Source organism: Lemur catta, chromosome 5, assembly GCF_020740605.2.
Source record: "Lemur catta isolate mLemCat1 chromosome 5, mLemCat1.pri, whole genome shotgun sequence".
Lineage (NCBI taxonomy): Eukaryota > Metazoa > Chordata > Mammalia > Primates > Lemuridae > Lemur > Lemur catta.
In genome coordinates this window covers 9,281,652-9,570,009 of record NC_059132.1, presented here as the reverse complement: position 1 = coordinate 9,570,009, position 288,358 = coordinate 9,281,652, and the positions used below count along the sequence as shown (strand labels likewise).

The window sequence follows — 288,358 nt, the reverse complement described above, 5'->3', positions numbered from 1 at the left end:
CTCAAAAAAAATCAAACTTATTCTCTGAGACTTTTGTACACTCTGACCATCATCTCCCCATTTCCCCAACCCCGTAACTTCTACTAATGCTATTCTACTCTCTGCTTCTATGAGTTCAATTGTTTGACGTTCAACATATCAGTTAGAACATGCAGTATTTGTATTTCTGTGTTTTGGCTTATTTTACTCAGCATAACGTTCTACAATTCTATGCATGTGAATCTGAATAATTTTTAATGAAATAAACGTAACCTTGATACCAAAGTTTAGAAATATTAGACAAAATGAATCTATACATCAATCTCATTTGTAAATATTATGTTAAAATGTTAAATAAAAGATTAGCTGACAGAATCCAGCAATATGTTCAAGTAATTATACACCATGACAAAGTGGAGTTTATTCCAGAAATGCAAGTGTAGGTAAACTTTAGAATATTCATTAAAATATGCAACATATCTAAAAAGAAAAATTGTCTTTATCTTTATAGGTGCTGAAAAATTTATTTAATAAAATGTAAAATTATTTTCTAATAAAAACAAAAATTATTTAAGAGGATATGAATAAGGGGTAACTGACTAACATCATAACACATGCCATCTCACACAATGAGAAAGGACTGGAAGCATTTTCAGTTAAAGTCAGGAATGAGACAAAGGCTTCTGGAGCCACCACTATTATTTAATATTGTTCTAGAGGATTGGAAATGCATTTAGGAAATAGGAACAAAATAAACCACTAGAGATACAAGAAAAATGTGGAAGGAGCTAAAATTACTATTATTGCAGAGGATATGGTTACAATGAGATTTTATTTTCAGTTAAGAAAATTAACTGGAAAGCAATTACAAATAATAAAAGAATTTAATAAGGAGGAAGTATACACAATTAATACAAGGAATCAATAGTCTTCATATATACAATCAACAAGTTAGAAGTTATAATGGGTGATAAATCCCATTTAAAGTTCCAACTCCTCCTTTTTTTTCCTAAAAAAATGTATGTATAATACCTATCATATATCACATATATAATACCTAGAAATAAACTAAGAATGTGCAGGATCTATCTGCAGCAAACATAGGGTCTTGAAGGATGTAAGAGTATTAAAACTAGTTTAAAGAGATGCCATGTTCTTGGATAGGAAAAGTCAACATTGTAAAGATTAAAACCTGTCTAAAGTAATACATAAATTTTTAAAAACCCCAAAACAAAAACCAAGCAACACTCACTGAATTTGGTCAGAAGAGACTAGAAAAACTAATTCTAAAATTCAAATGGTTTTTCCATTCTTGTGATACTTCACTTAATAGAATGGGCTCCAGCTCTATCCAGGATAATACAAGAGGTGCTATATATAAACAAGCACCACATATACTCACCATCAAATTGTTATTAACTGACCGACACTTAAGAGCACATGTAGTAGTAGCATTCATTGGGTGCCGGGCAGATGGGAGGGTGGGACGAGGGGATGGGTATGTACACACTTAATGGGTGCGGTGCACAACTTCTGGGGAATGGACACGCTTGAAGCTCTGACTCGGGTGAGACAAAGGCAATATATGTAACCTAAACATTTGTGCCCCCAAAATATGCTGAAATTAAAAAAAATCAAAAAAACCCACAAGTATGTGTTTACCAACATTTCTAATTGGCAAAAAAAAAAAAAGAAATGAAATGAAATTCAAATGAAATAATAATAAAGTAAGAATATCCAGTAAAATTCTGAAACAAAAGGTTATAAGGGAGATTAGTTCTATAGTATATAAAAGCATATCTTAAATATACAATAGTTAAAATCTGTAGTATTGACACACCAGTAGATATAAAAAGTTTGATAGCATTGTATGATCTCTATTAGTTACTGAAGAAATGCTCATTGAAACAGACACATGCTACTTTAACAATTAGTAATTATTCAAATAAATGTAATACTCAAAGTTGGCAAGGGTTTAGACAAATAGGAAATCTCATACATCATGTAAATTGATACAAATTAATTTCTTACTACCTACCTAACACTTTAAACAAATTTCTACTGTTGAATCTCAGTACTTCGATTCATAAAAAACAGTTAAGAACTAAATAGATGTATGTACAAATGAACTGAATACTCATTGCACCATTATTTAAAATTTTAACAACTAGATCTAATCAAAATATTCAATAATAGGAAATACAGTAAATTTTAATACTTCTGTAAAATGAGATACTTGGCAGATATATGTATGTAAGCTACTGGATGTAAATTTTAAAAAGACAGGAATCCAGTTTAAAATGGCAAAGGGTATAAACAAGTCATTTGTAGACAGGAAACACAGGTGGATAACCAGAATATGAAGATTTTCTTAAATACTGACATTGAGAAAAACAAACTAGAATGATACCCCACATGACACCAATCAAATTTCAAACACTTTCAAAACTTGGATGATACCGAGGTTTTTAGTATGTATGTGGGGAAATGTGGAATTATTTGTAACTCATACAGTTAAGGACATACAAGTCCAAAAAAAAGGTATATGAAATTGGAGACTGTATATGCTTCAGAATTCAGAATATATTTGTTTTAGAGGCTAAATAGTGTAGGAATAACATATATATTATACCAAAAAAGGTCAACAGAACCAGCCTGTAATTATGTTTTTCTTCAGTGAAATATTAATATTCCCACTAAGCGGAATAAGTAAATAATATCCCTAGGTCAGCTCAGATTAAGGGATTGCTGACAAATTAGTTCAAGCTACATCAGACTTTGCCACCAATAAATTACAAAACTAACTTTTAAAGCTTTTTTTAGTATCAGATTTATAGATAAGAGATTCAGACTAATAATCTTATTAGTAAATCTAGGTGAAATTAGAGTAGATTAGCTCAGCGACTGCACATAATTGTATCTAGCAACAGACAAACCTGGATGTTTGAAGAAAACTGAGAATTGAATTTATTCAGAATTGGAGGTTGACAAACGTATTGTGCAAAAGCTGAAAGCTGTGAAAAACATGTCAGGTGACACAGGGGATGCAGCTAGGCAGGGAGGCATGAGAACGTGGATAAGAAAGGCTTGAGGTCTTGAGGTTGTGATGAGGGTCAAGACCAGGTTTATTTAGGGTGAAGAGGTTGTGTTGAAGGGGAATTTTCAGAGTTCTGAGCCTTGGGTGGGCACAAAAATCAAGGAAGTGGATTCTAGGCCTGCCACTATACCCAGTGTCCACAAGCGCTCGCAGCCATGCTTAATTGTGCATTTATCCTCCCAGAGTGAATCCTGGCTCCTCTACGGAGCAATGCTGTCGACAGTCACAGCTGCCAAGCCAACAGATGGTGTGGGCTTGTGTCACCAGCAGTTTCCAAGAGTAAAAATATAGTCATTTAGATGTTTTCTGTGTATACCCGTTTCCTCATTAATCTTCTAAGTGCAGCTGCAAATGGATAATTTCCATGTGAAACATAGTGGCATTCTGGCCACCTTCGTTCACATACTTTCAGACCACCTGCCGTGTTGCCAGTACTGTGGTAGAACTAGCAGAGTGCAAAGAACACAAGGCAAGGTCCCTCTTGTATACTCCTCTGAGTAGTCAATCTGTGTTTTATCTACCCCGCTGTATTTAAACTTCTTTGAAGAGAGGGCCATTTACTTTAACATTTTTTTTTAATCCTAGGTAACATAGGGCAGCCAGTTAACACACAAGAAGTAAGGAGTATTTCTTAAATTGATTTTAAATCAAACCTAATTTGTAAAAAGTGCCCACAGCAAAGGGAGAAAAAGTATATCCACAAACAAAACAAAAACAAAAGCAAACTAAAAGAATGACTTTACAAAGTGTAAAGACAAATATAAATGGGTATGAATTGCTCACTGTTTTTGTTTTTTAATCACTATTAGAAAAGAATAATTGAAAGTTATTAATCTGTCAATTACCTCCCACCTTGAGGCTAGCAGGAGTCTTGATTAGAATCTACACCAAAGATGCTTCCCTCCTCCAATCCATCTTAAAAAATCTTACCAAATTAATCTCCCTAAAACACATACAATTTCTCCAGCTTAAAATTATAAAGACATTCTATTATCCACTGAAAAGCACTCCTAAAATCCTTGGCCTAGCATTTTTTTTTAATCCAGTCCCATATTTCCCTTCCAACATCATCGTTTTTGCTCTTCTGATTGAAACCTGGGATAAGTGCTTAAAAATATCCCTACTTTCATGTATACACATTGATATTTTCTATGCAGTTTGTCAACGAAAGACCTCATGGTGCACTCAATTGTTTTCTCTCACTTTGAGGTTATTTGCCTCAAGAAAAAACTGATATTGCGCAAGAGAACTAAAAGATAAAATAGGAAAAGAATATTAAGTCAAAGATTGTACTTTAAACCACTGAAAATATTACCAAGGAGCTGTTAGAATAGCCAATATAAATGGTAGCACAAGGAAATTAGATCTGGTACTTTGGGGATAAATAATACACACTGAAACCAAAGTACCACAATCACAGTTACCACATAATTTTGCACCTTTCACTCTGCCGTTTGACAAGAGTTCAGGGACTTATATTCCAATATCTCTGGAAATTGTTCAGTTTCTTTACTCATATAGGCACTTCAAATTTAGCACAATCCAAACAGGCCTAGTATCATTGCATGCACATGCACACACACCCCTCATTTCCTATTTCAGTTACTGAAATCACATTCTAGCCAGTTGCCCCTACCAGAAACCTCCAAATCTTCTTTCACCATCCTCATTCAATAATGTGTGGGGGGAGCCTTTTGTTATTATACATTGACAAATTGTAACTGTATATATTTATGAGGTACAAAGTGATATGATTTTTGAAAATGTGGAAAGAGTAAATCAAACTACTTAACATATCCATCACCTTAGATATTTAACTTTTTTTTATTTAGAACATTTTAAATTTTCTCTCGGTGATTTTAAATGTACAGTGCTGAATTATTGGCTGTATTCACTACACTGTGCAATAGATCTCAAAGATAAATCAAACTTATTCCTCCTATCTAATTGAGGCTTTGTACCCTTTGACTATCACCTTGCCATTCTACTCTCTGAGCAAGAGGGACACCTGTCTCTATTAAAAGTAGGAAAAATCAGCCAGGCGTGGTGGCGTATGCCTGTAGTCCCAGCTACTTGGGAGGCTGAGGGAGGAGGATCTCTTGAGCCCAGGAGTTTGAGATTTCTGTGATCTAGGTTAACACCACAGCACTCTAGCCTGGCAACAGAGCAAGGCTCTGTCTAAACAAACAAACAAACAAAACTAAGGTCAAATGTGCAGAAGATTTCAAGCTAATTGTTATCCTCCAAAAAATGATTTTTCTCAGTTTTTTTAAGGAAAATTGGTCTCAATTTGCTTTTTTAAACAAAAGTGTTAAGCTACACATGTTTATTAGCTCATCTTAAATTTGTCTGAATGAAGCAATCCCTCCAACATGTTTGCAGCACTGTGCGATGTCAGATGTTGCTTCAAGCTGCAAAAAATTGTATCCTCTATGCTCCTTTATGTTCTAAACAATTTGGAATGTTTACATCTGTAGAAACAGTAGCTCCATGTGGAGTCCAGCACCCAAGAGGTGGTTGTTTCTATATGCTATTGGACTATATCAAAGACAGCATTGTCAAGCACTTAATGATTGCCTTTTCATGTGGGGCCCAACATTTCAACACAGCCTTTATTATTCATACCAATCTGGCTTCAGTTCATCTTCCATAGACACTCCAGATTAAATTTTCTTCATTATCATTACAGAACTAGATGAATAAGTGGCACATCTGTTCATGAAGTGGTTTATTATCTGTTTGGATGAGGTTTGTGATGAATAGAAAAATAACTATGGGGGAGATAAATTCGCCAAGCTTTATGCCCACTGTGAAATTCAAGACCAGTTATGTTATCTCTGAAAATCCTTCAGTCTCTCCCTTCCACTGAATGGGGAATTATTAACGAATGATTTGATATCATTTATCATGAGGCAGAATGCAAAGCAGATAGGAATTAAACCAAAATAAATGCAGAGAACCTGGCATGTGATAAGGGCCTAATGAATACCTCCCATTGTTCCATTCAATTTCCAGTTCATCCCTCCAAAAGAAAATTTGAAGATCTGTAAATATTTTACCAACAATCCCATATCAGACATCTCTCATGCAAAACAGGACTTTATAAATAAATCTGATTATGAAGGCACCAACAAATTACAGCTGTGCTATTTACATTGGGTTTACAATCAATCTTTTCTATTACTATTAGGCTCATACCATGCATTTCGGAACTATTACCAGGCTGAGACAATCTGAGGTGTCGTATGCTAGACCTGACCAGGCCTATATTCACGTATTTTTCTGCAACATAACTTGACTGTGCCTTCAATTTGCCATAGCCCCGTCATAAACGTTAATGTGGTATGAATGGTTCATTTCTGCTAGTACTAAAATAACAATGGAAACAATAATAACAATGATAATGATAACTACTCAAACTCTAATATACAAATAAATCACCTGAGAATCTTGTTAAAATGGAGATTCTGATTCAGGAGGTCTGGGTTGGGGCCTAAGATTGCGTTTCTAGCAAACTCTCAAACTTACCGATGCCATTGGCTCTTAGAAGTTACTGCCATGGAAATTGTTTAATAATGCCAGCCCCCTGTCACTGCGGAGCACCCAAAATGCAGCCACCCATATGGAGATGTACCCCAAGTATAAAATATATATTAGATTTCAAATGTTTAGTACAAAAAGAAGAATATAAAATAGACCATTAATAATTTTGTATTGATTGAATGTTGAAGCGATTTCTAGCTACACTGGGTTAAATAAAATATATTACTAAAATTAGTTTTACCTGCTTACTTTTACTTTTTTTTTTTAATGTGGCAACTGGAAATTTTAAAATTATATATGTGGTTTCCAAGGTTCTGTAACACTGAGATATACAATTTGTCAGATTTGGTTTTTTTAAACATATATATTAACTATTATATATATATATATATATATATATATCATCACATCTGATAAAATATCTCTTTGACATGCCTACACAGAGGTGGGATAACTCTAGTCTTGCCACCAACCAGGTAAATGACTCTATTAAAATGCTTTCAACCTCAAGGAAATCAAACTGTATTAAGCTCTAAGGAAGAGTATTTGCTCAGGTATCTGAGTGAAATAAGACTCTTGGAGGGCTTAATTTAAGAACTCTAACTCCATTTATTTTTGATTCTCTTACCTCTGATTCAATGCTCAGGGAAAGTGGTCCATCTGCAACTGAAAAAAAAAAACAAAAAACAGAAAAAGAAGACCTAATCCCCCTCCTAAGTCTCTATTTTAAGAGCAAGAAAACTTTTCCAGAAGCTACCAGTAAACTTTAATCCTGGCTCATTCTTTCCAACTGAGTCAGGTTCCCTATCCTAAACCAATCCCTGTGGCCTGAAAATTGACATGTTCTTACTACCTTAGACAGAGTTTCTTGTATTAATCACTGATAAAAGGAATGGAATTAACAAAAATGAGCTTGAACTAACATGAACCACTTCCAAGAAAGTAAAGTTGGTCTTCCAAAGTGCAAGGCTGTCACCCAATGAGAAAGAAATAGAATGGAGGAGAGGGTCAACTTAAGGCTGACAACAGCAGGTAGAAGCTTTCCTCTGTTGTATAGAATAATTATACTGGGAAAATTACACCTGATAATGGTAAGAAATTCTAAATTACACACATATATAATTTTTTTAATTATACACACACACGCACATATAAATTTTAAATAGCACTTAAAATCATATAAATTTATAGCAAAATATTGTTGACTCTTTCTCCAAACAGCTCTTTAGGCATGCAAATATGTATAAGTTGTGTAAACTATACATACTTAACTGTAACCTTTTTTCCTATGCAATCTGCTGTAGATACCTTTTAATACCAAGACATTTACATCTATGTCACGATCTTTGCTGGCTAAAATATCCCATTATATGTAAATGCCATAGATCAGAACTGTCCAATCAGTGTACCATGAATGGACTTCAGGTGTGGCTCAAGATGTTGATCCACTCAGTTCTCAGTGTAGCCAGGTGAAGCCAGGTGCTTCTTAGAATACAACTGTGGCAGAGCAAGGTTCTGATGGCACTTCTTGAAGATAAAATTTATGAAGCACAGCTGCTAACTTTGATGATTTTTTTGATATTTATGTTATTTTGAATTTGTCATTACTAGAAACAAATCATTAAAAACATTGTTGGGCACATCTATTTCCCCAGTTGCAAGATCTGATAATAGAATTTTAGACACTTGTATTTTCAGCAGGATTTTTCAGGCTGCAAGAAAAAGACATGCATAACACCCCTTGAGTATTGGAAGTTTATTGCTAAGAAACATGAATAGAGGCTACATCTCCATCAGCTGCCCATCAAGTTCCCCATCAAGTTCATTTGACATCACTTGGGATAACAATTAGAACTGAAGCGATCTGTTTTGCTGGTATTTATACGTTCTAAAGTAGAGTTACTGTCAAATCAATATAGAGGAGGTTGGTTTCCCTAATGTTCAGCTAACACATGGTTGTTTTGAGCCAGTACTTGCTCCATGGATGGCAGAGGTGGTTTCATTCAAATTTCCCAGTGCTATGTACATGCATGTGTGTGTATGTCTATATGTGCTTGCATGTACATATGAAAGAGAAAGGGAAAAACAGGCAGGCAGGTAGGCAGACAAAAAACACAGACAGACAAGCAACATTTCTTAATGAAGTTGACTGAGGTTAAAAAAAACAAGGATTAGAAACATAAAGCAACATTCTTCCAAAAGCAGGTGTACTATTAGCTTGATTTTACAAAGAAGGTGAATGAGACTCAGAGAGTAACAAAATTAGAAAGTCTTCAGAAAAATCTTTGACTTAAAATCCTATACTCCTTATTTGAAGCCAGCTTTATTCTCCAGAAAGGAACTGGTAGCATGGGCTGTCTCGGTGCCAATTTGGGGATTCGTAGTAAAAAGTACATGTTGTATTGAGTGAAGCTTGATCTCGATAGAACACAATTTGGCACGTCAGTATTCAGTGGGCTGCATGATGAAGATGCCAGAGCCCCATTAGCATGGCACAGTCACAAATGACTGTTACAATAGTTCTCTGTGAAAAATGGCTGCATTAATGATTGCCCACTGATCAGTCTGGGAGGAGATTTGCCAGGAATGTCCCTGAAGGCCCTTGAATAGCTCAGTGCTAGTACTGCACAGTCTGGTTCTTTTGTGGTGTCCATCATTGCCTTACACATTCAGACTGTGGAAAGGTTGCCAATAAGCAGACAGAGAAACAGCTAGGTAAATTACGTCTTGATGTTGAATTCTGCAGAAATTGATAAAGGAGCTGTGAAGTTGCAAGGACTTATCAGGATGATTAAAAACATAATTTCATGCTCCATTGGTTTGAACCACACTGACAATGCTTCTGAAAGAAGCTAATCATGTATATTTTGCCTGAAAAATATTCAATGCTTTGTCTTTAGTAATGTTAAATATATTTATTTGAAAAATGAATTTGACATGAGCAAACACACCGAAAGCAGACATGCACTAATAATCATTTTATCATGTATATTTTGTTGGCCCCTTGTTTTCTGAATCAACAAAGTAGTAAAGGAGATCCTAAGCTGCTCTATAATTACACTTTTGAGATTATTTTATTCAACACATATTGCTTTAGATTCTATCACGTACCAGGTAGACAATAAAGATGCAACAGTGAACAAGATGGATATCGCCCCTACCTTCAAAGATCCTGAGGTCTACAGTGAAACATACAAGTTACTGGCAATTACCAGGCAGTATAACAGGAACTCTGCTCAGAGAAGAGTAAGGCATGGTGGCCCCTAACCTATATTTAGGAGGAGTGACTTCTAATGTGATTTGACAAAAGAATTATGTGAAGGATTGTAAAAAATAAGAGAACAACCTTTGAAAGGGCCGCAAGATTAGAGAAAGTATATGTTCAGAGAACTGCAAATATTCAGGAATGACTAGAATATAAAGTCTAAGTGGGGAATGATGTAAAAAGAGGTTGAAGAAATAAGCTATAAGCATATCACAAACTCTAAAGCAAGTTAAACAATTTGGACATCATTCTGAGGGCAATCGAGAGTCTGGTTGCCAGATAAAATACAGGAAGCCCAGCTAAATTTGAATTTAAAATAAAACAAATAACTTTTTTTAGTATAGTATGTCTTAAATATTATCTGGAACACACACTAAAAAAAAAAGTCATTGCTTATCTGAAATCCAAATTTGAAAAAAAAACAAATATTGTCTGGAACACACACTAAAACAAAACATCATTGCTTATCTGAAATCAAAATTTAACTCTGTCTAGTATATTTTTATTTACTTGATTTGGCAGTCTTAATGGAAAGCCATTAAAGGAGTTTAAGCAGGGAAGTAACATGACATAATTTGAGCTTTAGAAAGATACCACTTATTATGGTAGAGAAAAATAATTCATTCATTTGTTTACCTATGACATCATTTTTGAACAGCCACTTTATATACTATACAAAGGTTTAGAAATGAAACACATTTCATGATTCTGAGTAAAACCTAGGGCGCTGTGTCTTGAATAGCAACCTCCCTATTTTTGCCATATGGTTCCATCGTGTATTCATACTTAAGAGGTAGTATGTAGACTGAGACTGATAGAGCACATGACAATGGAGCCATAGTCATGGAGACTATTCAGCCTCTGACTTCCGCTACTCATCAATTGTGCAAGACATTTAACCTGTGTCTCAGAGTCTTCCTCTGGGAAGAGGGAGTGTGAATAATATTTTCTAAAAAGTATAAGGATCAAATGAGTTAATGTATGCGAAGCACTTAGAACAGTGCTTGACATAGAAGAAATGTTAGGGAAGCATCAACTCTTACTATAATTATTGACTTACGTTTTCTTCAATTAGAATTATTTTAAATACACTTGCTTAAAACAAAACTTTAAATCACTATGAAAAATGGAAAACCAGATTCATTTGCCGTGAATAAAAGTCTTTGCTGCATCAGTTCAATTTAAAATAAATAAACAGTAAAAATGACAAACAATGATATTGGATGTATTCTTTTGAAAATAGCAATGAAACATATTCTTTTTAAATCTCACTGATGCATTTTATAGAAAAGGATATTGAGGCTCACAAGGGAAGAGATTTGCTCCAGATCACAGAGTGACTTAAACACAGAGCTGGGGATTGTTTTACATTCATTAATTCCTAATTCAGGGCTCTTTCCAACATATCTGTGGTTTCCCTGTCATATGGCTTTAGCATACATACTCCAGAGCTGCATAGCCTTGGACCTTCAGTTATTCTAAAGATTCTGTAGTCTAGTCTATCCTTATAACTCTAACTCTGGTAGGACCCCAAGAAGCCCAACATCTCTTTTTTAGCATTGAATCCCATCTCTTTCTGTTTCCATGAGCTCCTCTCTTTTTTACTTCCTCCTTTTGTTCTGTTTTAGTTTCTCCTGCTCCTAAGTTGCTGGAGGCAGGGAAAGTAGAAAATAAAATATATCAGCAGGCTTAATGCGAAGACGAACAAATGGTGCAATTGCCAAAATCAAAATATTCAGTCATGTCCCACCTAAAATTACCCTGGTTGACATAGTTCAGAAAACTCTGTGGAAAATAATTCTGTCCTGCAATCTAGGCACACAGGGAGTGAACAGCTGAGGCCCCAGTCATGTGACGCTGCGAAAGCAACAGCTCTCCAAGTAGTCATGCTGATCACCAAGGACAAACTTTTTCTTTCTCTGGCAGGTCTTTTCACGTGCAGTGATGATTTATGAGCTTGCAAAAGAAACAATGTCCTAATAATGCATGTAGCCATGCCTAGCACCGTTCGGTTATTTGCTAGATTTTACAAGTCAAGGCAGCCCTCAAAATGATTGTGATAAAGAAATGTAATTCATACCTGGATAGCTGCAGAGAGCATTTAAAATATAAAATCCATTTAGTAGCGATTAGCTTTAGAACATTATTTATGTAATCTGCCACAATGGCAGATATTAGAGAGAACATTTTTCTCTTTCCTTTAGAGCAGTTTATCAATCACCCTTGCTCCTGACAAGCCCTTAGGAGGAGAACATTTATCAGCGTGTATTAGAAAACTCTAAAAATAAAAGCTGAAACTAGTGTTTATAAGGAGAATACAGGCTGATTGCAAAGACTTGAGAAAAGACTGTTTAGTCTCCGAGTCACTTCAGGCAACAGAAGTCAAGCTTGCAGAGATGCATCCACAGTGCTGTGGAATGGAGGGAAGACATTTGCTGGGAGAGTCTTAAAACGTAACATGTGCAGAGATGAGGGAGTTACACAAGACAGTGATTAATACCTGGCTTCCAATGAACAACGTGAAATGTATCGATAATTTGGTGTTTTTCAAATTTGCAAATGTCACAGAATTCAGGTTGCCCAGCGGAGTCAAACAAGCAATAAAAGCCTTGTATGAGGAATGATAATACTTAGTACTTACACGATACTGTGCTATTCATCTTGCAAATGGCAAGTGAATAGCATCTCATAGTTACAGTAGCAATCTAGAAGTCCTCAACTGTAGTCAGTTTCCTCTTGGCAAGTCACTTAACTTCTTCGTGGCTTCTATTCCACTTTTCAAAAAAGAGCTTCCAGGTGTACCCTCAGGGGGCCTAAAAGTAAAGATTATCAATGCTTGCAGAAAATTGCATGGGAAGCTATGAAAAAGAATCACTAAATACCACCCGAAACTAATTAAAACTCTTGGTCAGGGGGACCCAAACATCTTTTTGTCATTGTTGTGGTTGTTGGATTTAAATACTCAAGTGACTATAATGTCCAGTCAGAGTTAAGAACCATAGGCTTAGAACAATAGTTCTCAAAATTTGCTATATATTGGTAACAACCTAAATGTTCAAGTCACACTTAAATTAATCGAATCTGAATTTCTGGGGATAGACTCAAACATCAGTATTTTGCAAAGCTTCCCAGATGATTCCCGTGTGTGACCAAGTTAGAGGCCAGTGGTCTAAATTATTGCATCTCAAACTTTAAAGTGTAGATGGATGGTTTGGGGGAATCTAATTAAAATACAGATTCTTATTCTGCATTTCCCAGCAAGCTCCCAAGCGATGCAGCTATCGCTGCTCTATGCACTGCATGCAGAGTAGCAAAGGAAGTCCTAAAGAATCAAGTGCAAACTCCTCACAGAACCATTCAAAGATCTCCATATTTATCAGAAACTTTATGTGCACTGCTTTGGGCTAAGACGCAAAAGCTCTTAAATGGGACATTCTCACCCTCACAACATCCATAAATGTCTTATTCCAGTACTTTTTCAAATCCCTCCTCTTAGAAAATACAAGAAATGGGGAAATGGAGGATGAGTAATACGAGAGCAATTTGAAACTATCATGCGGTTCCTAGTCATACCTCCTGCCTAGATCCATCCAGTGCCTGGAGGGAAACAGCAAAATGTCACGGGCTACCACAGTGGGGATGTGTACAACCTAGGCTTGAGAGAGCCCCACAAGCTTCAGACTTCAGGTCCCACACTGTGGATCTCCCATTTATAAATGACCTGAGTGTTGGAGGGAAGTTAAAAGCTGTCCCGACTTACATATTGCAGTAACAATAGAATTGGATATCAGAAAAATCCTTAAAATGTATAACCCTGGTAGGAAGTAGCTGAGAACACCCAGACCTTCAAGACGTTTGATACATATTTATTATATCTGTCTCCATCCTTTTAATTTGCACAGTAACCATCCTGGTTCAGACATTTTTTTTTCATAACCCTAAATCTAGTACATTACTTTCCTAACTGGCCTCCTCATCATTAGTCTCTACTACCTTTCATTCCTCAAATTGCTATGCAAGAAATGTTACTAAAAGACAGCTTTCATTGTCATGCAACACCTAAAATCATCAATAGTCTCCATCACCAATAAGGTAATAACCATTGTTGGATGACTCCAGTGGATAAAACCCCGAGGAACCCCAAACCATGTTCTAAGAGAGGGTTGGCTGTTGACTTCCAACACGTAGAGGACCCAATGTTGGATTAAAACCACATCAGCCACTGACAGTCCTAGAAATGGTGACATCCCAGTAGCAATAAGCATGCTGATGCCCAGTTCCTGGTTTCTAATGTCATTCTCCAATAAAAGAAACCAGGATTCCTTGCAAAAATGGCTGATTATTAGGCCTGGGCAGGGAAAATTCAAGATGAGCCTGGAGAATCTGGTAGTGTCTAAAAGCAAGCAAGCAAGCACTCAAAAATCAAAAGGATAGGGAGTTGTCAAAGGGACACAAGAGTCAACCTGAAAATCTCCCAATGACAAAAGGTGGAACAATTGAGCAACTAAATGAATAATAAATGTAGTACTGGATTATAACACAAAGTATAAAATAAATGTACATAAATCCATGCTGATATAAATAAGTTAATAGACAGGTGATAGATAGAGGTAAGAGACAGATCTCCCTTATAGAAGAATTCCAAATGATTTATGTATATACACCGGGAGGTAAACTTGGGTTCCCCACTAACCTATTTGAGTGTAGATTGGACCTAGTGACTTGCTTCCAAAGAATGGAGTATGGAAGGGAGGAAAATGCAGCTTTACAGGCAGAATCTAGTAAACACTACCTTGGCCAGATAATAAAGTTCAGCATCATTGGTAATAAGCTGTGTTCACATGTTCATAGCATGTACTCTGAGTTAATACAATGAGAAGGACACTTAACTTTCATGGTCTTCACAAAAACCCATAACGCCATGAGAAATCATGAGAAAAATACTAGACAAACCCAAGTTGAGAGAGATTGCACAAAATATATGACCCATACTCTTTAAAACTGTTAAGGTCACAAATAACAATGGAAAGGCTGAGAAACTTTCACAAACCAGAGAAGATTAAGGAGACATGACAACTACATGCATGTGGTATCTCGGATGCAAACCTAGAACTGAAAGAAAAATAAAAAAAAGATCTTTAGTGGGAAAATTTTGAAACCTGAATAAAATGTGAAATTTCATTAATAGCAATATTACAATGTTCATTTCTTAATTGTGAAGATGTATTATATGGTTAGTGTGAGATGTTAACATCAGAAAGAACTGGGTGAGGGCATGTGAGAACTCTCTGCACCATCTTTCAACTTCTCTGAAAGTCTAAAACTATTTTAAAATAAAAATTTTATTTAAAAAATACTAGCCATGGAAGACTTCACTCTCTTCCCCTTAATTACCACCCCTCCCCAACACACACACACACACACACACACACACACAAACCCATAAGGTTTGACTCTGAAGCAGCCAATAAATGTGGAAGAAAATGGAACAAAAAAGGGAACAAGTTTTCCAGCTAGACAGAGCTTGGTGCATAGATGTCACTCAAATTTCTATTAAAGAAAAAAAAAATTAAAGGTCATACAAAGGGTTGCGGAAGGAAGGTGTAGAGATGGAATAGACACATAACCTTAAACTCATGTTTCTTGTGGCCCACAGAGAAGATAAGACATAGGGATAAAAAGACTACAATACAAAGGGGAAGTGAGTTGTGACATCAGTTCTCTGCAAAAGTTTAGAAACATTCATTCAAACTGCAGGTTGACATCCATTATTTTAATTCAGCCTCACAAGAGTATCTGGACAGATATGAGTATTTCCATTTCATAGTTGAGGAGACTCAGACGCAGCAAGGTTAAGTACTTCGCTTCAGGTCTCCTGTGTCCTTGAACAAGGATTTCAGCAAACTACAGCGAAGGTGAACTTGTCCTAGGCCCATATCTCATTTATGGAGCATAAATGACATAAGTTCTCCCATCTCTAACACCTAAGGATTTATTAATTAACAAGTGTAGAAGCCGCCAGATTGTGTTGATCTAATTGACAATATGCAGGATCTATGAGCTAAACCAGTCAGCAGAGTGTTAAAAAAAATCCAGGCTTTTGAAGTTCAGGAATTCATAAACAACTTATACAAATGTGAACATGACTCCTCCACAAGCCAATCTGAATACTTAGATTTATGCTTAACTCTGGAGCCAAAATTCTAAATCTTCTCTAGATCACAGCTCAAACTCAATCATTCATTATACTGTCTTCCTTGCCATCTAGCAGCATCTCTCTGACAGTCTGCCTTGCTCTCTCACAGGTATGATTCTCCTTCTCCCCAGAAACACAGGGCAGTGAATGGGTGGAAGAAAAGCCCCCTGCGATGGTGAATGCCAGTTCTCCAGCCCTGCTGGTGCACAAACCATGCCCCATCTCCACATCATCCCTATGCATCTCCAATAGGCATATGCCTAGCCAAGGACTTGCAGACATGAGGCAATTGTGGTCACCAGCCTTGAACATTCTTCAGGTTAACTGGCCGTCAAGTTTAACCTGTTTAAAAACCAAAACAAAACTCTTCTGAGACCGGGTACACTTCCCATATGGAAGAGCCCTAGGCTCTGAAATTAAGACTTGTCTGTTTTGCCTCAGGTCTTTTTCTTTTGGATATTCAGTTTTTTGTTTTGTTTTGTTTTGTTTTTGAGACTGGGTCTTGCTCCATTACCCAGGCTGGAGGGCAGTGGCATGATCATAGTTCACTGCATCCTGGAACTCCTGGGCTCAAGCGATCTGATCCTCCTGCTTCAGCCTCCTGGGTAGCTAGGACTGTAGGTGCATACCACCATGCCCAGTTAATGGTTTTATCTTTTGTAGAGGCAGGGTCTCATTATGTTGCCCAGGCTGGTCTCAAACTCCTGGCCTCAAGCCATCCTCCCACCTTGGCCTCCCCAAGTGCTGGGATTACAGGCATGAGCCACCTCTCAGGGCCTTTCTAACTTTGACAACAAAATACAAGCTCCACGAGAGCAGAGTTTCATCCTTATTTTATGTATTTCTTTTTCATTGTTGTGTCCACACTGTTGGACAATTGCCTGGCATAGAATAAGCAAGTGATAACTCTTTACTGAATGAACAATTGATAACAGTCTGTGTAAGCAGTAGAATATTTTGAAAAATCCTTAAGCTTGGAGTCATGCAAATTTTACAGTTAAGGTGTGACTTACTTTTAGGCAGATTACATCACATCCCTGAGCCAGGAAAAAGAGTATAGTAATTCCTTCCTCATAGGCAACTCTTGAAAACTGGTGAGACAACCTAAGCAGAACACCACAGAGCTGGCACATTGTGAGTTCCTCACTGTTGCGCGTATCAACAGAAGTTTCCTTGCATTACCTGTTTCTCTGCCTTCTGACTAGGTTTCTTATTAGAAATCACGTATGTATGTTTGAATTTGCCCCTTGATCAAGCCCGGCTTCTTCATTCATTGGTTAAACCCCATCTGTGAATATTTTAGAGACACTTTTGGATTCTAGTTTCACAAACAAAGATACCCCGCCAGGATCATCAGCAGAATCTGTCTGAATGCAGATGATAAGCTCTGATCAGTGAAGGGAAGAGATGGGTAGGCTTTCATTTTAGGCAAGAGGGGGCAAGTGCAGTCATGGGAAACAGAAGTTATTGGATTGGAGAAAAGAGATACTGCAACAAAAGAGGCTATTATGGTTGACAACATGTATCTACAGTACAGCACCTCAGAGAGTAGCTCCTTTTCTAATTCTTTGACCATGAAGCAGCGTGTTGGGGTGCTCAGTAGAAGCGTGAGCGTGTGTATGTGTGTATATTCCAATCCAAGCTTTTGACACATGAAAAAAAAAAAAAACATTCTCAGCACAGATCACAAGACCAGTATCCTCAGAGGAGGTGAAAGAAAGCTGAGGTTTGCCCAAAGATCTTTTTCTTTATTGCCAAGAGCATCCAAAACTATTTGCCTCCTTCTGCTTCATGAATTTTCAGTGTTCTTCTCGGCCCCAGCCCAGCAGACCTGGAAACCAATTTCCCCTTTGTCAGGCGGCTGGCGCTGTAGTTGATCAATGTAATCCAGGCTGCCCATCACCAGGCAGTTTGTCTACTCCCAACAGATGTTGCAAAAGGCAGTCCAGATTTGCTGTCCTTCTCTTGGCAGCTTTCCTGTTTCCTCTTTTGAGGTCTGATGTTTCCTTGCAGTACATAGTGTCGGTCTGAAGAGCAGATGTGTTAGACAGGGCTATTTTTCTAAGCTAATTCTCTTCTACTGTTTGCTGATTAAATCCCAGAATGTTCACTCTACAGGCTTTGCACAAAAAGGAAGAGAGCAAGGCTTATTCAAAACTGACTATATCATCTGAGAATTGGAAATTATGCATTTGCTTTCCATGAAAAAAATTACAGTTAAAACATTTTATTTCACAGCCAAAACTGGTCTCCCATGGCATGCAAAATGGGGACATAAAATATGATTTTTCTATGGCTGAAATACTAAAATTGGTCTGAACTACTTTTAAAGGTAACTTTGGAAGCCTACAAAACACACTGGATATACTATGTACAAAAAACATATGGGAGATGACACTATTTTGCCAAACACTAATTCTCTGTTCTCTTTTTGTGTTGCCTTCTGCTTTCTTTGCTAAAATAACAGGTCTAGAAATGCTAACATACAATTTCTATGGAGAGCATAAGATGGAGAACATTTTCTACAGGTGTTCTGCTTGCCATCCATAAGCACTTTCGTGGATACTAGACAATCTTTGGGAAAAATGAAGAAACAATTCTTTGCCATTTCACTGGATAGTCTGGACAATTTCAGCTGCAGTGAATGAGAGACCAAGGTGGGTTATCTCAAGGCAGGAGGGTTTACTGTAAGGACAGGTGTGGATGGGAGCAGGAGAGTGGAGGGGTCCAGGTCTGAGCCAGCTTGAGGGGCTCTGCTTCTCCCTGCATGACTCCTCCCTTTTCTACCTGGGAGCCAAATTATATGTACATTTATCTTATGCATATTCATTTCTAAATGCTTCTCACACACATAGAGAAATGAGCATAATATGGGTGTCTTGAAACTGCTATTCTCTCAGTTTCAGTTTTCAGGTGCCTCCCATACTGGGATTACCTCACTGCACTGAGTATAATTCTACTATTTTTTAAAGATACATATTTTCTTTTCTTTTTTGCTTTTATGAGACAGAGTCTTGCTTTGTTGCCCAGGCTAGAGTGAGTGCTGTGGCATCAGCCTAGCTCACAGCAACCTCAAACTCCTGGGCTTAAGCGATCCTCCTGCCTCAGCCTCCCAAGTAGCTGGAACTATAGGCGTGCGCCACCATGCCCGGCTAAATTTTTCCTATATATATTTTTAGTTGGCCAGATAATTTCTTTCTATTTTTAGTAGAGATGGGGGTCTCGCTGTTGCTCAGGCTGGTCTCGAACTCCTGAGCTCAAAAGATCCACCCGCCTTGGCCTCCCAGAGTGCTAGGATTACAGGTGTGAGCCACCGCGCCCAGCCCTAAAGATATGTATTTTCAATAAAACATGGCCCCTAAATGCAAACCAAATTAACCATTTATCTGATTGCTACTGAAGAAACAATAAAATCCAAAGATATTGAAAAATCACACTATTCAGATTTACCAGGACACAGTATACTGGTCTCCAAAGTGGCACCTCTGCAAGGGATTTGTAATGGTAAGTTTGACTGCCTGTAATGCCCACTGCCTTTGGGGACCAGCATCCAAACACAGCTCCACTGTACATCTTTTATGTATTTCTCAAACTCTGTGCCCTGGCACTCCCGTGGCATCTTTTCACCTTCCACATCACATCTCAGCCTCATTATTTCTCAAGTCTAAATTCTGGAGGAGAATCTAATTGGCTTATCTCATTCTTTATTCCAGAAAATAGATATTTTAAAGAACTTAAAGTCTGATTTTGACTAAGGACAAATTATTTTCTTTTTAATTTTAAAGCTTTTAAGTTGTAATGTAGATAATCTTGATTCATATCCTTGGATCTATTAACTGAAGATGAGTTTTCAAGCCCTAAATCTTGAGAGTGGTTTCGATGTTCATCAAGTCAGTGTGATATCAAACAGCTATATGCTTAAGAGAAGATTCTGCCAATTAGCCAGATGTTTCCAAATGTTCACTTACTTGGCATTGTGTGTACAGCTGGTTCGAGAAATATCTAATTGATTGATAGAGTTTTTTTATTTTACATCCACATGTTGAGGATCAGATAAACACATCCACCTTCACTTTAACATCTTAAGTTCAATGCATCTTAAGTTCAGTGAGGACTGAAGTTTCAGATTAAATAATGCACGGCTGATTGTGAGCAATCACAGATGCTACCTTAAGACTGTTAACTAAAATCAGACCTACTGAACAAACAGATTCTTCCAGGTAGAGAAAAAAAGGATTCTAATTATCAACTGTGTTGAGTTTTTTGTATTGCTGTCATTACAGTTTTACCTTCTGCAAGTCCACATTTAGATTTTGAATCTCTTATTTGTGAAGTTGTCTCTTGATATGCCAAGTGATAGTAACGATTTCTGCATCCTAAATTTGTTCACCTAATAGCAGAGCTTCACGGGTAATCTAGTACTGCTGGAGACTTTGCATAGACAAGCTGATTTATTGAAAAAGATTGACGTTCAAGGATTATCAGTTCATCAATTAATTAATTAAGCATACAGTTTGTACACAGCTATCACTGTAATGTATAGAGGTGTGGAGCTATAGATGGTGCACAGGTGTAACTGCTACTTAGGCTGTGAGGTTCTAGTCCTTCCACTGCTGTGGATTACAATACAGTTGACATATGGAGCTGCGGTCCCTACACTGAAACCAATTATGATACACTTGACCTATGGAACTAGAGACCTTACAATGAAGTAGATTAGGATACTGTTGACATCTAGAGCTATCACCCTTACATGAGCGTAGATTACAGTTCAGGTGACCTATTGAGCTTTGCACTGTAGTAGATTACAATAAAGGTGAAAGAATTGGACATTTTGTGAGATTACATAAGCAGGCCTGAAAAAACATAGTGTGATCCATACATAAGAACTGCACAAATATAAATTAAGTTAGAGTTCTATCAACTCATTGGAAAGGTAGTGGAAGGATGGAGATTGGAAGAGTGGCAAGGTATGATAATCAAAAAAGCTTTTAGCAGAAGATGAACCATGACTTAAGCCTCAAGGGAGGTTTTCACCTCTCTCTTCTGGCTGTGGTATATCATTGGAATTGCAGGATGATGCCCTGGCTCTTGGCTCACCTACATACACACTGCACCTTTCCTGACAAATCAAAGGACACAGAGCACGCACGGTAGCCCCTGTCCCTACATACTTTCACTCCACTGCTGTTTGGGGGTCCCTAGTCTTCAATTTCTCAGTTTCTACAGTTTGAGACTGATTTTCACCAATATAACTTTGCTGCCCCTTCCAATGTCTACTGTTATAACTGTCTGAGACAGTTTAGCCTGGGTAGGACAACCACAAGAACCATTGCATTAGCAGGTCCAGGCGACACAGGGTCATCCCCCGCCCTAGTGTTCTGACCCGTGGGAGGGCTAGTGTTAGCAGTACATTCGACTTCCTGGGGACACTACCTGGCAGTAGAGTCCACCTCTAAAGCAGAATATTTGAAATAAATTTAAGTTTAATCCATCCCTGGAGAGCTGGGCCTCCTGGTAGAATCACACTGACAAAATTGGGAGCAGCTACAAAGAGCAGTGAGTCGCTAGCCTCCTCATACTGGGCACAGGAGAGAAGACAGATCATTAGTGGCATGAATACACCCCCAGGAGAGTAGAGAGTAGTCATTTTGTGTGGTGTGACTATGGCATTGTAATGCATTGAGCAGATCATACCATCCAAACATTCATTCTTTTGTGCAAGGCACGGAGAGACTTCAGAGAGTAGACCAGTGTCTACAGCTGCAGGTTAGTGAACATGTCTCATCCTCTAGGAATCACTATATTGGAGAATAGAGAATTATCCTGTCAATGTGAATAATCCACTTCCAAACTTGTAGGTCAGCCCTCTATAGAGCAGCCTTAGAAAGCAGACTGTCCTATCCCTAAATGTCTGTTTAATTAAGGTTGACAAAACCTCAAAAAAAAATCTAAAGGGCAAAGATAAACATAGATTAATGCAGTGGTCATAGGAGGGTATATGCAGCCATTGACAAGAGAATATAGATGTGAAAATAAAAACAACTCATCTGAGTTCTCAGCACTGTGAAAATGTTTTATATAAAGTGCATCATTTAATCCCCCAAATAATGCTACAGCATAAGTACTATTATTATGTCCTCTTTTACAGATGGAAAAACAAAAAAAGAAAAACAAAGACATGTCCAGAGAGTTTAAGTAATTTGTATAATGTCACATAGAATATTGGTTTTGTACTGTGTCAACTTAGCTATACTGAGCTGTATTTCTCAGAATTGCATGTAAGGCTTCCAGTTAGAGATGTTCACAAGAGATACTAGCTATAATTTTGGAGACAAAGTGAATCAGCTACCATTTTACTTTGGAGGTCCCCATTGGTTGGGAGAAATGCAAAGTGTTTGTTTTTACTTTTTTCCACTTTTAATCCAGGTCTTCCTCCTGACTGGGGTCCAGTAGTAACTCCAGGCCTACACTGGATGCTTCATTGAAATCTCACTGAATCAGTACCCACAATGCGCCAACAACCTTTGACAGACTTCTACAGAGCCCTTCACAGTTCCACCCCAGTAGCTCAATGTGCCTAGCTTCTTGCAGCCAACTCATCCCCCTGCCCCACACTGGTTCATCTATACCAGGGGCTTTTCTCTGATCTTGTGTTCCTGTATTCACCTACAATTAGATAAAGTATACTTTCCATTCCCTAGTACTCTCAGTGATTGTGTCCCCAATTACTCATAACTACTTCATAGAGGTAGCCAGTGGTAAGCCAGGATTCTAATATGGAGACATATGGTTGGGCTCCAGAACCATCCACTGTTAGGTACCATGCAGCTATCTAAAGCAATATTAAGACTTCCTTGTTAGAATTCTTCTTTATTTTACTGAGGGAGGAAAAAAAGAAAATATTTGTAGCAGGTTTCTCCCATGGATATCTATTCATATACTAAGTTTTCTAAGTTTCCTATAAACCCAAGGGCCTCCTGGTTGAATCATACCAACAAAATTGGGAGCAGCTACAAATATATCAATATATTGGTAAATAAGGACAGAAAACATGGGCAAACTGCATCTTATTATTTAACCTTTCTGAAGTGATATAAATGGAAATATTGTACCCATATAAGAGCTACCATATATGGTTCTATTCATATAAATCAAGCTTCATTTACCCCATAACATATGTAAAGATCTCATGCCTGCGATTATATTGCCTAGTGCATTACAATGCATTCTACTGTGCATTGCAGAAGTCCCTGAGACTACCGGAGTTTGATGGATGCCGGTAGGCAAGTCAAGATTTACTTATCATTTGCAAAAGTCCTACATTCTCTCCCATTCACACCCATTCCCCTGATTGCCCAAGCTGCATTTTCTGACAACAGTGCATTTCTTATATCCATCACCGTCTCCTCTTTTCTGGGTTTGAATCATAAGGAGATCCTTCCTCTGTGTTTTAGGAACACACCCTGCCATGAAGTTGCTTTCTTAAGCACAATTTTTTGGTAATTGTCTTCATCTCTAATAAAAAATAAAAGCCATAAACATTACTTTGAAAAACGACACAAATATCAAATTTTATTACCTCTTCGAGCAAGCATAGAGAAAATACAAAAAAATAAGAGAAAGCATTGGAGATAAAAATACAAGACAGATTTCAGTAAACTACTCACTTATATTTGGAAATATTTCTATTTGAGAAGTTGTTGGACCCTTACTCATCTTCCTAGGGACTGACTTCTTCTGTTGAGTATGTCTGGCCAGGTATACATAGCAAGGACAATCCAAATGGACAACCGATGGAGACAAAAGTCCTGAATCCATAGCATAAAGCCAATCTGGAAAACCTGGACAAGAGCCATTACCATGAAGCTTGGTGTTTTAGGCTTTAAGAGAGACCTCTAAGGTCGGTCATTGGAAATTTTATGTTTGTAACCATAACAGCTTTCAATTATGTAGGTTCTGGTCATGTGGTAGGCACTAAGCTAGGTACTGGAAATTAGCATTGTATACAGCTTGAATAGTTAAACATTTTTAAAAACAGAGACAGGTTTAACTTAATAAAACAAGAATATTTTCTATAGCACCCTCCTAATAAAGCTGTAACCACCCAGAAGACAGGCATTGATTGCCGTTGTTGTTTTCTCCACTTTACAGGTAAGAAAACTAAAACTGAACCTCAGAGAGTTTATTTTAGCTTCAGGGCACCAAAGCTCAGTGACAGACTTGACTCAGATCCACCTTCTTTGTCTACGAATTCTACACTGTTTCCATTATGCGACCCCATATATCTAAAAAGGTTCTTACTAGTTTGAGTCTTCAAAGACTCAAGCATCAGGAAAGTTACATTATTTGAAAACCAAAATTTGTAAACTGTTGTAAGCTTCGATTAATATCCTGTGCTGTGTTGATAATTCTAACATGCAAAAGTATAGAGAAAAAGGTAGATGTTCTTTGGCTTGAGAAATTCCTAAAAGAGGATATTCATACACGAGGTTGCGTACATGAGCTCTACAATAATAAACATATTGAGAGATTATCTGTGCAAACAATATCATGTTGTCTCTGCTTTTCCAGACTCTCTACCTTAATTATGTGATGCAGTCCACTTTGGTTAACCATTCCGTTTAGATTAACTGCGCCAGTGAAAATCATGAAAACTATTACACTAGATTATATGCTAATAACTATGCAAATATTCCCTCAGCCAAATAATAAAATCCTCATAAAGATTTAGGATATAACTGTGATAAAATAAAATGTGAAGAAAATGAAGATCATTTAACTTCAAGGTAGAATAGCAATATTTTCTATCATTTAAATATCTGATCTGGGATTTTTTAAGGTATAACATAGAAGAGGCTATTAGTCATATATCGATAATGAAGTAAAAAGCACAGAATAAACATGGTAGCAATCTGTAAAATATGTGTGTGTGTGTGTGTGTATGTATATATAATGATGGAAGGCTTTGACATAGGAATCTTGCTATAGGACAATAGATCACTGAACTATGAGATTCTTGAGTCCAAGTACCCTTGTTTGTGTATCTCCAGAAATATGGTAAATATTTTATTAATGTTTAATAAATAAATGAATGGAGTTTTAAATAAAGACTTTGTAACATCTGGGAGACAACTGAGGTCCAAAACTACACTTTACTATTTAAATTAAGAAGAGCCTTAGGCATATTCGAGCCCCTGATTTGGGTCATAAGGAAGTCAGAATAACATGACAGGTAAAAATAATAATAATAAAGATTTAAACTTTGGATTTTAAAAGGCTTGAATTGAAATCCTAGCACCACAACTTACTATGTGCTTACTCTTTCAGGTAAGTTAATATGTCTTTACTTCATCATGTGCAAAATGAGAAAACAGTTCTTATGTTGGTTATCTATTGCTGCATAACAATTATTGCAAAACTTAGTGGCTTAAAATAATAGCAATAATTTATTATTTCTAACAGTGTCTGAGGGTCAAGGGAGAAACTGGGCCGTGTGGTTCAGTCTTGAGGGTTCTCACGTGGTTGCAGTGAGATGGTAGCTGAGGCTACCGGTGTTTGAAGCTTGATTGGGGTTCGGAACCTGCCTCCAAGATGCTTCACTCACATACCCAAGAAGTTGGCGCTGGATGTTGGCTGGAAGTTCCTTCCCACATGACCTCTCTTAAGGTTGCTTATTTGTCCTCATGACATAGTTGGTGGCTCCTCCAGAGTGATTGATCCAAAATACCAAAGTGGAAGGTAGAATGACTTTTCTCACCCAGCCTCAGAAAGTATGTGCCATTACTTTCACCACATTTGTCAGGTCAGCACTGATTCTATCTGTGACGGGATTACACAGGGGGTGAATGCCAGGAGGTGAGCAAAGCCATTTAAGAAACCAGCTACCCCAGTGCTTTGTAGGGGTATTGTCAAGAATAAATGAGATTTACATATGTAAAGTTCCTGGCACTCAGGAAATGGAATTATCATTATGATCATCATTAACTGAAAATATGTAAACAAGTCTTAACTTGATTTGGCATGGATAATGACTAAGAATAAAAATAGGCCTAGAATGAGTTTGTTCGATAATATCATCAATTTTAAAACTAAGATAATGAGCAAAGTTAAAAGATGGAATGTATATACCATAACCTTTAGAGAATGCACAATGATACCCACAGCTTCGGTTATTGGTTGTTTCATGTCCATCAATAACTGAGAGGGATAATGTAAACCGGCTTGAAAGAGGAAAACATTTCATGGAAGATGCAAAGAGTGGCATTTGGCCACACAACTAATTTTGTTTCATTTCCTGAGTTTGGGGCACAGCTTCTCTAAATTATCATTTGTATGCTCAGCCATGGCAAAATTATTAAGCGGGCAAAGTTTGTCATTAGAAGTTCCCTTTTTATATCCTTTCTCACTATCAGCACTCTAGCCAAAACCGTAGTATGCTTTCAATGAGTCTCCATCAGACCTCTATAAAACTAGAATACTGGAAACTGGAATAGCATTTCCAAAGAGCATTCCACAGTCCTGCAAGAGGCTGAGAAAAGAAAAGTTCTATGATAAAAAAATGAGTATCAAACATTCATCTTATTCTATATGCTCAATGTGATTATTCAAAAATCATACTCATATTCAAGTAATAAACAGCAGAAATACTTGTTTAACTTTATTTACCCTAGTCATTCCCAAAAATACTTGACAAGAGAAGTCTTTTTAATCAAGCAGTGCTGACCAACAACATGTGAAACTAGCATTTTGTGGCACACAGTTCGGGGATATTCTGAAAACGATACTCTCCATATTTATTTCTAGGCTTAATCTTCTACAAAAAAGAACAATCTCATTTTCTAGAGGAAGGTAGTTGACAATTACTCCCAAGGAATTTTAACTTTTACTCAACCATGTCAATAGTTGCTAAGTACTTTCTAGGTGCTATAACTTCTGTAGAGTCAGGGTAATGAGGATAAACAATGAATCAGCCCAGTCCTCTCCCTTATGAAGATCAAAGTCAAACACAGAGAGCAGACATGGACAAAAATATTCATCATCTAGAGGAGAAGTATGTAACACTGAGACATAGTGTTAAAAAATTGTAAGTGATCCAAGATGGAGCATATTGTTCACAATGTGAAAGATAATTATTTTTTTCTAAAATATGGCTGCTTAAGTGTTTATATTTTTAAAAATTTTAACTGAAGGATACACATGAAAGAAAAAAATAAATCCTTTCACCCATACTCCCACATTGGGGTAAGGAATGTTGCTACCCATTGCCCATTAAAACATATACATATATATGGGAAGATCTTGCTTAATGTAGTTTATGCATTTTAAAGAGGGTGCATACCATATACATACTGTGCAAGTTTCTTTCTCATACTCTAACACATAAAAGATGTCTATCCAGCTCATTTGATATAGCTCTGAGTCATTCTTTTTAAAGCTGTATACACTATTCCATACAATGAATATATTGCAATTTATTTCATTTCCCCTAGTTTATTGAAATTCAGGTTGGGCTGTTTCCTGCTATTTTCCTCTAATATTAAAACATAGATATGGGTATATTGTCAATTAGTGCCTTTATTCTTATAAAATAAATTTCCTCAAGTATAGTAGCCATGTCAAAACAATATATATTTTTACTTTAATAGATACTGTCAGATTGCTCCTCTCCCCACCAAAAACAATTATAGCAATTCACAGTTTGATCAGGGGTTAATGGGAAAGCCCATTTCTCCAACCTTGTTAGCATGTGATATACCCTTTTTTGACCCATTATGATTATTATAAAAAGGTATCTCATTATTATGGAATGAATTGTTTACCCCTCTTCCAAATTCGTATGTTGAATACTAACCTCAGAATGTGACTGTATTTGGAGATAGGATCTTTTAAAAGGTAATTAAGTTTAAATGAGATCATTAGGGTAGCACCATAAGCCAACATGACCAGGCCCTTATAAAAAGAGGAAGAGACATCAGGGATATGCATGCATAGAGAGAAGGCCATGTAAGGACACAGCAAGAAGGCAGCTACTACAAACCAAGGAGAGGTCCCCAAGAGACATCCACTCTGCTGGCACCTTTATCTTAGATTTCCAGCCTCCGGAACTGTAAGAAAATAAATTTCTATTGTTTGAGCCACCCAATCTATGGTATTTGGCCATAGCAGCTCTAGCAGACCAAGACACTAACAATTGTTGCAATTTGCATTTTCTTGGCTGCTGGTGTGGTTGCTCTGTTGACTCTCAGGAAATTGAAAGAAACTAGACTTTTTACTATATATCCAGAATTACTTTATATGTCATTCTCCATACTATTACTTACATAGGACCTCTCCTTGAAAGATACGTTAATATCTTCAGTAGTTCTTCTATTCATCCATCCATCAACACATCTGTATCAAGAGCTCTTTGCTGAGCTGAACTATGCACAGGCCCTGTGCTAAATAATAGTCACACTCACAGGACCACCAAGCACTGCTTTCCCATGTCTAAGAATTGTGTGGACTAGGTCACCCTGAGAAACCAATTGACTTAATCCCAGTTGGGAAAAGAACTACACAGGACAGTTTTATTGTTCCTGGAGATCAAGATTTGATTAAAAGTACCCAAAGCGTATCATACCACTTTGTGACTGTCATACTAAAAACCAAGCAGAAGCCAGTTGAAGGTATAAATGATACCACTGGAAACAATTTTTTTTCTAATTGTATTGATTAATATAATAGCTTATAGATCACTTCAGTTGATTTATTTGCCAGTACACCCCTCTCCAATACAACAATGTTTCATTAAAGCAGATCCACTTTTACCTATAATTTGGCATAATCTAAATCTTGGACCTATCCAATGCAAATTTATTGTTGAAATTCCACAAAGACCTTATTATAAGATGACTTTTTTCACCTATAAAATGGTCCTACTGCAGAGACAGCACCCAAAGATCTTATAGGTGTATCACTAAAAAAAGAATTGATTTCCAAGACATAGAGCCAAGTCACAAACAACATAAACAAAATAACCCCCAAAACAATAGACAACTTAGCTAAGGACATTTAGACAAGCCCAGGAAAAGGTCTCCTATAAATTCAGCAAAATCTCCTCCTGCTTCTATTAGATCTATTGGAGAGAAAGAGCATTCCCTGCAGTATCCCAGAAAATAATGGCTATAAACAAAGAGATAGGACAGATTGAAATTGGACTCTGTGGAAATTCATTTAATGACACTTCGAGTTATTTTCAGTAAATTGGCAAATGTGTGGATTCCATCAATCCTTAACAGGGGACTGGATCAAATAAGGAAATACCAGTTTCTTGACATTCATTAGTAACTTATGAGAAAGCTTTTTAATAGAACATATCACTTTCAAGTCTTCGCATTACCGACAGAGCTTCCTTCTGCTTTTTCCTTATGGTAACACTATCAATTAGCACTTGTTGAACTAGATTCTCCCTGGGCTTCAGCTACTCCCTGAAGGAAAAATCTGAAGGGAGGGGGACCTGGGATGCTGCCAAGTGCTGTCAGGTGACACAGCTGATTTCAGCGTAGCGATGATCTCAGTAACCCGATTGCCTGGGGTTCCTGTAGCTGCCTTAATAACTCAATCAGAACTGTGGAATGCCCTAGAAAAGTTCATTCTGGTTTTGTATTGTGTGCATAGCTGATGGGAGAAATATTTGGAGCTAGGCTTGCTGGGTTTGAATCGCAATTCTACCCTTTACTAGGTAAATGAACTTGAATTAACTTCTTCACTTAGAGAGTGCTTCCATTTTCCCATCTATAAAACGAAGAGTTATAACATTATTACAGGGGGTGATGGGAATTAGATGAGATAATATATTTCACAGCTTAGCATAGTGTCTGGAACATTGCAAGGGCTCGACAAGGGTCAGATGCTTATTCAGATGAGGACTCAATGCCTCATTCATTAAACCTTTTACAAGCACCAGCATTTTAAATGTTTCATAATGTTTGAGATCCTCAAATATACCCATAGTTGTACTTAGTACCATGTCAGAAGGTTATAAAGATTTAATGAATTTATTGATCACTTATTATATGCCACATATTTTAAACATATTATCTCATTTAATCCTTACTACAACCCAGCAAGGTATCATCTCTACTTTTTGAATGAGGAAACTGAGGCTCACTGACTTTAAGTGACTTTTGTAGAGTCGCAGTAGTAGGATATAGTAGAGGCAGGTTTTAAACTCAAAAAGGTAGTCTGACTTCAAATCCTAAACTCTTCCCACCAAGCTGCTGCTTACAATCCTTAATTTACATAAGAGCACCTAGCACAGTGCTTGGCACATAGTAGGTACAACTTCTCTTCCCTAACCTATATTAATATGGGTAGATAAACCTATGGAAAACTTAAGGAACATTCTGATATGGCCAGTGCTGTTACCAGTCAGGGTTTTCTTGCTGCATGTGGCAGATCCATTTAAAACTACCTACTTGTCACTTACTGCAACTTGAAGTTGTTTTTATGTTTGATTATATAATCTCCACCCCAAACTAAAAATAAGCTCTACAAGGTCAGGAACTTGTCTCTTGTCTTCATCTATATCCCTACCACCTTGCATGGTGTCTGGCACACAGTAGGTGCTCAATGAATCTTGATTGAATGAGTGGATAGATTTCTTGAAATAGAATTTTTAGACCACTGTCAATCTTTTTTTACAGGTAACCTAAATGCAATATTTAACAGAGTGTGCCACACAAGTTAAAAATCTCTGTTGATCAAAGGCTAGGAAACTTAAAATGCTTAGTGTTTTTAAAAGGTTGAATGAATGGGGTATTGAATCCTCATCTAACCAACTAAATCTTTATTCATTATAGTTAGTGCTACGTTGTTGCACTTCAATAGTCTCCCCAGCAAGAAGTGGTGAGGAAAGTCCTGTCATGTGTTTGTAAAAATATTGGTTTAAGTAAAAACCCTCGACCTTGATCGTGGCTCTTTCAGGCTAAGGGCACACTTTCATCTCCCCAGTATGTCAGAATCTTTTGCCTGTCTAGCCCCGCACACCAGGTAGTTTCTCACACTCATTTTTTTAAGGTCAATGAGCAAGACAGAATTATGTAAACAAGTCCCACTTCAAATTCATTCATTGTTCTTTCTTATTATGAACATAACTGAGTTTCAGTTTTGTCCTTTCAGAGAGAAAACTACTCCTTCATCATCAGTACACCAGGGGAGTGTAGTTATGGAGAATATCTAATGTCTTATGGACACCCTCTTCCTGCGGATCCAACTCGACTTCCAGCAGTCAGTTTACTGTGTATTTCACTCAACTTCATAGAGTGCAAGTAGGTGAGTATTTTCAGATGATTTGTCAATATCGTCTGATGTTTTCTTGTCACAGATAAACAGCCTGTGCCATGAATCAATGGTGTGTCAGCAATGCTGTCACAATCCCCCCTAACGTGCTTGCGGCGTATTGACAGCTGATACATTACCGCGAATGTCTGCAAATGTTAAACAGCTTAGCTATTTGTGTACCGCCACTCGCTTCTCCCTTACAAAGCAGGGCATTTGTTTCAGTGGTGGCCGGGAATGTGACTGAGGCTGGTCTGCCCGCGATTGCAGACGGCTCCATTCCGTCCCGTTCCAGATGCAAGTTTCCGTTGAACCAATTAGTTGAAATCCATCTAGGCTGTAAGGCTTTGATTACACAGCTGTGCCTAAAACAACATGCTGATCTTTTTGTTCACATCAAAGTTATACAGTATCCTGAACCAGAGCCCTCAGTATCAACATTCTGTATGTCCCAACACAACTGGGGTCGTGCGAATCAGGCCAGGGTGCTCCCAACTCAGAATTCTGGGTCAGACAGATTTTCTCTACAGCCAAGCCAAGGGAAGGGCTCCTGAGCCCAGAGCTACCAGCATCACTAATCCGAACAGAGAAGGCAATGGCAGGTGAGACCATTCCCGAAGCTGGATTGGCATCTCAACAATCACTATAGCAGACACTATAGAGTAATTACTTACAACCTGGGCTCTGAAATTAGACTAATCTTGTTTGCAGTCCCTTCACTCACTACCTATATGATCCTGAGCAAATTATTTAGTCTCTGTTTTCTTATTTTACAATGGGGATCATAAGAACAGACCTGGTTAGCATGAGGAATAAATGAGATACTACATGCAAAAATTTAGCCCGGGACCTAGCACTAAATATGTTCTTAAAACCTGGAAAGTATTATTAGAAAAATGAGCAAGATAAAGAGATGAGAAGGCAAGATTTCAGTGAATGGTCTGTCCCATAAAAAGATGGAACTGATAATGTCATCCTCATGTGCAAATGAACAGCCAACAATTTATATGAGTTGACTTTATTAGATAAATGCCATCTCCATTTCACTTTGCATACATAGAACGTTTAATGTGCTTTAGGATATCAGGAAGATAAAGAAGGAAATCTTCTCAGAATCTCATGCATGAAGGCCTATCTTAATAGAAATTCCTAGCTGATTGACACTTGATATATGGTAAGAACAATATATCCACTTAATTCACTCTTTAATTCTTTTGTTAATACCTACACGCACAAAAGAAAACCAGACAAACAATAAACTCTGTTTTTGCAAAGGTTTCTGCTTCTTCGATATCAAACTTTTACCAAAATTATAAATATATTCTAAAAAGGGTATGCAAACACAGTGTCTGACTTCTCTTAAGAACATTACAGGATAAGTAGATTAGGAATTAATACTCCAACTCCTCAAGTCAGAAAAATGACTTGCCCAAAATCACTACACAATACTGCTCTTACTCCCAGACAAGAAGGGGCCCTGCTCCTGGTTCCGTGCCTTGTAGGGCCCTGTGTATCACAGACATACAAAAAATAAGTTTGGAAATGCACAGGTGCCTTGCCACCCAGACTCTAGCACTCATATCTGGCACAGTGTGGCCCCACATCCTAAATATCCGCTCTGCTGATACTACTCAGGCCAAACACGCATTTCTCCACCTTTCTTGCCTGTACTCTCTAAAAGGGCAATTATGTCCAAAAGCCAATAAGGATAACGTTTGTAATTGTCTGTTGCTGGTGTTAGAGACAGATGCCACTCCAGAGAAAGGGTGAGATGTGAGCAGAGGAAGTGCTTAGGTGAAAGAAAGGGCAAATTAATTGACTTGTGAAATCCTTGCTGTCAGGTAGTATGAAAGCAGCTGTTGGGGCTCAGAAAATGACCCCCCAAAGAGTGGTGCTTTGGCATGCTGAATACTTTGAACAGAAGGGCATTGGTGGGGCCTCATAGGAAAAGTCTCTCTCTGACCTTCTCCTGACCTCCTATCCCCTCCTCCCTTTCGTCCCCTGAGGCAGTTCATAGACACTAGAATTCTTCTTCCCCAAGGTGGGTCATAGAATCTAGAAATGTTACTCTGACCTTCTCCCACCTTTCTGCGTAGGAGCTTGGCCCATAAAGAAATTTTCTGAACTACTTTTCTGATCGGAGGTCATAAGACCTTCATTCCAGGAGACATCCTGCCCTGTACCCACGAGGAAGGAAGGCCACACAGAGAGGCCAAGCAGAATCTGAACAAACGGATCTTGCAGAGTTTTCCCCAACTGGTCTATGACCATTAGCACATACCCATTCTGTCCAATCACATTTCCACACCGCTCTTCATTTTTCATTGAACCTAAGCATAAAAATAATTTTCTCTGAGTTTTTGAGTCTTCATTTCTGAGGGCTCCCATGTCACACAAAACTTTGATTAAGTACATCTATGTTTTTCTTGTCTATAATCTGCCTTTTGTTATAGGAGTGTTGCTGTAAGCCCTATGATGCTTGAGGAAGGATATCACACCTTTCTTTTCCCTCCCCATATAGCATAACAAAGTATTCTTTCCCTAGAAGGTGTCCCTTTCTTTCTTTCTTTATTTTTTTTTGCCTCTATTTGTTTTTCAACTCATAGTTCCAGAGGTATTTATGAATTACTGCAGTGTTCACAATGAGGTGGCTGAGGAGCACCCTGCAATATTAAATAACTCACATTACTCTCAAATCCCCAGAGCACGCTACCTGCCACTTCCCCCATGTCAATCAGATGGTTAAATGCTAGAATTGCAAATACTTTTCTTAATATAAAACTATTTTATAAAAGGTAATTCAACTTTCCAAATGTAATTCAAATCAAAAATGTGTTTATTTAAATAACTTTAGATGTTGATATTCATTATCAATTTGAGTTTTCCCTTTTAATCCTCACAATTTTTTTGAATAATTTAGAAAAACATAACTTTTTGGAAACACGTGAAAAATACTTTTTGACTTACTACATTTATTGTAATTTATATTTTTTGAGGAAATATAACCAAAATGCAGGTATTTTAGATAACAATTACATTAATATTTTAACCTCTAGATATTAATAGTTACTGTTAATAAAATAAAATTGTTTGGAAAAATCTTGATTAGCATTTTGGCTGAAATAAGTCAAGAAAAATGTTGGAGGAATGAGTGTATAAATAATTTATTAGTTATACATGGCTTTACTTTATTACTCCTTTTAACTTAGCTAGTCTGTTAATGAAACACCCAGAAGTATGCAATAGGAACTCAGCTATCTTTGGTATTCCATGGAATTTCAGTCATATAAAAACCAGAGCTTTATGCTTTTTGATCTTGTCATGATGAAGGTGAAGTTAGGATGGTGGAAAATATTTGGTTTAGCAGCTTTTCAGCTTGATTTATAATCCTTAAACATTTCGGCATATGACGTGCTGACTTCCCTGTACACGCTCGTCCTGAGCCTTACAAATGTTAGGGCTGGGCCCACTTGGTAACCACCTGGCTGAAGCCTCAAACCCCTCCTCTCTGAATTCGAGCCCAAGATGTCTTTCTGGCTTTCAGCATTGACAGTAGGCCCCTTCTACGTGCCAGGCCTCTCTGTGCGAGGTGCTTTTTAGATTGCAATGCATAAGAAAGGCATGTAGGGATCAAGCAGGGGCCCTAGGGGTGGCCAATGTCCCGTTAGTCTAGTCCCACTGCTCCCCTGCCTGTGAGACAAAGGAAGGGATCAAAGGGACCCAGAACAACAGCCAACGCATGCTGCTTCAGTTCCAGTGACAGTAAATGAAGTCGCAGCAGGTTCTGGCAAAAGGATTGCCCCGTTCCCTGAACACACACACACACACACACACACACACACACATGCCTGCACTTGCACATCTCACCCTCTGAACTATACGTTCGCACCTTATCTCTTTCTTCCTTTAAACCCGGGCAAAAGTAACTTGTCCTGTTAAACCCTTTTCTGCAATGTTTCTATTGGATTACCGGCCTTAGTGCTTACATGGTACCTACCTGCTGGCATGGTCTTGAGATCTGGAACTCTTAGGCTTCAGTCAAATCCCTGCCCCATCCTTATTGCATGATCTCAGGCCAGTTACTGACCTCTCTTGGCCTGGCTTCTCGCCCAGCCTGGAATGAGTATGTAAATATCGGGACTTCAAAGCACGGGAAGGTGAGAGTATTTTGAAAACTCCTGAAATCTATCAATCTAAATGGATACCGAACCCATTGTATGGTCCTTCCTTAGCCTCAATACAAATGCAAAGCAGCTGCCATTCCCCCAGGGATCAGTCTCCACAGGGATGGCTAATTTGACAAACAAACAGAGTGTTAATATGCGGTAATTTATTCATGAATTTGTTTTTCCTATGCCTTGCAAGGATTCTAAAGATTGGGCTTTAGGGTGGAGGGATAGGTGTTGATGTGCGGTGGGGGGAGGTATTCGTGGGAGGAGGTGCTAATGGGATGGTTATAGTCTAAAACTGCGTGTTGCAAGGAGCTGCCTCTAAGCACAACTAGCCTCCCCGAGTGTCTCCCGCAATTGTGTTTCCCAAAAATTTACAGCTAACACTGAATTATTCATCCTCCCAGACTGGGATCATTTACTCTAATGCTTGAGAATCCCAGGAGAGTATTTTGAGAGGCTGATAACCAAAAGAAATGGCAACTCTTGAGCTCTTGCTGGAGGTGCTCAGCTCAGTGGCTTTATTAGCAGTTTCATTTACCCTGCCCCTCTCCCCACCTGCCTGCCAGACCTCAAGCAAGACCCTTGCTTAGTAAATGCAGCACTCAGACTGAGCGGGCCTGACTTCAGTCTCTGGGTCAGAATTGCAGGTCTCTAGCCTCTCTTCATGCAACAAGAAGGGAAGATTCAGGGGAGGTTTTTTTCCAAATAAACTTTGTACTTTTGCTTCATAATTGATGTCTAATAATAACAGAATTTTATTTCTAAGCAGCCATTTCTTGCAAATAAAAGGGTATTTAGTTTTAACGTGAATGTCAAAATAATATAATGATAAAATAATATTCAGCATTTATTAAATATCTACTGCTCTTCTTAGACTGGGTGTACTAAATAAATAAATCTTCAAAGAAAACCTGCATATCATCTCTATTTTAGAGGTTGAGGAACCAGGGCCTATGGAAAGGTGAAAAATGAAAAATATCAGGACACGTACATTGAAATCCTGGTGCTACTGCTTTCTTGCTATATGACATTGGGCAAGTGACTTAACCTCTCTGAGCCTCATATGTAATATGGAAATATTAATATCTATTTCACTGGGCTATGATAAGGACCAAATGAAGAAAGTTACGAAAGTAACAAATACTAGATTCACAGTAAATGTTCATTTTCTTTCCCTCTCATGTGTTTTCTGAATAAGGGGGAGAAAGTTTTAAAGCTTTTAAATGACTGGCTCAGGGTCCCCCAGGAAGTCCTGTGTTCCAGCACAAGAGTCCAGATTCCCTGACCCTTAGCACCGTCCTCTTTCCACCTCTTCTCACTGTCTGCTCTGCTCAGCATCAATTCAACTGAGTGGCTCTTTCTCCCAGATGCTTCCAGCTGACCACACAAGGAGCCTGGGTAGTGCCTGGCAAACCACATCTTTGGGATAATTAACTTTAACTTTTCATTTTCCCACAAGACTGCTTTGGTTGATTTTTTTCTTTTCTTTTTTACTAATTTTGACATACCCTACAATGGATGTGTACGCTCCGAGTCTGCAACACAGTACCACCGTTCTATTTGGAAAATGTGAAGTTTTGTACCATAAATCATGGTGGAAGGAACTAAACCATTATCTTCCCTCCATCAAGGAAACATCCCTGAAAGATAGATCTCTACAAAGAGAACTATGAAACACTGAGGAAAGAAATCATAGACCACGAATGACACAAACAAATGGAAAAATATATCATGCTCATGGATCAGTAGAATTAACATGGTTGAAATGTCCATGCTACTCAAAGTGATTTACAGATCCAATGCAATCCCCATCAAAATGCCAACATCATATTGCACAGATCTAGAAAAAATAATTCTATGCTTTCTTTGGAACCAGAAAAGAGCCTGAATAGACAAAGCAAAAGGAACAAATCTGAAGGCATCACATTACCAGACTTCAACCTATACTACAAAGCTTTAGTAACCAAAAGGGTGTGGTACTGGCACAAAAAATAGAAGCATAGACCAATGAAACAGAACAGAGAACCCAGATATAAAACTATCCCCATATAGCCAACTGATCTTTGAGAAAGCAGACAACAACATACACTGGAGAAAAGAATCCCTATTCGGTAAGTGGTGCTGGGAAAACTGGATAGAGACATGCAGAAGAATGAAACAGGATCCATATCTCTCACCACCCACAAAAATTAATTCAAGATGGATAAAAGACTTAAATGCGAGGCATGAAACCATAAGAATTCTAGAAGAAAATGTTGGAAAAAACTCTTCTAAATATCCGCCTAGGAAAGAATTTATGAAGAAGACCCCAATGGCAATCACACCACCAACAAAAATAAATAGATGGGACTTGATTAAATTAAAAAACTTCTACACAGCTAAGGAAATAATCAACAGAGTTTCTGTAGACAACCTACAGAAAGAGATATTCACAAGCTATACATCCAATAAAAGGTTAATAACCAGGATCTACAAAGAACTCAAGCAAATTAGCAAGAAAAAAAACAACGCCATTAAAAAGTGGGCAAAAGACATGAACAGAAGCTTTTCAAAAGAAGATACAATCTGAAGAGAAACCAGAATATCAAAACAAGATAGACAAATGGCTAAAAAACATGAAAAAATGATCAACATCACTAATTATTAATATCCGGGAAATGCAAATTAAAACCACAATGAGCTATTACCTTACCCTTGTTAGAATGGCTTTTACTAAAAAGGCCAATAATAACAGATGCTGACATGGATGCAGAGAGAAAGGAATGCTTACACACTGTGGGTGGGACTGCAAATTAGTACAACCTTTATGGAAAACTGTATGGAGATTCCTCAAAAAACTAAAAGTAGACCTGCCATCCCACTACTTGGTATTTACCCAAAGGAAAAGAAGTCATTTTATCAAAAAGACACCTGCATTCAAATGTTTATTGCAGCACAGTTCACAATCGCAAAGATGTGGAATCAACCCAAGTAGCCATGAATTCATGAGTAGATTAACAAAATGTGGCATATGTGTGCCATGGAATACAACTCAGCCATGAAGAAGGGTGAATTAAGACCTTTCACAACAATCTGAATGGAACTGGGGACCATTATCCTAAGTGAAGTATCTAAAGAATGGAAACATAAACATCACGTGTACTCACTATTAAATCAGAAGTAACTGAGGAGCACACATGTGCACAGAGAGAAGTAAAACTCAGTGGAAATCAAGTGGTTATAGGAGAGGAGGGGGATAGGAAAAAACCTACCTAACAGGTACAATGAACACTATCTGGGTGATGGGCACACTTACAACCCTGCCTCAAGTATAGCAAAATTAACACATGTAACCAAAACCATTTGTACCCCCATAATATTTTGAAATAACAAAAAAAATCAAAATATGTTGTAATCAATAAATGAAAGTTACAACATAGCATTTACATTTCTATCCCTCTAAAATTAATAAATCATACTTAGATGATAATATATGTACATTTTAATATATTATATGATGTTTGGTATTAATTCATATATTTTGTAGCCAATTTATATGCTTAAAAATAAATATTTTATCTATATGAATAAAATACATACAGAGAAAGTAGGCAACATAGGGTAAAATATTAACTATAGTAGTAATAGTAATATCCAAGTATTGCAATTATGGTTAACTTTTATTGTCTTATATTTGTTTATATTTAGCTGGCCAACTTTTCTATTGAAACACGGAATGTAACTCCACCCATCAGTGGTGTTTTTATGGCTCACGTGGCAGCTTCCATATTACCCAATGCCATGGCCCCACTTGGGACAATCCACCTCCCATACAGTCCTTATCCTCAACCTCCCCTTCTTGCCACTGAGGCTATTCCCACTGGTTTTGCTGTATCTTACAGGCCAATGTTTCTCAAACTTTAATGTGCATGTGACATCCTTGGGTTTTGATAAAATTCAAATTCTGACTCAGTGGGACTGGAGGGAAAGGGTGGTCCCGAAATTCTACAGTTCTATGTTGCTTATCCATAGGATGGACTTGGATGGAAAAGCCAGGCTCTCAACCTCATTTTTCCTTCCCTTCCCTGAACCTACTTCACTCCGACTCCTTGCTGCATATTTTCTGCCTCTTTTATAGGTTACTCTGAGAAATCCCAATAAGATAATCAGAGCAGAAACAGCAATAGTGTCAGAGGGAGGGAAATACCTGGAGGAAGGGAAAACTTATGAGGTTGGGTCAATGAAGTTGGATCTATGAGAAACATCCTAAGGCTTTGTACCTGTGGGAAATATAATTGTTTGACCTCTTGTCGTTTTGCTCTTTTTCCCACATTTTAAAAAGATACATTCTCAGAGTTCTGCACTTATGCTGAGACTTCTGCCAGCTCTGCATTTAAGGTTGTTGGAATACCTATAGGATTCCTTGGATCTGAGTGGGACCCATGTACTTGGAGGCCTTTTTCTGTTTGTGAGCTTTCACCATCTTAGGACTAATGGGATGGGCTCTACATTGCCTGCATTTCATAAACCAGAAAATCATCAGTTTTCCCCATTCAAACAAGAAGACATCCTTGTATGTTTTTGTCTTTGGTTGTCATTTATTTATTAATAAAAGAGTAGTAAAAATATGGGAAACAACTGCACTGGACATGTTTCTATATTGTTAACTTTTAATCTGCTGTATTTCCAGCACTTCCTCAAAGCATCATAAATATCAATGCAAGGTACTTGAAGAGGAAAATGAAGGAATCCTTTACAAATCTCCAAACTTTGCTTCAACTTTCAGAAATTTGAGATGAACAAGCATACTCACTGCCAACCTTAAGGTACCAGAGAACATTGTGGACTTCATCCCATCGTGAGCATAAAGCCTGGGCTTTGCAGAGGGACCTGCAGGGAGCAGCTCCCTAAAGAGTGGCTAAAAGCAATTACCACGCTATTCATTTTCTCCAGCAGGAAAACACTCTCTTATGCCTCAGGTGCACAGACTTGATTGTTATCAATGTCTCTCTTTCCCTCCTCATACTCTTTCACATTTGTTAATATCAGGTGGTTGAGAGAGTAGGACATCCCTTTCCTTATTAAAAAAAAATCTGACAGTTTATTATTTCTAGGTATTAAGAGCCACTTTTTTTCCCCAGGGGTAAGGGGAGAAGGAACAGTTGGCTGCCATCTGTGTCACTTCTCATCTGCAACTCCAGTAAGTTTATTTCTTTCCCACCTTTGCAATCCCTTCCCACCTATCCATGTTGAAGATACAACGGAAATCCATGCTGGACTTGCTGAAACAAAAGGGGCAGCTCTGAGTGATGCAGGACATGAGTCATTAAACCTGGTCACGTGTAGAAATTAGCAGGGAAAGGGCTTGGGCGTCCACTTCACCCCCGGGGGGGAAGAGTGAAGACAGCTCATCCATTCACAAAAACTTTGTAACAACGCAATTTAAAGGCTGCAGCAGCACCCAACTCTCTTCCTCCTCCTCCTCCATTTTCTTTTAGATAGACTTGCTATTTGCTCTCAGACAGAGACCATCTAGAATGGTCAACCTGTGGGAACCACCAAAACCTCCCCTGCCCCATTCCTTCCTCCTATTAGAAGACCAGCTAGGGCCTAGGTCAAAGCTAGCAGAGAAGAGGGATGGCAAAATGGTCAAAGAACCATCTCCTTCAAAGTCCTTATTTACAGATCTGATGGAGAAACTGAGGCCTAGAGAGCAGCATGTGTGGCCGTGGGGGTGGTGCTGTCGGGTAAGGGTGCTGTGGTTTGCTGAATATATCCACTCTGTACTCCAGACACAGGAAGAGCAAACAGAGTGAAAAGAGAGAAACAGAAATGCATACACAGAAGTGGAGAGTCGGGAGGATGGAGAGAAGAAAAGCTTTATTTGTGTCGGGGGTTCACACGGCTTTGTGAGTTTACGTCTTGGAGATGTCAGGCTGAATTGCTTCGTATCCAGCTTGGACAGCACGTTTGAGCTCAGACCCAGTCACTCAGAACAGCAGCATCATTTCAAAATACCAGTTATCTTCAAGTTACATAGGGTGTTTTGTTTCTCGTTTCTCTAAAGATAGCACATAGGGTGAGTCAGAAGTAAGAGAACAAGTCGAAGACTGAGTTTAGTCCCTGGACTTTCTTTTTGGTGCTTTCAGGACATGGTAGCTAAGAATAAGAGAGGGGTCCCTAGGGTGCAGCTGGAGCTCCCTGATGTTCTGAGCGTTTGAGAAACCTGCCCTCCTGGGCCTTTGTTATTTTTAAGCTTTGCAAAGTGAGGCTGGCTTATGTAAGGCTGAAGCTATTCTGCCTAGCTAGGGTTTTTATTATATTAGCCCCTGCTGGGATGAAGACCTATTGTGACCTGTTTCAGTGGCAGCTGCCATTGGGGCAGAGATGCATGGGGGCTCCGAATGTTTTGTAGGTGTGGGAAGGAATGCTGCCTTCGGGTTGAAAGTGGAGGGAAGAAGTATTGTCTGAGAAGTTGGTGTTTTTTCCCTATTTCACTACCCTCGTTTCCTTCTGATCAAGTCCTTTTCAACTCAATGCGTCAGAAGGATGAGTTTTTGGACAGTGGTTGTGTGCAGTCACTGGCTCCTAGTAACTACTGTGCTGAGATAGAAGAGAAAATGGTCTACCCAAGTATCTCCAAAGAGCTCAAGGGAAGTCTTTCTCCTGCTCCACCATCAGGATCGCACACCCTGGGCCCCCCACACACCCTCTTTGCCACCCAGGCTCCCAGGTGAGGAGAGAAAGCAGCCTGTGTCCTCACCACCCGCATCAAAGAGGCTCTAGGGAATGACCTCAGCACCCTCGCTTTGTGGAGAAACTAGCCGGTATCCTAGGCAGAACAAAGGTGACAAATAAATTCCTTGTCCCTGCTCATCCTGGAAGGCTGTACCCTGTAAGTCTGCAGCCAGCTTTTCTGCTGGATGTTCATGCTCCACTTGTCTATGTCATTCTGGAACAGTGGAGCTAAAGCCTTTCCCATGACCTGAACCTAATGAAATCTTTCTGGGGCTTTGGAGGTTATAACTTTACAATTTCTCAACCCAGGGTTTTTTTTTGTTTGTTTGTTTTGTTAAAGCTTTTTAGAGGCAAGTTCACAGCCCCCCAAGTAAGAATTCATAGAAAAATTCCTCTTTAAGCTCTCCACAACTTTGGTTTATCTGAGCTTGTTCCTCTGGTGGGCTGAGGGGCAGCACGGTCCAGCGTCTGTGTCACAGAAGTAAAAGTCTCTACTGAACACCTTATGAAGACAAAACAGATCCTACACCCAGTTCCAGAGTGATCTCTGGGGTACCTAAGTCTAAGCAAGGATTCCTACAGACTGGATCTTACCTTTTTCCTGCTTGGATTTCAGTGCCTCATGTGACTTTTTGCTTTGGGTCTATGTGGGCTGGATGTTGTGATTTTTGGAGAGTTCTTCAAAGCAAGGTTGTTACTGTTGCCAGTCACTCACATGAGTGTGGTTAGGAGAAAGTGTCCTAGCCTGAATTGAGAGCTAGGGTCCCAGGCCCAGGACCACCACAGCTTCAGCAAGCCCCTTCCCCTCCCTGGGTCTCAGCTTGCCTGTCCTGTGCAGGGAAGGGATTGCACAACATCAGCATTTCCCAAAGTGTGTTCCTCAACACCGGAAGCATCCTTAGTGAGACGTCTGGGAGATTGAGGGTTAAATAAAGTTTGAAAGTTTCTTTGCTGCGAAACTCACAGAGCTTTAAATATGACAAAGGACATTTTCAAAGTACAAAGTGGGATGTGTAAAAGAGGTTATATTTCTCAAACTGTACATTGTCCAATTCCCTCCATTTTTTCAGCACATACCATGGAACAAGTATTCTTCCAAACACGCTTCACAGCAGCAAAAGGCTAAATCATTTCTAAAGCTCCTTCAAGCTGTAAAGTTTTTTTTTTCTCTGTATAATTTTTGCTTTTGATTAAAAAACATACTGAATGCTTAGCACTATAGGCAAAGTCATGAAAGACTAAATAGGAAGAAAAGAAATATATTCAGATATTTGGAATGTGGAAAGCAAATTCCTATTCAAAATTTGCATTTTTAGATAATAGTAATAAGAATGGATGGGAGTTATTAAGCATCTCTTTAATGTGCCAGATACTGTGAGAAGTGCTTTACTTGGATTATATAATTTAATCCTCACAGGAACCAAGTGAAATATCTATTATTTTTTATTTCCTATATGCAGATGAGGAAACTGGGATTGAAAGAGGTCTAATAAATAGCACAAAGTCACCCAATTAACAGGAGGCGGAGGCAGGACTTTCGCCCACTGCAGTTTCATTCTAAGTATATTAAATAACCAACTCATTAAGTATCCTCATTTTTTGTACCTCAATTCAGCAAGCTACCACAACAAACCAGAAATAAACTAATGGCAATGGTAATTATCTTTCATCTAAAATTCTTGAGTTAGCACGGAATAATATTGAATCATCATTCTCTTATGTATGCTGAAAATATATATATATATATATATATAACAACTTTTACCAAATGATTTATTATGATTGGTGCTAAATTACAATGTATATGAAATGGAGTAGTTTATGGAAACACATAAAAATAGTTACCTATTTTTGTAATTATATTCACACAAGAATCTGAAATATAGTTTCTGTCCTGCCTTTTAAAATATATCCACAGAATGACTTTTGTAGTTTCCACCATACAATTTTACAATACTGATACTGCACCTGTATCATTTACCATACTATAAGAACTAAACAGAATAGGAAAGCAGTTAATAGCAAATTAATCTTTTATATCCATCAGTAATTCCAAAGAAAATAGTAGTTTGTTTCCATTGGCAGTGAGAATAGATGGTAGTAGTATAATTAGCACTGTAGACATTTCATACACAGATATGTATGTATACATTTATATGTTGCTCAGGGCTATTGTTCCATCCATAGGCAGTTGCCTTTTGAGTGGATCAAAGATTGCCAAAATGCTGTGCAATTCTACCGGGACAATTCATAGAACTATTTTTTATCACGTTTCTCGCAAAAACAAATAGGTAAGAAAGAAATACAGCAGGCTAAGATCTACAGTGTTACATACCAAGGTAAAAACAGTTACTGCGTTATTAGAGTCACAGTAGTTTAGTTTATGTATATTTGCTATTCACAGACTGCAGACTTGCTGCTGAGTAACCGAGCTGCTGGAAATTGACGACATGGAGACATGCATTCATGTGAGTCCATAATTAATGATGTTTATACTGTAATAAGCACATTCATTTTAACACCATTCAGTAAACAAATTCCTTTAAAGATTGAGCTAAATCTGCTATCACAATTACACACAAAAAAGAACCTGTAAACAATTTGACATTACACTTATGTACAAGCAAACTGCATTGGAAAGGAAAAGAGGTAATTTCAGTGGGTGTCACTTGTTATACATCAGTGTGCAACAGACTGACCCAAGTCATCAAGTACTTGAATGAGGTCAGGAAAAAGTAACATGAGCAAGGCCCCAGTCTTAGTACCAGCAAAATTCAAACTCCTCCAATCTGCAGTGACATCACCTTCAAAGCGTCAGAGACAGATGTTAAGAGGAGCTTGATAATCCCTGGTAAAATGTATTTGGAGATTTCCAGGTAACCTGATCAACAGGGTCTTTAACTTTAAAAATGTTAAGGGTGATTCTGATATTATTTAAACATGTAGATTTAATTTGGATAAACTATTTTTTTTTTTTTTTGTTAGGTTTGACCCAGTGCTCTGCCGGTTCTGAAAGATACCAGGAACAGGAATTCAATTAGGATCATTATTTAACTTCCTTCAGCCAACACAAAGATTCTTGATTTTACAAACTAAGCTGGACACCATCACCAGTGTAAGGGGTGACCCATTTATAGCTGATCCCATTAACAGTTTTACTAAGACTCACTGAAATGCAGCTCTCCTAAGTTTGTGTTTCTGTGTTCGAAGTATGATACCTTTCCAGTAATTCATGAATCCATTTCCTTACAAAAAAATCAGAGTAATTAACGAGGGGTTTTGGCACCCCCACTTCCCCATCCACCACGATTTACAAAAATACATTAGTCTTTCCTTCTCTAGACTAAGAATGTTTTAAGACAAAGTCTCCTGATCTAATATTCTCCTTTGGAACTAAAAATAAATAAATGAAAGAAAATGACAGGAGAACTTGAAGTCAGGATGATGTAAAACCTCATCTCTGCTCCAAAATTTGGAGGAAGAATAATTACTCCTTCGGGTGTTCTTAAACCTCATTATAACATTTCATTGCTTAAAAAATGATTTTCTTTCTTATGCTTTTAAGACCACATCTGCAAGGGGCTTATGGAAAGTGCAACAAGCATACTTGATTAGCTTTTACAAGTGCTTCTGGTGTGTGGACACCCCTAATGGATCCCTGGGAGGAGAAGTCTGTGCTTGGAGTATCAGTTGAGCCCTGGGCTGGGACCCAGACTGTTTCTGAAGGTATGGGCTTGGGTGCATACAGACTGACCCCAAGGAGCACCAGGGAATCTCTGTTTGCATAGGTTGAATTTAAACACTTTTCACATTATTCAATAATATGCAAAGCCCATAACTATGAGTGAGAACATCACTTATGGTATCTTTAAGAGTGCCCCAAATTCAGTTATTTGGTTGTTATGTGTATAGGATGCCAAAATAGACAAGTAATGTTCTCTTTTCTTTGACTATATGTTTCCCTCTTTGAGCAACTATTTTGGTTTTGTATAAACAGGCTTAAAGGATAATTTGCAGGAGACTAGAAAGTGGTAATTATTAAAATGTGCCCTTCACCTTTAGTATCTATTTACAATGCACGTTATAAATTATTTGCTATAGCTTTAAATAATTAAACAGATAATTAGCTCCACCTATAAATCATGTAGGCACACAGAGCACTCCATGAATGATACAGTGAAATCAATAAGGAGACAGTAAATTAACTAATAGGTAAGTGAAGTACCATTAGGGCAATAGCCATTGGATTTGTACTGCACCTACATTTTCTTCTTCTTTTCTTCCTAAACATCATTATCACTATTCATTTGGTGGTGTTATTTTGTGGATCTTTTTTTTTTGGAATGAACTTGTTTAAAAACATAGGCCGGGCGCGGTGGCTCACGCCTGTAATCCTAGCCCTCTGGGAGGCCGAGGCGGGTGGATCGCTCGAGGTCAGGAGTTCGAGACCAGCCTGAGCAAGACTCCGTCTCTACTAAAAATAGAAATAAAAATTATCTGGCCAACTAAAAATATATATAGAAAAAATTAGCCGAGTATGGTGGCACATGCCTGTAGTCCCAGCTACTCGGGAGGCTGAGGCAGGAGATCGCTTAAGCCCAAGAGTTTGAGGTTGCTGTGAGCTAGGGTGACGCCACAGCACTCACTCTAGCCCGGGCAACAAAGTGAGACTCTGTCTCAAAAAAAAAAACAAAACAAAAAAAAAAACACATAGCTTGAAATTCTAAGAAATGGTTTGGATAAGAAAGCCAATTTTTACAAGTTTGTCATTTATTTAAATGCACTTTTGTTTGGTTTTGTATCCATAGGTGCTAAATCTAGGTATTTGTTCATATTCTCTGTACCCTAAATAAATATATACACTCATAGTGGAAGAGAATTTTGGAAATCAAAACTATATTAGACTATCTAGGAAACCAAATATAAATTGTAATAATAAAATTTCCCCAAACACAAAATTCCAAAGAGTTTTAAACTATAAGCTTTGTTTATGTATGTATACATATGTATAGATATAGATATACACATTAAGATAGATATACACACATATATACATATATACACATAATTTTATACACACCCGACCCACATATACACACACTGCTTACACACACATTCTCATATTTCAGTGCAGTTTCTTTTCTGTAGCTGCCTCTCTTTGTTTCCAACTTAGAACAATAATATTGAGACACTGAGGGCAGCCAATCACCTTTGGATTTCTGATCTGCCTCGAATGAAAAACTGAAACTATTTAAAAAGCCAAAAGGTGAAAATAGCAGACACATAGACACAAGCACGTATATACACACACTCATACACCTATTGTACTTCTCCTAAAACTTGTCCTGGTGACCTGTACACAGCACAGCGAACAACTGCAGTTATCCTCCTCCTGACACGGAAGCTAGCTTACCACCTCGAGTTTCAGAGGGTATCAGAGCTACAACATTACTGTTCCTTGAAAATGCTTGTGGCATAAAGTACAAACTGTGGCAGGTAAAACCAGCCTCCTAACCCGCCTTTCCTTTATCTCCAAGGGCGACGCATGTCCAGTGGTATTTGCAATTTAGAATAACTAATGACTTGTAGGAATAATATCAGGCTGGGATCATCCTGGCTACCCTTTGTTTAGAGTAGAAGAGACGAGAAATAGGCAAAGTCCAGGGAACAGAGAGAGGAGACTGTATAACGCGATAGTTAAGCCATCAGCCATTGGAGTCCTATAGCAGATGAAAACATGGCTCTGCCACTGTTGAACTATTTTATCTTTCTGAGCCTCATTGACCTTATCCGCAAAAAAGATGATAGTGACAGGGACTACTTCATGGGGTTATTATAGGATTAAATGAGATAAGGCATGTAAAGTACTTAGAGTCTCTGGCACATAATAAATCTTTAGTATACATTTTTAATAACTTAATATTTAAACCATAATTCTAGTGTATTGATCAGAACTACACACAGAAATAATGTTAGCTTAGGATTTGGGTAATCCTAATTCAAGTTCTTTATCTCAAATTAGATTCTCTAGAGGTTATAATGCTCAATACAGTGACCTATACATGGTATGCACTCAATAAATACTTGCTAAATGCATGCGTGAATAAACAAATGAATGACTGATTTAAACTTTCTGGGTCCTTAGTTTTCCTTGTATAAAAATGGGGTTAGAATAATGTAGTCTTTATTCTATCACTGGGGTATTTGTATGATAAATTACCATAAAAATGTCAAATTATTTGAGACATATATGTGCTTTATGTCCTAACAAAGTCAGGACATACAAAGTAAATAATAAGGCTCTGTAGACAGAGCTTGTGCTTAGACTTGTCATGTCTGAAAACAAGGGAGTGGGAATATGGGAAACATATTTTCTAAGATCTAAGTGCTTATCTTTAGTGAGGGGTTATTCAACCCAGAGAAACAAAGTACATGATGAGCAGTTAAAGACCATGAAGTCACTGGCCTGCTCTAAACACTTTCTCCTTGCTCTTTTGCGAGCACCCTGATGTCTACTGTTGATCAGCTTGGAAAACATCTTTAACAGGGTCATGCAAACCGAAAAGGCCCCCAAAGTGCTTCACAGCAAACACATTTAGCTGTTATAAGGTTGACAACTTCACTGAAGTATAATTTTTCTGAGACAGAAAGACTAAAGCAGAAGACAGACACCTAAACCACAGGCCTGCCTCATCACTACCAGAACCCTGGAAAAGGTTCCATATCTCTCTATAAATCTAAGCTTTCACATCTATATAAAAGAGACAATTGTATCTAGCTTCAAATAAACCCTATAAACATTTAAACTGGTGCTAATTTTTATTGTTCTATTATATCGTATCTCTTGACCCGGAAGTCTTTCTGTACATGGTACAGAAATTATGGAAACTTAAACTAATCTTTAATTCAGAGTTTCTCAACTTAAGCACAGTTGACATCTTGGGATGCATACTTTTTCGTTGAGGGGGATTGTAGGATCTGTAGCAGCATCTCTGGCCTCTACCCATGAAGTGTCAGTAGCACACCTCAAGTCATGACAATCAAAAGTGTCTCCAGGCTTTGCCAAAAGACTCTTTGAGTGCAAAACCACCCCTGGTTGAGAACCACTGTTTTAAATGCACATAACTCACACACATCAGACAAGAGAGTTTCTTGAAATTGTTTCTGTCTATCTCTTACATAAACAGACAGATAAACCACTGACCACTGGCTGCAATTGAGAAAGACTGCTGATAAATAATATGAATTCTACATCTATTTTAGCTTTCAAAAATAAATTCCTTTTCTTTCTTTTTTTTTTTCAGTAAGATGCTATTCTTCACTATATGAATGAAAATGCCTTTTTTTTCTCCAGAAATCTGTATAGTTTGAATTTCACATCAGGAGACTGGCTTTACTTATCAATCTCAAAGACTGACACCAACAGGAAAGATGAACTATTGTGTTGAACTGAAAAATGGTTAAACTTTGTAACCAAAGACTTTTCCCATGCACTCAGATAGCACATCCATGGACATTAGCCACTGACCCAACATTAACCTAAAAATTGCTCATGGCCCTGTGGACACTCAAACACGCACACACCACACACACACACACACACACACACACACACACTGATGCAATTCAACAGCAACTCTCCTCCACTGCTTTGTTGAACATCAATTCTGCTTCCATTTGTGATGGATGGAGCCAAAGTTAGCAGAGAGAGAATCTGAAGTTGTGTTGATTTTTATTGTGCAAATGAAGGTAAATCAGCTAAAGGTCAGTTCTAAGAATAAACTGATAAGATGGAGGAGGTCCCTGGAGAAAGGGGACGATGAATAGGTGGCCTGCCAGTGCTTTCACAGGGCCTGTTAACAGGAGGGTTACCCCACCCTTCTCCAGGACAAGGCCTTGATAGTTGCTGGCCCAGGACACTTTTTAAAAAATCTTTATAAAGCTAAATTCCCTAAATAAAACAAAGATAACAGCCTGGGAACTTAAAAGTCTTTGCCCAATTAAGAACAAAATTTGTTCATAAACAAGAGGAACCGTTTTTAAAGGTTAGGAAGTTGGGGCAGAAAATAGATCCCACTCGGGAACTAGACAAAGGAGGGCAACAAACTGAATTAAATTTAACTTTGTTTTTTAAAGCTTGGCCAAATAATCTTAATTAGCTGCTCAAATTAATAAGTTTCATTAACCATTCTTCAATTTTCTTTGACAGTAACCTTTACTTAAATATTCACTCATGATCATGACTAGCATGTATTTAAGCCATCCCTTCTCTATTTCTTGTAACATGGAGATTTGGCATTTATTCTGTTATATGGATAGGATCGACTAGATCATTGAAACCCTCCAATTTTTTTCTTCTGTTTGAATAATTATAGTATGTCTATCTCCCTCCTGGTTAGTGCAACTGGAAAATTATAGAACATAGTTCTTTTTGTGTCATTACATATTGAATATGACCATTTTTAATTCATCCTCATTTCTTTCCTTTGCACTTATTCTAATATATGGGTTTTGTTCCAAGTTTTCAGTTAATATTAGGGTTCAGTATCTTCAATTATCTAAGACCTTCATAGTCCTGCTTGAGTCAAATTGGGCAAACTTAGCAGTTCAATGACTTAAGATTTTATGGAAGAAATATAGTGGAATTCAGCAATCATCCCATATTCATTTTGGTGACATAGTATTGCAGTTAATGGAACCACTTTTGGGGCCATATATATCATTAAATTATGGATTACTCTCAAGTTACTTGGACTCAAACCAAGTAAAAGCCAAGAAATGAACAGCTCTCTTTGGGAAAGATCATTGTTTTTATTCCTTGTTGAGTATCATTAGGATACATCTCATTGCAAGATGTGCTCCCATCTACCCAGAGATAAAACTATAATGATTCAGGCTTTCAGTTTGGCCACCCACACACACACACACACAATATGGGATGGGGGAGGGGTTATGGTTAACAGGCAAATGAAATGGCAAAGGGATCCTGAAAATCTACTATACCCTAGTCCTAGGATGTTCTTCTTTGGGCCTTTTCTCTTAAGATAATGAATAATGCATGCTTTTACTTATTTGTAGTGGGAAGAAAGCAAGAGGAAATGAGGAAGAGCTTTTAGGAAGCAAAGGAAATGTTGACTCATACTCCCAAAACAGCAGAGCTTCTCAAAGTAATATCTATAGACAATCCTCATCAAAATCATTAAAGATGCTAGCTCAAAATGCAGATTTCTTGGCCCTGCTTCATGTTTCTGAATCAGACTCTTTGAAGTTTGGGCGAAGGAATCTGCGTTTTTACAAACACCAGTGCTGCAAATGATTTGTGTGCCTAATGAATATTAAGAAATGCCGCTAAAAAGTTTGCAATGGAGATCACTGGGAAAAGAATCTCCATTTTGATGTATACAACAAGATGAGGAAAACAGACATTTCAAACAAATAAGCTCTGTGTTTGCATCACAAGTCTGTGATTATTAAAGTTTAAGGACTATTCTTTCAGCAGGGGTGGAGAGCAATAACCATTTCATCTAAAGCCAGAATGATGAAAGCGATATAAATCAAACTATTCCAGCAGGTTTCATTTGGTCTAATTTCTCTGCAGATATTAATCATTCTATAGTCTTGTACAAATGACATCTAACTCCATTGTAACTCAGAATGCTGAATGCTCACTCTGATTCTTTCTCTAGTGTGTTATTTTGATAATATAAAAGAAAATAAATAAATTGGAACAGTGGGCCATCAAGATTGCAAGACAACAACAATACCAAGACATTAAAGAGAGAAATGGCCCATGCTAAACCTATAATCCAGCATGCAAATTGGCAAAAACATTTATCTGCCACAGAGTCACCAGGGAGAAAAAATAAACTTTCTTCATTTTTCCTTTGAAAATTGCTATGTCAAGTGGAGATGACAAAGAATTTCTCCTAAAAGTTCACAGAACAATCTTATTAATTCTAGTAAAGATCATCTAGAAGACCAAGGTTAGTCAAATTCCACAGCATGGAATCTACTGGCAGAAAATACCACCATTCAAATACTCAAATCTACATTATAGTAGACAGAAATCTGGAAGGTTGAAATTGTAGCAAAGGAAAATGTATGAGAATCAAAGTTTGGCTTCCACTCTGAGAGCTAGTGACAAGTAATTTTGCAAAACACAATGTATGCCTTTTCTTTTTCTCACTGGAGCATGTTCTGCTTGGCACAGACAGAGATACTCTGAGAAGAATCTAAAGCCCAGGAACGCAAAAGTAATCCAGAAACACAAGCAGTGGTAATGCAGAGGGCCCAGAATGAGCAACACACCTGTGCCTACGGATAAAGCTTCCTCTGAATCACACAAGGCTAATTAAAACATGAAAAAGTCCATGTCAGCTCCCTTTAATAAATGTCACCCCGAAAAGAACTGGTTGAAATAGACATAACTGTGCAGGAATAAAGAGCAAAGGAAATGCTTATAATTTGTGCATTTTCCCCCTTTTATTTTAATTCACTATGCATGCATTTCCAGTAAGATAACTGTGCCATAATTACGAAGGACAACATCACTGCATATTTTGGAAGCCACTTCACTTTGTTGTTTTTATGACCACATCTCAGTGCAATTTTTCTTAGCAGGGGGAGGAGAGTGCACTACCATATGATCAAGAAGTTTTATGTTCCTGTCTTCCTCTTTTCTTGCTGGACATGGATCACTCCCCCTTTCTGATAGTAGGTCTTTATGTTTCTGACTTCAAGAGACCCACATATCCTTAGGGAATGATCTCCCCAAGCTCACTGGATTTTAGCATCATGCGATTTCCCAGGAGGCAATCTAAGTTGGGAATCTATATGTGATTCCCCATTCATTTGACCCATCTGATGCTATTAGTTTCTTTATAACAGCAATTTATGGCCCTTGTCATAACCAATGCTCAAGAAGCAAACCACATATATTGTTCTGTTCAGAATTGAACTAAAAATTCTAAAAACTATGTTAACTTCAGGGAAAGAGGCCTGATTCACGGTGATTGCCAGGGCTACTAGCGCATCTAATCCTGTAACTCAATTACTCAGACCTCATTTCCAACGTTGCAGGCAACCTGGACCTCACCTGATAACCCCACTCAAACTAGGACTGAAGATTTCCATGTGCCTGATGCCTCCATAGAGTCTTTTATTGACCAGGTCTGTATCTACCTCTATACCAACACCCACACAGATGAACAGCATGTTGTTGTCTTAGCTATTTGGACTTTTTACCATGGGGTGGGTGCCAGCCTAGAGCTGGCCCAGAATAAAAAAGCTGTTGTTGCAGTTGTTTTAAACAGATTTCCTACTCCTAGTTTTATTCACTAGGGGCATAAAGAATACCTGAGCAGAAAAATTTCATGACAAGTCAGGTGCTGAAGGAACAGTGTCATGAACACTTTTTTTTTTTGCAGTGTTTAATTTTCTGTTTAAAGTATGTAGTAGCAGTATTGGGTTGACTGCCAGCTCAATTCTCCAGTTCTTACTAGGGTGTCTCTCTATCTTGACACCATTATGGTCAGGTCTGAAATTTAAGGAACTTGGAACTTTGGCCATTTTAGTTAGACCCCAAACTCTTTCACAGCACTTTCAGTGGGACCACAATAGTCATTTGACCAAAGTGAGTTTGAAGATATTTTCCCCAAATTCAACTTCTCCTTGACCCATTAAGCTCTGTGATTCTTTGCAGGATCTTCTATCATTAGGATGATGGCATTTTGATGTACTATCAAGAAACATTGAAAAGAATGAAAACATATTGATAGGCTTTATAAACAAAGCTATGTTGTAGTTAAGATTGTATATCCACTAATATATTAATACAGAAAAGAACACCACTTAAATTTGTAAATTATAATTCTCTTGACAACTCAACTCCCCAAAGAAATTTTCTTTTTCGCTTATGTAAAACTTTAAACTTCATTCAAACCTTCATGACAAGAAAACATAGGCTAAGTCTGTCATCTGCATGTAAAGGCAGAAATTATAAAAATTCAGAATGATCTTCATAAACTAATGGACAATAATAACAGAAATCAAGACAGGCTCTCTCACATGATAAATGTGCGTCAATAAAAGATTTCAAAAGGAAGGAATCAGTCATTATCTTTTCTTCCTACAGACATCATCCCGTTGCCTTTATTACCTGTGATACACATACACACACGCACACACACACACACACAATAAAAAAATTAGAAGTGCTTGGCACACAATTAATAATTGACAAATTATTTTTTCAGTTGCCACTGAAATCCATGAGGAATGCTGAAAATAAAAACTGGTCTTTTAACCTTCATTTCGCACAAGTCTATGAAGGAGCTATTGATACAATTATAGAATACAGAGTCACATGGATGGATGGATGGCTATTAACAGGTTTTTTTTTTTTTGGCTGTGTCTATACCAGTCAAGTATGTCATCAAAAGAGATACTTTACAAAGCCAAAACCTTAACTTTGGAGCACCAGTTACCTGGTTGAGTTGTTACAGACTTCATTAAAATGACAGCTATAAATCCTAGTATGGACACAGCCAAACCCCAGAATCCCAAAAGCAAACAAAACTGGCTAGAAGCAAGTAACAGTATAGCATTGTGATTTAAAATTTTTATGAGAAATTATTAGGACATGTGTGAAATACAATTTCCTTTAAAACAAAAAAAATGCTAGACCCTCATTCAAGTACTGTGTGTTGTTCTTAGTTCCCCAACTATACAGGAATACGGGAACTTAATGTGGATTGTGTGGAAAGGCCACATCGCTAAAATGTGGGCAGTAAGAACTCTGCAAACATTGAGAGAAGGGCAAAAATTCAGTTCAGGGTAGAAAAGGCTGAGTGTAGGGTCATTTTTGTGGACATGAACTTTTTTTAAGACAAAGAACATTCGACTAGTTCTATGTATGCACCCTCTCCTGATGCAGACAAAGAGCAAAGCAGTAAAATGGAGCCTGAGGGTGTTAATTTTGAAATCAGGAAGACAATTTGTTGATAATAAGGGTTATTCAATGTTAGAAGGATGTTACTGAGGGCCTGGGAAAGCTTCCCAGAAGAGTTTTAGAAAGAGGCAGAGGCTCGTCTGTCGTAAGTGCTCTACGAGGTGCTGCCGGGAGCAGGCGCACAGCCCTTGGGATGTCCAGGCCCTGGCGTCGTGTGCACTGTGTGTATGTACATACTCAGTTGTGCTTGTGTTGCACAAATACTCATGCATACAGAGTCGATATAAACTGGCACATATAGAGTTGAATGAAAAGTCATATAAATCTGCCATTCCTCCCACTTACCCAATAAACACAAAGAAAAAGCAAAATTAAAATATCCCAAACATGTTGCCATTGGGCCAAATCTCTTTCTACCATATCCTCTTTTCAAAGGAGGGAGGTAGAAGAGGAGAGAAAAAAAAAACCCAGTTTGGGATAAATGATACCCAAGGCCTCTCAGCTACTCCTATGTAGCTGGCTTTCATTGTATAGAAGATATTTAGCACATGGGACCAAGTTAACAAACAAACATACGACAAAAAAAGATTTTCTTGTATTTCCACATCTAGAAAGAAATCTACCCTGTGGATTTATATGTTAAGGTGAACTAGGTAAAGTAGGCAGTAGTGTATCAATGGACTATTGTGTTCTAACAAATATGTTATCGTTAGTGGTGATTTTTTTTTCCTTTAAAATATGAATTTCTTTTAGGAGGTTTATTTCAAAATGGTGACTCATTTTTTTTTTCTTTTCCCACCCCCCAGCCCTCCCCTATAGATGATACTTCCGTAAAAGTTCAGATTGCCAAGGATGTTTTCTCTCGGGGAACCGATCTGGAATTTTGATCTTTAGGAAATCCTGGATGCATTTCTCCAGCTCCTCCTCAATGGAGAGCTTTTCTTTAACAGCTTTCTTTTTGCTGCTCATGTTTGACTCCCTGGAGCCAGAAGTCAGAGTCCGGAGCAGATCGCTTTTCCGCCGCATCTCTGACTGCTGGATCAGCTGGACGGGGCCCTTCTTGATGGGACGGTCCAGAGTCTGGATGTTGGTCTGACGTGTCACAGGCCCACAGATGACTGTCTCCTGGGGAGAGCTGGCCTCCGACTGGCTGTCGCAGCTGGAGGTGGAGAGGTCATTGCAGGACGTGCCGCTCTCCCCTTCTTTGTCACCCTTGCCGTTCTTGCAGCAGCAATCGCAGTGCGAGGATGACCACCTGGAAGGCTCACCTGCAAGGGAAGCACAGGATCCCAGGGATTAATGGCAGCCAGCTCAGCGTGCAGCAGCAACACAGCACTCGAACACACGCAAACAAGCACCACAGAACAATGCTTTTAGACGAACTGGGGTGGCACACAGCTTGGGCTGCAAAATGAGCACCCCAAAGTGAAGTCCACTGAAGGAAGGAAATGAATAATGGTATGCTGTGTAAGAATAAATATAGTATAATGCTTAAGCCCATAGGCACTGGAGTCAGGAATACCCAGCTACACCATTTATTAAACTTGTTACCTTGGTAGGTCCCTTAAATTTTCAAAGCTTCAGTTTCCTCACCTGTGGGAATTTCCTACAACCTAGAGTTATAGGGAGGATTTAGATACATCAAGTGAAATTCTTAATGCCATATGAGACACACAGTAAGCACTCAATAAATGCTCGCCAATTTCCCATGGCTGATGTTGAACCTGAATCCAAAGCTCCATGTGATAGTAGTCAGATACTATAGGGGGAGGTTATCAGAGTGGAATGACAGCGACCAGTAAAGGAGGGCTGACCCTGTGCATGCTCCCATCTGACCTCTATGCACCTAGCATCGTGATGGTCCTCATGATAACTCTACAAACTCATTTGCTCCACTTTCGGCTTCCATACAAGGAAACTAAGACTCCTCCAGGGTTTAGGAAACTTGCCACCATTTGCACAATTGGGAGGTGGCAGAGAAGGGATTTGAATATAGATCTCCCAAATGCCAAAACCATGGCAATTGACAATTTTATACAATTTCTTGTCAGTAAAATTCCTGCTTCCACTTCAAAATAATGTTCAAGCTTTACCTTCCCTCTGAAGTTCCTGTTTACCTCTTCTCAGAAGTATTTGCTTTTCCCCCACTCTGAGTTATGGTTATATTTTGTAAGTCCATCTATTATGCACATATCACATTATAATATAAGTCTTTTTTACTTTATGCATCTCATCTACTAGACCATGAGCTCCTTAATGGGCACATAGTGAAGTATCCATTGTTGTAATCCCAGCAAATGGCCCAGGGAACAATGTAGAAATTCAACAAAAGACTGTATCCTGACAATAACTTTTATGTATCTGGATCCAGCCATGCCTGAAGCTAGTGTTGTCAGTGGGCTTTTCAGTTATATGATACACTAAGTTCCCTTTTATTTTTAAGCCAGTGTGAGTCCCTGTCCCCCCATTCCCCTAAGGCTTGTCTCATAATACTACATTCAGCAATTCAGAGGCAGAGAAGTTTTTCAGGTACACAGTTAGTGGATCCATGCACTAGAAAAATCCACAATCATGGCACAAAGCAACTTCCTAAACCTAAGTCACTGTACCCAATCTCCCACCCTGTGAACAGCCACAGTCTTCCTAGAGTCACAAACTTAATACTATTTACTGATTATATATAATGCGCTGGGCACTTCATATAGTTCTTTGCACTTAAGCCATAAAAGATAAAGGTAAACAAATTCCTTTTATGACACTGATATCAAGATAAGGATAATGTAGTATCTTTATAAAGGAGATTCAGTTTTAATTTATACAGTCTCTTACTCTCATAAATAATAGGGCACATTATAACAGGATCCTACTCTATTGCCATTTCTAATATGATCAAAATTAAAAAAACTTAGAATGGAAAGTATTAGGAAAATTATGTCCTGTCTTCTTGTATAACGTTTGTCCTTTACATCTGCAGTCCCTAGCCCCCGGACCTCAGACTGGTACCAGTCTGTGACCTGTTAAGAACCAGGCCATACAGCAGGAGCTGAGTGACAGGCAATTGAGCTAAGCTTCCTCTGTATCTACAGCCGCTCCCCATCGCTCACATCACCGCCTGAGCTCCGCCTCCTGTCAGATCGGCTGCAGCATTAGATTCTCACAGGAACGCAAACCCTCCTGTAAACTGTGCATGCGAGGGATCTAGGCTGCGGCTCCTTATGAGAATCTAATGCCTGATGGTCTGACGTGGAGCTGAAGTGATAGTAGCGCTGGGGAGCGGCTGCAAATACAGATTATCATCAGCAGAGAGGTTAACAGTGTAGTAATAATAGAAATAAGGTGCACAGTAAATGCAAAACATTTGAATCATCCCCAAACCATCCCCCTCCCCCATCTGTGGAAACGTCTTCCATGAAACCACTCCCTGGTGGCCAAAAGGTTGCAGACCGCTGCTTTTCATATTAAATGATTTAACATTCATAGCAACTTAATATAATTTTTTCCAGAGGGATTAAAAATAAAATTCCTGCAAATCACAACTCCAGAAGCATCTCTAACTTATGCCACTTCCTAAAATGTGACTGAGTAATCATTGTATTTATACAGCCATTAGATTAAACGCAACAATCCAATTAGCCAAAAGGAGTCACAATAGCAGTAATGTTCTAGTTATCTCAGGCTATTACAAATAAATATCTTCCATGCGACAGAGAAGCTGTTCAGTATGTACCAGCTGGTGACCAAATCTATCAGCAATAGAAAACGGCTTCTGTCTGCCAGCACGGATTTGGAGGGATTGTTTTTCACCTTCAGTAGGCAGAATCTGCTTCTGCCTCCCAAAACTTGGCAAACCCTGTGCTAATATGACTCAACTGAGAAGTGGTTCCAATGAATTGGGCTAAAGAAATCACATCAAACCAGAGCTGATCTAGTTTGATCTTTTTTAGTAAGTTCAGAAATTGAATGTTCCCAACCCAAAGACATGATAAATATTTGAGACAATGGATATGCTATTAATAATTACCCTGGTCTGGTCACTGTACATTATATGTATCAAAGCATCACTGTGTAACCCATGAATATGTACAATTATTATTTCTCAATTAAAAATTTTAATTTAATTTAATAATAAATTGAATTTAGCTTATATAAAAAGGAGGAAAAGGGGAAGACAGAAAGGAGAAGGAAAAGAAATACATGCTGTGATATACCTGCCTGTTACCTTAAAGCAAGATGACAAAATATTTTGTCCATAAACCCCGCTGAACCAGTAGAAAAGCAAGCCCTGTGTCTTTCTGCCAAGAGTTGCCTTCCTATAGCAAAGTAATTCCATTCAATGGACTTCAGAAGGAAACCTTATCCTTCTCTAAAAGCCATCATGCTATCACGTGAGGGATCTCCATTTATTCATGTAGAAAACTGCACAAAGCCCTCCCCGCAAGCCAGACCAGGAACCTGGCTGGCACTGATGCAGCTATTTCCTCCCTGAACTGCTGGGATGATCATGTATTTAAATGTCATCTGGGATCCTCCAGCTTCCAGATGAATGGAAGTATTATTTTCTACTTATTCTAGGCACTACCACTATTAAAGGAAATTGAACAACTTACTTTTTAGTGTAGCCTGTCATGCTACCACATGTGTTAAGATTTTATGAGAATATTTGAATGTTTTAGTATTTTGGCAAGGTAATTCCTAAGATGGCTTCTGGAATTTACATACCATATTCAAATCAAGGAAAAAGATTGGACTAATACAGTCCAGCTGGGATACTGTATGGAGAGTCATTGTGAAATCTGAAAAATAATCAAACGTGACAAGATAACCACCCTGTTTCTTTTTTGGAAGCATTGTCTGCCTGAGTACCTCTGCCCAACAACTTAACCACAAGCAAAGAGGTTTTAAATCAGAACACAGAAGTGACACATGTGAGCTCCAGACCCCTTTGCCCTCACATTCCCACTGCCATGTGCTCATAAGTCCTGCAAAGTGTGGAAATACCTATGAAAGGTCAGTTCTGTAACTCAAAGTACTCTAGAATCCCCCCAATTATAGCAAATAACGATCCCATAGATACCTTGATACTTCAAACTGCAACATACTTTTGCTTCCAATTTGCTGAGATTTCAATACTGGATGGAATAATTCTTTCCATTTGGGGAGAAAATAAGTTACAACCGATTAGTCAGATGTGGGAAGCAAACCATTTCATTACAAAAAAAGTCAGATTTATTGATATTAAAAAACCAGAAAATCTATTGCCTTTCAGGGGTTGGGGGTTATTAACTAGTTGCTAGTCAAAGAGCCTAATAGCTCTACTTTATTTTTCAATAAACCATTGCTGAATTTATTGAATATTACATTGTTTTTGGTGCCTGGCACTTAATAGAGGTTTGAAAAATGTTTGATGAATAAATGAATGAGCCAAACACATATGTTGTATTGTATTAGGCTGATAACACGGCAGAGTAGATCTCAGGCTCCAGAGTCAGGCCCCACAATTTGTCAGCTGTGAGACCTTGGATAAATTGTTTCACCTCTCTGAGCTTTGGTCTCCTCATCTGAAAAATAAAGCTACTTAATGGTATTTTCTTCACAAGGCTTGTAAGAAAATTAAATGTGATAATTAATGAGATAATTAATGTAAATTTCATGGCTTGTGGCACACAGTAAGCATTCCTTCCATTCACACATATTTGTTCTACTGTAAGCCAGACAGTATTCTGCATAAACAAAACAACTCAGCAGCATGCTATATATGATGTTATGTTTCTACCAATATACTGCATAACTAACTCTTAAGTCAGGCTGAAGTATCATATTAGGAAGGACATTGATGCTACAGCTGGATGCATTAGGAAAATGTTTATCAAGTACTTAGTAATGTCTTACCTGGCGTGGGAACAGCAAGTAAAAAATACATACTGTGTCTGGCTCATCGTGTGTGAGCACAGGATGTTTTTGGAAGGAAGGAGTCTTTATAGGGTAGTGCTTAAAATTTCACAAACGGATGAGTCCTTCGGGATAAATATTTGCTTTAAAACACATCAAGCAAACTTAAATCCAGAAATCCAGAAAAGAGAAGAATTTGTATTTTGGATTAAATGAGGAGGGGCAGGAAACTCAGTTGTCCCAAGTTCTCAAAGCATCAAATCTTCAAGCATTTTGCAACCTGGGAAAACTGAGGACCAATCAAGCAAATTGTATGATTGCACCTGGCCCCCTTCCAGTACCTCCCTAACTGTGGTAGTTCTTCCTGATAAAGAAGAAGTAAAACAGGAAAGATTACAGAATATTTCTCCCCTATGAAAAATTCAAACGGAGCTGAGTGAAACATGACTTAGCAAACTCCCAAAGTGCTTATGCATTTTTAAAAGAGGCAGCTCTGCAATCTACCCACACTTCAAATTCTCCACCTGCTAATGGCTGTGAGCACAATGCACATCATTTACAGCAACAGCTGGGAAAACTGCTTTCCACTGTCTTTTCTGTCAACGATGTAGGAGCCTGCCAGTCTGGGAGCTGGGTGGCCAAATTTAATTTATGGAGACTGCTAAAAGACTTCTTGGTCTCCCAGTTGAAAAGCCAGTAATGGCCAAATTGATGTTTTTATAATTCTGCTAACCCTGGAAAAGATATTGCATAGTGGAGATTGGGAATAGGCAGGCTGTGCGAGCTTCTGAGAAAAATGCATCTTCCAGCTTGACAATCATCAGTTTTTGCTTGTGGTTGACCTTTTTCACTCGTGGACATTTGGCCTTGCCCGGGGCCAGCTGCGGCTCCTCATTAACAGGTGGTGAGTGTGGGCAAAAGCAGACGGTTAAACCATCCATGCATCAGTCAGAGCCAGTCAGGAGAACAGGCACCCCGGTTACCTTAACAGGGAGAATTTCACAGAAGTAATTGTTTAAACAGATAATGGAGGAGTGAAAATGCAAAAGAAGTGACACTGAAGAGACAAAGATGAATGCAGGAGGCAGCTACCACCCTTAAGTCTGGGGAAACAAGTAAAAGAGGATGCAGTTATTAGAAGTTAAAAGCTTAGAAGTGGCATGCCCCGTAGGTGGGGCCTGGACATCTGAGACAGGCATGCTGCCCTGCTGGTGCTGGTATCTCTGAAGGAGCCTGGCTCTGAGGATTACAAAAAAAAAAAAAAAAGGAAAAGGAAACTGGAACCAATTGCTTTTGGGGTAAATAAAAGCTGGGTTGATGCTAATAGGAGCAACAGGGAAACAAAGAGTCCTCCTCATCAAGTCTTACAGCCTTCCTCTAGCACCCCTCCTGATAGAACACAACAGGAAGCCAACAGAGCAAAAGGGAGGTGCGCTTGCAGCCCCAGGGGCACAGAGCACAGAGGGGTGGGTTTGGAGTTGAAGACCACACCTTAATTAACCAGCACAGGGACCCTGCCAGGGATGCAAACGAAACCAAAGACATTCTTGACCTGCTGGAACATGAGCTCCTCTGGAGAAATTAGGAACTGGAAGAAGAAAAGAAAACCATCACCTCCTTTCAGTTCCTAAATCACTGTCCTTTATTATACCTCAGGGTTTTGTATTTGTTTTCCCTCTGCCAGCAACACTTATCCTTCTGCTTCCCATTTGCTTAGCTCTTTCTCATCCTCAAGGACTTGGCTGAAATTTCACTTGCTCAAAGTGGCCTTACCTATCTTACCCCCCACCTGAATTTAAGCTAGTCCTAACCTCCTGCCCATCGTTTTCAAGACACCATAATTATGGGTGTGTTTCCTGGTTCATTTGTTTAATGTTTGTTTCCCTCGCAGTAGAATGCGAGGGATGTGCTTGTTTCCTTTTGAATTCTAGTGCACACGCCAGGGCACGCATAGGTCAGGGAGTCACGGTGCACAGTAGCAGGTGTCTGGTGAATATCTGCATCCTCAATGAATGGGAGAGGACGCTAATGACGTGTATAGAAAGTAAAGTTTAGTTTAGAGCATGTGTATGTCCGAGTAAGAGAGTAAATTTTCCACCTCATCCCCGCTCCCCACCCCAAAAAAAGGATTGAAAATTCTGATCTGTAGAAGTCATTAGAATGGAAAATATTTAGGCATATCACTAGATAGTTAATACAGATGTGACAAAAACATGTTGACTGACAGAGATAATGGCAAAATCCACAGGCCTATTCAGGATTTTTAAAGTGTGTGTGTGTATAAATATAAATATATACATGTGTGTATATATAATATATAAATTGATCATCATTCATAGTGATTTATCAGTACAAAAATCCTTAAAAGCATCATACAACTTAAGTAAACATTAACTTTCTTAACCATTCAACCCACAGTCTCTATTTGCATAATATTTCCATTTGCTATTGCTCAGACATACTCTCCCAGCTCAGGCTTCTTACCTTTTAGGTTTTAAAGCAATGCAATGTTGATGTAAAGCAAGAAAACCAAAATTTTGACTCCCTGGTTTACTGCCTTGCTCTTTCAAGTGTTCCTTAATGACATATTTATCCCATTTCCCAAGTCTTTTTTTTCTTTTATCTTGCTTTCTTCCTCATTTTATTTCCTCATCTTAGCCTCAGTTTTTTTCAGCTAAGATCACACTTGATTACTGCTACCCTCAAAAGTGCTCATGTACCTACTTCAAGTTCTGTGGGCCTCCTGACTCCCTTTTCTACCTTATCCTCGTCATCCTAGTCACTCCTCTTTTCATTTTTCTTCATCAGCTTTTCATAAACTACAAAGTTTCTTCCAAAGCCTACAATTACTCTCCATTAATATCTAGGCATCTTTTGTCCCTTACCCTAGAATGTATATATAATACCTGTAGAGTTTTTTTGTCCCCTTCTTCCAATAAAAGTGTCTTTCTTTTTCTTCAGGGAACTGCTCCTTCCCTATTCCACATTGACCTGAAGGGACTGTCAACCACAGTGCAGCCTGGCTGCAGGGGGGACACATGGCCTGCATTTGAACAGACCCCTCCCCACCTTCTGACCATAGTGGGTGATGCAGACTTGGGCACATGACCCGAGCTGGGTGACTCCGAGTCCTCACTGGGACTGTTCTGCTGGGATGTATGTGTCATATGTGCTCTATGATGCGGGAGGTTGCCGTGCTAGGTGTGGTGTACGTGAGTCCAGGGTAGATCTTCCAAACCACTTGGAGAGGACATTCATTCAGAGAGAAGCCCAGTGAAACAGCTAAAGCTGAGAAATAGTGAAGAGACAGAGACCTGCATCTAGCAGTATCTTAAGTGGGCCCCATCCCTAGGTTTATAATTTTATAAGCCTAGAAATCTTCTTTTTGCTTAATCTAGTATGAATTAATTTTGTGTTATAACCAGAATCTTGAACACTACATCAAATTCATATAAGAGCACTTAATATCTGTTTAATTTGACCTTTTCATCCTCTAAGCACCTATGCAATCCCAGCACTAATGTTGGTCAGTGTTTCAGGGGACAGGCACTGTTACTATTGCTAAGTCACTTTATAGATGTCTTGTTTCTTCTCTGGAATGTTAACCCTTTTGCTACATTAGTCCCAAAACATTTGACTAACACTCCGAAGAGACAAACTAAGTCTCTTTTGCTACCTGTCGTGCATAATGTTTCAATGGTGAATAAGGTAACCACTATCCCTCTAAAACCAGACACTTAGCATAATAATAATAACAGGCATCATCGACTGGGAATGCCGTAAGTACCTGCCATTGTGCTCAGCACTTTACATGATCTCATCTTCACAATAATCCTATCAGGTGGATGCTATTCTTCTTTTCTTTTCATGGAAGAGGAAACTGTACCTGAGATTGGTTAACTACCTGATCCAAAGTTGTAAGATTGACGAGTGGCAAGAATTCAAACCCAGATCCTTTTTAATACAAAGCTCTGCTTTTCTTTGTGGACATGGTATCCAATATCATGAAAATGGTCTGCGGGAACTATTTAAAAGTAGTAACAGGGTGAAAGGGTTAAGCATTGACTTTAAGACATGACTGTCTCAGGGATTCCAGCCTTTCAGTAATTTCTAAAAGCAATCGACTAATTGAACAACTTAAAAATCCAAGCTTTTTTAGGTCTTTTGTCTTTATATTTATACATGAAATTTAAGTTCCTTTCCCCCTGCCCAGTGTCACTGGTATCCTTCCTGGTGTGTGGAGTATTCCACTTCCCTCCCCCATTGTTCAGTCCTACCAGGGCTGCCTTGATAGCAATCGGCAGTGTTTCAAGTGTGCACTTAATTAGCTCATGAAAGAAGCTTTTTGCTCATTAATCAAGATATAATATTTGCTAATACTGCTTAATGAATATTCAACAACAAACAAGTATGTGATACCTCCTCAAAAGGGCGGGGAGAGGGGGAACCACAACGATCTATGGTTTACTGGCAAATACAAAACTAAACTTCTATTGATCCTTCTGGTTAAAAAAGTCAAAGGAACCCATAGCAATTGTTCCAGAGCTAGCGAACCCTGTGAATTTTATGAGAAACATGGACGAAATAGAAGAACTGTATTAAAATATTTATAAGTCATAAACCACTTTGAAGGGAGTCAGGGTTGACCAGAAAACTGTAAATGCATGAGAAGTGTGGCCATGAGGTGGCCAAACAGGACACTGATGCAGAGGCTCTCTGTCGGCAGGCCCAGACGACCACAGCAGTGGTTTGCAAACAGAATTGCAGAGTGTGAGACCGAGAAGAGACCCCGTTTTGCTTACAGTGAGCAACCACAGCCTGGAGAGGGAAACGGGCATGACAGTAAGTAGCAGAGCCTGGTTCCTGGTTGCACCGCTGTTTTGGGACCACGCCAGGGACACGACTGGGAAGGTGTGGAGTCACATGGGCAAAAGGTAGATAAATCAAAGCCAGCTGCAGAGGATTTTGTATCTGAACAGTCTATCATAGGGAAAACAAAGAAAAATCTCTCAGAAGATCCCACTGTTAAGTACAATGAATATGAACACAGGACAGAGTTTGGAGAAAGAAGATTCCTGCAGTATGACCACATGTCTAACGTCCAGGGGGTGGGGTCTATGTAATAACACTGACATGTGTTTATTGAGCACCTATCCTATGCAGATATGTTACTGGTATCATCTCATTGAATCCTCACAACCAGTGAAGGGAGGTAGAAATAGGAATTACAATGCCTAATTCTTACCCTCTAGGTGCCAGAGAGGCTGACATTCCATCATAGAGATTTACTCATAATCGACATCTAAAAGGCCTTATTTTAAACAGCATATATCCTTGGCAGAAGAATAAATCTCAGACATGTCAGTGTGAATTAGTTTATCACAATGCTTGGGCCAGACAGAGGAGGAAGGCTGCAAACTCACCTTAGTGAGCAATGCCTGGCAAATGACATTATTAAAGAAACAAACATAACAAAAACAAGAACAAATTGATGAACAATAAGCACCTACCATGTGTCATGTTTGCTACTAAGTGCTTTACAACAATTTAATTTTCTTCTAATAACACTAAGTCAGGGTGTCTCAACCTTGGCACTACTGACATTTAGGCTGCATAATTTCTTATGGGGCTGTCCCATGTATTATAGGATACATAGCAGCACCCCTGGCCTCCATCCACTCATTGCCAGCAGAACCTCCCTCAGTGAAAGCAAATACGAATGTCTACAGATACTGCCAAATGTACACTGAGGGGTGAAATCACCTCCAGTTGAGAACCGCTGATTTGAGATAAATATTCTTGTTTTATCGGTGAGGAAACTGAATTTCAAAAATGTTATTAATTTGCCTATAGGTCACAAAGCTAGTAAAAGGACAAAACAGGCTTTGACTTTTGGTGGATCTGACTTCAAGATTAATGTCTTCCGTCACTATGCTATGACACGCCAGCGACGTGCTGCCTTTTTGACAAGAGCTTATCAGGCAAAGACCCAACCATTCCATTTATAAGTTCCAAAATAAGCCCAGTGAAAGGAGGTGAAGGAAATTGAGTTGTCCTTTCACTTTTCGTGAAATGGAAAGAATGTATCATTTTCATTTTCACCAGGCTTTCATCAGATGATAATGGAATAGAAAGACTTACAGAATTTAGCAGCTCTGCCAAAACATGTATCTCTGCCGATTAGCCACTAATTAATTACTATTCTTTTAATTAGGATTTCAAAATGGGATAAAGGTGAAGCTAACCAAAAGTTTTACCCATATAGTGACAGGCTAAATTAATACTGTGTAAGAATAATAATAGGCAACACTGAGTGTTTGTTACATGCCAGGTGTTGTCCTGAGCACTTTCCTTACAGAAGCTCATTTGAGATTAACAACATCCATATGAATTAGGCTCCACTGTCGCTCACATTTTTCAGAAACATGAACTAAGGCATAGAGAGGTTAAGCAACTAACCCACAGTCTTTCAGAGACAGAGCCATGATGCAGACTCTGCTGTCTGAACCCAGAATTCCCTTAGGGAAGCAGACAGTAAAGGCCAGTGGTTCAGAGCTTGGGCTTTGAACCAAAGAAACAGAAATGGACCACAGCTCTGCTGGCCACTTACAGTTTCTTTGTTGGAAAACATTGGAAATAATACTTCTCTGGTAGAAGGATGAGAATTGAATGGTACAATTTGTCCAATCTCTGAAGTAGGCAACCTGGGAAGAAGAAGAGGCTGGGTTGGGGTGAGGATGAAGGTAATGAGTTCCATTTGGAAATTATGGTGGGCCTGTAGAACACCCAAGCTGGTTAATTCTGGTCTCTCTTCTTATAAACATTATTTGAAATTCCCTTTTTCCATGCTTCTCTTGTAATTCCAGAAAGATCCCTTTGTTTCAATAATTCTGAGTGACGTGCACATGTTCACACAATTATGCAGAGCAGCATGGTGCAAAATAGAAAATTGACCTCAGCATAATAAATGCAGGATATCTTACATTCTTGTAAGAAACTTACTTCTACTCTTGTGCTAATTTTGACTTTCATTAGACTGTAAGTTATAAGTTCCTGGAAAGTAAGCTCCCATTTAAAAGAGGTTCCCTGGCTGAAAATTATGTCCCTTTCACTTTGACAAAGATTTGAGAAGAGCCATGACTTAACAGATGATGAGAAATTATGGCAACTGGAATTCATACAACAATTAACAGATTAAAAAACCGTTTCCATTCATTGCACCTCATTTAATCCTCACATTCATTCACTCAGCACTCAACTAATATTTGGTTTCTCTCTGACTGACACTCTCTAGGCAATGGGTACACAGGGAGATTATATTCTAATAAGAAACATAAACAATATGCAAGTAAAAGATAATAAAACTTCAGGTAGTGAGGGCTGCAAAGAAAATAAAACAAGATAATACGGTGGAGTGAGTAGCACGTGAGAGGGTTACAGGCAATGGATAGGGTATTCAGATGACATCTCCAGGGAAGCTGACATTTTAGCTGGGACTAATATCCGAAAGAAGCCAACTTATAAAGATCATATAGAAGTCACTGGAGGCAAATGGAACAGCAGATGCAAAGGTCCTGTGGTAGGAATAAGATGACATATGTAAGGAATGGAAAGAAGACGTGCATGGATTACAGTCTGCATGGATTCTGAGTGTGGTCAGAAAGGAGGAATGGTAGATGATGAAATTGGAGAGGGAGACAGGAGCTAATTCACACAGGGCCTCAAAGACTACAGTTGGAAGTTAGAGTTTTAAACCAGGGCAGTAAGAAGAATGGTTTGATCAGGGGAATTACATGATTTAACTTATGTTAAGTATAAACTTACTGCAGCTGCTCTCTAGAGAATAGATTATAGGTGAGCAAGAATGGAGACAGGAGGGCCCATTAGGGGCCCCTTAGAGATGTCAAGGCAAGAGATAATGGTGACTTCTAGAAGTGAAGATGGAGAAGGCAGACTTTTTGACATAGATTTCCTTATTCTTGTTTTATAGATGAGGAAAGCAGGCTCATGGAGTAGTCATCCCAATAAATTGATTGTTCCAATCTTCAACAAAGACCAGTTTGTCAGGAGAAGATGCTCCCACTGCCTCCGGCTCCTGTATATCCTGTATACAGAACACTTACTTGGTTAGTCCTTCTGCTGATCTGCACCTGCTGGGGTTGTTTGATTGACTCCACAAACTAGAGCCCGGAGTTTAATTCTACAATCAGGAATCATTACATTGTTTGTAAACAATGACAGACTATGATAAATATGCATTCTGGTTAATTACTGCCTTCCCATGTGCCGTCTTCACTTTCTCATTTCCATCATCCTGTCACAGCTTAATACCTGATTGTGCGTCCTCTGCAACAGGGAGGGAAAAAATAGCTGCAAACACATTGAAATGCAAGAAGACAGCCCTGTACCCTGATGGGTTCTTGGGAACGGGAAGCAAACCTGAAGTTCAGACACTGTTAAAAACTAACCAGTTTTCCGTATGTTCAGCTTTGTATCATTCCTTTGCTTTGTACATTAGGTTTTATTCAAGGGACAGAATTTCTAAAAGATTTCTATTACAGCCCAGCCCCAGAAGTTGAATTAGTAAGCAAACAGTGAACGAAGTTCCATTAGAGTCTAAGACATTGAGCTTTTCTTTTCTTTTTTTTTTTTCTTCCACTTTTTTACTTTTTTTAAACAGCAGGACCAAAGAATAGTTAGTAAACATTCTAGGATGAGGATCCTTTATCTACAGAATAGCAGCCTCTGCAGCAGAAATCTTGGAGCAGAGAAAGCCTCCATATGGCTTCTTAAATCCCAACAATTCACATATGGTAGAGCACAGGTGCTATGTAAACCAAGCAGCAGTACAGGAGAAAGGTGGTTTCTCGTGGTGACAAAGAGCACGGGCTGCGATGTCAGAAAAAAATCTCAGTATGAATCGCTCCCTGCTACTTTTCACTTGGATCACTTGAGCGAGTGACCGAACCTCAGTTTCCTCCCGTGTCACACGGGGGCAATAGCACCTGCCCCTTGAGGCTGAGAAGCAAATACAAAGTGCTCTCTCTGCTTGGAGCTTGGTCTCTGAGAACCACTCAAATAAATATATTTGTCATTGTTGTTATCAGTTCTTCTTATGACTATTACTAAGCTGATAGTTTCTTATGGATTTTTTTCTTATCCTGGTTCGCTCATATAAAGAGAATGAATTTGTATGTACAACATGAACTTTTTCCCCTCATCGATGGGCTCGGCTTTGTCTTATGGTACCCCCTCTTCCAAATGGAAGTTCTGACCACCACGTGTGTGAGGAGCTGGCTGGCCTGGATTTCTGGGTTCAGTGAAGGCCTTGAGCAAATGCCCCCCTGTTACACGAGTGGGCAGCTGAGCTACACCAGTCGTGATGCCAGACCAGCAGCCCAGGCCAGATCTGGTACCAAGTTGTACAACCTTGGCCAAATTCCTAAAATCCCCACGATATTATTGCATATTTATTTCTGATTTTAGCAAAAAACTCCTTGCCTTAGAGTAAAGAAGAGAGGCTAATAGGAGAAGGAGTTTCCTTCTCAAAGTTCAGCTATCCATGAAGGAGCTTTATACATGGATCCCAGGTCTTAACCATAGAAACCGTAATGACATAAAAAAAAAAAAAAGCTGCTGATTCCAATTAGGAACCTAACCTCAAACTTTAGCATTGTTTCTATGAGAAAATATCTTCCAAATTTGATGTTTATATAATTGCAGAAATTTAGCCCATTCATAATTTGAGCACCTGCTTAAAAAGTTGGCTGTAAGAAGAATCAACATTCTGTGCATATTGTCAGGGGCAGAAAATAGAGTAGTGTTAGTAATAACAAGCAGATAGTCTCCTAGAAAACACAGACTTGATTTATACCATGTCCATGTGACAAAAACAAACAAATATAAAGTTTACATGGGTGTTTATTTCTGGTTGTACGCATGCTTTGATTTTACGAAAGATATGGAAGATCTTGCATGAACTAGTTACTGAAACAAAAGGGCTAATGATTGACAGGATGGGTAGCTTCCTGAATTCTGAGTTATGCAGCAAAATAATGCACAGCATAAGGATTTGAGATAACTACAGCGTTAATGTGCCCATCTGTGTTCTTAGAGTCTATTTGATTAACTGTTGATTTCTCCAGCAGGGCTAGAACAATAGTTAGAACAATGCTGTGTCAACTTTCTCATCAAAAGAAATTGGAGAGGTCAATCTTCCTTCATTCCCTCCCTTGTTTCATCCCCATCTGCTGTATTTACAGAGTCTGACTGGCTCAGTGTTACACTGATACCCTGGCCATGAGGTCAGCTGGAGTCCAAGGGGACCACCTCTGAGACCTTAGAGAAATTAAATCTTACAAAGGGTTGGTCCATCATTTAAATCTCAGTCTCAGATTAAGGCCAGCCTGAAACCAGTAGATTAGGCAGCTACCATGGGACATGATACTGGAATTTTATGGAGCAGCCCCCTTCTCCACCAAAAAAATGCTTCTTTTGCTAGCGAATCAAGAAATTCTACCGTGATGAAAATAACACAACTAACAACAATGAATTTAATGCTTAACAGTTTATTAGTGGATTTTATTAGCCATAATGACATTTTATGTTTTATCCTATGAAATGATTTCTTCTTCCATTTGCCAAATTAATAAATTGAGAATCATGTTATCATAATTAAGGAGCTTTCGTGAGGTCTCACAGTTCATGTGGACTCAAACTAGGGGCTTCTGATCCTAAATCGCCTTACCATTTCTGTGAAGGCATTTTGTCTTTGAGGCTCTCCTATAAAAATCCTTACAGATCATAAAGACATCTTCAGTGGCAAGGAGACACTGAAAACCTACAATGAAACGGCTGCTTCCCAGCATCAAGATGAAAGGAAGACTACAGGCATGGGATATACTCGTATTTGAGATCCCTTTTGACAGGAGGAGAGGTAGTCAGACTAGGAAGGCTATGCAGGCTGGTTGGGTGACTTCAGCAGGGGACTCTGAGGTGTCCAAGGCAACCAGGGGCACAGGGAACCTGGGTACCACCTCAGAGAGGAGGGAGAAGGGCGCCCGATGGTGGGGGGAAGAGGAAGAGACAAATGATTGCCCTTTACAGTCTGCCAAGGATCAATTCTCATTAAAGATCTCTGTCCCAACAATGCACAAAGATGTTGCAGATAGCTCTCTCTGCAGGGAAGAAAGAGCTTATCAGGACCAAACTTCTGCTCTGTACATTTCAGATACATCCTTCACTTTGTACCAGGTACCTTTCCAGTGTCGCCAATTTGTGGCAGCAACAGACTGAATGATTTTTGCCAGCCAACTCCTCTATGTCACGTGTGATTAGTGAGAGATGCTGAGGGTAGCCTGTACTGTTTCTCAAATAACAGGCTGTAAACCACCTGGAGCTTCAGAGAAAAGAAGCGTGATTCTCCACTGATGTCCGCAGGCGAAGAGGGGCGAGGGAGTTCTTCCCTGGACTCTTGGTGTGCTGTCTCTGTCTTTTCTTTCTCTCAGCCTTTATGCTCAGTCTTCACAGTGAGGAAAGATGATTCTATTTTGGTCCAGATTTGGTGGCTGATTTGGCAAACAACCAAGGTCAACCAGTCATTTTCAAATGCTCAAAGTGGATATCCCAAAATAATCCTTATATTTTTAAACCTGGATACTCTGCTTTTCTCTAACAGTGTTTTTTCTGTCCTCTTTCCCTTTCTCTCCCCTCCCACTTCTCTCACTCTCCCCCTCCATCTCTCTCTCTCTCTCTCTCTCTCTCTCTCTCTGTATTAACACTAATTAGCCATATATTCTGTGTGATTCACATTCCTTTTCTCCCTCCCTCTGCCAGGAACAAACATTGTGTCAATAAACAAACTGCCACCTTTGAGTCTGTGTTCCATTTAGGTTTCATTCTGGTCCTCAATTCACCAATCCCATTCCTTAAAATGAGTGAAATTTCACACAGTATATTCAAACACCGATTATCCTGAAAATATGCCACATATTCAACTCAGAATTATTCTAGATCCAATGCTTCTTAATACCAAAGTACCTCTTAGAGGGTGAGAGGAATATATTTTTTTTTAAAAAAAAATATGTGTAGTGGGGTATATTTCTGTTCATTTTGACCAATGAGAAAATATTTAAGACCAGCTAAAGGCTTAGATAGGAGAGAGGAAAGTAGTGCCAAGGAAAAGAGATCAGGAGAAATTAAGATGCTGTGACTAGCACAGTTTCGCTCCTAAATATAACATCTTTCCCTCGCTCCCTCCCTCCTGAATATTCAGCCTGCTAAGGGAGATGTCTGAGGTCTTTCTTGCAGTTAATGAGTAAGGATGCTCAAGAGAAGTTTCTCAGAATACCTGCTTCAGAGCCTGAGTGCTCAACTGATGAAACCCCAGTTCCAAATTGCCTAGGGAAATGCAATGCATTCATGTTCCAAGTACAAAGTCCCTCAAACTCACTTTGAAAGTTTGTTTAAATAAATCAAATTGAAAGACTTAATTACAAAATCTCAGAGCTGGTCATGAGGATAATAAAATGCCTGGGTTTCTGTTTCAATAGAAGTGTTAATATTTTAGCAGTTCCTAACTGCCTGTGTTCTATTTCACAATTCATGATTAAAGTTTGATTTTAATAGAGCTTCCCCCGCCCTGCCCCCATCAAAAAAAAAAGTGAGACTTGTGTTTCAGTCCCTTGTCAGAGCACTGGTTTGTCCTTTCTAACATGTAATTAATGTTCCTCTCTTAGCCACTATCTCTTGGTGGGGCAGAATAATCAGCACAGTGAAAGCTGAGCCCTAGGGGGTGAGCAGGTCCATACAACACACACACACACACACACACACACACACCACCGGTTGGCCTCTCCTGTGTCCTTCTGTGCCCTCTATCCCAGGGATAAGTTTCAGAATAAAAATAATTTGAAAAAGTTGACTACCTTGCTTCAAAAAAAATCTGCTCTCTCCTTTAATTGAGAATCCTGACTTGAGATTTCTGCAGAATTGAGGAGGGAAAGGAAGTAGGTTAACTTGTTCAGAGAGACTTTAAAGCTACTGCAGTTGAGATGAAAAAATACATAAAAGGTAATAGATTCTAAAAATTCCTAAACAGAGTGTTTTTAACAACTTCATTAAATTACAATTTATGTGCAAGAAGAACTGCACATTTAACGTACACAATTTGATGAGTGTGAACATATAGCATACGCCTATGGTCCCATTACCATAATCAAGGTAAGAAACATGTTCACTAACCCCAAAGGTTTCTTCGCTGTTTTGCTGTTGTTTGTTTATTTTTTGTATTAAGAACACTTAATATGAGATCTACCCTCTTAATAAAATTTTAAGTGCACAATAACATATTGTTAATTATAGGCACTACATTGTTCAGCAGATTTCTAGAAGTTATTCACCTTACACAACTGAAACTTTGTACCCACTGAGAAACAATTCCCCACTTCCACCTCCCTCCAATACCTGGAAACTACCACTCTAGTCTCTGCTTCTATGAATTTGACTATTTGAGATACCTCAACATTTATCATCTTTTGTTCTTTTGATAATGGTCATCCTAACAGGTGTGAGGTGATATCTCATTGAGGTTTTGATTTGCATTTGCCTGATGGTTAGCGATGTTGAACACCTTTTCGTGTAACTGTTGGCTATTTGTATCTTTGGAGAATATCTTCTTTGGAGAAATATCTATTCAGTTCTTTTGCCCATTCTTAAATCTAGGTATTAATTCTCTTGCTGCTTTGTTATAGGAGTTTCTTATATACTTTGGATATTAACCCCCTATCAGATAAATGGTTTACAAATATTATCTCCCATTCTGTACATTGCCTTTTCACTCTGTTGATTGTTTCCTTTGCTGTACAGAAGCTTTTTAGTTTGATGCCATCCCAATCATCTATTTTTGCTTTTGTTTCCTGTGCTTTCAGTGTCATATCCAAGAAAGCATCGTCAAGACCAACATCAAGAAGCTTTCCCTTACATCTTCTTAGAAGGTTTACAATATCAGGTCTTATGTTTAAGTCTTTAATCTACTTTGAGTTGATTTTTATCTAAATCAACTGTAAAATAGGGGTCTAATTTCATTCTTTTGCAGGTAGATATATAATTTTCCCAATACCATTTCTTGAAGAGATTATCTTTTTCCTCATTGTATATTCTTGGTAACCTGTCCAAGATCAGTTGACCATATATGCATGGATTTATTTCTGGGCTTTCTGTTCTTTTCCATTGGTCTGTAGATGCATCCTTATGCCAGTACCATACTATTTTAATTACTATAGTTCTATAATATATTTTGAAATCAGAAAATGTGATGCCCCAAACTTTGTTCTTTTACAAGATCACTTTGGCTACTTTGGGTCTTTTGTGGGTTCATGTGAATTTTAGGATTTTCTTTTTCCATTTGGATTGTTTCCAGATTTGGCAATTATATATGAAGTATCTATGAACATTCTTATTAAAAATGCCATTGGGATTTTGATGGAGAGAGATTGAAACTGTAGAAAGTTTTGGGTAGTATGGACATTATAACAATATTAAGTCTTCCAATCCATGAACGCTAACTGTCTTTCTGTTTATTTGTGTTTTCTTTATTTCTTTCATCAATGTTTTATTGTTTTCAGTGTAAAAATATTTCACTTCTTTGGTAAAATTTATTACTTTGCTTAAATTTAGTCTTGAAAAAGCAAACCTCTGTGGTCTTAGAGAAATAGTGTCTAACTACACTTAACTTCTTTAAATGTGTATGTACATATAGATATTAATTGTAAGAAAATCAGAAAAGTCAGATAAGAGCACTGAAAAAACTTAAACCACCTTTAATTCTATCACAAAGTAACAACTATTTTTATTATTTTTGTGTGAATTCTTCCAGACTTTTTATCATCATCTTTCCACAACTATAAAGATGAATCTATGACATTATTTTTAGCAGCGTCATGGTGGTTTACTGGTTGTACCAAAAGTTTATCTTATTTCAAACCAAGATGAGTTGCTTGGCATCTATTGGGATCTAATTTGATACAATAAAAGCCATTAGGAAGAAGTGATTTCTCATTTTTTCTGAAGGGTGGAGCATTAAGAACAGGAGATTTGATTAAGAGAATATGGAGACAAATCAAAATCTTTAATCCAGGGCTTAGCCTTTGGAATCATGATTTAATCTAAAACAGGAAGAGCTGTCATTTAAAAAATATGCTTGCTCTTGTCTCTGATGCTGTTTTAATGCAACTGCTGATAAGAATCCACTCCTCACAATACCAGAGCCAGGCCAAGCATATTTTAAAGTGGCAGGTCTAATTTCCAACTCCAGCCTCAGTGTTATGAATATAAATCATCACCCAGAGAAGCAAACACCCTGTAGAGGTCCTGGTCAGTAACTCATTCTTCTCAATAAACTTTCTAAAGACAAAAACTTAGTCTCTAGGAATTCACAGAAATAACTAGGCAGAGGTGAAGACTCACCCCTGAGGAGGAAATGATTCACACAGGTAGAGTTCAACACTGGGCCCAATACAAAGAAAGAAAATATAAATTTATAACAAATTGGCCATTCTCCTTGCCTTATGTTAAAACCAGACCCTTGTAAGAATCTTTAGATCTGCTATCTATAAGTTATACAGAGATTATCAGGTGAATACTCATTTTGAGGGGAAGGGGTAATTCTAGGCAAAGAGAACAGTATTTGCAAAGAGACCACAGCATCACAAGGGTAGTGAATTTTAGTAACTACAAGTAGTTTGATATGACTGAAGCATGGACTATTCATCTGCTTATTAGAGGACATCAAAATAGAGAGATGGAGAAGTAGACAGGAACCAGATTAGATTGTAAAGGGTCTTCTAGTCATCGGTTCTCAAACACTAAAATAACTTGGGGAGCTTTAAAAATACTGATGCCTGGTCCTACCTTTAGAGTTTCTAATTTAATTGCTCTAGTGTATAATTTGAGCTTCAGAACTGAAAGTACACTAGGTAATTCCAATGCAGAGCACAGTTTAGCAATCACTCTTCTGAGCCATTATAAGAAGCACGGACTTCATCGAAGGGTAATAAAAAAATACAATATAATTATTTTTAAAGCTTGGAAGTTTCATATTTAGATTTGTGTTTTTAAAAGATCCTTCTACAGGATTTGGAGGAAATGACAGATGTGTCAGCATTGTTTTCAATCACTTCAAATACCCACATAAAAAATCAACCAACTAGCAAAAGCAAAACCCACAGACAACATTTATGATAAAATTAGCTGACCAGGTATCCACACAAATACTAAAATACAAGCATAAAACAAATCACCTATAGTATAAGACCTATATTACAATGGCATCTGTATGGAAAGAAAAAGTTAGCAAAGTGGAAGCTCACACACTTGAGAACAGGACAACAGGTATGTACTGGAAAGCACAGTAAGCCAATTTAGGACCAGAGGCACGATCTGGGAGAATCACCATTCCCCCCACCATTCTAAGCTGAATGGATTGGAGTAGTCTAGATCCATACACCTTTAATACTGACCTACTGGGACTCTTGTCTAAGATGGGGCCACATATTGAGAAAAACTGCTGGGAGTTAAATAAAAATTGAACAAGACAGGAAGAACATAATGAGAGAAAAAGAAGGTCTAGGCCAAAATGAGGAAGGGGAACATAGCCAGGAAATCTAAGCAAACAAGCAACTATGTTTTTGAACATTATACCAAAACAGCAGAAGGGGAAATTCTGTGAAATTAAAAAAAAAAAAAAATTTCTGAACCCCACCTCACTCTAAAAGTTCTGGAAAGATAATCACATGTAAATAAGCAACAGAAAACTGTTAAGTTCAAATTCTATACAAAGCTATAATAAGAAAAGAGAGACTAAGTGACAGAATAACAATTTCCATACAAAGATATAATAAGGAAATGAGAAAAAGGAGCAGAATAACAGCACTTACAGACAATGAATTCATGCCAGAATGACAGGCACATAAAAGAGATTAAAACTGCAATCCACTGTTTCAAAATGAATTCAAATACAGTAAGAATTGATACAAAACATTGAAAAATAACATAAATTGGAATTAGAAAAGACTCACAATTTAGATGACAGTGTTTATGGAAGAATTATAAATAAAAGGATAAATAATTTAAGATAGGAAGACTAAACTAGAAGAAACACAAGAGTGGGCAAACATAAAAGAGATGTCTTAACAGAAATAAAAGGTAAAAAGGGATAATTCTGAAAATAAATAAGCTAAGAGATCAAAAGCTTTCTGGAGAAAGTGACAGCCAAATATGGAAAGTAGACCAAAAAAAAAAAAATTCAACATACAGAGAATAAGAGTACTTGAAGAAGAAAACTGAGGCAAAGGAATAGAGCAAATGCTAAAAATAAGAAAAATTTAATTGTAATTAAGTGTACGTATGTATGTAACATACAATATAGGTAATAGAATACTAGGCAATAATATGTAGTATTATATATTGTATACTATAATGCATAGTATTATATTACATATGTCAGTATAGTTTTATATATAGTATGTTATATATTTTCAAGACTATGTTTATATACATGTACACACATACATGAAATTACATGTTGAAAGAGCATACCATGGAGATCAGAACATCAATTCAAAATGGGCAGCACCAATACACTACTAGTAAAATTACTGGACATTAAGGGGGAAGAAAGCATAAAGCTTATTAGGGAAAGAATATTAAATTATTATGACGCCTTTTGATAGTAAGACTTCATGCCAGAAGAAAATGTAGTATCATATTTAAAAATAGTCAAAGAAAGAAAGTGTAAGCCAAGGACTTTATATCTAGCAAAACTCACATGTATAAATGGGACAAACTGTAAGAAGTAAAGGCATCTTCTTTTATTTTTAACTACTTTACTGAGGTATGATTGACATACAAAAAGCTGTGCGTATTTAATGGACACTACTTGATGAATTTGGCTGAAAACCTTTATGGGAAATCTATGCTGGAACAAGATTTAGCTAACCAAAGTGACTAGCGAGCTATTAGGATAAGGGTTTGCGATGAGCATTAACAACATATTTATCTGAAATGGTGATTTAGTACTGAGAACCATAATTTTTGATGTGGAAGAACAGAAGTCAAAGGTAACACAGAAGAGTTTAGGTAAAGACTTTGTAGTTTTTCATTTGAAAAACTTGCCAGGAAGGGCAAGCCAAAAAAGAGCAGGGACTACCACTCCTACCCCCAGTATCCATTCATAAAATGGGGGTGTTGCTCTGGAAAGAGCCCCACAGATCTACCCGAGGGAAATGAATTTATGTGGAACAGAGAGTGGAGAACTCCATGCCTGAGACTGTTGTCAAAAACAATGGAGATCTTGGTGGAGAGTGACTAAGAAGAGGCTAGAAGTGGCCATGCAAGCAAAATTGCAGAGCAGCCAGGAGCTTAACAGAGAGAACCAAGAAAAGAAACAGTGAAGAAGAGCCCTCCTGAGATCACAGTCAACTCTGGTGGTCACAATGTTGTGGCCTGTGCCAAGAAGCACCATTCAGGAGCAATCAGAGAAAAACCTGGGACAGAATTTAAAGCGTTTCCAAAGCTTCACTCAGACACATTAACAAAGGCTGAAGCCTCACTGGCACAAGAGGCTTAAACACAACTTTCTGACAAAACACTGAAAGAACTATATGCCACTTTGATCCAGCAAAAACTCCTAGGAAGCCAGACTTAAAAATGTTACAGTCATTACTGGAAGTTTGGAAGACTGTGTGCCTACTCACGGCTGTGCCCTTTCAGTGGCAATCAGACAAGGAACCTCCAAGTTACAAATCCCTGGATCAATAGGGGATAAAACAAAGCAAAACAAAACTATAAATTCCATAAACTGTGATAACAGCCTTCGAATCACTCACAAATGAAATGGTAAATGGTTAAAATCTAACTGGATAATGTGGCTTAAGCACAACATTTAACCAGTAAATGGCTTAGATAATCAAATGGCACCAGATAATCAAAATAGACAGAGTTCAACTCCATCTGCCACCACACCAGTCTGCCTGCCCCAAAGTGTAAACATTGATTAAGTCCCACAGGACTTTAGTTTTAGCCCAACAGAGAGGAAGAAAAGAATTGAGACTTGGACAACTTCCACCTTGTAGTCACAGCTGCACAACAGTTCACCTAGTTAAAACTAAAGTGGTTTCCATGGGGAAATAGATAGAGCAGCTCTATAAATACGATTCTACAAGCACAGCTGCAATTTGCCCCTTAGATGTGTGGATGGCTAAAAGCAAAGTACCAGAGAATGCTGGAGAGATGGACTCCAGGCCAGTAAAAGGGCAGCACAATGATAAAGCACTGGGTGTAGGACAAAGGAGAAAACAAAACAGTTATAGAATTATTAAAGAATAAAGTCAGAAAAAAACTATACATACACACACACACACACATACAGAATGTAAAGTACTCAGGAACACACTATACGGAAAAACAACCACCACCACAAAACAAAATTGCCTTCAACAATGTTGGCAAAAGTATTTGAGGAGGAAATTCTCAGATAATGTTGGGAAAAGTATAAATAAATTCAACTTCTTTAAAAGGCAATTGATAATATTTATCAAAATTTTAAATACATGGATCCTTTGTCCTAGCAATCCCACATCCGGTAATATTGAAGAGTATATGTATAATAACATTTATTGTAGAATTTTGTTTGCAGTATCTAATAATGGCCATAAAGTAGATGTCCATTAGAAGGAGGATGATAATTACAGTATATTCAAATTTTGGAATATAAAGCAGACTTTGAAAGAATGCGATAGTCCTATATGCAAGGACATGAAGTTGATATTTATGACAAACTAATGTGGGGAAAAGCAAGTGGAAGAATAATATAGTAGACAGTTTAAACCAATAGATAGACACATTGATCTGGAACGATATTGCTATAAGTTCTTCCCATATATTAACTTACTTAAATCTCACAACAAATCTACGAGTGATACTATTATTATCTTCGATGTATAGGTCAAGTAATGATATACACAAAGAGGTATAATACCCAAGATCACATTGTTCAATAAAATGGAGAATGTAAGAGGCCAATTATCAGTTTTTGTTCAATGAACTACAGTTTTTCATGAAGTTAAGAAAATTCATGAAAACATTTTTTTAAGACATCAAAAAAAAAAAAAACCAAGAAACTATAGACCCAGAGATTCTTTACATTTACCTAATTCCCTTCCCCATATGCTTCCCTTTTTCACTACAAAATGACAGAAAATGACAGAAAGAACTTTGCTCCTCTCATTTTCCCAGAGAGATAGTTCTACCATCTAATAGCCTTCATCATTAGGAAATACATGTTAATATTAAGATTAATGTCTTCTTTGCTCAATTGTATCTCACAATGTCACAATCATATTTTTGCTACATTAAAAATACAGAAAGAAATGTTTTATGTGAGCTGTTGAATGATAACCGCTGCTATGATCCAGCTGTATTATGATACATATTTTAGATACTGATTAGGCCAATATTCTAATCACTTCAGCTAGAATGAAGGAATAGGCTTGGGATGATTGTTTCAAAACATTATTAGGTCTGTCCAGTTGCAATCAATTCCTTGTGCCATATCCAAAAGAATATGATGTATAACATTACATTAAAACTGATTGAAAATTACAGTTATAAGTAAATGAGTTGAAGCACAGGGCCAATGGAGCTTAATCTTTCCTCCCTCTGGCCTTTTAAGAGGATTGCCATAATCCACATCAGCAGTGGTGTTCCATGAGCTACACATCCCTCCCTCATTTAAGACCTACATACTGAATGTTATGATGTCTATGAATATTAATGTGTCCCTTTGTGAATACAATTAATTTAGCTATTCATTCCTGCATCAACTGTAAGCACATGACTACTATCAAGTAAAGGAAAATTGCTTCTTAGCTGGGGAGCAGACTTCAGATTTTAAAATAAAAGACAAAGATCACCCAGAAAGCTCGAGTCCCACATGGTCAGGCTCACTCTTCAAGGTTAATTATGTCCAAACAGTAAATATTTAGCAACCTCAGAGATAAACTGACTGTCACAGGTGAGTAATCTCCCAGCTCAACACACTGGCTCAGTGGACAGTTTTGTTTCATTGCAGAAAGCAATTAGCTTTCAGTGTGCTGGAAAGTGGGAAACAATTTCACAGATTAGTAGAGCTGAGGGTTCTGTCTGCTGGTGAAGTTGGTGTGTGGTAAGAACCACTTCTCGAGTTCTTCCCGGGCCAGCATAATCGGCGGATGATAACATGATACCCAGGGTCAGCTGCTTCCACCGACAGGCTCTTACCCAGCAGAATACATTATCTGAAAAACCTGATGACAGTGACTATATAATAACAAAATGATGTATACCACCACATGGTTTTTCATAAGCAAAAGAGTGAGACGCAGTACGTAGGGCAGAAAAGACAAAGCTTTAAGGACTTCAGACATCATTATTACAGACATGTTGACTCTACCAGGGATGTAAGGAGGAAAAAAAGGGATATAATGAAGCAGAAGTAGGAGGGAACTTGTCACAGTCCACTTGGGAAGTCAGAAAAGGTGGATGCTACTTCACATGCTGGTTTTCTATTTATTTTTAAATATCAAATAAATGATAATGACAGAGGCAGAAAATGAGTGGTCTAGAAACTTCATTTTGGCCTGCATACATATTTTATTTGGCTGACATTCTACTTAAAATAGAAATTTAAAAAATTATAAGCCAATTATTAGAGATGTTACATAAAAATACAGAGTTCCAGCTTTTCTTATAAAAAAGAAATCAGAAAATCTGGTCCCTCTGGACCACCATGGATTCATACAGCAGTTGTCTTTTTTATATTTTTTATTTTTAAATTTTATGGATATATAATTGTACATATTTATGGAATACATGTGATATTGTGATAAAGGCATACAATGTGTAATGATCAAATTAGGATAGCTGGAATATCAATCACCTTAAAGATTTATCATTTCTTTGTATTAGGAACATTCCAATTCCACATTTCTAGTTATTTTGAAATACACAATAAATTATTGCTAATTACGGTCACCCTACTGTACTACCGAACACTAAATCTTATTCTTTCTAACTGTATTTTTGTACCCATTAGCCAAACTGTCTTAATCCTCTTTCACCCCAATACCCTTCCCAGTCTCTGGTAACCACCAGTCTACTATATCTTCACGAGATTAAATTTTTTTAGCTCTCACATATGAATGAGAACATGCAATATTTGTTTTTCTGTGTGTGGCTTATTTCACTTACCATAATATCCTCCAGTTCCATCCATGTTGGTGTCAATAAAAGGATTTCAGTCTTACAACCAGGAAGATTGTGTATATGAACCATGTTTTCTTTATCCATTCATCCATTGATGATAGACACTTAGACTGATTCCATATGTTGGCCACTGTGACTAGCGCTGCAATAAACATGGGAGTACAGATGTCTCCTTGATATGTGGATGTCCCTTCTTTTGGATGTATACCCAGCAGCAGGATTGTTGGGTCATATGTTAGTTCTACTTTTAACTTTTTCAGAAACCTCCATACTGCTCTCCACCGTGGCTGTACTAATTTGCACACTTGTCTTAAGTGGAGTAATGGCTGTGCCTCTGAAAAGTCCCAGTTCACTACAGCTTGCTCCACTCACTATTGTTTTTTGACACTAGGGATGAGCACCAATTGCAATTTGACACTGCATTTCACCTGTTGTTTCCTAATAGCAGAGAACTAGCTCTCTGTACCCAGGTCCCTATTCTAAGTGGGAGAACAGAAGAGTGACTGAGAAAGACTACTGATTTTTTTGTTTTTACTCCTGACCTATTACACTCATTTTCATGACTAGTCTGACTTCTGCAGTTCTTTGAGTTTGTGATACCTACTCTTATAGGTAAGAAGCTATGAGAACAGGCTTTCAAAGTCAGACAGACTTAAGTACAAACCCCAGGTCTGACACTTAATATTGTTTGGCCTTGAATAAATCTTTTAATCTCCTTACAACTCTGTTTTTTCATGAGTAAAATGGGAATAATTATGGTAATAATGTCTACCTTCAGTGTCAACTGTGAAAATTAAATATATGTGTGTAGGCATATATATATGCACACATACACATACATATATTGGTAGCTAGCACATCATGAAAAGGAGTAAGAAAAGAGAGGCTGAAGTAATTCAAGAAAATTTGTCCTTCACTTAGAAGAAAAAATAAAATTGGATTAGCAAAGGAAGGCAATTTGTTTGAGTAAACTGAATAGTTTTGCCAGTACTTTGAGGTTTTTTTTCCCTCCCTAATTACCAGGAGCTTTATATTAATATACATATTTATATAGTCAGGGGTTTGTTTTAGTCTTGGGCACTGGGGTATAAATCTGATCCAATATAAGTCATTTTCTCTTGCCCAGGTATACCACTGACATATTATAGTCCTTAACATCTAAAGGTTTTTCAAAAGTATCATTTCAGTAAGTTCTAACGATGTGTATATGCTGGAAAAGGGTTATTAAAAATGTTACATAAGACAATTGCCAATTCTACTGGCTACTGGCTAGGTGACTGAGAAATTTACTTCTCTGAATCTGTTTATTCATCTATAAAATGGGTATAATGATTTCTTTATAAAGAATTGTGGTGAGGCTTACTTAGCATAATGTCTGTAAGCACTTCTCAATATTCTTAGCACACAAATGGAACTGAACTGCTTGGTAATTTCATTGAGCGGTGTTAATTTGACAGGACTCCTACTCAGATTAACACATTGACTGCCACAGTAGAAAAAAAAATTTTCCCTGAGGCCACAGTGTTTCATTAAAACAAAACAATCCTTTCTAATTTGTCATTTTTTATTGTTTTCTGTGCATAAGTTATATGCAATGCAATCCACATTCTTAGAATTAAACTAGCAATATTAATTGTAACAAATAAGAACAACACCTAGTAAGATTTTCATAAACCAACTGCAGCGTTTTGCTTCACGGGGCCCCAGGCTCAAAACTAGCCTTAGTTAAATACAACTCACACGGCAGTCAATATGTTAAAAAGAAAGGATGATTTTGGTGATGTTGGTTTTATTGCCTCAAAACTATGGAATATACAGTCTTCTCATGGGCACATGGAACATTCTCCAAGATTGATTATATCTTAGGCCACAAAACATGTCTCAACAGATTCAAAAAAGTAGAAATCATACCATATATCCTCTCAGAGGATACAAAACTAGAAATCAAGAGAAACACTCAATTCTACACAGTCATGGGAATGAAACAATCTGCTGCTCAGTGATTTTTGGATCAATAATGAAATTAAGATGGAAATCAAAAGATTCATCAAACTGAACAGCAAAGGGGACACAAGCTATCAAAATCTATGGGATTCAGCAAAAGCAATCCTAAGGGGAAAATTCATAGCTTTAAACACCTATATCAGAAAGACAGAAAGATCACAAATTAACAATATAATGACATATCTCAAGGAGCTAGAAAAGGAAGAGCAAATCAAACCCAAAGCCAGCAGAAGAAAAGAAATAACTAAGGTCAGAGCAGAACTAAATGAAATGAAAAACAAAACAAAAATATATAAAGGATCAATGAAACAAAAAGTTGGTTCTTTGAAAAGAAAAACAAAACTGATAGACTTCTTGCTAGATTAACCAGGAATAGAAGAGAAAGGACCCAAATAAGCTCAGTCAGAAGTGAAAAAGGAGAAATTACAACTGATATCACAGAAATACAAACTATCATCTGTCAATACTATTTTTTCTATTATTTTTTTGAGATGGTCCCACTCCATGTTGCCCAAGCTAGTCTCAAATTCCTTCAGAACTCCTCAAGTGATCCTCCCTCCTCAGTCTCCTAAGTAGCTGTGATTTTATTTTTAAATGAAAACCAGAGTAATTTCAAACACCAGTGAAATGGCATGAAGGTGATTTAAATGTACATATAATCAAACAGCATCTGTTTGTAAGGTGCATTAGGAAAGCAGAAAAAAACAAAGCCCATTACCTATTTCATTTTTATTGAATTATAGACTATACATAGCTCCTTTCATCATATTAGAAAATGAGCAGCTTAAAATGATCAACATATTGAAAAAACATTGTATAGGAAATTTAGTTGTAATACCTAAGACATATGGTTTGGTGTTAACATTTTCCATAACTTCTTCTATTATATGTGCCATACTCTTTAAGACATTTCTAAGCCTAGGCAATTTTCTTATGATTCACTCAAGCAGAAATAATTCAAGTTATTGAGCACCTGTATCACGTATCTATTTTATAAAGGGTATTGTGTCAGAATAAAAACAAGTAAAATATGATCTTTGTCTCACTGCCAAGCCCTCTAGTGCAATGTTTCTCAAAGTGTGATCCTGGGATCACCTACATCAGAATCATCAGGAGAAGGTTTTTAAAATGCAGGGGTTTGGGCTCTTTTCGCAGACTCAGGGACTCAAAATTTTGTTATTTGTACCTGACAATCTCCATTTAAACACATCCCAGACAATTTGTATGCACCCTCAGATTTAAGAGACCCTCATCTGCTAAAATCAACTGAGTTAAAGGGCTAAACTTAATTCTATTAGGAAGTTGTGCACAGGGGAAATCTTTAACTCCACACTAGAATATTAAAAGCAATATAGCTGACACAGACCTTAAGAAGTCATTCATCCAACCACCTCATCATATTTGTGAAGAAACTAAAGCAAGTCTCTTCATCTCTATTTGACACAATTACTATCATACTTAAATAAAGCAACCAGTCATTACAAAAGAAGAAAATTCCCTGATTTTCCTTCTGTTTAATGGACTAAATATGTTCTATGTTTACACAGGTGGGCTCTTACGTGCTACTTAGTTTTGACAGAGGCAACTTCTTTTAAATATATAATAATATTTTTCTAATTTCTTAATTTATAGTTAGAAGTGTCTTAACATACTGACAAAGTAACATTTCATTTAATATTAAGGTTCCTTTATTTGGAATCCATGATCCTGGAGAACTTCCTTGGGACTACATGTTTGGTCTTCAGGAAGACTGTAAAACTCCTGAAACTTTATGCAAAATATGGGATATTTATGTTCTTTGGGATGGGAGTCCATGGCTATTATTAGATTCTCAAGGAGGTATATGCATCAAAAACAGCTGCACACCACTATAAAATGGAAGACTAGGAAAGCAATATGCAGAAAATTCATTCCAGGGATGTTGCCAGTGAAGACTGAGAGACCTTCTGTTTGACTGGAGAGGGGAGGCTAGACCAGTTTCCTCACACTCTTCCCCAGGGGGAAAAAAAATGCCTCCTCTGTCACATGGAAAAATCCTGGCAAACCAATTCCCACTAAAGCACTAATGACAGACGATGGCTTAACATGGTACCTATCTCACTGTTTGAAGCCTTTCCCACTGAATCCAGGCATAACTCTTCTCACTGCTAATTGATCAGAATTGGCACATGTGGCAAAACACTTTGCCATCCCTAATTTAATTCAATCTCTCTCATTTCGGAGATGAGAAATTTGAGGCCCAGAGAGGTGAAATGATTTGCCGGAGGCCACAAAGCAAGTTTGTGTCAGAGTCTGGCCTGGAAGCCAACCCTTTTGGCTCCTAGTAAAATGCATCTACCACAGGCAAACAGACAAACAAAGAAGCCTCATCCTCCCCCACATGGCCTGAACCTTGCCCCCCTCCTCCCCTTATCATGCTGTCCTCCTGTTCTCTGCCATCTTGGTTTAACAGTAATTGCCATTCCAAATTTCTTATATTTTTATTTCAAAGAAACAGTAGATTATGTCTATGGAATTTTTTTTAAAAAACTAAGTAATATCTGGAAGATAAGTATGTTTGCAAAGGGAAAGGGAAAATGAGGTCTCTGGTATTGCTGGTTTGCTTTGTTAAGAAAAAAAATGGACTGGGCGCAGTGGCTCATGTCTATAATACTAGCACTTTGTGAGGCTGAGGCCGGAGGATCACTTAAGGCCAAGAGTTTGAGACCAGCCTGAGCAAGAGCCAGACCCTGTCTCTACAACAAATAGAAAAATTAGCCAGGCATGGTGGCATGCACCTGTAGTCCCAGCTACTCAGGAGGCTGAGGCAGGAGGATCGCTTGAGCCCAGGATTGTGAGGTTGCTGTGAGCTATGATGACACCATTACACTCTAGCCCGGGCAACAGAGCAACTCTGTCTCAAAAAAAAAAAAAAAAAATGACCACACAAGGTGACTGCACAGGGACCATGTCCCAGAGATAAATTATAGATAGACCAGCTAGGTTCCACATTTCATAATGTACCTCCTATTCTTTTTTCCCATGGCTATAATTTTAGTATAAACTTATGCTTTTATTATCCTATAAAAGCTAGGCTTATCTGCTCTCTTCTCAGCCCATTTTCTTCTTTTCCCTTTTCCACTTCTCCTTTCTCTCTCCCTGCCCAGTGCCATAATTTTTTTCCCCTTTTTTCTTTAATCTTTGGATGTTAAAGGTATTTGTGAATATGCCTTAATTTCTTGACAAGATGTAAGTTCCTTGAGGGCAGTGTGTATTCCTGTCTTCCTTGTTCGTCTTTGTATTCCTTATGTTTGTTCAGTTGCTGCTCAAAGAAAGTTTGTCTGCTCGATATCATTTCTCACCCACACTTTCAACTTTTCTGGTCATAGTTTCTCTCCTTGGGGAATAGCTTCTTTCTGAATCAAAGCATGTAGTCCTTATGGCCACAGTCAATCATGGTACCCTGTCCTCAACCAGAGGTGGGTGTATGACTCAGATCCTGCCAGTCATAGACTACCATTCCCCTGTTCCACATGACCAGTTAAATGGAAGTAAGTATGTGACCCAGGCTGGGCCAGATTTCTTCCCAAGATGGCTTGAGTTATCAGACAAAATTCTAACTCTTGGGTAACTCAAATAAAATGATTCTCATTTAGTACCTGAGGCCATGTTCCCTATTGCTCAGGGAAGAGTCTCCTGTAGCAAGACAGAATGAATGCAACTTGCAGAAGGACAAAGCAGCCATAGGGAGCCCAGCTGTCTTCTCTTCTCTGTTCTGTAAGCCACCCCAGTATCCTTCCAATTTTTTCCTTAAGCTTACTCAAGATAGATTTTTGACACTTTCAATCAAAAAAATACTGATAAATACATGCATAATGCCTTGCCCCAAATCAGTGCTCAATAAAGATTTGCTAAAGGGGCTTTCTTCCAAATCAATCTATTCCACTTTTCTCATCTCTGCTTCCTTAGATTTTTGCCTTCCTTCCTGCCCCAACCCATCTTCTTTTTCGTTTTATCCTTCAGGAGCAGCTCTTTTACTGCCACCTGCTACAGATGTTTTCATGCCAGGTATCAGTGGTGGGTAGTAAGCAGCAAAACATGCAATCCTGGCAAGACATTTCAGGAAAAAAAGAAATATTATTCTTGTCAACTGATGTTAAAAAGCAAAAGTTGGGGAAGGGGAGAGAAATCCATTGTATTCAGCTTAAGAACACCCCAAACAATCATTTAGGAACAGCATCTGCTCTTCTCACTGGTCACATCTTTTCTTCCTGACCTTGACTGGTAATTCAACATTCCACTGCTTTCGTATCACTGGTGCATTTCTTCAACTCCACAAGCACCCTGGGAGCTCGCCTTCCTTTGGAGAACACCATCTTTTGGTGTTAGCCTCCTAGACTTATTATTTCCCATGCTGTATCCCGACAATAGAGTAGTAGGGCTTGAAAATGGTATTGCTTATTATTCATAGAGTACATAAAGAATGGCTTGCCTTGAAGTTTAGAGATAAGGTAATCCTTGTAAAATGACAATTTGATTTAAGTCATTCACTCAGGCGAACCTGGTTCCTGGAACACCCTGACAATAAGACCACATAAGAATTAAAGGTCTTGTGATGGATGAGGGAGCAATATCTAATTGGTGTTTTAATAAATGTATTCTGACTTGGTAATCTACCTAGATTTATCAACAGAAAATGCCCCTGTCTAAAACAAATTACCAAGTTATGGCATAAAAACAATGACAAATGCCTTGTAATTGGCTGTTATACAAGTGCTGGCATTAGGAAGACAAACAGGATGTTGGTGTCTACAATTGTTTTCAAGATGCTGAGTAACAGACAAGCAAAAGCAAAGTTTACCACCAGTTTTTCTATTTCAAATGGTCTTGAGTCAGATATGTAGCAATGCCGACTCTAACTGAGGAAGTTGTACCTGGAGTGCAGGGTTTTGTGGGGGATACTGCCACCATCCTTCCTTAGGGTATATGGAAGGGAGAAGGACCCACTATACCTGTAAATGGAGTAAGCACAGCCTTTCTGTGGCCAGAAGTTGAGGCTATAAAGAGAAAGAACTCAAATTCCTTGAGTTCTTACTCTGTGCCAGGTACTGTGCTAGGTTATCTCAATCATTACAGCCCATAGCTGGGATAGTTATTGTTACCTTAATTTTATTAATAAATGAATTACATGAGGTCAAGGATGGGTAACTTAGATTCACAAATTAGGCAATGAAGAAACATTTCCATTTTTGTAATATTCCAAGTTTGAAGCCAGATTTATCTAATTCGAAAATCTATGTCATTTCCACGTGAACTATGTTTTAGCTGCAGGAGTATACTCTAAGACAGTGGTTCTTAAACTTGGCTATGTCTTAGGATCAACTGGGTAGCATCCCAGCTGCACCCCATATTAATGAGATCATTATCTCTGGGGATGATACCAGGAATCAGTATTTCTTAAAACTTCATAGGAGACAAATATGCGGACAAATTTGTGAACCAGTGATCTAAGAAATATCTTCTCTTCTTCAAGTTTTTCTAGTAATTGACTATGATTAGATTCAAGGGGGCACAAAATTTCAGATGAGTCAGAATATATAGAGAGGAATCATTTGGGGGTTTTGGTCCCTCCTCTGTTAATGTAGAATGCTGGGGGTTCTGAAGAGCAATGGAGCAGCATATGACTCTGGATCTCCAAGAAGCAGGAACACTGAAAGGTAATAAAGCCCAGAAAATAAAGTAGGGATGTCTAATGCATGATACTTAAGCTAGCCCTTTATAGTAACAACTGAATCCTAAGTAGGAGATCAAAATAGTCGGTCCCCTTTCTTCAAACCAGCAACCTCTTCTAAGACGGGGGTTCATTTCCAACTTCTTTTTTCTGAAACTTCTTCTCCTAAAGTGGCTGGGTAAGATTATCTGGGATCCCATTTCCTAGAACCTAGAGCTTACCAATTTAGTATGAAACAGAAGAATGTGAATCAACTTGCCCAGCTAGCCATGTTCCCTTAATGGAATCCTAACTCTACTGCAGCCCACAGAATCTCCCATGACCAGGTGCCTATGCTCCTTTCTGACTTTATCATCTACCACTCTTCTCACTCACCATACTGTAGCAACACTAGCCTTCTTTCTGGTCCTCAAACACACCACGTTCATTCCTACTTCAAGGAATTTGAACTTACTGTTCTCTCTGCTGAGAATTCTATTCCCTTTCTATTCTCTTTCCTTTTTCATAGTTGGCTCCAACTTGTCATTCAGGTGACTCGAGTGTCACAATCTTAAGTGAATTATTGATTATTTGTATGTTTATTATCTATCTTTGCCACTAAAAAATATACAGTCATAAAAAAAAGTGTTCTTGTTGGTCTTCACGTGACAAGTACTCACTATACATCTGAATGAACTATAAGGTTCTTTAATTAGCACCAAGATAAGGTTATTTTCACCTCCTAACTTCCATATAGAGGTGTGTATTTATTTTTGTGATCTGCAATTTTCACTTAGCAATAGAGTATATTCCCGTATCTTTCGATATTCTTGTTAAACATGTTTCATCTTAGGTGGCAACATATTCATCTATAGAATACCATAGTCCACTTAATAAGTCCCCTATTATTGAGTATCAGGTTGTTTCTTTATTCCTCCACTATATAAACTCATTTATGGTTAATTCAGTAGACAGAGATGATGAGAGAATTTGACTTTTGACATTGTTCAATACTATCGCACATTTTCCCAACCAGACATCCCAACCAAACACATAGGGCTGTACTACTTGGAGACAGATTTGAGATGGATCTGTGCCAAGCAATAAGATTAAATAGCACTTGCTGAAATTTCTCAGTACAGCCTGTTGTATTTTTCACAGAAATAGGGTAGCATAAATACTTTCACTTGTGGATCTGTTTGAAATTTTAAAAATGTGAATGTTCTAACTTTCAAGCTGCTTAAGGAAGTGGGAAGATGAGTACATGGCATACCACTCCAATTCCCAAATCAACACACAATCAAACAGAAACATTTAGATGGAAATCAACAGCTCAGAAAGACTGGTCTTGGATTTTCTTTCACAAACACTAGACCACAGTCTTGATGATTATCAGCTCAGCAAAGTTAATGGCACTCTCTGGTTCTACATACTAAGCAGCCCAGAGTTTAGCCAGATGATTTCATTTCTACTTTTACATTCTCTGCTTTGTCACCCAGAAAGCAGAGATTTTAGACGACATTTAAGAGTCAGAGAATGTAATAAGTAGATAAGGGACATTGATTGAAATTCTACCCGGGGACCCATGCCAGGATTTTGATTCAAGTTCCCCCACACCTGTAGACAACTATTTGCCCATCTCAGGCCTTTATGGCTGACTTGTCATTCCGGGCTCCAAATGCCTTTCAGTACGAATAAGGTAAGATGACTCAAATCCTATTTATTCTGTCCACTTATTTTAGATAGTGTCAGGCCCTTCTCATTAAAGTATCTCCCACTTATTTCCTGGGATACTCATGGCTGACTCTGGTATGCTCAAGAACAAGTCCACTCTCATTTCTCATCTTTATCATTGTTCCCACAACCAATACCAATGTGAAGTATGCTTGCTCTGGAGGTGCCCAAAGCTGACAGTCCTAGATTTGCCAGAGTGAATGTAGTGTCTACGCAACAGCAGAGACAGTGGCCCTCTCCCTGTCTCTCTGCCACACTCTCCCTCCTAAGCCTTTAAGGAACAAATTCCTTCAGCTCTGGGTCACCCTCCTCCCCTACTGGCATTCAAACTGGGTCTAAGGAGGCAGGGGGAATACTGACGGCATGGCATTCTGTCTTGTTTCAAGCCCAAGGCACATACAAAAATATTCTTCCTACTTCTTTATCCATCAAACAGCAGACCCCTTATAAGTCAACCCACGCAAATAGACAGCTGACTGGCTCTCCAAGCCAACATATTCTTACATAGCCCAACTGTAAACACAAGTTTGGGCTTAGGAGAACACCCTCTTAATGCAAGTCATATCACTGCTTTGCAGGGAGAAGTAGGGCTTGAGAGACTCACAATTTCACTATGAGATTTTTGAGGGGTATGATTTTGAGAACCTAAGTCAGGAATTATCCACATTAAACCATTGAACGTTAAGGACAAAAAAAATTCTTCATGTATATTCTGGACAACATTTTCCAATTAAAAATAAGTGACCAAGATACACCTAGACTTGCCCTGTGGCCTGTCATGCCAAGCTGAGAAAAGGTCCGAGAAACCAGAATAACAAAGTGAAGCTTAAAACCGCTGAGATGGAGCAGGAGCTGAGAGAAGCTTGAGATGCTAGAATAGAAAAGGGGCTAAAGCAGATGACATAAATCTGATTTTCTCTACTCAAATTCCTTCCATTGGTTTTGAGATGACTTACATCAAGCGTGAAATTCACATTCAGAGGGCCATCCAAACTGATGCCAGGAGTGAAGTTATTTTGAAGGTTATCTATGAGCACAAGACAGCCATTTTTGCCCCCATCTGTCTCCTTTGATAGGTTCCCTGAGAACATCACTCTCTAGGATGTATTAAGGCTGCTATAAGCAGGGCATTTTCTCTTTGGTTTTATGAGCCTTCAAGCAAAGGCTTGGGTCACACACCTGCACCTATATATGATGTAACAGGCTCGTCAAGAGAATTCCCTTCCCAAAGTGAAAATTAAAAGTATTAATAGTTCCCCTTCTTGAGAATACCCAAATATGGATTCAGTTCTCAACCCCTACAAGAAAACTACAGTTGCTCTATTTTAACCATGGCCTCTAAAACAGTAAAATACAGGCACATGGGCTCACACATATTTTAAGAAGTGACTTTAGAGTCAGCCATCTTTGAGTCCTTCTTCTCCCTTACCTCCCAGATCCAATTAGTCATAAAATCTTATCAACACCATTCCATAAATATTACCATAAATTGCCTCTTTCCTCTTCATCTCTGTTACTATTGCCTTAGTTCAAATTACATTATATCTCACTGAATTACTTCAGCAGCCTGTTCACCAGCTGGATGGAGGGGAGGAGGGTGTAGCTTACTGGCATCTAGTGAGGGGAGGCCGAAGATGCTGCTAATCATCCTATAAATAAGGCACAGTGCAGCCTCTCACAATAAAAAATTATCTGGCCAAAAATAGTGCTGAGGTTGAAAAAGTCCGCATTAGAATATAAGCACCATAAGGCAGGAAATTTATCTTGCTCTCAACTGTATCACCAGCATACAGAATAGTGCTTGCTATATAATAGGTGCTCAAAATATTATGAGATATATAAATGAATGAATAAAAGCAAACAGAAGAATTGTACAAAAAATCATTTGCCTTCTGCCTCAGGAATCCTTTCTGGGTTATTTCTTACCTAACGCTTCTGGCTCATCAGTAATCCTGGTTACTTTGACCTACATTTGTTTTATAACTACATTTCTACTTATTATCTAGTCCAGGGGTTATATACAAAAAAGTCTATAGCTGCCCTGTTTGATACGGTAGTCATCAGCCACATGTAGCCACCTACTTTAAATTTAAATTACTTAAAATTTAATAAAATCAAAACTTCAGTCAGTTCCTCTGTCACATGAGCATTTCAAATGCTCAATAGCCATATGTAATCAATGGCTACTATATTAGGTGGAATAGGTATATTTCCATTTCTGCAAAAAGTTCTACTAGACAATGCTAGTCTATAAGGATTATGTGCATTATTCCCTCTTCATATCCATGAAATACAACTAGGAATAAAAGGCACCCTTACTCCTGCCTTCAGCATATTGCCCTGACTCCAGCAGAAGAGGAAGAAACACATATGTTTAGTAACTATATGGGGAATTTCCTATTCAAATTAGACATACACCAAGAGAAATATGACTGACAAGAGTGTACCTTGTCTGAGTGTATAGTATAGAGGGTATAGTACAGAGTATTCCTTGTTTGCCAAAGGAATACTCTACTGCTTTAGGAGGGGGAAGCTAACAAATCATTTCGTGGCACAATTTCTTACATGTTTTTGCTGTTTTGGCCATAAGAGAAATAGCACGTAAAGTAAGCTCAAAGGTGATTTTATAACCCAGCAACAGAATTCGGAAAAAGCTGCTTGTAACAAAGTACCCTGCTAACCTTTCGGGGGCTAGTTGAAAAGACAGTCTGAGATGTAGGCATATGAGGGAAGCAAATTGCCAGCAGTGCAGGGGCATTTCCTCCAAGATATGTTAGAAACTGAGCAAGAAACACATGTCAAATAGGAACAATGGAAAAAAAACTTCTTAGCATGATGACAAGTGCAGTACTTTCAGCAGCAAAGTATCTTGATCTGACAATGTACTAAGAAGATTCTTCCACCTACAATGAGGAAAATAGCAGTGGAAACAAGACAAGATACAGAGGGATGGTTAATTGTACAGCTAAAGACAGTTCGGTGCAATGGAATGACCATGGGCTTTGAAGTCAAAGGACCTGTGTTCCAAACATGATCGTGAGGTTAATGGTTTATAAAAGCTAAGGTATGTGACTTAACCTCCTGGCACTTCTGATGGCACACTGGAATAATGATTCTGTGGGACTGTTGCACAATTTAGAAATAATACATAAACCTCTTCTTCAGCATGATCTGGCACATAGGTTTGTTAGTAAATGGAAGATGTTTTTATTATTAAAACATTTAACATCTTAACCTCCATTCCCCTGCTTGTTAAATGGAGAAAAGGAATGGTTCCCTGTGTTTCTTCTAGGATTGTAAAAAGCAAGGAATGGCAAAAATAAAAGTACTTTAACCTATATACCTAAGGCTAACTGAAGTTTGACAAGAGTGCCAAGACCATTAAATGAGGAAACAAGACTCTCTTCCACAAATGATAGTGAGAAAACTGGATATCCACGTGCAAAAAAATTACGTTGGACCCCTACTTTAAACCATACCCAAACATTAAATCAAAGAGATAAATGACCTACTATATAAGAGCTAAAACCATAAAATTCTTAGAAGAAAACATAGGGGTAAATCTTCATGTCCTTGGATTTGGCAATGGATATGATAACAAAAGAATAAGCAACAAAAATAAAAAAAATAAAAATAAATTGTGCCTCATCAAAATTTTAAAAATTTTGTGCAAAGGACATTATCAAAAAATGAAAAGATAATCTACAGAATGGGAAAAATATTGCAAACTATCTATTTGATAAGGGCCTAGTATATACAATATATAAAATATTCTTACAACTCAAAAAAAACAAAAAAAGGAAAAAGACAAACAAACGCAGTTTAAAAATGAGCAAAGAACTTAAATAAACATTTCTCCAAAGAAAACATACAAATGGGTAACAAACTCATGAAAAGAGGACTAACTTACTCCTTCATTGGGGAAATGCAAATCAAAATCATAATGAGGCACCACTTTACATCTACTGGTATGGCTATAAGAATATGTTTTCAAAAGAAAAATAACAAGTGTTGACGAGGCTGTGGAAAAATTGGAATTCTCCTAAATTGGTGGTAGGAATTCAAAATGGCTCAGTCACTCTGAAAAATAGTTTGGTGGTTCCTCAGAAAGTTAAATATAACATTACCATATGACTCGATAATTTCATCTGTAGGTATATATCCAAAGAATTGAAAACAGGTACACAAACAAGTACATGTACATGCATATTCACAGCAGCACTCTACATAACAGCCAAAAAATGGAAATAGCCCAAAGGCCCATCAAAGCATAAATGGATAAAGAAGTGGCGGTACTAATACATACACACAAAGGAGTATTATTCAGCCATTAAAAAAGAATGAGTTACTGATACATGTTACATGGTAGATGAACCTCCAAAACATTATGTTAAGTGAAAAAAGCCACACACCAAAGGTCACATATAGTATGACCCCATTTATATGAAATATCAAAAATAAATAAATCCGTAAAGACAAAATGCACATTAGTGGTTTCCAGAGGGTGGTGGGAGGAGGAAATGGGGACAAGTTGCTTGATGGGTAATGATTTTTACTTTGGAGTGACAGAAGTGTACTGGAACACGATAGAGGTAGTGGATCTACAAAATTATAACTGCACTAAATTGTTTGTTTTAAAATGGTTGATTTTATTTTATGCAAATTTCACCTCAATTTTTTAAACAGTAAAAGTACCTTGTCATCTATAAAATTCAAAGCCAATTCAATTCCTCAGTAGAGAAAAAAACGACTGGAGCCAATAATACCTTTAAGGAAAACATCTCTGCTCAGTTCTTCAAAGAACTATGTCATTCAATTTTCATAACATTCCCCTTGGAAAACTGTCTCAGAATAATGGTACAAGTTGTCCAAGGTTGGGAAAAGTCCAGACTGATTGTTGGGCTACTACTTCTTGCCTTTTCTATCTTCTAACTCAATCATAACTACCCATTTTAACACAACAATTCTACTCAATAACGAAGAAGGCACACCTCTACCTATATTTTTCTTTGAAACATTTGAGTTAAGAAAAAACTGAGTATTTTGGAGATGGTTGGACTGAGTTCGTTCTGCTACTGCTGTCTATTGTATATACAACATTGAGGATGTTATTCACTGTCCTTAAGTCTAAGTTCCTTCTGTATAACAGGTGAAATAATAGCACCATCCTCATAGAGTTGTTGTGAGGATTAAAAGGATAACAGAGTATATGGTCGATACATGATGCATGATATTAATAAAATCATTCCACTTATTCTATATTTTAAGAACATCTAGGTAGTCAGAAACTTTCTAAAAGCAGATTCAATTTCTTTTCTCTCCACACCCAATGATTGTGCATCATATGGTTTCCTTTACGTATGAGGCATGAAATAACTGAGATATTTATTCAGATATCATGGAATTACAGCTTCCAGTTTAAACACTGTTCTTCAGCTTCATTTTCAGTTACCTGCTGTCAAAATTGTAATAACTAGCAGCAGTAGAAGAGTTTTATATTTTACAAAACACTTCAAACATATATTTTCAAGTTTGATCCTCTTAATAACTATGGAAAACAGGAAGGTCTAAGATAAGTGGCCCCATTTTTCAGACAGGGACTTGCTCAAAATCAAATAGTTAAGAGTTTATCAATGCCACCAGGTTCTTTCCACAATTCCTCAAAGCTTGTTGCAAGTCTAACTTCCATGGATTGGATCTATGGTGCAAATGACAGAAATGCAACTCCAACTACCTTAAACAGTAAGAAAATTTATTTGCTTATAAAATTGGTAAGTCTGAAAGAAGGTTTAGCCTCAAGAGTGACTCAAACAATACCACCAGGTGCTAGTCCCTCCCCATCCCTTGGCTCTGCTCTGCTCCACAATGACCTCATCCTCAGGTTCCATTGATGGCAACATGGTTGCTGCTGTGGTTGGAATGTGTCTGCTAAGAAATAAGTGTTGAAAACTTGATCCCTAATGTGGCAGTATTAGAAGGTGAGGCCTAATGGGAGGTGCTTGGTTTACGGGGGGCATTGCCCTTATTAATGGATCAATGTCTTTATCACAGGAGTGGGTTCCTTATAAAAGGATGAGTTCAGCCCCCTCTTGCTCTGTCGCTCACCCTCCCACCTGCTGCTGTGGGATGACACAGCAAGAAGGCCCTTACAAGATACCAGCACCTGCATCTCGGACTTCTCAGGCTCCAGAACTGTGAGGAAATAAATTTCTGTTCTTTATGAATTATTCAGTATCAAGCATTCTGTTATAGCAGCACAAAATGTACTGTGACAGTTGCCAACAGCTTCAGACCAATCAATATTCATATTTAATATCAGCTAAAAAGCAATATGTGTCTCTATCAGCTGTGTGTCTCAGTGCACCTGGTTCACATGTCTATCCCTAAACTAATTACTGTGGCCACAGGGATACAAGGCTCCCATTGGCCAGGCCCAAGTCACATGCTCATTTTTGCAATAGGGGTCAAGAGTGACTTCCAAACCCATGCACAAAGAGTTATAGAGGGGAGTGATATCTCAGAAGAAAACTAAAGTGTAAATAGATGCTGGTCAACAAAAAATGACAAATACCTACTGCACTGTGATAAATAAAACTTTGCTAAAGTTAAATTGGCTAAGCCTCTATGCTGAAGGTCATGTACCAGAAAGATAGCCTGATATTTATTTATTCATTTATTCAAAAGTCATATATGAAATGCCTACTTTAATGCAAGCCCTAGGGATTCAATGATTAAGAAGACATTGTCCCTGCCCAAGGTAAGTCTATAAAATGAGGATTTAAGTTGGTTGACTTCCCATTTTCATATCATTACTGGTTCCTGCTTCCCCACTCCAAAAATAACAAGAAACACTTTGTAGGGACACACAAGCCATGTACTCCTAGTACACTCTGTGGGATAGGAATGTCATCAGTTGCCATGACAACCTGTTTGGGTTCTGAGGGTATGTAGCATTTTTTATACTATCAATCAGAATCTAGATTTATTTTACAATACTATACAGTGTCGACCCCATGGAGAGGAAAATATAAATGAAATAACTAGGGGGCATTGAAGAAATGACAGTTTATAATGCCTCCACTGAAACCTTGAAAGTTTAGAAGCAGAGCTAAGTTTTTCTAAATATTGATTTCTATAACTTGTGACTAGATAAATTACTTTAAAATCTGCTAAAAATCTTATAGATGCAAAATGTTTCTCAAACATGTTTACCTGCTGGGGACACTTTCTTACACTGAATATTAAGGCTACCATGGACCTTCAAGGTCATCTAAGCCAATCTAATCCCTTCAGCTCCCAGATGAAGACTCTGAGATCTACAGAGAAAAAGCAGAGTGCCCAAGGTTCCACAGACATCAAATCAGAACCAGGATCTCCAGAGTCCTATATCAATGCTTGATATGGTTTGGATGTTTGGCCCCTCCAAATCTCATGTTGAAATTTGATCCCCAGTATTGAATATGGGGCCTGGCGGGAGGTATTTGAGTCATGAGGGCAGATCCCTCATAAATGGCTTAGTGACCTCCCAAGATAATGAGTGAGTTCTCACTTTATTAGTTCATTCCAGAGATGGTTGTTTAAAAGAGCCTAGAACCACCTTCTCCCTCTCTTTGCTCCTTCCCTCACCATGTGACACGCCTGCGCTCCCTTCGCCTTCCATCTTGATTAGAAGTTCCCTGAAGTCCTCACCAGAACCAGATACTTCTGTACAGTCTGGAGAACTGTGAGCCAAATAAACCTTTTTTCTATAGAAATTACCCAGCCTTAGGTATTTCTTTATAGCAGCAAAAAATGAACTGAGATAATGCTCATTCTCTATTATCAACCAGTTAAACCACTGATGACCTTTCCATTCAGGAAAGAGCACTTACACATTGTGTAAATTATAAACTTCATATTTATTCCAAAGCATATGGCATAAATTAAGCTCATGAGAGTTCCCCATCTTGTCCATGCCCTGAAGAAATGATGTCTGACTATTGTTATCATCATAAATTCAATAATTCCAGATAACTAACTGATCCTTTTTGTTTTAATCCTTTTTATGTTCCCTGATTCCCCGTCCCTTCAAGGGAGTCTTGAAGACTTCTCAGGGGAGGCTGATAACATTCTTTATAGCAAACTCTGATAATGTATTCCTGAAAAATATATATAAACGTTTTCCCCTAAATCAACAAAGGGTATACTAGGCTAGTTCATAAATTAATGAATTACATGTAATCTTCAATTTATGCATCTGAAAAACTTGTATTATCCTGTATCAATTTGGTAGGGTTGCCACAACAAAGTAACACAGTGTGGGTGGCTTAATCAACAGAATTTTCTTTTCTCACATTCTACAGGCTAAAGTCCAAGAATAGGATGTCAACAAAGTTGTTTCTTCTGAGAGTCTCTCTCTTTGGCTTATAGGTGGCTATCTTCTCCCTCTGCCTTCCCATGGTGTTTCCTCTGTGCATGCTGTGTCCTAATCTCCTCTTATTAAGGACACCAGTCATATTGAATTAAGGCCCACTCTAATGACCTCATTTTAAACTTAATTACCTTTTTAAAAAAATTTAATACTATTTTTATTGACACAGAACAAATGTACAAGTTTTCAGGGTACATGTGAAAATGTAATACATTCATATAATTTGTAAAGATCAAATCAGTGTATTGGGATACCCATCACCTTAAATATTTGTCTTTTCTGTATGCTAGAAACATTCTAATAATTCTCTTCTAACTCTTTTGAAATATATAATAGATTATTGTAAACTATAGTCACCCTACTGATCTATTAAACACTAGGTCTTATTTCTTCTATCAAACTGTATATTTCTACCCTTTAGTAAATCTCTCCTTATGCTCCTATCCACCCTCTTCTTCCTGGCCTCTAGTAACTACTAATCTACTTTCTATCCTCATTAAATACACTTTTTAGGTCCCACATATGAAAGAGACTATACAATATTTGTCTTTCTCTGTTTGGTGTGTTTCACTTAACATAATGACCTCCAGTTTTATCCATGTTGCTGCAAACGACAAGAATTCATTCTTATTTATGGTTGAATAACATTCCATTGTGTATATATACCACATTTTTATCCATTCATCCATTGATGGGCACTTAGGTTGCTTCCATATTTTGGGTATTGTGAGTAGTGCTGCAATAAACATGGGACTGCAGATATCTCTTCAATATATTGATTTTTTTTTTCTTTTGGATATACACCCAGTAGTGGAATTGCTGCATCATATGGTAGTTCTATTTTTAGTCTTCCATAGTTACTGTACTAATTTACATACCCTCCAACAGTGTAGGAGGGTTCTCCTTTCTCCATATCCTTGCCAGCAGCCATTATTCCCTTTTTGATAAATGCCATTTTAATTGTAGTGAGGGGTATATCTCATCGTGGTTTTGATTTGCATTTCTCAGATGATTAGTGATGTTGAGCATTTTTTCACATACTTGTTAGCCATATGTATGTCTTTTTTTGAGAATTGTCTATTCAGATATTTTGCCCATTTGAAAATTAGATTTTCTTTTTGCTATTGAGTTGTTTGAGCTCCTTATATATTCTGGTTATTAATGCCTTGTCAGATGGATAGTTTGCAAATATTTTCTCCCATTCTGTAGGTTTTCTCTTTACTTTATTGATTGTTTCCTTTGCTGTGTAGAAGCTTTTTAGCTTTATGCAATCACATTTGTCTATTTTTGCTTTTGTTCCCTGTGCTTTTAAGGTTTTATCAAAAAAATCCTTGCCCAGACCAATGTCATGAAGTGTTTCTCCTATGTTTTCATCTGGTAGTTCCATAGTTTCAGGTCTTACATTTAAGCCTTTAAACGATTTTGAGTTGATTTTTGTATATGCTGAGAGATAGAAGTCTAGCATTCTTCTGCATATGGTTATCCAGTTTTCTCAACATCACTTACAGAAGAGACTGTCCTTTCGGCATTGTATGTTCTTGGCACATTTTCAAAGATGAGTTGGCTTTAAATGCGTGGATTTGTATCTGGGTTCTCTATTCTATTCCATTATTCAAGGTGTCTATTTTTATGCCATGCTTATTTGGTTAATATAGCTTTGTAGCATATTTTGAAGTAAGGTAGTGTAATGCTTTCAGCTTTGTTCTTTTTAGTAAGCATTGCTTCAGCTTTGGGGGGCCTTCTGTGGTTCCACATAAATTTTAGGATTGTTTTTTTCTAATTCTGTGAAAAATGCCATTGGTCTTTTGACAAGGATTACACTGAATCTGTAAATTTTTTTGAGTTGTAGTGTCATTTTAACAATATTAATTTTTATAATCCATAAACATGGAATATCTTTCCATTTTTGTGTCCTCTTTGATTTCTTTCATCAGTATATTATAGTTTTTTCTTGTATAGGTTTTAATTTAATTACCTTTTTAAAGGCACTATCTCTAAATACAGTCACATTCTGAGGTACTCAGGGTTAGGACTTCAACATATGATTTTGGGGAGGACATAGACCCCATATACTCAGCCCATAACAGAGATGTAGTTAGATGTCTTAAGAACAAAGTTTCAAGTTATCAGAACATTACAAATTAACACAGGATAATTTCTCTTTTTGTGTTCACAGATATGAGCAAGGCTTTGGGCAGCGGGGTGCGGAATATCTCAAATGTTATTTTCCCAACAGTATACTGCCTAGTATCCAAGCCCGAGTGCCATGACAACATAGGCTGAGAACCTGGGGGACTTGACACATCAGATCAAGCAGGATAAAGACCAAATGTCACAGAAGTAATGAACAAGCCCAGAATGAACAGCAAAATAATTTCAGCTTTGGAGCACACATAAGGTTGTTATCAGGAATAGTCAAAGTTTGAAAATCCACTGTATTATTTAGTGTTATTTTCTATATTCCATACGAAAAACAATAGAACTTCTATGCAAACAGTCCTCTGGAATTATTCCAGTCAAATATGAGATAGTATATGGGATATTATCATGAAAGTCAAATGAAATAGCAAGGCAGTACTAATTTTCTCTATGGCTTCTATAGAAATATATTTAATGTATTAATGTCATAGAGAATAAGTAATTTAACAGTTGCATAAACCAAACAATTTATCCCATTCTGGACTGTATGTCCAAGAAGACACTAATCAAGGCCTCCTTCTTCAGGAACCAGAGAGAGAAACAACCAAAGACAGCCTCCCCTCACTTTGCCAGAGCCTATGCACAGCAAGCTCAGCCACATTTCTCAGCCATCTCCTACTTGCAGCTTCTGATTTAGCCACTCTAGCTGCAAAACTTACTGAAACACGGCATGCATTCTTTCACACAGAGGCTTCAGCACATGTTAGTGCCTCTTTCTGGAACACCCTTTCTCTCCTCACCCTCAGCCAAGTAACAATGTCCTTCTGGTCTTTTCTGAACTGTCACTGTACCATGGAAATCTCCCTGATGTCTCATATTTGCATTACGTGACCTGCCTGTGGCAGTCATACAACTCTCCCCCATTATTATCCTTATCACCACAGAAAAATTGCCTATTTTTATGGCTGAGTAGTACTCCACGGTATACATATACCACATTTTACTAATCCACTCATGTATTGATGGGCACTTGGGTTGTTTCCACATCTTTGCAATTGTGAATGCAAAAAAATGGTGAACTACCTATTGTATTAACCTGGATGGAGCTGGAGCCCATTCTTCTAAGTGTAGTATCACAAGAACGGAAAAACAAACACCACATGTACTCACCATTAAATTGGTATGAATTGATCAACACTTATGTGCACAAATTGGAAGTAACATGCAGCGGGCATTAGGGTAGCTATGAGCGGGGAGAAGGGGATGCTTAAATTCACACCCAACAGATGCAGTGAGCACTGTCTGGGGGATGGGCATGCTTGTAGCTCTGACTCAAGCGGTTCAAAGGCAATTTCTGTAACCAAAGCCTTTGTACCCCCATAATACTCTGAAATTTTTTAAAAAATGGGAAAAAATAAATAAATACAAAAATGCCTATTTTAATTGTTGTCTTCTCCTTGAGAATATAAGAACCTCAAGAGCGGAGATGGTCTTGATCATTGCTGTATTCCCAAAGCTTAACACTGTGCCTGATTCTTATAGAATGTTTGTTGAATAAGTGATGGATAATGCAGCTGTCCCAAGAACTATGTCAAAGGCTCAGTCAATGGGAGCTACTTGTATAGATGTGAGTATCACATTGAGAGTTCCTAACCGCTCAAACACTTCTGTGCCAAGTCTTTTATGACTCTAACACAAAATAGGATTTAATGGAGCACAGCCAACGTAAAAACATAAAGACAGACATGAAACTAACCTTAGAAATCTGGTTCAAGTTTTTTCCACCTTACAAAAAGCAAAGCTAAGGATTAGAGAGTTCTAAGAATTAACATCATTTAATAATGGCAGAGATGAAGCAGAATAGAAATATTTTGACTCTCAGTTCCCTCAACCATTTGTTAGTATTGATTAAGCCCTTATATATGCCAGGCACTGAAGATATCAGGGTGTATGAAAGAAGTAAGAACTCAGTCCTCATGAACCATGTATCGTCCTGAGGGAAGACAGACAACAGACAGGTAATAAATGAGTCTCAAAATATAACATAAAAAATGAGAGCTTGATGCTATGTAAAGCGGTCAGAAAGCCTCTCTGAAGAGATAGCATTTGACCTGCAGTTGAACAAAGGATAAGCCATTGGAAGGTCTGGAGGAACAATAAAGACCACGAAATGGGAAGAAAGTAGAGTGTTGGAATAAGAGAAGGGAGGCGAGAATGGTGGAGTGTGGGCACAAACAGGATAATCATGAAAGATGAACTTGTAGCCACTGGGAGGGGCCACAGCTCACAGGGCCTAGTAGGCCATGGTAGGGCAGGCGGCTTTACTTCACGTGCCTTGGAAGCTCTGGGAGGGAGCGATGTAACCGATACAGCTCCATCTCCAAGGCATTCTTCACCGAAGAGCAATGTCTCTGTTTTACTCAGTCATCATGGTTGAACTCATATATGAAACAGGGTGAAAAATTTAGGAATTAACGTAGCAAATGAGCCAAGGTTTCATTTCCAATGTATTTTCTAGACACAAGAATAAGGTTTTATCGTTATACATAAATATACTTACGTAAAAATTCATCCTGAGGGCAGTCTGACTGCAGCATAAGTGCTTACACTGTAACTGTGGAGTGAGGCCTTGCAACTTCTACCGGGTTACACTATCCAAAGTGGAGTTCTACAGAGGATTCCCTCTGCCAGAGGTATGCGGAGCCAGTGATTCTTAACAAAGATTATTCAAATACCAGATCTTCTGCTCCTGGCTGTTTGCTTTATCCCAGCTAGACACTTGCGCAGAGGAACAACGGTGAGAAAGTGTTGCTGAGATCGTAATACCTCCCCTTAAAAATACCAAGTCACTCAAACCGCTAAACTTTCACTTTATATTAAACATGAATTTAATGAGCTTAAGTGATAAATGTCTAAAGAAACCCAAAGTGAAACTATTTTCAACCTAAAATTTGGTTGATGAAATAGTAAAAGAACAGAAAAGACCATTAGAAGAAATAAGATGAAACATTTTGAGATTCTGATAACCTTACACGTGTGATTTTTCCAACTACTTCCTTCCCCAAAACCCTTCCTATCAAAGGCTTGGATTTTACCATGCAAGGCCTACTCAAGGGCCCTTCACCAGCTTTGCCAAAAGCCTCCTTCCTGCTTATTCATCTAATGCCCAAGGCCAAGGGAACCAAGATCTACATTTAAAGATCAGCTAAAAATCCTGTCCTTGTATTAGAAGTGGATCAGGGATAAGATAATTTCAGCCTCCAAATCTTGGGAAACATCAAGTTTGAGAATGACCAATGAGTTTCCCAGCCTGTTTCATAGAGAGGCTGGTGGCAGGTAAGGGAAATATCCCAGGAGAAGTTGGCACATCACTGACTTGGTTGCAACCTCCACTGTCTGAATCCTCTGCCCTTTTCTATTTCTAAAAGCTTTAACTCTCCATCTTCCACCAAACCACACTTGCTTCTCCACTGGGTGCCACTGAATGAGTGCCATTGGCCAGGCTTTGTGAAACAGGTGCCCACTGGATCATTTGCACCAAGGTGATGTATGTGTTATTATGAAATGAGATGGACCATAACCAGTGCATCTGGACCACAGGATAATAAAGAGGGGAGAAATCATGTCTTTTGACAAGTAGGGGAGAAAACTTGTCACTTATAAATGGACATTTCTGAAACAAATCATTGGTAAAGCATTCAAAAGATACCCTACCACAGAGTTCATTTTTAAAATTCTTTCCTCAGTTCAAATTATTAATAACTCTCTGACCTTTAATGATTCTTTTTATTCCCTTCTTGGTATACTGTAACAAACCAACATCTTTCAGTGACAATAAATTTGAGACAAAATAAGGAACTAACTAACTGTGCCCCACGACGGGAAAACATAAATCACTGGCTCTCAGCCACTGCTTAGGGCTAGAACAGCCTTTGTCCAAACTAAAACACTGTGTGCTTGGTGTGGGATGCCTTTTATTAGGCTGAAATAGCTTTGGGAATTCTCAGGGTGCTTCCCAGTCATCTAAGTCCCATTGTAGTCAGGCACTAGGGCTGCGACAGTCAATCATTTGCTAATACAAATAGGTCGCCCTCTTTGCAGGGTACTTACAATATCATTATGAAAGACAAGCCTCAGTATTTCACCAGAATTAAATAGTGTATCAATAATTTTCCTCCTTTTCAGCAAATCTGTGCTTTAAATAGTCAAGCGTGGCTTTGGTTTTCATCCGCTCCACTGGAAACTCAAAATTACCTAGGAGTTCCAATGGGGCTTAGTATCACCAATGGTTTGGAAATAGCTACTTGGGAGAGATAAGACTCATAGCCTGACCAGAGAGCCCTATTGTCTTGGATCTTTCCAGGCATTCTGCTGGAGATCCCCACTGGTCCTTTCTGCCATTCCAATCAATTTCATGAAAAACATAGCTGTCTGCCAACAAAAGCTCAACCATACCCAGCATCATCAGGGAAGTAGCTTCCTGCAGATATGATGCTTGGCCCTGGGGCTACAGGCTCGGAGCTTCCTGTTAAGATGTGAAACAGCAGAGACTCTGAGTCTCCACCTTAAGCAGGATGAGGCTTCTCATGTGTTACAGAGAAACAAAACTAAGACAGGGGTCTAAGAAGAGAGCCTTCAAGTACAATGATGACTTATTTTACGGAAATAGTCACTGGCTGGTCTCCATCTCTGCTGAGGATAGAACAAGAGGAATGAGATCCATGCTGTGACAGCAGGGATCGAGGCATCAGGAAGGTAATTTGCCAAACATCACAGGGGCCTAGAAAAGTGTTTTTTTTTTTTGTTTGTTTGTTTGTTTGTTTGTTTTTAGCTCACAACATTCTTATTGGTCTGAATTCATTTCAATCGCCAGCAAAATGTGGTCTATAGGAAACCATGCCTAAATGTTCTCTTGATTTTTACCATAACTTTCATGCTATATTTTACCAAGGAAGTACCAAAACCAAATGGGTTTTATTTGATATGGACTATTAATTGAAAGTGGCAGCTACAGAAAGATGATTTAAAGCTTAGCCTTTAGAATCAGATCATTTTAGATTCAAATTCTGGCTTTGGTATTTACTATCTGTGATCTTGGATAAATTTTTTAAGCTCAGTCCCCCTGTGAGAAAAATAATAATATGCAAAGCAGTTAAGAGAGTACCTGTTTTTCTAAATCACTCAATAAATATTAACTAATTATTAGTATTACTACTATTCATTTCTGAATCCTACATATAACACAGGAAATATTTGTCTTAATTCCTTCCTGACATAGAAAGGAAGCCAAAGCCTGAATTCCTGGGCACTACTCTGTATTCTGGCCGGCTCTGCATCTGCCAAAGTAGAGAGTGGCTCAGATGTGACATAATCAGTGTCCACCTGTGTAGATGAAATCCAGGGACAAGGGAGGCACCCCTCACATTTGTCTCTAACATAAATTTCCCCATCAAGCAAACCTGCCACCTCTCTGCCATAGTGAGATTTATAATAGAATGATCCCAACACATCATGATGCCAAATTCCCTGTTCTGGCTTCTCAACAAAGAATAATGCCTACTGGTTTTGTCTACTCAATTTTCCTTTATAATTACACATTTTTGATTTTCACTTCCCAAAGCATTTCAACATCTGCCAACTCAGATGTAACGCAGTCTTAGCATCCCTGTGATGCAGAGTAGAAAAGAGATATTTGCACAAATTATGGTTGAAGGATAGTCCCCATCCTTAGAATATTTACCTACCAGGTCATATACATCTTTCCCACATTAACAGGGAGAAAATACTCCCTGACTACGAAAGATAGCTGGATAGTCAAACATCCACAGGATGAGGAAAAGTAGACTATAGCTGTCAATATGATGATAATAATATTGGTATTAATTGGTATTTATTGAATGCTTAATACTAACAAGGGTGGGTGAGATCTTCACTATATGATTCCATATCAGTCTATAGGAAATAGCATATTTTTTGCTTATCCCAATGTGCGAGGGGGTTACTACACAGAAAGTTTCTAAACTCTCTTGTTCCATCTTCTTACACTCTTTTCCCAGAAAGAGGGATTGTCATTAAATGGATTGACCCTGAGACAGAGCAGAGCCTAAGACATTCCCAGGCCATGTTTTTAAGGTGTGTATGAGAGTGTTATGTGCTAAAGATGGGGTTCTACTCTCTGCCCTGCCAGAGGTATATGCCATGCAGTAATGTCCCGGTGCAGGGAGGATGCCAAGTCCTGCCTCCCAGGCCTGCTCATGCTATTTCTGGCTCCTCCTACATGGCCATGGTGGAGTAAGTAAGCCCCAAGTTGGTTATGCCAACTTATAATGGGAGTGGAGTTTTAGGAAACCACACTTCCAATTCTAGAACTACAGCTTATGCCTTGGTACCACTTTCCAGAAAGTCCTACATTAAGGAAGAGTGGGTGAGGGAGGACAGAGCACTGCCTATGTGTGGTAGACAGACTAAACAATCCCCCTCAAAGATAGCTATGTCCTAATTCCCAGAATTTATGACTATGTTATCTTACATGGCATATGAGTTTCCTACAGCTACCATAACAAATTACCACAAACTGGAGACTTAAGACGATGGAAATTTATTCTTTCACACTTCTGGAGGCCAGAAATCCAAGACCGATGTGTTGTCAGGGTGGTTCCTTCTTGGGGGCCTCAGTGGGAGAATTTCTCCCATGCCTCTTCTTGGCTTCTGTGGTTGCTGACAATGTTTGGCCCTCCTTCTCTTGTGGACACATCACTTCAGTCTTCCTCTGTTGTCACATGGCATTTTCTCCCTGTGTGTCACTTCTATCTATGTATCTTCACATGGCATTCTCCCCTCTGTGTGTCTGTGTCCCAATTTCCCTTGTCTTATTAGGACACCATTCATTGGATTAGGCACATTCAGTAGATCCTCATTTTAACTTGATCACATTGGCAAAGACCCTATTTCCAAATAAGGTCACATTCATGGGTATTAGAATTTCAACATATCTTTTTGGCAGACATAATTTAAGCAACAACACATGGTAAAAAGGACTTTGAGGGTGTGATTAAATTACAGATCTTGAGATGGACAGATTACCCTGGACTTACCAGGTGTGTAACCACATGGGCCCTTCTAAGACGGAGGCAAGAGGATCAGAAGTCAGAGAAGACGCTGTTTGACTACAAAGGTAGAGATTGGAGTGATGCAGGCATAAGTCAATGAATGCCAGCATCTCTAAAAGCTGAAACAGGTAAGGAACATATTCTTCCCTGAAGCTTCCAGAAAGAATCAGCCCTGCTGACACCTTAATATTACCCCTTAAGACTCATCTCAAACTCTGATCTCCAGGATTGTAAGAGAATGAATGTGTATTGCTGAAGGCCCCTAATTTTGTGGCAATTTGTTACAGTAGTAATAGAAAATGAATACACTATGTAATTTAAAAATTAGAATTTATGTTTTGTTTTCCATTGATACTAGGGGACATAGCTCCCTTAACAAAGGGAAAAATGGGTGATGGGTAGAATGCCAACACCAAAATCATGCCACAAATCTGTAATAACTAGGTTACCCTACTGAGCTAAGGCCCCTTGAGGGATTATCTCATGAACTCTTCAAGCAACCCTATGAAGTAGATACTCTTATTATTCATCAGTAAAACCTAAGAAAATTGAGGTTCAGGAACATTAAGTAACTTGTAGCTAGTAAGTAGTGGAGTCAGAACTGAAACCCAGGATCAGTCTGACTCCAAGAGTTATGGCCAACCTTTTCACTAAGCCATACTCTTCTCTCGCCCACCTGTAGTTAGGTAAAAGACCTCACTGGACCCAGGACACAAAGCCTGGTCTGCAAATGATGCACAAGTGCCACACTTGCAATTTGTCTTCATATAAAAGAAACAGTCATTGTTTGCCTGGCCACCTAAGGGGAGGTGATGAAAGGGAGGCCAAATAAGCATCCTCCAGCCACAGATGCTGCTGTGAAATAATCAATTATCCCAGAAAAGCCTCTTGCAAAGCCAATGAACTGTTAATGGTGCCAGTATTCAGTTGGAAGAAGAAGAATAATAGCCTTGGGCACCCCATATGACAGGGGATTATGGCTGTGCACTAAGTTAATCTGTTCTTCTCAAAACTGAATATGAGAAAATCAGTCCCTCTTCCCCCTTTCTTTGGGTTATTTCTGAGCTGCTGGAAGACGTTCAGCAGAGATGACGAGCTTCATGATAGCACCATGTCTGTTGTCTCATTTCTGCTCTCAGGGCCTAATACAGTACCTGAGATACAAGTGCTCCACAAATATCTGAAAAATCAACGGGTCCAGTATGCTTAGATCCATATATCCCCCTTCTATCATATATCAGTGGTGTTACCTTGAGTAATTCACATCAGCTCACTGAGCTTGTTTCCACATCTATGAAATATAGATTTAAAAGCTGGGCAGCAATGACTTTGCCTTATAAAGCACTGTAGACTTACAATGCTCAGCACGATGTTCTACATAGAAGTTATTTCTTAATAAATATCCGTGAATCAGTAAATGGATGAATGGATAGAGAAATGGTAAAGACAAGTGGGACACATTGTCACTGCCCCAAAGCAATGCTAATACTGCAAACCTCCATCCATCTACAGAAACCCTGCCCACTCCCACTTCTCAGTGCCATGGGACTCAGGAGGCCAGAGATTCCCCAGGGGCTACTACCTAGGTCAGAGTTACATGGAAACAAATTAAAAGTACAACTGAGATGATTCTAACTCCTTTGGACATACATTTGTTTGTGCATCTGGGTCTGTGTACCTGTGTCCTGTGTGTGTTTCAGTCTACCATCTGAGGACGTATACTCCTACACCACTTGGAATTAAGGAGATGATGCAAGTATCTAGTATGACTCCTATCCCTGGGAGTGCTCTCTCTCCTTTCTCACTCCTTTTTTCCTCAGGTTGCGCTCTAAAAAATACAGAGCTGCAGAACTGCTCTGGTTCCAGAAAAAGGGTAGAGGATGAGAAAATGAGACAAGTGTAAGAATATCATAATAATTTTTGCTACATTCATGAGAAACTTATTTCTATGTATGAAGTTCTGTTTGTTCATCTGATTTGTCAATCAGACTAGTGAAGAATACAATGAATGTGTTTCATGAACTAGACTGGCTACCAGTGAAATATACTTTAATGTTTTAATCAGATTTTTAGAATGAGGGAAATGTTTGTGTATTTTCATTAGCTATTCAAATGGTTACACTTCAAAGAATGTACTCGTGATTGGTATGGCAGCTGAAAAAAAGCAAAACACAACCACTTTGCTAATGGAAAACTGATTCTATTTAGAGATGAACAGAAAGAACAAATGACAAAAGTCAGAGAAGCCTAATCACTGTCTATTTTTTTTTAAGTAATGTTCTAGTTTTGCACTAATACTAGAATAGATTCCACAAAAAAACAAAATTCCAGGAGAAAAAAATTCCCAGTTAATGGTGGGCTGCTTATAATTCAGGGAATGGAGGAGATAGCAATGACCTAGATAACCTGGCAGCAGAACATAATATTATGTGAATTATCTTGCATGTTAGATAACCTGGATAAAATATTACATCTAGGTTATGTGTGTTCCTAAGACTTACTACGGACGTCTATGGTATCGCTTTAATCTTCCTTCAGAATCCCCCTAGCACTAAGAATCATGCTTCACACATAGTAGGAGTTCAGCCAACATTTGCTGCAAGAAAATATAAATTAGCACTTTGCTTCATGTATTAGCAAATGCCCTGCCGTCTTGCTCTGCTACTTAGAGATTCACCTTGGAGATTTTAAATCACAAGAACCAAATGCAAATCCCATATGCAGCAAAAGTGTTAAAAATTTATGATATATAGGATGTAAGTGCAAGGAATTACTGAAATATAACAATGAAATCATGATTGTTTATATTGTAGAACTTTCCTAAATCTTGAAGACATAAAAATATTTAGAAAACATATTACAAATACATAGTTAAAACAGAAGATATATACCAGAGTCTTCCTCTGAGGTAAATTTATATAAGTGTGTGTGTGTGTGTGTGTGTGTGTGTGTGTGTGTGTGTGTGTGTGTAATATATTCAAAGGTGTTCATACCAGGAACTTATTTCTATGATTATTCCAAACGTTTTTATAGAAGGAAGCATTTTTATATCTAGTCAAGCTTCAAAATTTGTGAATAAATTTTAAAAACAAATTGGGGATATAAGATAACTAATATTTCTAGAGCTCGTGCTGGAGGGACTTAATGGGGAATTAGTAATGAAGTAAAGAAAACTGGCACTTTCTCTTAACAATCTGCCTTGTACTCTATGTAAATTAGCATGAGCTCATAATCATGTTGGCCTAAAATAAATCAGGCTGGACATAAACATATGAAGACTGAGAAAAAGCAGGGTTTAATAAAAATGTTAAAGTATATGTAATAATAACAAATACAGGCAGCTCTTCTCTTTACGACCTGACATGTTATCACCGTTCCACATAACTATGAAAAACAGTAGTGAACACATTACTGAATATTTTTTAAAACTATAAATTAGCAAAATACCAGGTCACTGTTGGAAAATCAAAAGCTGAGCAACATATCGTTGATAGGTTTTACTGTGGGATTTCCATTTCTTGCAAGGCAGTAAATTTACCACATAGTTTATCCAGTTTGGGTATTAAAAATACAAAATACTTAAATTCGTAATGTCATCGTTCAACTATTTTAACTACTTTTTCATCAAACCAGTTCACCTAGAAGGTGATGCAGCCAGTTGCTAGACCAAGGGCTGGGATTTAAGATTTCACGTGACATGTTCTATCTAACACATTTTTTTTTTTTTTTGGATCATCTCGAAAAGAATCTGAGACGTGTTTTTCCTAGTAGCATGGGAGATAAATTCTTTTTCATGAACCAGTAGCCTATGTTTCCATCATTTTCAAAATACTACAAGATAAGTATTTCTCCAAAGTGAACTCAATAATGCTAATGCAATACATAAATAATAAACAAAGTAATCGGCTACAAGATGTCACAAGTCAGTTTCTATCTCAGAAATTAGAAACAGGCTGACCTGATTTTTCTCTGATATACTGAAGCATTGATTGATATGAGACCTACCTTGAACCTGTTTGAAGGAGGCAGAACAATGCCTGGATATTTTGATTTGAAATGTTGTATTTTAGGTTTGATCAGACGCCTGATGTTAACTTAAGAAGTGACTAAAACGTATTATTTGAGTAAGTCACCTTTAAACAATCTTAGAAGGCATCTGTGTTTATCTCTTTAAGCCTCTGACCCTCATTATCATCTAAGCAAGAAAATACCAGCTAAATTTTAATTTAGTCCACCAATAGTTTGCTCACAACGCCCCCAAACCAAGAGCCAGGTATATCATCTGAGTTTTATTTAACTATCTAACACAACTGTCATGGGATGTAAATTATGAATTTTGGCCAATGACCTAAGGCAATAGATATCAAGACACCAAAATGAAGAACTGGCCCAAAATTGTGTGTTTTCAAAATCAGTGCCCAAGACTGGCTATGACTTTGGGACATCTCACTTACATGAAAAGGATAAAGGTGTCAAGGACTGGAAAGTAATGAGAGAATTTGTACAGGAATTTCTTGGACAGAGCTGCTGCCATGTGGCCACCTCCTTCCTTAAAGGTAAGGGAGGGCCAGGAGTGCTTCAAGGAGAACACCTGGAGAGCTTGATAAATCCCGGGAGTTTTAGAGGCAAAGTGGACTGGGGTCTGACTTCCCATTTTCTCTTCTACCCGCTGGTCCCTCCTCCCTTCCCCCCCAGCAATCTAAAGCAGGTTTAGCAAACTTTTTCTGCAAAGAACAAGGTAGTAAATATTTTAGGCTTTGCAATCCATATAGTATTCTGCACATTGTAAAGCAAAAGCGCCCACGCACTATATGTAATCTAATGAATGTGTCTGTGTTCCAATGAAACATTATTTACAAAAACAGGCATCAGGCCACAGTTGGTCCACAGGCAAGAGTTGGCCAGTGCCTGATGTCTGACATAGAAGCCGAGCAAGAGCCTGACAGACGTCTTGAGCAGCAAGACCCAGAGACTGGCTGCTGCGTTGCTGTCAGTCTACTGTACCACGACTGTTAAGCAAAGACGTTTGAGGGCTTCCTATGGTCCCGATTGAGACAATGTTGGGAAGAAACAGCCATCTTGGAACTGCCTGAATTCTACCAAAAAGGTCTACCTTCGAGGACAGTAGACCTCCAATGGGGAGATGATGGTGGAGAGAATTGTCAGGACGTAAGGATGTAAGCAGGAAGTGCTAGGCTGAACAGGGAGGGCATGAGTGAGAAAGAACAGAGAAGCTACTACAGGTTCCCACAAGCAGCCAGCCCCGCTGGGGTGGGAGAGAAGGTCTAATAACTGTGCTGGAACTTACTTGCCCTTAAACTGTCCATAAGACTTACTGCATCAGAGAATGCCCAGAGAGGCCCTCTAGGAGCTCTCCCCAAAAGGCAGAGAAGACTCTTTTTCAGTGTATAAATTTTAAAGGAAGCTTGGACTACAAAAATAAACTTGCATTTTGATTACATTACATAAGTTGTTTTGCTCAATATCTCGGACACGGAAACATCGCCTCCCCATGCTTACACATGAAAAAATAAACAGACAACTGCAAGAACTATCTGGGTTACCAACCCAAGGAAAACATTCCCATGATTGCACCATTTCCTCAATTTCTGTTTTAGTCCATCAGCAGTTCTCGAACTTTAGCAAGCATCAGAACTACCTAGAGGGCTTCTTTAAAAATGCAGATCACCGGGCCCCTTTCCCAGAGTTTTTGATTCAGTAAGACTGAGGTGAGGCCCAAGAATCTGCACTTCTAACAGGTTCCCAGGAGATATTGATGCTTCTGATCCAGGACCCCACTTTCAGAACCACTAGTTTAAGCCAAACCCAGTTTCCAGCTGTGATTTGTCATCTCATCAAGAATAGAACTTTCTAGTGTTAGTTGGACACATAGCAATACTTGAGTTGTTCATAGGCATCATCAGTTACATTCAGTTCAGTTTTCAGAGAACAACTATGGCTATAAAATGATTCCTTTGTGTTGCCAACATCATTCATTTCTTCTCAGGTCATGAGGCAACTTTTCTCAATAAACGTAAACTTTCTGGATATTCCTTTCCTTTGCCCATGTATGGGATGAAAGTAGTTTTCTGCCAATATCAAGCATTTTACATAAAGTCACTAACCTATCTAGTGCAGAAAAAAAAAAAGGATATTGAAGAGAGTTTACTGACGTATTGCCTGACATTGTCATGATCCATGAGTGGCAGAAAATAGACACCCAGTGAGAAGGCAGATTTTTACCTGGCAAGAAGCTGGCTGTAATGGGCACCAACGTGAAATGACAGATAGTAACAGAAACTAGAAAGTGGATGGGAAAATTAGCTTTCCTCATTTCACATCTGCACGGCAGGGGGAGCTGCCAATCATCATCTCCAGAGAGAGAGGCTTATCTGGGTTCCCAACCACGTGCAAAGCCATGTTCTCCTAAGTTTAAAAAAAAAAAAAAAAAAAAAAGGAAAAAAAACAGCATAAAAAAAATAGAATCAGTCTGTTAGAGAGCTTTAAACAAATGTGGAGCTGCGAAACAAGCTGTCACAAATTGGCACTGAGAATGTAGAAAATCAACGTGAAATGAAAGCTGCCTCTCCCAACAAAATAAAGTCGGCAATTAACTCTTTCCATTCTTTCTGCAGCCCGCAAGCCATTTAAACCCCAGAACGCAGGTTGCCAGGGAATAGGCCAATGCTTTAAATACACAGTCTACTCAGTCCTATAGCATGGGTAAGTAGGTAAGAAGCAGGCACGCAGGTGGCAGGGAAGAGCTAACTTGGCTTCCATAGGTGTGTGCATGTACATAGGTACATAGACACACACACACACACACACACACACACAGAGTATTGGCACATAAAACTAAGAAGAGATATGAGTCTCCCAAATGATACTTGTTCCCTAGATTGAGTAGGAATGGTACAGAATAAGAAAGCATCTCGCAAGAATCTTAATAATATTTATAGAGAGAAATATACAAATTCCCCACCACTTTAAAAAACAAATTAGAGAACATAACAATTCACACTTCTAATATGTTTAACTTTTCACCTCTATCTCTGCTTTGAATCATATATAAATAATAATGAGTAAACAAAGTAACTAACACAATTATAAAAGTCCTGAAAAGGTCTCCTAAAAAGACCAGGATACTGACATATTTCACTAATTAATGTCACAAGAATACTGCTTTGAATCAGGGTACAGTTGCAACAGTGATGAGCTAAGTAGGAATGGTACAGAATAAGAAAGCATCTCGCAAGAATCTTAATAATATTTATAGAGAGAAATATACAAATTCCCCACCACTTTAAAAAACAAATTAGAGAACATAACAATTCACACTTCTAATATGTTTAACTTTTCACCTCTATCTCTGCTTTGAATCATATATAAATAATAATGAGTAAACAAAGTAACTAACACAATTATAAAAGTCCTGAAAAGGTCTCCTAAAAAGACCAGGATACTGACATATTTCACTAATTAATGTCACAAGAATACTGCTTTGAATCAGGGTACAGTTGCAACAGTGATGAGCTACAATTTTACCAACAGAATTCAAAAATGCTAAGTGCTATAAAAAAGGGGGCTATAGATAGTGAAAAATTACAGTATCATTCATTAGAGTATCAACATATTTGTAAAAATGGAAAGTTTATTTTTAAATTAATTAGTATGCTTATGTGTGAGCACAGTATATCAGTCAAGGCAATTTCTGCTGCAGTAACAAACAATCCCCAAATCTCAGTGGTTTAGTATACAACAAAGGTGTACTCTTTGCTTGTACTATGTCCAGTTTTGGTCAGCAGGGAACTGTGTTGATCATAGTCACTCAGGGACTCACACTGAGGGAGGCTCCACGTGGACACGTGTTGCCACGCACATCAAGGCAGAAGATAGGGAACACAGCAAATCAACTGTTCTTAAATTTTCCGTCCAGAAGTGATACAAGTTAATTCTCCCAGTTTCATTTTGACCATGCCTACCCTTCAAAGGAGTTGAAGAATGAAATTTTATTATGCTCCAGAAAAAGGAGAGCTGGAAATATGTGGTAAACAGTAGCAGTGACAACCACAGTCACCCACATTTCTTGTCTGGACAACTGCAATCAACTCTTCGCTGGTCTACCTGTTTCCACATAAGTCTGCCTCTACATCTAGCCACAGAGCATCCGGAGATTTTTTCCTTTTTAACATAAATCCACTGCTCATATCACTCTCATGCTTCCATAATCCTTCAGTGACTTTGCATTGAACTCATAATCAGATTGGACGTCTCAGACATGGTTTACAAGGCCTCACACAATCTAATCCCTGCCTACCACTGAGACCTCATCCTTGCACCCACGATTTGGACCACTGGAATCACTTTCCCCATTCCCCTCACTCATAGTCACGTTGGTCTTGAACTTGTGAAGCTTTTTCCACGTGCAGTTCCCTCTGCCTCCCTCCCCCATCCCTGACCTACTTACCACTGCTCACCTCTTCAACATCGGGCTTGCACTCTTCTGCACCTTTCTTACAGACCTTTTTTAAAAATTTTCCTTCATAGTAACTAATACACTTTTAATTACAAATTTGTAATTATAGAATTATATATGTGTTTATTTAATATCTTTATCTCTCTGTAAATTCACAGAAGGAATAACGTGTTCTTTCCCCACCATCGATACATAGTACTTAGCACACAACCTGTCATAGAGTTGGCACTCAACTACCACGGGAACAAGTAAGTTTAACACAGTTTGACTATTCATGTCAGATAAAGATCAACAAATCAGTTGAAATTTGTGTAGCAGAAAGCTACCAATTTGAAATTTAAAATGCAAATGCAAATGTTAGAATTCAACATGGCTTCATGTCTTTGTCTACTCTTCACAGTTTATAAAGAATATTCACATCCGTTCTGGCAAATGATGCTTCCAATTCGCAGCAGGGAGGTCAGGTTATAGAGGTACCATTTTTCAGTGAGAAATGAAGAGACTCACCCAGTATTGCACTGCTGGTAAGGAGCAAAGCCAGAAGGCAAGACTGTACACCTGCTTCTCGTTCCCACGCCATCCTGTCTGTCTATTCGAGAAGGTCAGCCTCAGAAGTATTCACGTGGGGACGGTGTTAATGAAAGGAAAATTATTAACACAACACCTGGGCCCGATTCTGAATAGATATGCAGAGGATGACCTTCATCTCACTATTCATTTCAGAACCTCTGCCCAAAGGAATAGATCGGGCAAAAGAAGAACTTCATCAAGGGTTCAGCTTTATAAATATATCTCTTCCCACTATCTCTAAGGACCTTGAAATCTCCACCATGAGTTCATGCCAAAGCATGATTCTAAGAAGCCTTTTTGCAATACCTGCATGCTTGGTAGGGATTACATATTACACTATGACCACATTTATTGAAGAAATATATTTTGAGCATCTACATGAAGTGAAACTCTGTGCACAATGCAATATACCAGGTTAGCTGGCAATGGAGTCAGGAGGCTTCTGACTACAGTGGGGGTGCAGGGTGGGTCTGGGTGGAATCCCACAGGGGAGAGGCAGGGAGGAAATGAGCAGCTACTGAGGAGGTAGGGGCTTCTCATAAAGGCACCAACCACCTTGGTACAAAAGGAAGAGATACAAAAGAAGGTAAGAACACAGAAGTTAAATATCACAATCGTGCCCTAGATGTGACTAATCAACTCAAACTGGGTTTGGGAAAAAAAAATGCTTCTTAAAGGCTGAGTTCTTCTCTTGAACAGTCCAGCTTAATGACTGAATTTCAGCCTGTAGAAATGAGTTCCACCCCCACGCCTCCTACACACACACCCTGCCAACAGCCGTTGGAGCCAGAAACTCATCTTTCCCCCTCTCCTGGGGTCCAATTCTAATCTTCCCCTCTTTCCTCTGAAAACGTCACTATTCCCAGTTCCTGCCACAAGGTGCTCCCCGTGCACACTTCTCCTTGTTCTCAAAAAGGAGCTTTAAAATCAGTGTTAGATAAGACTAAACTAGAAACAAGAAAATCCACCTGGCTGGGCAGATAGCCATCGTAACTTACCATACACAGAAAGGGGTACTAAATAGTTGTATTGGCTCTAATTCTGTTCACATCCACATAAAAGAGCTGCATAAAATATTAAGTGTGTGTAGCCACTTGCTTCAGAGATAAATGATAAGACTCATTAGTCTTGATAAAAGAATTTCTTTTAAAATATGAGGTTGGGTAATTAATATCCTCAAGAGGCGCCATAGAGATAGGGAACATTCACAGATAGTCTACATGCTAGAATCCAATTTTAATTGGGTCATTGCTCCAGCAATAACAAAGACCTTTAAAAGAAAGAGAAACCAACTTTTCTTTTTCCCAAATAGTTAAAGGGTCAAATCACTTCTGAACCTACAATTTTTATGACCAACAGAAAGGGCAGCTTGATGTAATCAAGAGAATTGTTATCAGCGTGCCTGTGCATCACACTGTATCCATACTTCTTACGATTCTTCTTGTTGGTCCTTACATGATGATTTCTACCTTTGGCAACCATTGATTGCTAATGACTTGCTCGTAGAGCAGAGAGGTCCGTCTACCCTGGGACCCACCTCATCTTCTCAAATAGGCAAGTCCCAAGGGAACCCGCCTGATGGGAAGGAACGGAGGATGCTACCCTCAGAGGCCCATGGCTCTCAGTGAGGCCCTCAATGACTACTCTTTATAGAATAGCCACATGACCCATTACTCCCCATCATGCAGACTTACTTTTATTTTTCTCTGGTATTTCCTACCCCTCTTATACTCATACACACACACACACATATTCCCACACATACATGCACATATATTTTTATCTATTTTATCTACCAGAATGAAAGTTTCATGAGAACGAAGTCTCTGTTGTGCTGATATTCTGTGTTTTGAACAGTGTGCTCCAACAATGTAGGTGTCCAATAATTACTCATTGAATGGAGACATATTTTTCTCCATGTTGCTGCCTCTCAGCGTGGCTGACTCAAAGAGACAAAGAGTAACACAGCTAAATAACAGTGCCTAAAAACAACTCCATTCTACCCCCGATCATGAAAGGTGAAAATGCAAACTGAGAACTCCCTATGATACGCACAGACAGCCAAGGCTACATAAATTACATCTCTAGGGTTAAAATGGAGGTTTGTTTCTGCAATGAACGATGGATATCCCAGAGCATTTAACTCTCAGATAAGACTAACTGGAAGATGAGAAGCACATGGACAGTGTTACATCCACAAAAATATTCGGAGGGAATTAATAAAGGAAAAGGTAAAAATTGGTAATGCAAAGAAAGCAATAACAAGTTCATTTATTTTAAAACCTTGCTCTAAAATGCACATTTGCTTTATTTTTCCTGATTAATAATAAATAATGTGCTCTATGTAATATTTGACCTTAAAAAAGTGAGAAATGAGTGGAGTAGAAATGCTAGCTCCTTACTAGTGTTGTATATTTAGGCAAATTACTAAACATCTCTGACACCAGAACTTCTGATTAAACAGGGGGAGGGGCTCTAATAAACTCCTGCTCTGTTGGGTTGTTGCTGAAGTACAATCAAAAGAATTTTAATCAGTGTGCCTATATACCACACGCTACTATCCCCCTGTAGGCCGTAAAGTTGTGTTCACCTCATGGCAAAGCTCTTGCTGGGTCATGTTCCAAGGGATGAAGAAATCCATTTTGAAAGCTACACCTATGAAATCATTCATGTAAGTGACAGAAACTCTCACACTCCTGAGCTCTTTGATCTCTGGGCTCCCACTAGAGACCGCCACACCTAGCCTGATGCTTATACACAACTCTGTTGCCTGTAGGTTTGTTGATTTCCTTTCCAAGAAGGTGAAGGAGTGCTTGATTCTTTCTTTATGCTTTGAATAAGTAAGAAGGAGCATTACTCCTTAAAACAAAAAAGAATTACCCTGGGATATTTGTTCCGACATGGAGGAAGGAGTTCAGACTTTGATTTAGAAAATCAGAGCTTGAACTTTGACTTCACTATTAAATATGTAACCTTGGAATGAAATGTCTTCTCTCCATGAACCTGTTCCTTCATCTGCAAAATGGAGATAACAAAAATACCATCCTCATGAGGTTGTTGAGAAAACGATAAGAATACGATACATGAACGTGCTTTGCCATTGGTAAAGGGCTCTACACATGTAAGCTATTTTAGTTGGGTGAGCCTGGAGTTATCTTTTGTGATAACAATAATGCCCCTTTACAACTTACCAAGTACTCTCCTGTGCATTAACTCATTCAAGCTGATGTAGTCTGTTTCCATGATTAGTTCTAATTCTTTAAGGAACGGCTGAGGTATTTTCCTCCCCCACCAAAAAAAAGCTTCAAAAGCATTCCGGAATGTGTCAATTCCACATGTATTAACTCTTATAAGCATTGCATTAAGCTAAGAAATCTAAGGAATATAATAAGATGAAGATATGTTCCCTGTCATTGCAGGTATATATTTATTAGCAAATATATATTGAGCATTTCTGAAGCACTACACAGTCATAAGCAAATACGGAGTCTAAATTAGGAAGTTGTACAAATGAGAGAAACAGAGACAGAACGAATATAACCATAGTACCATAGCACTATACATAGTACTACCCACAGAGTGGTCAATAACTACCAAAGAATAATAAGAAAAATCTTATGCCTAGAAATCTCAAGAAATCCCTCTTGCCACTAATTTTATGAAGGTATTTGGGGTTTCCTAAAATTGGTTACTGTGTAGCTGGGATGCTTTACTGATGGAGCTGCCCTTCAGAAGGTGTGAGGCACTCACTCCGGACACACACTCAATTCACCAAAGAGGGCCTTTTCTAATCAACTTACAGAGAAAGTCAACCATTATTCAGCTCTGTAGAAGAAAAGAGATTAAAGATTATTTGCCTTGCTCTTAACTGAGTTGTCCTACCAATCTAGTAGATGGATCCATTTCATCATATTTTGTCTGTACACATTTCTAGAGATGATATTATCTCTGAGTGACAAGACGACATGAAAAACTTATAAGAATATTTAAAATCCCAAACAATGATAGCTCAGCCTCACTCCCTACCACCAATGTTGTTAATGAAGACTAGACGGCATACAAAACTTTTTAAAGGCAACCTTAATGCTTTTTGAAAATAATGTTAATATTAGGCCCCATTAAGCCCACATAGGAAGTGGTAGATACCAACTTTTGGGAAACTTCTTGTTTTTTTAAGGGACTTCCCCACGTCCCCTGAAACACACACATACTCTTACATGATTTGAGTGGAAGCAACATTTCTGTGTAACATGAGCACTATTTATAGAATAGTTGATTAGTCGAGAGGTGGACATATATATTCTTGCAAATTTGGGATGGAAATCCTTTAGTTTCTCTGGCTGGCTGGACAAGTAATCCATGAACTTAGGAGTTTATGGTGGCCATATTTTCTATTGTAAAAAGACAAGTAGAGAAAATTATTCTATAGTAAGGGAGTGGCATGAACCAGATGTCTGGGAGAAAATAGAGATTTAATATTAAAAAAAGATGGTATTCAGTCCATTCTACCCATTGTCGATGAAAAGGAGTAACATTCCAAATAAGAATAGAAGTGAAAGCAAATGTGAAGGAAACAAAAAACAAATCCCTATAGCTTAACCCTAAGCATATGACCAAAGACTAAAACAACATATAAAAAAGTAATAAATATATATGTCATGTTTTCAATTATATTTCTGTTATTAATGATTTGTGGATATTATGCAATAATTCTATCTTCACTGAAGGCATCAGCACCAATGAGAAAATGAAAATATTTTTATGAATTTGTGTGCCTTATATTTTATTGAAAGGTTATAGCCTCAATCAACATGTCCCTTTAGTGACAGCTATAATCAAGGCAAATAGTTTTGAGCTCATATATTATTATCACACAATGAACTGTGAAGGGAATCATGATTCATGAGTTTGATGATTATTTATGCACAGCTGCAGACATCATCCCCTTTAGCCAAAACACAAACCATAATACCCCACTTATCTGAATGTCAGTCTTCCAACACTGTGTCCAAAAGGGAATGAGCTTTTAAACAACAAAAATAGATATCACAAAATATGCATGCACTTCATTCCATGAAAGGGAACATCCTACAATTATATTAACTCTTACTTTACCTGTTGTCTTATTTTATACTCTTAGTTATCTATTTATCTATCCTAAAACTTTAAAGAATAGTCAAGTAACCATCATTAAAAAACAAAAGCTGGAAGGCAGAAATAAGACCCTAAAAATTGGTTCAGTGTCAGTTCAGTGTCAGTTAGTCTCTACATTAAATAAATAACACTGCAAACATTAATAATGCATACAGAATTATTGGATGTTTGTAAAACTCAGTCATCAGAAAAAGGCTTAAATTATCTTTAATATATTTTGTGTTAAAATCATAAGTAGCAAAGTAGGTACCATACATTTACTTTGGAAGATTTATATTCCAAATGGGATTTTATTTCAAAGTTACTTTAAAAATGTTTTCATTTCAAAAACATCATTATGGGTTATGAGTATATTTTAGCAGTAATACCATTAGTGCTGCAATTTCCAACATGTTGAATGGAGACAATAGAGGCACGATTTCAAGCATGGGCTGATCAATCTCCTTTCCCATTCTCTTTTTAGCCTCCATTTCTGCCTTCTCACCAGCTTTCCAGACCTATATGGGTGCCTGGAATTTGTCTACCCATTACAAGCAAATGATGGGCAACCCATTTTGCAAAGGTGTGAGTATATCCAGAAATGAGCCGTCATGTGCTACCCAACCTGCCTGTGAGAGCGTGAGGGAAGGGCATAGAACATATAAACTCTCCATCTGAAACTCTCTCCCCTTTCAATGACTCCTACTCATCTTGAAAATTAAACTCAGCTTTTCCCTGGGAAAAAAAAAAAAGGTGCTATTTATTCCACTGCGCAAAGACTAATATTTCACTGGGGGAAAATTATCTTTTTGTAACTGTCAATTCATAGCTGCCACATTCACTGTTTTGATTTTTCTGATCAAAGAGATGTCTACAACTCACCATTTTTAATGAATAGATTTTTACATATTTATCATAATGTTGATTTTTAACCAAGTGTTTCAAACCCATCAGAAGTGCAGCTAAGCCTCAGGCTCAGTTGGTCGCGAAGGCAGATGACATAACTGAAACCAAATAAAGGATGCACGAGATGAGCCTATGGATGGTCACAATAATGCATTTTAAAATTTCCAGTGTCTGACTCTCATTCAGCTCTATAATGAAAAACTACCAGCCACCATTTGCTTTGCAAACACTGATCCTAGTGCCTCATGGGCTATTGTAAAGAAAAAAAAAAAATCTCCAGAGAAAATAATGCAGTTTTGGGAAAGCAATGTTTTCAGCTGCTGTAATCATTCTAATTACTTTAGAATGTTTCTTTCCCCCCCCCCCCCCCTTTACCCTCTAGGGCCTTTTTGCCTTCAAATCAGCTACAGAAACAAAGCAATTTAGCGCAGTAAAAAGCCTATTAACGTATGATGCAGTTCAGTGGCATGTGAAAATACTGGGGAGAAAACAAGGGATACATCCTATGACAAACGGTAGATCTGAATATTTCCAATCAAAGAAGCTGAGCTGGGAAGTGAATAACTCAACAAAATCAGAGAAGAAAGGTCAAAATGGCAGCTCTGACTGCAGAGAAATCTCAGTTCCACAGGATGAAAGATGACAGTTTAATTCCTCACCTTGCCCAGCAAGTACAGTTTACAGCTAAGGCGGGCAATTTTCTTAATCCTCGTTTATCATTTAAGAGAGTCTCCAGGTTCTCTTCAACTATGGTTTCTTCTGGCTTTTTTTAGACTTACCTGTGAGATGCTGGGGAAGGTGAAATGGCCCCATTTATCTGTAGAAAGTGAATTTGAAGGTTTCTGGTTCTTTGTAGATGTAACAGCAAGGAAGGATATGAGTAGAAGCAAAGTGCTGAAACTATTTTATCAGAGCATGGTAAGAAAGACAGCCTGAAGGTTCCTACCAGAGGATTTAGGGTGCTTTGAACAGAAAGGAAATAATGTATGAAATAGAATTCAAGATATGCAGGGCAAAGTAATGTGAGAATTTAGTGTGACTTTATTGTCACAGTCTTATTTTCTTGATCCAAGTAGAATGCACCTTGAATAACTCAATGCACCTCCAAAAAAGAGCGTTAGCAAGTCCTGAAGTAAAAGAGATGAACATCAAGGGTCTTGCAGCAGATCCAGAGATGCTCTGAATATAAACTCCCCCTCCTCCAGAACAAACGTCCATTCATTCACCTCTTGGCTACTGAGCATCTACTGTATGTCGGGCATGGTGCTAGCTGCTGAATATGTGCGTATGAATAAAATAAATTTCCAGTTTTCTTGGAGCTGATGGTTTAATAGGGAGAACAGCTGTGTATCTATTCTATATTCATTCATTCAGTACACGTGTATTGAGCAATTAAAATTAGCAAGCTCAGTAAGAGAAACCTAAGTATGACGTCAGAGGAGGGGGCGCAGGGTCTAGGGGGTCTTCCTGAAGGTGCTGACGTCTGACCTGGCTTCCAAAGGTGAATTATATACCACAGTAAATGGCAACCTAGCAGGCGAAACCACACTTGCAATTGCACATATACAGGAAACCTGTGAATTGCTGGAATATAGCACCTATATGTGAGGAAAATGAGAAAAATTCAATATATAGACTGTATTTATGATAAAGTATATATAGGTGTCAGAAATATTTGAATGGTTGGTTTATTCTTTTATTTACATGTTGCTTGATATGAATACAACTTCCTTAGCATGTTTCCCAAAGCAGTGATGAGTATTTGAAAATCATAACCAATGGCTCAATATTGGATCCTAACCAAAGAGGAAAAGGCTTGGATAATCTTATTTGGTGTATTTGTAGGGGCTATCTTCGTGGAACTTTAATTTAAAATAAAGAGTGAATAGTACTACATTGATTTTTTTTTTGCTGTAATTGTACAAATAAATCTATCGGAAAAACTGTTGACAGCATTAACTTTGAAAATAAAATAATAACTATATTTACGACTATAGCATGCCCCAAAACCCCCTTAATGAATTGCTTGTCTCTATTCTGTCATGATGATGTCCTTAATGATATTCTCCAAAAGTATCTTGCAAAGCCTTCCTCAGTAATGCACTCTCTTCTCTCAAAGCCCTCAATGCCACAAAGTTTATTTACAGAACACCTAAATTCATCTTCTAAACCCATTCCCAGTAAGTCCCTCTTTCTTGAGGATATGAAATATCTCTTTATTAATCTTCCAATCTTCATCCAAAGTCCAACTCGTTATGTAAACACAACCTAAATAATAAAAGAGCCTCCCTCAAACATCTTATCATCAGTGAGAACACCTGAGGAGTTAGGCCACAGAGCAGCCTCCGAATGGGAGAACCCAATGAGCAGGAGAAAAGCTAGAGGTGAACAGTGGTGAAAGGCATGTACCTGCCTCAAACATTTCATGATAAACAGAACCTATTTTTGAGCACAAAATATGCTAAACGCAGAAAGTTCATCTAGCAATACTCAAAGGTCAGTAGTCTAATATGCATTTCCCTCTCCATGGGTGGACAATGAATATTTACTCTGAAGCCAAGGCATCTAAGAGAAAGCCCGCAATTAATATAGCCAAATCCCATTTCATGGACACTCGCATTTTCCCCTATGACGAGCGTTAGTGTAAGATCAATACACTGTAAAAAAATCACTTAAGACAAAGCAATCATCTGTCTATAGGCACTGAAGCAGAGAGACTAGGACAAGTAATATGTTGGTCCAGCTCAAACCATGCCTGGTACGTTAGCTGTTTACTTGAATAATTTAAAAAAATACAAGTCTATTTGGCTGCCTTGACCAAAGCTATACCTAATGAAGTTAATCTGCTATCAGTGACACATGTGAAATGACTTTAATGCACGTAAAACAGCTCATATAAATTACACAAGAACACAACAAACACATAGAAATTACACACTCAATAAAATTGAATTCCAAAGCTTGTTTAAAAAACTCTGTATATTGGCTTTAGCATATCTGCACACATCTGAAACTAAGTCACTATATGACCGATTTTATTACAGAAATGGAAACCACTATATGACTAAAGATTTCAGTAGAGTAAGGGCATATAATGGCTCAGATCTAGTATCATTAGAAGAAATAAAAAACAGCATTGATTCAAATCCTATAAACTATTTATCAATGATCTGACAAAGCAAGGAACTAGATTTGATATATTGTTTACTTGACAATAGATACTGCTTTATTCATATATACATCAGTTTTATTTGACCCCCGTGTCTGGAAATTTCATAGCTGCAAGTTCTTCAATTACTTTTCACTACAGATTTTACCTGCAATTCTGAACATACCTTCCCATCCCAGCCTCCAGGCTAGTGTTCCTTCCCCTGGGGAAAAAGAGGGAGAGAAAAGGAGGAGGAAAGGCCTTTGAAATTCATGAAAACCTCCTTAAAGCCCCAAATCACCCAAGGAAACCTGGAGAGTTGCCCAGTGTTCAAGCTCTTTTTCTTTCTTTCTTTCTTTTGCAAAATTAGTGGCCCCTTCCAACAGATTCCAAGTTATGGTATGTTATATCTATGAGAGGGGACACAAGTACTCACACACACATGCACGCTTTCCCCTAGTTGGAGTGGAAGGAAGAAACAGAAAAATAAAGATCTGTTCACAGGTCTTAAACATCTGTGTAAGATGAAAAAAGAGATGGAAAAGACAATTACCCAGTTAACTGCTCAGAATCCTGGCATTGTGGAAAGAGAGCTTTCCCAGCTGTTGGGGACGGACAGTTTTGTTATCATTGTTCTCTTTCCCATGTCCCTACTCATTCCTGGGCCTGGGAATTTAGTGAATCTGAGATGACACTTTTAGCACAACAGTCTGGAGAGGACTTGTCAGCAGGATGTCTTTTTTGGCACTGTGAAAAGGGTCATTGATTTTTAGATAATCTTCCTAGAGGTCTAAATTTAGGGAGGGCTTCTCTCCCCATCTTCAACCCTCAGAATGGTAAATGTATGTAGCAGGTTGGGCAAGGTTGGAGAAGAATGGATTAAACCAAATTATGAACTCCTGACCTGTGAACTGCCTCTGGCCCCAGAGATGCATTTTCTTTAATTGTATAAGGTAATAAAATTAGTATCAAAATATAACAGAATTAAATATCACATACACTTCCTAATTTCTATGTTCTGTTGAAAATCAGAATGTCTGGCTACCCTAGTCAACTTTCATTCCTGGTAGCAATCGGCTAGAGCTGAGTATCAGCTGTCCCCTTTCGCCAGGATATAAATCCACTAGTTTGTCACAGTCCACACTACTCCTTACAGCTTGACATCCAGCCAGTCACTCATGTGTGCTGTATCCAGGGCCTCTATAAACACTCAATTCAGGGATATTATAGTTAATATGATCAAGAAACCCTAGCGGGAAAGTAAAAAGAAAGTTCAACAGGGCATGTTTCTCCTTGCACAGAGAAGGGCTCCTTGAAGTTCAGCCAATGTTGGAGAGCTACAATTGCAGTTCTGTTGGAGGAAATGGGGTAGGCAATGAGTTTGATAAAACAGAGAAACTAACCCGCAAAACACCTCCACCTCATCCAGTGTTATCCAAAATCGGACCACATATATATATGTGTATGTATGTATATATATATATATCTCCAAGCCAGCAATAAGGGATATTCTGCTATATTTATTTTATAAGTTTGAATGGCCAACAGAGAGACTGCTCAATTATGGATGGCACAAAAAGCATAGATAGCACTGTGGTCACAGCAGAGAAATTGTCCATTCTCATCTTCACTTCGTTAGTGACAATAGCCAATGTGGTGATGATTCACGGTTTATAAACTTTCAACATCTCGCCCTCTTTAAAGTACAACTGAACCTGTTAATCAGTTTCTACTAGAAAGCCAAACAGACCAAGAATGTTGTAGGATCCTTTTTAACTGAAAATGCAGGACCCACAGGAAAGATTCACGTTCTACTGTACATATTGCATTTCACATGGAAAAATATCAATGATATATGACTCTTCCCTCAAGAATTTCTGGCTGTTCTGTTAATCAGGGTCTTTAACTTTTCTCACCCTGCCCCTTTCCCTGTATAAACCAGAACCCTTCCCTCCTTCCTTGAACTCTTATATGACACAGAGTAGCTAGCTTCCATCTTCTGCATGAAACCTGGGTGCCGAGCTCACACCTGGGGAACTTCTTCCCTGTGGAGGTCTTGTCAAATCATTTCATCAGCAAAGCCTATCGTTCACTATAAAAGAATTACCAAGCCAACTACAAAGATTATAACATTTTCTCCATATCATTACACTTATATTCAGTATATTTCTTTTTTGATAAAGACTGCATTTTGTATAAATATGGTATAAAATGAATGCCCTTGGAAACATGTATCTATAATGAGTTAGCTGTCAACCAGCAGGGAGCTAAATCATAAAAGAAGAGTATTAGGACCCAGATGTCCCAAGAGAAGGAAAAATGATGGATAATAACAGAAAAAATAGAAATGAGTCAGAATGAGGAAAGTTTAGGTAAGAAAAAAAAATTTGATGTGGCAGTCCTAGAATACTGGCCTTAGGAAGTGCCTCTCGGATTTTTACCTCTCTATTTTCAAATGGGAATACTAAGGCAAGGTCTCTGGAACAAAAAGACACACAAATATAAGGCTGAAATAAGAAAAAAAAAATTCTTTCACACAATAGCAAAGTTCTACTTAGTGAGCCTTTCAGGTACTCAGGTTCCACTCATCTGTGTTTCCACCATCACCTAAAATATTGTCCTTTCTGCAGGGTCAACATGACATTGACACACCCATATCATAGATCATGGGAGGGAGAAAGACAGGAATTCCTGGTCAAGCATTTTCCTTTTAAGCATGTGTTTATGTTTCGTGGTGAGAACTAGGTCACATTTTTACACTTATCTGCAGAGAGATATGATTGTAGGCTCCAGTTGTTTAGCTGAAATTCTAGTATAATGGAAAAAAGGAAGTGAACTTTGGGAGGCACTGCTAGCAGATCTGTGTAGGTATCAAGAAGGCAAGAGACTTGCCAGAGATCATGTGCTACTCCAACCATTCTGCCAGCCAAAGGTCATGGCAATGCTTCTCTATAATCTCTCTCTTCTCAAAGAGCTGGGCAGAGAAGAACACAAACTACAAAGAAATGGGACTTCAGGAACTGGACCAAGAGATTCTGGATGAAGGTCTTCCCTATGCAGACCATGGTTAACCCAGCTGGATGTGCTCAATCCTCTTGCCAGGAACAAACCAGCATTAATTAATATTTGCCGCACAACTGACCTAAGAGGTGTTATAACAAATGCATTACTTATGGGGAGCAATGTGGAAGGCAGTGTGGACTAGGGGACAACAGCAGTCCCAAAGTGAAAATCCCTGAGAAGGAAAATTCACATTTTCGTTGGGTAAAAGCTAAGAAAGTAGAATCCAAACAAACCTGTCTCCCTAAACCTAAGTGGAAAGCACAGCACAAAAAAACACATCATGGTCATAAGGACTACAGGCATATTATTCCCATTAGCTGAGTAAGACTTTATCAGAAAAAAATCGGCCATTTTGTTTCTCGGGAGTATACAAAAAGCCACAAGATTGGCCACAGGCCATTGAAAGAATTCAAAGTCAGATGGGTTATCATTCAGTGCTACTCTGCTTTCCTTTGTACCATAGATAGGCAAACATTACCTCTATTTGAGAGATTGAAAACCTACAAGTTCTAGTGTGAGGTCTCATCCTAGCAAAAGAGGTTAGGTTTCTAAAGAAACCTGAATACTTTTACCTTCTCCCTCTCATTTAGTCTGCATCACAATCTTTAGCAGATGGTGCTATATCATCTTGTGACACTTTCTACCACTTTATCCAACCTCACTCGCACCTTCCCCCTAACAATGCTAGATTTTAATGTCTTCAGAGACCAGGGTTACCTCACAATCTCTACTCTGTCCCAGAGTGCCTAGAAGAATGCATCAGACATCATTCATTGCCATCTCTTTCAAAGCAACAGGATGACACAGATCCTAATTTAGATGGCGCTTCCAAGCTCAGAAATTTCTTACTAGAAATTTAGCATTTCATTTATGAAATATTTGTCACATGGTAAGCTGAATAATGCCACCCCCAGAAGATGTCCACATTCTGATACCCAAAACCTATGAATATATTTCCTTATATGGCAAAAGGGACTTTGTGGATGTGATGAAGTGAGGATCTTGACATGGGCACTTCTCCTGCATTACCTGTATGGTCCCTAAACGTAAGTATAAAGGTCTGTGCTTAGAAACAAGAAGGTCACAAGGGAGAATGTGATGTGGTGACTGCAATAGAGACTGAAGCGATGCAGCCGGGAGCCAGAGACAGATTTGATTTCCCATTTGTAAATGACTGAGCCAACATCTCCACATCCAGAATTCTTTCCTAAGGATATTTGCACAATAGGATTTCACTTGTCCATTAAAAAGAATGACAAAGATCTATAAACACTGACCTACATGCTGAGATGTAGATAATATATCACATAAAAAGTAATAAGCAGCAGCAGACATGTGGGACTGAGTATGTATCTCAAGCAGCTTGGAAGGATATAGACCAAAATGACAAGTGTGGTCATCTCTAGATGGTGGGTCACAGGATGGCCTTCACTGATTTCAATTCCATACCGGTCTTTTTCTCTTTTTGTAATGAACATTTATTTTAACAATCTGAAGGTCAATGGAGATTTTGTTTATCTTGGACAAAATAAAGGTTTGATTTGCCCATGAAGAGTTAACTTAGCCCATGACTTCCCAGGATTGCTGTACTTGCCACCCACATCTTGGTCTTCCCTCTCTTCACATCAGGGTCCTTCTGTTTATATCATGTCACCACTCAAAAGCATCACCCATCTATGTTACAGGAGAAAGGAGGGCAAACTCAGGAGTCAGGAGCACTGTGGAATTTAATGTAGGAGCCTCCACTTTCTCCTCCACCCAGCCCTGCCTCCCGCCTCTCCTATTTCGCTTAATGACCACACCACTTACCCAGCTGCCTGAGCCAGAATTTCAGGGTTGTTCTGAACTCTTCTTTACACCCCACATTCCATCAGTCACCAAAATTCCTTCATTCTATGCCTTCAATTTCTCCTAAGTCTATTCCTTGTTCTCATAGTAAGTTTAAATCAAGTTGCCTGATTGTTCCTTCCCCAGACCGTTGTAATGTCTTCTAACTGGTTGGATGTATCAGTTCTATGCTATATTTTGCCCAATTCCCCTCCTCAGAGGCAAAAAGAAAACAAAGCTGTCACCCTTTTTCTTATTATACTTCATGGGCTCCTGATTCTGGGTCAAGAGCCCTCCAAAGGGCCTGGAACAGTATTTTATAATCAGTCACTTCCAATCTTTCTGTCTTCTTTTTGTTACCACTCCCCGGCCAGACCTTCTGGTTCAATTGGTATAATAACAATGGACGTCTCCTCCCATCGCCAAGCCTGTGAATGTGCAGTTTCTCTGCCTGGCACATGCACCAGTCCAGCCAGGACCTCTTCACCCTTCAAGATTTGGCACAGCTGTTGCCTGCTCCGTAAAGACTTGGCTGAATTAGGCTTCTCCTTCTCTAAACTCTCACAGTACCTCGTAACATATGAGTGTAGCTCTCACCTAGAGCATTTGCCATGATACTATAATTAACCTGTTATGGGATCTGCAGCTTCTCTCCTATCCAAATGGTGAACTCTTAAAGAAAACATTGTGTTCCACTTATTTTTGTACGTCCCTGCACAATAACTGGCACAAACAGGTAATTAATAAATCGTTGCTAAATAAACTAATGAATAAATGAATGAATAGCTAACTTTTATTGGAGGCTTACTCTGTAGGAAGCATAGGTTATTTTATAGATAAGGAAACTAATGCACAAAGGGTTAACTAAGTTTCCCAAATCCACCCATTTAGAAATTGCATATACACTGAGACAGTCTAGGATTTTAACCTCAAAACTGCAAGGATTGAATGCATGAGCAACCTCCTGACCCTTCCTGATAATGTCCAGCAAGTAAGACTCTGGCCTAACCCTTAACCTGTCAAGGAGACAGACATGTCCAATCCACTGTCCTTTATTCCTTCTTGCTTTGATAATGGAGTGAGAAAGTGAGAAGGGGCATTATTAAACAGAGCATAAGGTGAGAACCCACTGACAGCTAGTGGGAGAAGAGGAGGGGGGCTGTAGGTTACTAACTACAGTGTTAATTACTAATAAATAGTAAGTTATGCCTCTTGCCCAGCAGCTATCTCATAAATGGCACAACAGGAGAAAAGAAATGTTTTTGATCAAGTATTTCTTAGATCTAAATTAAAAAGACAGCCTCCAAGGTGAATTTCAATTCCACACTACATTGTTAACTTCCTTGGAGTTTTCCCATGAACATCAATCCCACGGAACCTAAGCTAAAAGAATATTTTTAATTCCAGGGGCATTCGCTGACCATTTCTGCTTGGTGACACACACAGAATCAGCAGCTCCTAGTTGCTGTGCTTGGTGTCCAGGAACATGGAGCATTCAGAGGCCTTCCCTGGTGGCTTTGCAGGAGCAGCAGATAATAGATCCTCATTTTACGAGAGAGACACAGAAGGCCTGAGAAGTCATCAACTGGGCAAAGCTTCAGGATAATTTAGTGTCTGACTCTCAAATCCCCAAACAGTCTTAAACTACATGCCTCTCAGTCATAGGAGAAATTGCTCAAACAGGGATAATTTCCATTATGCCAAACCACTGAAATCATTATTTCAGAATGATGTTCAAACAAAGTGCTTTTCCAGAAAGGTCTCAAAAACCTAAAAGCATTGAACAATTTAAAGAGAACTGGGGTAAAGGGAAGAGTAGATATGAGGTTAGTGTGCTCATCTTTGTCAGAGCAGAGTGAAACAGGAATTCTGGGTTGCAGGTGGCAAAAAAAAAAAACCACCCAAACTTGGACCTTCAATCCCAAAGGGAGAACTTAGAAGTTCATACTGCTCAACAAAAGAAAGAGAAGGGCAGGAGTGGCCAGAACTGGAGACTTAACTCCAGCAGAATTATCTCCATCTTAGTCTCTGAAATGATGGCATCCATGAGGAAAGGCAATGGTCTCATTTTTATTGTTAGGATTGTGCTAGATGGTTGCCGGAATAATGGAATTCCCTACAGCTTTTAAGCAACATTTGTATTTTCTTGAAAAGACATTTGTTTCCAAAGTATAATGGAGATGATGCCAGTAAGCAAGGGAGCTGTAACAGGTCATTAGCCAGCTCACCTTCGATCTTTATTGCCATATAAATACAATTTATATTCCCATAAATAAGAATCTGTGTAATACCTATTCTCTAAATAGATGCCTAAAGATTAATAGCAGATTCTTTCCTTTATAAACAATCGTTATGTGCCTTGACATTAGTTATCTGCAAGACATTAGAAAAATCATTTTGCTTTTCCGTGTTCCAAGTTTCTCGACTATAAAACGATGAGGATGGTCAGGGCCCTTCTGGCACCCACGTTCTAGGAAGACTATTGTTCTTTCAAGTGGAGCCAAAGTAAATTTTGCCATCGAAAAATAAATAAAGGAATTTCTCAGTGCACAGCCTGCTTGCAAGTAAAGCAATTTTGGGAGCCATAGTCAGTCTCGTAGGCCAACGGGAATCATGTTCATCTATCCTTCAGTCTGGGTAGAACTACAAAAAAAGCTGAAGACATTTGACATGAATGATCTCAAACTTCCCTGTCAGGGTTTTTTTATACCCTCTCCCCTTGCTCCTTAGCTGCCTTGACATTGAATGCAACCAGCCCTCATTTTATTCCTCAGGGAACCAGGATCTTCTTCTATTTTTCTACTCAAGTCCTCTTTGGAACTAATGTGATGAACTGAGGAACAGTCACACAAAAGCAGAGAGTCCCAGGTTTCCATCACCCATAAACTGCCTCCATATTCTCTCCTCACCTTTGTACCTCCCATAGATTATTATCTACTTCACTATTGTCTTTTCCACTGACGCATTATTTTTTACTTCCTAACAACTTTACCCTCATTAGAAATCATGCACTTAATGCACTACATATATTTTCTTATAATTCACATTAAAAATGCGTAACTATTAAAATTATATGTTCACCTGTGAATCACTTAAAATCATCTCCTCTACCCTTTCCTCAATGATACTCATTTTACACCTGGGAAATGTTGTATTCGAGTATGAATGACAAATTCTTCTTACCAGGGAGATTAGATTTAGATTGAATGAAAATCCCTAACATCTCGGAAGCTACTTGCTATTTTCTTATAACAATGAGTATTTCAGAGGTGTCGAGAGAATGATGAGGAAGGTAAAAAATCATTTTACAGGACATTAATCTTAAAGCAAAGGAATGGAAAGATCCCTTAATTGTGACTGAAGTCATTTTGGAGCAGGGAGCTTTCTCCATGCTCCTTAAATAATCATATAATAATAGGTATGGTAATAATAACAGGAATGACTGCCGCATATTAAGTGTTGACTATACGGTGGGGTTCAGGGAGCTGCCCTACCTCCCCTTATTTGTATTCCTGTCTACACTGCTGGCTGCCGTCTGCTACAGAGGACCTGGGAGACCTTTTTCATGCCTGCCTTTATTTCATCTCTAAAAACAAACAGTAGGGGGGGAAATAGCCAAAGCAAACTCCATGCACTGTGTCTCTCAGGCTTCAACGCAAAAGCCCATTTCATGCTTCAGAGCCTTGACTATGACACAGGCTCCGGCTGTCACGCAGGGCAGGAGCCAGGCCCCAGATGAGCTCCCGCCATGGGCTGGCTGAGGCTAAACCGGCCCCGTGGGGCAGCATAGCCACTCTCTGCAGGTGCAGAGCTGCTGCCTGGCTCCTTTTCTCTCCCAGATAAAGCAAGCAGAGAGAGGATAAGACGAGTTATATACCTGGCCTAATGGTCCGTGGGACTTGCTGGATCTACCATGATGATGAGGCAGCCCTCGTTTCCAGTTGGCCAAAATTTGACATCTTATTTGGGAAACAACGTTGGTTTGGGCTTCTTTCAGATAAACTTGGGGTCAAGTTCTAGCTCTGCCAGTTACTGAACTCCATTATTTTGAACCAATGACTTAACCTCTCCGAGCCTTCATTTCCTCCTTTCCAACAGGTGCAGTCATTGCTACTTCCCAAGGCCTTTTGATTATGCTGGAATGGCTGTAAAGGACTTGGCACTACGCCGAGGACAGTATATTACTTTCCTATCCGTGCAATAACTAATTACCATAAACTTAGGGACTTAACACCTATTTATCATCTCACAGTTTGCCTGGGTCAGAAGCCCTGGCATAGTGTGGCTTAGCTGGGTTCTCTACTCCGGGTCTCACAAGGCCAGAATGAAGGTGTTATCTGAAGGCTCTGGAGAGAGCCTACTTCCAGGCTCATTCAGGTAGTTCGCAGAATTCTGTTCCCTGGGGCTGTAGGCCTGAGGTCCCTGCTTCCTGGCTGGCTCTCAGCCAGGGGCCACTCTCTGCCCCTCATGGCCAAGAACTTTCTTCCTCCCATGTCCCTCTCCATCCTCAAACCAGCAATGCCACACCGAGTCCTCCTTACCTTTTCAATCTTTCTGACTCTGCTGCTCTGCCTTTGCCTTCTGCTTTTAAGGGCTCACATAATTACATAGCAACCATCTGGATAATCCAGAATTATCTCCCTATTTTAAGGTCAGCTGATTAGCGACTTTAATTTCCCCCTGCAAATTCCCTTTTGCCATGCAACGTAATGTATTTATGAGTGAACACCAGGGGTAAAGGTCACAGGGACCAAAATTCTATCAGATGCAGTAATCACTCTTAATTATTTTGCATAGGCCAGCTCTACAAAGGAACGCAACTTATTTACTATGCCTAGAACACACAGAGATTCAAAAACAGAGTAATATTCCTTTCTTTGATCTTTATAATAGCTGCTGGGTAGGGGAGGTAGCATTATTACTCCTATTGTGCAGATGTCAGAACATACTGGAAGAATTTAATCTTTTAGGATTTAGAAAGATTCCAGGGTATGGTAGAAAAAATATAAATTACTTTGCTTGATGGGACTTTAGACAAGGAACAGTGGGGCTATAATCTGCAACCTCTTTGGGGCCACACAAGTTCACTCTGGGTCTCAGCACTTCTGAGATTGACATGCCCAGCGGTGGCCATCGTAGGAGGCCAGATCTCTTACTCATGGCTCTCTTGATTATAAGTAATAGAAATCCCCTTGATAAAATAAAAACAAAAAAGGAAAAGCATTTTAAGAGTTAATGTTAATGGTGCAAAGAACTCTCCCATAACCCATATCCAGGGACTGGAACCAGGAATGAGAAAGCCTCAGAAATTCACACTTCCGCTCCCATGTGGCCTCTCATCTCTGCATACCTGCTTCATTCTTGCCCTTGGCAGACCTGCTTGTTCGCACAGCCCCACATCCACTCTTCTCCCAAATCCAGAGTTTACCTGTTTGGAGTTTCAGTGACCAGCTTGACCAGGGTTCTAGGTCCCAATTTGAAATTCAAGGGAGAGGATTTAAGTCAACTGTCCATCTCTGGTCTAATCAGCTATGACCAGTGAGGCAAGGCCATCCACAGTGGACATGACTGCCAGGCCCAAGAGTATGTGTGAACATGTGGGGTGAGGGACAACTCTTAGGGAGGCAGAGGCCACACGCTGCCCAGGGGATTTTCTCAGCATGCTTCCCAATATGGCCAGATCTACCTTCTCTGTTTATTTTGTGAGCAATTCCACTTCCTACGAGTGGGGATCTGATTGCATTTAATTCCCACTATCCATCTTAGTGACTCTGTTAGGCCAGAGACTTGCATTGAGTAGCCTTCAAGGTGATGGGTTTCCTTCATAGCCATCCCAGATATTGCCACTCTTGGTCTGCAACCCCTGCTCAGTCACTAGTGACCAGGGTGGCAGGAATGGTTTCCTTCTGGACACACAGTGTAGACCTTAGGAATTATACTAAAAACACCTTCTCAGGGCTCCTTAGAAGAGGATCACAGGCACAGCAACATCGTGAAGCTTTGTAGATTGCCCACAAATAGAGAGCTAGCACATAGCTAAGCTGGGTCTTTATTCTAGGTATTGAAACTCCAACTTCCTTACTCTTCCAATGCACTATCTTAGCAAAGTTACTGGAATTTATGGGAACTGATCACAACCATATGTTTTGTTTGCAACAAAAGCTGATAGCACAGGATGTCAGGGGAGAAAAGACTTGCTTAAGTAATATCTGGCACAAAAATTACTGGTCTGGCCATTTAATACCCTTACGCCCCTCCTTGGGATCTGCAGCTCAACAAAACTCTGAAATGAAGTTTTCTGAGCATCAGTAATTTCTAGCAAGCAAATCTTTGACAGGTACTTGGGATTGTAAGAGTTACTGTAGTTTCTATCATAGTCAGCTTTCAGACCGATAATAACAAAAATAATCATAGCTAATACTCACTGAGCACTTACTGGTACCAAGCACTCTGCTAATCTACACAGATACATGTGCATATGTGTATGTTCCAAGTGGGGAAAACATGCATCTGTGAAGAATAAACAATAAATAAATAAATCAGAAAATGTATATCTCCTCCTATCCCAATCCCATGATTCCTTCCCAAAGACAAACTTTGCTACCAATTTCTCGGGTATCTTTCCAGCAATAATGCTTGTATAAACAACCATAGCTTAATAGCCCACTATTTTTACACCAAAGGCAGAAAAGTAATCACACATTTCTATTAATATATCAGCCTTTTTTTTACTTAACAGTAAATCTGAAATTTGTTTCAAATTCGAATGTAGATATGCGTAGGTCTTTATAACAAATAGCAAATAAATAAATAAATAAGTTGTCTAATATGCTTTCACTTGCTCCACAAACTCTAATTCTTCACTGAGTTGTCCATCGATTGCAACTTGGTGCAGACGAACACACTCATTTGTACCATGAGAAACTCCAGCATTCTGTCTAATTGCTATTCACATCTCACTGCCTTTTATATTGCCTGCAACACGAGGATTTTTCAAGAAAATAACAGGCTAACATAACCTCAAGCAACTAGTAAAGAGTATTGATCCCTATTGGTTTTGTTTCTGAAGATGCATGCGATTATGTTACCTGAATTTCAAATGGGAATAGGAAACAAGGGGGAGGGAAAAATGTTCAGCTGACATGGGCTTAATTAGCTTACAACTGTCTATTTGGGTTTTTTGTTTTTTTACTAATGAGAACAAAAAAGTTCCCTATTGATCTAATTAGAAGTAGTGATTAAATAAATATTAAATAAATAAATTTCACATTTGTAGGACATAAGATGTTTAGAGTGGTGGTCCCCAACCTTTTTGGCACCAGGGACCAGTTCCAGGGAAGACAATTTTCCCACAGACCCGGGAGTGGGAGGACGGCCAGCGATGGGGAGTGACTATAAATACAGAAGAAGCTTCACTCAATCCACTGCCCAGGGGGTTGAGGACCACAGGTATAGAGGACCTGCTTGTGTAAATGACTTATCTTTCTCTACCAAATCCCCTCCAGTACCAAATAAACTAGTAGCTATAGCAAATCAGAATGTCTCCAAGGGAAATCTTTTAAGTCCTTTTCTAGAAAGAACATCTCACAAGAAAGTTTTAGTATAAAAACATTAGTCCTGGCAGTTATTAAAAATAGCAAATGGAAATGCTTCTAGGATTGATAAGTTCACCACTGTGTTTATGGTAATGACAACTTGTCACCAAGGAAACAATTTAGGGAGAAACAAAAACCAAAAAAAAAAAAAAGGAGGATTTGCTCTGTTCTGAATTAACTTGCAACCTACTTTGAAAGAAATCTCTAATTTGCTAATGATAACTACTAAAGGAGCCACAAGTAGCATTCATTCCATGAAATCAATCTACTGCCCAGATTGCTTAAAGTACAGAAAGAAAAAAAAAAAGCAGATAATCTGTCTAGGCATGACTGCAGGGCTTCTGAAAGCTAGCAAGCATCACCTATCCAATGAAAGATTCATCTGTTTATCTTCAGTTGTTTTACTTGGAACAATTCCTTTCCCAAAGTAATTATAAAGCAATTACTTGCCAGTTTTCACTTTATTGGTTACTACTTTTACTCAAAGAATGGCAATTACTACATAATTACAGTACATAGTTATCTGAACAGTCTTAACTGCACCTACCAACAATAAATTAGACAGTCAGTATAGCTCTAATTATGTATTCTGTAGAGCATAAATATGTAATGACTGTGTAGTTACATATTAATAAGCCCCTCTTTATTTTTGAGAGCCTAGTACAATAAAATGCCATTGGATCTACATCCATGTGGTAACCTGTGGAGTCAGGCTTGTTGTTCTGCTCGGCTTTCTGGAAGCCAATGGACCACAATGTGTGTGCAACATTGCCCACCAGTTATCAATTTCATCCAAGTACAATCACTAGGGCAGAGAGAAAATCAAAACTGAAAAGTAAATTTTTTTTCTAACCCTCCATTCTAGTGCATCTCCTTTTTGCTGGAAAACCAGCAGCTGTGGCTTAGAGTCAAGAACTGCAGGTGCAGAAGCTTGACAGCCACTGCAGCCTCACCTTCACCTAATCACTGCATGCAAAATGCCTGGATTCAGAAGCAGGGAGGGGCTTGAACTTGGCTGCAGGCCATGATTTGGTTGTTTGTGTTTTTAGGATATTATTTTGGTTCCAAAAGTGACCACAGGAAATCAAGTACCAGAGAACAAAGGGTTTAGTAATGCCATCCTCTAGCAAATTTTCTTAAATTCTCTTTAATTATAGGACTAAATTTCACAGAAATCTGAACTGCATGAAATAAGTATGTCACTACCAACCTAAATAAAGTCCATCAATCTGCGTCACGCCTGGGCTACTACACAAACTTGGAGAGCAACAGATAGTGCCATCTTTCCGCTACAAATATTTGCATGGAATGTATGGCAAGAAACAGCTTCAGTGAGGCAGAAGACAAAAGACAAGACAGAGGCTTTCCCAGCAGGTATTAATGATCGCTGGGAGGACTGGGGACACGGATGCTGACACACACAGGTGAGGTGAGAAGGAAATGAGAGTAGATGATGTAGCAACAACTGCCTACCCTCCAGCACACACCCTCTCCAGAGCTGATCATTCTCCCTGAAAACTCTCTCCTTTCCAGTTTGACCCTGATCCTGGAGCAGAGATCATTCTGACTTATCAAGTGTCCATATCCTAGGGGACAGCCTTCAAAAAGGAGCAAGGAGAGGCAAGGGCAGAGAGCACACATGCCCAGATAGAGAGATGAAGCCACTGCCACCGGGTCCACCACAGCAGATGTTACAGTGATGGAATAAATCAGATAAAATGTGGGTCATATCCGCCTTGAGGACTGGCCTTGAGGTCTGGATTCAGTTTAGCACACACCCAAAAAAACCATTTTTAAACAAATAAATATGTGAGTGAATGAGAGGCTCTATAGAAGTTTTCAGTCTAGGAGCAACAGAAATCAAACAAATGGAAAAGACTTAAAGAGAAATGACTTCAAAAGTAGCTATTACTATACGCCAATCGTTTCACATATACCATCTTCTTTAAGCATCATAAGAACTCTGTGTGGTGTGTATTACTGTTCACATTTAACTGATAAGGAAGCTGAGGCTGGGGCTTGCTCAATATCATACCCTTGGTAAGTGGCAAGGCTTGGGTTTGAGCCCAAGTCTGTCAAACTGTAACATCTATGCTCTTTCAACTAGGATGCCAATATCCAACAACACCTGAACTAACTTTTAATGAGTACTTACTATTAAGAGGTACCACCCACCCATAGCATCCTTGACTTTCCCAGTTGGGCCCTGAGATCATTGGGGTCTGAAAGAATAATTCTCATTTTTGTACCTACAGGGCCATATATAAGACCTCAGTCAAACAGGTGCTCAGTTGGTTTGGAGATCAATGAATGAATGAGTAAATGAATGAACATGGAATTCTAGACTGGAAGGGACATTAGAGAAAATTGATTCCAACTATCTGATTTTGCAGAATTATTTTCTTAGATTCAGAAAAATGTTAAGTGACTTGCCCAAAAGCAACTGCAAGATAAATACACACATAAACATAAACATACACACACACACACACACACACACACACGCATGCATGCATGCACTCATAAACCCAGCCTCAAAACAACAGAGTAAAATATATAAAATATGCCTCTCTTGATACCAGGATTTATGCAGATTTTGAATGTTTTAGCTGTATAGGCCACAGATTGTGATGAGAACACACCCTAATTTGGCAAGTGTTTTGTATCCATAATGAGATTTCTAAATGTTATCTGTTTTTAGTACATAAAGATATCTTGAGTAAAATATTTAACATAATTGTGGCACTTGTCATATAGTCTTTCCTCCTTTTATACCCCAAAAGGATTGCGTAGCCTGGGGTGATAGTCAGCAATGAAGGGTTTCTGTATTTTCATGCATGGATTTTTTTCTCTTTGAAACATACAGTTTATGCCTCAGCAGTGAGGAATTCCTGAAATCACAGAGAGACATAATACATCTGTACAGTGACCTGGTAACTTATCATTCAAACCAGGACTGGGACACATGTGAAAGTGAAAGGGGATGTTATTAGTACGTAGGTCTAGCATGTCCCAAGCATCCTAGGACAGATGCTTACCCTATTCATCTGGATGCATTCACAGAGGAATGCTAAGTTTTCAGTGGAGGTAAGGGCATGGTTCCAAAAAGCAATGGGGAAGTGATTCTTGGTATGGCCCATGACAAGAACAGAAGTTTTGTGATTTGTCACCTTTAAGGGATTCAAGAATCTGATGGAAATCATAAATCTTCTCCACCAGACCATGTACATTCACACAAGATTTTGCACACGTTTTCAGGGGAGAGTTCATCCATAGGCTCTGGACTCTAGAATAAGACCTCCAGATAAAGAATCCTGGTTCTAGAGCAGGTTTCTCAACTTTGGCACTATAGACATTTTGGGCCAAAACCAAATTTGTCATTGGAGACTGCCTTGTGTAAAGTAAGATGTTTAGCAGTATCCCTGGCCTCTACCCACTAGATGCTAGTAGCACCCCATCCCCTGTTATGACAACCCAAAATGGCTCCAGACATTGTCAAATGTCCCTTGAGGGGCCCCTCACTGAGATCACTGTTCTGGAAGCAAGATCGTGAATATCTCACGTAAGTGATAAAAAGCAGATGTAACTCGCTAGGATACAACTCATCGCAAACTGGAGTTTAATAAGAAGCAAAGGCAGTGCAAGTGTAAAATTCCAAAGCTCTTCTTTCAATTTGTTTATGCTCTTAATTCATGACAGATATGACCACTCTCTTCACAAAAGAGAGTTAATGATGACCTATTTAAGAGAATCTGGCTCTGTTGAAGGGTTCCTACCACTTCATTTCACCATCTGACAGGTGTTGAGTGGAAATGATTCTGCAAAAAACATTCTGAAGTGTTTGTAATGAAGAGAACTTGTAACCTAAACTGTAAGAAACATTCTGGGAGGATGTTCCATTTATAATCGGCCCTACAGAGACAGGGCATATTAGGCACCTGGAGAAACATAGTTTCTAATTCAATAAGTATTTATTGGACGTGACCACATCCTCAGCCTATTCTCATTTGGCAAATGAGGGAGTGGTCACTTTCTAAATCTTCTGAGCTTCAGTTTGTGAGACTGCAAAGAAAAAAATTTACAAAATTTTTATAAATAAAGGTACATTTAGCTACATTTTCCAGTTTTCTCTATGTATGGCCACTTTGGGGACACCCTGTTTTTAAAATATGTATTAAAATGATGAATTTGATAAAAGTAAGCATATTAAAAGTCACAGTTTTGGTTACCCCATTGGTGGCATTTTTTAATTTCAATATGCCAGGAGCTTCAAAACATGGAAATAGCTTAAACTTCTCACCAACTCTGAGTTTTTGCTTATCTACAAAAATAAATGCCTGTGCCCAAACCCTATAAATTCTATTTCAGTAGGTCTGGGATAGGGCCTAAGCCTCAGCATTTTAACAAGCAGAGCAGGTGTCCTGGGAGCACAGTTTAGCAAGGAGGGATTTAGCTAAAGAGAGGAGAAGGAAAAAGGTATCTTTCCTACAATGTTAGACTACGGTGAATTCAGAGAATTATGGGTGATTTGAAAAGTTAAAGCTAAAATATTTTCTTTCACTTCCTTTTCCACCTAGCAAACTTTTGCTTATTCTTCAAGGTCCAGCTCAAATATTATATCCTCTGCGAAGCCCTTTAGATAGTCCCTTGTTACATAAGTTATTGCAACATCCATTGAGCTGTGAGCATTTGGAGAGACAGAACACACCTTGGTTATATCTAACTTCTCTCTGTCTGCCAAGACTCTAATATAGTGCCTGGCACCAGATATATATATTCAATAACTTTGATGGCTAGAGTGTTTTATTTTATACTTTTCTTCCCTGTTACAGTGTGTCCCAGAAGATTCCAAATTTCAAGAAAGGGCCATAGATTCTGATCCTACATCTCCTAAGATAACATGGGGGAGCAACTCCTGAGATGAGAGGGAATTGCTCTGGAGCTTGGGGAAGGTAGAGCCCTCACCCCCATCCTGCCTTCGCTGACTATGTCTCCATCTCACCATGCCAGGAAGCAGGGACTGCCGACAAAAACACTGTGCTGGATTTCCTTCCTTTTTTAACCCTTTAGCCAAATGCCATTAAGCAGGGAATACCCTGCAAAATCCTAAGTGACTGGCAGTCTTATGATATACCTTTTTTTCCTTACATAGACATGGCTGAAGCTGGCATTTCCAACTTAATTAATTAAATTAATGCAAAGGTGCAAATCTAGTTATCTTACAATTCCTACAGAGAAAAAAAAACCCTATAATTTCATTTCACGAAATCAGCTATATCATAATTTTGCTGATATTGATTGGGTTGATCTAAATAGATATTTATCATGCCAATTCTACCATTACTTCTAATAATAACAGCTGGAATTTACTGAGTGCTTAGTATGTGCCAGGGATTATACTTAGCAATTTGTATGCCTTATCTCATTTAACCCTCTCAGTAACTCTGTGAGTTAATGTGATTCTAAGAATCTCTGTACTTTTTATTTATTTTACAGGTGAGAAAATCAAGGCTAAATGTTTAACTAACTTGCCCAAAGTCATAAATGGAGGAGCCAGAAATTGAACACAGGCCCATTTGATCTAGAGTTCTAATTTACTATTCCATATGGAACTAATCTCCAATTCAAAGCACTCATAGATATTTTGAGCTAGTATAAGTTTCTAAGATTCGTGTGGATATCCAGTTAGCAAAGAGAACCTTGAATCTGAAGCTCCTAATTATAGTTATAGTTTGATCATTTCATCTGCATAGTAGAAACCCACAGGAAGCATGTAATAATTTATACCAAAGTCATAAGAATCCAATTTCACTTTCTCTACTCCCTCTGCACTCTGATCGAACAGATCTTTGTTCACAACCTTTGTGAGGTTGTGCGTCTAACTTCACAAGACAAAGATCCCAATTTTAATAGAAGAGCAAGCTGGGAAGTTGCACTCCCCCCCGCTAGCCCCCCAAGAGCAACCCACCTCCTAATCCAAGGGTCCTTTTTCTTCGGTTCAAGGAGCCAAGGGTTATTCAAAGTGCAGTTAATTTCTAGGTGTTACCATTTCTGTGAAATGGAAAAGCCACTGAAAGCTTCCATCAAATGCCAACTGCTACCACCTAATCTCTTTGATCTGAGTCCTTTAAAATGCAAGGAGTAAATTAATAAAAGAAAAAAGGAAAGAAAAGGAAAAGGAGGAAGAGAATGGAGAGAGAGGTAAGAAAAGGGAGGGAAGGAAGGGAAAGAAGGGGAGAGGGGAGCTTATTGTTTTCTTGTTTGCTTTCAGTACTAAGTACTGGGGAGAAAGTATGCGCTACTTTTCCCAGCCTTTCTCACTACAGGTAGAAAGAGGAATAAAGGAAGTAAATTTAGATCTCAATTCTATCTCTAGTGATTTGATAAGGATTAAGCTAAATGAATCACCACTTGCAAAGAAAGCATTAGTAAATAAATAAGCCTAAGTAAATAAAAACTTCAGGGATGCAGGCAAATACACTTCAGGAACTAGGGCCCTTCTTCCAATGAGGAATAAACTAAGCACTGACATTCTTTAACATCTTTCAGAATGGCTGTCTTTTGAACTGTTGTCAAGCAAATAGACGCAGCTGAGCACTCACCTGCCATAGAGTTGACTGTAAAGATTCTTCTGCGGGACTAAGAGTCTTCCAATTACCCAATTACATGAGACTTGACTACAGCCAGCTCTTCAACTACCCAATGTGGCTGCATAATCTTCCCAAGTGGATGACAGGGATGTTCTCCAGTACCACGAAGGGTCCATTGGCTTTGCTCCTAATAGAACCTTTCTGACTTCACCTCATCCCCAACTTCTCTGAATTCAAGTCTCAGCTCATGATCAGCCCTTGTCAGTCACCACCCCCTCTATGCTGCTAGAGGGCACATAGGACAATGTCATTCAGCACTCTGCAAGAGAACAGATAAATTTCTCCACCTGCTTTAGCTCAAAATTGTAAGTTCCTGGTAGGATGCCTCTCAAATAGCAGAAGTTTAACAAATACCGCTAAATGAACGTTTGAATAACTGATTGCAGCAGTGAATGAATTTGCTGATTTTGCAAAGAGGTTAACAAGATATGTTATTCTTGAAGGTTTTTTGTTTTGTTCTTGCTACTTCAAGAAAGACTAAATCTGTTTGGGGTACATATGTGTTTTTCTTTTGGGAAAAAGGATTAAAGTATCTTATAGACAAGAGTCTTTGAATACTGTCTTCCACTCCTTCTTTCTCCCTTTACACAGTGAAATTTAGAGGAGACTTATGGAAGAAATGGAAAACATTTGTTATGGTTCAAATATGCAAAGGAGATTAAAGCCTTGTTTGCACAGGTGTTTGTTCTACCTGTATATCTATATTTATATATCTCTATATATACATATACATACACATGAACAGAGAGGGAGTGTATTTCTTAAAACCCTAATTACATATGGAGGGAGATTTTTTTCAAACTTCTTCTATGAGACATAAAGGTATAAGAGCTAAAATATGGACCACATAAAATAAATATAGCCAGGCATGTATATTTCATTGTGTAAGACTGTAGTAGGTTCTCAACGTGTTATGTGGGGGTTATAAGTATAAAACATGATCCTTGCCTTAAAAATTTTTGTAATCTCCTTAGAGAAAGGAGAAACAAGACTGCAATAGACTCAATAGAATTCAGAACTTAATTGTGTTCTACAAACTCCTGAGAGAGGTCAACAACAGTTAAAATTTCTCCTTTCAATGTCTTGGAAGGTACACAGATATTTTTCCCAAATAGGTTGACCTTACTAGACTTACACTGATTTAGAAGAATAGAAAGGATTTTTGTAGGGAGAACAGAGCAGGAAGGGCAGTCTGGTCAAAGAGAATAGCTAGAGCAAATGAAAAAGGAGCCAGAAGTCAGCCTGGTGTATTCCTGACACATGCCTGAGACTGGCTTGAGTAAACGTGGAGGAAAAGAGGAGGAGAAGCAGAGCGGAGAATAGTGGTGAAGGAGCAATTGTCAGAAACTACATATAAAATGATAGATTAAAAAACAAAGGAAAGGTGTTTTTTAATGGTGACTCATGCCTGTAATCCTAGCACTCTGAGAGGCTGAGGCAGGAGAATCACTTGAGGTCAGGAGTTCAGGACCAGCCAGAGCAAGAGTGAGACCCTGTCTCTACCAAAAATAGAACTTAGCCGGGTGTGGTGGTGTGCGCCTGTACAGTCCCAACTACTTGGGAGGTTGAGGTAGGAGGATCCCTTGAGCCCAGGAGTTTGAGGTTGCAGTGAGCTGTGACGCCACTACACTCTACTCAGGACAGAGTGAGACTCCGTCTCAAAAAAAAAAAAAAAAAAAAAAAAAAGAAAGGAAAAAGAAGTAATAGGTAGGAGGATATATTAATTGAGAACTGTGGGTGGATATTGGATTGTTTCCCTGCCTGCTATGTTACAGAAGGAAAGCAAAGCCCACAGGGGTGAGAGACACTCTACACTAGGCAGGTCTTCAGGCCAGTCCCCTACATTTCCACTACCCTTCTCTCCCCAGTGGGTGACAGTGCCCCAGGAGCCTCCCATTTCCTAACACCAAAATTTAGTTTGAGTTTGGAGATTTGATAACCCTCAAATGCAAATGGCCATCTTCTGAATATTTCCTTCTACAAGCCTCTGAACTGAAAAGTGAGAACATAAATCTGGGGATTTTTCTTTTTTGATACTGTTTATACTTTTGTTTTAATCTGAAATGTTAAGGCCATACAGAGAACAGCTAGCCAGAGAACTAGATCTCAAAAAAGGTGTTCAATATCGTCATCTGAAAGCACCTGTCTATAGAATGGCTAGAGGGCAGGTCATAAACATGGTGGTAGTAGTCTGTTTCCTGACTCCAGTGATTTCTAGATGGGGGACTTTGGACAACTCACTTAATCTCTGTGAAACTTGGTTCATCTGCCAAATTAGGTTGATAAGATCACCTGCCTCTTGGGGATGTTGTGGGGACCAAATAAGACAAGGCATGTAAAATACTTAATAAAGAGCCTAGAAAATGTCACATCCTCAATAAACATTAACTATTATTAGCTATAATACCTTCAAATAAATGTTAGCTATTATTAAGTATAATACTTTCAAATACATGGTGCTCTAAAAGAAAGTTTGGATCTTATACCCTGGAATAGCAGAATCTGTACTGATTTACGCATTTTATAAGAGATTCACTTAACAACTTACTTTGCTTTCTGGTTAACACATGAAGTTTATTTTTATATTAACCTATAGGTAGACTGAACACACTCTTCAGGTCCAGCAAAGGAGGAATCTCCATAAATGACAGATCATTCTATTCAATGAGTGTATTCAGAATTTTTGAATCAGAATGTGCAGAACTAAGATAAATTTTAATTTCAGCCTTCATTAAAATTCTGGTTTTTACAGTTTGTTATTGTTTTTATGTCTGATTACATATGGCAGGTAATCATTGCAGAGTTTAGGGGCTCTAAAGATCTTAGGCTGGCCACAGGTAGAGTGGAAGAGCCTAGAGATAAACTCCGGGGGTACTATGAAGTCCTTGAAAAATGTATGGAGATCTTGGATGCTTGAAAATGTTTCTGGGAAAGGGTCCATAGCTATAATCAGATTTTCAAGGGAGCCATGACAATAAAAGCTTAAGATATCTATTGAACAAAATCAATAAGAGAATGATTCAAACAACACGGTACACAAATGTAATAGACTTAGTAGCAGTTCTTACAATTGGGTAGATCTATAAATAATGAATTGAATAAAAGTCTATGATATATTAAGTGATAAAAGCAAGTTACAGAATTATCTTTTAAAGTTGCAGGATGGTATTTATGGTAGATATTTTTAAATATCCTAAATACATGAGTATTTCTAAGCAGACATCATATGTAACATATGAAATATTTTTTATAAAATAAAATTGTATATACACATATGTGTGCATGTGTGTACATACTACATACATATTTTAAAGAGCCTAGAAAATATATATATTCCAATGGTTAATAGTGGTTCTCTTTAGGTAGTAAAGCTAATGTATGAGGAGTTCATTTTCGGCTACCATATTTTCTCAATCTTAAGTTGCTTTTTCCCCCATTTTAATATTTATGAAATCAGAATTCACCTTATAATCAATATATGCCTTTAGTGACGTGTTCCTTTGTTCTCCCCCAATAAGCCTCATTAATATATGAAAAGTCTTGTAACTAAGGTTGAGTTCAAGTCAAAAAGATATGCTATGTATATATCTCTGAGTTGCTTAAATACTTTTCAGGAAGCAAACACCTATTTTATGGCTTTTTCCTAAAACAATCACCAGAATTAATAAGTTTTAAGCCCCTACAGGAATGTGTATCTATCTACAGAAATTCATTATTTACGTATCACTCAGTGTCATTCAATGCTAGTTCCTTAAATCTAGGGACGGTTGCCATTGGTAAAATAGCACTACCAAAAAATGTTGGTGCTAAACAACTTTCTATTACCTCTCAAATAACTTCACATGGACACAAATAGACGATAATACATACATTGAAGAGTTCTTAAAATACGTGAAGTGCTGGTCTAAACACTATATGTACATTATCTTAATTTTTACAATAATGACATAAAATAAATCCAACATATTAAGCCTAATTTGTAAGTAAAGAAACTGAGGCTGAGAAACTAAAAATTATGCTGAGTCCCACAGCAGGTGTGAAGCAGTGGCGGGAATCCAAGCACCTCTGGAGCTTCATCCTTAACCACTGCACTGCTTCTTTTCCTCCTCTTCTAGCTCTACCCCCTTGACCAAAGAAATCGTGTGCAAATGTACCTGGAAATTATTGATTGTGTTCACCTGTGACTAAGTCCGAGTGTTCCCCAAACAGGAGAAGTGTGAGCAGTAACAGAGGGCCCACCAGTGCAAGGAGTTTATTCTAAGGTCCTTCAGAACCAAACCCATCCCCAGGCCCTGCTTCCCCCCAAGTGCACCAGCATCTGAGTAGGGCCCTTTGGGGACCACACTATTTCCAAGGGTTCCCACAGGTTTGGCAGAAGCAGGTTGCAAACATTAGCCCTGGTCTACATCTAATTAAGATTTGCCAGGTCTGTTCCTATTTAGATTACCAAGGTTTCTGCAGCTTAAAAGGCATGTTACCTTCTTAGAAGCTGAGTGGAATGAACAAAGTCTAATTAAATGTGATTTACCAGTTGATTCAGTATTTATAAGCAGACAGCTCGCTGGCTTCAGAAGTGAGTGCTGGTATCAGCAGAACAGAGGATATTCAGAGAGCTTAAAAATAAATGGTTGAAAGATGAGTCTTAAAAATCTGTTAGTGCCAAGTCAGATGATTTATTTCCATAAATCATTCCAATGTTCAGATTTCACATGTTAAAATAAGTCAAAAATAATTCTGCACTGCCGTTTGATCTGAAATCATAGCAAGTGGCTGCCATCGAAGCACATGAAAAATTAAGTGTCTCCATTTCTTTGGAAACAGGGCACAACCACATTGCTCTATCGTAAATTTTGACATCCATGAATCAGTGCTCTGTAGGACCTGTGTTCAATTGGCTAGGTTTTGCTACCACGGAAACAGAAGAACAATTAGTTCCAGGGCAGAAAATCTGGAATGAAAGCCTTGGGGACAGAAAGGACATACAGAAGAATTTTCCAAGTAGCCCCAATTTCAGGAGAGAGGAAAAGAGAAAGCATGTGTGTCATGGGTGTTTGGGGTGGGAGAAGTATCAGCTGACACACGGAGTCCCTGTCCTAGCTCAGCCATCATCCTCTGCCTGTACATCTCTTGGTATTCAGCACTGAACATCACAGTTCCCCATCACTTGCAGCCCCTTCACACGTTCACCCCGATTCCCTTCCCCCATCCTTGGTACCAGTCCCAACCCTTGATGGAATCAACAGCCCTAGCTTATCTGTCATTGACATTATTGGATTTCTAAGAAGTGGACATGATTTTATTATGCCCTGCTCTCTTTTATTTTTTGTATTGCCAAGTAAAAACTGTATTTACTTATGGTATATAACATATTTTGACACACATATTCATTGTGGGATGGCTAAATCAAGCTAGTTAAGATATACTTTACTGCACACATTTATTTTTTGTGATAAGAATGCTTAAAATCTACTCTCTTAGCAATTTCCATATATACAATGTACTGTAATATACTGTAGTAATCATAATGTACAATAGATCTCTTAAACTTACTCCTACTACCTATGTGAAGTTTTGACCAACATCTCCCCAATCCCCCCACACCCTGGCCTCTGGTAACCACCATTTTATTCTCTGATTCTATGAGTTTGACTTCTTTATACTCCACATGTAAGTGAGATAGCGCAGTATTTTTCTATCTGCATCTGGCTTATTTCACCTAACATAATGTCCTCCAGGCTCATACATGTTGCTACAAACGACAAAATTTCTTTCTTTAGGCTAAATAGTATTCTATTGTGCATATGCAGTATAACGCGTTTCCTTCATCTGTTCATCCATTGATGGACACCTAGATTGATTCCATATCTTGGCTATTGTGAATAGTGCTGCAATGAACATGGTAGTACAGACATCTCTTCAACTTACTGATTTCATGCCCTTTGGATATACAAGGTCTGTCCAGAAAATATCCAGCCATGTAATATGAAAAATAGAGACATTTACTGAAAAAGATACAAGAAACATTGTACATAGGACAATGATGCCTCAGTCCCCTTCAAAGTAGGCATCTTGGGACCTCACACAGTTCTCCCAGCATCTCTTAACCTAATCCACACACGTTCAACATTCTCAGGTGTTCTGCTTGTTGCAGGCCTTCCAGAACGTGGATCACTTTCAACAGATTCTCAACCATCTTTGAAGCATGTGTGCCACACTTTTATTTGCACTGCACTCATTGCATCATCCAGGAAAGCCTTCTAAATTATCTGAATAGTTTCTGCAGAGGAATGTTCAAGCTCAACACAAAATTTGATGCATATTCATTGCTCTACTCAGTCATTTTGAATGTGACAGGCACACAGTACACGTGCTCACTCAACAGCTTCTAGCGTCCCACTGAATGGTACCGTGAGGGCGTCATTGTTCACGCATGTGCATTCCAGTCCACTCTCCTTGGCTGCCAGGTTACATAGATATCGTGCAAACCATTCTCATTATATTAACAATGGCTGGATACTTTCCAGACCTCATATACCCAGAAGTTGGATTGCTGGACCATACAGTAGTTCTATTTCTAATACTTTATGGAACCTCTGCACCATTCTCTATAATGGCTGTACTAATTTACATTCCCTCCAACAGCGTGCAAGGGTTTCCTTTTCTCCACATCACTGACAACACTTATCTTTCATCTTTTTGATAATGGCCATTCTAACAGGGGTGATGTGATATCTCAGTGTGGTTTTGATTTGCATTTCCCTGATGATTAGTGATGTTGCATGCTCCTACTTTCAAGCATTTGCTGACTCCATATTACCTAAAGAATCAAGTTCAAATACATTAGCGTGGCATAAACAAGCCTTCCCATTTGGTTTTATCCTCCCTTTCCAGAGTCATTACCCACGGCCCTGTATCGAGATACTCTGTCCTTTCTAGCCACAACAAACAGCTCCTTATTCTCCAGACATAATGTGTACTTTCTCATCTTCAGATCATTGTTCATTTTATTCTCTCTGCCTGGAGTGCTCTTTTCCCAACCTCTTCTTCTGTGTCTGGCAAAGGCTCATTGTTCAAGGCCCAAGTCCAGTGTCGACTTTTTGGGAAAGCTTTCTGAGGAAGAATTAAATGGTCTCTTTCTTTGTCCAAACAGCACATTAATCATATCATAACTATTGCGCCTGTTACATCATATTATACTACTTTCAGCCTATCTGCATGGTGCTTTTGTTCACCAGAGTGAACGGCTGAAGGCAGGGACCCATGTCTGACCTATCCTTCCCTGTACAGTATTGCACCTCACAGGGTAGGATCAAGAGACGTTTACAAAATGAATGAAAAAAAGAGAGATAAGGACAGAGACAGACAAGAAAGGACAAGGATAAAGGTCTTCTCCATATAACGTTTTGAATGAAAGTAACACGTGTTCCTGATTGTAAGCATTCTCACCTATTATTTACCACAAACACACATTGTGTTCAACTTTTCAACTAGTTTTTAAAGTATATTTTACTTCCATGGTGTCCAGACCTGAATTTTAAATTGAAATACATTTGTCTTGCTTCTTACAAATTAATTTTTCTTACATACCTAGATTTAGGGGAAGTAGAATTCAGCATGGAAAATTTATCCAAGCTGCATGACACCCAAAATTCTCTAATTATAAAAAAGAAAACACAAAATATCTGAGAGTCTCAGCACAAAGTAACCAAATGTGATAGAGTATCAATAACAATCACTGTGGAAATATCAGGAGAGCAAAAAAAAAAAAAAAGAAAAGAAAAGAAAAGAAAGAAAGAAAAAGACAAGAAACAACCTATGCAGTTTTACCTTAAAAAAATACTATAATCTCATTAAAATATTATTTGCCTAATGCTGCAAGTAATGTTTTCTTTTCTTGATATATATACCCAGAAGTCTGAATACCAAGAGTTCGACAGCTTAAGATGATGTGTCTGTAATTAATGAAGTAAATCCTCATTTCCTAGAGATTTACTGCAGCAAAGAAGAGTAGCATGGGATTAAAAACTCTGCTACTGACCAAGGAACTTGGGGAAAGGCACTAAATTTGTATAACTCAGACTTCTCTGTAAAAAATTAATATGTCAAGCTGTTTTATAATTTAATATTGAAATTACTTTATAATATATGCCTCTGTCTTATGCCTTCACCACCCCAAAGCACACTTTGCAAGAACAAGATATTTGTTTTTCCTCTTCTAAGAGAAAATAATCAGTCCTTGTGTTTGGAGATCTAGACTTCTTGCCCTGGGAAGTAATTCAAATTTTTGTGCTTTGAAAGCTAAAAGTAGGCCTTGCCATGGGAGAGGAGGGAGAGTGGAGCATTGGACCCTAAAGAAAACCTCCATCCAGGGCTTTGTTGAGGCCAGAGTTTAAAAACTAAAATACCTCTAGGAGCCATAGCATAACATAAACGTGTGAATTATTTCAAGTATAAAACAAAACGTCTGCACATGACCTGTGGCCCACATTGGAGATTGCAAGTTCTGTCTTAAGGCATTTAAGTTCAAATTTTCTACAATAACCTTCCTAATAAAATGTGCCAAATTTGACATTCTGCTGCCTGTTTGGAGTATGTGTTGAGTCCCAGCAAGTGCATAAAGCTGGACTGCCCAAGAGGGAGGGGTTGGAAGCTGTGTGACTCTGAGGTTGCAGGTCAAGGTATTAATCATGCAGGAGAGAGTTTGGGGGTCCAGGATCAGGGTTTAAGGATTCCATGGTCACAGAGAGCAGGCCCTCAGTCAAATGTAGTACAGTGTGATGGAAAAGAGGTGATTGCTCAGGTGGGGGTGGCAACATAGAAACCCTGGGTCAGGGGATAAGACCCCAGTGCAGGGTGGTGGCTGATGGGCGGTACAGAACCAGCTCTCAACATGGCAGTCATATAACACTGGGACTTAAGGTGACAAGTACAGACTGAAGACCAGGCCCCTCTCCATCCTGTGGACTAAGTCCAGGGGTAGTTATAAGATACAAAGTGGTAAGGAGGAGACCCATAAAATTGTCAAATATTGGAAATCCTTGCTAACCTTAGTGAATGAGGGCATAAGATGGATTTAATTCAATTAAAAAAAAAGCCATGATTGTGATATTTTTACACTTTATAGCAATCCATAGGGTTTTTTTTTTTGAATTATGATAATAATAGCTACTATTTGTCAATTCCTTATGTATTTCACATATATTCCTTCCTTTAATATTGAAAAATCCATCCTGGTAAATACTATTACCATCCCTACCTTACAAATGAGGAAACTGAGGCATAGAGGGTTAAGTCTGCCCAGCTGGCCTAGAGGTAGAGCCAGATTTCAAATCCAGGCGGTCAGAATTACAGAGGCTGAACGTGTGAACAATACACTGCACCATCTCTTGAGCTTAAACGGCAGTTCCTCTCCCCCAGACTGACGTGATCATCCCATAAACCCTCTTCCCGTGAGCCAGAGGCTCCTGATGGATAGAGAAAAGAGCGATCACAGCTCAGCTTTGAAAGCAAAACCCAAGAAGTCCTCAGCTCCACAGACTGCTGTTTTGGCCTCTGCCACGGGATCTCTGTTGGCCCCTGAACCTGCTCTCCCTTCCAGCCTCTGCACCCTGCACTCACAAGAGGAGATAGAGGCTGGTAGGGCTTAGAATTCTTGGAGGGAGGGGATGCCTTCTCGGAAAAGGGTTGTGGACTAGAATAAACAAACGCAAGTCAGTATTTCTTAAGCTCAAGGAATCAACGAAAAATGCATTTTAAGATCCCAGAATCTTCTAGGATATTTAAAAAAAATGTATTGTTTAATTTCAGTTAAAGTTTTTGAAAATAATAAATCATGTTTTAAAATATTCAGAATACCACCTTTGAAACTGACTGGCCTTGTGAGTGGACATGGAAAAAGGAGAAGCTACAGAGCCTCTCAAACTGGGAGAAGAGACAATTTGTTTGGGTTCCTCAAGCTTTCAAACTTCAAGTTCAATAAATAGGCTGAAGAAACAAGATGAGGAAGACGGGTAAAGCATTTGGGAAAAGCACTGAATTCAAAGTCAGACATCGTGGCTGGGCTATTTCCATCTGGGTGACTTGAACCAAGGCACATTGTGTCTCCCTAGCCCTCATTTTTTTTCTTATCTGTAAAAATGCATATGGTGATGACAATAATTATGATAGTTATAATAATAATGAGACCAACCACACCTCAAATAGAAAATACTTTCCTGTATGTGCAAGTGCTTTGTGGTGCTATAGAAAGACAGCACCAGGGGAAAAACAAAACAAAACAATAACACAGACATGCATCGTGCGGGATGCTCTAGGGGGAAGAGCAGCTTTGCCCTGCCCGGTGAGCCAGTGATCAGGGCAAAGGAGAGGACACAGTTGGGTGGGGCAGGTGGAAAGATAGAAAAGTTACAGGCACTGGAATGTGGAGAAAGAAATGAGTCAGAAAATGGAATTAAGGTCCTCTCTCCTCAGAGGAATCAGGAAAGGTTTAGATGCAGAAAGTAGGTTAGGCAGCAAATAGCTCCTGGGCTGCCTGCGGATACCTGGCGTGTGAGAAACTAAAAGGACATGGCCGGAGCCACCAGGATACGGGGTCAGCTCTGCGCACCAGCTGCGGCGCAGAGAAGAGAGGATGGTTCAACTGGGGCAGATCTGAGCAGGGCCCCTCTGGTCTCTCCTGAAACTGGTGCATGCTCCCAGGCTGAACAGGTCCTCCCAGAGGAGAGAGTTTGTCACCCCAAAGTAGAAGCCTCCAGGCAGCCCCAGTGTGTGCCTGGGAAGGGACAGGTGTCAAGGCTCAGCCTTGACACTCGTCATTCCCCGTTTGCAATCCTCTCCCTTTAGCTCCTCACACGTCTGGCTCCTTCTTACCCAGAAGCCACCCTAATCCCCACCACTGACGCCAGCCTCTCTCTACTCACGTCACATCACCTGTTCATTTCCTCCGCAGAACCCACCTTCCTCTGAATGTGTCTTGGTTTTGCATTTACTTGTTTAAAGTCAGCTTCTCCCACCAAACCTGTACTGCCCAATATGGTAGTCACTAGCTTCATGCAGCTATTTAAATTGAAATGTATTAAAATCAAACAGTTCTAAAAGTTCAGTTCCTCAGTTGCACTATCCACATCTGAAGTGCTCAGTAGCCACAAGGGGCCAGTGGCTGCAGCAGTGGGCAGCAAATCATTCCCTAATCTGATCTCATTACGGTAGGGCACTTCCATTATCACAGAAACTTCTGCTGGACAGCGCTAATCTACAATTTAAGTTCCGTAAGAGCAGGACTTAATGTTGCTCACTGCTGTATTCCCATTGTCCAAGCCAGTGCCTGGCATTAACAGGTACTCAGCAGATATCTTCTGAATGAATGAATGAGAAGAAGGCTAACCCCAAAGTCTTATGCCCACCCTGGGTAAGCATAAAATATAAACAATGTGGTTGAGGAAAACGGACTCACAGACTAAAATCACCCAGGGATTCTCAGTATCTAATCTGCATGCAGCCTATAAAATTAATGTGTGACATGTGTGTTATATTGCATTTTCTGCTAATTAACTTCTTAACATAATATAACTTTGTGGCCAGTCTCATATTTTAGATATTCCCAGAAGAGCTCTGAAAAGAAGGCGAAGGCAATAATATCCTACTGGAAAATTTCCACGAAATGACTTACAGAAGAGACTGCATGAAACCAACTCACCGATCCTATTGTTACACAAATGTGCACTATTCACGGGTGACAGAGAACGAGAAAGTAACATTTGTATTTCTAACGGGGCTAGGCATGCGCTACTTGTTCACTTACTAAATACATGAGCACCTGCTACAGGACACGGGAAGAACCTTGATCCCTAAAATCCAAACTTGAGTACGGCTGTGGCTGAGAAATTGGAGCTCACAGTTGCTGAGGTCTCCTCTTGCAGTGCATTGAATCAACCAGTTAGTAGCTGGTGAACATATGCCACTTGTTCTGCTTTTTGAAATCAAAGATCAACCGTGTGAGGTAGCTTTTGTTTGTAATGAAATTAGTCCACTCCGTCTAGCACAGAAACCTGTTTGCGGCAGATGTGCAATCTCTGTTGAAAAAACAGAAGGTCTTTTGCGATACCCTCAGATTCACAATAGAGAAGGGGCCAGGCGACAGACCGGAGTCAGACCATCCCCTGTGAGGGGCACCTTCTTACAGACCATTGCCTAATTTCTGCCAGGATTCCCTTGATATATGTCTGATTTGGAAAATATTGTTTCTCCCCAAGAGAGCAAGGTGGATGGGATCCTATTCTCCCTCTCCCACTCCATCCAGAAGAGAAAAATGATGCTGCCTGTTCCTGTCAGTCATTCACAGAAACCTTTTAGTCATGGTGCTAGAGAAACTTGGTGGCTAGGAAGCTCGGGCTGCTATAACACAATACTGTAGAATGGGCAGTTTAAACAACAAAAATGTATTTTTCGCAGTTCTAGAGGCTGCAAAGTCCAAGAACAAGTGCTGTCAGATTTAGTTCTTAGTGAGGGCTCTCTTCCTGACTTGCAGACAGCCACCTTCTCGCGTGTCCTCACATGGTGGAGAGAGAAGTCCCGATGTCTTTACCTCTTCCTGTAAGGGCACTAATCCCACCCTAGGGCCTCCACCCTCATGACTCCATCTAAACCTAACTATCCCCTTAAAAGCCCTACTTTCTAATACCATCAAATTGGAGGTTAAGACTTCAACATATGAATTTTGGAGGGACACAAAACATTCATTCCATAACTCTTGGACACACTCAGACACTGTGCTTTATGACAGGAGCTGCCTTACCCAGCTCCCACAATTCCTAACAAGTTCACCCTCTCTAACTCTGCCTCTCAGATCCTGATTGCAAACATGACCATAAGATCCTACCCACTCCCTGCTTCAAAGTGTCTGGTCACTGGATGAAATGGAATGGATGAGAGTTCCCCAAAGCCCCCCTTACCCCTTCATTTAATCTTTGGCATTGCCCTTCTCATCCATAGTTTGCTCTGTTTGGGGTTTTTATAAAGGGCAGCAGTGGCGAGCACCATATTGCTACCTGTTGAGTGAGGGGAGGTGTTGAGCAGCGGCCACCAGGAGATGGCATTGCAGCCTGACAGTTCATTGCATTTATGCCTTTCTGTACCTTTCATTGTACCCTTAGCACTCAGCACAATATTTGACAGAGCACATTCATATGACAAATATTTGTGGAAAGAAGGAAGGGATGGAGGGATGGAGGAAGGAGAGGAGGGAAAACAGTCAAGAGTGCTTCCCACTTCTGGGAATTTTAGCTAAAATATTCCTTGAGGGCACTGGACCACACCTAGCAAGATCATGTATTTATTCGGTAATTTGCCAGCACTGTGTCAGGCATTATGGATAAATAATAACACAGGGAGGTAGAATCATTCAGCAAAGTGCCTGGTACACTGTGTATGTTCAAAAATGTTGAGACAATGATTACACAAGTGAGGGCTTGGGCAGAGGCAAGAGCAGGAAAGGAGAGGGAGAGAGGAAGGAAAAGCAATGCACTTGGGATGCAGGGAGATAAGGAGAGAAGACAGCGGATTGAATAAAAAGTGTGCAGAGAGACAGTGTAAAACTAAGAGTAGTGGTTTTGGAGATAGGCAGTCCTGGGTTCAAATCTAGCCTCTGCATTTTCTGTGTAACCTCTCCAAGCCTCAGTTTCCTCATTCGTACAATGAGAACAAAATTGGCACTTACTTTGAGGGCTATTGAGAGGATTAAATGAGGTAATGCACGTAATGCACAAGGCAGAGTGGTACAGAGTACGTGCTTGATAAATGGTAGATGGTGATGCTGATCAAATGTGATGCTCGTCTGGGTGGTTCAAATAGTTGTTCTGTGGATGCGTCAAAGTATTTCTCTGGAATAATTCTTGCCTCAAGTTCCAGGGGATGGCTAAATGGAAATGATCTCCCGTCAATGCACCACAGAGCACAGTGCTAGCATCTTTCTTGTTAACCACCAGCAAATTGTCCTGTGCTTTCTAAGTGCCCCTTTCCTCTGGTTTCAAAGACCCTAATAAAAGTGAAAGGAATCAGAATTCTCTCAATGCATCTCATAGCACCACTCTTTGCCCTTCCCCCGTCAGAGACCAAGCCTGCTTTTCAACCCATTTTCCATCACCCTATACCTCAGCCATCCATTTCACCTGAAGTAGGTGGTCTTCATCTCACGTTCCCCATATGCCTGTATAGTCCCATGAAGAAGCCTTGGTTCACGTCGTGCTACCCCAACTGAAGTTGTCTTTCTAACACTTAAATCCATCACTTAAGGATCAGTTCAAACTCATCTGTTGTCTGAACCCAAATGATTTTTTCTTTCCTCAAGCAGTAACAAAAAATCTCACTTCCCAAAAAAGACTCACTCGTGCCTTGTTTTCACAACTAATTATAACATATTGAATGTCTACTATATTCCATGTGTACTACACATATATTTCAATTTATTTAATTCTCCTAGCAACCCTAAAGGCCTAGGTGAGTCTCAGAAACATCAAGCAACTTACTCAAAGCTGCACAGCCAGTCCATGACGGAGACAGGATTTAAACCCAGGCCAACCAGTTCCAAAATCCATGCTGTGTCCACTATGCCATGCTATTATTTAATATGCATGTTTATCTTTTCTCTACCAACTTAATGCCCCTGGAGGGCTGATTTTTTAATAACTTTTTTGCCTGAACACAATAACTTGTCCCAGTGACTTGATGTAGAAGATTCTTGATCAGCACTCATTGGAGCATCAAGAAGGACCATACCAGCAGGGCTAGGACTGGGAAAAGTGGGAAGAGGTCTAAGCTTACTTCCTCATCCCTTCTCCACCCATTAAATACTCAGGTCTTATTTCCTTCAGATTCTCAAACCTCTGAAATAACAATAATAATAATAATATCTATATTTATATAGTTCTTGCTTTTGGCCCGGGATGGTTCTAAGGTCATCACTTATATCAATCCTTTTAATATTCACAAAAATCCTATACAGTAGATAATATTATTTTCCACATTTCATCCAAAGCTACACAATAAGTGGCAGATCCAAGGTCTGGACCCAGACAGTCTGTCTCTGGAGCTCTTGTTCTCACCCACTCTCTGCTTTGACTTTATATAGGTAGGTCAGAAATGCTCTGTCTCAGAGCTGGGATGATGAGGAGTAAGTCTTGCAAAGAGTTGGGGGAAAACATTTCAAAAGCAAATTATTACTGTCTACAAATATCTCATATTGTTTATAACTAGATAAGATAATATCTACACCATTTGAAGATTCATTAAACTGCATGAGAAAAACCTACAAACACCAAATATATAAAAAATATAAACCATGTACATAAGAGAAAATATAAATATTAACTATGTGCTTGGGAAAATGTTCATGCTTCCTACCAATCATGCAATTTCAAATTAAGGAAATGTTGTTATACCATTTGATACCTAACAGATTAGTTGAACAAAGTACATTAATATCATAGCATACTGTTGGGAAAATTCTGGTGAAATTGGCATGTTCACACTTCTAGTGACATAGGAAGTTTGCAGTACCTATTTTGGAAAGGCACATGAAAATAATTATTAGGAGCTACAAGGTTTTTCATATCCTTTTCCTCAATAATTCTACTCCAAGCTACTTATCCTAAAGAAATCATTCTGCAGCAAGCAATGCAGAGATGTCCATTATAGCTTTGGTTATAATCACAAATATTTGAAATTGAAATGTCCAAAATTAGACTATAAGTTAAGTGAATATGATACACCAACCCAATGCAACATTTTGCAGTAGTCACTAAGACAGTAATTAAAAAGACAAAGAAAAAACTTGGGAAAATATTTATGAACATCATATGAATAAAGAAAAATATAAAATAATATATACAATAATGACTACCATTATGTATTAATATAAATACTGACACCCACCCACACAGACTTCTCTCCTTCTCTCTTGGACTTTATATAATTTTGAATTCCCCAGATCTCAGTAACCTCCCATGTAGTTGTGTGAATATGAGAGGCATGTATGAGTGTGCGTGGGTTTTCGTGTGGGTCTGATGTGTGTATCAGAGTAAGCCGGGCAAGTTGCAAAGGGAAGGAGAGAGCGTGTGGGTGGAAGTGGATTCATAGCATGTGAACAAGCACTTTCTTTCTTGGAACTCTAGTAGAACAGTTTGTCTTTTTTTATCTAGAAGAAATCATAGAAACAGGCTCACCAAGCGCCTACTGTTGAAACCTGGCAACTCCTTTAATTTAAAAAGGTGGGAAACACCCAGGGTTTTAAAATAATACCCTGGATCTAACCCAGAGCATAGCAGTGATGACCTCAGGCCACCCAATAGGCTTGAAACCAGGGGCAAAGAGGTGTCTGAAGTATTTTCAGCCTGACAGAAGCCAAAGATGACATGAGAGGGAGTCCACGGCGGCAGCTTGCTTACTGATTGACAGCATGCAAATGCAGATGCTCTCTGGCTGCCGAGCTGCCTCATGCACAGCTCGTTCTAGTCTTGGAGTAGCAGACTCTGTGCACAATCGTGGACTGGAGTTCAGGTTCGCACACACCTGCATCACGCTTTGCTCGTTGCCTCACTGCCGTTAGGGGCACCGGGGAGTAAGGTCAGCGGCTGTGTCAGGAGCTTGGGCTGTGGGTATCCAGCTCCTTCAGCTTTCTCAAATGGGAAAAAGAATTAGATCGCAGAAACAGGCTTTGTAGCAGTTCTGCTTTTCCAAGGGCCTGTGCACGAGACAGCCCGTCTGCCTGAAATCTGTCAGTGCGGGGAGGCCAGGTGGTCTCATAGGAAGGTTCTTTCAGCTAGATGGATGGCATTGGATATGTGGTGTCACCGTTCTGTGCCTCTGCTAGTCCTACTGAAAAACAGGAGCAAACCCTGCCCAACAGGGGTACCAAAACGTTTAACCATTTTAACTTTCCCTTAACGATGGATTGTCAGCTCCCGTTCTCCAAGCTGCAGCTCCATTTGCTCAGCATGACCCTTCACAGTCTGGCCTCCGCTCTGCTTGCCTCGATGCTCTTTCCCTACCTGCCTTCACCCTCCGACTCTGTCTCATACCTGCCAGAGGCTTTGCTCACGCTGAATAGCCATTCCGATTCTTCTGTTGCCATATTGGTTTTTCTTTCTGAGGGGTTCCTCTTCATTCTTCATGACTTAGCTCAACTGTCACCTCTTTTGTAGAACCTTTCCTGGGCTCAGCCCCTGTCTCCTACCCCTGCATCCAAACCCAAGTTGGTTCTGTTAGAGACCTTTGCCATGCTGTGTCACTGTGTGTATGTGTGTGCATGTGTGTGGGTGTCTTTCACTAGAACCTGAGCTCCTCTGGGCAATGACTCCCTTACTCACTTTTTCTCACAGTGGACTTCCAACGTATAATTGTTGAACAAACAAATAAAAGTCATTTTCACATATATAGCTCTCCAGTCTGCCCTCAATCCCACCTGTCCCCTGCCCTCCACCCATCCCAGCTATTTGTTTTCTTTGGTTGTGGGCCATGTTTTTTTAAAGTCTTCCTTCCCTTTCTTATTTGTATCTCCTCAATTTTAGCAGTATGCTGCACACAGTAAGTGCTTCATAAAGATAGTAATAGTAGCATGCCTTCTGTTTAATGCAGCCGGCTACATCATGGGAATCACTTTTGGGTGAATACTCTCCGGGAGAGTGAAGAAAGCTCACAATCGCCAAAGATTGCCACAGTATACAGCATGAGAAGCGTAATTAAGAAGACAGGCTCTGCAATCCAGTGGCCAGATTCCTTTCCTGGAATTCCTTTCATTACCATGTGAAATTGAGTAAGTTAGCTGACCTTTCTGAAACTCGGTTTTCTGTAAAACAGGGATATTATTAACTTCCATAGCATTTCCATGAAGATTAAATAAAATTATGGAGGTAAAATGCTTTACGTTGTGCATGGCACGTAGAACACATTCAGCAAATGAAAGCTATTATCACTATTGTTAATGCTGTCACAAGGACAACTTTTTGCCATAATAATACTATAAAATTTTTTCACTACTCTAGAATTTCATACATTTAGATCAGTGTGATCACCCCCATTTGTATCATTTAATTCTTAAGTCTGCGAGATAGTTTTTTTTTTTAAAAAAAAAAAAGAATAATTGCCACAATTTCTCAGAAAAAGCAGCAGAAATCAAGTGATTTGTCAAGGTTGTCTACCTTGAGCCCTGAGATCAAGTACTGAGATGTCTATACACCAGGACACCACACTATATGTCTTCTAAGAGTTTGGACATTGAAGATGCATCAGAGGAAGGTCCAAAGTGATTCTATCACTCCACCTCTGAATGGGGATTTTTAAATTTTGTCCCCTGTTGAGGAAATCCTTCATAACTACAGTTTAAAGAATAGGCAGTCTGTTATATAAACTGGTTCCCTTCAACCTCTAAGGGATTTCTTTTTATGCAAGTGGTTTATAAGACAAATATTAATATATTCTGGTTTCAAGCTGTGTTGTATGTTTAGGTAAACTGGTAAAAAGTACATCACTTGGGGTCCTTTAAGCCAAGAGTAAATTGTTGGGGTAAGGGTAAACCAAAAAATCTACATTCCCTAAATTGCAGAGTAGGGTTCAGACACAAAGGAGAGATGGAAGAATAAGGTGTACCCAGGTCAGGTAGATTGATGGCATTGATGACCCCAATTCTTTATCTACCCTTGATTCTGGACTCAGCCGTGTGACATGCTTTAGCCGTTGGGACATCAGCAAACACCATGTAAGCAGAGGCATGAAAATCACTTACTCGCTGAGGCTTGCTTCCACTCTTGCTCCTCTGCCCTTGCCATGAACACGCCCAGACTAGAATGCTGGAGAATGAGACACATAAAGCAGAAAGAGTTGCCCCAATTAGCCCAACCTGAACAATCTCAGACCAGCCAACATCTGGCTGACCCCTCAAATACACAGAAAGACTCACACAGAGAGCTGCCAGGCCCATGTACAGCTGACCACAAACAAACGAGCTGAGCCCAGCCAACACCAGAATAACCACCTCGCCAACCTACAAACTCTTAAGCTAAATGCAGGATTATTGTTTTAAGCCATTGAGATTGGAAGTGATCTCTTATGTGGCATTATTGTGGCAATACCTAACTGATACAACAGGGGCCAAGTGAGTATAACAGAAGAAGAGCCACATTAAGGGAGAAAATATATGTTAAAATTATCTTTCAAGAACTTTTGACTGGAGAACTCTAAGTGGAAGCTCCTTCTGCACAATTGCCCAGTAATTCCAGTGCTATAGAATACTTTACTGAAATGCTCTTATATTTAGGATCTCATCCTTGAAGTTCTAAAGAACGTAATACAATTACTGTTAAAAATTTTGTTCCTTGGGAATAAAGGGAAAGTATATTATAACATATTTACTCATGGGTTTTACAGTAGCATGATCAAATGGAGAGTCTGCTGTTTCTTGCCAAGTGTCAAATGCCAAATGCCAAGTGTCAGTATTTGTAATCCCCGTCCTCTCTCTCCTCACCGCCTCCTTATTGGGCAGATTAGTTTCTCTAGAGAGGACTCCTCCAATTTCTCGTTGAGCTATTTGCAATTCTGAGAGATATTCAGGGGACACAAGTTGAGGGTCATGTGAGTCAATGTGTAAATTCTAACTTAATCCTCTTATTTTCAGTATAGTATCTCAACGGTGCCCTTCACTAGGCTTGTCCCTGAATCCAAAGCATCCCTGGTTTAGTTATCTGAAGACAATCCTCCCTGCTCCTGCCAGGTAGAAAGGGTGGGTTGCTTGGCTGCACAAAGTAGGTGATTTATCATGTAGCCTAACTGCCGCCTAGGCAGGCTTTCAGAGCATGCCTATCTCCACCCTTCTCCCTTCTGATGTACCCAGAAATCTGGAATTTCTAGCTCCCCTGGGCCTTGTGAGAGTCACAGACTCCGCTTCACCTTATTGTCTTTCCCCTCCATTTAGGTTCAGCTTTCTCTTCTCTGCTAAGTCAGTTATCATTTGTGCATCTACTTTCTAACTTCCAAAATGTTGTGGACATTTCTCAGCTGGTGTCATCTTCCCAACCATTCTTTTTGTTCTTATAATTTTATGACATTTTGTTCCTCTTTCATCATTTTCGGAGTGTTTAATAGGGATCAGAGGGGGAGAATAAAAAAGAAAATCTGTGCATTCAATCTGGTTTTACCAAAAGGCTAATTTATTTATCTTTTTTAGTATACATGGACTTCCTCTAAGAATTCCTAGCATCTTTCTATAATCTTAATGGTCAGAAGGTCACAGTTGTGAATGCTCTGAGTATAGGAATTATTCCTGAAACCTAAATGGCAGAAAAAAGCTCTTACTTACTTACTTCCTGGCGAGGACTTAAGGGTCAGGAAAACTCCAGTTTGGAAATAAGAGTGGAATTCAACTACACCAAAGTATTTTTTACAGATAATCACATTCAATGCATTCCTTTTCTTTTCCTAGTAAGCTCTGGTAAGAAGCTACTGCTTCTTAAGGATACAGAGTATTCCTAGGATGCTGTTAGGATTTTCTCAGACTCTTAATGATATGATACTAATATTGATGAGTGACAGTAACTCTGTACCTTCAATTAAGAGACCTCAACGTCTTCAAGTCTGTAGAGAAATGGACAGCCTCCCCCCACCTCCCCATAACTGTGGTTGTGCTTCACATTTTACCATAACACATTGTTTGACAGCTGCCAACTCTCATTCATTCTGCTCCTGGGTAATTATATACTGCCTGCTTTTCAACCTGTGCTACTGTTTCCTGTGTGAATTAGATAATGACTTGAAGTCTCTTTGCATATTTAAGCAGCAATCTTCACATTGTAGAGATTTAGGTCTTAATAAAACCTAAGACCAATGCATTGAAATTCATGAGCTCAGAATAGTCTCACGTGTTGCTGAAACAACCAGGCCCGTGATAATGCTATGCTCTGAGGTCTGGGTATTGTGTAAGTTTGAGGAGCTCTAGTTCTAACTCAAAGCAAAAGACCATGCCCACTCCACAGTCAATGCCTCAAGCAACTCACACAGTACCATGAACTCTATGAGGACTCAATAAATTTTTGGTAACCAATGAATATTTTCCATGCAGCCTAAAGCAGAAACTCTTAAATGTAACTCTATGCTTTTGCCCATGTTTTCCTTTCTTCCTAGAATGAATTTTCTCCTTATATTCCCAGAAAAATTCTATGGCTATTTTAAGACCCAAGTTCAGTTCCATCTACTAAGTCAAGTCCACTCTAATTTTCCTCACATTGCATTCCTACAATGCTTCGTTCATTCATTCGTTATTAAAGTTCCTCCAGTTTATTGCTAAGTAATCTGGTATTTTGTCTGTGTACTCTAAAGCATGAGCCAGGAAGCAGAGCATGAGAAGGAAGAGTTACAGAGAGATTAAAAAGTATGGGCTTCAGGATCACACTAGACCTTGAATGAAGTTCAGGTCTGCCATTTACTTGCTTACCTTGGATGTAAGCCTCAATTACCTTATCTGGAAAATTGGGATAATAAGAGAAGCTATATCATAAGGGGATGTTGGGAATAACTGTTACAATGTCTTAAGTGATTAGCACATTGCTTGACATATCATAAGCTACCATCAGTAAATATCATCTAATATTGTTATTTTCTTAAAAAGCAGGGATTATATATTATTCATTTGTATATCTACTATAATACAATGCCTGCTACATAGAAAGCACTCAGGAAATTTTAAATTAATAAATGAAGGGGTGAGTGGGTCATACTTTAAGGGTCAGATTGTTTTTGTAATCCCAATAAATAAATCCCTAGATGTCTTTTTTTTAAGCCATTGAACTATGTGGATTGTCCATATTATTCCAATAAGCTGAATATTTCATACATGGTGACTTTATTTTGCACTCTAGATGCTCAGCCTACTTCTGTGGACTTGGTGGATTTAGAGTTGAAGCAAGCATAGTTTTCCTGGTAATTTTTGAAGCCATGGAGTATAACACACAGAAGAAACAAACCACTTATAAAATCTCAACCTCATGTCACTCAGCGTCTCTGAACTTCAAATATACCTTCGTGTCTAAAATGGAATGACTACAAATCACACTTGTCTCATGCTCTTCCTAAGGTCAGTGGATTGAACATATGATATATGCAAAAGTATTTTGCAAATTTCTAAGAAATATGCAAATACTCACGTCTGTGTGTTGGTTTGATTATTTATTTGCAGAAGCTTATTTCTTGGCACCACCTGAAAATCCCTATCCAACTTCACTAATATCCACATTCCTTCAAATTCATTTAACAGATTGATTCAAGGCCACCAACAAAATCTGTTGCTGTTTGGTGCATAATAGAGCTTTGTAATTTCCTGTAGTAAAATCTGAGAGGGCAAATAAAATGCTTTCACTGATTGCAGTGTCAGTTTTAGATGCTGCAAAGGCTCCGAACAAGAGCCATCTTTTAACACTGTGCTGTGGATTTACTTTTTATGGTCCTGAGATCCAGTGGGTAAATACGGCTTCTGCATTAACACTAACCTGAAGAGACAAACCTCTCAGGAGGACCATTCTCATCTTTACTCTTTTCCAGCACTGGGGCCATAAATCCTATCAGCCTGCAGAGAGGAAGCATCCTAAAGATTACAGGGGCACAAAGGTGCTCTTTGAGTGAACCGACCTAATAAAAATTAAAGTTCAAAGTCGCTGGGTAATCTAAGACATTTCTTACACCTGCGCTGAGCCAGTCAGGCCCAATCAGCCAAATAGGCATCAGGATGGTAAGGTTGCAGGAGAAAGTAAATACCTCTAAGATTCACCTTGTCTCCCCCCCCAGGGTGTCAGCATTGCGGGATGCAAACAGTATTTCAAACCAATGTGCCTTGGAAAGCACCACAGGTCTTTAAAAAACTGCTCTAAGTCTCTAGGCTAAAATACAGATTGGTGGCGTATTTATAGGTTGTTCAATAAAATATTAGGTGCAGAATAAAAATCACTATGGCAGCCAATCCGAACTAAGAATAATTGGCATCAATGAATCAGGCAACAAAAAATCAGATGCTGGTTTCAAAAAAAAAAATAAGCTACAGCAAAAGCTCAGGCTCTCCCAGCCATAAGATTCAGGACGATGAGAACACTTTTCACAATGGAACAACACAGAGTGATTCCAAAAAGCAGGTAGGTGAAAGCCCTCCATAGGTCTCTGGCTGTTGGGAGGAGCACAGTGCCTGTAGCTGGGAGCAGCAGGACACACACTTGAGGCCGGTGACAGAGGGCCTTGATGTTCAGGCTAGAGAGTTTAGAGACTACCCATTAGGTCCTTATGAGCCACAATCAGCTTTCACATGGATGATGTAACACACACAAAAACAACCAGATAAAATTAACGTGTCAGCACTCAATCTGGCAGGGGTACACTCTGCCTGCTTGGGACAAAGAAGACAATGTTCACCCCTCCTTTTTGGTGCCATCCCACACACTCAGATCACCAGGCAGAACATCTGTGGGTCTCAGAGGAAGGCCCACTCTGAAAGAGAGGGGATATAGATTCATTCTGAAAATATCCCTTCTTCCTCTTCCTGAGCCTCTAAATAAGATTAATAAGGAGATTTATGTAATTGCCTGGTGAATTCACAATCACATACGCACCTTTCCATGAGTTGTCAAACTTGTCTGAGTATCACATTACTGTGTGACTTTAATATTGTCTCTGGCATAACTCTGACAGTGTTAACACAGGCTAAAATACGAGCAGAACTTTTCATTCTTTATTTCTTCTTTCTGAAAATATTTATTGAGCACTGTGCTAGGTGCAGCCAAGATCGTAAGATAAAAAGCACTGAGTGCTCTGCACTCAATTTTCTCACCTTCTCAGTGGGGAAAGAGAAAAGTAAACCAATTCTTATACATGGTGTGATGCTATTGGTGGGATACTAATAAATGAAACATTTTGTAGAACTAATCTACCAATAATTAAATAAACGCATGCCTTCGGACCCTGAAATCTCACTGTTTGGGATGTAGCCTCAAGACATACATACTTGCTGATATTCACCATGGATTCTTCATTGCAATGTTTGTAAAACCAGAAAGCTGCAAACAAGCAAAGTGTTCATAATTAGAAGCCTGGGTAATTATAAATGATATAAATTATAAAATATCCACAACATGGAATTATTAGAGAGCTGTTTAAAAAAATGAGGCAGGCCTATATGTGTTAATAGAAATATATCCAACATAGAGTAAATAAAAAGCGGGATAAAAGAGCTTTCCAAAAACATGAACTTTTTGTGTGTGATTTTTTTAACCCATGTATATATTTAGCTATATGGGCATCAGAAAATGCAAAATTCGTGTTTTATGGAATGAAATCAGTTAACAGTGATTATCTGAAGGAAGAGGGATGGAGATATGTATATAAAAAAACTCCAAATAAACTTAATTATTTAAAAATACTGTGTGGCAAGCATCCACAGCTCTATATTGGATACCATGGAAACACAAGGGAAGGGTCCTGAATTCTAATGAAAAAGAAAGAGGCAAAATCAGGAAAGCTATCCAAAAAAGGTAACAGTTGAAGAGAGCCAACATTAGACTTAGAGGAGCAGGCAGGAAGATGCAAAGCTATTCTAGAAGATGCATCTTAGGGAGCTTCTGAACCTTCAGATCAAGTAGGTATATGTCACTCATAGCAAGGAGAAGGGCTTAATTCAAAACAATTTCTAAATTCCATAAATCATGAAAATATATGCTTTCAGCCACAGGTCACCGATGTTATACAGCTTTAAAAAATACTATGTATTTCTGTCTAAGGAAATACTGTCAGGCATGGATCTAGAGGCAAAATCTCCATAGTAGCTAAAACTGCCACCATAGGTTCCCACTTTAAGTACTTTCGCTTCCACAAACAGGTTCCAAATGGATGATTTAATTCCCTCATTCTATTGAATGCTCAATTTTCCTCAAAACTCCATAACTTCCTCAAAATTTTCTCAGAACACTTAATTTTGAATTTAACCATACCCAAGTGCTTCAAACGTGTCAAAGGCTGCCCATCACATTATACTACAGGGATAGAAAAGCTTTTAATTATAATATAAAAAGAGCATATCTGTTTTTCAGAATCTTTCATTACTGGTTAAGGATTTTAAAAAGCATTTTGTTAAGGCCTGTTTTCTGAAATTCTTTCTTGAGATGATTTATTTCCCAACAGACAAAAAAATTAGGTCCTAGAGGCAATAAAGAGAATTGTATTTTTTTTTTCTTTTCTTTTCCTTTTTAATGGAATCCAAACTAATTTTCCAACCAGGTGAAAATCTGATTCAGTAGCTTCCATAAAAACTTCTTTGTAGTTTGTGTTCAGTCAAGAAGAGAATAGTGGGAGGTATTAAAATTAGGAGGCACAATTAGTTCTAAGGTCCAATTTTACCTGTGATACAGTATTTCCATTTCAATTTTAATACTTCGAGTTGCACAGATTGAATGGAGTTTGATAAAGTGGATAGCAAAATATTTCAATTCATCACAAACTAGTATCCTTGATGGAAAATGCTATAAACATATTTATAAACTTGTACTACAGATAAACGTGTTTGTTCCTCTATCAGATAATTATTTTCTGTTTTTCTTCTGCTAGTCTCTGGCATCCATTGATATTCTATATTTACTGTTATGCTTTCAGTCAATTTACTTCATGGACTGTATTGTCATAGACTTAGGCATCCATCTTAAAGAGTGTTTTTGAAGGGACGTATCTCATGGTAACTGATGGAAAAAAGCAGTCACAGATTTGTACCATTATGATTTCTTCCTTTTAACAACTGCCAAACATCTTATAAAATATAATTGCCTTCATGGATGACCTCAACTCTCTGAAAGAACAAGACATTTTACCATATAACCATATCAAAAATCGCTTTTATTGAGTTATTGTTATCATTAATTATTAATCCCTTCCTGATAAGATTCTTTAAGAAAATGAAATGGAACACACATGAAAGTATTTATATTAGATATTACAGAGCCTCTACATGAAATCTTTTATTAATTAAACAAATGTTTATTGAATGCTTGCTATGAGCTGAGCACTGTTCTGGACACTGGAGATTCGGCAATGAGGAGGCACAGTTCCTAAATTCATAGTCCTCACAGTCCAGCGAAGAGGAAACACGACAGTGAAGAGGCCATTTTGACAGTGTGAGGAGGGCTTTCATGGGCAAGACACTTGTGCTCTGGAAGCTCGTGGACAGGGTGTCTCCTCAGGGCATACTGCCAGTGAGGGCTTCCTGAAGGCTGGCATGTCCCTGCTCAAACTCGAAGGAGAAGTAAGAAACAGCTAGGATGAAAGCAGAAGGAAGAATGAGAAAAGAGGGAAGAGAGTTCCAGTCAAAGAGAAGAGTCTATTCAAGGCCCAGAACTGGAAGAGCACATGGCACGTAATTCAGTGTAGGCTGAGCTTAGAATCCAAGAAGGGGAGGGGAGGGACAGGTGAGGAGGGAAGGAAGGGTGGGTCAGGAGATGGAAACAGAGAGCATGAAAGACTTTTGAATCCTGTGGACGGGCTTAGAGCTTAGACCATATTCTGAGGGCAATAAGCAGTCACTGCTGGACTCTAGGCAGCCTTGTGACATGATCAGATCTCCTATTTGACAGAGACAGAGGTTCTCCTAGAGGCAAGGAGGCTAGAAAGGAGTCCATCACAGAAATCTTGACCAGAAAAATGGCTGGTCAAAAATGGTGGCTTGGACTATTGCAATGTCAGGGGGTGGAAAGAACCATGCATGTGTGTTGGGGGTGTGTGTGTCTAGTATAATAGCCATCAGTTTTTGCCCAAATCATCAGAGGGAAGATCTGGTCTATAAAACTCTGTCATTGCAACCATGGATACCACACAAAGGCAGTTTCTTACAAACAAAAGCCTTTTTGGTGAGTTCTTTAAAAGTCCATTTGACTGATTACTGCTGGCAAATGGAATCATTAGATTGCTTCAAAAGTGGAAATTAAACATGCACATTGACTCTCAGGCTTCTCAGAAAATACTGGCTGGAGTTTGGGGTGCTACTTAGTTATAAACAGCAGGAGATGGAAGGGAGCAGTTGACATAATGTGTTTCCTGTGACCATTTTTCCATAAGCTATTTCCAAGATTTCAACCAATGGGAAGAGACTGACCTTGCAAGCCGATGAGAAACAAAAGTCATATAAAATGTGCTTGTCACTGATGCTGAGAAGCAAATTAGAGCATTAACCATGTATCTTAGATCTCCAAATGTAGCTGCTTTCAACAGTAGTGAGTCCTTACATATTATACGACTTAAAGATGAGATTTTAAAACATTAGCAAAGCAGCTCCTACAACTTGAAGTTGTGGGTACAACTACCACAAGATCTACTGATCATGCAAAGAAGGGACTGAAGCACTCCAGTGCATGTAAAATAATAAATGTCAGGTAAAGCTTTGCATGGAGTTTAAGGACAAAATATATGACAAGTCTCATTTTTCTAAATTCTATTCATGGTGTATTCAGTAGAAAATAAAGTCAATTAGTAATAGAGAATAAAGAATTAGGCAAAATGCAGACATGCTGAGGCTCTGTCAACAGCAATCCTCTGGAAGACATGGCAAGTCAAATAAAGAGGTTTTTAGTTACTAAAAGAAAAATAATAATTAGGCACAATGGCTGTCATGCAAAGCCCGAAGAAGAAACTTATTGGACATAGACTCAGAAACCAAAGAAGTAATCATGATATGAGAAACCAGCAAACACGACTACTTTGCCTGGAACAGAGCCTGAAAAACAAGTGATAGAAAAGTTCTTGGTCTCAGCAGTGATTAAGGGGGAAGTTAATCAATGTGACAGGTGCCACTTGGTTTACCTAACTGATGCATAGCCTACATCAGTGGTTTTCAAAGCAGGGTCCCAGAAAAGTTCTCAAAGTGCTCCAAAAATGCAAATCCTTTCTTCAGTTCATGAGCAAATGGCACACTCTTCTAAATACTTTTATTTTTACATATGACTAAGGATTGCTTACAAATAATCTACTATGCAACATAATTAGCAGTTAATAAAATGTGATATTCATAAACAACAGTTAAGCCACCAGTAGTATTTAATGGCTGGGGGCTACAAATTACATCACAAATTCAAAGCACCTCTTATATACACATACCTACAGAGAGTTAGAATTGCCACAATTTTAAAGTGAAACATTGTGTTTTCAATGTGCCAAAATACTTACTGAGTGCTTACCATGTGTCAGCCATAGTGCTAAGGGCTGGTGACACGCGGACAAGCAAGAGTGATCTGTCCTTCATGCAGTTTACTATTTACTGAGAGTACATCAGTGTTGTCTAAGTTGGTCATGATTTTAACTGATGTTATTCATAGTTTTAATTATAAGTACCTCTTAATCTTCTTTATTGTCAACTTATGTCATTGTATACTGATGTAGCATAATGATGCGAATTTTAACAAACAGGGATTGGGCTTGTGATTTTTAAATAGTAGACTTTAATTCATGACCAAATATAAATAAATCATTCATACTCCTAATTTTAGAACATATATTATGCACATAAACCCATCCATCCCCATCCCACTCCACACGTAATGTGCTTGATAAAGTAAAATATGCTATTTTCACTAAGTACTTTTATCACTAGAAAGTGGGCAATGACTGAAGTAGAGAGCCATAGATGACTTTACTGCTCAATGTGACTCCAAATATTTGAGAGTCACTACTGTGGACAAGAAAAAACATGATCAGGTTCTGATCATGGATGTGTCATGGCTGGTGGTCCTAAATCATCAGTAAGACGCGGGACAGTGACTCATAAATATATGAACATCATAACCCTTGGGCCACTTTTGAAACATCCACATTCAGGCAACTTACCATAACCTACTAAATCAGAAGCACTTGGCAGAGAGACCTGGAAACATTTTTATTTAGAGCAAGCTACCCAGGTATTTCTCCCACATTAAATTTTGAGAACCAACAAAAGAAAAGTTCACCATGGATAGAGAAAATAGATGAGTCATGTTAATCCCTAACTGCATCTGATAATACTGTTTCCCTCTCCAGCCTGTCATCTTCCCTCATAGTTGATGACCTTTATGCTATAACATGACACTTAGTTCTCCAGTCATGCTAGAATAGGACAGGGAGTCCTTGTCCCAGAGAACTAGTCAGATACCTCCCTTTTATGGTAACGTATTGACAAGCTAGTTTTATGGGCAGCCTCCTATGAATGGGCTGCAAAGAATTAACTGATGAAGGCTTGATTACATCTGAGAAATAGACACACTTTATTTAGTCAACAAATATTATTGAGGGTCCTCTAAGTCAGTGCTTGCTAGGCATTGGATTTAAATTGTAAGCAAAATAAGACATGATCCTTGCTCTCAAGTGGGAAAGACAACCGTTGATCAAATATTCATACGAATAAATGTGTAAATACACACTAATAGAAGTCCTAGCCATAAAAAGAATGCAGTTTAGGAGCACAATTCTTAGGGGCTGTATTAAAAAAGAACTTTATTGGACAGTGGGGTCAGGGAAGTCTTACCTAACTAAGTTTTCTGAAGCTGAAACCAGAGGAGTGAGTAGGAAGCAACTAGATAAAGGAGAGGAGCAGGGGAGAGTGAGCCAGGCAGAGGGAATGCCCAGAACAAAGGTCAGGAAGAAGGCAGAGAAGGGGGCCTCTGGGGGACTGAAAGAAAATGAGACAGATCTATAAGACTGGGCCAGAACTCCTTAATGATATAAAATTAGCTACTTCATATCTATTGTTCAGATATAGTCTCTAAAAATACAGACCTATGGCTAAAGGTTTCTAAATGATCCTTTTCACAAGTCTTCATGTTTGTTACCACCATTATCACCATCATTACCAACAATCATTAAGCACCTGCTATAGGCCAGGTACCCTGATAAGCACTGTATATAGTTTAGTGCATTTAACCTTCACAAAATCCATGAGGTCAGGAATATTGTTATCCCTATTTCATGTACAGGACACATTGAAGGTAAGTGATTTGTTTACAGTCAGACAGTGCAGCAGTAGAACTAAGATTTTAATAGGGCTGCTTTAAGTTCCAAGCCCATGCTTTTGATCATTATGCTATACCACATTGGTAGCATTTAGAATAAAATCTTGGTCTATGTGGTGGCTGTGAAAATATGCCTTACGCACCTTCAACTACAGGGAGCAGAAATGACCAAGGGCCTCAGTCACTGCTCTCCAAAATCCATCACTGTGTTTGTGCAGTGAGGTCATCCCTTCCACCGACTGCTCCCAGCGCATGCCTGAGCACAGCTGGGATACTAGAGAAGGCTGATTCCTAAGAGGCATGGGACTCCTCTTACACCTGACTTTGGGTTGAGGACTTCCTTGTAGCCTTGCAAAACCTAGGACACTTCTATCCATTCTTTCCCTTAGTCTTGGACTTGCATCATGGTTTCCCTAATGAAACTTGGACATTTTATCCTATTTTGGCATCTGTTTCTTGAAGAACCCAGACTTACACAGTCTTCCATAATCACATATATATAACCAAAAATGGTTGATAGAAAAGGAAAAGGTCTCAAGGCCTTTTATCACCCCGGTTGGTCCACTGTCTCAGTTGGTTAAAGTATAACACTGAGGTTATGGATTCTGAGCCACTGATTTTCAATATATTCTACACCAGCAGTCTCAGTGTCTCTGGGACAGTATTAGTTTATACCTGCTGTTCTGTCTTAATAGCCCTCCCTTTTCCCTCTCAAATTTTATCCAGTGAAAGTAGGTCTGGGATTCACTTCAAAATAATACTAGGAATGGGAAGAGTTGATGGCATATAAATGAGGCAGGATTGACCAATGGATCCATGAGTTCAAAGGAGTTTATTATACTATTCTATTTCCTGTGAGTAGGTTTTAAGTACTGTATAACAAAAGAATATGGAGGAAGAGTTTTCTGATTTGGATGATACATTATACGATCACCCTACCCCTAACCCAGACCAGCTACTCATCTGTTTCACTGATTACAATGGAGACTTGGAAGAAGGATACAAAACTTGCTGCAAACCCATTCCCATTCTTGGATACTCATGAGTTCAGAAGGTTTTTTTTTTTTTAAATTTTGTAAATTTTTTGTTGTTGTTGCAAACGATGGAAGCCCCACTCACAATGGCTTAAGCAAAAAATAGAATATTTTGATTGCATAATGGTAAAAAAAAAAAAAAACACCAATAGTAGGTGACTTTAGGCATGGCTGGATTCAGAGAATTAAGTTTTGTCATCAGGAATTGGTCTCATAGACTCCTCTCTCAGCCCTGCTTTTTTTCTGTGATGGTAGACTTTCCCTTTTATGCTGGCAAGATTGATGTCACTCCAAGTTTATGCCTCCCATTTTTAGTACATATCTTTCCCAGTTGCTCTAAAAAGTCTTAGGATTAGACCTGATTGGACCAATAATATCACATGACACCCACAAGCCAATCACAATTCCCAGGAGGATAGAATATGCTGATTGGTCAATCCTGAGCTGGCTGTGCAATTATGGGTATGGAAGGTAGTTCCTACATAGACCAATGGATGCTGGGCAGGTAGATAGAACAGGTGTCTGCTACCTTTCTCTTCTGCCTAGGTATCAACTGCTTAATCATCACGTAAAATCAGGAGTAGGACATACATTTTTTGGTGAGGCAACATGACTTTAAAACTCAAAGACTCAGCAAATAAAAAAAAAATTGCTTCTAGAATTATTCTTATTTCTTGAGATTCATTATAAGAGATGCAAATGCACAAAATTTATATTGTTTCTACCCTTTCCCCTTCTTTATTAGCAAAGACTTTGTTTTGATTTACCTGTAGTTTTTTTTCTTCACTGCCTCCTTCACCCTCAATGTACCTGTATTTTTAAAAAATAAAATGAAATTGGATTTTCACCTCACTAATTAGGTATAATATATAGTTAATTGTGACAGCAAGGACAGAGTTAAGAACAAAATAAAGAGCAGGTTTTTTATAACGTGTATTATTCTTTTTGCCTCTGAGAAGACATGCTTGAAACTTAATTTTAAATACTTCAGCACTGGTGAAACAAATTAATAATGGCTCAGACACAGGTGTTGCATATTATGCATGATCTTGAAATTATTAATGTAACACTGAGCCATTATTACCACATATTGCCATCACAGTAATTAACACATCTTATCTAATAGAATAAGCCCGTCAAATCAAACTAAGAAATAATTAAGTTACATAACTACACAGCTGAGGCAGAAAGATGTATGTCAAGTGAATTAAAAAATTGCAGCTCACCTAGATGGTTTTAAATAGCCAAGAAGAATGGTTTGTTATTTACTTCCTAGTTTGCTATTGATAAGTCACTTCACTGTACTATGCCTCAATTTCTAAGTACTCTGAGGAGATTAAAGTAATTACCAAATTCTAGTGTTCACAAAAATTACCTGGGAAGCCTCTGAAAACATCTATATTCCTCGTTCTCCCATGGAGATGCTATAGCCTAGAGTGGAGACCAGGAATGTGTATTTTTAATGCACTAGGTGATATTGAGCAGGTGATTCATGACCCACATTTTGAGATATTCTGAACGACAGGTTTTCAAAAGTCCCTTCCAGCCATAATAATTAATGATGAGATCACTGGCTTTTCTCGATATGGTAGCGAGGTTCTTGTCAAGAATTGGCATTTGCACTATGTATGAAATGCTCATAATCCCCATTATCTACTTATGGTCTGACCCATCTCTTCCCTGAAGCTAGTGCAGAAAAAGTAAAAAGCAAATAAAGAGAAAAAAATAACCATTTTCAGCTTTTAAGAAATGTCACTCAGCTCTGAAATTATTCTAAACCATAATGCTGATGTCCTATCACCGGTAGCAAATGAGTAGTACTGACGAAATCACAAATGTGAGGAACAATTTATAATTTTAATGAAACTAAAAAATCTCTATAATGTATTCTTCTTCCAAATGCCTTTTCCCTTTTTGCCCTCAGATTTCACAGAAGGGGATTACTCATAGAGAATGCACATAGTGTTAAATATTAAGAGATTGCAATTGCAGGAAATTAGAAGCTACTGGTATCCTGAGATTCCCCAAAGATCTGAGAAAAGCTTTTCAGACTGTTACCAGGTTTTATTTACCAGATTGTGAGACTTAATCAATATTTAGCCCATTCCTAATGTCCTGGCTAACAGGTCATTGTGCCTGGCACCAAACAAACAAACTATAAATATAAAGCAAATGCTGAGGAGGGGAGCTTTGGGTCAACTTAAGTGTATTACTCCTTGCTAATATCAGAGAAATTAACAAATATCAACTTATAATATTTATTAGTATATTTATACATTCATATATAAAATCACCAACATAAAATAGTGTAGTAATTTTGAAAAACTCACAGAGTTATTACGTGCACCTTTGGCACTCACGTCTTGATGATTTTCAGAGCCACTTTTAAGTCAAGCAACCCAGTTGTCCAAAGTGCAGTATAGTCCCTGCCATTAGACTTGTCTGACATAAGAGCAGTGTTTGGGTCAGTATATGATGAGGTCCCCAGAAATCTTATCTCAAGCTATGACATCATATTCTCACCGCATTGACAGTAAAGCTGAAAGAGGTCCCAATGAGAAGATAAAAGGAGGAATCCAAAACCAGGCTTGTGCAAGGACTTCTAAGACTTCACAAAATGCATGTTGTTTACCCAGGCAAACTCCAACATAATTTATCAAATGCACAACATAAACAGCATACTCATCACAGCAGAGCTAATTGAGCTAACCTTTAACATGTTGGAATATTTTTAACACCTTAGGGAACCCAGGTGGAACTGGAAATAAAAACACCATTTTAACTTTTAATGTCTAGGGATGTACAGAAGCACGCATGGGTGCATGGGTTTGGTAGCAGAGAGTAGATCTAACACCACTAGCTGTGTGAGTCTGTGCAAGTTATTTTCAATGCCTCAGGTTTTTTTTTTAAGCTATAAAATGAAAATAAAATGGTACAAGTCAGAATCAAATAGGGTATTTTATGTAAAACTTCTGGAACAGTAACTGGTCACACAAAAAAAGCATATAAGAAATTGCAGTTACTATTACTATTTTATTATTCATTTATTCAGTCAAAAAATATCTATTCAGCACTTATGTACCAGGAACTATACTGCATCATAGTACTTCCCACACTTTGGTTCTCTGAATAGCACTTTAATTATTTTAACCATTTTCTCATGTAACTTTAAATACTAATTTCTTAGATTTTCCTTTAAATTATCTCACTTTTAAACTTGAATCCTTAGTACAACTTCCCTCTACAAACCAAATCTGTGAAATCACAAGTTTTATATGCTAGTTTAATTTTTTTCTAATAAAATAAATATGGAACAATGCAAAATTTGTAAATGCTTATTTGTGAGCCATGCAAAACCATCAGTGGTAGTCACATGTCATTTTGGGGAACATTCCAATAAGGACTATAAAGACAGACTATCTGTCTTCAAAGAGCCTTTCTTTCCTTGCCAAGCAATCCTGCACTCACACAGGCAGGCTTTGGCACTCGCTAAGAAGCACTTAGGGTCCAGCTGTCAGGCAGGGCCAATGAGCTGCATGGCCTGGTGGAGAGGTGACCTCGGGGAAACAGTTCTGAAAGTGAGCAGGACTCACAAAACTGATGGGAGAGCTCAGGCTTTTTTTTTTAATGAGTCTGAAAGTGGCAACGTAATGCAATTACCTTCCTCTAGCAGAGAGTATCTGCTGTGACACTCCAAGATCGCATTATGCATGCAGACCAGTATCTGCTGAGAATCCGTTACTCCTAATGAAATAAACCCATACATTTCTTGGGCATCACCTAGCTGTCACACAGACGTTCCCTTATTGCATTATAGGATAGTCTCACTGGCAACATCCTGTGAACAAGGTACCAGCCACATCAACAAAGTTAGATCAAAGTCTGTGGAAATATATATGTAAAATTCTCCTCTTAGTCTCTAGCTGCAAAGGGAAGGTAATAATAACAAAGGCTTGAGCAGGCAACTGAGGTCTATGCCTTTGATCCCTCTTTCAAAAATAGAAAGAGATTTGCAAGAATGGCCACTGCAAGAAGCCTCCTTCTCCTTCAATCTCCTCCACCTAGGATGGAAAGGAAGCACTGCACAACCAGAATGCATCACAGCTAGAGAACATTCATGCTTCCAGCCCCAGTGTGGTGGGAGGCTGAGTGGAGAGCATGCTTCCCCTAGATTATTTCTTCACTCACTTAGCGAATATTTGTTGAGCATGATTATTTGCCAAGCATGGGAATAAACTCTGAGGAAATACAGATGAATAAAACTCCATCTCTGCCCTTCTGGATTTCACAGTGTAGTAGGAGCAACACGTAGGCAAAAAGGTAATTGCAGATCTGGGTGGTGCGGGCTGTGATAGAAATACAATGTACGTGAGGGCAGGGGCAAGGCAGGGACTCCTCGACTCTGCTTTGGGAGATAAGTAGGCGGTCTAGGAAGGGATCAGAGAGAAGAGGGCACAAGCAGGGATTAGAAGGGATTTTCTTAGTAGAATAGGAAAGGAAAAAGTGAGGGTATACATTCCAAGAAGAAGAAACAAGGGCGGGGCAGTTAAACCGACACTAGAAATAACCTGGCATGTTCAAAGCATGATTTGTTGTTTGTTTGGCTAAGAGGTGTGGCAGAGCCTTACATGCCACCCTAAGAAGGCTGGGCTTTCTCCAACTGATCAGTGGTTCTCAAATTTTACTGTGCCTACACTAGCATGCTGGTTCTCAGGACACATTCCCAGAGATGCTGAGGCAGAGAAATCTGCATTTTAACAAGAAGCCAGAGTGATTTCTGATAGCAGGTGGTAAAACCAGTGAAAATAACAGCACTTTCCCTCAAAAAGCAGTTCATACTCAGTCGTTTCAGTTTTCTAGCGTCAGCCCAGTCCCAAGGGAGTGACTTTAGAATTTTTCCTTCCCGGGGAATTCACTGCACTCTTTAATGTTCCTGTTTTGAAGACTTGGTTGTCAAAACTAAGTGAAACCAGAGAGGTATATGATCTTATATACAAAAGATGCAAAAAATGAAAAAAAAAAAAAAAAGAAAGAAAAAAGCAGGTGGACATGCTTCGTAAGTACACACCCTTAGATACATCTGAGGCATGGAAAGAAAGAAACAGATTCACTTTGGCAGGTAACTTCTGCAAGGATGCCTCTTAGCATGCTTGATAACTCCACAGTACCTAGGACGCAGAAGTTCTCTTCACCAAATCTGACTTTATCAATTGACCTGTAAGCTCTGTGTCCCTCTGTAACAAGTCCAGGCTGATGCTCAGGTCTGTTAGTGCTTAGAACTTAGGCATTTCTGGCCTCACCTAGTATATTGTTTGTTTACTAATAATCAGTGGCTTTTGTCCCCAAACTGGTTAAAGCCAATTCTGTACCTGTTGTTGTAATGACCTAGTTTCTTTTAACATTACACAAACTAGTAAAACATAAGGAAAAATAAAAAAAGAAAGTTGTTTCTATGAAAACTCAATTAATTGCTTCGGGAAGGCTTCATAAAGGAGTCTTAAAAAAAAAAGCTTCTGAAGAATTTACTTATTCCCCTATAAAGTTACAATAATTCAGAATGATCTTACACGGGCACCTTAATATTATATCAGTGGTTAAGGAATTAATATACGAATGTACATTTTAGGTTAAAAATGGAATCTTAAGGTATACATAGTTTGTCTTTCATGATTTAACTTTTTGAATGGTGGTTCCAGTAATCAGCCCTGACCTAGTTAAATACAGTAATTAAGGCATAGCTTTTGCTATTTTAATATAGTAATTAGGACCCAGCTTCTCTATGTGCAACTGGTATGGCATTATACAGACAATTTAACCTTCTATCCCTAAGTTCTCTCATGTGCTAAATTGTGAAAAATAGTGCCTCCCTCATAGAACTATTGTGAAAAATAAATATAGATGCTAATGTGTATAAAAAGCTTAGCTTGGCACATGGAACTTAATATGTTATTTTGGTTTTTAGTATCATATCATTATATTTGAAATGACACTGCAGAGAACTTTCATTTTCTACTTTATATACTTCTCCATTGTTTAAATTTTTACAACAGCATATCCTTTGCACTCAGCAAAAATAAAGATATTTATATTTTGGAAATAAGTGGGGAAAAACAAAGGTCTTGTTCGCACAGATAAATAAAAGAGTTCAGAGTACATTAGGAAATTGTTTCAAAAGGAAAAACAGTAAGAAAATATAACCAGTTTTCTGTTTATACACAGGTGGATTTGCTCAGGGATGATTGTCCACAGTGGAATTTATTGAAAGAAAGGTTCAGGAGAGAGTGTTTAGGTGAGTCTAAAGCTCCAAATTCAATCAGGATTTTTGTGGCCTTCTAGGTTCTGAAGGGCGGAAGTCCTGAAGTCTTTCCATCATGCCATTTCATAGTGTGGAGATGCTTATGTCTTTAAAATACCTTTGAACATCGGAAACCCAGAAAAAGAACCCAAAATGCAGAACAATTCGTCTAATAAACAATAATAGTTGGCCCTTTTGATTAGTCACAAATACCACCATGGTCCTTACAACATACCTACCCTGGCACACCTGTGCAGGTTCTCACACATCTCCACTGAAGCTTTAGTAGGACAGAAGTCTGGGGAGGAAGGTGAGGATGAGGATGGAATACAGGCAAAAAGGGTGGCTTGGCCCCTTTCATCAGTCCACCAGTTTTTCTCAGCATGAAGTTTCCAAGGTTTAAACGTGCTGTCTATTTCTCATTGTGTGAGTACTTGTGCACGTGCATTAAGAACAGTTCAGTGGATAAGCAGAACAAAAAAAAAGCTTTGTGTGTTCAAATAAAAGGATAAAGTTCTTATTTTTAAAAGAAGTATAACTAAGAGAAGAACATAGCCAGATTCCTTTTCTATGTAATCCTGACATCTTTCCATCCTGTAGTCCTTCCTACCTCATCCCTGAAATCCTTACGTGCCTAACGTGATGAGTGCTGGGTGACAAACAGAGATCTGGGCACACGGTACTCTCTAAGTCTGTGGTCCAGGCTTTAGCAACGGTCTTGTTACTGGGCTGCCTGACCAACCTGTCCTAAGCTACAGCAGAATGCACACTTTCGCAGCTCTTTATAGAGTATGTAGACTCCAAGAACAGCAGATGATACAGCCTAAAATCCCATTGTGCAAGAAATTTCCTTTGCCTGAGCTCTCATTACTCCCAAGACAGTTATGCTTTATCTCCATTTGCTGTGGCTCACATTCCTCCATGTTCCAAAGAATTTGTATCTCCCAGTTACACACACACACACACACACACACACACACACACACACACACAGCGCACAATATACTTCTATTACCACTCAAATACTTCGGACTCTGACTATATATTAATCTCCTGCATTGGTTAATAAACCTGCTAATTGTCAAATCTCTTTGGTTCCAAGTGAAATGAAGCTCAGGCAGAGGGATTATTAACATAATTTCATTCTTTCATGTGATTCTTATAAATGGGGGTTTAGCTACATAGTGCCTGATATTAGACTTTCTAAGGCAAATCCACTAGTTGCCACTGTATGGTTTTAAATTAAATAACCTTTTAAAGCCTGTTTCTGGTCTGTAAAATGCAGAAATAATAATGGCATTTACCTCAATGGGTTACTCTGATGATAAAAGAAGATAATACACACCAAATGCTAAATTCAGAGCCATGTCAATGTGAAAATAATTGACAGTGTTTGGCATACTGTGAGCTTAATAAATATTATTACTACTAGTACTATCATTATTGATACTGATAGTACTGCTATGACCACTGAGAGCAAAAATATTTTGGGAAGCTCTGAATATTCCAGACTGACTACTTACATAGATCAATTTTATCCTGTAAAATCAGCTCATCACTGTGAGGATGTCATAACCATAAAGAAGACAGACATCCATCACCCCCTGGTTTCCAAACAGAGGAGAGTAGTACTGTTTATGAAATCTAACTACATCTTGGGTGCCATTAAAGTAAAGTAAAAGCATCTATAAATCTGAATCAGTTCCCCCTGTTATCATGGTTTCAAAAAAAAAAATGTAGCTGCACTTTCTAAATTCTGATATACTCAATGATAATATGGCATTTTAGTATTTTCATGTCCTGGTCTAGGTGACAATCTAAGGCTCATTCATAAAACAGGGCTCCAAGACCATCAAAGTAAAACTGTTCATCTATGGTTTAAGATGCTCCAAACAGGCTGTGTTTGGCAGATTTCTGTTGGCAAAATTTGAGATTTTATGACTGGTTGGTTATGTCTAGCAGCAGATGGATGCTATATGAATCTGACCCATTAATGCTAGTGTGCTTTTTTTTAAGCATATTTGACATTCATGTCTTTTTGTTGTATACTGATCTCCCGTCTCCTATCACAGCCACAAACAAAATCCCAAAATAGTCCCACTCACTTTCATCACCAATTCAAAATTCTATTTTGTCAACTCTTCTCCACATCTTAAAAATGCCCTGAATAGAGGCTGTAACTATCCTGCCATGGCTTTTATAACTTTTCTCTTCATTCCTTTCATTTATCCAGCCTTCTACTATCAACTGCCACTCTTCCTTCCGTACTTATACTTTTCCACTTAAGGCGATCAATGGAAGTTTAGTTACTAAAAACTTCCTTTGCAGACTTTCTTAGGGAACACATATGTGACAGCTTTTCTTAAGAATCAAAACAAGTTTCTTTTGCCTTGTCACTTCTCCTTGCAGAGTGTTACCATTGTGTTTTTACAGTGAATTTCAGCACCATCCCAAATACCATGAGAAGTGCTAAGGAACGGCATGAGGAGGAACTTTTCACACCCCTTTCCGGTGCAAGTTCCTCTAGCACTTTGCCAACAATAGAGTATCTTACATTATACTTTGTGGTAGACATCTTTTCATTTGGAAATGAGAAAAAAATCCAGAAAGAGAATTTTCTTCTCTTCTTCTTCTCTTTTTCTATATGTTCACTCTAAAAAATTAGACTGCAAGTGGTATTCAATTTTGAGACCACATCAATGCAGTGAACACACTGAACTTAAATACTTAACTATGTAAGTTATATTCTTAATTTAATTTAATATAGACTTGACTTTCCTTCTACATGCAACTCTAGAACTTCTATATGGGAAGAGATTTTAGGGACAGCAATCTGATGGGAAGGGAGGAAGGGGACTATGTTCATGGGCATTATTGATAGTGCTAAGTACTTGTTGTGCAGCCTTTGGTCCAGCCACTGTCTACACAGCAGAGTGACACATAGAGACAGAATCTCCAGTTCCCATCCCTGTCAGGGGAGATACCAGGTCAAATATAGTTCCTTTTTCTTTCATTTGAGATGATTTGATATAGTCTAAACTCTTAGAGAGCAGACTACATGTGTTTTTGTGAGCCATCTAGCAAAGTGCCTGGTACTTAGGGGGCCCTTTATAAATATTTGCTGAATGAGAGTCTCAGAGGAAATCTACAGCACATGACTTTGACAATGTTCATAAAAAAAGATTTTTAAATGCTTACTAATAGAAAAAGAGAGTAAAAAATCACAAATCAAGATTTGAAAGTTATTTCTTCTGGATTTTCTTTCTTCTCTAATATCTGTAATTTTCTGGATAAAAAATGCAATTAACTGTGTATTACTTATATAGTTTTTAAAGTTTATAATTTCATAAAACATCTTTCTGACTGATTCCATATACCTATACTTATATTTATATTTGTATTAATAGTTGTGTCTATCTCTGTCTTTGGAGAACCACCTATTCTTTATGACATAATATATCATAAACTACTTTTCCATGTCACTAAAAAAATTCTACTACATAATTTTTAATGACTTCAGAGTATTTCTTAAAGTAGAGATTCTGTTGTTAACCATTGCCATATGCTTGGATAATTAGGGTTCCAAGTGTAATAATAGCATAATGAACACCTACCTCTATTTATATCTATGTATCTTTGCATGCATCTCTAACTATGTTTTCACCATACTTCCTAGAAGTAAAGCATCTGTGTCAAAAGTTGGGCAATTTTTAAAGAACAATAATAATCCTTTTACTGAATGCTTACTATGTGCCAAGTGTTTACTAAGTAATAACTCACATAATCTTCTCAACATTCAGTGAGTTAGATACTACTTTATCTCCACTTTATAAGTGGGGAAACTGAGTCTTGAAGAGAGTGGCACAATCTCAGAAGAAAAAATTGGTCTAGCCTGTCCACACCTAAACCAATGGATGGCAAAGAAGAGAGAAGTACCATGATTGGATGGAGTGGTAAATGCCAACCTTCAATGGATGTTGGGAAATCAATGCAACGCACTCTACAGTACTCTTTAAAAAAACCAAGACTGCTGCAGTCTTGTGAGAAAGAGTGATCCTGGGCACCATGGACAATGTACTTTCCCACTTCTCAGAGCAGACTAGTGGGGATGAGCATCAGGTAGAAACAGGAACAAAGGTGCGAAGAAGGGAGGGAACCCTCAGTGCATTTCAGTTTGGGTAATTTTCAATTCTCGCCAACCAATTAAGCATTAACCTCCCACAGCCACAGTCACATTAAGTAGGAAGTAGAAAAAGTAGAGCCAACTCAATGAGCTCTAAGTTTTTGGAACTGCTTTGTATATTGGAGAAGTCCATCATAAATCAGACTATTTTATAATAACATCTAGGTTTTTTGTTCTTTTATTGATGAATATTATTTTACATATTCATGAGTACACGTGATATTTTGCTGCATGCATAGAATGTGTAATGCACTCTTATACACTGTTGGTGGGAATGGAAATTAGTACAGCTACTGCGGAAAACAGTACGGAGATATCTCAAAAAACTAAAAATAAAACTACCATACGATCCAACAATGCCACTACTGGATATTTATCCAAAGAAAAAGAAATCAGTATGTCAAAGTGATCCCTTCACCCCTATTTTTATTGCAGCGCTATTCACAATAGCAAAGATACAGCATCAACCTAAGTGTCCATCAACAGAGCAATAGATAAAGAAAATATGGCATATATACACAATGGAATACTATCTGGCCATAAAAAAGAATGAAATCATGTCATTTGCAGCAACATGGATGGAACTGGAGATCATTTTGTTAAGTGAAATAAGCCAGACATAGAAAGTCAAATTTCTCATGTTCTCACTCATATGTGGGAGCTAAAAAAGTTGAACTCATGGAGGTAGAGAGTAGAATAATACCTCGTTTTAATCATTTAGACAATAAGTATGTTTTAAAAAAATAAAACTTGCATTTCTTCTAGCTTAAAACAAAACATACTTAGAAAGGAAGGAAAAATTCATAAAAGACCAAAAAAGATTTCACAAATTATGTTTTAAATATATACAACGACACCATGCAGAACTAAAAACAAACTGCACTGTACACAAATTTTCTTGCCCCCCTCTCTCCTCCCACCCATCTTCTGTGTCCATGCTCCCCAGTAGGTCCCAAGGAAATAAATTCCTTCAGATGACTGTGTCTCCGCATCTCCCACTAATCACATGCCAAAATGGACCACCTCTCACAGGATTGTCTTAGGAGTCTCTTGAACTGAGGGCCAGCATTGGAGTTATTTAAGAAGTTCCTGCTTTGTGGATTGGCTAAGCAGATGCATAGCCTCCAGGTTATGCCTTTGAGGTCTATTCTGCCATCTGTATCCAAGCCACCAGGGGATTGAGCACTAATATTTTGGCCCAAAACAGCAACAGAAGTTTGTCTGGTCTCAGGACTCTGTCATTAGGATTACAAATTGCTCTGGCTCATTTCCCAATCTTGCAAGGCTTGGAAGACTCAAATGTTACCAACCAATGAAGACTTCATTCAAAATATGCCAAGAATGTGTCGACTTACATTGCACCTCCTGGGTTTTACAAGCAATTGGCTTGACCTTGAGCCACTATTATCTTTTCTGCCTGAAAAGAAGTGTGGAAGAAATATGAATGCCCTGGATCTCTCTAGTCAAGAGGATGTTACCCTGAGTAGATGTCTTCCCTCCTGGAGTTGTGGGATATATTGATCAAAAGTTTCAAATTTGGGTATTATAGGAGTGCATAAAGGGCTTTGGGCAGTTTGGCAAAGAACTGTCCATTAAACACAGCAACAAAGGAGAAAGTATTGATTCCTTCTAACATTTCACCTCCTCTCACTACTAATTGGTTTGCTTCAGAGAAAAAGCTGTCTGAAACGTCTTGAGAATTGTGACAGTTCATCGTAACACAGAGAGGTGAGCACTAGGATCAGGTCAGCCTGTGCTAGATCCCAACCCCACCATTTACAATCAGGGCGGCTTTGGCTACATTACTTCCTCGGGCTCTCAGTCTTCTCTTCTCTGAGCAGACTATGAATCCTATCCCAAAGGCCTCATGTGAGGATTCAGGGAGACTCCATGTAAAAACTGCCCAATGCTGAGTGGGTGCTCAATACAATTCTCTTGTCTGTTAGAAAACAAAAGGGTAGAGAAATAAGCTGTCACACTTTGTCCTCTTTTGCTTTCATTATTTTTTCTTTATCAAAAGTTTCTTTCTCCCACCCTACCCTACTTCACCATTTGAGGACGGAGGCAGGTTTATCTGTCTCTGAATCTGACTAGGTCTGTGCATTTAGGGGGCCTCAGTGTGACAGATAGATGATACCAACACCAACATATAGACACATATCTCCGCAGACGGTAGGTCAGGGTAGGACAGACAGTCAGGCCAGCACAGGATGGGATTCACCAAGGCTCCACATCCCCACCAACTGGAACTCGAGTTTCCTACTGAGGTAATGTCAGCCTGGAATATCTGGACGTCCTAGCAATTTAAGCAGCCCAGTCACAAAAATTAACACCTGCCCACCAGCTTCAGGCGGACTAAATTTTGCCCGGTTGAAATTAGAATCAGCCCACTGAGCCAACAAAAATAAAGCCAAGGGACAGCAAATTACCTCAGAATGAGCGCTTACCTGACTGGTTGGCGGTAGCCATTTTCAGTCCCATGTGTGAAGCTGTAACCATCCTGGGTGTGGAACCAGAATGTGGTATATTTTAAATGCATTGACGGGGGTGGGCTGCTATGACAGAAAGGAAAGGGTCAGTGTCCTGGGAAAGCAGAATAAGGGCAATTGAAATCTCAGAGAGCCTAACCTTGTCTCCTAGCTGTTACTAAGGCTACCCTGGTGCCCCATCCAAGCCTGTGTCTTATGTTATTTCCTTCAAACGAATAGGTACACAACAGCAAGCTTGTGAGATACAAGGAGCCTGTCTAAGAGCCCGAGCCAGGCAGACCATCTGTCAGCATGATTAATGTGCTGGTTAACATTCGGCTGTTCTTTCCTTAGCATGGCAAATGCATCCAACACATCACCTTTGCTCAGCACCACGCGGCTGGGCCAAGATCAGCAAAGCACCTCGATCCTTCATGGCGCTCTAGGGCTCTTAATATCCCTGCACCTCTATTAGGCAACCTGCTTGGCTAGGAATTACAGCAAGAAGTTAGCAGCAGCAGTGGCAGTGGCAGCAACAGCAGTGGTGACAAGGGCCATTCCGTGAACTCACCTTAACAGAAATAAGTTCTTAAAATGGAAAGGCTCTTTAATCCAAATCAATTCAGCATCCACATACTGAGTTCCTAGAGGCAGAATCCTTGACTAGTGGTGAGAAGCATGGACTCTGAAGTCAGAGAGAAACGGGTTCAAATTCTGCCTCCATCATTTACAAATTGTATAATTAATCTTTGGGAAACGATTCAACCTCTAGGTCTTAGTTGCTTCATTTGATACATATTGACTATTAAATGAAATAATGTATGCTGAGCACTTAGCACACAGATTGGGACATAGTAAATGCTTAATAAATGATGGTATTATTCTAAAAGCTCTAGATGGATGCTGGAGGAATATAAAGAAATCTAAGATGCTATCTCGGTCTTCAAGGACTTTAGTGGAGGATGCTGAAGTAAACACCTTTAACAATAATAACGCAGCTGTGAGCAAGGCCAGTGCTCTGCTAGTGTTATAAAGACTGCACAATGGTACCTCGAAGAGAGGGGATTATTCCATTGTGGGAGACCGAGCAGGTTTCTATGGAGGAGATCACACTTAACCTAGGATCTCAAAGATGGGTAGCATATAAAGAGATGAGGATGAGAAGAAAGGACATCTTGGAGGAGCAAAGGCGTGGAAAGCAATGATTGAGCAGCAGCAGCCAGTCCTGTGAGGCTGACCTGTGGTTATGGCTAGAAAGGTGGGCTGGTGTGGTATTAGGAACCTTTGGGTATCCAACTAAGGAACTAGGGCTTTATTCTGTTAGTAGTAGAAAACCAATCATTTCAGGAAAAAGAAATTACCTGTCCAGATGAGATCAGAGGGGATAAATTATTTCTTTGGTCTGATACGTATTAAGAATAACTATGGAACTGAGTGGGTTTGCCCACAACACAGCAAGGAAGTTCCCAGGAGGGAGAAACTCTGACCTCCATAAACAACAACTGGAGGGTCCAATCCTGTTGGAAAGGATTAGCATTGGTTAATTGCTTTAGAAAGGTTAGCAATGAATGAGATCCAGAGGAGCAGTGGAGTTAGCAGGTGAGATTCATTAATGCTAACCAGTCATTCCTTCACCACCAGAAAATCCCAAGGTAGGTCCTCACAGCCCAAGTCAAGTTGACAATTGAAGTAATGTGAGCCAATCAGGCCAAGGGGAAAGTCACTTAGTGCTTATAGATTTGTATCTACCAAGGAGTTTGTAAAGCCTACTGCATGGTAAAGCCAGTCCCAGGAGCAATCACTGGCATGAAGTGAACTTACTCCACCCTGACCATAGCTCCCCCAGTGGGAGTCAAGGCTGGGGAAGCAGAGAGAGGAGGACAGGACTGGCAGTGGTGGGCTGCTGGGGCATTAGGGGGTGTGGATGTGGTTCTGGTAGGTTCTGCTAGCACAGCAGCCAGGGTTGCAAAAGCACAAACTGCTATGACTTCCCCCTTCCCTGAAGTTTCTTCCCCAACCAAGTACGCACTAGAGAATATTCATAATGACATAGGAATGAAGCTGTTTCAGCCCTAAAAAGGCACAATACTTGGATCCACTTATAAATTCCTAGCAAGAAGGACTATAGCTACATAAGTAAGTCTCAGTGTAATCATTACCTACCATTGATACAGGTAATGATAATGTCTATAATGATAATAGCAGATTTCTTGGGGTATCTGCTCAGCTCACAGTAAACCCCATTGTGCCAAGAGCTACACCAATACACTGACCATCTGTATTAGCTTTATAGGGCTGCTGCAAAAAAATGCCACAGACTGGATGGCTTAAACAACAGAATTTATTTTTTCACAGTCTGGAGGCTAGAAATCTAAGATCAGTATGTCGGCAGGGCTCGTTTCTTCTGAAGTTTCTCTCCTTGGCTGACAGATGGAGTTCTTGTTCTGTCCTCATGTGGTCTTTCCACGGTGCATATGCATCCCTGGTTTCGCTCTGTGTGACCAAATTTCCTCTTCTTTTAAGGACACCAGTGAAATCAGATTAGGACCCACCCTAATGGCTTCACTGTAACTTAATCACTCCTTTAATTGCCATATCTCCAAATACGGTCACATTCTGAATCATCGAGTGTTAGCGCTCCAGCATATGGATTTTGGAGGGTTATCATTCAGCCTGTAACACCACCTTCCAGTAGATCCTCCTACCAATATTGAGCCAAGTAACTCCCACCTTTACTCTCTAAGGTAGAGTTTATCAGATTGAAGTGAACACTTTCCCTAAGGAGGAAGTAACAGAATCAATCTCTCTCTTCTGGGAATTTGTGATTGAGGTTAAGAGATGGTATATCAGTTTGATTTCTTGCTTTAAGGAGCTCTAAATGTAGAGTTTCTCATATGACAGGTGACTCAGACAGAGCAGGCAGCCAGGAGTGGCCCTAGTGTTCTGTGAGAGCCACCTGACATGGTTAAGGGAAGCAAGCAAAGAGTGGCGGTGACGGGGAGGATGATGATAATGATGTCAGTCAAGACAAGCACAGACTCTAGAGGGCCAAGTCAGGAGGATCGCTGGAGGACAAGAGTTCAAGACCAGCCTGAGCAAAAGTGAGACCTCATCTCTACAAAAATTAGAAAAATTAGCCAGGTGTAGTGGTGCACACTTGTAGTCCCAGCTACCCAGGAGGCTGAGGCAGGAGGATGGCTTGAGCCCAGGAGTTTGAGGTTGCAGCGAGCTACGATGATACCACTGCACTCAAGCGTGAGCTGACAGAGTGAGACTCTGTCTCAAAAAAAAAAAAAAAAAAAGACAGAAACAGACATGGACTATGCAATGGTCCCTCCTTCCTTCAGGACAAACAGAGCAATCACTTGCCTTCCCTCTACGTGATGATGATGCCCTGGGACAAAAACATCTCAACATCTCTCAGCAGATCCTCCTAGCAATCTATCACCCTATTGAGCAGGACATTACTCTTTCTCATACCCAATCATGGCTCCACTGCTTTCATTTAAGCTCCAGCAAATGTCTTCACTCATAGAGAGAAAACTGCTTTATAATTTCAACATGAAAATAAATACATCATCCTTGAAGGGTAAACCAAATTTTTCCCTTTTCCTCTCCAAACCGATCAATTCAAACTCCTTTAGTCTTTCCTCAAAAGAAGCAATTTCACATTCTGTTAACCTCTAGGTACCTCCCAGATTTTTCATGTCCCTTTTAAGGGCCACTAACTACACCTGGACACCCCTATAATGAGAGTGAGACCAAAGCTGAGCGCAGGGCAAAGACGACCTAGAGCCGCTGCCGCGTCACCTGCCCCTTCATGTTGCATTTCAGGATCACGCTGCCCTTTCCTTTCCCCACGACAGAACCCATGCCAGCCAGTCACACTCAACCTATATTTAACTGTGACACCCTGCTCTTCTTTTGTTCTATCGAAACTAAGTGCATTTTTATCCTCACATGATTGGCTTGTTCCTTTTTTCTTTACTATAAAGCCATTTCACTTAGGTCTTTTATTTCCTTTTACTATTGAAATAGTTTGTAGAGCCAGAAAATGTAGACCCCAAAAAAGGGAGGAGTTTTGGATGACATAGGGTGGAGTGGTAAAATGGCAGGTATGGGCCAAATAGTGCTGCGGATGTTATTTTCTGGGACAGGATATTTTGAAGTGTGTTTAAGTTCATAATGCATTTAGGCCAAGTCGACATGCTTTCTCCAGATGCCACAGAACCAATCCCTACCTTTTGTCTTAAACTCTTTGTCCAGGCCCTTCATGGCATTTAAGTTTAAACTCCCAAATCCAACCAACCAGGAGACAGAAGGTGGAAGTGAGAGGGAAGAAGTGACTTCCCCAGGCCCCCAGAGCCACTTACTGGAGAGCCTGGAACTCCTCACTTCCCACCCAGCCTAGTCCTTCCATTGCCATGTGTACTGGCTCATTATAATGGCCATGGGGGAAGTTATTAAATAATAATGAAGTTTTAGATATTTCAGATGATATTTCTGAGGATGACCAAACAGGTACAGATCACTCGGAGACAATGAGCAAAAAAAGCTCCATCACGTTTGAAATTCTGACAAGAGGCTGAAACTTCAGCCTCATTGCTCTTGCCACACAGAGGCCAAGAGTTCTATTTCCATCTCCCAACAACCCCTCCCTCCCCACCTGGAGGTCCTAGAGAATCTTAAAAGTGCTATACCTGAGTTTTAAACAAATCTTAATGGATATGGCAGACATCTCATGAGCCTGTAAAATTATTCATCTTTACTAACACTCTCTAAAGAAAGAATCACTTCCAGAGCTTAGGTAACTAACAGTCAGTTGAAGCTTAGAGCACTTGCATCTGAAGTATTATAATTTCAATTGCATTTGCAGGAAAAAAAAAAAATGGGTTAACTAGAGAGAGCCAGCCCCAGCCACCCTGCTGTGCAGAGAAAGTTTGCTTGCATTCTGAGGTCTGCTCTCCTTGACATGTCTATCAAGATTGCTAATGACTTGCAAACCACAAGCCCTCTGAAAGGAGGCACTAACGCTCTAATGATGCCAATTACATAACCGAATACTAAACAAAACAAGGGAGAGGAAAGACTGGATGAATGATCGATAGAGGTAATTACATTTCCCCTCTACAATATAGAAATGATTTCCATATTCCACAATATCCTGCTGCTCATTCTATGGGCTGCATTTCTTTCCCACTGGTTATAACCAACCTAAAGGGGTCCAAATTAAAAGAGACAGAACAATGAAGAAAGAGGCGGCAGAGTAAGCTTTTTAATCATCCTGTATCACATTATAAAATAATTATATTCTTCATATACATCTGTGGCATAGTCTCTCATGTTATTTGAAAATATTTTATCCACCAGAGCAATTGCTTTTACTGAATATGTGAATCTCAGACTTAGAATTAGAAAAACAGGCTGTTTTACAGTTAAGTTATTCTTTCTTTGATACTGTATTTGAAGTACAATAATAAGTATGCAGGAAGCTAAAAGTCATTTGGGCTAATTCTAACCAGAAAGAAAAACCAGTGGGTGAAGATTTATGAATTTGTTAACAGGTTCCAAAATAGCCTGGGGGGTAAGTGAAGCTGCAATCCACAAAAACAACCACTCTCAAAGTGTAATAGTTCTTCTATTCCAAGAATAGAACCCAAAGCCATGGTTGAGGACCCTTTTTTACTCCCTGCCATAAAACCCTCCTTTGTTTTTGTCTTTCCTATTTCATGTTATCCAAAAATATTTCTTACACACTTACTGTGACAGTATATACTCTTACTTTAAACTCACTTCTCTATCTTTCTCTCTTTTACTCTTTTTCTTCCTTTTCATTTTTTTCTTCCCTCTGAAGCCTACCCAGAGTACTTCCAAATCCATAAAGTCATCACAGTAATGCTATTAGGGTCCAAGACCCTTCCTTGACCACTGTGCTGTGCTAACTTGCCTATCTCTTCACTTTTTATAACGACTGTGTATGAACCTGCTTTGGGGTCAGAAAACCTGGGTTTGAAACTCTACTGCCTCTAGCTATCGGCTCTGGGCCAACTTACATAAACTCTCTGTGCCCTGATCTTCTCATTTTTAAAATGGGATAGTAATAAAACCTACTTCCTAGTGTTTGTGTAAAAATTAAATAAGAAATGTCCCCAGAGTATTTAGAAGAGTGACTGCCACAAAAGTGTTCAATAAATGAAACTTATCATTATTATCAGAAACAATTAAATTAAATTAAAATTGAAAATGAAATAAAATAATGCTTTTGAACTTCCTTGCTTCCATCTTCATGAATCCTAACAGTATCTAAAACTTCAAAAGCTATTATGTTGAAGATCCGAAGAGACAGGGTTTTTGATGGGCAAACTGCTGAGCACTCGGTTGCTAAGAGAAACATCAAGACACTTTTTTGTTCACAGGGTGATTCACAAAGTGATAATTTCCATGTTGTTAAAAATGGCAGAGCTTTACCAAAGATATCCTGTTCACTGTGTCAAGACCACATTGTGCAAGTGAATTTTTTAAGTAGAGATGGATTCCTAATCCATTCTTAAGGCAGGAATTTTCCAAGCATCTACTGTGTACATGGAATTTTGCTGGAAACAAAGAAAGACATAAGGAGCTTAGAATTTTGCTGATGAGTCAGGACATACACACTTGTCTTTTCTAAGAATTCACCATCTCTCTTCCTACATACTTACATAGCCTACAATTCTTCTTACCTCTGGTCCTATGCCCTTTCAGTTCAATCTCCATGCGGCTTCTGATCCAATCATTTCTCTGCTTTAAAATCCTTCCTGTCGGCCGGGCACGGTGGCTCATGCCTGTAATCCTAGCACTCTGGGAGGCCGAGGCAGGAGAATCGCTTGAGGTCAGGAGTTCGAGACCAGCCTGAGCAAGAGCGAGACCCCTGTCTCTACTAAAAAATAGAAAGAAATTATTTGGACAACTAAAAATATATAGAAAACATTAGCCGGGCATGGTGGTGCATGCCTGTAGTCCCAGCTACTCGGGAGGCTGAGGCAGGAGGATCACTTAAGCCCAGGAGTTTGAGGTTGCTGTGAGCTAGGCTGACGCCATGGCACTCTAGCCAGGGCAAAAAGAGCGAGACTCTGTCTCAAAAAAAAAAAAAAAAAAATCCTTCCCATTGCCTTCCGAAAAAAATTCCACTTTCTATAGCATTGCATTCAAGGTCCTTCCCAATCTTTCTGACTCTATCTTCCTTGCTCATCTGCTCCCACCCTCCTCACCCTGTACTCTAGTCAAACTCCCCACCATTTCCTGAGCATGGTTTGTCCTTACTCTGTACCTGCAAGGTACTCCACATGGGTGTGCCTTTATCTCCTTATCCTAGTAAACTTCTGCTTAGTGTTAAAGTAGGGCATTGATTAGTGTGAAATCCTTTGGGTGAATTATCCTGTCTTACCCAGCCACACTGTATATTAATTATGAGCTTATACAGCTATAGCCTTCATTAGAGTGTCAGGTCTTTACTAGTGGGATATATCTCCTTCATTGCATATCCCCTATTACCATAATTTCTATGATGAGATGGATGGTAAGTATTCATTGCACACTGAATGCATAAAGTCAATTATAACTTGCATATTACATATATGTAATAAATTGTGTTGCAAAATGTCCTGTGGTTTACAAGGTACTTTTGCTACATTATCTCAGTGAAACAGTACAAAGCAATTTGTGCCCTATTAAACAGTACAACTGGTAAGTTCTAAAAAGTAGATGTTCAAAATTAGCAGCAGCATTCAGGGTAGTTCGTAAGAATTTGGGAAAAGAGATATATAGTGAGAACTTGAAGGGTGACAGTGAAGCAGACACATTTTGCTGCTAGATACAAAATATCCAGATCTATTTTTGCAAAGGAGCAACTGGCTGTACCAGGAGCCCAAAAGATTTACTTCGCCACACTGTCTCGAATGTGTTTGTATTTTCTTTGATTCGGTGCTCTTCCATTTGAAAAGTGGAAAACTGTTCTGGTAATAATACAAGCATGTGCTCAGGTCATATCTGAGTAGGGCAAAATGATTCCATTAGAGTCATCCACACCACTAGGCTCGGCTGGTTTAGAAGCAATGCAGTTAGACTGATCATGAAACAATCTGTAATGATTTCTAAGATAGCCAGCCATGAATGATTACCGACAAGTTTTTCTGGGATATAATCCCTTCATTTCTCCATGTATAATAAAACTTAATTCTGTGCTGTCAATACCAGCATTATAGGTTTCTTCTTTTTTGTGTGTGTGAGACACATGAATACATGACATTGTATTATTTTTGTTGTTAGAAATGAAATTCTCCCTCTCTCCAAGAACACACAGAGCAAAGGCCATGTGAGGACATAACAAGAAGGTAGCCATCTACAAGTCAAGGAGAGAGGCCAAGAGAAACTAATCCTGGTGGCATTTGAAATTGGACATCCAACCTCTGGAACTGTGAGAAAAAAAATGTATGTTCTTTTTTTAAAAAATGAAATTCTAATTTTGTATTATCCTTAGTTGTAAATATCCTCCCTCCCATTTAATTTCCTCTCCTCAAACCCTCTGCTCTTTCTACCATTCTCATCTTTATCACATGTATGTTTTCCAAAATGGTAGACCAAGGGACCTGGCTGTAAAAAGCAAAATCAAAGCTTAACACATCTCAATATTTGTGACACTGAAAACAAAATGGGGCCCCTTTTTGTTTTTCAGTAGAGGATTCTAGTGAATCAGATAACCCAATGACATGTGAGTGTTCTGGTCCTAGACAATAAATTTGTTAAAATGAGGACATTCATATTTGATTATATGTTTTTCATTGTCACTCACCATAAAGATGCTGGTAAATACTAACAGCATATTGGGGAGACCAAATTATGTAGTGTTTAGTACCAAGTGTGTGACTATCATCAAGTTACATCACCCTCTAAACCTCTTACCTAAACAATAAAATGATAATAATAGTAATGCCAATGTCAGAGGCTTGTATGAGGATTACATGATCTAATTTATGTGAAAAGTTTAGCATACTAAATTTTTGCTATTATTTTTATCACCTTTGCCTATATTCGTAAAACAAAACCAACTTTATTCATTCCAATATTAAAGAGAACTTCCCAATTCCTCCCACAATAAAGTACTTTCGAACAGGCACAATCTTGGATGGGTAAAAATCCAAAAACTCTCCCCTGTTTGCCTTGTACTCCCTCATCCCCAGACCTCCTGCTGCCCTCTTGTCTCTGGTACTCTGGTGCCCCTGGTCTCCTGACTGATACCAAGAGAAATGAGCCCAGACCTCTTCTCCAGGCAGCCTTCTTGCTAAACCATAGCCAAAAATGGGATTCTCCTCCCACTTTGTCTGCCTTTAGGAAGCAAATAAAAGTCATTTGCTTCCCCCTCACATGCCCACTGCCAATGAACTAGTACCTGACTCTAAAGGACAGAGCCTTGGCCTCAAAAGAACCCAGTGAAGTTCCCAGAGTGGACTCAATCAGATACACATCTCTCTAAAATCTAATTGTCCTGCACCAAAAAAAAAAAAAAAATACCATGTTCATGGATTAGAAAATTAATATTGTTAAAATGTCTATACTACCCAAAGTAATCTATAGAATAAATTCAATCCCTAACAAAATACCAATGACATTCTTCACAGAAATAGAAAAACAATCCTAAAATTCATACAGAACATAAAAACCCCTAAGTAGCTAAATCAATCCTGAGCAAAAAGGACAAAGCTGGAGGCCTCACATTACCTGATTTCCAATTATACTACAAAGCTATAGTAATCAAAACAGTATGGTAATGGCATAAAAACAAATAGTCCAAAGGAACAAAATAGAGCACCCAGAAATAAATCCACACACTTACAGCCAACTCATTTTTGACAAAGGCACCAAGAACATACATCGAGGAGAGGACAGTCTTTTTAATAAATGGTGCTAGGAAAACTGAATATCCACATATAGAAGAATGAAATTAGATTCACATCTTTCACCATATATGAGAATCAACTCAAAATGGATTATAGACTTCAATGTAAAACCTGAAACTATGAAACTACTAAAAGAAAACTTTGAAGAAACATTACATAACATTGGTCTACATAAAAATTTGGGGGGCTAAAACCTCAAAAGCACAGGCAACAAAAGCAAAAATAGACAAATGGAATCACATCAAGCTAAAAAGCTTCTGCACAGCAAAGGAAACAATCAGCAAAGCGAAGAGACAACATACAGAATAAGAGAAAATATTTGCAAACTACCCATTTGGCAAGGGATTAATAACTGGAACATATAAGGGACTCAAACAACAAAATAATTAAAAAACCCCAATAATCCAATTTAAAAATGGGTAAAAGATCTGAATAGACATTTATTTCTCAACAGAAGAGATACAAATGGTCAACAGGTGTATGAAAAAAATGCTCAACATCACTAATTATCAGGGAAATGCAAATCAAAACCACAATGAGATATCACCCAGTTTAAATGACTATTATCCAAAAGACAAAAAATAACAAATGATGGCAATGATACAGAGAATGGGGAGTGCTCGTACACTTTTGGTAGGAACGTAAAGCAGTATAGCCATTATGGAAAACAGTGGAGAGGTTTCTCAAAAAACAAAAACTAGAACTACCATATGATCCAGCAATTCCACTGCAGGGTATATATCCAAAAGAAAGGAAATCATTATATCAAAAAGATAGCTGCACTCCCAGGTTTATTGCAGCACTATTCACAATAGCCAAAATATGGAATCAACCTAAGTGTCTATCAACGGATGAATGGATAAATGTGGCATTTATACACAATGGAATGTTATTCAGCCATAAAAAAGAATGAAATCCCATCATTTGCAGCAACACAGATGGAACTGGAGGCCATTAGGCTAAGTGAAATAAGTCAGGCACAGAAAAAAAATAAAAAAAACCCAACATGTTCTCACTTATATGTGGGAGCTAATAAAGTGGATATCATGATGATACAGAGTAGATTGGTGGTTACGAGAGGCTGGAAAGGGAATGGGGTAGGGACTGAAAGAATTTGGTTAATGGGTACAAAAATACAGTTAGAAGGAGTAAGTTGTAATATTTGATAGCACAGTAGGGAATTTATGGTTAACAATAATTTGTTGTATATTTCAAAATAGCTAGAAGAGAAGAATTGCAATGTTTCCAACACAAAGAAAAGATAAACATTTGAGGTGATGGATATCTCAATCACCCTGATTTTATCATTGCACATTGTTTACAGATGTCATATTACATGTACCCTAAAAATACATACAACTATATATAGCAATTTTTTTAAAAGAATAAATAATAAATAGATCTCATTGTCCTAAAGCAGTGAAAGATGTGGGTAAAGAAGTCTTCGCATTTAAAAAATAATGTGCCTGACATAAAGGCACCTGGATTTCTTACCCAGTCTCTAGTTCTTTTGGTTGGCACAGCCCTCAAAGGCATAATCAACAATATTATCCTCAAAGTACAGGGCGCTAGCTGACTTATTTCTGCATTTAAATGTCTGTCTGAGCACTTTCTTTCAGACAACACACATACACAAAGGTGATAAAACTAATGGTGGATGTAACTGAGTCTCCTTTCAAACCTAGAGGGCAGCTGGTACGGTTAGGCAGGTGGCAAAAGAAAACTGGAATCCAAATGGAATGCCCATTTATATTCACAACATTGAAACAGACCAAAAACACTTGAAAACAAAGAGGAATTCAGGTCTGCATGGTCACCATCACCCATGGGCAGCAGGAAATTAAAACTCCTGCGAGGAAGATAGAAAATAGTATGTTTGAGATCAGTGGGATCTCTTCCTTCTCTGAAATTTGGTTAAACCATTTTTATGCAGGTTATAAAGTGTTATTCTAATTGAGCAGCATTGTCAGCAAAGCAGAGGTGGGTCCTTATTATGAACAGCAAAGTGGCCTTGCTTCCCGTTTTGGTCCCTTTTGGGGAAGGGACTGAAAGACGTTCAAGATTGTGTACCCGTACCAAGGGCCGTGTGTCAGCAGTCCATTGTCTGGGAACTCCAGGCCACCATCACACAACTCATTGACAGGTAAAAAGAAAAATATATTGCTCTATTTTACTTATTCATAGCATTCTATTTTATTTCTGGCCCCTTAAGAGAATTCTGTGTTAGCCTGCCCTATTTCTGAGACTTTATTGTGCTGATCAGGATATTGGGTGAAAAAGAAAACTGAAAGAAACCTAGAGAGGCTAAATTTATCTGCATAATAAAGAGTTGCATCTGAAAGGAGGAGAACAAGACAAAAGACTTAGAGTAGACTGGAGCTGTTGAGTCACCCAAGTACAATGGGAACAGTTGTGAGGATGAGAGGCCTTTGGAGAGGTGAAAGAGTGAAGAAGTAGTTTATTTCTCAGTGGCATACAAAACAATTACCCTCTGTCTTCTTTGAGAGACTTATTAAATGTTCCCGTATTTGGATGTTGAACTGGCATTACTGGGGACCTTAAACATACTAACACAGTAGAAAGCCACCTCCCAAAGTCCCGAAAGGTATCTTGAGGTTGCATTTGTAGGTACTGTACTAAGCACTTACCAACATTATCTCATTTCACTATCACAACAATTGTGTACCCGTACCTAAGGCTGTGTGTCCAATAGCCATCATCGCCCCCTAACCTTCCTCCTGCCTGGCAGAGCCAGTCTCTCACTATACAGACTGAAAATTGCTGCTACAGAAACTCAATTCCTAAGCTTTCTTTGCTTCTTGGATATGGTATGTGACATAATCCTGGCCAATGCATTCCAAAGAAAAGTAAGCTGAGGTAGAGTAAAGGCATCTTGAAAAGGATTTACTATATATTAAAAGGAAACTCACCGAATAAAATTCTTCATCATGTATAGTACATATCCAGATGTAACATGTGAACCTCTGCAGCCAACTTGAGACCATGGAGAGAGAGGTATCTGGCCTGGTACAGTAGTCAGTAGAAATAGAGAAAGCACCTGGGTCCTTGATTGCATCATTAAACCAACCCTGGACCGTCCCTGACTCCAGACCTCATCTTAGAGCTAATAAATCTCCTATTGTTTAAGCCTATTTCGGTTGGATTTTTTCTTTCTTAGTTGCAGCCAAAAGCATTCTTACAGATGTAGCACTTAAATCTAAGAGGGGAATAGCCATGGTGGTATAATTCTGCTCTTCATGCAGCAAGAAAAGTATTATTCAATTTTGTTATGAAGGAAAAAGAAGAAATCACTCAAAGGTAGTAAAAAGGCAGAGGTAGATTCAAAGGAAATATTGATCTGAAATTTCTAACTGCATCGTCCAGGCTGGCTTTTATAATCTCATTTCCATTCTCATTAAATTTAAAGCACCTCTTGTGTTTTGGAGATCTGAAACCATGTAAGTTACAGAAATCATGTTCTGAAGTTCAGGACATGAGCAAACTCATTTTAATCATTTTGATATTCCAATCAGCTGCCTTTCTCTGAATCTTGAATACATGGATGTGGAATTGATCATCCACAAATGTAGATTTCATTCCAGGTTAACCATAAAAAAGGCAATTCATTTAGAATTCTTGGCTAGGTGCAAAAGGTGGGAAAGAAAAGAGAAAGTGAGGAAGAAGAATAACCATTGCAAAATGGGGAAATATTTCTTTAGCCTGTTTCTCTTGACCTTGAATTCTCAAAACATTTGCTTCTAAAGGCTGTTCATTTCCCATTTCTGTGTAGTTTTGTTTTGTTTTTCTGTCAAGCAAGACAAATGCTCCAGAGGATGATGAATTCTCTAGCTGGTTTGTTACAGCAGTTTACGAGTCAGGTACGTAGAATGCAATGAAATTCTCCAAAGAATTGTTGCATTTTCTGGAGGATTTCTATAGCATACACATAGCTTTAAAGTTTGCATATTTTTATTATATCTATAAAACACTCTTACTTTTCTAATCCACTGGCCCTGGAGAACCTGAAAATAAGGAGGAGGCAACTGAACATGAGTAACGTGCCTACCTCTGATGAGAAGCCATTTCTTACATCATCTCTCTGCTCCAGTGGTTTACATAAATGTGCTCATTCATTCATTCATTCATTCAGTGAGCAAATTCTTACTGAGCACTATAGCAGGTACCATTGCTGCCTCCCCAGATCTCCTGGGATCCCCCTTTTACCGTTTCTGGGTTCTTTCTACTTTGTTGTACTTCTGCCTCCAATTCCTGTACCTACAACTGTTCATTAGAGAAGTTTCCAGGGGCTACTAAAGTTGTTTTGCACACAATAGCAGAGACCCTGAGGTACCTAGGAGTTTATGTCCCCGTAATAGTTTTCTACCGCTGCATAACAAAGTAGCACAAACTTAGTGGCTTAAAACAATGCGGATGTATTACCTTACAGTGCTATAGGTCAGAAGTCAGACATGGTTTTCACTGGGTGTTGCCAGGTTGTAGTCCTTTCTGGAATATAGGAGACAGTCCATTTTCAGGTTCTAAAGGCCTTCCATGTTCCTTGGCTCATGGCTCACTGGCTCCATTTTCAAAGTTGGCAGTGACACTTCTTTCTGACCCTTTATCTGTCATCACATATCCCTCTGAGCCCAGCTAGGAAAGACTGCCCACTTTTAAGAACCTGTGACTACACTGGGCCCCCTTGGATAACCCAGGATAATCTCCCTATCTAAAAGTCCATGCCCCTAATGACATTTGCAAAGTCTCCTTTGCCATGTAAAGTAATATATTCACAAGTTGCAGGGCTTAGGCCACTCTCCTGCCCACCACAGTCCCCCAAAGTGGCCCTTAGTCAATGACTGACAGTTACAGAAGTGTGAGAACCTACCCCTCCTGCCTCGGGCTGGGACTGCTCTGAAGAATAATTTACTCCTCATGTTCTCCTGAAGGATCAAGTTGCCTCCACTGGGCTTAGCTTGAATCCCACCCTTGCTTGGCTTCTTCTGCTTTCTTGTCCTGCTTTCCTCAACTCTTTACCAGTTTCTCCTGGGAGAAACTTCCTTAATTGATAATTTGCACACAAATTGTTATCTTGGAGTTTGCTTCTAGAGAACTCTACTAAGACAAGACCTTACATGTGCCAGGCAGTACCTGTAAACCAATGGCGGCTGGTTAGGAGACTTACGTACTGCTACTATCACTACAACTACTAATGAAATGCTTACCACCTATTGAGCCTTTTCTATCCATCTGCCACTTTGATTAGCACTTTACTTGACTAACATCAGTTAATTTGCATAAATTTACATGACAGATACTGTTATTATCCTCCATTTATATATAAGCTCCACCAAGTCAAAGACCATGACTATGCCAGCAGTTTACTTAGTGCCTTCTATATAGTAAATGTTCAACAAATGGTAATTCAATAAGGGAATGAACATTATAGATAAAGCTGCTGAGGTCTGGAGAGGCCACGTTAGCCTATGCACATTGTAAATACTGAAGCAGTGATTAGAACTCAGTTTTGCCAACTCCAAAGCCCAGGCTCTCACTGAACTATTTTGCCACCTAAATGCACTTGTTCAACCCAAAACGACATTGAAATGAAGATTCTACATGGAAAGAATGAAGAAAGGTTTCATTTCCTCCCCCCAAATCCCTATCCTGAATTGAAAGTATTTATAAAAGAATTCCTCCTCCACAACTAACAGCCCTTAAGATTCTGATCAGGAACAAGCATATTTATGAGAAATTCTAGGAATTGTTGATGGATATGCAAGATATGAGTTAGATAACATGATAATATAATAAGTAGAGAAAAATCTCTCCCATAAGAAAAAATTAAGTTCATGTGCGTAATGCACACATACACCCAGAGAATTAGGTATCTGGGAACGTGAGCATCATTAAACATCTCTGTGCATCTTAGAAAAGATCTACCGTAGACATCTAGTTAAAAAGTAAGCTGCACTGAATTACAAAGTTTTCAGCATATCGTTGGTGACTACCAATTGAAAGTAAGTCAATAGCTGTTTAAAAAATCATTAAAATCTATTTTGTGTTATTCTATCATTATTTTCACTTCAGTGTCAGCAAAAGCAAAATAAGATATGACTTATTGGCACTCATTCAAAAAACACAGCAGTTTTAACTTAAGATGCAGGGTTTACATTCTAGCTAAATTACTAGGTAATTTTCTAAAAGCATTCAATATTATATGCAAAATATAATTGGCTTCTTGTTTAATTACATTAAAAACTGACTAATGAAATGGGTATTTTGTTTTATTAAACTATGCTTTTGTGGTTAGTTTATCATTGAAATTGGCATGGGCCTAGGGGAATTGGATCCAGATGCAGTCTACTAAGTGGGTTACCATCTATCCTGTTTAATATGAATGTTTTGAAAGTCTCTATAGATGGATCAAGTTTCCATAAAAATTACAAGATATTTCAAAATAAAACTTCAGCAATGGATGGGGTCAGAGACAATAATGACATAAGAATACAGCTCCAGTGCATCTTTATAAAAGCAAACCTTTATAAACAAGGATTTAAATTTCTAGAAAAGTCATAATATAGGAAACATAGAAACAATGAACATGGACTATTAACTGATTAGGGAAATGTCACATAGCAGTTCCCTGTATGGTTCCTTAAACACTCACAAAAAGAATAAATTAAGGGAACAGCTAATTGCAGAAGTTTGAGGATTTCCATATCATAGTGAAAGTATTAAAAGCTTAAAAGAGTTATGATAAGACTGTAAAACTAGACAAGCTGAAAAGAGCCAAAAACTATCAAATAGAGAAAAACCTCAGAGAGAAGAGAATGCAATAGAAGTGAAAAAGGAACGACTGATCAGTCAGAAAGTCGCCGTAGGAGGAAGAGTAGAATTTGGATGCTATGAGAGCAGGAGGAAGTAACAAAGTTTCCAATGAGTTAAGTAACAATGTGCACAGGACTTGGCCTTCAGTGTCACCAAGCCTCTGTACCAAAAGGCAAAGGAATTTTATGCCTTGAGCTTCTCAGTTTGACAGTAACCTGGGTCCGTGGCCACAGTTGAACATTGGCCCTTCCTGGGCAGCCCAGCTCTCTCCTAAAATACATGCAACACAAGAGCTCACCACTCTCCGCAGATCCTGAGTCCACAGAGGGTAAATGCTGGGCAAAGATCACGGTTGCCCCTGAGAGGTGGGAAACTGAGAATTCTCTATTGATTCTGATTCTTTTTCTCTAACTCTCAACCTCTTCTTTCACTCGGCTCTTTCCATTAATAAACCACTTTGTTCTTTTGATTTTGCCTCTTTTCTCTGTACTGATAGCTTTTAAATTCTCAGCTTCACACTGAATCTCTAAACCTACATCTAAACTTACAGGAGGGATCTTAGCTCAAACACAGTATAATCAAAAAATCAAACTTTCTTTTTCCCACCGAAAACGGTACTTCTGGGGCTCATCTCTAACTACTTCTTCCACTTCACCCATGCATCCCGATCATGTCTTTCACCTTAAATCCTAATGGCCACCGTCTGTGACCCGGCCTCCTCACCTCATACCTGGGCTACAAAAAATTCCTAAATGAGCTCTACAGTCACCCCATCCTATATCAAACAGCCAGACTAAATTTTTAAAAGAATGATTTTATCAAACCATGCTCTGCTCATATTATCCTGGTTTACCCAGGCCTCCAATCATTTTCATAGCAAAAACATTCTCACCATGTCCCGAAATACCACTTCCCTGAACTCAGTTTGCAGGGACACTGCCACCATCCTTCTAGGCCTTGTCCTTATTGAGCTTATAACAAAAGTGCTCTTAACCATTTTGTGACAAATATCCATTCAGCAATCTGGTGAAGAGCCAAGGAACCATTTCCCATAATAAGGTTTTTAAATATAAAAAAATAAAATAAAATACAAAGCATTGCAAAGGAAACCAATTATATTAAAGAAGTTAAAATATTTTTAAATCTATATAGAAATATATGAGCTCCTTCATTAACACATTAAATAGCAAGATCTAGCAGCAATCTAACAATGACCCTAATTTTGACAAAATTATCCTAAATAATATGTTGAGAATCTGAAATAACTGATATGATGTAAAAATATTTGTAAAATTTATTGATACCAAAGTCAGAGCTACTCCTAATATTATACTGCTTGGTGGTTGCCATTCATAACTAAAATAATTGTCAAATTTAATATAGTGGTTAATGGGAATACAGATGAAATTTTTCCCATTCAAGTTCCCAGACCCCCTGAATTTTATCTCATTTTATTAGACCCTGGTCTAGTGATTTTTAGGTACACCTCATTGAAGTCCCTTCAAATAGATAAAACTTTGCTCTCTAAAATAGTATATCTTATTTTCAAACATGTTTTGCTCAGTGTAATTCAATTAAAATATTCAGTAAGCAACTACTTACTACATATAAGGCAGCTTCACAGGCTGTCTTTAAAGGGTGTACCGCCTGCTGAGGGTAACGGATCTTTAAACAAGTCATAGAACAGTATATTGTGTATCATATTAGTGGTATAATGCTGAGTTGTAAGGAAGTACAGAGAAAAGAATGGTAAACTGGCTGAGAAGGTTGAGGAAGGTATCACACAGGAAAATGATCTGAACAAAAGGTCAGAGTGTGAACCGACAGGGAGGTGACTACTATTGACATGGCTGGAGTCTAGCTTCCTGAAGAGACAGGAGATGATGGTAAGATATTGTTTTCAGCCAGGTATTGAGGACATAAGAATGTCAACCCAGAAGCCAGGGTTTTGTTAACCCACATACTGGTCCATTCCGGCTTTAGACCCAACACTTTTCTACAGTCTTCATTGACCACCCCAGTCATATGGTTTCTCTTGTTGTTCTGAATTATTTTAACGTCCTATATTGTTAAATCTTTGTAAGCTATGCTAAAATATTTTTGAACCAATATGGCTAAAATAAGTTAATAAAATATATTTTAAATCTTTGGGGTTCTGTTTAGTTGAAAGATAATTGTTTGTCATGAAATCAGAGTTCAAGAGAAGCTGCATGGAAATGATTCAAACACTTCAGTTATGATTTCCAGGGACATGGGCTGGAAATAATTGAAGGTAAAAACTACCCTTCTTGAGAGGCTTTAAGAGAAAATAAAAATGGAACTTTTTTGGAAGCAAATGTCTTGGCAATGTTACGTTGCCAAAAGATAAATTTTGACAGCTGTCTACAAGGCACAACATTGATGGATACTGAGAAGGAAAGATCTTATTGATACATTAATAGAAAAGCAAGGGATTTTTGAAAAAGAAGCCATTATGAAAATTGCCTCTTACTGGACATTTCCCATTCCAGTAGTAGAGAGGCAATCAGGTACAACAACTCAATAATAAGAATACTTAAGATAAATAAACTAAAGAATACCTATCATTGCAAAAGGAAGATTCCAGTACAAAAATAATAATAATAATCTTAGTGAATATATGTTAGTATATCTCATCCAGTTCAGTTCATTCAGAAAATCTTCCCAAAAGAAATATTTGTTGTCATGTTTTATACACTTAATAAATATTTATTAAAAGTTTCCACTTGGGACTTCTGCTTCCAAAATGGTGGTGCAGAGGCAAACTGGCTTCACTTCCTCCAACAAAAAACCAAAAACAAACATACAGCATCAATATCTGTAACAGCAACAACCCAGAGCTTAGGTATAAGGATGAGATAGCTCCTGGGGCCACAGAGAACTGGAAAAACACTGAACAGACAATAAGAGAATTAGATTTCCACAACTCCCTTCTCCCCAATTCTGCCCAGCACTAACCTGTGGAAAATTGCCCCCCAACTTGCAATTTCCACACCAGAAAAAGTGAAATTGAGGTGATCAATCAGTTTCCCCACCTTCTTGGGTTCCCTAGTAGGAGACCTGTCCTTGATCGTGGGAAGCATTGTGACTGCCTGAAGAGAGGAATATCTGGAGGACAGGCAGAGACAAATGAGGGAGGTAGGACTACCATCCCCAGAACTGGAACCTCTGCTCTGTAACTCAACAAAAAGAGATGCCAATTCAGAGTGGCTGTTCAGCAGCACCACACCGTAGGAAGTACGTTCTCCAGGTTCCCTAGGTACCAACCCATAGCCACTCTTCCCACATTGCCAGGATAATCCCTTGGGGACCTCCTCCCTTGGGAACAGGTAGTGCTTCATCCATTTAATAGAGACAAGGCGAACCTGGGCTTAAGGCGCCACCTACAGCCAAAAAGGAGATAGCAACCTAGCAGCGAAGTTTTACTAAACAAATATCTTCACTCTAAACCAAAAGAAGCTAGAGAGAGAAAATTAGAATAAATAACCAATCCTTCAGTACAAAGACATAGAGGTATACCCTCAAGAAACAACAGCAAACAGGTAACCATGAACTTATCAAGTAAAAGCAAATATCCGGTGACGCAACGTAATGAGACAATGATTGGTGAGCTCTCTGAGCAAGAGTTCAAATAGCAGTTTTGAGGAAACTCAGTGATCTCGAAGATAATACAGAAAACCATTCAGAAATCTATCATAGAAATTTAACAAAGAGATTAAAATAATAAAAAATCAAACAGAAATTTGGAACTGAAAAATCCATTTGCTGAACTGAAGAATTCTTTCAAGGTTCTCAGCCACAGAATGAACCAAGCAGAGGAAAAAACTATAGGTAAGACCTACTATTTGAAAATGCACAGAGGAGAAACAAGAATTTAAAAAAATTAAGACTGCCTACAATATATAGAAAATTACCTCAAAATACCAAATCCAATAATTGTTTGTGTTCAAGAGGAAGCTAAGCAAGAGCAAGGGGTATAAGGTTTACTCAAACAAATAACAGAAAACTTCCCAAAACTTGAAAAAGATATAAATATCCAGGTACAGCAAAGTCTTAGAAGACCAAACAGATTCAACCCAAATAAGAGTACCCTAAGGCATAAAGTAATCTAACTCTCACAGTTCAAGGACAAAGAGAGGATCCTAAAAATACCAAGAAATTAGAAGCAAATAACCTAAAAAGGAGCTCTAATTCCTCCAGCAACAGAATTCTCAGTGGAAACCATGCAGGCTAGGAGGGAGCAGAACAACATTTTCAAAGACCACAAAGAAAAAAACTGCCATCCAAGAATATGGTATCCAACAAAATTATCATTCATATATGATGGAGAGAGAAAGACTTTCCCAGTCAAACAAAAGCTGAGAGAATTCACCATTACCAGACCTGTTTGTAAGAAATGTTAAAGGGAGTTCTCCAATCTGAAAGAAAAAAACACTAATATGCAAAAGAAAACTTCCAAAGGTATAAAACCCACTGGTAAAATTAAGTACACGGACAAACAGAATATTCTAATACTGTATTTGTGTTGTGCCATCCACTCATAAGTCTAGTATGAAGCCCAAAAGATAAATTTATCAAACGTAATAACTCACCAATCCCATTACTGAATATCTACCTAAAGGAAAAGAAATCAATATATAAAATTGATACCTGCACTCATGGTTTATCACAGCATTATTCACAACAGCAAAGATATGGAATCACTTGTGTCCAGCTAACAGGGGACCTGCCAAAGAAAATATGGGATATATATATACATGGAATACTATTCAACTATAAAAAGAAAGAAATCATATCTTTGGCAGCAATATGGATGGAACTGGAGGTCATTAGCTTAAGCAAAACAACTCAGACACAAAAGACAAATACGTCATATTCTCATTTATAAGTGGAGCTAAATAATGTGTACACATGGAAGCAGAGTGTGAAATGATAGACAATGGAGACTCAGAAGTATGAGGGGTGAGAGGAATAATGGGTGGTCACTTGGTGGGTACAATGTGCATTGCTCCAGTGAAGGATGCATTGAAGGTTGTAACTTCACCACAATTCAATATATTAATATAGCAAAATTGCACTTGTACCTCATGAATATATACAACTAAAAGGAAATTTAAAAAACAGCTGCAGCAACCTGTTAAGAGATAGGTAATATAAAAATATGTAAAATGAGACAACAAAAAAGCAAAATGTGGGGAGAATGGAGTTAAAGTTAGAATTTTTTGTGTGTTTTTGCCTTTGTTTCTGTTATTTTATTTGTGATCTAAGATAAGTTGTCATTTCTTTCAAATAACTTGTTATAGCTATAAGATGTTTTTTGTAAGCCTCATGGTAACCACAGTACAAAAACCTATAACAGATTCACTAAAAATAAAAAGCAATGAATTAAAACATACTACCAGAGATTATCTCTTAACCACAAAGGAAAAAAGGAAGAAAGGAGGAGAGAAGTCTAAAGAACACCAGAAAAAAAAAACCAACAAAATGGCAATAGTAAATCCACACTTATCAATAATAATATTGACTGTCATGGTCACAATTCTCCAATTAAAAGGAATAGAGTGGCTGAACGGATAAAGAAACAAGAAGCATTTATATGCTGCCTTCATGAAACCTACTTCACCTATAAAGACACATAGATGGAAAATTAAGAGATGGAAAAAAATATTCCATGCAGCTGGAAATCAAAAACAAGCAGGAATAGCTATACTTATATCTGATAAAACAGACTACAAATTAAAGACTGTAAAAAAAGACAAAGAGGGTCACTATATAATGATAAAGGGGTGAATTCACACAAGGATATAATTATGAATATCTATGAACCCAACACCAGAGATCCCAAATATATAAAGCAAGCCTGTAATAGACCTAAAGGGAGAGATAGACTGCAATACACTAATAGGAGACTTTAATGCCCCACACTCATTTATAGACAGATCATCCACACAGAAATAGTAGAGTTAAACTACACACTAAATCAAATAGCCCTAACTGACATATACAGAATATTTCACTCAACTGCTATAGAATATACATTCTTTTCATCACCATATGGAACATTTTCTAGAATAGACCGTATCTTAGGACATAAAACAAGTCTGTACAAATTTTAAAAATATAGAAATCATATCAAGTATCTCTTCTGACCACAATGGAATAGAACTAGAAATTAACAAAGAGAGGAACCATGAAAAATACATAAACATATGGAAATTGAGCAACATGCTCCTGAATGACCAATGGGTCAATGAAGAAATTAAGAAGATAAATTTCTGGACACATACAACCTACCAAAATTGAACCATGAAGAAATAGAAAACCTCGACAAACCAATAAAGAGTAATGAGATTGAGTCTGTAATAAAAAAATATATCCCATCCAAGAAAAGCTCAGGACTCTACGGATTTACTGCTTAATTCTATAAAACAGCAATCCCCAACATTTTTGGTACCAGGGAACATTTTCATTGAAGACAATTTTTCCACGGATGGGGGATGGAGGGTGGTGGAGCTCTGCTGCCGGATCCCTAACAGGCCACAGACTGGCACCAGTCCACAGCTCAAGGGTGGGGACCACAGCTATAAAACATTTAAAGAAGAACTAATACCAATCCTACTCACACTCTTTAAAAAAAAAATCTAAGAGGAGGGAATACTTATAAAACTGATTCTACAAGGCTAGCATTACCCTGATACCAAAACCAGAAAAAGACCCAACAAAAAAAGAAAACTATAGGCTATATCACTGATGACCATAAATGCAAAAATCCTCAACAAAATTCTAGCAAACAAAATTCAGTAACACATTAAAAAGATCATTCACCATGATCAGGTGGAATTCATCCCAAGGATCCAAAGATGCTTCAACATATGCAATCGATAAATGTGACACATCACATTAACAGAATCAAGAACAAAACCCATATGATTATTTCAATAGATGCTGAAAAACCATTTGATAAAACTCAGCATCCCTTTATGATAAAAACCCTCATCAAAATGGGTACAGAAGGAACATAACTCAAAATAATAAAGGTCATATATGGCAAACCCACAATTAACATCATACTGAACAGAGAAAAATTGAAGGCCTTTGCACTAAAGACTAGAATAAGACAAGCATGCCAATTTCAATGCTATTGATTAAATAATACTGGAAGTCCTGTCCAGAGCAATTAAGCAAGAGATAGAAATAAAGGGCATACAAAATTGGAAAGGGAAAAGTGAAAATAGCCTTGTTTGCAGACAACATGTTCTTATACCTAGAAAAACCTGAAGACTCCAATAAAAAAAAAAATTAGAACTGATGATAAATGAATTCAGTAAAGTTGCAAGATACAAAATCAACATACAAAAATTAGTAGCATCTACATACACCAATAGCAAACAATCTGAAAAAGAAAGCAAGAAAGCAAACTCATTTACAATACCTACCAAATATATAAAATACCTAAGAATCAATCTAACCAAAGTAAAAAAAATCTACACAAGGAAAACTTTGGTAAAAGAAATAGAAGAGGACATAAGAAAATTGAAAGATATTCCATGCTCATGGATGAGAAGAACTAATATTATTAAAAGGAAACTACTATACAAAACAATTTACAGACTCACTGCAATCAAAATACCAATGCAGAAATAGAAAACAATTATTAAAATTTATATGGAACCACAAAAGACCCCAAATAGTCAAAGCAATACTGAGAAAAAAGAACAAAGCTGGAGGCATCACATTACCAGAACTTCAAAATTTACTACCAAGATATAGTAAGTGAAACAGCATGGTACTGGCATAAAACCAGATATATATACCAATGGAACAAAATAGAGAACCCAGATATAAATCCACACATGTACAGCCAACTCATTTTCAACAAAGGTGCCAAGAACATACAGTGGGGAAATGGTCTCTTTAATAAATGGTCCTGGGGAAACTGGATAACTAAATGCAGAAGAGTGAAACAAGACCCTTAACTCTTACCAGATACAGAAATCAAATAAAAATGGATTAACAACTTAAACCTAAGACCTCAAACTATGAAACTAATAGAATAAAACATTGGGGAAACACTCCAGGACATTGGTCAGGGCAAAGATTTTTTGTATAAGATCTCAAAAGCACAGGTAACCAAAGAGCAAATAGACAAATGGGATTGTATTAAGCTAAAAAGCTTCTTCACAACAAAGGAAACAATCAAAAAGTGAAAAGATAATCCACAGAATAACAGATACTATTTTCAAACTATCTCTCTGATAAGGGATTAGTAACCAGAATATATAAGGAGCTTGGACAGATCAATAGCAAAAAGAACAAATAATCTGATTTTAAAATGGGGAAAACATCTGAACAGACATTTCCCAAAAGAAGATATACAAATTGCCAACAAGTATATGAAAAAAAGCTCCATATCACTAATCAGTAGAGAAATGCAAATCAAAATAATACCAAAATGTGGTATCATCTCACCCCAGTTAAAATGGAGTATATCAAAAAGACAGTAATAACAGCTGCTGGTGAGAACGTGGAGAAAGGGGAACCCTTGTACACTGTTGGTAAAAATGTAAATCAGTACAGTCACTATGGAGACCAGTATGGAAGTTTCTCAGTAACTGAAAATAAGCCAAGTGTGGTGGTACACCCCTGTAGTCCCAGTCATTTGGGAGGCTGAGGCAGGAAGATCGCTTGAGCCCAGGAATTCAAGGCTGCAGTAAGCTATAATCACACCAGTGAACTCCAGCCTGGGCAACAGAGCAAGTTGCCATCTTAAAAAAAAAAAAATCACCCAAAACTAAAAGTAGATCTCCTATATGATCCAGCAATCCCACTACTGGGTATATATCCAAAAGAAAGGAAATCAATACATCAGAGAGATACCTGCGCTGTCATGTTTATTGCAGCACTACTCACAATAGCAAAAATATGGAATCAACCTAAGTGCCCATCAACAGATGAATGATTAAACGAAATGTGGTACATATACACAATGGAATATTATTCAGCCACAAAAAATTAAATCCTGTCATTTGAAACAACATGAATGAAACTGAAGGCCATTATGTTAAGTGAAGTAAGCCAAGCACAGAAAAGTATCTCATGTTCTCTCCCATATGTGGGAGCTAAAAAAGTAGATCTCATGAAGATACACAGATTTGTGTGTGGTACCAGAGATCAGGAATGGGGAGGGAGGAATAAAGGGGGAAAAAGGAATATAAATGTGTTTATTACCACTGATCCATACACTTAAAAATGGCAAAGATGATAAATTATATATGCATATTTTATCTCAATAAAAAATAAATTTAAAAACTTTTTTAAAGTTTCCACTTGGATTTTCTTTTCATTTCATTTATTTTTGATAGTGCTCTTAATTTTATGGGATTAAATGCATTTCCAAAAATAAAAGTTTAATTTACAATATTTTAGTTGTTGGAAGTTGTAATCAGTATTAAAGACAGCTTAATGTGTAACCATAATCTAGTAGACAATTAGGTCTATGGAAGGTGTTGCCTCTATCTTATCTGATTCTCACTGAAATAGCTCTCCTTTACTTGTTTAAAAAAAAAATAAAGAAGGAAATAGATAGACCTTGTATTATTACCTTCAAGTTACAGATAAAGAAACTGAAGCGCAGGGAGGCTAAGCGGCTTTTTCCTTTGCTAAGATCCTTGGCTCAAGAACATAAAGGAGAGAAAGAAAGTACAGACAGGGAATCAGGAGAGAGACTGCGTGTGGCAGTGACCTCTCCACAGGTAGCTCTCTGCTACCAGATGGTGTTTCTTAGGCAGACAAAGGAAGGGTAATCTAAGACAAGTGACAAGCTACCTCTACAGACACAAAAAAACATATTAATGACAGGTACGTCACTGTTTTAAACCTCAGTCCCCTTAAATCCTTAGAAGACAGGCATTTGAGCTGATCCCTGTGATTAACTCTCATGGGATGTTGGAACATTAACTATTCCAGGGTGGAATGCAGTGGGCTGCAGGTGCTGGGAACATTCAAGCTCCCAGAGGAAGCTGGAGGAAGGAACGAGCAATAAATGATAATTTTCTTCCACAGCATCCTGATTTACTATCAGTGTTAATTTTTTAAAGGCACCAGAGTAATGCCATGAAGAAAGAAAAAAGTACATCAATAAAATGTCTTTTTAAGGATTCCATTGCTGAGCCTCCCACATAACCAGAATGTTGTCTTAAAGACGTAATGTGCCTTACAAATGGAGCTAACAGAACAGAAATTAATTCTCTGAATTATTGACTGCTGAAAAAACATTCTTCTTTTCCTTACCTGGATTCAAGGACAGGTACCAAACATGTCCAAATCTGAAGTACATGACATACCCACAATTAACCAGGGTCTACCAACCACATGGTGACCCATCAGAGAGGATGCTATTGGAGAGGGCACTGTTGCAACCAGGGGCTGTCGTAAGCTGCACTTGCCCAGTGCTCTGCAGGGTGTCAAGCAATTTTCCCACATCTAGTCCAACAGGAACTGAACAACAACCTGGAGAGTTAGTTATTGCCGTTATATCATCCCTACTTGCAAATTTGTAAACTGGGTTTCACGAATTTAACCAACTTGTCCAAGGTCTTACAAACAGAACTTGGCACAATCAGAATTTAAAACACTGTTTTCCATCTCCGAGCCCAGATTCTTTGTCCAGAGCAGCTTTTGTAAAGGTCTGATTTAAGCATCATTTGCAAAGGAGCACTAGGGCTAGAACTTAAAATATAAATCCTGAAGGGCCAACCCCAAACCTAGGGAGCCAGAATCTACAGGGTAAGCGACTATTTATCTGCCTAAGTCCCTGGGGTATTTTATGCACACCAAAGTTTAAGAATTAATGTTCTAAATATTCATTTGGTGCTTTATTGTTTGTAAACCATTGAAAAGATTTTTGTTTTAATAGTGTCAAAGACTATAACCTTGTATTATAGCATAACCTTGAAAGTAGATCTTGTGATTAAAAGCACAGAATCTGAATCCAGACTACATGGATTGGAATCCTGGCTCTGTCACTTACGAGCTGTTAACCTTGGGTCATATTACTTCATCTCTCTGTTGTCTTAGTTTTCTCACCTGCAGAATGGAATAGTGCTGGCTACGAGAATGCATCTATAGACTTCCAGCTACAGGGAGCATAACTGATCAATTGGCCAAGGGCCCTGGCTGCTGTGCTCTGGAGTCCACAGCAGCATTTGCACCAGTGCTTTGCCTCACCTGAGCTTTTCCCCTCCAATGGCAGAAAGCAGAAAGAGTATTAAGGCAGGCCTGTGTCCAGAAGACCTGAGTCTTCCTTAATGGCCAATTTTCACTCAAGGATCCCCTGACCATTTTGCTAACCTTCCTCAGACGGATGGCAACCTAGCATGCTTCCCCCGAACCTTCCTCCCCTCTCGCTTTCACTTCAGGTGAAACTTCCATCATGACATGACAGACCTCTCCCCAGCAATCTCTCCCAGTTCCTCCCCACTTTCACTATTAGGCATTTCCCCTATCAAACTGCTTGCATGTTTAATCTTATCCTGGGCTTTTTTTTTATGAAAGGACCCGAACTAATACGTAAGGATCAAGTAAAATAAATCATAAAATGCATTCAGAATCATACCTGGTCCATACAAAGTGCTCAATATTTGACATATTACCATCATTGCTCTTACTATTGCTATTACTACTGCCATTACTACAATTACCATAGAAGATAGACTTTTTCCTCACCAGTCATGCTAAGTAACTTACCACAATATCATTGATCCAATTCTAGGTAACTCAATGTATATAAAAGGACTTTGAAGATATCCTCAAAATTAAGAATAGAGACAGAGGCATAATTCCTCCTGGCAAAACTGTACTTCAGAGTAAAATTAAATGGCAAACTCTAAAGCTCAATGCAGAATGTGAGTAAGTGATGACGTCTGTTTCCCTGCCATCGGCTCCCCACGCCTAAGGACAAGGTCTCATTCATCTTCATAATACCAGCATCTCTCACAGTAGATGGCTCACCGTGGATGCTCTTAACTGTTTGCTGAATTGAATTTTTAAACTGTGCAGCTCAATTTAAAGCTTGCAGTGTAAGATATAGAAGCATATATTATTTGCTAAGTGATTTATTGTCCATCACAAATCTTAGAGCCCTTTGAAAACATACTTTTATAGGTCAAGTACCACCAGGTCAGTTATCAAAAATGACAGTGGAAATCACCAAGGCACCTCTGTGAGAGAATCTACAGGCCTATCCAGACCTATAATTCATTAAGTTGGGGAAAAAATATAAAATAAAGGTCTTCTTTAGACGGTAAGGAGGTGACTTCACTCACGCACTTGCGATGCCTATGAGGTTTGACTATAATCTCAAATAAAGCCAGAGACATAAAGAAATAAAGAGAGCGACCTAAAAATAAAACAAAACAAAAAATAATTCCTAAACCTCCAGATTTCAGATCAAATCAATCCTGCCGGGCATTTGGCTATGATTCAAAACGAATCAAAAACATTCCTGCCCAAAACATTGTGATGATATCAATGATTTAAATCCTTTATCAGAAAAAAAAAGATTAGTACAACAGCCATTATAATCACCTATTCTCTAAAGATTCAGGCCTATGGTTGAAACAAACACACACACAAAAAATGTGTATCTAAAAACTATTCTATCTAGTATTTTGCGTTTTGAAGAAATAAGCAAAAATTTACAAAGATCCTTTCCTACAGGTGTGGTGTCATGCCAGGTTATCAGAATACCAACTACCAAATACCATCATTAGGGATCATAGCCCTCCATTTGCAGAATAGACAGCAATGTAGAATGTATTTTTTTAATTTAAATAGAAATGCTTCTTTCATGATTCATTAGTTTTATATTTGTGGGGTGAAACAGCACATGTGCATGGTAAAAGTGTTTTGGATAGACTCCACTGAAAGAACCACACTATGTTTGTGCTACGCTCAGAAAAACAAAAAAACTCAGTCACCGAATTCCAAAGTTGATATCTGGAGAATACAGATCATACTAAGGTGCTTTGACTTTGCCTACGACAGAGATGGGGAAAGAAGGGTTGTGAGAGGAGAGATTGGCAAAGAGAAAATGGGAAGGGTAGGAGAAGGTGTAGAAAGAGAACATTAAGGGGGTGGTAAGTGGAAGTCTCATTCTGAGATGCTTTCAGGCAATTAAAGATGGCTACACCAACTACTGTATGTGGCACACTGAATAAAATGTGAAACCATTTGTGCCATTGTTGAGGGCTAATTTTAGATTCTCAGATTATGTCAAGTGCTAAACAGTCAACATGGCATTTGCAGCAGGAAACTTGCTTCAATCTCTGGTCTCTGTCTGGGTTCCCAGGAAATTATTTTGTGACGTAGTGACTCTTGCTGAGACCTCTTCACACCATCCTACAAGCAAACTTCACTCTGATGGGGAGAAACACAATCTTTTATGAAGCAATTTTGTCTCCAAGCTTCCTGCCTCCCTGTCACCACTGGCAGCTGAATAGTAGTGATTTACATGAGGTGCTTTTGTGATGGTACGTTTATATGATGACTTAGGGACCCTAGCTGTGGCCCCCAACTCTGAATTCTGAAGAAACTAGTTTATTCTGAGAGCTATAGACAAAGAGAGCAAGGCATCCACAACTTCATAAATGCCCACTTTCTTCTTCTTCCAAATACTTCAGCCAATGTTCTGCTTTTAATTCCTAGTGATTCTTTTCCTTAGCTATAAAGATTTTGACATAAAAAGTGTATCTGATATACATTTTTACCTTGAAAAGAAATCTTTTTTAACTTGAAATCTGTTCCTTACATGTTTTTATAAGTAACAAAATACAGCACGTAGCAATTAGTTAAAAAAAAAAAAAGACGAAGAAGAAAGAAAAAGAAAAAAGGCATGGTTTGTCTTTTGTATGTGCCATTCAATATCAATGGAGAATAATACAGCATTTACTATACATGTCAGGGCTAAAAGTAGTGACTACAAAAACTCAGCATATTCACTTCCACCCCTGGATTCAAAAGAATTGTTACTGTTAGATTTTTAGAAAACCAGTCTTTGAATTTTTCTCCTTACATAAAACAAGCTTCTAAGACACACTGTGAAGTACACAAGGTTTCTTTTCATAGTTTTCCATCCTTCTTCCAACATTGCCTACGTAGTGGATAGCTCTTGTTTTCCCTTCTCAGAGGTAACGCCCTCTTCTGATGCTCACAGGACCTCAAGTTTGCCTGACCATTTGCTCTATGCTCACTAGAAGTCCATGTTGTTTGCAGGGGCAGAACCCACTTCCTGGCTCTAGACCTAGGCCTGGCCAATGGGAGTACAGCCCAATCCAGGCCAATCAATGTGAACCTTCAAACTTCAATTGTAATTTTGAGAAAGGTATTCTATTTGTTACAGTTACTCTGAGAAAAGATTACAAATCTCGAGTTACTAGTGACCTTGCCATATCAGCAGAATAATCTGTCCAAGAATTAAACCAACAGATGGCTATGAAAAGGAGGAAGACAACAGCCATGAAAAGGAGGAAGACAGATTCCTGGCTGCATAATTTGAGTAACTGAATCCAGCCATTTCTGAGGCCATATTATCTCTGAATTTTAAAATATGGTTCCTTTTTAGCTTAAGCCAAATATTGTGAGATTTCTGTGATCACAACCAAAAGGGTACCTACTGATGCAATCTAATACCTATCAGTTTATATCCCCCAGATAATCAAAGTTCTTACTTGCCCTTCACTTGCTCAGAAACATAGATTGCATGCCCTACCAAAACATGGTCTTCAGAAAACCAGTCTCTTCTAAGATTCCTTTCTCACTTCCATCAAAGAATTTCAGTTCCTCGGTTTTTGTTCTGGTTATCTCCAGGTAATGACCTAGGCTAGTAATTATCTATTAAGCTAATTAAAATTAAGGCATCATTGGCTGAAAAGAGTTAGGTCTTAGATTTATATCAGTTACATTTGTTAAAAGTAGTACGTAATATAGGGACTTCAGGCATAATAATAGAACCAGCTAAGAAGGTATTTTTGACCAAAGGGCCAGACAGTAGGGGGAAAGTCTCCTGAGTTGTCCATAGTATGGAATAAAACATCATTTATGAGGTGATGATTCCAGCTAAGATGGAATAAGCTCACTACATAGTATCTCTACCACCGACTAGAGCTAAAATTACTAGATAGTATACATATGGCAACTGATCACACTGAAAGTGAATAATAGAACTGGGAGCATGACCAATAGGGTAGAGACAGCCCTGCTTTTTTCCTCCCGTATCTCCCGGCTTAAACTCTACAAAAGCTTGAACCCCAAGACCATGCAGCAGGTATGATTAGAAAATAAGAGAAATCCTCTTCCCTCTTTTTGTGGCCATGAAACCAGTAAAAGGGACTTTGTGGCATGTATACTGTAGGGGAATATGGGCTTAGTTTAATTTTTTTTTTTTTTAATTCTCCTTGGCTGGGCCCAGACAAGCCTCAGTCATGAGGCTGCACTCCTGTGCAGATTTTTACATGATCTGAGAGGATCTAGTTCTCTGTTACCAGAGGAACTGGAAAAAGGGTCTTCTGTGATTCAAAGAGTCTTTCTTCTTTCTCTCTTGCTTCTTTTAAGTCAGACCCAGTCATAGCACTGAGCTACATAAATATATGACCGTCATCCAGAAGGCCATCAGGATGGCTAAATAGTAGAAAGGAGAGCCATACTGGCAATTAGCACTTTACAAACTGGGAAGACAAAGCCTCCAGCATGGATTGAAGGTGCTTTGTCTTCTAAGAGGGGAAGGATAGGTTGGACATTACGCCTCACAGGGCTGGTTTCATATATATTCAGCAGGTTTAGGGGGAAAGCTATACATATTTATGAGGGGAGTTGAGCATATGCACAATGAGTTATCATATGTTTAACATATATCCCATGTTCACTTTGGAGCAGGGTGTCAGCATTAAAATGAGGTGGGATTTAGCTCTTTGCATCAAAAGGTGAACTGCAGGACACAAAGACAGTTTGTGAGCAGCCTCTATAAGCTGGCTGAAACTGCCTTAAGGTCTGCAATAGCTTATCAGAAAAGAACATTTATAAGGCCAGTTCTCTGTCCAATCAGAGTTGCAGTGGCCTGGATTGTAAATCAGCCTGTAGTGCGTATTGTTAGGGAGTTTAGAGAGGGTGTGGTTTTTCTTACAGTTGTAGAAATTTAGAAATGTGTCATGCCAGCCAGGCTCTGAACCTTCAACACCTCAGGTCCCATCTTATTAATAAAGAGGTATCTATTTGGCCAAGACAAAGTAGATAAGAGATAAGAAAAACCAAAGTGTTTTTCTCATTCTCTACTCGCCACTCAACACAACACTTTCTGACACCAAATGTGTAGGGGTTATTTCCTCCACTCAGTCCCACAAGACTGCCCTCAACTTCAGATGTCAATCGCAAGTGGCCAGTCGTCACCTATACTTCTGACCAATTGACCATAAATCAGGGTTGGCGCAACCCCCTCCTTGAATTTGACTGATTTGCTAGAGTCAGGGAAACACTTTACTTACATTTACTGGTTTATTCATAAAGAATGTAATAAAGAATACAAATAAATAGCCAGATGAAGAGATAGATAAGGCAAGGCACGTGAGAAGGGATGTGGAATTTCCATGCCCCCTGGAGAGCCATCCTCCAAGAACCTCCATGTATTTAGCCATACTGAAGCTCTCCTAACACCATCCTTTTGAGTTTCTATGGAGGCTTCATTACAGAGGCAGGATTGATTAAATAAATCATTTGCCGTTGGTGATCAACCCAACCTTCAGCCTCTCTCCCCTTGCTGGAGATTGGAGGTGGTCGTGGCCCCCATCCAGCTATCTAGGGCCCCCAGCTACCAGTCATCTTATTAGCACACAAAAGACATTCTCATCATTCTAGAGATTCCAAGGGTTTTAGGATGTATATGCCAGAAAACTGGAAGGAAGACCAAATAAGCATTTCATAATATCACACCAGAGATAAAGGACATTACAAAATAATGCTTAAAAAAATTCATTAAGAAGACAAAACAATCCTAGGTATATCTGCATCTAATAAGAGAAATACAAAATACACGAAGCAAAAACAGATGTTACAGAAAGGATAAGCAGGTGAATATACAATTGTACTTAGCGATCTCAACATTCATCTCTCAGTAATCAAAGTCAAATTGGGAAAAAGTCAACAAGGATGTAGAAGTCCTGAATAATACTGTCAATCAACTTGACCTAATTCACATTCATTGAGCATTCCACTCAACAGCAGCACAATGCATGTTGTTTTCAAGTGCACATAGAACATTCAATGAGATAAACCATAGGCTGAGTCAAAAAAACAAACTGTAAAATATTTTAATTAACATAATGCAAGGTAATTTTCTCTGATTCTAATAAAATTGAACCAGGAATATAACAGAGAGATATCTGGAAAATCCCCAAATATTTGAAAGTTAAACCACATACTTTTAAATAATCCATGAGTCAAAGGAAAAAAATTTCAAAGAAAGGTAGAAAATATTATGAATTGAATGAAAATGAACAGACAACATATCAAAATTTATGGGATGCATCTAAAGCAGTGCTTCAAAGAAAATATGTAACATTTAATGCTTATATGGGAAATAAAAAAGATTCTCAAATCTATAATTGAAGTTTCTACCCTAAGAAACTAGAAAAAGAAGACCATATGGAACTTAAAGCAAATAGGAGGAAGTAAATAATAAAAATAAAATAGAAAACATTTTTTTAAAAATCAATGAAACTAAAAGCAGTTTCCTTGAAAAGATCAACAAAATTGGTAAACATCTAGCCAGACTGACAAAGAAAAAAGAAGACCAAATTACCAATATCAAAATATATTACTACAGACTCCACATTAAAAGACATTAAAAGAATTATAGGAAAATGCTAAAATTAACTTTATAACCATCAACTCAACAACTTAGATGAAATGTACCCATTTAAAAACACATTACTAAAACTCAATCCAGAAAGGATAGATAACTAAAATAGTTCTATATCTATTTAAAAACTTTAATTCATAATTTACAAACTTCCAACAAGAAAACTCCAGGCCCAGATGGTTTAACTAGTAAATTCTACCAATTAGTTAAGAAAAAAATAATAATAATTTCAATTTCTCACAATCTCATCCAGAAAATAGAAAAGGAATACTACTTAACTTATTTTATAATGCCAGAATTACTCTAATATATCAAAACTAGACAACGGCATTACAAGAAATGAAAATTGCAGACCAATAGCCCTCATAAGCATAGGCACAAAATTCCTCAATAAAATATTAGCGAGTCAAATCAAGCAATAAATAAAAAGAAGCATATAACATGACAAAGTGAAGTCTGTTCTAGGATTGCAAGGCTGATTCATCACTGGAAAATAAATCAATGTAACTCACCATTTTAACAGACCAGAGAAGAAAATTGTATGAATTATAACACTAGATGTAGAAAAAAAATGTAAAAAATTTGACATCTGTTTATGATTAAAACACTCCTAGCAAACCAGATATAGAGGGATCTTGTTATGGTTTGACTATGTCTCCTATAGTTCATGTGTTGGAAACTTAATCCCCAATGCAATGGTGTTGACAGGTGAGACTATTAGGATGTGATTAAGGTGTAAGGGCTCGGTGCTCATGAATGGATTAACATCACCATCACTAGAGTGGGTTTGTTACAACAGTGAGTTTAGTCCCTTCTTGCTCTCTCTTAAGCACATGCATTCTCTTGCCCTTCTACCATCTTCCATGAGATTATGCAACAAGAAGACACTGACCAGATTCCAGTGCCTTGATTTTGGACTTTCTAGACTCCAGAATTGTGAGGAAATACTGTTCTATTCTTTATAAATTACCCAGTTGGTGGCATTCTGCTATAGCAGCACAAAGTGAACTAACATCTTCCTTAACCTGATTAAGAATCTCCACAAAAACATGCAACTAACATCATAATTAACAGTCAAAGAATTAATGCTATCTCCCTAAGATGGAGACCAATGCAAGGATATCCACATTTGTCACAAATTAAATGACTAGCTACATATTAGGAGAAAATAGCCACAAATTACATATCCAAAAAAGTATTTATATCCTGACTATATATTTTATAAAATCTCAAAACTCAACAGAAAAGCAACTGATAACCCAATTAAAAACTAGATAAAAGATGTTAACAGATATTTCCCCAAAGATGATATGCAGATGGCAGATAAGCACATGAAAAGATGCTTAGCATCATTATTTATCAGGTAAATGCAAACTAAAACCACAATGAGATACCACTACACATCTATTCAAATGGTTATAATGTGAACACTAACAGCAGCAAGTGCTGACAAAGTTGTAGATAACTGGATCTCTTATCTGCTGGGATTGCAAAGTGCTACAATCACTCTGGTAAACAGTTTAGGATTTTTTTATAATGTTAAATATATATTTACTGTATGACTTAGCAATTCCACTTCTAATTATTTACCTTAGAGAAATATAATCTTATGTTCACACAAAAATTTGTACACAAATATTTACAGCAGTATTATTCATAATCACCAAATGTTAGAAATAATCCAAATGTCCTTCTGTAAGTGAAAAGATAGTGTTGCATCCATACAATGGAAAGCCCCTCAGAAATAAAAAGGAACAAATTTCTAGTACAACCAACAATGCGGATAAATCTTAAATGCATTTTTTTTAAGCGAAAATAGCCAGGCTTAAAAGGTTAAATACTGTATGCTTCCATTTGTATGAAATCCTGTGAATTGTACCACTATGTCAGAAATCAGTAGCTGCTAGGGGTTAGGGATAGGGGGTAGAATTTAACTACAAAGAAGTAGCAGGTAATTTTTTGGAATAATGGAACTGTTCTATATCCTGATTATATTGGTGAATTTGTCAAAATTCACAGAACTGTATACCAAAAAGGAAAAAAAGTTAGTTTTACAGTATGTAAATATTTTTAAAAATCAATTTAAAAATCTGGTTGATAATACTGCTCCTGCCTCTATCTTACTAAGTGATCTTGGACAGATTATATCATCTTTTTGATATTCAATTTAGAGGGTCTCAGTTCTTTTCCAAGTTTAGCAATCAATGATTGAAATTTTGTAATGCAAATGCCAGTCTATTCTTTAAGCTTAGCATGCACTCTACAAAAGGAAATAATTCAGCAGTGTATGTTTTTTTCCTTCAGCAAGGATTGTAATCAATCCAACAGAGCATTATCATCTCCATCATCATCAATGCTGAACTATCTACACTGTCTGAATTCACCAGGTAATTCAACACTTTCTGATTCTGAGACCCACCAAAGAACACCAAGAGCTATATAATTGCAAATTATTATTTTTGCCCTACAGCAAATTTTCCAAAGAGAGATAGAACACTTAAGGGAAAAATAGATAGTAAGTTTTCAGCCCCAGGAAAGAATATAGAATCTATGGATGTGCAGCCACAGTGAATAAATAACATCAACTTTATACTCAAGGCTCCGTATCACACGCAGTCACACACAGTCATTTACTCTGTGGATAAAACACAGGATATGATTATCATTATGATATCCAATTTCTTTCAATACTGTTATTTTTCATCATGCAAATTATGGAATGAAGTTTCAGTAGGGAATAAGATCTTTCATTCCAGGATAGCAGAACCTAGTGGTCAAAAAAGAATGCCTCTAGGTCTCTGTGAGAACAAGAAAACTGGAAGAAAGGGGTAAATTTTTTGAAAATTTAGGCTCATAATTTAAGATCATAATTCCATTTCTATTATAAGTATTAACTCTAATATAAGCACATGCAGAAAGAGCCCTTGCAATATTATTTGTAATAGTAAAGGATTGTAAGTAATCTAAATGTCCACCACTAAGGGACTGGCTAAATAAACCGTGATATAATCATGTGATACAATACTGAAGGCAAATAAATGAATTAAAGCCATAAATATCAAAATTGGTGACCCTCTAAGAAATATTGAGAGACAAAATTCATAGTGTAGAATGATGTCATTTAAAAACACACACAATTGTTATATATATAATCTATAGATATATCTTAGAATTTTCTTCAAGGGTACATACCAAATTTCATAACAGGGGTTTACTCTGAGGAGAAGAGGAGGTTACTGGGTTTAAGACAAAAAAGATTTTAAGGGAAAATTTATTCTTGTATTATTCGTATAATTAAAATTTACTTTTTAAACAAAGGTTGCAATGAAGAACACCAAAGAGACCTATTTATTTCATCAGGAAATTTTCCCAGGGCCACTTAGAGAGGCCCCAAAGGCACATCACCTGGACAAACAGCAGAGAAAAGATGGAACACCCAGCCTTGCTAACAAAGCCTCTCCTCACCGTACAGTCGGTTTTGACTGTTAACCTGGGAGCCACGTGTTCGGGATGAGGAGTCCACCCTACGTTGTTCTAAAGAAACCACACAGTCCTGAAATGATCTCTCTCTCACATTGAATTTTCAAGTCTTTTTGAGCAGATCCTCATGTCATTATTGAATCTCACTCCTACCACCACCCTCTTACAGCCCGCATCCTTCACCGCCCTGTGTTCTCAAACCAGAATGACACAAATTTATTTTTAAATTTAGAGTGAATTAAAACTGATTTTGTTTTGAGAATCCCGTGACACTCTTTGGAATAATTAGAAGGACCCTGCGGTGTCACAAAAGCAGATTTGGGAAAGCATTGGCTTGTGTTGTTGCCATGGGGATCTGCCGCTTGTAACAATACAGTTCCAGAGACAGCAGGAGAAAGGGGAGGAATCTCTGAGGGCCTGTGGCTAGGGCAAGGCAGGGTTGCAAAAGTAAGTAGTACCAGCGGGTCTGGAGCTTTGCCTTCCCCTGTCTGTCCAGGCAACATGAGCTGCGAGGAAGGCAGAGAATTTGCCCTGGTGATCCATCTACAATGAGTCTATTCTGCTCAGATCCATTTTGTAGAATTAAGTGCAAGAGGAGGAGCAGCAGCTGGGAGGTGGGATTGTTTTCCTCTGTGGTTGCTCAGAGCTGGGCACTACCCCCGGGAGTGCTGAGAGTGCATGTGGCCTGGGGTGCTGCTTTCCAACTGGCTTTTAAGAGCATCAGCCCCTCCATGGAGGTGTATGATGTTTCTCCATTTTAATTTTAGCATCTACACTTCAGCAATTTGCATTTAAATGTGTTGTCAGAGAACTTCCAGAAATCTTTAATAGGAAGACCGATTTGCATTTTAATATGCTGTTAAAGAATTTCAAAATATCTTTTTTTAGTGTGAATACATATTACCAGAGGAATGGCCACCTTTAAAGAAATTATAATTACCTGCGTACAATTTAAACAGAGCTGCCTTTAAAAAGCACTGTGGCTTTGTGGGAGTTGTTAAAAGTTCCTTGTAAAACAAAGTCCAAAAGAAAAAGGAAACCTTCTGATTGGGGCGGACTGAAAGGTAGAATTGACACCTTCAGTACAGAAATCCAAGCAGAAAAGCACGTGAATACAAGGGCTGGGGCCGGTGAGTTATAAGAAAGGAACACAATCTCCAGGAAGAAATAAGAAAGTGGAATATTCTTTGTTGTCCCTTGCCAGCACCTCACTCCACCTTTTCTTATCTGCTAGAATTTGAAGGCTGAATTTAGAGATGGGTAGAGTCCCTAAAACATGTAAAATGAATATTACTGCCCACCATTCTCGCTGAATATTTTCACAAGGGTTACTCTCAGGGCAAGATGTCTGACCTGAGACACTAGCTGCCAGAGCATCTCAGTAAGAAGTTTTAGAAGAAAGAAAAAACAGACAGACAGACATCAGACGAGGGTGTGAAGGAAGGGTGCCAGAGCCTTCGGGAGACTCCTTGGGAAGTTGTGGCACAGAACAAGAAGGAGCAAAGTACCAGCAAAGATCAACCCCCGAGAGGCTTGGAGTCCATTGAGAAGGGTGGGTGGCGTGGTTTGTTTCTCCCTCCCTCGCATCTCTGACAGTTCGTGGGCTCCCGAGCCACGGGAGAGACTTTCTGCCCAAATGAGCCCAGGGGCTGTTGCCACTAGCAGGCTGGGAACTTCTTGTGGACAGGGCACCAGGCTCCTGGCCCCCCTAGGGCATGTGCCACCCCCACAGACCCAGCCAGGACGGCAGGTGCCATATTGCTTCTCCACCCACCATGCGCCTTTGTCCTCCCCGGGGGGCTTCAACTCCACAGGTTTCATCCTACTCGTTCCCGCACAGACATTTCCCAACTCCGGCCCAGACTTCAGGAGCCACAGGGGTCCAGTGGGTCCTGGGTGATCTGTGTGACTACAGAGCCTGGACATTCTGGGTAGACTGTCTCCCAGAGTGAGGGTCAAAGACAACCAGAGTGCTGGCATCCTCCCCTGCCCCTCCTCCAGCCACAGCTGCCTAGAGAAACAACTGAGCCACCACACTGGAGCTTCCACAGACAGTGGGGCTCAGGCCTTTCCTCTTGGGGTCCTGCAGTGGATCAAGGGGTGCTCAGACTGTGAGCTCCCTGTTCCCTGGCCCTCCCTGGTGCTGCCTGCCCAGCGGCTCCATCAGAGCAGGGCATGCCCTGGGGTAGAGGGACATTGATCCTACTCAGCCACCCTGTGGGCAACTGAGGACCAGTGCGCTTCTCCCTGGCATGGTCATGGATCGATCTTCTTGGTCTCAGGAGGCGAGGGAGCTCACATGGGCAGATCTGGGGGAGAGTGCAGGGTGGGTCCTAGTTGCAGGGTGCTTGCAGGGCACCCCTTTCCCCATGGGAGGGCCGCACTGTCAGCTCAGGCTGGGATCCTGGGTGGGGAACTTCCCGGCCCAGTCATGGGGGAGCTTGGCTGGCTTGGGCTCCTACTTGCTGGCAGATGCTGGGGGAAGACTGTGGAGCAGAGGATGGGGGAGAGGAGCAAGGCCCATGGCAGACTGCCAGTTTGTGAATCTCAGGTGAACCTGACTCCACAAACAGACTTTCTGATTGGATGGGGCCACTTCTGCCCCTGCCTGGTGGCTCTGCTCAGAAGCTGGGACCAGACCTTTGGCCCCTGTCAAAACAGCTACCTTACCAGCTTTTGTGGAGCCTGAGGGCAAGCTCACCCTACCAAGCCCTGGCCAGCCACACTCCCCCACACACCTCTGGAAGTTCCAGGGCCCCCACCACCACCTGGGGACATTCGAGTGCTTCTCCTGAGGGACTAGAGCCATTTACAGGACACAAAAACAACCTTGCAGCTTGTTCCTTCTGGCAAGCACCTCCTACTGACAGGCAGGTCAGTTTGCACTCCCTTTATGGCATTTACTGACTCAATTTTACGGGTCTGGCCATTTGGGGGAACGCCTACCCCTCCCCACAGAAAAACTGTGCTACTAGATGAGGGCGGAAAGAGCCCAGACTGAGGCCTTAGCATGCAAGCGTTTAGCCCCCTCCCCTGGGAACAGCCCTCCCCAGTTTGGAGAGCTTGTTCTCACCTTCTCTCCAGTGGCTCCCCTAGTAGGGCTGGGAAAGCCACTTCTGAGCCCTGCTGAGGCTTTGCAAAGCCTTTCAGGCTCCCACAACCTAGCTACAAACTGCCTTGCTCCTCCCCCACCTCAATGACGGTGGAGATCAAGAAACCCCTGGGAGCCACAGGGTCCCTCCTAAAGCTTGGAGCACTCAGGTACTCCACCTGGGGGCCCAGAGTCTACCATGGACACAAAAGAACATCTCAGCAGCCGGCTCCATCACACAAACATCAACTGATGACAGAGAGAACAATGGTAAAGCTCATCCTAGCGTCTTCCAACTCAAGCAAACAGGGTGTGGCTGATTCACACTCACAAGTACCACCCACCACCACCGAGACTAAGCTGGGGGACAGAACTCCCTACACACTGTTGGGAAGAGGTGAAGGCAGCAGTTCAGAGGTAACCCAAGACGTACACCAAACCTGCTAGAACACCCGATAGGCAACTCAGGACCCTCACTGGCATGCTCAGGGATCAATCTTCGGGGACCCCAAGATAGGCCGGTAAGCCAGGCCTAGCACCCCCAGATCTGGACCAAGAGGCCAGATGAGAAGGAATCAGCAGAAGAACTCCAGAAATGTGGAAAAGCAGAGTGAAAGGACACTACCAAAAGAAAACAGTAGCTCCTCACCAATGGATACCAACCAAAATGAAAAGATTCAAACGACAGATGAAGAATTCTGAATATGGCTTGTAAAGAAACTCAATGAAATATAAGACAAAATAGAAACCCAACACAAAGAAACCACAAAAACAATGCAGGAAATGAATTAAAAAATTCACTAAGGAAACCAAATTATTAAAAAAAAGTCAAACAGAACTTATGGAAATGAAAATTTCATTTAAGGAAACATAAAACACAGGCCCACACCCTACCTATCTTTTACCACTTAGCCAATTTTAACCATGTTCTATGAGGATTCACAATCTTTGCCAAATACTTAGAATCCCTCCTTGGGAGTGATGATGGGTATTTCATAAATCACCCACCTTTTCCTGCCCATTTCACCTTGTGACCAGAGAAACTGATTTTAAGATTAGCGGATGCAAGGTATGTATGACAAGAAACATAAACCAGTGAATTAAAATGATTTGGGTGGAATTCATACTTAGGGACCAGATGAACTAAAATACCTTTGTCATAGGAAAGAGAATGTAAGTCAGCAAAGAGGTAAAAGAAAGATCTGATTCAATGTATTTTTCCCAGAGACAAGCAGTGTCCAACTCCTAGCTGCTACAGAAAAACAATAAATAGAACTCTTGTGTGCTTAGCTGGGTTCTCTCATTTTGTGCACGTCGCCTGTTAAGCATGACATTGAAGCTGAAATTTTACACACTAGGTGGGCAATTAAAACAAACTCATTTGTGTTTTACAGATTTTTCTTCAAGAAGGAAAAAACACCAAGGTTGTGGAACAGTGTTTGGTCAAAGCCTTGATGTGCTTCTATTTAGAAATTTTTTTTTGAAGTTCATTAGATTCTCAGGCTTTCAAGGCCATTGCATATTTCTTGATGAAACATTACCCAAGTGAATAATTTATAAAGCTGTAGGACACTGTAAACTCTGGTGAACAGATCTTTTTGATGCCCTCATCTCCTGGAGGGCTGTTTTGGGTCCACCCTCTGCTGCCTTCTGCAGATATTCTGGGCTCTCGTTGGCTACAGTTGCCCACTCATCTTAAAAGTCAGCCCAGCTTCTGACGAGAGGCAGAGGATGAGAAGGAGATATCCAGTCAAGGTGTCCCTCTGAGTCCTTCAGTGCCCCCAGGTGCCAGAACAATGAAGAGAAGTTAGGCCATGACGAAAGAAAATTGAAGACAATGGATCAATGTATATACACACATATATGTATAGTTGATGCTTTTTAAACACAGTCTAAATGTATTCATAATGTGTGACATTCATCAAAGGCTCTCCCCAACCTCTTAGAGGCAACCCACTGAGAAAATCTATTTCACGATCCCAGGAGCACACCTGGATTCCATTTTCTTTAAAGTAACATTACTATCCTCTGACCACACAAAAGAATCTGATTCTGAACTTCAGATATAAAGCCCCTTTTCGGGCCATACAACTCTCTTCTGTTCTGTAGAAGAGAAAACTGAAGCACTGGTATTAGACTTATCTAGCTTTGAATCCTCATCCTATCCCTGCATGAACTTGGCACGTGACTTAACATTGCTGAGCCTGTTTTCTCAATGAGACAGTAAGATAATAATAACTGTATGTTAGGGTTGCTGGGAGAAGTAGAATTGGTGTATTAAGTCACAGTGCCAAATACATCTTGATTATCATACAGGACATATATTTATTTTCCTAAATAGTAGCTTTTATGATGATGGTTCATTAAATGCAACAATATTTAAGTCTTCTAAGAACCAAGCACTGTTTCAGGCAACTTGACCTCTAGTCTCTTTGGAGACTACAGTCTTTAAAATTATTAAGATTTAAGTTGAGTGGAGCGGGAGGGTTCAAGATCATGGGTTATCCCCTTAGCTTCAGTGTGTTTCCTGACAAAGTGCTATAAGGAGATCTTATTATCCCAACCACTCTCATCTTATAATACCAAAATCAAGGGATGGTATAGTCATTCTCCTTCAGAATAGAGAAATCCTCAGGGAGAAGACAAAACTGAAACTGTCAGTGGAAGAGCAAGTTATTATCTTGGTGTGCAGTGGTTGTTATTGTTGCTGTTTCTTGTTGTTTTCAACTGTCTTACCTGATTGTGATTAAGGTAATAATGTTACATCATGTGGGCATCCTTCTGCTTTGGGAAAAAAAATGTAAATATATATTTGTGAGACTTGTACCATACTTGTAAGTGGATAATTTTCTCCTTACACCTGTTGGCTTGATATGGTAATAGAACCATTTCCTTTTATTGAAAATTAGAACACAACTCAATCTGCTAGGGCTTTATTCTTTTATAGTAGGGAGGTAAGATTGCTAACAGCTAGAAAGTGTATGTTTCTTGCAAGGTAGAAAAGCAGGGGTTTAAATACACAATTTCCAGAGGAAGCTTTACTCATTTCTGCTCTCATTTCATTATAACTGACTGAAATTATATAGAGTTTTACTTAGTAAAGATACGCATTAAATTATTTGATAAGTATAGCGCTAAATATTACATGTATACAAATTTTGAGTAAATTAAACTTGTAAGTACACAAGGGAAGGTTTGCTACTCAAAGTCATTCTACTGTTAATTGTTTCTAATAATCAAAACCATAATCTTTATATTTATGTAAATCCATATTTACATATCTATTAACATTTTGAGATTTAAAATCTTCACATTTCTAAAGGAAAAAAGAAAAAAAAAAAAAGAAACAACTCATATATTAAATGTCCCCTAACTGTAGTATTCCATGTGATTTTAATTTTCATCTTTATGCTACTATGTATTTTCCAGGACCATATTCCAACAATGAGAATATGTAATCTTTATAATGACGAAAAGACTGCAAAAGTAAATAAATGTAATATCATACATGACATATTTTCCTAAATTACTTTAAATGAATTTCATATGACTATTTTCAAATAAATGGAGACCCTAAAGTTAGGCTCAGAAATAAAGCCTGTGTTATAGACTAGATGTTTGTGGCCCCTCAAAATTCATATGTTGAAGCCTTAATCCTCAATGTGAAGGTATTAGGAGGGGGAGCCTTTGGGAAGAGGTTATTAGGTTTAGATGAGGTTGTGAGGGTGGGGCCCCATGAAGGGATCAGTGCCCGGGTAAGAACAGGAAGAGACATTAGTGCTTTCTCTCTTTGTCATTTGAGGATACAGTGAGACGATAGCTGTGTGCAAGCAGGGAAGAGACCCCTCATCAAGGACCCTAACCATGCTGGCACCCTGATCTTGGATTTCCCAACCCCCAGAACTGTGAGAAATAAGTGCCTGTTGCTTAAGTCACCCCATCTATGGTATTTTGTGATGGCAATACCAACTAAGACAGGTGGAAATCATTGGTCTGAACTACTTTCTACACTACTTACTGTATAGTCATTTGTACATGAATTTCCTGGTTCTTGCTAAAATCTTTATACCACCTTTATAATATATTTTTTTAATTTTATAATTTTTATTTTAAAAGATTCATTAAAAAATTAAACTTTATGAGCCAGGTGTAATGACTCATGCTTGTAATCCCGGCTGAGACAGGAGGATCACTTGAGGCCAGCAGTTGGAGACTGCACTGAGCTATGATGACACCAGTATACCCCAGTTTGGGAGACAAAGTGAGACACTGTCTGTTAAAAAAAAAACTTAAAGAAAATTAAAGTTTACATCCCGATCCTACCCAGAAAATGACTATAATTAGCCATGAAAAGAAGAAAAGAATAAAAATAAATATAATTAATATAATCACATTAAATTCCAACCAGATACCATTTTCTGTTCAAAGGTTCTGGTTCTAAAATGTGTTCATAAAAAACGGAAGATTAGCAAGGATCTTAGGGGTTAAAGTTAATCTAGCATCAAACTGAGAGTTTTTCTTTGCAATAATTAGAAAGACTAAAGAAGAATTAAAAAATAAATTATAAGTATAAATCCATATTATTTAATCACGGTGGCCTTTGCCACCTACAAACATCTCCTGTATGATTATGTCTTCCAGGCTTTGGGAACTATTGCTGTAAACCAGCTTGGGCAAATGGAATACTATTGTCTTCTGGAAAACCTCCAGAATTGGAGAGTTTATAATTCTGCTGAAAATTCATTACAATGATTACTAACGTGACCACATGTCCCAGTTCACAGGGGCCAGCTCAACTTTATACCTATTGTCCTAGCATGGTTAATAGCACCCCTTTTCATAGTCAAATGTGTCCTGGTTTGGGAAAATTCATTATATAATAACCAGGTCGATCAACATTTTGGGGGCACCCGCTGTGGACCTGGCTCCAGATAATGACTGGAATTACACAGGTAAGGCAGTTCCTAGCCTTCAAAGAGCTCATGAACAGATGATCAGGGCCAGGGGAACCACGTAATGACAAAACAAAGCGATAAGAGTCACATGAGGTCTATGCAACGTGCATTGGGGTCACAGACAGGAAGGACAAATGAATCAAAGAAACACTGTAGGTTCCTGAGGAAGAAGAGCAAGACGACCAGCTAATCACTGATACAAGGATCTGTGAATCAGCTCCAAGGGGTACACGGTCTTTCCCTTTTAAAACAATCTTTTGCTTTGTGTTCATGAGTGTTCAGGAAATGGTGTGGGAAGGATGAAAATGAAGACAACACATATAGTTTCCTACTCCTCTTTCTTCAGTGGGAAACCTGCCCTGCATGATGAATCATTTAATATTAGAGGTAGATAAAAACGTTTTGCCTAGCAAGGATCTTCTCCACAATTTATTAGTTTCAAAACATAAATGAGATCATGTTACTTCCTTGCTTCAAACTTTTCACAGGTGGATCATTGTTTTCACAATGGAATCCACACCTCATCCCACGGCCCACACGCTCTGTCCTCCCTCTGCTGCCTCAGCTCCCGCGACTCCTGCTGGGGCACACCACGCTTCGGCCAAGTTCTTGCCCACGTGCGCTCTTGTCTTTACATTTGCTGTTCCCTCTGCCTGGAACACTTTTCCCTTGGTCATTTAAACGACTGTTCCAGGTCTCGGTTCAAATGCCACCTGCTCAGAGACGCCTTCCCTGATAATGCCTGCTCATGTCACGTTTGCCATCGTCACCACACTGACCACAAGGTATCTGATTCTTTTTAGTGTATGTCTTTTGGAAGGCAGGGACACAGTTACAGCTTTCCCTGGGTCTAGCACTATTAGTGGCAATAAAATATGCATTCAAAAAATATTTGTTGAACCAATTAATAGAAGAGTTTGGGGACAAAGAGAAAATAACCAAAGTACTTATTGAAATTGAAGCGATTTATAAAAATCTCTTAAAAAAAAAAAAGCCATGTTCTGTCCTCACTCAGCTTTTGGGGTGGACAAGAGAGGGGAAGGGAGGACCGCAGGCTGGGTTGCCAGGCCCGTGGGTGCTTGCTGAGGCTGGGAAGTGCGACTGATGGGAGCCTCGCTGCAAAGATTAAAGGAGAAAACTACTTGTCCCTCCAGTGCTACTTGCCAAGGGCTGTGATGAGCCTGAGGTGAGACTGCAAGGTCTTTTTACACTTTGCATATCCATTTGCAGATTTCACAGAGGACTTCTCGGATGACCTTGAACAAACCATTTAGGTAAGTTTCTGTGTTACTTAAATGAACTATCTCTGCGGAGAGAAGTGAGGAGGCTTGTTAATTTACATTTGCAAAAACACTTTGAACCTCTGGATGAAAGAAAGAATTGCTGCAGAGAGGTACAAAGGGTGAGGTAATATTTGGGGTCAAATTCTACCTTTTTATAGACGCAGAGAGGGAGGGGGCAGACAAGGAGATCTAAGGGGCGCCTCTGGCACATTATTTTTCAAATTAATCTTCTAAGAAACCCCCCTACTTTCAGTATGTCAAGTGTTTTAATCACATGTATAAGTTATTAATCTAGTAATTATTTTCATTTAACATTTCTCTCCAAATGTCCCAGCTTAGTGCAAAGGGATTCTTTAGGGGATTTGCCTGTGAGGTTTTCCCTCTACAACTCTTTCTTTAGTTTGTGAATGTTCACCCTACATCAGTAATACTCAGTTCCTAGGCATAACAGCCTCTGTTGCTGAGCTAATTGGGACCCAAATGGGGTCATTTCATCAATTCTAGACAGTTATTTGTAAGTTACAGTCAGAAATTAGAGTAAGCTCAGGAAGAAGGAATGAGAAATTTCCAAGGAAAGCCACCAGTCTGAGTTAATTATATCCATTTATAAAAAGGATATTAATAGCTACTTAAGAGATAATACTAATAGAATAGAAAATTTTCTTAGGATAATGATATCTTTCAGCAAGATAAATACAGACTCAGAGATAAGACACTAATTGTTAAAACCATCAATGCAAAACTCAAGGTTAAAAAAAAAAAACAAAACAGCAATAGGCAACCACGTTTCTCAACGTGCCACACCAATTATATACACTTGCGATTGTGCCCAAATGACCACATCTACTCATACTATAGTTTCCTTTATGTTTTTATTGACCTTATAATTTTGATTTATTTGGGAAGAGAGCAATAAACAATTTTATTACTTGCCCTCACAAAGAACAGGAAGGATTTATTTGCCTCACTGCACCTTGCTTTTCCTTAAAGAGGACTGAGCTCCTTGTCCCTTTCAATAGATCTGGACAAGAAACTTGCCCTAGGGAACTGCACCTTCAGAAGGTTGCAGATCTTTGGTGTTCTTTCCCTGTTCATAATATCTTTCAGGATTTTCTTTAACTGCTTTATGCCTGAAATCTTTTCATCCTCAGGAGACCTGAGCCCCTTGTAGCTGCTCAGAGGCCAAGCATAGTTGAGTTCTTGCAGGTCAAGTCCTGTCTGCTGCCAATGAGCACATATCAGATTACTGGGTGCATCCTAGACCACTTCCATGCTTCCAGTTATGCCAAGTGAAATACAAAAAAAAATGTTGGTGATTATGATCTACATATAACTTTGCAAAAGGCAAAATTTATTGCCACATTGTTCACCTCTGATTTCTTACTATTTCTCACTCAAAGACTATTAACAGCTTAGAGATTTTACAATATCACTAAAAATCTTTTCAAGTTCTGTATAGAAGATGTTGATTTTACCTAATATATAATTCCACTAGTGGCTCATATTTGTCACATACAATAGAATTAAAGTCCTAAAGTTTCTAGTATACAATGATTTTCCTTTAGTGACATGATGGATGGCCCCCATGCTTCCCATTTTGGTTACCAGACCTTCCATAACTTTTTGTTGCTTTTTTGATGTTGTTAAGAAGCCACTCCTCTTGGGCTAGCCCCAGGGGAAGTCAGGCAGACTGTTACTATTAAAAGACTCCTTGGGGACTTTTTGGAGGTCTCAGCTGCTAGTCTTTCCTGAAATTGTCCTTCCTAATGCAGCACAGGAAATAATGAACCTTGTGGGTGTATGTTTGTTCTGCTCCTAAAAGATGACCTATGGTTGATTCTGTTTGCCAAACCCCAGTTTCACCCCAAACAGGTATTTTGACAATCTTTCTCTTAGCACCAGACTTTGCAAAAATTTTTTTTATTGGGACAAAAGAGGCACACAGAAGTCAGCTGTTTTGGCTAAAGTCACAGTGTTTACAATAGTTGAAGAATTTCTTTGGTTTTAGATTCCAAAAAATAACAGAATGTAGAATGTGACATTTGTATTCCTACAAGGAATCCTCATTGCACCTTTTGTTTTGTTTTGTCCAAATGCTGCTGCACCTATTCCCACAGGCAATGCCCAGTTAGTGAGGAATAGAGTTGAGTTTAAGAAAGGAAGCATCTAGATCTAATGTACCTGTATTCAAACCCAGATAACAGCAACATAACAGCTGTAATCTCATTTTATCCAATGGAGGCTTGAAAACATCCCAGTATAATTTGTGGGAGCAAAAATAGATACAACACTGACCTGATATTTACAGTATTAATACTATCTCCCTGAGTGATTGAGTACATGCCAGGAACCTGCTTCTAAGTAGTTGTAAGTAAATAGTTCAGTAACCTCAACTAGTCACTTTCTTTCTCCAAATTTCCATTTTATCACTTGTGAAAGAGATGTCCTCTAAGATTTTTATTTTCTCTAAAATCTTATGATTGTTTTAGGGTTTCTTCTTTGTTAAATGTTGATAGTCTTACATGCTCCTGAATTGTCTGAAGCAAAATGAAGGGACTTTAGAATCAAACTCACTTTGAGCTCCCAGGAACTAACATTTTTCAAAGTCAAAGGCACTTTGACCTCTACATTCAATATCAGAAAGTAGGTGGGGCAAATGGGCTAAGGGCTTGAATAGACATTTCTCCAAAAAAGATACATGAATGGCCAATAGGTATATGAAAGGATGTCACTAACCATCATAAAAGTGCAAATCAAAACCATAATGAGATACAACCTCACACCTGCCAGCATTGATGTTATCAAAAAGACAAAAGATAACAAGTGTTGGTGAGGATATAGAAAAATTGGAACATTGCACAGTGTTGGTAAGAATGAAAAAATGGTGCAGCTGCTGTGGAAAAGAGTATGGAGGTACCTTTAAAAATTAAAAATAGAACCAACATATGATCTAGCAATCACACTTCTGGGTATTTATCCAAAACAATTTAAATCAATTCAAGTTTCTCAAAGACATATCTGCACTCCCATGTTCATTGTAGTGCTATTCACAACAGCCAAGATGTGAAAACAAACTAACTGTCCATTGACAGGGAAATGCATAAGGAAATGTGATACACACACACACTCACACTGGAATACTATTCAGCTTTAAAAAAAATAAGGAAATTCTATGATATGCAACAACATGGATGAACCTTGAGGACATTATGCTAAGTGAAATAAGCCAGTCACAGAAAGACAAATACTGCATGCTTCCACTTACATGAAGTGTCTAAAATAAACAAAGTCCATAGAATCAAAGAGTGGAATGGGGGTTGCCAGGGTCTCAGGGGGGACAGAAAAATGAGAAGTTACTAACCAATGGGCATAAAGTTTGCCTCAAGTCAGATGAATAAGCCCTAGAGATCATACGTACAAGATTGTACCTTATAGTCAACAATAATGTGAACTTAAAAATTTGTTAAAAGGATAGATCTCATGTTAAGTATTCTTACCACAAGTTAAAAATGAGAGAGGGAGAAAGTCAATGCAATATAACACATTTCAAAAGAGGAAGAAGAAGGTCCTTGGATTGGGTTGTCAGCTTATTCTCAAATGCAAGCAAACTGTTTCTCAGATAATGTAGTGAGTGTTACGATATGCATTTGCCAACCGGGTTGATTTTCTCCAAAGACCTAGCCAGGCCTTAGATACACAGCTTCGTAGACAACAAGTTGTTACCCTAGAGACACCCATAATCAGCTGCCTACCTCTCTCCCAAGTCCTCCATAGGAATAATTTGATGATGATTTAGTGAAACCATAGCAGACTACAATATTTATTTTTTAACCCCTTGGAAAAAAAACCAAAACTTCTATAAGAAAAACCTATTTTTTAAATTTCTAAGTATAAAACATGCTTCCAGATTTTATTAGCATGTAATTCGGTCTAGGTGTATGCATTTTTCCCCCTCTCTTTGAGGCATTTAATTGCTCAGGGTCAAGTACCTTCAAGCAGCTACAATCTCCACTTGTAATAAAAGACACATCTAAGTAGAGGAAAAATGCCTATTAAGTCCCTCTCCACTAAACAGGCATAACATCTTTGGAAAACTACAGAAAGATGTTCAAATGGTCCTCTTTTTTTTTAAATGATTCTCTTATTTTTTATAAGCACAGATCTGAAATAAGTTCGTTTATGAATCCCCCAAAAAGGGGAGGGATCCAAGTAGTGAAATTATACAAAGTTGGTCCCTACATTTTGAGGAAGGAGTAAATTTGATGAACAGACAATCAGCTTGATGAGTAAACTCCTATCAGGTACTTGTGCTAGTCACATTCTGGGGCTCATGAAAACACAAGAACACATGAAACATCATAGTGCCTAACAAGTATATGGAGTTCTTTATGCCACTCCCTGTATTTTTGTATATGTTTAAGAATTTTCATAATAGAAAATGTTTTAATAATACCCAGATTCTGATATGACAGGACTAGAAGAAAAGTGGTATGTGGGACATCTATCTCTAAGATATAATTATGTACCATATAAGTATGTAAAACAGCTAGATATGTATCTACCTATGAGTGATGGGGTAGGAGAAGAGAAGGTGGTGGCTTCAGGATAAAGGTGACAATGAAGAGGGGGTTTAATTTGGGACACACATAAAATATGCTAGATGAAGCTGGTAACCCCTTCCCAAATGGATATAGCTAAATTCCAATACTCCTAACTCTACTCACTTTATTAAGAAAATTAGAAATGGCTCCAATCATGTCTGATTTCAAATGATAGGTCACAGAAGTCCAAATGAATTATCCTAATTTTAAAGACATCAATTCGCAGTGAAGAAGGAAAAGAGAAAAGGGAGAGGAAAAAATAAGATGAGAAAGATGTGGTAGAGCCATGCTCTAATCATGGAGTTAGAAATAATTAGAGAAGGGTGAAACTTCCCGATACCAGTCTCCGCCCAAGACCTGCTTGATGTACGTGATCTAGTTGCATGGTCATTTCTAGCAAAATGTCCCATTAAGGTTTTCTGACATGAGCCTCGTTATCTTCCTGAAATCCAAAGCACTCCATGGAATGATTTGCTGTGATCTGGTTGAACCTCACTGAAGACAAATTCACAAGTGAGACCGCAGATTCCAATTGTCACCTTAACTTGTACTATTCAAAGGTGAACACTTTTGGCTACTTAAGTTTTTTTAGGGCAGTGGTATTTCTATTTATTATTTATCTACTTTGAATTCTCACGAAAAGTGCTAAGGCTACCTGTGAAACATCTGCACCTAAAGGAAATGGACACACAGAAAATTAATGATATCAGATTGAAATACTTGTAGATTTTCTGAAAAGGAAAAAAATCAACATTAACTCTGATTTGACTTTAGATACCCCTGTCCATGGTGCTATTTAGTAAGTACTATTTATGAAGCTTTATGGCCATCCAAATAAATGAATGCTTGGATTTCATTATTGGTCAAAGAATAAAAAGTTTCAGTTACACAGGATGGATAAGTTCTAGAGATCTAATATACAGCGTGCTGACTATAGTTAACAATAGCAAACGGTATAATTGAAATTTGCTAAGAGTAGATCTTAAATGTTCTCACCGCACACAAATATACAAAACAACTATGTAAAGTGATGGATACGTTAATTAGCTTGATTGTGGTAATCATTTCACAATGTAAACATGTATCAAAACATCACATTGTATATCTTAAATATATGCAATTTACTTGTCAATTATGCTTCAGTAAAGATGGAGAAAAGATGATAAATGGGGTGCTTGTCTCTTTTACATTATAAAAATTAATCAGTGATCGTATTTTTCTAAAGAAAGACTTCTCTATGTGCTTAAAATATTCAATTTACAAAAACTAATGTACAGTTAACTTATCAACAATGGATTTACTACGTATACTATACTGATACACCACAAACTATAAGCTGCCATTGGCATGGCCACATATGTAAATTGCATCTGCACATGCCACTTTGCATAGAAATTCTTAAAGTCACCTCCAGTTAGTAGTTGACTGCACAAGTGGTCAGGAAACCCTTGGAGAAAACCCAAAGCTTTGGGGATTGGAGAAGAGGTATAAAATGTCACTTTTTATGGCTGCCTTACTCAAAATTCATCAGCATGTCCCTCCAGTTGAGTTATAAAATAGCACTGAATGGGCTGTCAGTTGTTTCTGCTAGTTGTAAATCAACTACTCAGTTCTGTTTAAGTAATAATAGCTACAACTGATTTAGTGCTTTGCCAGGCTTTCTTCTCATAGTGAACATGCAATATCTCATAACGCTCACAATAAGCCTCTGATGTTGGTAATATTATGACAAATGAGGAAACTGAGGTAGGGGTTCCATAATTGGCCCAAGGTCATGCAGCAAAACAATGCAGCTGGGGTATGAACCCAGGTAGTTTGCCTCCAGAGCTCCCTTTTAAACAGCACACCCTCCTCACTACCTGCCAACACCTGTAGAATTAAATATAAACTCTTTAACTTATTACTCAAAACTCTTCAAGCTTTACCTTAATTGATGCTTCCAGATTTCTCTCTCACATTTCAAGACTTCTCCACACAGATCCCAGACTCTGGCCAAACTGGAACTGGTCACTTCTCCATATATCCTGAATTTTCTCTTTTTTTGAACCTTTACCAATATTATTTCCTCAACATAAAAATGCAGTCATTTATTGAGAGCAGAAGGGGAATAGATAACAATACCATTCTAAAAACATATATACAGATATATAATAATTATAAAGGCTAACATTTATTAACTACTATATTCCAAGCACTGTGTTAATCTATTTATGTAAAAAGATCTTGACTGTAATTATGCACAATAATTTACACAGGTATTGTTACCTTGATGTTTTACAAGAGGAAACAAAGTCTTAGCAAGGTTACGTATCTTGTTCAAAACAATGCAGTTAATAACTGGTAGAGGCACAACCTGAACGCAGGTCTGTCTGACTCCAGGAAGCTTTTTAATTGGACAATCTAAGCAGCATCTGTTCTAAATTCTGATTTGCATTATAGTTATTTGACAGCAAGTTTAAATTTCCCTATTAAACTGTATACTTCTTGGAACAAAGGCTAGATTTTGCATCTCTGTTAGCCCCCACAGTTCTGAGCACAATGTTTGTAGAAGTGAAATAAGTAAAGGCAAAGTTTTGTAGCTTCTAGGCTATAGATACCCTGGGAGGATCCCACCACCCTCCCCACGGCCCTCTTCAAGCACTACCTCTGCTGAAGTGTGCATTATTTCTGATCCTTGTTAGGTTAACACAGAAACAGACAACTGCAGAAAGAGCTAGAACATAGTGGGGCCTCTTCTGTATAGCTCTGCCAGAAATAACCTAAGGTAGAAATGGCTTACAATTCCTTACCCTGCAATGAGTGCTGTGGAAATGCTGTGGTTTGTGGAACATATTAGAACCAACCATTAATTCAGGCTTTTCAGAGGTTATAATGCCCCCAGACAGTGTAAAATTTGGAAAAAATTTGAAAAGAAGCATCTTCCCTGGAAGATTTCTTGCATTCCCAGTTATATTGCCAATGGTCAGACTCTGAAAAATATGTATGTAAATTAAAGAAAGTTATTTAAATAGAGTCAGAAGATATTAATAAATCTGATTTTGGTTCTAAAAATGGGCAAAGACTCGAGTCAGCAGAATTTGAGACCACTTCTAATTTTATCTGACCCATTTGGTTCCATGCTGCTCCTCTGACAATATCAGTGCTTATGGTACCAGAGAGACCTGGCATGGTATTTGGCAAGAACACCAGACTCAAAGTCAAGACACATGAGTTCAAGGTCAGACTCTGCCACTTAAAAGCAGAGTAACCTTGAAGAAGTTTTATGGTCCCTGTGAGCTTCTCTTTCATACATATAATGGGAATAGCCTGACCTATTAATTTTGTATTGTTAATACAAAAACCATATGAAGTACTTTGCAATTTGTAAAGTCTACAACATAAAATGCATGAATTAATCAATACAGGGAAAATAGTAGCCAACAGAAAGACAATATTTGATTTTTTAAAATTTTACTATAAGAGAAAATAAGGTTCTCTCTCTCCACTGACTCCTTTCCTTCCTACCTCCATTCACTGATTTCACAAATATTTACTGAGTGCCTAATCTGTGCCAGACACTGTATTAGGTGCTAGGAATACAGTGGCAAAGTCAGATAAGGAACCTTGTAGGAGGGGTGGGAGGAGGAGGGAGAGGAGACAATCGATAAATGTGCAAATAAATAAATGAATAATTTCAGAGGATAAGGAGTGCTATGAAGATAATTATAATGATTACAAGAGAGCTTTCTGAGGTGTTAACACATGGATTGCAATCTGAATAATCACAAGGAGCCTCTAGTACAGGAAAAAAAAAATTGGGGAGAGTATTACGGGAAGAGACAAATGGCAACTCCAAGTCCCTGAGACCAAAATGATCTTGGCATGTTTAAGAAATAGAAATAAAGTCCCTATAAAAGTAGCATAAGAAATAAAGAGGAGGGTGTTTCAAGGTACGTTGGACAGGTAGGTAACACACATAGGAAGGGTCTCGGAGGCTGTGGTAAAGAATTTAGATTTTATTTCGAATGCAGTGGGAAGCCATTGATAGTTCTAAGGAGAGAGTGACTTAGTATAATTTGCATGGTCAGAATCTTTGCTAAGATCAAGTAAAGAGGCAGTCTTTGCTAATAGTATCACACTGACTTTTTGTTAAGAGAAGCAGGAAATATTTAGAACTTTAGAAAAAGTTCTTCCACGAGGTAGACTAATAGGCATATCAAACTCAACATGTCCAGAACAGATTTCTCTCCAACCCTACTCCTCCACAGCCCTATTTCAGAAATGGTCATGGTATGCTTCAGTTTTCAGAGCAGAGACCGTGAAGGCATCCTTGACTCATCCAATTCATCAGCAAAGCCCGGGGCCATTTCCCGCCTTCTTTGTTACTATTACCAGGGCCAGAGTCCTGCTCATCCTCTGCTTGAATGACTGGAATCGCTTCCTAACTGGTCTCCCCACTCTCAACCTTGTCTCTCTGCAGTTTATTTTCAACACAGCTGCCAGAGGGAGCCGGTAAAAATGAAAGTCAGATGATGTTACGTCTCTGCCCCAAACCTTCTAATTGTTCTCACATCTGAGAGTCAAAGTCAAATTCCTCCCAAGATCCCAGGAGGCTGGACTCTATCCAGCCCACTTTCCTCTGTGCCCACGTGTCCTGCCAGTTTTCCCCTCACCTTGCTCCACCCACACTGGCGTCCTTGCTGTTCCTTGGGCACTCATGCCCATTCCCACCTCGGGCCTTTTCTCTTCCCCGTTTTTCTGCACAAAACACATTCTATAGATATCCATGAGGATGTCTCTCTTGCCTGTTCTAAGATTTTACTGAAATTCCATCTTCTCAATGAGGTCATCCTTGGTAACCTCTAAAATGGCACCACTGCCCCTGACACTCCCTTTCTCAAGTCTCTGCTTTATAATTCTCCAAGGCACTTACCCCCATCTTCCAAACCATATGTTAGAATTATTCATCTGGCCCAATGTTTAATTCCCCAATCTAGATATAAGCTCCATAAGGGCAAGTTTATCTGTTTTATTTATTGCTATATTCCTAGTGCCACGTAATAGGAGCTCAATAAATATTTATGACATAAATGAAGAATCTGAAATGCACAGGCCTCCTTCTAACATCAGTGTCCCTGAGCATGGGGACAGCCCCAAGCGTTCACCAAGAGTGGCTTGCGGGGAGAAGCAGTGAACAGAAAAGCTGGTGGGAAGATTAAGAGTGAAATGGGAGCAAGTCCTGACAGAGAAGACACTCTTGGATGCCCACTGATGGCAACACTGACTTGGTAGGAAAATAAAGCGACAGTCTACAACATCTTCCAGGCTTTATGTGTGTTCATAACCAGTAGTACTGGTTTGCTTGCTTTTCTGGTAACGCACTATGTAAAAATTACCCTGTAAGGTAGGTAATATTAATAATCATGATCATAATGGCTAGAATTTATTGAAAATTGTTCCAGTTACTGCCAATCCTTAACTATCCCAGAACCAGCTTAAAACAGACTCCAAAGATCAGGAATTCAAAGGCATAATGGGAATAGCGTGTCTGTGCTCTGTGATGTCTGGAGCCTCAGCTGGGAAGACTTGATTGCTCGGGACTAGAGTCACTTATAGGTCTCTCCATTCACACATCCGGCAATCAGTGCAGGCTGTTCGCCGGGACTTCCACTGGAGCGGCTGGCCAAGCCTCCAGGTGGCCTCTCTGTGTGTCTGGGTTTCCTCGGGGTAATCAGATTTCCTACAGGGAAGCTCAGGACTCCAAGCAGAAGTGTCCCAGCAAACAGAGCAGAAGTTTCAATGTCTTTTCTGACCCAGTCTTGGAAGTCACATATTATCATTTCTGTCATACTCTATAGTCAAACAGTTACAAGTAACAGGAGAAATAAGCCCTACCTTTTGATATCTGCATATCTGGTCACATTATGAAAGAACATAGAAGCAGCAGTCCCCAACCTTTTTTTTTGGTGAGGGGGCAGGGGTGTCGCTGCCTCTGCTCCACCTCAGATCATCAGGATCAGGCATTGGATCCTCTTGAAAAGCGCAACCTGGATCCCCGCACGTGCAGTTTGCAGTGGGGGTCACGCCGCCATGAGGGTCTGACGCCACCGCCTGATGTGACAGGGGGTGGGGCTTGCGTGGGGCGATGGGGCGTGGCCGTGGGTACAGGTGGGGCTTCACATATGCCACCGCTGTTGTGCTGCCTGGTCCGTTGCCCGAGGTTGGGGACCGCAGACATAGAGGATGGGGGATACTGTTGCAGCCGTCTTTGAAAAACACAATCTCACAGAAACTAGGATAATACTTTTAGTTCTCACAATACGCTGTAAGATAGCATTGTCTGGGATGTAGAGTAAAAGGAGAATGAAATGCAGAAAGGCTAAATGATTTGCTCAAGATTACACTGTTCACACCTGGTGTTGTGCAGAGCCAAGTCAATGGACTGACTCCAAAGTTCATGGCTCTTCCTAATAAATCTCCCCCACGGCCAGAGGAGGAAAAACTAGGCAGGCTCAATAAACAACATGATGTGGAAGTTGGGGGAATGACGCAGAAATCAGAGAGCCTGAGAAGAGGAGATGAGTAGGAAAAGAGAAAGAACAAGGAAATTACTAAAGGCTAGAGCATTATGATGGTACCTGGTCAGCATTCAATTACCATATAGAGATTTGATTTGTTTTATTTGAGGGGATATGGAGATAGCATAGACAATATTCTTCATCCAATTCCTCCTAAGTTAACACAAAACAAATATTTAAAATTTTAATTAAAAATCACATGCCAACAAAGTTCGATATTACCTGTTTTATTCCACTGAATTTTAAATATTTTGAAAGAAGAAATGTGATTGTTTAGATAGTCCAAATATTTTGTTCTTTACATGAATGTGTAGTGGATGTAACTCAAAGCCAAATTTGCCTTGTTTTTATCCTAATGGCTTCAGCAGAATAGCCTCCATTTATTCATTGAGCAAATGGACATAGTCTGATGATTTTTTAATGCTACCTGGAATTCTATTCATTGCCTTTTTGATAATGCACTCCTACAGAAAAACTTACAAACCCACACTGTATTGGATTCACATTAAATTACTCTTCTCTGTGTACATAATGATAGAAAATGGAGGACTCTAGCTGATATAAAGCCTGCAGGCCAACTCTCTGCCAAGCATCACCTGATCTCTGTGATATAACATCCTTCCTCACGATGTCATTGCCCAGTACACTTCAAGGGTTCCCTATTGTCCTTGGGATAAAGATCAGAATCCCTACCATGGCTCACAGAGTTCTGGGAGGTCTGAACCCCACGTTTCTCAATGCCATCTTGTGTCCCACTTCCTCTTTGCTCCCTGATTTCCAGCCATTCTGGACTCTTTTAAGGTCTTTGCACATGTCAGTGTTTCCTCCTACCTCAGGACTTTTGCAGATGTTAGTCTTTTTGCCTGCAATACTCTTAATTCCTCCACATGTCTTGTTAACTCCTATACTTTAAGTCCCACAGCAATCATTACTTCCTTGGGGATGTTTTCCTTGACCTCTCTGATAAGGTCAAATCCTCCATACCCTTATGATATACTCTTGTAGTAACACAGTCCTCTGCTTCAAAGTATCTATCATTTACATTTATTAGTCTGATTCCTTGATTAATTTTTACCTCCCTACTAGACTGTGAGCTCCTTGAGGACAAAGACCATTTGCTTATATTCTCTCCAATCCTCAGCACCCAGCACAGTGACAGGCTCTTGGAAGATATTCAGCAGTAATTTGTTAATAAATAAATGAATGTTTGAATAACTGTTAAATAAACAACAACAAAAAAACCCCACAATTTAGGTTTCTGAGGGTCACAATCGGCTTATAATAGAATACTCATTATTGTCTGTCCTATATCCAGAGCTTTCTAATCGCATCATTACTTCCAAGGTTTACAATCTGATGACAAGCCAGAATAATACTACTAACAATTCACTCATGATTTCCAGGTTCAAGGAGCTTTCTTTCATATGCACAAGTACATTTCATTTGATCCTCAGAACCACCCTAGGAAGGGATTTTTACTGGCTTCATTTCTTACTGATAAGGAATCTGAAGTTCAAAATGCCATAAAGTTAAGGCTAGCATTCTGACCACGAAAAGGCTCCTGGCAGATCTATCTTGGAAAGGTGAGTAACGGGGAATTATGTTCACTATCTAAAAATAGAGGTACCTCTCCAACTCTAAGCAAAAGCACAAATTTAATTTATTAAAGGAGTTATTTTGTTAAAATTGAGATATATTGGATCACATATCAACCTGACCGTAAAGTATACCTAATATGGAAGTATAAAAATGGAAAGAAAGCCAATTAGTCCAATTCTATCAAATTGATTTAGCAACCCTCACCATTTTTTCCTTCATGTACCTGCCTTGTGCTTATTCTTTACATTGTACAAGCACCAAATTAACATGGATTCTCCTATTTTCTATCTATACAATGCAATTTAGCACTTTATTATCCAATTTGCTCTCAATGTTTCCTGTGTATACTTTCGGTCTCACAACTAAAATACAAGCAGACAGGAAGTATGTCTTACTCAGTATGCCATACTCAAGTGTCTTATATATCACTTGACCCAATCTCCTCTTTTTACAGAAGCTACGAGGCACCTCACAATGCTGAAAGAGATTACATTACTGAGATGCTGAGCAGAGATTTTCAGAGTCTTGTGCCACAAAGACAGAAATTGGAGTCCTGAGTACTCCAAGGAAGAGAGCCTTAGAAACTCCCCATGTTTTGGTTTGGGTACCATGAAAGTGCTACATCCCATACATAGATCAGTATTCATAAGGACAGAAGTCTTCTTCAAGTCATCTCAACCCTTGAGTTTGGGTTAAGGTAACCCTAGCCTCCTGCCCAAAGCAAAAATAAATCCTCTCCGAAGGGAGACCATCTTAGACCTCACTTTATTCTGACATTTTTTTCAGATAAATGTCTTGGCTTTAACAAAAATCAACCAGGCATAAGAAAAGATAAAACAAAGGAATAACTAAGAGACAATAGATAATATAAACAAACCCACATAGGATCCAAATAATAAAGTCAGACATAGACTGTTTTTAACATGTTCAAAGAGATAATAGATATGATTAAGAATCTTGACAGAGAACTGAAAACTGTTGAAAAAAACCAAGTAGAAAAATATAGAACTGAAAAATATATCGATCAAAATTAAGAATTCAGAGGATGATTTTGATAGTATAGTAAATCCAGGTGAAAAGAGAGTTAGTGAACTGGAAGAGAAATTAGAAAATAATATCCAGAATAAGACATGGAGAAACAAAAGGATTAAAAAAAACAGACAACAAAATAATCTAATTGCATTAAACTTATGTAGAACAGAACATTCTAATTGTATTGCAAATGTATAAAACAATCTCCCTGAAGAGGATAAATAGAGAAGATGCTGACCTAAGTAATATTAGAAATGAATGGGGTCTTTAAAATTAAAAGCAAAAGAAACTGTACATAGGAATTGCACTCCGGTTGGTAAAGTTGTGTCCCACTGGATACATGTTAACAATTCTGAATTTGTCATACACACATACAGGAACTGAAAAACCAAGTAAATGGATGACAAATAGTGAAAGCAGATTTCTTACTGCTAAAGAGGGATTTACAGATAAGCAAGAGGAGGAAGCTAGAACAACCCATTTGATAATGGCCTGGAGTTAGAGACACGAGTCTCAACTCATGTTTAGCTTAAAATAGATAAAAATGGTTATAGTATCTGTATATTTATGCTTATACTACATAATATTTATAAATATGTATACAGGTATCACTTGTTATCCATGGAGGATTGGTTCCAAGACTCCTGCTGATACCAAAATCCCCAGATGTTCGGTCATGGGGGCAGATGGCTCATGAATAGATTAATGCCCTCCCTCAGGGGTGAGCGAGTTTTCACTCTATTAGTTCCAGCTAGAGCCAGTTGTAAAAAGAGTCTGGCATCTCCCACCCCTTGCTTCCTCTCTCACCATGTGATCTCTGCACACACTGGTTCCCCTTCACCCTCCACCATGAGTAGAAATAGCCTGAAGCCTTCACCAGATACAGACACCCAATCATGAATTTTCCAACAAGCAGAATCATGAGCCAAATAAACCTTTTTTCTTTTATAAGTTACCTAGCCTCAGGTATTCCTTTATAATAACAGAAAATGGACTAAGACAATAATGTACCAATATTGGCTCATTAATAAAAATTGACTGTATAAAATAATTATATCTGGTGAAATTTAAAATGCATGTAGAATTAAAATATGTGACAATAATAGCATATTAGTTGGGAAACTGATAAATGTGTTATCCAGAGGAAAAAGAGTATATAATTCTTTATGGTTTGTATTACTTGTCCAATAGTAATAATAATACTTTATTACTGTATGGTGACATATTTATCATTTTCTATAAAAAGCCACCTGCTAAGAATTACATCTTTTTATGTATAAAACTAACGTGACTTCTGTTTGTAAACTAGAATGTTGGTACTTGGTGGTACCAACATTGGTCCTTGATCATTAATGAATTCCTTATCTTAGAAGCCCAAATAATGCGTCTTGCTTTAATATCCCCTAATACTTACAATAACAAGTTTATAAAACACATTGCAAAAAGAAAGCCTTCTTTAAAAAAGCAAACAAACCTCTTTACATTATCAGCTCTGCTTCTGAATTTCAATACATTTCAATAAATTTCAATACATTTCAATTTACAAATAGCTTTTAGAAAAAGTGGGTAAAGTAGGTTATACTTGTGCACAGTTCCTTTCAAAACAGAAGGGGAGTCTTCAATTCTTAACTACAAAATGATTACGATATTGTATCATAGACGTAGCACCAGTTAAATGAAGCAAGACATTGAAATGAGATTTCTTTTCATGTTTCACAGAACACAAGGACTTTTTTTTCCTGGGGTGTAAAGATTGAATGTAATATTTCAATCATACCTGAAAGAACATGAGTTAATATTTCATATCTACTTAATCCACTGATTCAGAAATCATAATGCAAATGTTCAAATATGTATGCTTCATAGGCTAAACATGGGGCCCTGAATTTTTGTATTGTGCTCTCTTTTGCCACCAACTTATGGTTCATTTCAGATCAGGTAACCAGAAAATCACTGTATTCAACAGGGAAGTGATAGCAATAAAGTCTTTATACTTAGAATCAGTTCATATTTATTCACACACAAGACTTATTTGCCTCTTTGAATAAAATTAAAATATCCAACAAAGTCAGTGTCTAAGGGATCAGTGTAAAAATAGTGCAGCTTTAATTGATCTGATTGCAATTTTCACTCCACATTATATGCAAAATTCAAAGGCTCTTGTGAGAAGAGTGATTCTACCCTAATTTCCCATTATTCCCAACATGATGAGTGCCTTCAATATAAACTTTCTACCTCACCCATAGCCAAAGCTGTATGGTATCGCTACCCCCAGGCTATGGAAGCAGAAAATCTGATTCCGACAAAAGCTCAAGACCCTTCAGAGTGAACATCAGAGCCAGGAAGAGGACCTCAGGTACCAGCATGACTGGAGGAAGGAGTTCTGCCTGTTCTACTTTGTAGTAGCTTCAAAGCATGGAGGGTAAGACACAGGGAGGACTCGCCACCTCCCAATCCATCCCTGCTCCCCAACCCAACTCCTGTTCTCTTTAGAGGCACATTTCCTCTTTTATCTCCCCACTAGCCTAAACAATCTAGGAGCATTCAGGGACATTTTTAAACCATATATTGTCATCAAGTACCCCCTGATAGGAAGAACTGAGAAGGTCCATCACCTCCCTGGTATCCTTCCCAATAATGCATAACCTCAATCTAATCATAAGGAAACATCAGACAAATTTAAATGGAAAGACATTAGAAAAAATAATTTATCCATACTCTTCAAAAGTGTCAAGGTCTCTAAAGACATGGAAAGACTGGGGCACTGTCACAGATTGGAGGAGACTAAGGAGACTGGACAACTAAATGAAATATGTGAAAATTGACAAGATCCTTTAACAGAGAAAGGACATTAGTGTGAAAACTGGTGAAATCCAAGTTCTGTACTTTAGCTAACAGTATTATAGGTTAACTTCTTAGTTTGAATAAATGTTCTATGGTTATATAAAATGTTAGCATAAGAAGCAACTGGGTGAAGGCCATACAGGGACACTGTACATTTTTTTCAACTATTCTATTAGATTTAGATTACCTTGAAATATTAAAAATTTACTGTTAAAAATACAAAGCCAAAAAAAAAAAACCTACACCACGTATTGTGATGAAGGAATGAAGGAAATAGGGAAAGAAGAAGGAAAGAAGGAAGATTCTAATTTAAGGACATACTTGACAGATTTCAAAAATGTTGATCGATTCCTCAGTAGACCCAAGACACTCATTTGTAAGTGGATACAAATAGAGTCACAAAGTGACATAATATAGTGGCTAATGACATTGGCTTTAGAACTAGACATATTTGTGTTTGAAACCTGATTTTACCACTTATTAGCTATGTGTCCAATGTCACATTATTTAATCTCTCTGAACTTCAATGTCCTCATACATAAAATAGGAATGTTAATAGTACCAACTTCATAGGGTTGTTATGAAGACTAAATGAGGTAATCTAGGTAACGATTTAGCACCTGTCATATAGAAAGCACTTAATAAATAGAAGCATTTAATACTATCTCAGAAACTTGTTCCACATTTCCAAAATTCATGTCTTTCCTCTCACTTGTAGAGACTAATAATTTTCCATTGCACTCAGCCTTATCCTAATCCTGTCCATCCTTCAAATGCCATTCCTCCATAATCTCACTGGCTCCATAAACCTATGATCTGATCTCTAACCTTCAATTTTGCATATGGTTTATGTATTATATATATAGTTACCATTCACTATTATTTTATGTTTGGTAGTCATTTTTTCATCAGACTACAAGATCCTTGACTATAATGACAACCTCATTTCTTCTTATGTTTCCCCTAATGCTAAGTACATAGTAGGCATTCAAAAAGTCATGATGGCTTATGATTATGATATTTTAAGTGTTTCTAGGGGAATCCGGTGACACCATGGATTTGGTCATTAGGAATTTAGAGGCCTATCATAACAGGACTTAAACATATAATTAAAAGCCTTTTGAAGAAAAAATAGAAGTCTTTTAGAATCCTCTTCACTCCAAATGCAGACTAAATTAGATTCTTTGCTACTGTCTCTGGGGTCTATGTCATATGCTTTTGTCTGTTAAAGAAGATGATTTAAAATAAAGCCTTTCAGGGATTTCCACATATACATTTCTTTGGATGAAATATATTCTTACAGGAAACTTCCCCAAATTACTAAGAACTTCCAGATTCTAACAAAGATACCACGGCTACCCACACCACCAGGAAGAACACATTATTTCTTTTAACAATTCCCTTATATATAAAATAGCATTATGGTTTCCTAAATGATTTTAAGTATATATAGTTTCAATTGATTCTCATAAACACTCTGAGATGCTGTCTGAAAAGTATTATCATCCCCAGTTTGCAGATAAGACAACTGAGGTCCAGACTTGCCAAAAATCACACAACTAGCAAGCCGCAGTTTAGGACTCCTCTCGTTCAACAAGCATTTATTGAGTATCTCTTCCATGGAGTGGGCTTATCCTATGTGCTCTCTCAGCCCACGTTTGTACCTCATAGCACTATGCTTATCATGAAGGATTGAAATCATCAACCTATTTGTTTCTCTTCTCCCTTGGACTGTGAGCAAGGCAAGCCTCTGTCTTTCCCTAGTTGTGTCCCTGGTGCTTAGCACCAAGTACGCACTCAGTAAGCATCTGTGGGATAGATGAATGGGGGTAGCTAAAAAAAGGATGCTGAAGGATGTATCAAAAGAGCTCAAAAGAACTGTTTTGGATCAATGAAAACTATTAATATTAATAGCAAACTAACGAAGGGAACTAACGCTCCTAAATGAAAGTAAGAGGAACCCATTGACTGTCAGGGTGATGAAGTACTGGAATAGAATCCCAGGAGACATAGAAGTTAGTCCCTGGAAATCTTCACGAAGACCATGGAAACCTATCTGAAATACTTTCCTTCAGAATCTTTTTTCATCTGTAGGATTCTATGACCTTATACGGTGCATCCAAACTCAACATTTCACTGTCTGTTCCCACCTTCATCATTGCAACAATATCTGCTTTCGATCCAAGGCCATCTGGTTGCACAAGCCCCACCTTCAGAATCAGAATGCTGAAATGTTTGCAGAACTTGAGGCTTTTCGTAAAGTTGGCAGAGAGTTTGTTCTCCACAGTGATGGCATCAATTTCCCCAGGTGGGAAAAATGCCAGTGACTAGTAACAGTATCTGATGCTAAGCAACCGGAGTGGTTCCAGGAGGTGTCTGAGAAGAGCATCGCAGAGCAATATGATGGTGCAGTTCTGGCCTTGACTCTGCCACACCCTTCAATGTGACCTCGGGTTAATCACTGAGCTTCCCTGGTGGTCTATTTTGTTTTCTCATCTCCAAAGTGAGCATGTGCCTTCCAGATGCTGGGTGCTACATTCTGTGTGACTGACAACTTACACTGAGGCGGGGGGTGCCGGGGGGCCGGGAGAGAGCATGATCAGACACTTTGGACAACCATCCAACTTTTTCTTTCAGACTAACCAACACTGTGAACAGTGTGGCCTGCTTTTTGGTTCTTTTTCTTTTTTTTTCTTGTTCCAGAAACACTGGAAAATAAATGTAACAGGTTTAGCAGAGACAATCTGGGTCAACACAGAGAGAAACTATGTATCAATTAAAATCAAAGGCTTTGTCCACAAAAGGATGAGGAATAAGAGAGACCGAATTTGTAATCACTAGGAAAACAAAAGTCACCAAAAAATGATGTAAAGTCATTTATGTTTAACCTGCTCTAAATAAAAATAACCAACAGATAAGTTCACTGTTTAGACCATCTGCATTTGATAAGCATAAGTTTAAATCCTGGCACCATCTGCTCAACTGGAATTTGATACTGTATCAATATGCCAAATCACAATTATGATAGCTAGGACAGCCGTCTCATGGCTTATGATCTCAACAGCAACCATTCTTTAACAGGATGAGAAACCAGAGCCAAGCCAACTTTGGTTGGAAATTATTTCAGTGCTTGATGCTCACCCTGATTAAAACCAAATAGAGGCATGTAATTGGCAAAGCCATAAGCAACCAGACTTTCAGGGTAGGAGAACATTCTGGTTAGGGACCCAGAATGTCCAAGAACCCAGGACTTGTCACAAGACCAATGAAGGTAAGAATCAGAGCAGAGATTTTTTTATATAATAGTTTCATCCATCTAGGGCTCATCACTGGTACCTGACCGACCACTTGACCTACCAGCATGTATTAGTCATGGGGCATTTTTCAGTTGGGTTGTAGGCAAGCCGTTAAAACATAGTGCTGAGATACTCACTGCCAATATCCTTAAATTCTGAGACTTTCAAGATCCGCTGTCCAAAGCCCTTACTTTACAAATAAATAAACTAAGGCCCACAAGGTTAAGGAAGTTTCCCAGGTCCCCATCCAGTTAGTAGCAGAACAAATCTCCTTTCTCCCAGACTAATCCTTCCCCCAAGATGCCTCCCCAGAGTCCCAGTGCTAAACGCATTTGCACAGATTTTTCTCGTCCTTGCCAAATAAGGTCACGTGATTTTCAAGCCACTCACTCTAATGTCTTTTCTAAATGACTCTGCCTAGCCTGCTATCTTAAAAGCAAATTTCTCTAAGATGGTACCTTTCATAGTCTTCAGTTTATGTCACAAAATAGGAGTTGTGCATATTTCATATTATCTGTGTTTTACCATGGGAGAGCTATGTTCATGGTTTTTAGGTAAGTGTAATTAATGATATGATCTCGTCTATCTGCTGTTCCAGATGTATTAGATTACCCACTAATTCCATAAAAGCTTATGGAACCATCCCTTGAAGGTTCCATGCCTCTGTGCATGATGTTCCTCCTGCCTGGACAACACCCCCATTGTTCCAGACCCCAGTTCACCAGACCAACTCCTGCTCATCTTTGAAGGTCCAACTCAAATATTACCTCTTCGCCAGAGTTTTTCCTCCCTTCACTCAATAGGCAGAATTGATTTTTCCCTCTGCATTTTAATTTTGCCTCAGATATAGCATTTATTAATTATCTGATAATTACTTGTATATGTGTTTGTGTCTCCACTCGACTATCAGCACCTAATGGAGAGACGAGGTTTTACATACCCTCAGCATCTACCAGTAGCTGACACATAGGAGGACCGTGGTAATGCTCTGTTGTCTAATGATGTCAATGCTATAACAGAATCTTTCCCAACATCTGTGCCAGTTTTCTAATTTTCCATACACTGCGAATGGTCCTTTGATATAAAAATTATCATAGTCAGCAAGTATTGGATCAATACCCTTAAAGCATGCATCGTGATGAGACTTGGGAGAACAGAGAAGAAATGAGAACATTCACATTCACAAGTTATTTAAACTCTTGGTGAGTTTTGTACCCTTTAAAATAAGACTCAGATATTAAAATGCTTTCAAAGGGCATGAGCTTTATTCCCACAGGTTCGAATTTTCAGTAGCGAATCTCAAAAGATGTGTCTGAAGTTGGATGAGAAATAGAGAACATTATAATTTTCTACCTTAAAAGCTTTTAAACATCCCTCATTTCTATAATAGTAATAATAATAAACGCTAACGTTTATCGAGGACTTACTATCAGCCAGGCACTTAGCTGAGCACTTTACATTCATTATCTCATTTTACCTTCTCAGCAACTCCATAAGGCAATTACTGTCATGATCCTCTTTTTACAGATGAGGAAACTGAGGCATCAGGAGTTTAAGTAACTTGTGTGCACAAGGTCAAACAAGGAATATGTGGTAGAGTGAGGATTTGAACACAGCCAAACTGACTCCAGCCCCTGCTCCAGTTAAACACAAACCACAGAAATGAAATAAAGAGCTCAGCAAACTCGCTGAAGCAAACTCACTCCCCTAAATTAAGGAGATAGAGTACTTTAGCCTCTCTTAGCTATGGATAGGGATGCCACACCCTTGGGAGAGGCACATAGAACCTCCAAAGAAAGCAAAAGCATGAGACTTTAATGCATATTAATCAAGAGGAATGGATTGTTAAAAGGTTGAAATCACTGAATCAGTAGACCATGTTTTGTGCACAAAAACAAGATTATCACCCATGCAAAATGACTTTCCCTAAAAGCATAAGCTGAGAACATTTTATTCCATCAATGGGGTGTGCTTGTGTATTTCATGGGGTAAAAAGTGAGCTCACTTTTAGTGAGGCTAGTGTGTATATTTCCTGAAAATTATTTATTTATTGCTTATTGGGAAGCTTTTAGCTTTCATCGAGAAGAGACAGAGTTAGTGATGTATTTGTGTTTTCATCAGGAAAGAGAGGAAAGGCTGGAGTCCCTTTAAAGAGAGATTGGTTTCTGGCCCATCTTAGCAACTTATTTTTGATCATAGTAACTTTTATCCAAAGAAAAAGGAGGAATTGTGATGTATGATATATATATATATATATATATATATATATATATACACACACACACATATATAATGTGTACGATATATACACATATATGTAATATGTATATACCATATTACACACAACTTCTTTGTACAGTGTTTTTGAGTTTACCAAGTGTTTTCCTATGCACATCATCTTATTTAAGGCACACAATAATCTGGTAAAGTGGATGGATTTGTTTCCATTTTTTGCAAGAAAACCCAAGACTCAATTTGTCCAGTGGCTCACAAAGCTAGTAAGCAGCACAACTGGGGTATAAAACTCTAGTTTTCTGATTCCAAGTCCAGGACTTTGCAAACAGCTACTGTGTTTACCTGTCTTCAGGGTTTGAGTGAACTTGCTTACAAATTACCTCGTTGGCTCCATGCCTCTGATAGCACCTAAATAATTTATGATCCCTGAGATAGGCAAAGTATAGGTGGTAAACATGATGTGATGTTTGACCAAGCCAAACTGAATTTTTTAAAAATGCGTGAAGCTTTTTATATATTACGCTTCTCACATGAATGTTAAAATCTGAGCTTTCTCTTGTGGAGTGAGGCTGGGAGCACCAGCTTTTGAGATAGATGGCTTGTGTCTCTTTCAGATAGGGAGGTTTGAACAATTCGTCTTGACTTTTGAAATTTGGAACATTCAAAGGCAACATCAAAAGCAAAAATATCTCATTTCCTTCCCATTACTGAGACTTGGCTGCTAATATTACAGCACCTGTTTGGCATCGGATGACTGGGAATGCAAACGCTTCTGTTCAAAAGCAAAATACAATAATTGAAGATTATATTCTTTACAATGGATCATCTCCTCCTGCTGTTAATTTTTTTTCTTAAGCAGAAAATATTACAATTGTGTTTTAATCCTGGGAGACTTTTGTCTAATAAATAGTATGGTTTCCTAGGTGCAAAGCAGATACTGCAGAAATTAAATAGCGAGTACTAATTAGTGTTTTTTGATTCCTCCCTTTTTTCTCTCCCATTCCCTGGGACTGACTGCCAGGGCAGGAAAGGATTTATCACCATCAGATAAAACCAGTCAGCACAATTCAAACACCTGGGCAATTTTGCCTTATCTTCCGAGGTAAGTTGCGTTCTTTTATATTCATTATCGGTCTTGTTTATGGAGGATCTAAAAGATGTAAAACAAGAAAAACCTGGCTGTAACAATGAGCTCCATTTAAAGAACTAATAATGTACCAGCAAAGTCCTTTGGGGATGGGACTATGATGGACAGAACCTAAAGCCATTATCACTACACTCCTTGTCCTTTACAATAAAGTACAACAAAAAGGGGGTAGGATGGGGAAAAGAAAAGAACTGTGAGGAGGGCTGACATGCAAACCTTAGACATGTCTTTTCTTTCTTCTCTTTTTCTTTTTCTCAGGCTTAGGAAGAAAGCTCTGATGGGTAGGACTCCTTGCTGGCTGTAAAACTCAAATGGAAACAGAGTCGACCTTGATGGTCTCGAGCCCTCATAATATAGATTTCAACATAAGGCAATGAATTAAAAAAATGATTAAAATCAGAATTTCTCCTGGGATTAAACAAAAATGACAAGGATCACAGACTCCATCTCAGCCTGTGCCTACAAGAATACCAAAAAAATGTTAACTCACAATTGACATGACTCTATTTAACAGCTGATGGGGCTGATGGGGCTTTGCTTATGAGCCTGGAGGACCATTCAAGCTGAAAGTATAGCAGGTATCCATAAAGCAATTATCAAAACCTAAAAGACAGTTCTACAATGATTGAGAGACAATTGCTCTGCCGTGGAACAAAAATCTCCTGTTTTCCAATCTTGCATTAACAAATAACCCCCAAATCTCAGTGTCTACTGATAAATCTATATATACGATTAGCCTCCTTAAAATAGGACCCTCCAAAGCTGCACTTGCCAAGACAGTAGCCATTAGCCCCAGGTAACTATTGAGCACTTGAAATATGGCAGGAGTGACTCAAAGAGCTCAATTCTATTTTAAAGACTTTAGTTTAAAAATTGAAGCAATAAAGTATTTAGAAATAGGTTACAGTGATGTTTTTGATATATTGGGTTAAATATTTTATTCAAATTAATTTTATAGCTTCCTTTTACTCAGCGTGTCCACCACCTGCCCTCTGCGTGGCTGTCCAGGCAGAGCCTTTGGAGGCTCCACACACTTGCATTCCCACCATGAGGCTGAGAGAACAGGCCTGATTCCCAGCCCTGAGCACCTGCTTATCCTTCTGCCTATAATGCTGTTCCCTGCATTGTCTGCCTGACAAACTCCTTCTCATGCTATACAACTCTACTTAAGAGTTGCCACCTCAAGGAGGACGTCCCTAATCATTCCACAGAGAATTAAGTACTTTCTCTTCTATTTTTTTCCCAATACCTGCATCCTTTTTATATTATAAAAGTGTCCCATATATTCATACTTAATACATTCTTAAAGTCATGTATAAAGGTCTAGCTGCATAAATCAAATCATAGATTTATACATTATATAATTGGCATTCCCAAAGGAAAAAAATAGTATGCCCAATTACACCTGCCTTTTTAGACACCGTCTTTGAAATATGGTTCCCATATTTTATACATTTTTAACTATGATTTTTTTTCTTTCCTAATTGAAAACTCACTCAGTTGGCATAAGTCCAATGATATCCACTTAAAGCTAGGGATGTGCCTCTTTCAGCATGCCTAAGGATTTCCATCTTTGTCTCAATTATACTGAGTTTATGAGATATATGGTTCTCATCACCAATATGAGCAGTTTCATTTTCTATTCTCTACTCATTTTTTATAAGGTAATAAAGGCAAGATACAATAAAATATTCAAATAATTATTCAAACATTTTCATATTGGCAAAGATAATAATGTAGCTGAAACTGAATTCTCAACTGCAGCTCTATGCAATGCCTTTCATCTTTGTAGCCCTGGAACACGGAAAAGTGCAGTGCACTCCTGTTTAGTAGGTGCTTAATAAATCCATATCGGTGAATGACAGATTTAGTAGGCAAATGACATTTGAAAATCCTCTAACCCCTTTTAATTGACCATGGCATAGAGGCAGCAAAACATACCACACATGAGCCATTATGCATAGTGGGAAAGAGAGATGAGTCTCACAAACTGGATTCAAATCCCAGTCTACTATCTCCTAGTTTGGGGAACTTGGACTTATTTACTAACTCTTAGCCTCAATTTTTCTCTCTAAAATGAAAATAACAGAGTCATTGGGAAGATAAAATAACATGGTTTTGGGGTTTCCAATACCCACCTACATGATTTTTGAGAACTTCCAACTCCTCCAAAAGTCACATCCTTCTGTTAGTCATCCACTTGAATGGCCATACCTTGAACCGTGTCATTTTAATTACTTGACACTTCACAAGCTCAACTTCAAATAACCACCATGTCCTCCTAGGTTTCTAGCTCATCTCTTACAGTACTAGATTCCAAAAACCTTCAACTCCATAGGGATCTTCAATTCACTGATCTTATACCTTTTCATCATCCCTCATCTCCTTCATGTCCTCATTGAATTTCTTACCCCACTTAAATTCAGTGGTTCATCATTGAAACAACTCTCTTGCATACCTCTTCAACTCTTCTGCCTGAGCTTTGGGAAACCCATGCCTGCAGGTTAGGATCAAATCCTGGACTACTCCCCACCTGTACCTATGCAGCTGGACATGGCTGGGGAAAAATAGACAACCATGATGAATCATCTCACTTGAAATTCATAGCCACTTGCTCCAAGTGAGTCCTCAACGCCACTGGTCAATAATATATTTTCCTAGTTCATTTACTCTCTCATAGTCCTGGATTACTATTTTATGCTGTTTTTTTCTCTTCAAATCTCAAATACTTCCTTCCACATATATGTATGTATGTATATGTATACTATTATCATATGCACTACATCTACTACATGTGTATTCTATATTCATATGCCCTATTACTGTGGATGAACTGAAAAGGCTCATAACAAAGAATAAACTCTTTATGCACTCAATTCCATTCCTTCTTACTTGTCCAAGTATATCTCCCCAGGTGCCTCTCCCCTCTCTCCTGCATTGTTGATTTGCGCCTAACCACTGGCTCCTTCCTATAGGCATGCAAACATGCTGTTTTCCTCCACCTTAAGTAAAGTCCTCCCACTTTCTGTTCTACTATCTCATTTCTATATTTTTTATAGCAAAACTTCTTGAACGTCTACAGTCACTTTTCCCAATTCCTTTACTCCCATTCTCTCTTAAATGCATTCTAGTGAGGCTTTGGCCCTCACCAGTTTACCAGAACTGCTTCTGTCAAAGTCAGCAATGACCTCCACATTGGTATATCCAATGGGCATTACTCTCAGTCCTCAAAAAACTTATTCTTTCAGCAGCATGTGACTCAGTTAATCATTCCCCCCTTCCTGAAGCATTTTGTTTTCACTTTCCTTCCAGGACACCACCTTCTTCTGGTTCTCCTCCTGCTCACTGGCCGCTCCTTCTAAGGCCCCTTTGCAGGTTCCTCCTCAACTCTCAAATACTAACACTCAAGTGTTCAGGCCTCAATTCTTGAACCTACTCCCTTTTGTTACTGCATTGCTCCCTTGGTGTTGTCATTCAGTCTCTTGGATTTAAATACTTTGTGTATGTTGAGGACTCTCAAATTTATATCTTGAACCTGAACCTCTTCCAACTTCCTACTAACAAAACTGTGCTTGTACCCCTTAAATTTATACAAATTAAAAAAAAAGACTACTTCACTCATCTCAGTCTTACTACTGATTCTAGAACCAGAAACTCTTCATATGCCTTTTTATTTTTTTATTTTTAAATGTATATATTTATTTTTGCTTAGGTATTTGGTGGAGTGGAAAACAAGGATAAATTCTCCGTATTCCATGTCAAAACGTTTTTGACATCTTTTTTGTACTATGAAATCATGCGGCTTTTCATATCTGTGGTACCTTGGAAATCAAATTCTTAAAAATAATGCTGTGTAGGAGTCTCTGGGAGAAGAGATTGTATCCCAGAAGCTTTGTGTGGGTAACTGAGGACAGATTTGCAGATTTCAGCCCAATCTGGTTTAAGGTGTTTTTTTTTTTGTTTTTTTTTTAAAGCTGTATCATGGGAAAATCGTGTTCCTAAGACTTGAAATGTAAATGGAAAAGAGAAAGGAAAATCAGTCAGATTGAACACCTTCTACCATCCACACACCCTACTGGGAGGTTTATGTGGGTTTCTCATGGAGTCTTGGGAGGTGGTTTCCTTGAATAGCGGCTTTGGCAGTTTGAAAAAGGCAGCACTGCCATCTGGTATTTCTATGGGATGGTGTGACAGTTAAGAATGTCAGTATTAGGGTCAGGGCGATTAGGGCTTGAATTATGCTTGTGCCAATTAATAGTTAGCATGGTGATGACGTGAGTCTGTGGGAGAAGGAGGCTTATTTTAAAGTTCAGCCCATCACCCACGCTTGCTCTCTCTCAGTCCACCCTCACCCCCATTCTTAACATGAACCAGTGACCTCTTCTCAAACTTCAAGCCGGATGGGTGCTCCTGGGTTCCTTCTATGCAGAAATCCCGAAGCAGCACCCAACGAGTGACCTTGAACAAGTTAAACCTCTCTGAGCCTCAGTTTATCATTGTGGAGGTTTTGTGAGGGTTAAATGAGAAACACTTTAGATGACACATGATACAGAATCCAATAAGGATTATTGTTATGATCTTGAAATTTTAATAGATACCACTGCCTACCTCTATTTGTTTTCTATCTGAAGTCAGAAGGACTTCAGCGGCAAGACAGCAATTATTTGATTACATTGCATCTGGTTGTTTTGAAGAAAACTTGTTTTCCCATAAAAGGAAGCAAATTACCAAGGCAAATTACAGACCATAAAAAATATGAAAATATAGCTATGATAAAAAGAAAGTGTTCCTGCTGTTTTTATACAGCAGAATATGGCTGCTATGAGGAATTATTTGCAAACACCCCCCGAAATAGAATTTTTTGTTTACAATTAATTCTTCATATCAGAACAGAAAGCACCATTTTAACCAGAGATTTTGCCACAGTTTCTTAAGCTCTTTGGAGGAAAGATACATTATATTGATCTAATAAAATAATCAGGCAACCTTAGGTTTTATTCACAATATATAAAACAATTCCAAACTACTAGGTAGAAAGCACATAAAGCCAATTGTAGAAGCCATTTTCCACCCCTATTTTCATTAGAAATAACTCCCATTGCTTGCATTGTTACAAAAAATATAAAGTGCATAATTAAGGTAACATTCTCTGACAGATCCAAAAGAAAGAAGCAAAATTAATTTTTGCTCTTTAATTTTTCCAATAATTGCCTTCATATAGACTTGTTCTGAGAACTAAATATAAGTCAAATGAAAACAAAACAAATAAAAATGAACACATCATTAAACCAGAACAAAAATGGCAAAGGCCAATTTTTTCAAAAGAGAGAAATTCACCACTTGTTTAGAATATGTGGGTCAGGTTTTTGCAAACACCTACACTGAGCCCTAGGTTTCCTGGAATTGCCGCAAAGACCACTAGGAAAAAAGGAAGAAATGGGGAACAGGGAGGAACACCTTAACCACATGCAATTCCCACTTCAATCAAAACAGGGCCACTTTAAAAGATTCTCTATGTTGGCTTCTACCTTGGACTTCATTTAAAGCCCGGCAACTCAAAGAGAGGAAACTGAATCACAAAATCTTGGGATTCCTTCCCTCCCCCAACCCCAGGATGCTATGATTTTATAAATCCAGTTGGTATTTTGCTTAGTATAAAAAATATACTTCAAGCTCCCATCCAGAATTACAGTTTACAGGGCTTGGATAAGGAATTTGTTTTTATCCATTTGGCCAGTACCTGCACACCGTAAGTCTACAATCATTACACAAATGGAGGAGATCAAAATATACCCAACATATCTTTGATTGAGTGCTACTCAATCTTACAGAAATATAGTATTGGTGCTGCAGACCTGGCACAATCTGCTTTGACCATTGGTATCTAATTGCTTTAGCAACTTTCTAAAAGAGGAGGGTTAAAACCTCTCTCTTCCTCCTTGTAGCTACCTGTCCTTAAGACATTCTCTAGTTGTTCGCTGGAGCTAAGATAAAATCTGCCTCAATAGCAGACATCTAATCAAGCAACAGTCACTTTACATACATCATTATTTGCTACTCAGTGTCCTAGGAGGTAATTAAATCGCTCCACTATTCCTGTCATACGACTGAGGTACCTGAGGTTCCTGACAGCAAAGTAACGTTCCCCACTCTTGCCCACTTCTCATTTCCTCTCTCAGAGTTTAAGTTGCCCTTTTCTTTTTTCTCTCATTTATTTCTACAAATAGCCAGATATTATATTATGTTATATTATATTTTATATTTACACACAGAAAGATATACCTACATGCATGTATATATGTGTGTGTATATATATGTACCATCATTACCTTTACCGTGGGAGGGAATTTTATTATAATTTTACATGGTGAGGTGGGGAAGATAGAGAAAAAATAATGTATTGAGTGCCTACTATGCACCAGGCACTGTACTAGGCGCTGAGGATGTAAGAGAGCAGGATGAATATAGCTTCTGCCCCCAGGAAACTTCAAAGTTCACAGAGACGGAGAGAGTGCGAGTGTGTGAATAAACAAGTAAATCAAGCAAATAATTACACCTGTGAACAGCGATGGGCTGGAAATAAATAAGCTGCTGAATAGCGGGGAACTAGGAAGACATCAGCTACTTCAGCGGAGATGGTAACAGAGGCCTTTTCAAGGAAAACCCGTTAAAGCCTGACCCTGAAGGATGAGTAGCACTCAGAAAGACGAGAGGTGGAAGGAAGGAGAGGTGAAAGGTTTGAATGGAAGAGACAATTGAAAAGTTAAAGAAGAATGATATTGGTTCCTGGCATCACACAGCTATCATTAGGAAAAAAATCTAATGAAATGAGAAATGAAATGATTGTTAATAATCTTAAAGTTCTCCTAAGCCATCCTAGGATATAACCTTTCTGACTCCATCTACCAGCCAGCATTTTAAAGTCAATAAATGCATTAAAGATTTAAGCATTTTCTCTGCTCTAAGTATTAATATTAAATCAGGTTTAATTTCCTGACACCCACAGGTCAGATTAGCTCGCTATCCTCCTATCAGTGTACACTTCCCCATCACACTAGACTGAAATTTCCCATTTACTAGTCAAATTTCTCCCTAAACCATATATTCCATGAGAACACTGACCATATGCTTCTACTCACAGGTGCATTCCTGGAACTTCATGCAATCTTGTGTACATTGTAGGTGTTCAGTAAGTATTTCTAGAAGAAGTAGATGAGCCAACCATTGCAAAGATGTGTAGAAACATAACACACACAAAAGCAAAGGGCAGAGCTAGGTCACAGTACCTGGCATTTGCTCATGTGACCAAAAGGCAGTGTTGAGAACTCTCGACAAATAACTGATGCTAGACCTAAATCTGCCTATAAAAGAAGGTCTTTCTGATGAAAAGATGTCAAGATGTGTCAGTGTGTTAGAAAACAAGATTATACTTCATTACATTTTTTATTTAATTTGGTCTCTGTGGAAGGGTGCAGATGAAGGAAGGTTTGAAGTGCCTGCAGTTTCCAATCAAGGAAGTCTTTGCAGATTGTTAATCACCTCCCTAGCACATGGTGGAGAAATACTGGAAAATCATTAGCATGAAGAGTTTGTGGATCAGAATCATGATTCTCTGGATACAGACATGACATTTTCTACCCATCTCAACTGGACAGTCCTACAAAAAGGTACTTTTTAGAAGATATGTCCTAAGTATGAATCAATACAATCTTTTTAAATGAATATTTTATGTTTTTGAGCAAATCTAAAGCAGGCCTAAAAACATTGAAAGTATCACACATTATATTTTCAGTCATTACCTCTCCATGCCACAGGAGTATCTACCCAGAAAAGACAAGAAAAACTGCTCATTTTCTAAACTATACTTTTATTTGACAAATAGGAATTAATATTTTCTATTTTGTTGCAGCTGGACAAAATTGAACAACTCCACACAGGAATCATTCTGTTTCAAGAAAAAAAGATATCTCATCTAGTTGACTAGAAAGTAAATTATTAACAATAAAAACTGAATCCTATTTTCTGTTTGCATTACAGTGTAAATTTGCAGGCACATTCTCATAGGAGAATGTCAACTGAGATAACTGAATGCTTAAGCTGCAAGAATATTAGTAATGATGCCTAACTACGACTTCATGTGTTCTGCATTGTAGGCCAGCTCTTTTTCTGTGTAGGGTATTTTCAGAACTCTGCAACACTTCTCCAAGTCTATAGAATTCTCTTGGTTTTAATTCCATGCCTCTGCCATACTCTGACATCCATATGCCCCATGTCCTTATCCTAATCACTAGAATTTCTCTGCTGCTCCAGGGTCTCCTTTTTTAAAAAGTAACTATTACTGGAGCTTAGCTCTCCTTTTTTCTACTTCGTTGCCTAGCAGTGTTGATCTGGACAGTCCACAGTGTTGTCTAAAATACAATATACAACAGCTGGAAAGTGTCTTAAGTTTGCCACTCAATTACATACAATGAGTTGCCTTCTATTTTCATCAATGTAACTAACTCATAATCACATTATATCAGATTTACTCAGAATAAAAAGGTGTTATAAATTGGGCTAGGGAAATGATTATAACTTTCTGCTTCGAAATGGAACTGATGAATACAAACAGAAAAGTATGAATTTCCTCCCACTGGGCAGGTTTTGAATGGGTCACATGGTGACAACCCCCCATTAGCAATCTTATTTCATTTTAATGCCAAACAGCACAGCAACTCACAGCGTGAGGCAAAATGTCTTGTTTTCATTTCTGGAGCAATTTAAATGATCCTACTGTCAATGGCATGCTCAACCGTTTTCTGTTACCATGAAGGAGAATACTCTCTCTAGGCTGAGATTCATAAAAGGTTATTCTAATTCTGCAGTGACTGAATATATAATTTAAATTGTACTCTTAATTTACAATTTCACCACAAGTTCCACTTAGGTTCTGAAAAGCCATAGGTTGAAATCAAGGTGAAGGACGGGGGGAGGAAGCCACTCATAATGACTTCCATTATCGAATAGCCAGGGTGAAGCAAAGAGTTAGTAGAATTTGAAGCCTTTTATGAGGTTTGCTTTTATGTTTATTCAGATTCAATTAAATAGCTAAAATTTTCTTTTATAAAGCCACCTCTAGATTTTTTTTTGTTTGTTTCTTTCAACATGCATAGATTAATGGACTGAACAAAGTATCCAAGAGGACTATTATAAAGAATCAGCTAAGTTATTTAAAGGAAGCACTTGTGCCTCTCATGCCTGAATTCCCAGAGATCCTCATGTTTATTAACCCTTCTATAGTGCTGACTGGGTGCTACGCACTGTTCTAAACACTTTCTATATATCAACCAATTTAACCCTCATAACAACCTTATGAGGTTCTATTGTTATCATCAATAGAACAAGCACTATTGTTATCATCTCCATTTTATGGATGAGGAAACTGAGACATGAAAGTAATTTACTAATGATCGTATAGCTAGTAGATAGCAAAGCTGGGATTCAAACTCAAGAACTCTGGGCACCAACATCCAGGCTCTTAACCTCTATATTATGCTGCCTCTGGCAGTAAGGAATGATCATTAACATTTATGGGAAGAGAAGAAAGGAGGAAATGGAACACTTTAGCAGTAAGAAAATTAAGAAGGCAACCTGGTCAGTCTCACAGTACACTTTACCTTCCAGTAGATTTCTTTTCCTATTGGGGGTCTTTTATCACTTTTGCAGCACTTTTCTGAATCCTGACTCCCTCCTGCCTGGCCCCACCTTGCCTCAATTTGCTCCTCCTTGGATGAATCAGCTAAAAGGAGACCACAGGAGAGTTTGCTACTGCTGTGTTTTCTCAGTTCCCTATAGCCACAATCTTTGTGCAGGTGCTAAGAGTTGAGCACCTTTCAATGAGAACTTCAGCTTGTATATAAAATGCTTAGCATTCATTGAAAGTTAAGAAATACCATTATTATTATTTAAAGCAGCACTCACACACACCATCACTGCTCTTCAGTTCTTCTCTTAAGAGATAATATAATGGTATGTATATTCAAGACTGTGGCATCTATGACCATAACAGAATATTGCAGTAGGCAATTCTTTATGTATATATTTTGGGAGAATATTTATAGAATACTGAACCTATATTTGTGCCAGGTACTATACCAGGTATTATGATGAATTTGATAGACATAGTTCCTATCTTCACAAAGCTTACAGTTGGAGAGGCAGTTAAATAAACAAGTATAATACATTATATTTGTGCTATGATAGAGGAAAAGAGGGTCCTAAGAAGCAAAGATAAGGGGTACCTAGTCCAGATGTGGTGGACTAAGAAAGCCTTCCCAGAAAAAGCCACCTCTAGATTAAGAACTGAAGTATTTAGTTAATCAAATCAAGAGAGAAGCAGAGGTCACTTCATAAAGGGCTGTGATTCAGTGTTAAGGAGTGCTGTTTATAAGAGCAGTTGTAATGCAATGAAGAAATTTAAGAAGAGGAGTGACACGGTCAGACTCACATTTTGGAAATCTCATCATGTTTGCAGCAGGGAGAACAGACCCAAAGAGGAAAATACTGGATATGGGGTGGGGAGGACAATTTCGATTTCTTTGCAGTAGTATCAAAAAGTAATGCTGGTGGCCTGGACAAAGCTAGCACCGGTGGAGAAGGGAAGAAGAGGATGGACTTGAGCGAGTTGAAGGAGAAGAACCAAAAGGACTTGTACAGATCGGAGAAAGTGGCTGTGGAGAAGGAAGAGTCAGGAATGCCACCTAGGTTTTTTGCTTGTTTGTTTTTCCTCCCTTGGGAACTGGGTGAGGAATGATGCCGTTCACCGAGATAAGAAACACAGGGAGAACAGAGGTTTGGGAATCACAGATGGGGAGTTCAGTGGAGCTTCAGCACAGTTGAAAGAATCCAGGGATTCTCAAATGTACAATTAGAATAGCCAGAAGGCAAACTTTCCCACCCCAATGACGCCCTCTCACCATCAACAGGACCATTGCGCTTCTCGGTAAGCCCATGCACCCCTAACGGTTGGCCAGTTTAATGAAGCGGCATACCAGATCTTAAATGACTGAAAAGAAAATTAGGGGCCTCTTTTACTTCCTGCTTTGTCATCAGAATTAACCTGGACAATGGAAAGATAGACTTCAATTGCTATTTATTCATATTATGAATATGAAAAAGCTAACAATAAAAAAAAAGTTCTTACCTTGTCTCTATAACATACGGCATTTGAATCCACCAATACAAATTAAAAATGGACTTGGATCACCTGTGAAGATTTCGTGTCAGAAATACTAGAACTGAATCTGATTAAGCCTCTAAAATCCACAGTCTACATCTAACAAGCTTACGAAAAACACAGGGATCGGGGAGAAAAAAGTGTTCATAACATCACAGAGATCATAGAGACAGACCAGCAAAACCCAGATCCAGGATAATCAACATTATAAGCAACTTGGTTTCATGAGAAAAATAAATTGTTTTAAAAAAAGAAGAAAGAATGGAAAATAGAGATGGAAAGGGTTGGGGGGAGAGGCAGGGTGGGTGGGATGGAAGGTGGGAGGACGAAGGGAAGGAAGGAGCAAGGTATTAAAAGAGACTTAAGATATATATTTCACCACTTTCTTGCTTATAAGTTATATCAATATTTTTTAAACTATGAAAGAGAAAAAAGATACAGTAACCAAATATAATGATGGACTTCATTTGGATCTCAACTCAAGTAAACCAACTTTAAGAAAACATTGTAAGAAAATCAGGGAAGTTTGAACACTAGCTAGATATTTAATGATGTTAAAGAATTATCAATATTATATGTGATAATGGCAGTAGATTATTTGAAAAATCCATTGTATTTTAGAAACATATACCATGGGATTTGTGAATGAATGAAATGACTGATGTCTGAGATTTGCTTCAAAATAATCTAGTGAGGACAGGAGGGGAAGTAAGTAGAGCTACAGCTGAAACAAGATTGGTCTTGTAGTGATAATTGTAATTAATTATTAGAGCTGAGTATTGGCTACAAAAAAGTTCAGTATGCTATTGTCTCTACCTCTGAATGCATTTGAAAATTTCTGTAGTAAAAAAAATTTAACTGACTTGCCAAGAAATACAGTATTTGAGTATTGAAAGCCATCACAAAGACCAAAGAAAAAGAGCAACAGTGAATTACGATGCAGAAACTGAGCATTCGTCTATCAATTTCTGGAGAACTTTTTTTCTATGCATCGGACTGGCAATCCTTCTATGCATAGTCACTCCTTTCTGCATTTTGTGTTTGGAGGTGTTCCAAATGGAGCTTTGTGGCACATTCTCAGCTACTTACACTTCTAATTTTTTTGATAAGCTCCAAACCTCATTAGACTGTCAAGAACATTTGGTCTTCTCTTTCCAATCATACATGTTTTTTTAACTTATCTAAGACCCTTGGAGGCAACCTCAGATTCCTCCCCTTTCAGCCCACACACTGAGGCTTCTTTTGCTGCCAAATTCATTCAGTGATGCCACAGACTCAGGAAGAAATTATTTTAATCACCTCCCACAAGGGATTGGGCTCAGGTAACAGATCTTGTTTGGCATGGAAGTGAAAACAGTGTAATAAAATATTTTACCAATGCGCTCGTATCACTGTTATATCCAGCCCAATTCTCAGCACACAGCATCTTCAAGACATAAGAAAAAATTATATCTGCTATTCCTATGCTTGATCATCACTGTTACCAACCAATCTTTCTGAGCGTGGGTCTATGTTGACTTCATGAAGAAGCCTTATACTTAGATTGTACTTCTTTTAAATTATAAATTAAGAAGCTTCCAGTCTTAAGAACATTTCCTTCAGGGTAAAAGGTTGCCTGATCCTCAACTAGTAGGAGTGCTCTTATGTACAAATACCCCTGGGAAAAGTAACACCATGCTTTGAAAGCATTCTAAGTATAATGACGGAGCAGAATTTTTCCTGACAGCAAGTTTTCATTGTGGCACGGGGGAAAGATCGTGAGAGCAAGAGTGACTCAAATAGGAGAGGACAGGGGAGCATCTAAGATGAGAGGACAGAAAAAAGTCACAGAGATGCAGGTGGTGGGAGAGACCAAACCGGACATACCTCACAGTTTGGGCTACATTATCCAACGTTTCATTTTGAGTGAGCCAATGCAATATCTCCACAAGTAATAAAAATTGAACTTATTACAGTTTAAATATCCCTCATGCAAAATGGTTAGGGCCAGAAGTGTGTCACATTTGGGATTTTTTTAATAAGGTTTTTTTTATAAGGTTTATACACCTTATAAACATGGACTGAAGGTAATTGTATTCAATATTTTTAATAATTTTGTGCACTTATATGTGGAATTTTCCACTTGTGGCATCATGTTGGCCCTCGAAACATGTTGGATTTTGGAACATTTCAAATTTCAGATTTTTGTATTAGGGATGCTCAACCTGTATTGGTATCTTTTGAGTAACCATGATAAAAGAGCTAGAATCATTTCAGGATAGATGCATTTCCACCTGTTTTCCTAGGACAGCACATCCTCTTATTGAAGCATTTAAGGTCAACCTTGGTTAAATCATTCACAGTGGCCGGACCATATGTTTCTTCTCAATACAAGGTCATGCAGCTGAATCCTAAGTGGGAAGTAATTTCTTTTTTTTTTTTTTATTTCAGTTCATCATGGGGGTACAAAAGCTCAGGTTATATACACTGTCCATGTCCCGCCCATCCCAGGAAGTAATTTCTTGATCTACTTTTTCTCAGCAACCTATCTTAATCAATAACCCCAACGATATATACTGTGTATAAAAGTCATTTAGGGACTTCTGTGGAAGTAACTCTTTAAATTTAAGAAAATGAAGTAAAGAGAACAAGGTTAAAATGCACATACAAGCTCCAATTTGTTGGAAAGGTGATGAATCAGTGCCTGTTTCTGTAATTCACAGCACTCAGGGTATATATTTTTGGAGTAAGTGTCCTAAGAATTAAACTCCCCACTTGTGGTCATGTTATCACAGTTTTGTTAGAGGCAAATGCCTTTAAATCTTAGGGCTTTCAGGCATTCGTCTGAACTCACTCATGAGTAGGCTTAAAGAAATGTGCATAATTCTCTCCAACCAAGAACAATCTTCCCACTCTCTCAGGCATTAGAAGATGGCCCTAGAAATAAGGGGTTCATTTATTTCCACGAACCTATGATTTTGTTCCTAATTGGTGTGAACGGTTATTGAGTATCTAGTTCAAAATCAGGATTTCTCTTTTCCAAATTATTTAGCTCTCATTTTATTTTAGAGGTGAATTAAGAAGGCATTTTCTAATATTTGTGGTATCACTCCTATATAATCCTTGAAAAGAAAAGTAATTATTTAGACAGATGGGTGGGAAAGGTGAAAATATACCTTCTTGTTGTTTTAAACTAAAACAAAGGACGTATCTAAAATACTTTGTGAGACAATCCTAGGATAGATGTTTCTTTTCCATGTTCTTATATAACTCACATTAACTCTTTAGTTGCAGATAAGTGAATCATAATCCATAGTAACTCACATATCATACTTTGGTGTGTGAGTGATGTAGACAAACACATTTCTCACCTCCCTCTTAAACACATACAAACACCTGTTGACTTTTTAATTGTTCATAGTTCTACACTAGCAAAACACTCACTCAAAACTGCCTGATGTTGACCATCAATTCTAGGTCCACATGAAAATGTAAATGAGGTAAGAATCGAACCTGTTAATAATTGAGAGTTAGATTTTGGTCTCCCAAATTTCTGTTGGAAAACTTGGAAGAAAAACAGGCAAACAGGGAAAGGAGGAGTCTCTCCCCAGAACTGTCAACCACCATATGCAATGCACTAATTTCTTGCTGTTTATCTTTCACTGTGATATTGATTCATGGACAGTGACTCTGCATTGTCCCTGGGTTATTAGAAGAGTCTTATTGCTTGGAGTTCATTCCTTAGATCTAAGCAGTTTGACAATACATATATGCTTTTAAATTTTTCTTCCCTAAACCCAGGAAGAAGTTGAGTTCCTCTGTGAAAAGTATCTTTGCATGCAGTCAACTCTCTGCTTTAGGGCACCTCCCATGGTTTCAGCCCATTAACCCAAGCACAACAGCTTGATGAATTAATGCTTATATAGGCACAGTTGGCAGCTTCTAATTAAATAATTATGGCTAAGCAGCTGCACGGAAGCTGTTATGTACCCTAGAAAGCCAGCTGTCAGTTTTATTGGTCCTAAGACAGAGGAAGAGTTAACATTGAGCTCTGGATGTTGGGTACAGAAGGGAAGGATACCATTTGCAAGATATATGCTGTTAGTATGGAGTTCCTGTGCATTCGTGCTAGCCTGTCCATGGAGAGATGGAGAGCAAACTGCTCCTCGGCAACCTCCCAGCAATCCAACAAAGAAAGAAGCAATTGCATGATCAGGAGAACAGAGCCTGTCCAAGCAATCTAAAGAGGACATGGTGTTAGACCGATGAGCCTTTGATGAACACAGAAACGCCACTGAGCTAGTAGCCAAATATACTTCAGTTTGTGGGTCTCATTTATGTGAACAAGTGATTAGAAATCTAGAGTGGTCTTTTGGGGGGGTATATGACTGGCATGTTTTTCATTTATTTGGCTATAGCTTCTTGAGATGCTATGTTTTCAAATATTAGAAACTGGAGAACACGGTAAATATCAAACTGACATCTGAACTATCTCTAAGAGCTGCATTTTCCCAAAAAGTTTGGAGAAGATATTTGTTCTTCAGAATCACAGATAACGTCAGATTCCTTTATGGAAAGCTAAAAAGCCAGTCTTATCTCTAGACTAGTGGGAAATCCTCCAGAAGGAAGAAAGCAGTATCTCGCGATTAAGCTCTAGCATAGAGGAAGATATAGATTATAGATAAAAGCCATAGATGGGATTATTAGACCACATGTTTGTTACTGCACATCAATACACTGCTGAACTGACAGCTGATTTCATTTTTCTCCATAGGCTGTTCTGTCTATGCAATTCATGTGTCTTCACTTCTAAAAACCAAATGTGTGATAACCCAGGAGAGCACAACTCAGCTGCCCAGTGACCTCATCACCAACGTTCCCAGCACCATCACCAAATGAATCAACACGACTGTAGGGAGAAAGACTAGTCCAAGAAATTTAGTCCTACTTTTATGTTTAAAGAAATTTCATCCTGAATTCTGGATTTGCTTCAGAATAAGAATAGAGAAAATCGAATGTTAACACTGGAAACATATTTCTTGTGGAATTCACTTCGCCCAACTCCCAGGCCTGTTAAAAATCAGCCGTTAAATCAAGCACCGAACAGTACAGGCTGATTTACTGTCTCCTTTCAGAGATCTATGGCTCATAGTTTATAGCTTAGAATGATGCCATTTCATAAAATGAGGCAAACTGTACCACACATCCATTTAAGCAAATGAACTGACCTCTAAGAACCCCTTACTTAAAAGGGCTTCAGTATAATTGTTTTCTTTCCTCTCTGTCTGGTTTCCTTTCATGTCAGTAACTCTATCACCTCAGCTGTCTGAAGGTGTTTGATGTGATTGACAATTCTCAAGGATCTAATTACTTTTAGACAGCTCTTAAAAGTCAAAAGTTCAGCTTAATTAGGTCTGCAATGCAACTCAAGTGTCAGTGCAAAATGCTAAAGAATCAAACAGCAGATTTGTAAAGTCCATAAAAGCAAATTTCAGACTTGGTGGGGGAGACAAGGGGCCTTTCAGCAGTCTGCACTGCCATCTAGCCAAGACCACATCATTCAGCACAACATCCATTTGTGTTTTCAAAGCCCCTGATAAAAGCAAGTCTTTAGCAACCAGCGGAATAGACCCTAAAGTTCAGCTAAATTAATAAACAGCAATACTTCATCCACGCTCAGTCTACCAAGCTCCCATGGGCCAACAGCCAAGTTGTAACCATCAACCTTATCTTCCCAATTCAGTATCTGACAAAAAAACATACATACTTGTTTTCCTATATCAATATCATTTGCATCTTGTGATTTTTGAGGCCTTTGAATATTCTGTGACTTCATTGGAAAAATGGAAAAAAGTTGCTTTAGGTAAGACACAAGAGCTGAATTATAACCTCTAATACTCTAGCTATAATTCAAGAGTAAAAACAATCCCAAATCATATTCCTTAGACATTGACAGAACACATGGACCATATACACCTGGGAAAGAGAACTGAGACACATGAAAAATTAAAAGAACCCTTTGTACTTACGGTAGAAGACATATTCAGTGTAGCTTGACCAGATCTTGTCGTCTGTATATTGGTTGATGAAAGATGCTGTCACTGATGAGTTACAGGCCACCATGTGGAATCCACACTCTGACAACATATCAAAAGCCCTTTCCAGATGCTTGAATTTGAGATAAAATCTGGAGGTGTATCTTTCTGGGGCTCGGTCAGGGTCTCTGCTTTCATTCAAAGTTTCTCCAAAGACTTCCTTTGCCAAGGAAATCCTTCCACAAACCAGAATCCTGGGAACTCTCCGAAACTTGGCATCTGTCTGTCCCTCTCTGCCCAAGGTGCAGGATCCCCTGTAACCCACAGTAATGAAACCCCACTTGCGGTCGGCAGGGAGCAGTGCGGAAGGGGGGCAGATTCTCGTATCACTCCCTTGGGAAGCATCTTCAAAGTCACTGTGGCAGAATTCATCTGGGCTTTGCTTGATTTCATCAGGGGTCAGGAGTTTGACCAAGTCTGGGAGCTGGAAGTACTCAGCTTCCCTTTTCAGTCTTCCTTTTTCTGGAAAGTGATCAGGCAGAACCACCTGCCTGTCCCTGAGATAGTCCAGAATATAACGGAACAAGAATCCATCCCTGTCAATGAAAAACCTTCCCTTGGAGTCCTTGGCTAGATCGTTAGCCATGTCTCTCTTTGGGGAAAACATTTTCCACAGAAGGGAATGAGGGATGCTTACTAATGTGGAATGGCGAGTGAAATAAACTTGACCCCCGACATTCAGCTCTACAACCTCAGGGAAGGAGTTGGGAACTGTGGCCCCTTGTTCCCGAGGATAATAACGACTACAGTTTCCACTGAGAGCCATTGTCTCTTTCTTCTTCTCCTCCTATTTTGATTTAAAGGTGAAATCCAATGGAGTCACAGCCTTATGCTTTGTATCAACTTGTAAGGAAGGGAAAAGAATGCTAACTTGTTAAAAATGACCTCCTCTTACCGCAGTTTTTCCCCAGGAAAGCAAAATTTATAAGAGTCCACAGGTGAAGTGATGCTGAAAAAGTAGTTTAAACCCTGGCTGGTGGTGAGCTATTAACTCATGGCATACAATCAACTCATCTGCATCCAATCTTCCATCAAGCTCAGTAGGCAAGGCAGGCCAAGTCCCCAGCTATTCAGATGTCCATCTGAAGGAAAAGAGAAAAAATTATTTCCTCAAACCCAGAATGAGTCAGAAAGAGAGAGTCCTCTGGAGAGAAGAGAGAGAGGGAGGGAGGGAAGAAGAAAAGAGAGGGAGGGAGAGTTTTTTTTACATAAGCAGTCCTAGAACTACTGATTTCAGCCATTCTGCAACTAAATCATAGCTTCTCTCATGCTATTTTGTGTCTACACATTTATCCATAAGCCTCTCTAGTAATTAGTATTGAAAACAGGTCTATTTGCAATTCTGCAATAAAAAGGAATATGCAATTTTCAACTTCTAAAAGGGAATCTTTTTTTTTTCCCAGCTGGACAGGAAAAGCAATTAGTCTTGCGGCTTACCTTAGTGAGTGCTGGAGACCCAGTTCTTGTGAAGAAATAACCATTTGTAAAGCAATCAGAATCCACAGCCACACTGAGTCTGGATCTTGTCAAATCCCAAACAGGTAAAGGACAGAGGTATCAGTGAAAAGTGCCAGAGATATGTGCTCTTTGAAAATAATATATATATATGTGTGTGTGTGTGTGTGTGTGTATTTATATAAATGTATATTTCTATGTATATATGGATGTATGGATTCACTCCCAATCTCAAGTTATAACAAGTCACCAAAAAGTTAAACCGTGATGAGAGGAGATTGGGTTGAAGAAGTAAAGCAGAGAAAAATATTCAAGCAAAGCTTCTCCAGGAAAAACAAAAAACAAAAAACCCAAACCTTGAGAAAGGATCCTTAAAAGAAAAGGGAGTTGCAAGAGGTACCGGGACTTAGAAGCTTTTTAGAAAGCCCAGCAGCAGCAGGACAGAGAGACGTGCCCCGCTGGGGTCCCAGGTAGCCGCCCCGCCTGCGGGCAAGGGCAAAGGGACTCGCATGTTCCCGGGCAGGTGGGCGCGGAGATGCCGGCGGGGGGCTCGGGGCTCCGGCTTCGCTGGCGGCGGAGCTGGGTGGCTCTACGCTTCCCAGCGCAGTTCGGATGCTGCTGTTTCAGCAGTGCAGGCGAGACACCATCCAGGGAAATGACTATTACATCATCTTAAAGGAATAGGGCTTGGAGAAAGCGGAGGCAGCTCCGAGTCACGTCCTCCTCGGTGACAGGTTGCCGGGACTGCACGGGGACGCCGCGCGCCGGCGGGGGGCACGCGGCCGCCGGGCGCCCGGGCTGGGGCGGGGACGCGGCGCTGCAGCCGCGAGCCTGGAGTTTGCACGGGCCTTTCTCTGCCCTTCCTTCCCTGTCTCTACCTCCGGCAGCACCCCCCACCCCCCCAGCAACAGCCCCCCAGTCCCAGGGGTCAGAAAACACAAGTGAGTCTTCCTTTGAAAAATCTACAGACAAGCCCGTTCCACATGCAATGAATTTCTGCTGAAAGGCAAATTTCCCCTCTAAAGCTTATTTTACAAAAAATTACATTGAATGACCCCAATGTTCAAACTATTCAGAGTTCTTTTTTAATCCTTTGATTAAAACCCTATCACTCAAACGCCCTCCTTTTTCTCTCCTCCTTCCTCTCTCTGCCACTACCACCCCCAGCAAATAAATAAATCCCTAAACAAATCGCTTCCTCTCTGGAATTAATGAAGCTCTTTCAGAATAAAGATACGAAGCGCTGGCACCCACAGAAAGCCCACAGTGGACATCAGTCAGGCATTGTCTTAGCTTACCTGTAGGAAATTGCTACCTGCAACCTTTTTCTGGGGCTGTTTCCTTAGTGAGCATCTCTTTGGACTGTGTCCCCACCCCCTCCCAACTCATCCCACGGGGACTCTGGTGGAAGACACGCCTGCTAAAAGACATCTCACTCCTGTTCCAGAGGGCTCCCTTAAGTGCATCATTAGAGTTTCAGGAAGGCATTTCCAGGGCAACCTAATCCACTACCAAAGTGCTTCCAGTTGAGCCCGCCAGTCAATAATGGCCCAGCCAACAGCTTACAGTAAGTCGGCCATTTCCCCTTTCAAACGCCAATGTCTTCTTAGGGCTCACATTCCTGAGAAGAATATAGTACTGGGTTGATGAATAATAGATGTGAGGCACACTCCATCCCAAACAATTGCTATTTTTAAAAAATGAAAAACAAAAATGGAGGGGAACGTAGGAATTAGATACATTTTATGAGAGACACGTGTTTATTGCCAACCCTGGCCCCAAGAATTAGCTTGAAGATACTCTCAACAGTAGGATAAATTAATTTCAGGTTTAACAATCTTTTCTTCCAGTTGGGCTGCTGAACACATTCAGACTATTAGCTAACGCTCCAACACCTGATTGTATTTGACTTTGTTTCTTTAACTATGGCATTAACCTGTTCTGGCCTCAATCAGGATTCTAATGCGGGCCCAATCAAGGAAATGTGTTATGTGATGCGCTTATGTCGCCATCTAGTGTTCTAACCTATCAGTGCAGCTCTGTATCCGGCAAAGGAGTAAAAAAATAAAAAATAAAAATAAAAATTAGATTTTCCTTTATTTTTAAACTCCTGTACTACTTTGAGTTTACTTGGCACTCACTGTTCACCATGACAGCAAAGTAAACCCTTCATTGCCACCAAGTCAATGAAAAAAATAAATCTGAACCTATGTCTATTAAATGTTGCTTTTGGTTGTAAGGTAAGCAAGTGTTTTGTTTTCTTTTATTTCTAAGAGACTAGGCCAATATACCAGGACAATAGCTTTGGAGCTTAGGTATTAAAATATTCTGGAGGCAGTTTGCCAAAGGCAGAGAGAGAGAGATTTAAAAAAACATCATGGTCTTTTAAAGCTAAAAGGGACTTGAGAAATGGAAATAAACCATCCCTTAGGGATGCAGGCCTGAGGGCCAGAGGGGGATAGTGCTTCCTTGGGTCACATAGCTGCAGAGTCGCCAGGTGAGCTTTAGACCACTGCCTATTTAGGGTGATCAATGTACTGTTTTTAACCTCAGGTATTCTTGAGAGCAGGGATAGGAAAGAGACAAATAAAAAAGAAAAATCCAAGAAGAATCTCAAGATTACTACAATTTTTTTTAAAAAAGAAAACAGCAAGTCATCTTAAAGAGTTTTAATATTAATTTAAATTGCAAGGCTAAAATATTTTATACTTAAAAAAGAGCATTCTGAATTTCAAAAATGAAGAGTTCTGTTCATTGGTCTGGGTTTTATCAGGTTATTTTTGAGACGAGTAGGTTCTTAACCTTTTTTTGAAAATGGACTGTTTGGAGAATCTAATAAAACCTGGGAAATGAACCAACAGGAATAAAAGTTTGCAGTCGATGGCAGGGCAGAATCTCCCAGAAAGGCCTGAGTGAAGAGAAGAACAATGGCGGAGGGGGTGGTACGTGCCCAGGGATTCACATTCCAGAAATCCTCACATTTTGACTGTGAAACCTCTTTTTCAAATGAGGTTACACATACACTCACGAAAACACCCTCTGAGGATTGAAGAACGTAAAGCGTTCACCAGACAACCTGAATCTTGTGACCCATGATTGGACCAAACTCCCTGGAACACACTCTGAATTAGTATTTTTAATAAACACTGTAAATATCCTATATTTTGCACAGTCATGTTACATTATATTGATTTGTATTAAAAGTGCTCACTTATCATAGTTAATAGTTAAAAATAAACTCTTTAGGCATTTCTACTTTTTAATCTACACAGAGCCTAAAGAAATCAAGGCCTCTCTCCCTTTCTGAGAGGGCAGGGGTTTGGTTCAAGATTGGCCCGAAGCCCATTTATGTTGGGGTCCATAGATCTCAGGTCAACATCCCTTGATCTGTACTTCTTGTTCCCTTAGTCTCAACGATGCAAAAAATGAGTGGTGATATTATTATAAAAAGATAAAAGGCTTGAAGGAAATAAAGCAATACCACCATATAGAGAAATTGGAATAGTGCTAGAGTAAGCGAGTGTGTCTCAGGGAAGTTGTCAGTAAGCCTGGCTTTTGGTGCCTTCACAAGAGGCAAGAAGCCAATTCTAGGCTTTAAGTGTATTCCTATCCTTCGTGTCAGCAGATAGCACTGCTAGTGTTATTGTTCTCCTCTGGCAGCTATCGGCTGAAACACTGTGAAATGGCACTCTCGGCCCGAAGGCTGAACAATGTACAGCAACAGATTTCTCTTGGGGGAAGAGCAAAGAATGTTCCATTCTGTTCTTTGTAATCTTTAAGCGTTATAACACATCAACACATACATTAGGCAAATTGTGAAACAGATAAAATGTGTTTTAGCCTCTGTTTCCTATTCCCTGCTTTAACACACCCCCATAGCTGAATGCCGAAGGGTATATGCTCAAAAACACAATTTTAATTTTGACATAATGGGATCACTCCCTACATCCTCACCCTTAGGTTTCCTCTCCCCTCAAGCAGAGATTGCTTTTATGCTGACTGTCTTTGCTATCAGGGAGGGAATTGATCTCATAAACTGGCTCATACTAAGAGGCTGTGTATTCATTGAGTTACGGCCCCAAGGACTCCGGCATTGCCACCATCATCATCATAGCGCATGTTTATGGAGGCCAACCCTCACGTCCTCACCACAGTCGTTACCCTGCTTCTCGCTCTGCCTGAGCATCTGTGTGACTTTGGACAGGTGACTCCAAGGTAAAGTGGTGATAAGAAGAAGACCTGCCTCCCAAGTGCAGATTGCATATTATGATATTTATGATGCATAGAAGAACTCTGGTACATTCCTGGCTCTTAGTGAGTCCTTAATAAATGCCATTAGTGTCCATGATAGTGGTAAAAGCAGTTGTATTTATTGTTTTTGGACTCTGAGTGAGGCATAAAAGAATTATAAAGGATGCCCACACGCCGGAATTCGGTTCTACTTCCGAAATCTTTACTCTTCTTAATATGAAATTTCAAATGAAGACTATTGCCTGTTGTAAATGTATTTACTATTCATAGGGGAATTTGGGGCTTTGGTGGGGGAGATGGGGTGGCAGAATGGGAAACTGAAAATAATCAGTATCCCAATGGTTAAAAATGAAAACACCACTATCTTTTGCCAGACAAGGTTATTTTCCTGGTACCCATTCATTCATACCACATGAGTTTATTAAGTGCCTTATGTTGCATCCAGCACAGTGCTAGGTAGTTGAGATGCAAAGCCAAATCTGAGACAACCTCTGAATTCAAACACTCACATGCAAACACACTCAAACTCAAAAGCATACCAATGGAAAAAAAAGATTTCAAAGTTATAGAATCTTGGGCACTGCCTTTTATTTGCAGAAATGTGCCTGATGCTATAGTTAGCCTTTGGTCCTACATAGTTCACATATGATTTAGACAAACCACTTAACCTCAGGTGGCCTCTGCTTCTATATCTATCAAACAAAGCTGTTTCCCCTTAAAGAGATACCCGTGACCAATGACAGTATAAAGATCAAATACAGCTGTCAAATCTTCAGACATGCTAGGAAGTAATTTGCTGTGTAAGAAACAGAGGAAGAAGGCAGCAAACAGCAATCTTTCTTGTTAATGTAATGCCTAACAAGAAAGAATTTGGATTAGACTTGCATCATTTTAAAGTTGAAAGGGGAGATTCTTCAAGGTCATCCACTCCAGCCCCAGATTCAGCTAAAAGTTTGAGATAATAGCAAACATTCAGTCAACTCATTTCTCTCACAGTCTCCCTGAAAATATTCTTGAACTCTACTCTCATAAAACACAAACGAAAGCAAGAGCTATTTGTATCAACATAGTGCCTCTCAGCAGAAGTCTATAGGAAAAAGTTCTTCTAAGTCAACTAGCATTTTGAGATCTGGTCTTTTAAAGAAACAATTACACAAAGTACTGCTCTTCAGGTATAAAGGCAACATTATTGACTGTATTAGTAGGTTCTAGAGCTTGTGAGTTGTGTGATTGTGTGTGCGTGTCTGTGTGTGTTTTAGGAAAGTACACATTTCTGTAGTAGATGTGGATGTGAAGTCACCTTTTAAATTTCTGTTCAAAATAAGGAAGGTTTTCTGGAACAAAAAGTCAAAGCTGGTGTACAATTTGGCTATGAAGTCAAGAAAAGCCAGTTCCCATCTATCTGTTGAAAACTGTAATCTCATCAGTATGAAGCCTAACCCATAGAAATATAGACTCTATTTCTTAAAATGGGTTGCCAAATAAGGAAAAACATAGAATACAGCTGCCCGACTATCAAACAACTGGCTCTAGTAAATGCACATGCACTATTTCAGGAACAGCTATAAAAAACAAAAGGCCTCCCCTCCCCTCCTCCTTTAGTCCTTCCCCTGCAGCCTGTTTAACCATGTGGTATAATATTATTCACTGTATGATGTATTATACATGTTGTCATAGTCCTCATTATGTGTGCTATATGCAGCGTGTAATATATCTCTTAGTAAAGGAGTAGTATAATTTGTAGGACAGTAATTATCAACGGTTTATCTCCTACCATTTTTCAAATGACATCTTTGTTTTCATTCTAAAATATGCCACAGAATCAAGCGGTATGAAATCAGAATAAGCTTAGGTATTAAGTTCAAAAACATTTATTTTAAAAAATCACTCAGATCTTGCAATAATGCTTTTAGAATGAACTTTATTTTTTTCTGAATAGTTTTATGTATGTATAAATGGAATTTGTTGAACCACTTGAAGCAACTTCCAGGAAATAAGAGTTTAAAAATCCTGGTTATAATGAAAAGGAGTGGGTTTTTTAGAAGCAGGCAGAGAAGGGTTTGGAAGAGGTTCCTACTACCAGCTGTTTGATCATGAGCAAACACCTGACTCATTCATGCTGGCGATGTCACTGATCCCTTCGTGAAAGTTTGCTTCTCCCTGCTAGTGGGAGGGGACTAGGAGAAGGTGAAGGGATACCAGGAACTCCAAGCACATTTGTCCTTGGAGATTGATAATTAGACCATTTAAAAACCCACCCTCCTGCTTTAGAAAGTAGCTACACCTTTCAAAGAAAGATGAATGGGGGAAAGTGAACGAACAGGCTGCTTCATTCAAAATATCTCACATCGTGTTACAGGGATTCAGCACAGTCACTTTGGTGTAGCAATTGTTTGTCGAAGACATTTTTCACAACTAAATCCAAACATGTCATACTCATAGGTTGAAATGAATCTTACCAGCGGCATCTTCAGATGAGAAACAGCAGAAGGGCAAAGACCAAATAACAAATGGAAAGATTTAGCTTAAGGAGCAAAATTGAGTTATTTTATTAGAGGACTTGAGAAGTCGAAGCTGGGAATTGCAGGTATGCTCTGAATACTACGTTTTTCCTTGCCTTTTGAGTTATTTGCAAGAAATCCATGGGACAGGGATCATTTTT

General features: G+C 38.7%; 1 protein-coding gene across 1 annotated transcript; it reads right to left on the bottom strand.

Annotated features, from left to right (window-relative positions):
- Positions 1-52,750: 52,750 nt before the first annotated feature.
- Positions 52,751-281,072, bottom strand: KCTD16 (potassium channel tetramerization domain containing 16). The gene is made up of 2 exons (XM_045552661.1): positions 279,925-281,072; positions 52,751-56,507 (listed from the first exon to the last, which is right to left on the bottom strand). Exons 1-2 carry the CDS (start codon positions 280,754-280,756, stop codon positions 56,053-56,055), a joined length of 1,287 nt encoding a protein of 428 aa, XP_045408617.1. The 5' UTR covers positions 280,757-281,072; the 3' UTR covers positions 52,751-56,052.
- Between the last annotated feature and the right edge of the window lie 7,286 nt (positions 281,073-288,358).

What these genes read in the sequence shown, in the direction of transcription:
- KCTD16 (XM_045552661.1), bottom strand. Translation starts at nt 280,756, where the DNA reads ATGGCTCTCAGTGGAAACTGTAGTCGTTATTATCCTCGGGAACAAGGG. An exon ending in CACTGAATATGTCTTCTACC is followed by an intron (nt 56,508 to 279,924) that starts GTAAGTACAAAG and finishes CTTCCCTTGCAG; the next exon opens with GTGAGCCTTCCAGGTGGTCA.